We start from the raw sequence: 224,710 nt of genomic DNA, 5'->3' as shown, positions 1-224,710 counted from the left end.
CTCAAGAGAAGAGAGAAGGTCAAGGGACACGTTAACAGTTTTAATAGATGAGATGAACGAAAAACAGGCCGCCGCGGCGTAAGAAGAAGAAAAAAAAAAGTTATCTCCGTCGCGATAGGCTCTCGCGTACTTTGCTTTAATCTTTCGGCCCGCGTGTATATAAAAACTGATGAAACGAGAGCGCCGAGAGTCATCGCGATACGCCATGAAAAATATCCACATAAAGTACACGAGCACAATAGTGATCCCTCGGCTCGCGCGCGAAAGAAACCATGTTCTCGTTGCTCCTCTTCCTCGTCCACCAAACATCTAGCTCGATCGTGACAACGAGCGACCGCGTGATCCTTACCGGGGCCTCGTACTTCCGGCCTATGGTCGCGAAAACCTACGACCAGCTGATCTTCGTGTCCTTCCCGCGCGAGCCGGAAACCAAGATCCGCTTGGAGCCGGAAAAAATAGCCTACCGTCCCTGCGACGTTCCCTTACCGGCGGTCGGTAAGCTCGGCTGGCCGCTGAGCCTCGACACCCTGGCCAACGGCAAACTCGTCCTCGGCATCCTGACGAGCGAAAGCCTGCTCTCCGTAGTCATAGATCCGGACACTTGCGAGTCCAAGCACGCGCTTCTTACTCTCCACCGTCACGGGATCATCGACTACGATGATGATGGTGTATCGTCGGCAGAGCCGGTGATTGTCGTTGGAGAGGAGTCGTTTGACGTTTTCCTTCCTGGACACATGAACTGCACGGCGGGCAAGGCCTGTAGGTTGAGGTACGATCAGAATGCCGTGCTCGTTGGGACGACGGATTTCGAACACGTGCTCGAAGGAGTTCCCTGGGACGTCAGCTCCGTGGGGGAGAAGGAGTTTTCTTGGGGGTACTTTGTTACGAGCTTCGACGAGGATCGGACGGTCGTACGGTTGCTTGATCAGGATCTTCAGGTCAGCGTTGGGCACGATTTTTATTTTTTTATTAATTAAAACATGTTATTTTTTTAATAAGCTGTATCTCTATAGTCAGCAGCGCAACAACCGGTGGGGGTCTAGGGGGTCCGGACCCCCAGCCCCCTAATTATTTCTTGGATTTCTTATGAAATCAAAATTAAACGCATACGAATTTGAAATGTATTGTATAAGTACATGATTTAATCTAATCATGTATTTTTTTTAGTCAAGCGGTGCTTGGAAAGATCAATCGATAACAATAATATGCCTTTGCCATACTTTATTCAGCATTAAAATATCCCTTCATGTTTATAAAAAAGCTCATAATTACATTTAGTTTATAAAATGTAGAAAGTAACTGGAAATAATTGTAAATAGAATGTTGATGATAATCATGTACAATTTAATCCAGTTAAATCAAAAGTGTGATTCAATTCATTCAATTTTGGAGTGATTTCATATTATTGGACCCCCCCCCTTTCTCCCCTGAAAATTTGTCATTTTTGCGCCCTACGAGCGAATAATACTTGAAGAGTAAAGTAATTGTTCCGCCTGAAAACCTCAAATCAAGCGGCGAAAGTGCTATTTTGAGGTGAGAAGGCGGAAAAATTACGAAAAGGCTTCGCACACTCGTACGTGACATACTAAAAGAAACAACAACGTAAATATGTACTAGGTAAAAGCCGAAAAGGACCTACCGGGCAAGGCGTTCCTCCACTCGTCCGAGCTCCCCGGCCGGTTAAGCAGCTGTCGGGGCGTCTCGCTTCACGAGCTCGAGTGCGTGCTGTTGGACGAGGAGTTGCGCGCAAGCGCCAGCGTCCGATTGGACGCCCAGCCGTACCGGCGGCACCTGCGCGCCGCGAGATTGGTCAGTTTGCCGGCCGGCGGGGCTTTGCTCTTCTTGGTCCTCCAGCTCAACGGGCAGAGCGAGTTTGTGAGCTACCTGCAGAGGATCGACCCGCACGGCAGGGTCGGACGGGCCCTGCCTTTTCAGGACGACGTGTGCAAGGATCTAGGGAGGCTCGAGAGGCTCACCGTCTCGAGGATGTACGACGGACTGGTTTGCCTGAGCTTGTCGTGCCGGCATTCCATACGCACCAAGTGCGTCCAGACCTGAAATCGAACTTCACCTTTTTTTCCACCCTGGCCCAGTAACTTCATTATGAACTTTTTTTTATAGATGTATAACGATTAAATGTACAGATGAATTACGTATATTGTTTCATTACTATGCATTTATTTCATATTCTCGATCAATAAACAATTGGAAATAATTTTATGCAAGTCAAAGGTATTTCTTAAGTATAAAATTTTTATTGCAATTTATAGATAAGAGAATTTGTATAACATACTCTGTGTAAAATTAGTTGCTTCTACTAAATTTATTTGTCCAAAGATAATATTCAAAAGGAATAGGATTATGTTTCACTACAATGGATGTGTGCAACTCGATAAAACTGTAACGCAATACTTACATCATTATTGCCGTTTTAAATAAAAATATAAATAAAAGAAGTAATCTATATACTTGGTGAAAAAAATCTTATATCATTGTCAACATATTATGGTAAAATACATAATAATGTATATTATTTATTTTTGTGTTGCAATAAAAGGAACATCGAAAGAATTTCTCAGGTTTTCTTTGACTAACTTATTATTTCAGACTCTCTATGCTTAAGTAACATCAATTTATATGATTTTTGAATATTATATCCTAGGATTAATCCTATAAAAATTCATTAAGTATACCTGTAGTCACGTAGCATGTGTATTTGCTGAAAAGAGCAGCAGCTGCAGTTGTTGATTGAATTTTCCAGCAAAAGTGGAAAAAATGTATGCAGGTATTCTTGGTGGCGCGACCCAAGGATGAAAAAGTAAAGAAATATTGTCGCAGACGAAGCCAAGAGGATGATAAATGGACGACCTGAGGCTTTTTTAATTTCTCCGTGATGAGTTAGTTGTGGATACCATTTTTCGTGTTCCCATACAACTGGAATTCAGAAATTACAGCTGATCCAATTAAACAGTAACAGGTAAAAGGCGGAAAGTAAATGGATGGTTCGCAGTAAATTGTTCAAGAAAATGAAGTTTAAATCTCGGGCCAGCTGGCAATCAAAAAGTAAACATGCCAAATGTTCTTTGGAGAAAAATAATCGATAAAAAAATTTAAAAACTTGAAAAATTGTTGACATAAAAAAAAAATATCATCCTCTTCAATTGAATCTTCATCATCAGTGGACAATCACATAAAATTCTTTTTTTTTTTAAGGTAGGACCTCCGAGTACCGTACTAGTCAAATTACTGCGCGAGTTCGAGTTTGACTTCGGCAGCAGTGTCGATAATGCAGACGACGTGTGTACCCGCATCGGTGCATAAACACGTACGTCTGCTAATGTGACAGAGTAGTTATTTTTTAGTAGTAATTTTACTGTTCGTTATTTTTGTCAGTAAAGTATTTTTGAAATAATGAATGAACATCAAAAAGATTCTGCAAACAAACTATCCAAGCACTCGTTACGTCAAATTCTCATCCATGCCTATAATAAGGATATACAATGTGGAATCAAAATTTTACTATCAACGAGCATTAATCGTAAAGTACGAGTAACGTCTTCCCTTGGTGTTGTTAATATTATAAATAATACAATAAAAAATTTAATTACTAGATTGTAACATTTACTCATTCATTATAATTTAACAAACATTAATGTGATTAAAAGCTGCGTTCATGAGATTGTACAAAAAAAATTTTATTAAATAAAATTTAATTATAGTATTAATTTATTACCGATATTCATTATTTATTATCAATTTTGTAGTAATGTTCATTCATATTTATTATTCATTAACCGATATTTTATGTTTCGCGCACAAAAAACAAAAAAAAAATTGACACCACAAGCATTTTCGTTACTACTCGCTTTTAAAAAACCGCGCGCTAACATATACCAATATGGCGGCTTCCCCGACTTCCTCTCGTAATCACAAAACCAGTTTTTACGTTCGTTTTTGTTAAATATCTCGAGAAATTGGCCGTCAACCCATATTGTGCTCAACGCGATCCGAAAGAAGAAGATTTTCTCTACAAGTTCCATGTACTCACTTTACTCAGATTTTTGTTTTTTATTCGTAATATGTGATTACGTCACTTTTTTCTCGTTTTTTTGTATGCGCCGGTATAAAACATTCGAACTTTGAGCTTTAATATCTCGATATTTTGTCCGTCATCGGGCATAACTGAAGGTACCATTGGATTCAGCGGGTCTTCATCTATTTAATTACATAAGTCTTGTACTCCAGATTTAGGCGGAGGTCCTACCTTAAGGAATATTGATATTTGGCACGATTTCCGAAATCATTCTGCGTTTAGAATGTTTAGATGGAGCAGACTCCCAGACTCCATTTAAACGCACCCTAAGGTCACGTGACACGTGTGTATTTTTTTGCGGAGCAGCTGGTTTGAAATTTTCTTGCAGAAGTGAGAGTACGACAAAAAAGTTGCAGGTGTTCTTGATGGTCCAACGGTTAAATTAATTAGATAATTATACTTAGAAAAAGTTCTCTCTCGCGCTGTTAAAGTAAAATGTCGATGCTTGCTGGTCCGAGACGCAAGCAGAAGTGGACACTCAACCCACGAGGCAAACAATGGAGCGAAGGTTAGAAAGCTGTTGTAGCCTCATGTGTGTATTTGATTTTTCATTGATGTTAAAACTATTTATTCACTAGATTCCAGCAAGTTTGGACAGAAGATGCTGGAAAAAATGGGCTGGACCAGCGGGAAAGGCCTCGGTGCCAAGGAACAGGGTATGGTCGAACACGTGAGGGTCAAAGTGAAAAACGACCTGGTGGGCATCGGATTCGCCAAGGATAAAGATGACCAGTGGACCGGCCATCAGGAAAACTTTGATAGTTTTCTACAAAATTTGCAGAAAGAACAATTTGCACCAACGTCGGAGGAGAATAAGGATAAAATATTGAGTGGCACGTCGTTGGAGGAAAAGTCCAAGAACAGCCAGAAAAGAGTCCAGTAAGTCAGTTGGATTTTTTTTCTCTTTTTTCATGATATTTGTATAATTGATAATGTTAACAATTTTAGTTACAAAAAGTTTACACGTGGAAAAGATGTCAACAAGTACAGTTCAAAAGATTTGGCAAATATATTTGGCAAAAAGGATTTGGATGACAAGCCTCAAGCAGCAGAGGAAGAGGATGGTACAAGGATGGATTCTTTAAAATTCCTAACCTTATATCCACGTAATTACGTGGATTTGGTGCGAATAGACACAGCGAATTCCAATATGGAAAACTCGTGTAGTGAAAGTGGAAAGTATAAGGGCTTTGGTTTCATAAAAAGTAGTGAAACCAAATCTAAAAATAAGAAATTGAACAATCTTGACTACGTTTTTGATAATCCATGTTTGGATTTAAATATATTGGACAGTCCAGTGGTTAAATCGGATAAAATAGATAATGAGAACTCTGAGTCTGTCAAGAAGCCAAAAAAGAGGAAAACCGACGACATGTGTGAGGATGCATTGGACACACCAAAATCAAAGAAACAAAAAAAGGACTATATTTATGAAAATGAAGGTTTGGATTTAGACTGCCCTGACAGTTCTACAATTAGAAATGAGGATGTAGTTTTGAATGTTTCTGAGAAACCTAAAAAAAGCAAGAAGTCAAAAAAACATCACTATGCAAGTAAAAATCAAGATCAATTTTTAGAAGATGTAGCATTGGAAAGTAAAAAAACTGAAGTTGTTTCTACGAACGAAGACAACGAAGAAGTTGATAGAAATATTGAAACGCCAAAGAAAATGAAGAAGAATAAAAAAGAAGTGGTTTCAAACGGGATTGAAAATCTAGCATTAGATTCAAGTTGTTCCGATAAATCAGCATCAAAGAAAAAAAAGAAGAGTAAAGACTTGGAGGATTTGTCAGGTGGTATCGAAAATACCGGTTTGGATTTGGAATTTCCTGACAATCCCACCCCAAAAAATAGTAAAAAAATTAAAGAGAGTAAAATTACTTTTAATGGTATAGAAAATCCTGCGCTGGATTTGGATCTTCCTGACAGTTCTACACCAAAGAGGTCTAAAAAAAAGAGAGATATCGAAGTTTTATCAGGTGGAATAGAAAATCCTGGTTTGGACTTGGAATTCCCGGACAAGCCAACTCCCAAAAAAACAAAAAGAAAAAAAAGTAAAACTGAAATTTCATCCAATGGATTGGAAAATCCAGCTCTCGATCTCAGTTATGCTGAAAATGAAATTTGTACTACAAATAACTTTGAAGTGCCTAGAACATCTGGAGTAGAAAACAATGCGCTTAACTTGTCGGACGAAGATTCACGTAAGAAACGAGTGACTTTTAATGACGAGATAGAATACAGTACAGATAGTGTTAATAAAAATAAAAAGAAGCTCGACAAGTATGAAGTTGTAAATGAAAAATCAAAAAAGAAAAAGAGAAGTAAAGAGCCAGTGACCTTTGACAATGAAGCTTTAGACATTGAAGTCATAAACGTGGAAGAGACTGATAACGAAGTGAACGAGAAAAAGAGAAAAAAGTGCAAAAGAAAACGGGAGCGGAGAGTGTCACTCTTGGAAACCATTGAGGAATTTCCTGAAGAAGAAAACTGCGATGACGTTTTAATTGTGAGTGAACAAGACAGTGGGGATGTAAATATAGTAGCTGAGTTTTCTCGTGATGATGTGCAGGAAATTGAAAACGCCGATTCCGTTAAAAAGTCAAAGAAGAAAAAGAGTAAAAAACATAAAGAACAAATAGAGGAACCAAAAATAGCAGAAGAAAAAATGGAAAAAATTGATCTGACGGTGAATGAAACAAAGAAAGAAAAAAAGAAAGAAGAGCCTAAAGTCATTGCGGATGTAGACAAAAATCAAAATAATGAGGGTTTCAAAGAAAATATTTGTAATCCACACGTAGAAAAGGACACGTGTTTTAGAAAAATTAATACATTGGATGAAGAAGTAATAAGTTTAGAAGAATTTTTCAACAAAACGAATTCAAAGAAAACGAGTGAAAAAACCACTGATACGCTTCAAGCTGAACCAAAAAATTATTATGAAAATTCTCGTTTTCAAAGGCCTCAATCGTTCAGAACTCCAAAGCAAATCATGAAATCGTTATTTTTAAGAACTCCTATAGCTGTATTTAAAGGATCCAACATCAATGAAATAAGAGGATATGGTGTGGATTTTCTTAATAACCTGACCGAAAAATATTAGTTTAAATGTTTTGTTTGTCAATAAAATAATCGTTATTGATTCAAATGAAAATATTTTTTAAGGGTGTATATTAATTACGAAACTTTGTACATAAATTTGTATTGTTGTATTATTGAATTTTTGAATGCTGCTAGCTAATTATTGTAATTAACAAAAAAAATTTTTTTTGCTTTTTCTCTTGAAAAGCATTTTTAACGTACCTTGCGCATTTAATAAAATTTTTTTTAACGAATGCTTTAGTTATATTAATTGTATTGTCCAATACCTTAGGATTATTAATAGTAGCCTTAGATAAAGTAAACTAATAGTAAACAATAAATTTCCAAATCATTTGAGCGAGATCGCGTGTTCATTATTTCAATTGTGAAACTACAAATTTATTAATTTTGTTGTACTGACGTCGTATCACCGGTCATATTTCATGTATACATTGGCAATCATATCACACATATCACATTTTAAGAAACAACTTTACAAATTTTACAGCACGAGCATGAAAACGAACATTACAATTATTCAATAGTTTTTTGCAAAACTACTTTTTAAATCTTTTGAACAGTCTTTTATATTTTTTGGCTCTTCTCTTTTCTTTGCGTAAGGCTCTTGTTACCTTTGATATTTTCAATTTTGTCTCATCAATCTGTTTTTTAATTGATTCTAGTTCAGAATTATCAATGCTTGTTAGTTTATTTGCATAGATGTACCGAATGTGTTTTTGAGACGCCCTGGCGTTACATTGAGGACATTTTTTTGCAGATTCATTGCTAGAATTCAACCAATGTTTAATACAACTATATCCAAACAGGTGACCACATCGGAGGGAGCATAATCTGTGACTTCCAACGTTGGTCCATGCAGATAAGCAGATAGGACATTTGTGATGAAAATCAACTACCTCATCGTCTGATTGTTTATTATCGTCATCTAATTTAACGCTTTCTAGAAAAAAAGAGCAAAAATTAACGAAAAGATTTAAAAATTTTAAATGAAAGTAATACATTTTTCCATAAAAGAACCACCTTCAATGAAATCTTCGTCATCAGAATCAGATTCTACTTGAACCAAGTCTTCTGACTCAGTATTATCATAGAGAAATGAAAAGTCATCCAAATCGACTAAATCAGCCTCTGGGCTGTCGAAATCACTCTCGTTGGTATTGTTGTCCACATCTGAAGGAAACGAGATTTCAGACTCCTCCTGAATATTGGAATTATTTTCATCTCCAAAATCGAATTCAGAGTCTTCGGTGTCGTTTATATTGCTTACAACAAAAGATGAGACACTATAATATAAACATCAATGTACAATTGATGTATCAAAAATGCTCATCAGTACAATATTCAGAAAATTTTACCTGTAATCAAATGGCGACGTCATTGCTTCTTGAAAATAGGGAAGTCAATAAAATCGCAAATATTTTAGATGTTCATTTTATCAAAAATTTTATCTTTACTCATCAATAAAAACACTAAAATTTTGTACTGAGTTGAATAAACATTGTGATGCTGATGTCCTATATGCATAAGCAAACAACAAAAAAAATTTTCTTCACTTAAAAATTACAAGCATAACCTTTGCAAAATATTTATAAGTATGGTTGTCATAGCAACAAATAACACGCGAAATTTTAAATAATTACTAGACTCGTAGTGTGTTACTTGGCTTAAAAAAGAGTTTTTTGGTTTAAAAATTGTACCTTTGTAATTTTATTAAGTCAATTACGTCAACGATTTTGAATAACGTTATATTATTGTTTTTACATTATACAATTGACAAAAATTTATTGATGATTTATTTACAATTTTCAATTGATCACACAATATTGTTGTATATCTTAACAACTTCTTCCATTGTGTCCAGTCTTTCGTACAACTTATCGACCAGTTTTTGTTGTTCCTCATCCAATGAAACAGTAACAATTGGAATATATTCCACATCAGAACTTATAACATTATAATTTCTGTCTTCTAACTGATTCCGTACTTTGAAAATATCGTTGGAACTACATGTAAACTGAAATAAGGTTTTCCAATAGAGGAACACATTGATTTTTGTTCTAAACTTATCAATAAACATTGACTTACCTGAAAAAATTCCTTATCTTCATAATTGCCTTTTTCTGCTTCTTCCGCCCCAACTTCAATAGCATCTTCGAGGGCCTTATCAAAACTTAAGTTCCCAACTTCAGTTATAATAACACCTTTTTCCTGGAAAGGAGTTTGCTGTGCTATGTCACTAGGTGAAAACCTACAGGAACAAAGAAAAAAAATCCACTAGATTAATCATACCACCAAGTTGTCAGTCATATATGGATACAAGGGGTGTCAATAAATTGTATATTAACTTTGTTTTTCTGAGATGAGTGTTGAGTTGATTTTTGGTAGCATTCACGTTCTCGCACAAAACGTGTATTAACAAAATACTCCCCGACGGCCCTCTGCTCTCAAAGACCACCGAATTGACTCTGTTTTTCGAGCTCTGCATTTTTTCCAGGAAACTTTTGACAGTCGTCATTGGCAATGATCGCTTTTTCGCGTGTTCTATCAGTTTGGCAAGTTTGGAATTTTCCTCTGGCTTTGCACTTTTTCCCTCTGCCAGTGCAAACACACATATTATAACACAAGTACTTGTCTGTATGTTTAGAAATATATTAACAAATCCATTCACCTGCGATGGCAACCTTCATTTGTCTAGTTAGCTGCATCATAGCAGCTTGTTTTTGGCCATCCTTTTCAGCTTTGATGTGCCTGATATTCGACCACTTGCTGTGTCCCGCGAATCTCTTGCATTCCGTGAAATTAACGATGTTATTGCAACGAAAAGCTACCCTGATTAGATTGTTCATTTTTTATATGTATAAAAAAAACACTTAATACATTATAATCTGGTACACAAAATTATAACCTCCACAATAATCTTAGTAAGTAAATATATCTTTTTTGACAAGCGCATGTGAACATGTTATGCATAACATCAGAGGAGCAGACGACACACACACACGGCGGATTGTGAATATATATATATATTAAAAAAAAAGCGCAAAGTATTTAAAAACAATGGCGGAGCCGTATAGAATAGATTTTCGCGGTCGGTTATTTTTTAAATTTCATGTATATGAAAAGGTGATATTCAAGTACTGGTAGTAGAGTAAAAAGAGAACCCAGCAATGAAAAATTAGACATCTGTCAAGTGTTTATTTTGACTGGCAGCTCTCAATTTTGCATTTTTATTGTTTTTCGTTTGTGTGTATTTAGTTCTACAGTAGTAGTTGATCTACGTATGTTTCGGTAAAAGAGTTGACTTGAGTTTCGACATACCCCAATAACTAGCAGATTCAGCAATCTTGAAACGACCAACAATCAAGAAAACTGAGTTCCAATAAGGTGATTCTTAATTTTTTTGTTTCACTATATTACCCATTTATACATGCTTGTACTTGCATTTTATGATTATTTAAATAGCATTTTTAGTCTTACGTACAATATTTGATAAAAAAAACTTGATTGCTTTTCATGTTCATTTGTTTGTAGTAATACACTCTAATTACTTAGTTTTTGATGGCATTTTTTAAGTTGGTCTAGGTAAGTTGTAGGTACCCAAATATGTTATTAATTAACTGTACAGTCTAAATAATAAGAAACTTTCCCCCACCCTTACTTTGTCTGATCTTAAGTTTAGAGCCTCATTAATAAAAACATAACATAGTTTTACAATTCGAAACTAGTCCATAATTAAGTTACCTTTTCAAAACATTTGAAAGACAAGTAACGTAAGTCATTAAGGTGGGAAAATTCAAACCGCAAACCCACTTCCACGTCACAGGTTCTCTCTCACATCTATGCACATTTACGTGTGTAGTTGTGACGCAGATGTTGTGTTTCCGGGGAGAGATAAGTAAATTCTCTTTATACGTCAATGTACAAAAATTCACTCTCTTCTCTTGTCCTTAAATTCGAATTTAAAAATATATATCAATTTTACATGTAGTTGTATTCAGTGATTGAAAATTAGTAGCCCAAAATACGAGGAAAAAAATTTGGTTGATAACAAACACATAAACAATATGTAATATTGTTTGAAAAACATTCAAGATCACTATCAGTTGCTGTTTTTTATCAAATCATGTTTGGCTACTCCAGAAGCATACCACTAAAATTATACAAAATACACTGTAGTGGTTTATCCAAATATTTAAAACCGTGTAGTGCAATTTCTTTGAAGTATAATACGTTTAATCGCGAACAAGATGGTGCTGGTGATAAAAAATACAAACTGTACTCTGCTCTTTCTTTATCGTTCATTGGAGTAGTTTCGTACTACTTGTATGGCGATAAAGTAAAAGATTTCATAACTAGCTCAAATCAAGTTCATGCTTTTAACAAACAACAACAACAACATGAGTAAGTAATGTTTTGAAGTAGTCTTCATTAATACTCTACAATTTTATCTTATCACATTATTCCCTTTTAGGAAAAGTGTCTCCTGTGGTGTCAAAAGAAATGATCTTCCAACATATTCACTGGAACAAGTCAGCAGGCACGACAATCCCAAGAGTGGCATATGGGTCACTTACAAGGAGGGTGTCTACGACATCTCAAATTTCGTCTCACAACATCCTGGAGGCCAAAGTAAAATAATGATGGCAGCTGGTGGTTCCATTGATCCTTTTTGGATGGTATTTGCCAATCACAACAAGTCAGAAGTACTTGAACTCTTGGAATCGATGAGAGTTGGTAATCTTAAGGCTGAAGATGTATATAAAAAAACTCAAGATACCTTTGATCCTTACGCTTTGGAACCTGCACGTAGTAACGTAACAGATTTTTTATAAATTGTTCAACTTGAATGAGTCAAATTTCATATTTATAGTGATTGGAAAAATTTTTGTTTAAAAGGTATTGAAAGTTAATGGTAAACAACCATTTTGTGCTGAGCCTCCAGCTCCACTGTTGGTAGAGAATTTCATTACTCCATCAGACATATTTTATGTCAGGAATCACCTTCCTGTCCCGTTAGTATTTGAAGAAGATTATGAACTAGAATTGGCAATCGAGGACGAAAAGGTGGTGAAAACTCTGACTCTCGATGATATTAAAAAGTATCCAAAGTATACAGTTACGAGTGCAATCATGTGCGGAGGTAACAGAAGATCAGAAATGGCTGAAGCAAAACCATTGAGAGGTCTGAGCTGGAGCGTTGGTGCTATTGGCAATGCAACCTGGTCCGGTGCTCGGCTTTGTGATATTTTAAAAGGATTAGGTACTTATGAAGTGATGATAAATTAATCTTGATCTATAAAACATATTTTTTTATATCACTATCTCGTGTGTTGTCGTTGCAGGTATTAAAGAAGAAGATTTCGATCACGTTCAATTCGAAGGTTCGGATGTAGATCCAGCCGGGATTCCTTACGGAGCCAGTATTCCCATAAGCAAAGCCTTCGATCCAAGGGCGGATGTGATATTGGCTTACGAAATGAATGACGAGCCGATTCCTCTGGACCATGGTTTTCCAATCAGAGTCATAGTTCCGGGAGTGGTGGGCGCCAGAAACGTCAAGTGGCTCAACAAAGTAATATTTTCCAAAAACGAAAGTCCCTCGCAGTTTCAGCAAAACGACTACAAAGGCTTCTCGCCGAGCATCGATTGGCATAATGTTGATTTCAGTAAGGCACCTGCCATCCAAGAAATGCCGGTCACTTCAGCCATCTGTGTTCCCCAGAAAGGTGATAAGGTACCAGTCGGTGAAAACGGCACGATAACAGTAAAAGGTGAGTTGTATTTTGAAAATGTATTTCATCGATGTAATATTGTTTTTAAACTAAATTTGTTTTTTTGAAGGCTACGCTTGGTCTGGTGGAGGAAACAAAATCATCAGAGTGGATGTAACTGCTGACGAAGGGAAAACGTGGCACATTGCCGATTTGGTGGCTCAGGATAAAAACGCAAAGGAGGGCAGGCATTACGCTTGGACCCTTTGGAGTCTCGAGTTGCCTGTTGACAAATCAAAAAGACAAGTAGAAGTATGGGCTAAGGCTGTGGATTCCTCGTACAACGTGCAGCCCGAAAGTTTCAAGAACATATGGAATTTGAGGGGATTTCTCTGCAATGCCTATCACAGAGTGAAAGTCGACTTGTCTTAAATCATCAAAAATTATTTGTTATCGTTTTTGGTTGTGAAGAAATATATATCATGCTAGGGGGAGCTCAAAAATATTTTTTTATTTATATTTAATGTGTAAGATTTATATTATTGTTCTGAAATTATTCTTTGTGTGTGATATAATTTTAATACTGTACCTGTTAACGACTATATTTAACAACCGATGATGTACCATTTCACAACAATGTAAACACTCGATCATACAAAAGCGCAATAAACCATATCAGTCACTTACAACATCTCACAAAACCTACTTCAATACTGTAAAATGTTGTACACCGATTGTAATATATTCATAATAAAAGAAACGTGATACGAAAACTATGCATTTCGACTTGCTTTTTATTTTATCGACATCGCTTGAAAAAAACAACGTATTCACCAAGGAAACTGTATGTCCCTTGTGTGTTCAAGATAATCGCGGAGCAGAGATGGTGGACAACAAAGCAGAGGATCGTCGTCTCGTGCAAGCCCTGAGATGCCTGGAATCCTTGATCGAATCGGAACAATGGGAGGACCCGCAGCCCAAGAACTTGGGGGCATCGGTGGCAGCCAGAAGGTCTGGGAACGACCTCTACGCCACGGAACGAGCTCACAACGTCAAGATTCACCTGCAGATCCTGAAAGAGTACACGAGAAGCATCGCCTTAGCTCTGCCGGGTAGCGAGGAGTTGGGACTCGCTTACGGTAACCGCTCGGCTCTGCTGCACCACTTGGGCAGACACCAAGAGTCTATTTTGGACATCGAGCGAGCCCTCGAGCTACCCGTTGGCGATCAACGCAGGATCAAGTACCTCTGTCGCAAGGTCCGTTGTTTTATTCATTTTTGGGAAAAACAATAAAAAAATCAACTGTTTCGATGGTGGGTGATTTTTGTTTCAAAAGGTGGATTGCGAAGTGGCGCTCAACATGGACGAGGACGCCAAAAGCACGTGCCAGCAGACGCAGCACCTCCTGCTGAGCACGGAAACCTCCATGGATGAGAAAACGGATTCTATCCTTAGTCTGGTGAATTCCATGCACAAACTGAAAATCGCCGATTCCATGAGCATCGAAACACTGGACGACAGGCCCATCGAGAAAAAAGCCGAGCTCTACCAAGGAGGTGATGCAATAGCTTTTGTAATGGTAAAAACATAAAATAAACCTATGGCGCTTTGCAGGAAAGTTCGAGCAGCGCTCGTCGGAGTGTCCGGACGCTTCGAGCGCCATCGCCGTGACCAAGGGCAGCCGGAACGTTCGTTACGGACGTTACTTGACGGCCACCCGGGACATCGTTCCAGGGGAAACGCTCTACAGCGGTGGGCCGTACCTCGTGGCCCCGGCCAGGGGGAGCATCCACAGTCACTGCTCGCACTGTCTGGAGTTCGTTTGGGCAGGCGTGCCCTGCGACAGCTGCAGCCAGGCCGTTTACTGTTCGGAGACGTGTCGAGCCGAGGCGTGGAATATGTACCACGACGCCGAGTGCAAGATCATCGACCGGATTTGGAAGGTCTTGGGGCGCATGAACGCGGGGAGGGTCATGAGCCTGCGGATGCTGTTGATGGCCGTGAGAGAGGCTGGTGGACTGCACGAGCTCAGGGACCAACTGCGAGAGATCGACGCTTCCAAGGGTCGGTGTGAAAATATATGCGACTCACGTAGCGAGGAAGACACGTGATGGTGGATTTTTTTTTTTTTTCGCTCAGATCTGCGCAAGAAGGGGTTTTCCAACAATCAGCAGAGCTTCGTCAACAATTACCGGAGCGCGTACAGCTTGTTGTCCAACGTGCGCAAAAAGGGAGACACGGATCTGGAGGAGGTGTCGCAGGATTCTGCCGTGATGTTGCACTTTTTGGCCAAGTACACCCGGGTTTTTCGCAAATACTTTGACTACGGGAAAATGGACCTCATGAGGAGCGAGGACGCGCTGTTGGTGGGAAAGTTGTTGTCGCATTACCAGCACGTTGTTCTGACGAATGCTACTTCGGTGCGTGATTGTGTACCATTTTATTATTATTATTATTATTGGGTGAACGGATTTTTTTTTTTTTTTTAGGTCAGAGACGCGTACAACGTGTCCTCGACGGATTGGACCTGGTCAGTTTTGCGTGAAGACACCAGCACGGGCCTGTATCTCAATTGTTTCCTGAGTCTATCGAACCACAGCTGTTTTCCAAACGTGGCGAGGTGCGAGACGAAAGAGCACCAAACGATCTTGTACGCCATTCGGCCGATAGCTCAAAACGAACAGGTACGTGTCTCGTGATTGGTGAAATAACTTTTTTGTTTTTTTATTTTTTTGCAATAATTTTTTGTTTCGTGTTAATAAGCTATTCGAGAGCTACGGGCCAACGTATTCCGAACTGATGAAGGAACAACGATGCGAACTATTGGGTCGATTTTGCTTTTTATGCGACTGCATCGCGTGCTCGGAGGACTGGCCGATCTTCATGAATATGATAACCAGCGGCGTTGTAAGAATAAAATCCATCTATACGTATACTTTTTTTTTTTTTTTTTATAGTACCAACAAAAAAAAGGGGGACACGGGTCAGAAAATCGGTATATGCGCTTCGATTTGAATATTTGTTGGTTTTTTTTTGGCTCTCAGGCTTTCTCGAACTCAGCACCATCGGTTGCAATGATCCTGATCAAAGATGCTCACAAAAAAAGCGACCAGATAACCGAATCCCTCAAGTACGATCACTTCAAGTGCAACATCGGCTGCTTGGAAGATTTGGCCTACGCCATCACTCTAACTTACAAGTACTGCCGTATGCCCAACTGGAGGCTTCCGAGCCTCACGGCGACCTTCGTATCGATTTTTAACGATTTGTACGGGTACGTGATCAAAGTACCAGAGACTTGCGACGATTAAGCATTTTTTTTTTATTGTCATTAATTTTTTTTCCAATCACAAGAAAAATTGTAAATAATATGCAGGCGGTTTCCAAGAACGCGAGCGATCAATTCTCCCGCTATATATATACCACCTTTGTGTATAAGCACATATACTTCGACACTAGACTGCGCTTCTTTGATGAATAATATATGATCCCTCGATCAGCTTTCTCACCGTGTATTGTACTTCTATGCAGCTGTGGGGTGGGACCAGGGGGCGTGAATTAAAAGAATTTTTCTGTTTTTTTTTTTTTTTTTTTTTTCCATGATACGCGTAAGGGAGAACGGGCATAAGGAGGGGAGACATCGACAGGAGCCCGGTTCTTTTACGACTTCGATTCGCTCGTTATTAGTGTAAATTATATAGTTTTTCGTGCGTCCGCTGTGCGTGCGATGATTTGATAAAAATATATTTTTTTAATTTATTCATACAATTTAGAGTACAATTGAACAAACGGTCTCGTGTCCGTATTTGATAAGAGATTTCCAATGTATAATATTTAATATTGTCAATTCGATATGGAGTAAAGTTTGAAAAACTTTGTTCAGTTAACTGTAAAAAAAAAAAAAAAAAAAAACTTTTTTTCGAAAAGTAAGGCGTACTAATGTATTTCAGTGTATACGTTGAGATTATTCAGGTCAGTAGGGCGTCAAGCGTCGTACAAGGGGAGTAAAAAAAAGGTAATCCAACGAAATAAAACCGTAGATAATATAAGTACACATAAAAAAAGTAAGCTCAAAACTTTACATGAAACACACAATTCCAAAGGTATATAAAAGCGTTAGTAGAGCACTAATAGCTAGGGTTTTCTTTTATGTGCGTATGTGCAATAAAAAAAGTTTGTTGAAACAATAGAAGTAAATTGTTTACGATAAAAGCCAAATTGAAGTTTTTTTATTTTAGTAACAGTATAACTTTGAAAGAATGCTACATACCACCACGTATATACTTATAGGTACACTTGATACGGAGACCGAGTATAGCGGTTTGTACCACACGTGTGCAGATTCGCAATTTTCGCTCGGGCAAGTGTACGTAAGTATAGGGTATAATATGCTCTTGTACATGTGCAACAAAAGAAAATAATACAACTAGGTAGATGCCATTGGAAGGAAAGAGACAAAAGCCACACACAATAATAATAAGTGCGGCGTATGTCCAACGAGGTAAGAAAAAGAGAAATACTATATACTCACCTACGATAGCTGCACTGCAAGTAAAGGAAGAAACGTGCGCGGCGTCCTCGCTCTCCGGGTGTAGTGTGTGTATATTATATACTTATCTATTTTCGCAGGCTTTTGCGCGGCCCCCCAGAGCTAGTCTATACCCAAACACTCAGGTCCTCCTCGCAGTCCTCAGCTGTCCTCAGTCGGCGACTTTCACTCGACGCTGGCGCACATTGTACTTATATTCTACTTCATCCGCGTGTTTTTATTTGTTGTTGTCAAAGTGCACAAGGATAATTAAACGATAATATGAATTATACAATGAGAAAAATGTAACGACAGTGAGAAAACACGATATACATGTATCGGTTGACAAATGCCTTGCTCCGGAGTGGTGCACTCGTCAATTGTAGGAGTCGTTGGTCAAGTAGATCCTGGAGCCAGTGACGGATGCAGCATCACCATCGGCAGGAGAAGTCGTCGAGCTGCTGATGCCTCGGGGAGATGCCGTGGCTGTACGAGTGCAGTCCTTTTTTCGCAAAAAGCGTAGCGAGCCCGGCTGACGCGCGTTTAAACCGTGAGTGCTGGCATGATTTTTTTAATTCATATATACTTATACTTACGCTTGGATTTCAAGTGTGATGTGTTGCGCTCGCTTCTTCTGTCATTATTTATGTGTATACTTACACACGTGTACTATATAGTACGGGCGTTAAGGCGCGTCAGCTGATGGTCATATTGATCGTTGTTCGATTTTTTTTGCATGTTTGAAGTTTCTCTCTGTGGTTATTTGGTATTCCTATACATTTTTTTCTTTTTTTTTTTTCTTTTTTTTTCACTCCCCTTTTAATCTTTCGAGGATACTTCTCATGCATATGTTCGTCGTCGTGTACAGTCTACTCTTTTTTCAGTTCGAGGCTTTGAGGTTAGGTTGGGATACTTGTTTACACACACTGCGCGCTCCCATTGTTTTGATTTTTTTTTTTTTTTTTTCATTCGTTTCTACTAGGTATACTTACACCCCGTTTTGTTGTATTTTCAAAATTAAAAAACTTTTTACGCTTTCTGCTCGTATAGTCAATACTTATTCATGTAGGATCAAACGCCTGATCTTTTTTATTGTTAAAATAACAAATAGACGTTTGTCGTAATAAAAACATGTGGATTTTTATAAAAATTCCTTATTTTTATCGATAAACTTGATGGTAAAAATTCGAATTGAATGTCAGATATTTTTATTCGGAGTGATGACAGATGTTTGGATTAAAAATAACGTATATGTGGTTGGAAGTTGAAAGGAACATGTATTGACGCGCATGGCATACCTATTTTTTGTTTATTTACTGTTTTCAACCAATTGATTTAATAAAAAAATATCGCACTCTCTATGTTAATTTTTTTAGTGGCAACTGACAGAAGAAGGAAAAATGTTTTGTTCACTGACATGTAATATATTTATATTTGTCGTCTAAAAACGTCTTAATAATTTACAAAAAGCAAAGTTTTTAAAAAAATATATCTTTAATAAAAAATTATGATAAAGATTTTTCTGAATAAAAAAAATATTTTATATCTATGGTGCATAAAGCACATTTGAATTGATTCTTTTGTACATCTGTTGAAGTTGGCAGCTACTTGTTGCATAATACATCGCGTTTCAAGTATAGTTTACGTCACGTAATGGTATATCTAATATTCCTGCTGTACATTTTTATACATTTTTACTCAACTCATGGCTATTGTTTTATCCTTTTACACACAGACTTGGACACAGTTACTTTTTCAATTTTTTTTAACTAAATTTTTTTTTGCTAAAAGAGCAATGCATTATTAATGCTAAAAAAAATTTTTTTTTATTTGCTGGTCATAAAAAAATTTTTTCTAACAATAACAATTAATATTTGATGAAAAAAAAAACAGTCTAAGTATTTGAATAAAGTATTTAACAATACTTTAAAATTAAATTTAATACGAAAAATATTTATTTCATATTTATTTGCTGGAAAAAAAAATTTTTTTTAATGTTTTAATGTGAATTGTGATGAATAAATTTTTTTTAGCAGTAATAATACATTACAGTTTGAAAGAAAAAACTTTCGTACTTAAATATTCTTATATGCTGTAAAAAACTTTTTTTGAGTATTGTATTTAAATAGTAATAAATAGAAAAAAAAAGAATGCACTTTCGAGAAAAAAAAATTTTTTTTCCATAAATCGTGCTCAAGTCTGTTTATACAATAATATGTTTATGACTTACCGCAAGAACTGTCGTGTAGATAATTAACCACTGTAATTATATTATTTTTATACAAGAACACTGTTTTTCGTTTCCTTGAGTATACATAAACAGACCGTAACAACAATGGAACACAGTTTTTCCTTTTATCTTTTGTTTCCAAGTTTTCCAGTTACATGAAATATGCAAAAGAAACTAATCACGAGAAACGTGTTTAATTGATATAAAAATGGCCTTTTAAAGTAATTATACTCACACACGTGCTATACATTTATTTCGTATGCAGTCAACTAACCGATATTACCTACATTTATAGCCTATAGACCGTTACATTCAGCGTAACTATAAATTGACATGGTGTGCGTGAGGGACGAAAAAAGGATTAAACGTTGGGTTTACGACGAGTACGTATACCTTAATGAAGGATCGTCACGTTATCAATTTATATAAGGAACGCTTGGAAAGGTGGAGTTGCTGTGATGATTGCTTTTCCAATTACAAGTTTATGAAAGGTTTTATTTTCTTGATTGTACTGTTTTTGATTTGATAGCAGAGGCTTTCATTTGTTTGAATCTTCTTTGATGGTATACCTCATTAAAATGAGCAATAAGTGGATTGTGACGTAGTACAGTCGTGCAGGACTCGATTTCACTTTTGTAGATTTTGATGAATTTGTCTCTTTTGAAAAATTTAATTAGACAAAACGGCTGAAAGGGAATTTTCAAAAATCAGCTGTTCAAATAAGCAAAAAGAACTCTTTTCAAATATTTAATTGGCGAAAATGGCTGAAACGGAATTTCCCAAAATCGGCTTTCCAAATGAAAAAAAAAAACTTTTGAAAAATTTAATCACAAAGAGTTATATTCAATTTGAACATTTGAAAACCCCTGTTTTTACATCAAATGCTCCACGGGTATTTCATATACATAACCATTTCTAAATTATTTGGCAGAAAGTCGAAAAAATAAATACATAAATGGTATAAAATAAGAAAACAAGAAATATATTACAATAATACTATTTCGCAGGCCTTGATGAGTTTCTCTCGTACACTATGAGATTAAAAAACAATGTTTCCAAACTAGTCCACGACATTCTAGTACATCGTGGTACAATTACTTACGTACACAGGGTCAAGGGGCCAACACTCTGACGCTGGAAATAAAAAAAGTCTTTTTGTAATCCCATTTTTTTTTTACATCTTCTTAGGACTACTGACTACCTTAAGATAAAATAAACAATCATCGCTATAACCGTATACATTTTTTTGCAAATTTTAATTTTTTTTTTATTCGTTGGGTATATTGGTAAATCTCTAACGTCACAAATGCAGTTTTTCTAGATGTTTAATTAAAAAATGCCCATTGAACTCATGAAAAAGAAACAAAAAATTATTTTGCAAAAAAATAACCCATGTAGACACTGAAAAAAATATTAGGGTCAGAACGTCAGGATAAACGATGACGCTGCTGATACTCGATACAATGAGTCTATATATACAGTACAAAACGAACGTTAGTCGCTATCACGTACACGTATACGCATATCTGCTTCGCAAACACTGACTCATTGTAACCATATTGAAACATTGTCGGCGTAGCTTTTGATGGTTTTTCTCTCATCCACCAAGGAAAAAGTAACCGTATACTTACGAACACGAAGTTGATCACATTTTATAGAAACATACGGGAAGATGCTAACTTGGGTACAGATACTTTTTCAATTTTCTTGAAAATACATTTTTTTGCTAAAAGTATAACGCATTGTTTAAGCTAAATATAATTTTTTTTTCATCGATACTTTTGACATGGTACTTTTTTCGGGCTCTTTGTGGTATAATAAGCTGATCTAAAAGATATTGAAGTATATATTATTATTATTTAATCGTTTCAAGTGGCTAAAGTCCTATAGCTTGGAAAACTTTTTTTTTCTATTCTCATGATCACGGAATATCGTCCTTTTCGCTATATCTGCATTATTTACGGAGATATTATAACGATTTTAAGTTTTCGATTATTCTGAATTCAAGAATAAGTATTGAACTTAGAGGAGGACACAACAAATGCATTAAAATTTGAATAAAATAAATAAAAAATAGTCAATGTATTGCGATTATCCACCAGAAACAATTTTTCTTAATATTCTACTTTGAATAATGATAAATACAAAATATTTTCAGCCAAAAAAAGCTGCTGTATTAAGGAAAAAAAAAAAAAAAAATTTATTTCTCAAAACGTTTGAAAATCCATGAAATAATCTTGCCCGAGTCCGATGATATATTCCACAATGGTACACCTATATAAATACATTACATTATTTTCCTTATACATTTGTAATAATTACACACTCGCAAATTAAATTAGATAAGCTTATCTTTTAGCGTCCATATACCAAGTGACTCGAAAGCAATTAAATTAAAAAATGTTTTCAAGCTGTTCGAAAATATATACGCGGGTACTGTACTTTCTCTCATTTGTTCCCATAAAAACAAGGAGAATCTCATCCCCACACGGTTACGCGTATAAAATACACTCAACGTATAATCTCCGTCCAAATTAATTCAGCCCAAAAAGCGACCCAAATACCTTGAGTATCCCGTACATATCCCGTATTATATACTAAATGGTCAACGCACGCGATCTCAGGGTGTGTGTAGCCCCAACTTTGTACATCAGCCCCGTTAGATAAGACAAGAAAGATATCGGTATGGAATCACTTTATTGTCGGGGATGGAGGCTTTGTATACTTTTATGTTTGTCCGGATGAGGAGGGGGGGGGGGGCTCCTTTTTCCCCGTTAAAAGCTTCCTTTGACTTCGCGTAAGTGTATATATTTACACGAGGATGAGTAACAAAAATTAATATACTGTATAGGTTGACGGTGACGGTGAAGACAAGAGAGGGGAGGAAGGGGGAAAAAAGAAATTAATTTCGGTAAAATTGAGGAGCGTGACTGACACGTGACGGCGTATAAGGTATATATATGTACATGTGTATAGTCTCTTTGCCCCATTAATAATCCAAACCACGACGCGGGAGAGGAGAGAGCGCGACAATAACCGCGAGGTGTGGGATGTAATATTGGCGTGTGTGTAGAGGCGCGGCTGGCGTCGCGTTTCTCACGCGAGCTGACACTGTGTGTTGTACGACATACAAAGACTGCCTTTTTTTTTTTTTTTTTCCTTTACTGTCTGCTCGAGATTTTTGCCGCGTCGCTCAGTGGGTGCTACTCTCGGTTTATTTTGCCTTTATTACGTGGGGTTGTAAATTTTGGCGAGTATTGGTTATTCAATAGGTCGCCTCTTTTTTTTTTTTTTTTTTTTTTTTTTTTTTTCGTAGGAAAACGGCATTTGTGTAATTGTCTGCGAACGTATACGCACGAACGCATTAGGCGTAAAGTAAGACTATCAGACTGGGGCACTAATAGTTTTTCATTTTTGTTTTTTTTTTTTTTTTTTTTTTACTAAAAGTATACTGTATCGTTTATGTTTAAACAATTTTTTTATATAAGTACTATTTGTAATACAGTGCACAACAATAAAAAATACAGTTTAGCTGAAAAAAACAGTCAAAGTATTTGAAAAAATATTTAAATATTTTATTTAAAATACTTGACACGTGAAGTTCAATTTATAAAAATAAATTGCACTTGTCTGTCAGAAAGAAAAGATTTTTCTCAATATTGTGTTGAATAAAAAAATCATCTCAGCAAAAAAATACACTTTGTTAAGGAACAAAAATTTTCTTTGAACATATTAAAATCTATTGTTTAAAATACTTTACCAATAAAATTTTCACCTATTTTTTAGAAAAAAAAAGATTCTTTTTTTGATTTTTTTCTTCTTGTATTGTAAATAGTGATAAATAAAAATTCTATTAGCATGATAAAACACTTTGTTTTAAGATGCTTAAAAAAATCCATGAAATAATTGTGCTCATCTCTCAATACTGCGCTCAAAAAATTTGTCCCCACTGAGTGTCAAACAAGAATTTGGTCGATGAGGCCAGTAAATAATTTAGGGACACGTAATCAAACTAATAGTAAGGCTTACTCTTATTTGGTCATTGTGTAACCATTTAACCCACAATAACGTAGAAACTATTTTTAACCATTTTTTCACAGTCAAATAAAAAAGTATCTTTCATTGCCGTGGGTTAATTCTCATATCTGTATAAGACCGGAGCTCGAAATAACGAGCCACCAGGGAACTCCCCCTCACAATTTTCATGTATTTCATTATACTCTGCCATCAATTATGATTAATGCGGAGGAAAAAAAAATTCTTCAAAAATAAATGCAAAAATATGACGGAGGAGAGTTTGTGCAAAAAATGCTGGAAATACCGGCCGTTCGACAACGTAATTATTTTTTCTCTTGTCAAAGAGCACATAAAGCTCGTCACCGGGGAGCGACTAACTTTGCGCAACCTCTCCCTTATTTTTTTTTTCACAACTCTGGGGCTCGTAAAACTCGTGCACATGTATATAATACCTATACACAATAACCAATGTGGAGCAATGAGTTTTCGCGTGTTATTATTATTATTTTATTTTCATACGTGTCATAAGGAATTCTCCCCCTAATAGAGTTGCAACAAAACACGCATCGAATAATAATTGCAACGAAAAGAAAGCCAATGCGCAGAAGTGATTCACTCATTTTTCTTTCGCAGAATCGATGGAGTTAATTTGATCACGAAGCTTTCAGAGGAACATTGCAGATTACGATTTTATGATCGACTCGTACAGGTATACGAGAATCTGTTTAGGAATTCCATGAAGTCCGTCCTACAAATCCTTACGTACGTCTTTGCTGCTTTTTTTTTATAGCATTCGTAGTTGTTTCTTTTTTTTAGTCGGTTATACGAATTTCGTTATATTTTGGTACAAGTAATTGAATACCCTCCAAAAACTATTATTATTATTGTTTTTTTAGCATTGTACGTTGAAACTCGTAATATTGTTGAGGTGTTAAAGATAATTTAAAAACATGAAGAAAATTAAATTGGTATTCATACAGAAATCTGAGGTAAATAAACTGATGCCTATTATTATCCTTAGAACAATTCATTAAAAAATCTTTTTTTTTAAATTCTGATTAAAAAAGAAGGTTTTTATAAAAAGCGGTTAAAAATGTTACACAAATAGATTTTTCATAGCCGCATATTCCATTGTGCTGTTAAAGTGTCGCATAAATGTTATTTTTGACGCTTGATTTTTTTGAAGTGTTGTATTTTCTTTTATATTAATTTAAATGGACAAATGCTTCCCTGTATAAAATTACGAATACTTTTGTACGTCATTTTAGTAACAAAGTATAATAAATTTCTAATTTTTTTATTTCATCCAAGATAACCATGTGAATGTTATTATGATAATAAACTATATTACCCAGTGAAAAAAAAAAAAAAAATTACATCGACGAGAGTCAAGCTTCTTAAATTCAATCTTTTTTTTCGTCCGACATAAAAATTAGAGCGTCATTTTAACAAAAAAATTCACTCACTAATCGAAGAAACTGTCAAAACCCCGCGATAACAGCACTGACGCGTACAGCACTGGCTCAAGGGCGCACTGATAAGCTTCTATGTGCACGGCACACTTGTCATCGTTTTTTCAACCCACCCTCGGTATCGATCGCTTAGCCAGTAAATATCGATCTTTTTTTTTAATAGTTTCAGAAAAAGAAAAAAAAAAGAACAATTTCCAAAGCAGCGAAAAAAAAAAAACACCGAAGTGAAGGCTGGCGTTCGCCGATTTTCCGCGATAATGAGCAAACAAACAAAGGTGGCTCCGTGTAAACTTTCACGGCAGAGCTGAAGAAAAAAAAAAAAAAAAAAAAAAACTAAAAAGCACGTAGCCACACAGAGGTTTTCCGATCGCGATATGGGGGCCTTCGCGTCGATTTTGTACCGTCGTCTTCGTCGCTCCACGCTAGTATACATCAGTGGCGACAGTGCCGCCGTTGGGTTAGCATCGGACACACCGCTCCTTCCCTTTTATTTTTATTTTTATTTTTTCTCTTTTCAATAATCCTAGTGTGCATGGTCATGCCGCGGCGGAGGGTTGGAACAAGCGGTGGTCAGCATTTCGGGACCGCGTGATGCGGGTCGCCGTCGTAAGTGACACATCCTTGACTCTGTGTGCCATGGTTCACACGGAAGATACACTTTTTTTTTTTTTTTTTTTTTCTGTGCAAAAATAAATTTGTTTACGGTGATTTTTAAACGTCTGGTTGACGGAAAAGTGCGCGAACACGTGCCCATACCAAAAATATTTCGTGTCGACGCTTGTAACGTATACAAAGCTATCTTTTTTACAATATTTACACGCACTTTGTCATGAAGCTTTACTATGGCACGTTACGAAAAATAATTTTCATAAAATTGTGAAAATTCGGCCAAGTTGATATCAACGCGACGATCTATTTGTAAAGGCTGCGTTGAGAAAGTACAAAAATAATCAATGAAACTTTTCCACTGAAACACACATTTCGCGTCAAAGTCACGATTTGTATTTTCCATCTCTTATCTTCAGACTTGGGCAGTCTTTATTTGCTGAATTTTTGCAAAAACAAAAATTTTTTTTTTTCAGTTGATACTTACAACACACTGCTTGACGAAATTTTTTTCCCCCAAAAAAAAAAACAATGCACTACAAATTGAAAGAGGAAAATAAAGAGTCCAAGCATTTTTCACTCATATAATTAATAATAAAAAAAATACCCACTTTATTCACGAAAAAAGAAAAAGAAAATGTTTTTAATTATACTTGAAAATCCAACGGAATATAATTGTGCCCTTATCGCATCTAATATTAGAACGCACCACGGGGCGTGGAAAAACATTTATCCGCGCCACAGCCGAAAAGCCTCTCCCAACGAAAGAGTTAAGCACGTGTAGTTCGTGCAGTACACGTTGATCCGTTTACTTCTCTCGTTAACGCGAGAATCGGAAAATTCGGTCAGTCGCGAGCGTATAGCCGTCCAGACTGCCGTTGGAACTTATTTTCGTCCGAATTCTTGCGCGCCTACATACTCTCTCCGAGTCGTTACACGCGAGAAACCAATTTTTTTTTTCTCTCCTCACAAATTTCTCGCACACACCACCCCTCGCAACTTTAACAGTAAACAAATTTATTTCCAATCGTATATGATTTGATCCTCGCACGAGAATGAGATTCATTCAAAGAATTGATGTGCAAGTTTACGATGAAAAAAAAAAAAAAAAAAAAAAAAAAAAAAGAAAATAGAAATGGTTTCACTGTGTGATTGGAAGAAAAAAAAAGGCGCAGGAAGCTTTGCCGAGATGTCGAGAGCGATTTGGTGCTTTCGCTCACGCGAGCGCGCACATACGCTCAGATAAAAGCTCACCTGCAGGCTTTCACCTTGGACGCGTGTGTCGCGCTCATTGTTTGTCCACTCGTTGGACTACCACCGTGTTATTTTCTCCTTTTCAATGTCGACTCTCTGTGCGCCAAAGGCATGTATTACTTCACTGCACCTATATATTCAATTTTTTTTTTTTTTTTTTTTTTTCAATTCTCTTCATTGTTTTTATATCCCGCGGGTCGATAACGTTATCTCTCGCCGATAGTCCTACACCGCCTCGTTAAATTTAGGAGTGCACGGCAATTTTCACTTACAGGTGTACACAACATATAGATTAGTACACGCGCGAATACGGCTGTATTGAGACGCGTCACCGAGACTCGTTAAAACGTCCATAAAGCTGCCAAGGAAAATGAGCGTGTGTATTATTGTCCACGTCACTCGAGGAATTTTCTTAAATTCGATTACCTCCTCATGTCTTGGAGAGAAACGGATATATATACCAATAATACGCATGAGAAATACATAATGATTCAGAGGTAGATACGGATAAGCGATGTTATCTGTGTTTTCGAGAGTTAAAGCAAAGGAAACAGTTGTTCATCAATCACCCAACGGTGCGCGAGTCGACGACTTGTCAACTCGCACGCGCTGGTTTCTCGTATACGATAGCCGTGCTATATTATCTTTTTTTTTTTCTTTTTACTTTTTATAAAAAATTTCGTAGTCACTCGCTGCGGGTTTGTTTAAACGACTGAGGTTTTATGTTGCAAAGTCATTGATGACTTAAAAGTGCGGTGTGGTTTTACGCTGTGAATAATCAATGTCAGCAAAGATTCGACTATGAGTGACAATTACGGTACTTTTCCGGATCACGGGGTAAGACGTGCTTTTGTCGACAACGACATAATATATCTCGAAATATAAGTAAAAGTAAAAAGAAGTAAAATAAAAGTATGACGCTCATCAGGTGACACGCGGGGCTTTTTCATTGGCTTATAAATATAAAAAAAAAAAAAAATAATACATACGGGCGGGTCAATTTAAAACTATATACATATACGAAAGATTTGTTTGAAGGAGGTAAATGTCGTGTGGGTGTTCGTATACTCTCTTGATCGAATGCAATGAAATTTAATTTTTCGGCAAATATTTACCGTTGATCAATTTATGAAACGGTTCACTGACTCCGAGTGACCCAATTTGCTCTTGTATAACAACACAGTAATAAAAGAGAATAATACTTTAGATCAGTGCTGGGTTCCCGTTTATATACATTTAGATAAAGAGTTTAAGTACTCTGAGATTCATTTAACCTCGTAAATGGCTGTATTCTTGATTATGTTTTGAAAACACTTTGAGAAAAAAAGCAAATTTGAAGAATCACCGTTAGTTGGAGAAGTATTATTATTTCTTTTATTGTAAAAAAAAAAAAAAATATACATCCCAGTAACAACGCTTACCTATATACATACCTATACACTCGACGCTTAACACCACATAATATTATACACTCGCGCGTAGGAGCATGAAATCTTGAAAAGGAAAAAAAAAGAAAAAACAAGAATCACGCTCTCCCTTTGCACATCAGGTGCGTGCGTGCTTCGTCATACAATTAACACACGCACGTTATTACATAACGCGCTAAACAATAAATAACAACGCGTACCGTCCTCTCTCTCTCGGCGCTATTGTGCGCTTGCACACCTATATGTACTTATTAAGCCGGCCGGCGTTCGCTCTCCGAATACAAGAGATTTTCGCGGCTGTATAATATATACCTACTTGCTTCCTCCCCTGCACTCATGCGCGCAACCTCAATTCTTTCTTTTCTCTCAGTTAACTGCTTATAATAATATAATATACGATGCACGGCTCTATATATATATATATGGGGAGAGAACATCACGATGATGCGCAACGTGTGTATAATAGGGAAAGAGAAATTCGTCCTAATTAGGTAGACATTTGACCCTGTACATACATACACCTATATACTGATAAGTATATTTAATGCAAGTCGGCTATGGTGATGCCACTCGTCTACACACGTATATCGTCCATAATGTACACTTATTTGAAATGCTCACGTGATTGGGTTATCGATCTGTTTCATCTGAACCATCGGCTTTCGGTGGTTTTTAATTTAAAATAAGTGTAGCTGCCGTAATTATGATCGCGACCACAATGCGGAGTATATATACTTACTTACATATACGAGACAAATTGTGCTTGATCAATCATTGTTAAGAAAAAAAAGAGTAGCGATACTCTTTAATTTTTATTTAAAAGTACATACTGTTTTTTCGACTGTTTTTTACAACACTTACTTTTCAATAGGAATAATATCACTCGACGATCGAATCATATATTATAATATAAATAAATTTGCTTGAGTTATGATTAAATAATGATCTTGTCATGACGAAGAATTCAGGTGTGCGATATTTATTTATTTAATTTTTTTTTTTTTTTTTTTTTTTTTTCAATATAAAAAGCATCATAGAAACATAAAGTGTCAGTTGATGGACAAGAAACGTTTGAAAAGATATTTTTATTTCAAAAATGTTGAATTTCCTTCGTCATGTCATTTTTGAATCACTAACGTTACCTCACTGAAAATCAATATGATTATTTTGACGTAGCTAATAAATTATTTAAACGATTTGATCTTGGTTCTTCACAAGTTTCTTGAACTATGTAACAGTCTAAAAAAATATTTTTATTTTGTATGTTTCGTAAAAGTTGCACCATTTCTAAATCTCTTGATAAATCTAGCTTAAACTTTCTGAAATTTTATTTTATCGTAAAATTAATAAACTAAATAATTTTTTATTTGTCGAGAATATAACTAAACACGTCGTACACTTATCATAACAATCCTCCCCTGAAAAAAGTAAAAACAATGAACGTCAAACTAAAATGCACTCCACACTATTATTTTATTTAAAAAAAAAAAAAAAAAAAAACAATTTTACGACTTTTGACTCTTTGCATGCATACAACACATATACTTGTTTCAATAATTTTTTTACTAAAAAAAAAAAAAAAAAAAAAAAAAAAAGGTTCCTTTTTCTCTCCGATCGATTTTAATCACGGGTAGGTGTTTAAATTATAATGCGGTCTGTCCGCGCGCGCAAGACTAACATGTTTTTATCATCGATGTTATACGTATGTATGTATTATACCTATAAAGTGCAAACTTATAGCATCGAGAACCCAATAAAAATGGCAAAATGTAAAGGAACTGCTATTTCTTTTATATACTATATACTATATTTTTGTATGGTTTTATTATATATCACTCCTTGAATATCATTGTGACACGCAAATATATGGCAACTAAGATAAAAAAAATTAAAATAAATTTATCATGACTTTTAACCACCAGTCATTATGCCGTAAAAACGAAAGCTTTTGAAACTCGTACATATTATTTGGTACTGGATCAAAGAAAATTTTTCATTTCCGTGATTACCGTGATTTTTCCAGAATTTTCACTCAGCTGTATTAACTAAAAAAAAATCACGTTAATGTAAAGCATATACATTTTTGAAGCGCGTATAAACGATGTACATGAAAACTGTTGGAAGGAAAAAGTGTTTTTTGTCTCTTCCTCGAAAAATGATGGAAACACAACGGTACCTAATGAAAAAAAAAAAAAAAAAAAAAAAGTAACGACTGTGACCCAACAGGCCCCGGCCCCGGAGATGCGGTCGTCGTCACGTGGAAGGGACCACCAGCAGCGGCCGAGTGCCAACAACAATGCAGCCACCACTAGCCCGTTACCCATGCGGCCGTTCACGCCGCCGGACCTCTCCTCGATTCCCCACATGGACGAGGCCGTCCAGCAATTGGGCGACAGGTCGCACCACCGCAACGGCGAGCCCCGGCCGTCGAGCGAGGGGCCTTACATAGTCGGCAGTCCCATCGATCTCGGGGCCGTCGACAACGTTGACGCTATCCACTTGCGGCTCGGGCCCTTTGCCACCCACAAACGCTCGGCGTCATCGGCTTCGTTTCGGCAGCGCAAAAACAAGGGCGACTTGCAGCACATCGAACTCACCGAGGCCGCGGACGTTCGGTCGCCTACTTCAGGTACCCATTTTACCATGATAATATAATTATATACTCTCATCATCTCTCCAAGCTTCCACTTTTGTTGCTCGTTGCGAGGGGCTGCGCGCACTCTTGAAGTCTCGGTTGAGAGCTCGAAGTCTTTTCGAGACCTTTTGCAGTCTTTTAAAGGCTTGAAGGTTTTTTAATTACTTGGAGCGATGCGCACTCTCAAAGTCTCAGATGAAGTGTTTTTGAGAATATTGCAGTCTTTTAAAGACTTTGAATGGCTTGAAGCGATGCGCACTCTTCAAGTCTCGGTAGAGAGTTAAAAGTCTTTTCGAGAACTTTGGCAGTCTTTTGAAGACTTTGAATGGCTTTTGCAGTAGTCTTAAACGGTCTTAAGCGATACGCACTCTTGAAGTATAGGTAAACAAAACTAGTCTTTGTAAGACTAATGTAGTCTTTTAAAGACTTTGAATGACTGTTGCAGTCTTTTTTAATGACTCTAAGCGATACACATTTTGGAATCCTCGATAAAGAGTCCGAATGAATTATTTTGGAGGTTTTTGCAGTCTTTTTTAATGCGACTCGAAGAATGCGCAGCCCGTCGGCTTGTTGTGCCAGTATACATTGCACGTGACGTTTTATTAGCTAATGTTTTTGGGTAACTTTTTTTTTTCTGAATCATCAATAAAGTTATAGTTTTGAAAAAAAAAAAAAGATCTGTTTATCATTTATGTGGTTCGTTGTGCTACTGTTGATAAAAAAAAGTAAGTAGCGATAAAAAAAGGTTACTGGCTTCTTCAACAGTGCAACAATATATAAAACGCATCGTGAGTCATGTGAATGTGAAAAATATTAGATCACAATTGTATGCTTTTTGAGACAACTTTTATGTTTAACCCCCTGTTTGCAACACGAGTCAATTACGCATAGTACATGTGTGACAAAGGGTAGTAAGTGCACTCTCCCAATCGATTTATTTACCGATATATGCTCCCTTGTGTGGTCGGTTGCGTTGTAAAAAATATGTTGTAAATGTATAATTTTACACTAATTTTTTATACAATATCCCATAATATTTAAGCACTCAAAGCTACAGTATTGTAAGGGTGATGATGGGTAAACAGATCGAAGTTGGGGTGACGGCCTTGGCCTTCTGTGAAAGCTCGACGTTGGAAGGTATAGGTAAAGCGCGTGTAGGATTTGTATCGATGAGTTTTGTCTATTATCATTTATCATGCAACCCATTCGAAAGTCTACATTGCCGACCGACGAGTATAAGCTGGCTTACTCGATCGGTTATTTGAGCTTGCGAGAAATGCATTACTATACGATCGAGCTTTCAGGTCGCTGTATATTGTATTGTTTAGTTGTGAGAAGTTACATTTTTACTTCGAAAGCTTTTGGTGTAATTTTCACGCTTAAGGAATACACCGTCAAAAAATAAACTTTTTAGCGAGTATGTATGTTTTCTTAAAAGTTGTACTATGTCGTCAAAATTGAAAAAAAAAAAACAATTTTTGTACAAGTTGGTAGAAAATGAAGAAGCGACACTTAAAAAATGCCGTTTTTTGTGTCCTGTGACAAAATTTATGCACAGTATATATATATATATATACATAGGTTTTAAACTAAGTCTTCGAACCGGCACTACCTACGACGGATTGGAAAAAAATGTTTCTATTCATAATATGTGTATATCTTTTAGTGCACGAAATATTACTTTTACCGAAGGGACTCCTCTCTTACCAAGTAAAAGTTATTTTCATTTCACGATGGTTTACATATTATACAAATAACTATAGACAATAGAGTCTCCATTAATTACATATTGCAACGGTATTACGATTTTATTTCAGGATTGAAATTCAACAAATTTCTTGTAAATTTCCTCTCCTTTAAACTGAATATGTGGTTAATAACAGGTACCCATCCAGTGTGTCCGTTTAGATCCAAGTTTGAAAAATAGGCAGACCATGTGCAATAATTTTTGTATACACGAAATATCGCCCACATTTTAACGAATGACCATTACAAAATATTTTATTAATACTTTTTTGCTCATAGTGTATTTGTGTGCCTTAATTATCACCGTATCATCGATTTAAATCCTATGGTATGTTACAACCTTATGGTAACGTGACCAAGTTCGATCAAAGGGTGGATATTTGCGCTGTCAGCGAGAAAATATCGTTTGGGTTGGGAAAGTTATTGTTTTTAAAAATAACGCCCCACTGACGACATACCCAAGTATAACAAAAGACAGTGATTTGTCAAACGATTCGTCATCAAGTATATATATGAGTAGCGCTTTCAATACGCGTGAACACGGATTACAGGAGTGCAGTTAGAATCGATACGAAAAACTAAAAGATCACAATACGCTGCGACGATGATAAGCGTATATTATGTACGCATTGAAAAAAAAAAAAAAAAAAAAAAAAAAAAAAGAAAAAGTATACTTGTATACGACGTGTAAAGTTCGACTTGAGTAAAACGAAAATCCATCGCATTATTGTGAAACGCGCGATGACAAAGAGCGAGCCCGTTATCAAATCTCATTAGTTCCCCTAATGACCCAACGGCCAGTGAGACGTTGATTTCTCTTTTTTCGACTCAACTAGCGTACCCACTTGGAGCAGTTTGCCTACTGCTATTCCAACTGGTGACCCGAGAGCTTCGTCCATCCAAGACCAAATAGCGCGAGTCCGCCAAAGTGAAGAGCCGTTCGCGCCCTCGGGGTATATAATCGCCGAATAACAATATACGTGGACAAATCCACGTCACAACTTGGTGGGCGCACACGTGTATAGAGAGAGAGAATCTCGGTGTAGAGCACCATGGAGGAGACGGATCACGAGGAGGAGAACGAGAACACGGTGGTGGATGTGAACGGCGCGGGTCACCCGGCCTTCCTTTGGTTCGTCAACATACCGACTTACGGCTACGAGGATGGTGAGCTGGTGATAAGCTCGCCCAACTTTTTGACCAACCGCCACGTGTGGCGGCTTTTTTTCCACGCCAACGAGGACAAGGACAGCGTGTCCGTGTTCCTGGGTATCGTGGACGATGGGCCGGACGTGAAGGCCCGGCTACGCGTGTCCGTGTTCGACATACAGAAGAAGAAGGTCGTGGGCACGTCGGGACTGCAGGGGGAGATATTCGAGACCAACGTGCCCCTGCTCGTCGGCAAGTTCCACAGGGAGGACTACGGTGGCCAAATATCCGAGGACATCAACATTTTTTGCGAGATTTGGCCCGACGACGAGGATACCGATAACATGTGCGACCACAACCACAACAACAACAACAACAGCAACAACAACGCCGCGTGGAACGACGTGAGGATATTGGTGGGGGATCGGGAGATCGCGGTGAGAGCGGCCGTGTTGGGTAGGAAGAGCGCGGTGTTGGCGTTCATGATGGAGTACCTGACGATCGGCAAGAACCTGGACGACCCGTTGGAGTTGACCGTCAAGGACACGGATTACGAGATGATGGTCAAATTGGTGAAGTTCGCGGTGGAGGGTGATGTGGCAGGTGTGGAGCCGGTGGCCGAGGACATGATGGTCGTGGCTTTCGAGTACGGCATGTGGGACCTGATCCACAAGTGCGAGGATATATTGGTGGGCCGGTTGAAGCCGGACAACATGGTCGAGTACTTGAAGCTGGCCGAGAGGTGCAAGGCGGCCCTGCTCAGGGAGAAGGCCTCGGAAATGTACTACGCGTGCTTCCAGTCCATGGGAATTTGACCTGTTTGTCCAGAGGGGTCCGCCGTCAAGGAAAAATTTTATAATCTTGTTCGATCATTTTTTTAAGTGCATGGGATAATAAATTTGATGTATAATCCAAACCTTTGTTTTTATTCTGCGTAAATTGTACGTTTTTTTGTGTTTACCATCCATAAGAAATAAATAAAAAAACAATGTATATCACGGAGGATTATTGTCCTAAATAATCACTGTTCTCACATGCAAGCACTGAAAACTTCGATGAACAATAAAAGAGCATCGTCAATAAGCATGTATGAACAATAAAGTATGATGTATGACACGTTATTTTTAAGGTACACTGATAACAAAAAATTAAGGTGCGTGTTCACGGTCACTTTGCGTGTAAATATATCGTACATCGAAATTCTCGATGTACGACACAGCGTACACCGAGATTTTCGATGTACGACGCAGGATGCATCCAAAATCTCGGTGAAACTTAAGGTGCCGTGTAGGATATTTATAAGTTGACACTTTACAGGTTATGTGGCTCGTATCATATGGTTGTGAGTATCAAACGTTCCTGGTTACACAAACGCATCATTAAAACTTTGTACCTTGCAACTTATTGAAAAGTCAAACCCTTTCTAAAAACTTGCCGTGTATCAATAACTTTATTAACGTATCATTGTATCATGGTATATGGATACAAAATCTCAACTTGGGTGACCGCTTCAACGTACACTGGAAATTTCAGTGAATGCAAGAGCGTTCACTGAAAACTTTGGTGTATGTATTGTGACATCGAGATTAGCAGTGTATGCACGCAATATAACCGTTTACATACACCTTAATTTTATGATGCTGCATGCACTTGAAATGTTTGTGTCATACATCGTACTTTTTGGTTACAACACATTAATTAACGAGGACGCTATTTTAAGAATCGACTTTTATTAGGACAATAATCCTCCGTGTACTTTATACTTTGTGTGCAAAAGTAAATTGTCTTCGTGCTGTCGAGTGTCTCGTGCACGATATTCCTCAACTTTTCAGTTTTGATGTTTCTAGACTTTGTCCTCCATTTTATCACCTGTTCCCATTGCCATCTTGACAATAACCCGTTTTTTTTCCATCGTCTTATTAAGTTTTTTTTTTTTTTTGCCTGAATTGTCTAGTTGCTATTCCTTACAGTATATAATATTTTCTACTTGCTCGACTACTATTATTTACAATTCATTTATTTTCCTCCAGTAGTGTGTTCCATTCGTTGGTCCATTCCATACCGTCTATCGTTTTTTAATTTCAAATTTTGTTTTATCAGTACATTCCATCTACTTCTCCTTATTTTTACCTCGTTTGAATTGTTTCATTCGTATGTTCAACAATATTGTGCCATTGATTATATTTTGAAAAGGTTCCGTTATCTGTTCCATTTTTACCGATTTCTCACCCCTTCCCTCCTTTCTCTCTGACTCACTTATCTCCACCGGAAGATGATTCAATGTGTATAGTCTTCGGTGTGCTTAGCTCGTTTTCTAATTCGATTGTCAAATACAGAGCCAAGTGGCCGTTGCCGCTTATAAGTAGGAAGGTCTGCGTTTCATCCTTTTATGCCTCGGTTCCTAATGCCTCAAGCCCGACTCTAAACCCCTCAATTGCATTTATTTTTTCATTTTTTTTTAATTTTCAAAATTTCACATTCAAAAGTGGTGCAATAATAGTTCCATTTGGCTTGCACTGATACTCGTCAGATGACGTATCTATGTATAAAAAAGAAAGCGGAGATTTTTTAGATTCTCCGTGTTTTTTCATCACAGTTTTTTTCTGTTGGATTTATTACAAATTCTCACATCTGAAAAGATGTAGGTATTTTTAAAACCTAAAAAATTAATGGAATGGTTTGAAAAAAGTTTGTTTATTATTGATAAACAACCAAATTTAAAATGTTTTAATATGCTCTGAAATTTTAGCTCCCGTATCGTGATCAATCATTTTTAATTAATTTTAATTGATTTTTATTTCAGTCTACAGCAATTCGTTAATGAAAAACTTTGTCTTGCAATTGTCATTAGCAATAAACCAAGCGATGACTAAAAACGCTTTGCTTCCGTAATAATTAAATTCTTGGCTTAAAAGTAAGGTTTGTATCATTTCGGTGGATATTTCTTTTAATTTTATTGAAAACGTTTATTCTTCGAGTTATTACTATGGTAATTTTTGTCAGCGTTATTATTGTATTATGATTATTATTTTCATGAAAAAAATTTTGTTCGCTCGGCAAATATTTTAAATTAAACAAACAATTCAATAACTCTGAAAAAAAAAAAAAATTATTTCATATAATTCTCTACATCATAATATGTACATATTATGTTAGCTGTACGGTAATTTTATACGTATACATGGATGAATCTAAAATAAAAATTCAATATCATTAGATGTATTAGTTGTTGCGGTTATAAGGTGCTTCTAAGCCATTGCTGAGCCAATGTCAGGATGGCCGAGCGGTCTAAGGCGCCAGACTCAAGGTAGATAGCCTTCTCGGCTTACACTCCGAGTCATCTGGGAATTCTGGTCCTCTCTGAGGGCGTGGGTTCGAATCCCACTTCTGACAATATTTTTTTTTATTTTATTTTTTTATTTACTAATACGATATTTTATTATTGAAAAAAATTTTTTTGGCAACAAAAGTTTTTTGTTTTTTGTTTTTTTAAACAAAAATTTTTATGTATGCATCAATTGAACGAGTGCCTATCAGGAATCAGTGGCAATAATAAAAAATTCCAAAAGTATTTTTAATTTTCCATCTTGACAAAAATTCATTGCGGTCTCATGGTTCCATCTACATTATATAAACACTAAGTATTTCAGAAATTTGTAAGAACAAAAAAAAAAAAAAAGATTCAAAATTAATTCTACATGATAATAAGTCAAAAATAAAATACAGCGTTATCAAACAAAATTGTTTCGAATGATTCTTTGGACACACACGACGTTGCTATAAATTTTTTTTTTTTTCTTCTAATTTTTGCGTTTGTAATTGAAAAAAAAAAGTTATCACCTTGACTATGGCAAAGGGAAAAAAATGCCAATATCTCTTTTTACGTTTCTTCTTTTCTTTATGATAATAGCACCTATGATATTATTCCTACCCCAAGGATCCACTATATATACCCAAGGGACCAAGAAAAAGCGAAATGTTTGCGCGTCTATACTTATATACATATAGTGCGACGAAGAAGGTGATGTTTCAGTATCTCTGTGGGGAGTAGGTACGGAACTAACATGCTCTCGGTTGGTGTGGCTTTCGGTGCTTATTTTCCTTTTTTTTTCCTTATCGTCTTTTTAAATGTGTACAAGTGCTACCCATTGCATCGTATAATACGTTCAGTGGACTGGACATGTGTGCTAAAACTATCGACCGCATTTAAGGCGAATATAGTGTCGAAAGTTGGACGAAGATAAAAAATACACTGTGCTATCAAATACGAGTTTGTTTGTGTGGGTATGGGTTTGACGAATAGACGTATATTCCTCTAATTTCTAATTTTTTGTTTTAGAGGGTTTTTCGTGTTTTTCTACAATACATTTTTTTTTTTTTTTTTTTTTTTTTTTTTTTTTATAGGCAAAAGCTAGATTTCTCTCTCTGAGTTTTTCTTTTTAATTGATTGGCCTGCATTAGATTGTAAAAATGTAAAGGTCACTTAGTTATTGATAATAAATTTTATCAAAGTAAGTTTATTGAATTTTTTTTTTTTTTTTAGTGTAACCGAAATATTGTTTTGTTAAACGTTTATCTGAGTTTCCAGCATTTTTCGTGCATGAGATCATTTATTAATTCGAGGTTATGTATCAAAGTTATAAATGTAATCAAAAAGTAGTGTTCTTAATGACTTTAATCATTTGGTTGACTGTAAATAGTTTATTTTTTGTCGATGACGTGTTGGTTAATTTTTCCAATTTCATTTAGTTTAAAATAAATTCATTGCAATATTCTTAACATATGTTATCTAAATTGTATTGCATATTTTTAATAACAATTCCAAACGTTACTGATCATACATTATTTTTATGAGAAAAAAGATTTTGAAAGGGTAAAAAAACGTTGAACACAGTACGTTTTTAAATATAAATGAAATGGGTTGTTTCATAATTTTCACTATATTTTCAAATTTTTCATGTATTTTATGTGACTAAAACTAGAAAAATTATAAAAAAATTTTATTTCGGCTTTTATAATATTTTTGAACGATTTTAAAACGTGTTAGGGAAACTTCATGAGCTGCATATATACAAGTACGAGTATATATTTATAAAAAAAAAAAAAAAAAAAAAACAAATAAATAAAAATAACCGCAGTAAGCACATAAAACACACCCAAAGCACAAATGATTGAATTTGATTTCCCTCTTGTTTCCGCGCGCCTTGGCCTTTCCACTATTCATTTAATAAACGCAGCCTTCATTTTAGTGCTGCTAAAAATAAGCATTACCCTATTCTCCTGTAATTGTTACCACGGTTTCGAGACGTGACAAATTATGACACTCATCTGTAAAAATATTTGTCTCAACAATCAAACGAAATTGTGTGTATGAAATTAAAAATAAAAAAAGAAAGAAAAAAAATTGTACCCAGATAAAAAAATATAAATGCAGAAAAGCTCTTTAGCCCTTGGGAGGTTTATCGATTAGCGTGGTGGCGTCTCTTTTCTCGCATATATATACCACACGCGTTGGCGCGTATCCTATATATACATGTATGTCTGATATGTCTGTTTCTGCGCGCGTATAGTTATATATTGTTACACAAAGTTTCCTCTCTACCACAATCACGTCGAGCTCAACAGTTGCCGTCACGCCGTCGCCGCTGTAGTGTCAAACTCTCGTTTTTTTTATTTATAAGTACGTGTATATATTTTGGGTTAGAACTTGACCCTCTTTTCATCCCCTTCTCGCTCCCCAATCGACGAAAACCATGATATTTTATTATTTTTTTTTTCAACATCGTCCTTGCAGACGACACGTCAAAGGTACAATAACTTTGTCGTCTGCTAAAAAACATGTTTTATATATATATATATTCGCGTTGCAATAACATAGGTGCGCGTATATTATTGATTTCTGACTTTCCGTGCGCTCCGCCAAAGTGTCCTCGAAAGTGTCTGTGTGCGTTATAATAATATGATAGTGTTTTGCGTTGTCTCGCATGGATGATTCGGATTATTTTTTGCGGCACACATGTCTATTTTTAAAATTCACCTCAAAACCGACGATTCTCCTCGCAGGCGTTTACAAAAAAGTAAAAAAGCGTGAGTTCTCGCAAGTTTTGCATTTACGATTAGTAAAACAATTTTAAAAAATAGCGACGCTCGATGAATAATTTAATGGCCGTTAAAATTTGTGTTCCGTAAAAGTTGTCGTGAAGAGATAGGAGTTGCAAGTACGGCATCGTCGCCGGATATTTGTCATTGAAAACGTTTTTTTTATTGGAGGAGTAGAGAAAAAACGCAACATTCGTTACGAAACTTCCCAAGTTAAAAAATTGACGAGCGAACGAACAAGTGTCAGATTCCGGAAATATACAACACTTTATACGTTGCGTGTGTCACTTTTTGTCTTCCCTTTTACGTTGTGGTAAATATGTATCCTTCGAACGCTGCATTCGTAACTTTGAAAAAAAAAAAGCAATCCTAGCTTCAGCAGCACCCGAGAGCGTTATGTACCTTTGTTATTGTCATGCCACACTTACATCCATCGGTAATTCATCGTCACACCTGTATCCACATTTTTACCAGCGTGTAGAAAAAGACTCCTTCTCAAGTAGTTGGTGTTTTCTTTTTTTTCACGTTGATAAGCCAAAAATAAGTATGCCACATTTAGGCCGATGGAAAGCAGTGTATAGGATGAAACGATGGTGGTGAGGATGAAGAGGAGTTTGCGACCAAACGAGGGGTGAACAAATAAATAAACATACCGAGTAGTGGATGCCGAGATGGAATTTTCCGGGAGGAAGTTCGCCAGGTGGCTGAGTACCACGAGGGCGCGCCTCGACGCCTACGTTTACTCGCGTAACCGTAAGTTTTCTTCATGTGACCTCACAAATGTTGTGCCAAAAGATTCTAATACCTATTACAGCTGTTTTAACAAATAAAACTTTTTATACCATAAACTCACTCAATGTTTCGATGCTCCTTTGGTTTCGATGGCGTAGTGGCTTATTTGTCGAGTTATTGTCCAGTACCTGTTAAACTGACAGACGATAGAAATGTTGTTGGTAACAAAAATAACGTCTGCCAAGCGCGGACCACCACTTTTTGACTTTGCACGTGTACAGTTTAAAGAATATACAATAATATCAATGTACTATGAACCAGAAATGCGATGAAATACGAGTAGCCAGGAAAAGTATGGAAAAAAAACCTACAATTGTGATCTTTTAACACATTTACGAAGCTTTGAATGCATCCCTATAGTGTCGAGGTTACAAAAAACAAATGCAGACGAACTTAATACACATAGCCTTTTTAAAAAAAAAAAAAAAAAAATTGTCGCAGGTACTGGTCGAGCAGCGGAAAACGGCGGCTCATCGGTTGACCAGTCGACGGGCAATCCGGGAGATCAGCAGGACGAGCGCGTCGTCTTCATCAACGCCACCCCCCAGCCGGCGACCTACCGAAACAACCACATATCCACGGCCAAGTACTCGGTCCTGTCCTTCCTGCCGTCCTTCTTCTTCGAGCAGTTTCGACGCTACAGCAACTGCTTCTTTCTCTTCATCGCGCTCATGCAGGTATGCGATCCGCGCAACCTCATCCATTATTGTCCATCGGAGATTACAGTTTTTTTTTGTTTTTTTTTTTCATTTTCAACAGCAAATACCCGATGTCTCGCCAACTGGAAAATGGACGACCCTCGTGCCCCTCATCTTCATTCTCAGCGTGTCGGCGCTCAAAGAGATAGTCGAGGATGTGGTGAGTAAACACGGCACGTACAGCAAACCCGATTTGATTTTTCAATAGTAACAAAAAAAAAAAAAAAAAAACGTGTATCAACAGAAAAGGCACAGAGCAGACGATGAAACGAACAAGCGCGAGGTGGAGGTTCTGCGTGACGGTAGCTGGCAGTGGGTGCAGTGGCAATTGGTGACGGTCGGCGACGTCGTCAAGGTCCACAACAACAACTTTTTCCCGGCGGATCTGATCCTGCTGTCGTCCTCGGAGCCCCAGTCGATGTCGTTCATCGAAACGGCGAACCTCGACGGCGAGACCAATCTCAAGATCCGCCAGGCACACCCGGACACCGCGGATCTCCTCGACACCGCCAAACTCATGGGTTTCCGTGCCAACATCCAGTGCGAGCCCCCGAATCGCCACCTCTACGAATTCAATGGCATCCTCCGCGAGACCAACAAGCCCAGCGTGCCCTTGGGCCCGGACCAGTTGCTTTTACGCGGAGCCATGCTACGCAACACGCGCTGGGTGTTCGGGGTCGTCATCTACACGGGACACGACACGAAACTCATGCAGAACAACATGACCACCGCGCCCCTCAAACGCTCGACCCTCGATCGGCTCATTAACACCCAGATCCTCATGCTGTTCTTCATACTGTTGATGCTCTGCCTCGTCTTTGCCATTTTCAACGTTTTGTGGACCAATGCCAATATTAACGGGCTCTGGTACCTGGGTCTCGACGGTACACCTATACACAATCCTTTAATTACACTCTTAATTTTCGTACAACAATGCCATTGCTTTTCAACAGAGGTGCAGGCCAAGAATTTCCTGTTCAACCTGCTGACCTTCATCATCCTGTTCAACAATCTGATACCCATATCGCTGCAAGTGACTTTGGAAGTCGTTCGCTACGTGCAGGCGACCTTCATCAACATGGACATCGAGATGTACCACGCCGAGTCTAACACACCGGCCATGGCGCGCACGAGCAATTTGAACGAGGAGCTTGGCATGGTCAGCTACGTATTTACCGACAAAACGGGCACGCTCACCCGCAACGTTATGGAGTTCAAGCGTTGCACGATAGCAGGAAAGGTGTACGAGTGAGTAAATGTCCCATAACATCCAAGAAAAGTACGTACAAGTTGTTTCAAGCAAATGCTTGATTTCCTTGCAGTTTGCCGGTACAGTCGATGGAGGGTGACCTCGGTGACGTGGACTGCGAGCTGATCCAGGACATAATCCAAGGTCGCAACCAGAACGCGCCTCAGAGTTCGAACAACAAGCGAGCCAAGTTAGCGGCTATCTTGCACGAGTTCATGGTCATGCTGTCGGTCTGCCATACTGTCATACCGGAGAAGGTGGACGACAACATCATCTACCACGCGGCTTCCCCGGACGAGCGAGCACTGGTCGACGGGGCCAAGAGGTTTGGCTACGTCTTCGACTCGCGGACGCCGCATTACGTCGAGGTCCAAGCGCTGGGTGAACGCGAGAGGTACGAGATATTGAACGTCATCGAATTTACGTCGGCGCGCAAGAGGATGTCCGTGCTCGTGCGCATGCCGAACGGGCGGATCAAGATTTTTTGCAAGGGCGCCGATTCCGTTGTGTACGAGAGGCTGCTCGAGGAGTCCCAGGAGGAACGAGCTGACAGTTTGGGACTCGATAATTACAGGGAGACGACGCTCCAGCACTTGGAGTCTTTCGCCTCCGAGGGTCTCAGGACGCTGTGTTTTGCTTCTGCTGACATTCCCGAGGAACGATACAACGTTAGCGAGATTTTTGTTTTGTTTTTTTTTTTTTCAAACGTAACGCTTTCAATGCACGTGTGCTCAGTTTTGTTGTTGTTGTTGTTGTTGTTGACAGTGGTGGAAGAGCATCTACGATAAGGCGGCTACGAATTTGACGAATCGAGAAGAGAAGATTGAAGAGGCCGCGAACCTCATCGAAACCAATCTCACGCTACTGGGCGCCACTGCTATCGAGGACCAGTTACAGGATCAAGTGAGTCGATGATCGCCATTAGTTTCCCTGTTGTTGCGGTCCAATAAAAACCAATAAAAAATTCATTGATTTTACAATGGGATTTTTCTATTAGTTTCTTATCGGTATTTGCACCCGTAAATCCAAATAAAATCCGAAATGGTCAAAAATAGATTTTCTATATCATTTATTATAACTAGGACATGATTGAACAAAAATAAATTGACAAATTTATGTCCTACCACCCGGATGGCAACACCAAAACGGGGGGACTAAAGTATTTTTTACAAAATTCTAATAAAAATTAATAACTAACTTTTCTTTCAATTTACATATAAAATACTCTAATCCCCCCGTTTTGATGTTACCATCCGGATGGTATGACATAAATTTGTCAATTTATTTTTGTTCAATCATGTCCTAGTTATAATAAATGATATAGAAAATCTATTTTTGACCATTTCGGATTTTATTTGGATTTACGGGTGCAAATACCGATAAGAAACTAATAGAAAAATCCCATTGTAAAATTTTGTTGGTTTTTATTGGACCGCAACAACAGGGTTTGTTTTCTTGTTGTTCGGGATACTTGTGAACGTCGGTGTTTAGGTTCCAGAGACCATAGAAGCCCTCATACAGGCAGACATCAACGTTTGGGTACTGACTGGTGATAAGCAGGAGACAGCCATCAATATTGGCTACTCGTGCAGACTGATTACCCATCCCATGCCTTTAATCATTATAAACGAGGGCTCGTTGGACGTACGTTTTGCTACTTTCTCATTAATCCTTACTTTGAAAGTATTTACGGTTTTGAAAGATAATTCATTAATATTTTAGAAAACGAGGGAAGTGATAATTCAGCGGTGTCTGGATTTTGGTCAAGATTTACGGTGCCAAAACGACGTTGGACTCGTCATTGACGGAAACAGTTTGAAATACGCTTTATCCTGTGATCTCAGACGAGACTTTTTAGATTTATGCACTTCGTGCAAAGTTGTCATTTGCTGCAGAGTATCGCCAATGCAAAAAGCAGAGGTTGTCGATTTAGTCACGAGCAACACCAAAGCCGTGACTCTGGCTATTGGCGATGGCGCCAATGACGTGGCCATGATTCAAAAAGCGCACATTGGTGTCGGTTAGTTTCATTTGTATTACTTTGATCTGTTTTTTCTTCCTCCCTTTATGTAAAAAATTAATTTTATTGTTCATATTCAGGTATATCGGGGGTCGAAGGTCTTCAAGCTGCGTGTGCCTCAGACTACTCGATAGCTCAATTTCGATTCCTGAAGCGCTTACTATTTGTTCATGGTTCATGGAACTACAGCAGAATGTGCAAACTAATTTTGTATTCCTTTTATAAGAATATCTGCCTCTACGTTATCGAATTGTGGTTTGCTATTTACTCTGGCTGGTCCGGGCAAATTTTATTTGAGAGGTGGTCCATTGGTTTGTACAACGTTGTACGTATCCTTTGCAATTTTTGAAACTATTACGATTCGTACATCTCGTTAACTGTTATTTATTTCTTTCTAGGTATTTACGGCAGCTCCACCTTTAGCAATAGGTCTCTTCGATAAGGTGTGTTCGTCCGAAACGCATTTAGCTTATCCCAGTTTATACGCCGCGAAAAATGCCACAGAGTCTACGTTTAACATTAAGGTATGACAATCGATGTCATTAAAATTTAATCATTCGCTTGAAGTTTCTTTATGTAAAAATTGATATCTTCCAAAGGTATTTTGGGTTTGGATATTCAACGCGCTACTTCATTCGGCACTTCTTTACTGGCTGTCGTTGTTTGCCCTCAAGCACGATGTGATTTGGGACAATGGCCGGGATGGTGGCTACCTTGTTCTAGGAAATACAGTTTACACGGTAAGAGAAAAAAAAAATATAAACTCTTTGATACGTAAGAGGTGGAATGAATATTCAATCGACATATTTTTTTTTGTTCATGTTTCAGTACGTAATAGTGACGGTATGCGCGAAAGCTGGTCTCATCACCAACTCTTGGACGTGGGTGACTCACTTAGCAACTTGGGGATCCATTATGCTGTGGTTCATTTTCATCTGTATCTACAGGTACGTTGGATTTGCGATTGAAATTCCTAATTTATTTTCAAGATAAATTGAAAATTGAAAAAAAAAAGTTGTATTTATTTTGTTTTACAGTAATGTCTGGCCTTACCTGAATGTTGGAGCTGTGATGCTGGGCAACGATAAAATGATATTCACATCACTTGTCTTTTGGTCGGGACTCGTGCTCATTCCGTTTATTGTTTTATTGCCAGACTTGATTGTTAAAGTGTACGCATCTGTCAACACATTTCTAATGGCATCTCTCTATGGTGTTAACAAATCACTCGTCACTGTTATTTATGTTTCAGTGTAAAAAATACAGTGTGGAAATCAATCACTGAGGCTGCTAGAGAGCAAGAGATTCGAAAGTCCGACCCTGGCAATCTTTTCCACGCACAAGATTACAGGAGCTCGTAAGTTTTTCGTACTTAATGTCTCACGCCAAAAAAAATTTTTTTTTTTTTTATTTAGTAGACGGTTTAAGGGCTTATAAAAACAGAAAATTTAATTTTGATGAGCAGATTGGATACTTAATCATTGGTTGCAGATAATTCAGCGCATATGTCATTTTATCATTCATTTTTTTTATGTATTTACCCTTGAGATTACGTGGAAAAGACCCATTACTATTTACCTATAGACATCTTGCGTAAACTATCAAAGTACTGTTTATGCTTTTTATATTAAAAATAACACGAGTAGTACGTTAATACACCTACGCAAGATGCCTATACTGTACACGTATCTCATTAATTTTTCCAGAGTATGGTATACAATGACATTTACATTCTATTATACTGATCCTCGAGGTGTTTTTATCTGCATGAGGTGACAAGTTGTTGCAACTTTTTTTTTCAATCTATACCTTTAACTCTTACCATTGAATTATACTTACCAGTTAATTATTTACAACTTCAACGACGACGACTCGCGTTAACTTTTGTTTTGCATGGCTACATTCAAATTATACGCGATGCGCCGTATAACTAACTTTTTTCAGTGTATAGCTTATCGCTAATTTATTCTTTAATATCTAACATCGTAGCTACGATATTACCTTTATGACATGAATATATATATACACAAAGGTGCTCGAAGAATATCCACGCTGAATATTTTTTTAAACAGTAATGAAAGAAAAAAAAAAAAAAGAAGTACAAAAAAACGCACGCGCGTGGCGTGAACCTTTTTTCTTTAAACAGTTGGTCGTTGCGGCGAATCTCGTCGGTGGTCTGCCGATTAAGGAAGCGGTTCGTCATCGGCAGGCTCCTCACGATCCTCGTTTCGAAGCGTCAAGGCAATTCCACCACCAGAAGAGATCCTGCATGCTAAACCAATCAATCCACACTAACCCAATAGGTATTCCCTTTTCCTTTGTTTTTTTTTTTTTTTGCCAAATTTTTTTATTGAAGCGAGTTTTCAACTATTTTCTTTTTTTTCTTTTTTTCGTCACTGAGTTTTGCAGTGTGTCTTCAGCTGAAATCACTTGAAATATTTTTTTCTAGTCCAAGTTTTTCATTTTTCCAAGCTCCCACGCGGAAACTCAAGCATACCTTACTTGTCATGAAAAACCGTCAGCAGTGCAACCTTTCAGAAGTCCGTAACATTCCTGTAGATTCCCACATCCGGTCTCTGCTGCTTGTGATACCAAGTTTCGAAACAAACTTGCGACCATTGCCTTCGGAGTGTATATTTAATGACGAGAAAGCACTGAAATCTCCAATGGACGCATGCTTTTACGGACACTGACAATATTTGTTACACAAAGTATTTTCCGAGGATTTTATTTATTTGTTTTTTTTTTTTTTTAATATACTTTTAATGTTTGTTGATTTGGTTGTCACCCATACATTATTGTTTTTGGTATATAGTTATTAAGTAAGCGATTTATCGATGTTACATGCGATTGTTAAATAATTATGATACGCCTGATATTTATCATAATTCTTTATCAAGTTTTAATGATCCTTTTGGATGTGTATTATTACTCTCCGTTAAATTATTTACTTTTATCATGATTGATTTGTTCAATGTTATTTCAATTACTGTCTATGTAATTTTAAATGTATATTTTCTCATGTCTGCCGTGTCTCGCAATTCATTACTCTTCATATTTTTAGGTAATTTACAGAAAAACTAGTCATTTTGTAAAATCATAGACAAGCACCCACAGTTTGAAAATTTTTTTTTTTTTTTTAAGATAAAATTTGTAATTAATTACCAAATCAATAATCCCATACAGTATTTTCGATCGACCAAAGTACACGGCCCCAACTTGTCGAGTTTTGACACTTTTACTACTTAGTTGGGGAAGAAAAAAAAGAAAGTTATCATTATATATTTCATACGATCCCATGCAAAATTTTCTAACCATTTCTCTCGATGGGCTGTGTTTTTGTTATTAATGCTAAATCTCTTTTCTCATTTTTTTTGTTTTTGGATTATATCGTGCAGTTCGGTGCATGCCATCGTCGATATAGCGAGGTGTAAGTACCCACCAGTAGACATTCTCTCTCTCTCTATCTCTTTATCTCTCACACAATTCTGTCACTCTCAATATATACTTACACTCTTGCATTTTGCGATTCACAAAAATATATACACCCCCACGCAACAGCAATACAAAAATGAAGTTATATTACTCGTGGCGAGGCTGGCTTGTACATTGCAAAATAAAAACTATACTCTGCTACATCGCACACTCGCTATCAAGATACGATCGATTTTACGAAAAAAAACCATGTTAATATAGAATGTAAAAAAAAAAGAATCCTCTGATAGTAATTCTTCAGCGAGAAGAACAGTAATGCACGATCACGTTGCATGTCACCATATTTTCATAAAAAATTGTTATGTATACTTTACAATTGAATGAAAAAAAATATGTACATCTGTATGCGAAATTTTTTTTCCTAAAGATTGCTGAGAGAACGTACGGAGTTGGGCACATGTAATTTTTAAACTTTTTATTTACAGTGTTATTTATGCAAAAAAATAATAAATATATAATAATTTTGACGAAAAAAAGGTCATGAATTTTGGATGTCACATGAATCTTTAGTATCTAAAATGAGATTGATTTTTCTATTAAAAAGAAAATGTTATTGTGAATACCGATAAAAAAAAAATTTACTTTATTCAGGGGAAGCAAATTTTTTCTCTAAAGTGTTTGATAAAATAATTGTGCCCAAGTCTAAGTACACACAGGTGTTTTTTTTTTTTCTTCTTAGGTTCATATTTGTGGTGTCTTTTTTTTAGAATTTAATTGCATCGTGTGTGTTATGTATTGACCGAAAGCTACCCTTTTTTTCGCTTGAGTCTCTGGAATGATCGAATTTTTTCTTTTACCTCATGTATGGCAGTATGTCTCCTTATACAAGGTTATCTCATGCAAAAAATGTGTTTCCGCCATTTTAGACAGTACAAATACCATTTACTTTTAGCTTAGACTGCGCTTATTTCGCATAAATTAAAACATCTGCATTGATGAAATTACCGAAAAAAATATTTTTTCATTCCACAATTAATTTATTATAAAAAAATATTTAAATTGCAAAAATAATCTTGCTATTCGACGAACGAATCGAGTTTACAATGTGCGCAACAAAATTGCTAGACGCTATAATATGTCCAGCTCGTCTCCACATAAAAAAAAAAAAAAAAGATTAACCCTCAAATGATAAAAACGAAAAGTCTGCAAAAAGAAAACCAAAGAAGGAATAAACGATGGAGGAGGAGAAAAAAAAAAAAAGAAAAAAAGATGGAAATATGAACAATTGCAGATTGACGGAGACGGCGCGGCTACTGAAAAACGTTAAAAGCGTGTTCACCAGGCGTTCAAACGCCGCAACCAGGGTTAATGTCGAGGTGGAGCTGTCACGTAAGTTTCTCTGCTAGAAATGGAAAAAAGACGACCATCCCTCGACGCGTCACGGCGCGTCCTCTCTCACGGGAGTGTACATGCATTTATTTTTTCAACAAATCACGTGAAAGAGGACACGAGCCCCGTTAATTGTATACGAAACTTGATGATGCTCCAGTACTATTTTTCCTTAGCTCTAGTGTGACTAATTCCCTCACTTGAATCACAAATCGACGAACAGAGTGTGTGTTAGTGTGTCTTTTTTTTTTTTTTTTTTTTTTTACATCCCCTATACCGAGAGTTTTTATATTGCTTTGTATGAGTTTTAAACTTGTAGCAAGTTGTAGTCGATCGGTTACTTTGATCGTAGTACTTCGAGTCCTAAAATGCAGCTACGACCGTAGTAAGAAATAGTGTTGACCCATAGTGAAACTAGAAAAAAAACAATAAAATGATTTATTTATTTATTTTTTTTTTTAATTAGAAAGTTTTCAAGCACTTTTTAGCTCAAAAACACAAGCTTTTAATACAACATAATATATACCGATGCACCTCACACGCGACCACGAACAAATAGTTTGTGCGTAGTACACACGCGTTTTAGTTGGCTAAAAAAAAAAAAAAAAACAAATTTATCATATCTTTGGTGGTTTGATGGAAAAAACAAGTAAAATAAAAATTTGCTTTTAGAAGTGCTTCATATAACACACTCACACACGTATATCCACGACATGCACTGTAAATTAATAAAAAAAAAGAACCCCTCTTCTTTTTTCTGTAAATGTAGCAAATTAACGCTCACACCCACGTACACCTGTTACAAATGTGATGTTGCATCAAAAAAAAAAAAAAAAAAAAAAAAAAATTTCCATTTTCGTCCGCGTGAAAAAAAAGTTTAGTAATACAATACATACACTGAGAAAAAAAATGGTCTAGATAGACTTTTTACACTATGTAAAAAAATAATTTTTAGTGTTTAGAATAGTAATTTTTGTTGTAAGTACAGTGATTTTTACTGTTTTTACAATATAAATTACTATCCAGCAACTAAATGGTAAAAATTAGGTTGGCCCAAAGTAAAAAGTCCCTATAGACGGTGGAATGACACCAGATTACCATTCCAGCCCACTAATTTTAATTTTTTTATTCTCTCAGTGTATATTCTAGAAATGTTATACTTTTGATGCAACACGTCCACAGCATGCCTCATTATTGTTATTCGAGCTCGACGCAACAAAGATATTAAGAGCTCGAAAAACAAATCAACACACACACACACATGTAGAATATAAATAGAGAGTCCAAACTAACGATGATTTTGGGCGCATTGAAATATCGTGCACAGATGGCTTCGCATTTTCGCAAGAGGAGGGCGGTACAGTTTCACAGACGGACGTCATCAGGGCGTACAACACGAATCTACCGAAACCGGGTGGTATGTGAGCGACTGGTGCCGCGGCAAATTGAACCGCCTGGGCGCATCCTCGTCCACCGTCAACACCGAGGTGGCCAACTAGCGGATTCTCTTTCTCTTTTTTTTTTTTTTTTTTTATAACTGCACAAACTATATAGGATTTATATATTGATGAAAAAGTGCCACGAACTTTTTTTTTTTTTTTTCATAATTCATGCTCGCGTCTGTGCGGCAAATGTGTTTATTTGTTTACGCACGCACCGTTACCTTCTTATCACGTGACTGTACATTTTTACCAAGGATATATATACATGTGTGCAATTCCAAGGCATATATATACATACAATTAATATTGAGTTCGATAAATTAATGTACACGTTAGAATACATACAATGTGGAGATGTTTCAAGTGTATAAACAAGAAAAGGACATGTAACTGTATACACATATTGTACATTAGTATTATTAATGTGTCGTCGTACGTAGTAGATCGTAAGAGCCAGTTGTTCGTCGTGCTGAGATTTTCTTGAGTATATAATATATTCTTGGTTGGAGGTAAAAAAGAAGAAAAACAAAAGAAAAAAGTTTCAGCCACGGGGTTAAAAATAAAAGCCAAGCGTGAGCTTTTCCGTCGTCAAGCTTGTGTGGAAAGTATATAAAATCTTGTCCAAGCGATACGTTGACAAGGCAATGTAAATATAATATTATCGAAAGTTTTCTCTGAAAGTCTATAACTATTTGTCCAAAGAGATGAAGCGACGATTGGTTGTACTGTGTAATTTTTGAGGCATTCTTTCAAATTTTTATTAGAGTATAGTGTTTCGTCATTAAAGGTACAAGCGTGGAAAAAAAAAAAAACTTTCAGAGTAAAACTGTTTTCGTCGATGCGCTTCCGAATTCACGTTATTGTGAAGAAAGTATAACAACAGTCGAGGAAACCGCTGTGCGGACCATTTAGAAAATATAAATATATCCGGCGTATAATATAATGTAATAAAAAAAAAAATGGTTCGATTGTCTTAATCATGTGCATTTTAAGTTTTTTTTTTTTTTTTTTAACGATATGAATGCTTGTGAAATAGTTGTATCTACATTTTTCTAGTCAGTTGACAGTGAAGTTTTCAATTAAAATGAACACAAAAGCATTATTGACGCTCATCGTTGTAATCAAAGTTTACCATGTCTATTCAATATATATTTTTTTTTTTTTAAACATTTTCAACAATATTTTATAAAATCATCGAACCAATATTTGACGAAGCATTCTGTCAGTGAAGTAACATATACTACAGTATAAATAAGTACGTATAAATGTAAGAAAAAAAAAAAAAAAGGTGTTAGCTGTAATTATAGACCAAGACGCCTATTGTACAAACCTTTGGATTAAGTATTGACATTTCGTTCGTCATCGCGTTATTATTAATTGTTGATTATTTTTAGCTGATGATATACTTGCATCATTAAATTTAGACAAACACGACGACGTTGCGATTTATGTGAATCGTTTCGATTTTTCGTTTCACTGTAGATGAATATATTTCACCACGAAAAACTCACAATAAGTACATACTTTCGATTCACAACAACACCGTATATTAGTCTTCAGGAAAAAAAAAAAAAACTAAAATTTTGCGTTCAAACAGTGTTTTTTCATATCTACCGATTAAAAAAAAAAAAAAAAAAAAAGATAAAAATCAATTTTTATTCAACACGACTTGGTTTTTTTGCTCCCTGACTCCAAGCGCAAGCTGATGTAAAAGTTTTCCTTGTCCTCGCGGTACCTCGCCTTGAGCAGAAACTCCCGCGCCAGCGAGTGATCGGAAAACTCGCAGCCCCTCGCTCGCCTCTGACACCCCAGCAGCCAATCCCGCGTCGACAAACGATTCCTTGAAAAAAAAATCAAAGCTTTTAAGGAAAAGAAACAAAAAAGGGCACTATCGTTATCACTTCGTCATATCCTGTGCATCGGTGCAAGTGTATCTCGCCAAAACGTCACCGATCGAGGGAACAATAATCAAAGCGTCGCTTTCTGTCCTCGTCCGCTGCGCCTCTCTGCTTCCGAAGCTTTCGCCCAACTTCTCCGCCAGAGCGTACCTCGCGGCGTGGTGAGCCCTCAGATGCGCCCACGTCTCGCTCAGCCTGTATCGCAATCATAATTCACGGATATGAATTACAGGTCCAGCGTCTTCGAGAGCAGCGCCAGCAGGACGTTCGACCCTCGCTCGCTGAAGACGAGCCACGAGGTCACCGCGCCCCTGTGCATCGCTAAGAGCTACCGGGCCGAAGCCTTTTATTGAGGATCGCGGAGTTTTTTCACTAAATACAATTGCTTTTTTTTTTTTTTTTTTACAAAATAAAAATAATTGGACAAATTGTTCAACTGTGATTTCGATTGATAAGTGCACGATGACTCGGAGCTATACAAACATTTGAGTGAGTCATGTGTTTTTATATGTATATACTGGTCCAACGCGAGTATGTAAAGATAACTTTTTTTTTTTTTTTCAATGTTGAATACATTTTTTTTTTTCATATTTTTCACAATATCGTGCTTGGATTAATATAGCGCCAACGAATTGACAATTTCTCGCTTATTTGTACCAATTTTTAGGGTCACTTTACACTGTACATCCAAGTGTTTTAAAATACACGTTTAAGAATAATCAAATCTATGATATTATGGTGCACCAAGTATTCGATCAGGTGTACTAATGTATACATTTTTAATACGGGAAAAACCAATACAGAAAGGCTGTAGAATGAAAAAACTCGGCTGTTACAGCCAAAGTGTGTAAAATCTATGATATACGTCTTTGTACTTTCTACAACCATCTTACATAAAAAAAAAAAAAAAAAAAGTTAATTGGCAATGCATAGTTAACAAAGTTTCGACTCGAACGTTTATCAACACTACGTTTTCATAGAAACACAAAGTTTCGACACAAAACGCTTTAAAAGTGTATTTCAACACATTTGTATGCACGCGGGTGTAGAGGCACCCAAATGTTCTCAAGATGTCTTGCAGACTCCTAATGCCCATCGAAACTCCCCAAAGACGTCTTTCAGATGTACATATTAGAAGTCTACAAAAAAATCTTGAGAACACGCGTCGACCGGGTACAGTTCCAAATTCCACATCAGCTAGCCAGGTACCTGTAAACAGCGGGCGACTGCAGCCCGGCGAGGACCGACGCCGCGGACTGCCGATTCCCGGCCCGTAGACACCTGCTCGCGGCATTGACCAGCCTAGCCACGAGTCTCGCCCTGGCGCTCACTCCCCCGGCATCCACGACCCCACTGGCCACCAAACACGACACCCGGTGTCCAAAGGCCACCCAGGCTGCGACATTCGGCGCTCCCCTCGACGTCCTCTGCTCGACAGCCACCTCCAACTCGCCAACAGCCACGCGGATGAAGAGCACCCGGTCGACGAGGCCCAGCTGCCGAGCTATCGCCACGCTCTCCAGGTCCCAGATGCTCAGCCGCGGGTGGTCGAGCCTCAGCCGGCAACGCAACCCGGCCACCGGCCCCCGGTACCGGCACCTAGCCGGTCTCCGCTCCTGGAAGCGACGCAGCCCAGCCAGGTGCTCCCGAGTCTCGCGGTAACACTCCCCACGATCACGGGGACGATACCAGTAGTTCGGCGTCCAGAAGAGCACCGCTCCACCGCCGCCACACCGAGGTCTCGGCAGCTCAGCCAGGGACACGCTGTCGCGCAACTGCCGCCGGGAGATCGGCAGTCTCAACTCCACGGGCTGGCGTCGGATGGCCACGCAGCTGCGGGACCGGCGGCTCAACGACAACAGACGACGCTCACCCGGTTGAACGCTCCAAGGCCCGAGGCCGTCCAGGAAGTGCGGGGCTGTCGAGATATCGCGCCTCCTCTTCGGCTGACCCCTCCTCGTCCCGCCCATCTCCCACACCAGCACGCCGTCGTCGACGAGTCGGTGGACGTCGCGGACTTCGAGGCAGAGGCTGGAGATGCAGTTCTCGTCCACCCCGCGGCCGCACCGAAACAGCTTACGAACCATCTTCTTCGGGTAGCTGATCTTTGGCCTCCCCTTCGGCGAACGATCCCTCAGTTGGTCCCTGGAGGTGCGAAACGCGCGTTCACCCTTCGATCGTCGAAACCAGAGGGTTGGTGGGTCGGTGTCTCACTTGAGCCCTTCCAGACTCCTGTGGGACAGAGCGAGCTTCTCGGGCGTGTAGTTGCCGCTGTGCAGCGGGCCCAAGTACAGGTCCCTCTGGGTCCACCTGGGACGGGCCAATTGGTGGCTGGTGTCGAGCCTCGTCCGTGGGATTGGACAAGTGGTGCCGGAGGTGGAGGTACTCGCTGCGGCTGAGGTTTCGGACAGCGAGCTCCCGAAGCGCCTGCGGTCCGTGAGCGCCTGGACGTGCTCGCACCAGGAGATCCAGCGGCTGGACCTGCCACGCGAACCCCCCAGCTCGTAGTACCTGGCTCTGCCATCGATTAACCTGGCGGTTGGGTCAACTGGTATGCGACGTATAGGTTATTCGGGCCACGTGACTGGGGTTCGAAAGGTATAAGGGGGGATAACCTCGCTTTGAGCGTCTGCCGGTGCCTCCTGCGGAAGACGCTGAGCGCGACCAACTCGACGGGGTAGACCGAGAGGAGCTCGAGACTCTCTATACTGGGGTCCACGTTTTTGTGGCAATAGAACACTTTGCTGGTGTTGCGGAAGACGTCCGTGGCGACGATGAGGCGCGACCGAGTAAGGCCCAGGGCTACTTGGCGCACGCCCCTGCCGTCGCGCGTCGTTTCGGCGAACGGGGATTCCAAGAGGACGGGGTCCAACGCGAGCTCCTGGTACTCGGACCAAAGGAGCTTTTGGATCCTCGGGTTTTCATCCATGACTACCGGGGAGTTTGCATTATCGCTCAACTTTGGATGGTTGGAGGTTAGAGTCGAGTGCAGGTGGAACATTCATCTGTCCAAGACCCTATTGTAGAACAGTACCTAATAGTTCCGCAATAGGATCCAGAATAGATCAAAGCTTCACCGACTGTATACGTTAAGGTAAATTCAGCACAACTCGCAAAGACAAATATATATATATGTATGTATTTAAAAAATTCTCTCGTCGTTTTATTTACATAGTATATAAATTATAAATCTACACGTGTATAATACATTTCAAACACAAATATTAAGTACACATCTACATTCGTACGTTTGTGATTGGTTTTAGTATATGTGTGGTTCTTTCGATTTGTTCAAACCACTCTTGTTGGAGGAAAAAAAAAAAAAAAAAAAAAAAAATTCATATCCTAAAGTTAAATCTAATGTGTCACTTGATAAAACTTTTGCGAGGGTATTTACAATACGCGCTGTTCGCGCTTTCTTAGGATTTACATTTGTACTTAAAATTAACCAAACGTCTAAGCTACGTTGTTTTTTTTTTTTTTTTTAATCTTCTAAGTAGTGATCTAATCGGAATACTTGAATATAACCAATGGTTGGAAAAAAAAAAAAAAAAGTTATTTACGTAAATAGCTCGCATTTCGTTTCTCTATTCATTTTGCTGTTCTTGGAACATCGGAAGGTGTCGGAAAAATCCTCCAAATTTGAGACGACACCATTGACCTTCAAAGAAGTTTCGTAAGCGTCGTAATTGTCGTAAATGTCTCCTATCTCGCATATTCTCTGAAACAAAAATGTTTTGGATGTATAAAAATAAATTGGATATTTTTAACGTAGTAAACAAAAAAAAGTGTAAATATTTACTTCGGCGTAAGATAAGAAAAACAGCTGGTTCCTGCTCATGCGTTCGAATCCTGGTAGGAGCTCCTCGTTGGAGCTCTGGACTCTTTTGTACGCCTCGAAGGCGGCTCGCAAGCCTGAAATTTTTTCGTATATTTTGTCCACCTGCACCGTGTCCCTGTTTATTACGTACGCCAGTTGCCAATTGAATTTCGACACGGATTTCTGAAAGAAAAATTTTTTTCCTTCATTATTTCATCTCATTAAATCGCTTTGACGTTGCTTTTATTTGACGTACGTTGTAGTGGCTCAGTTGGTTGGTGAGGCATTTTTCCTTTAATTTGTACGCCTCGATCGTGTCCTTCGACAATCCATCGGACGTCCGCGCGTACTCGTTGTACTTTATATCATCTACGATTAAGTGTTGTTAATTTTTAATACTTTTCATACATAATAATCGTATAGTGTTCAAGTATAATACCTGTCAGACTGATGTAGTCGTACAAAATCGAGCCCAACATCGATCCAAAACTACCATAACTGATTGCGCTGGAAATAAATTTTAAAAACTCGTCAATGCAATTTCCAATTTATATTACAAATGAAATTGTTTGTATTTTTCAAGTACCTTGGCAATTTCGGGCTGAATAGTTTGTAATTCTTCTCGTTCAAGTACTCGGTTGGGAAAACTGAAAATATAATTCATTTATTTTAATACGATTTGGATCGGTATGATAAATAAATTTAAAAAAAAAATAGATTCTGCAATTTGAACTTACATATGCGATTCAGATGACTACTCACTTCGAAGTGGTGAATCAAGGGCGTGGATTTCTTGGACATTGTCAGTGGACTGGAAAGGAAAAAATAATTCAATAACCATATTGAAACATCTTTTTTTTTTTACACAGTTCATCCTATACTTACTCGTATCGGCGTGGAAACTTCAGTCCTTGAAGTTTATGGATTAATGAACTCTTCTTGAACTTGATCACATTTTCAAAAAAGTTGGAATTCAACCGCACCTGTCCAAAAAAAGGCAAATAATTAAAAAAAATTAGCTTGGCAATTTTAAAAAAATAACTCACGTTTCCATAATAGCTGTTCATAAACGCTCTGTCCACCTGCCATTCGGGGTACCCGATCACCATCTGCAAACTCTTCAATTTATTTGTCGCGTAGGACTTTGTCTCCTCGTCCATCCATTTGGCATTCAGCAAAAGATCCATAAGCGCGTCTCGTACGTTGTTCATGACTTCTTCGGCCTGTAAATACAATGAATCATTCCCACCGCCAATTCTCACGCGTAGGTGATTTAAATGATTTCGGATTTCATTGTGATTTCAAAACGATTTTATCATGACTTCCTCATGCTCATTTAATATGATTCCAATGTCGACCCCGGAATTATTTGTAAAAAAAAGTTATACCCAAATACGCGTGGGATAATTAATTCAAAATTGGTATTCATCCAGCTACAATCAAACAAGAAAAACCACGTTTACCTCCCATTAATGATTTTCAATACATCTATAAGTATTTTTGTTCGCTTAGTTGTAGAACTAAAGTTGAAAAGATTCATTTGTTTTGACTTGGATTTTGATTCCAGAATTATTTTATAAAATTTTAGTTCTAGTTCACTCGTAAATGATTTCAGTTTGATTTCACGAAAGAAGTTTCACGGTCTTGGATCTAGAAATAAACTTACGTAAACTTTCTGCTCGCGAGGCACGTATCTCCTGATGTACTCGTACGTGACTCCAACCAGTTGATTGTCAAATTGGTTAATGCAAAAGGTGGACCTTCGAACGATTCAAAAACCTGTCAGACGAAAACAAAGCAATTTTCGAAAGTAAAAAAGGGTTGTCCAACACACCTGTTGTGTACGTTCTCGAAAAACCGTCCCAACTCGGGGTTCAGGTACTTGCTGATTTGCGTGAGGAACTTGAAGTGCACATACTTCTCCACCGCAATCGACGGCGTGTTCCGCAGCAACTGACTCAACTTGTTGAAGTACTCCAGCTTATTGACCACGATCTTCTCCGATCCGGTTACGCTACTGCCGACAGGTGCGAGGAGCGCGTTCAGGACCTTCAGCCAGTTCATCTGAAAGTAATGAATCGTTTGCAACTCCATCCTGATGACCAAGTCCCGAAAACCTATCGATATACTTACGCCCTTGCTTTTGCCATCGTTGGTCGAGTCGTACGTTTTCTGCCACTCGTCGATCGTCATTTTGTTCCTTATTAGCGTCGTAGCGTTCTCCTCCGACATTCCCAAGGGAGGGAGGATCTGAAAAAGCGAGAGAGGACAATAAAAAACCAACTCATCGCGCGAAAAGCGTGGAAAAAAAAGTTCGAAAAAAAACCTCAAAGAGGGCGTTGTTAAATTCCATCACGTCCTCGTAATCGACCACGTAAGGATTCTCTTGGTCGTGGTCCTCGAGCAAATTGGAGACGATATCGCCAAAGTACCTGTACTTCAGCAGACTGTGGACTGAGTAAAAGTACAGCGGAGACGGTGGAGCTAGCTGCGCACAAAAAAAAAAGAAAAATTTCGTTTATAAGATCAACACACGATTTCAGATTCTTAGTAAGATTCGATAACGATTTCAAATTAGATTCATCGGTAGAGCTAATGAAAAAAAAAAAAAAAAAATTGCATCCTGTTTATTTTGATATCAAGGTTTCATACATTTTCAAACTGGAGGCAAATTTTAAATTCATAAATCCGAAAAATCGTTACTTATATCTTAAAAATGTCTTCATGACCACAGAACCCAACCCTGCGTACAAAGTACTAAGGTTTTAAAAAAAACGTTTTATAAACAATAAGCCTAGATTTCATGATGATTTCATTGAGGACTACCGTATGAAATCTTGGATGGATAAGGAAAAACTCACAGTCACAATATTGGCGTTCGAGTTTTCCGGGTCGCGCGCGACGCGAACGTTGAAAAAGGCGTGCTCGAAACCCAAAGATGCGTAGTAACCATCGCTGGCCTGCCAGTCGGCAAACTCGAACTCATGGCCCCGGCGAAAGAGATTCCGGCCTTTCGACGTTTTCAGGATCCGCGAGAACTCGCGCTTCGTTCTCGAATCGTTGTCACCTGCAAAAAGATAACGATTTTTTTTTTTTTTTTTTCGATCGATCGGCAAGAGAAAAATCATGTTTTATTGTTCTACGCACGTTGTTCCATGCAGCTCCGGTAGAATTTCTTCTCGAACGCCAGCGATCGCGTCTGCTTCCTCTCGATGGACGGTGATTCCAGGATTTCTATTGAACAGAAACATATTTTTATTCATTTTCAATTAAATAGATTTAAGTAATGATAAGTACGTACCCTGTATCTCCTTAATCCAAGAGCTCGTCTTGTTTTGTCTCCTTCCGCACGCGTAGGTGAAAAAATCATCGCAAGGCTGGGACGATTTGTTGACGCTGGCAAGGAACAAATCGGCTGCGAGGGGGAAGAAAAAAATGTTTTATTGCCGATTGTAAAAGTATCGACAAAAAGGATGAAAAAGAAAAAAAAAAAAAAAAGACGCTTACCTACGTCGTTGCAGCGCTCGTCGTTACATACGTCGCTGAGATCGTGAGAGACGTAGTAGACCGACGGCTCGTACCACTGACCTATCGGTTCTCTGCGCTGCTCGACGATCTCGCCAGCTCCATGGACGTCACGATGGGTGATCTCGAGCGCGCAAGCCAGACATACTATTGCGTTGAAAATTCTGTGGAGAGAATTTTTTTTTTTTTTTTTTTTTTTCATTCGTGCATTGAATAATTATTAGTCCCGTGGCTCGATCGGTGATTTTAAAGTTTTCGGTAAATCCATGCGTATTATAATCTCTACGCGTTGAGATAACAGCTATATATATTTGGATTAAATTATCGTCATCTGTACATAATTAACTTTTACAACTTTTAGTAGGAAGAAGAAAAAAATTGTTAGGCGAGGGCTACTTCCTGTCGTTAACTTTGCACGTTTTTAAGTGCGTAATATCAGCGACAGGAATTTTTTTGTCGTTTAATATACTCAAAGGGTAATTTTTCAAAGGCTTACTATTAACACTATTGTGAAAATTTTCGTAGAAAACAGAAATTTTAATTAACGCACTTGGATTTGTATCGAACAAACTGTAACGCACTTGGCAGACAAAATGCACAATCATTTTTTTTTTTTTTTTTTACTTAACCACTGATAAATAATAAAAAAAAAAAAAAAAGAAGAAGAACCGTAAAACCAAAAAGGACAAAACAAATTCACTCACGAGACGGTACGTCGGAAGCGCAACATTTTCGGGGCTATTGGAGGCGCGCTACTGCACATATAACACAAAAGCGCGCTCGCGTGATCTCCACACCGCGCGTATATGTTTATGTATAGGTTTTTCAGAGCTCGTGATACTTAGTTGCTCGCCGTACTGAAACATCATTGGGAAGGACGCGCCATTTTATATCTATAATTTTTTATCGTTCCCGACTACATTTCTTTCGCGCCTCCGCCGCCACAACACTGTCAGCGTTACGCGCCTCTTCTACGTCTTCTTCTTTACTTTTTTTTTCTTCTTTTTTTTCCCTACTTCTCTCTGCTTCGTTTTCTCTCTCTCTCTCTCTTTTTTTTCTTTCTTCTTCTTTTTTCCTCTTATTCGGTTTATTTTCATTGGGCGTGTGCGTACAAGTACAAAGCAATAGACGCTTCCGTCAGACCATCTTTTTCCAGGAATCGACGATGGGTTTTATCATTGCATCATTCGATACACATTTCTTGCCAATTAAGAAAAATCATTGCAAACGAAATCCATTGCATTTAGTTTGAGTTTAAAAAAAAAAATTTATTCTTTTTATATCCGTACACCGCCGCGTGGAGGATTAAAATTTTAAATTAGAATGACGCAATTTGGCATGTTAATAGTGCGATGGCGCTGTAACATGGGAAAGCTGAACGTGAACTTTGTTCTTGGAAAACGCGCTATTCGTTGGCTCTTTGATGTACATTTTTACGTGGAATTTATTTAGTAATTTTTTTTCTCTTTCTTTTTTTTTTAATAAAACGATCTTAGCACGAAACTTGGATATTTTACATTAATTCCATCACTGCAGTTGTGTTAACTACGCGTACTTACAAATAAAAGTATACAATTTTGTTTTATGTAATTTTTTAATGAACTTAAAACAAATGTTTTTATCAAGCTTTTTCTACATTCCAATGATGAAAAAAATAAAATCAAATACTATTACTCTAATTTATTTCAATATTATGTTTTAACAATTGCCAAACAAATCATGGGGCAATTTTCAATTAATATATTACATGATAAATAAAAAAGCGTCAGTCGCGTGACAATAAATTTTTTAGGATATGATGAAATTTGGTTCAACTTAGAGAACACATGAGCACAGTCACGTGTATGTAAAGTTCAATTCCTATAGCTATTCGCGTCGAGAAAAAGCACGATTTCAAAGTTATAAAATGATAAAAATATGCGTTACTTAATGATGTACCAGTTCAAGCAGTGTATTTTATTTCCGTGAAAGACGCACAAAGACGTAATATGAGTCATCTCTTCGAGTGGCTTCATGCGATTAAATGCTATCCTATAAGATAATAATTAAATAACAATTTCACAGTATACCATACCAAAATATTAAAAATACACCAAAACGATTGATTTACACTATCGCGTATTCCGATTAGATTTTATAAGAAATATCAAGCAACCGTGAACCACACAAATCTACGCAATGTCACGCTCGTAAATACATTTACATTGATTTACGAATATCATCGCTATCCACCTATCCTTCGTCGCTTCGACTAAAACAAACAAAATTCCAAAAAAACTAATTTTAAAGCATCAAAGAAAACCGTACGGTTGAAATATTAAATTAACACTCGTAAAAATAGCCCGTGGCTTATAGAAAAATTCATGTATACAAAAGGTGACGCGCGCGTCAATTGATTTGTCTCGCTCAAACGTGACGACGACTCGCGTTTTCCCGCTTGTACGAGTCTTTTGTAAAAATGTTATCGAATGCGTATATTACATCAATTACGCATCTGAATGAACTCGATGGTCTTTGCGAGGATGACGATGGTAACGCGCTCACGGATCGTATGTTCTTTATTATGACTCCTTTTCTTTTTTAAGCCAAGTGGGATAAGGTATTTTTTTTTTTTTTTTTTATCGTAAAGACGTTTTTTACGTACAACCCTATGCATCACCATATCGGAGACAACAAACGTGCATCAATATATACGTATATATTGAAAGATAACTTTAATCGTTCGAATATGCGTCATAGCTTGTTCGATTTGTATGCACGTATTATTTTTGGGTGCAGATAAGTTTGGTGTGATGAAAAATCGTCAACTAAAGAGATAAACTAGACTGCAAAGCTATAAAGATTAAGCGAAATAATACAAACGGCACTGTGCATTGAGATTCATGTTTGTAGTGTTAAAAATGCTCGATATGCGAGCATGAAATTTTTTTTTTCTTTTTTTTTACTAATTATCGTTACAACTTTCGATATGATACGTGTGGGAACGAATATCCACGTTTTTGTGGTTGTTTATGTTATCGAGCTCTAAATTTTTTTTTTTTTTTTCATGCATGTACATTTAGATGTGTTTTATGATGGGAAGTAAATAATTAAATTAATACGAAACGAGTGGCAAAACTTATGAGAACAAAAAAATGCGACGTATGTATTGTAGTTTATTATTTCTAAAAATTTTAAATAAAACAGCTGGATGTTGCAAAATGATTTTTTTGATTTGGACTATTTTTGCCGTTTAAATAGCTAAAATGAGATACTAAAAAATTGTGTACCATAAAAAATAGTACGTACTTATACAATTCCAAAAAAGTATTTTTCAAAGATTTACTGATTTTAATCAAAAAAAATTTTTTTTTTTTATTTGAGTAAATTTTTCAATTATCAGTATTTATTTTATATTTTAGAGTTAAGTACATTGAGACTTACGAAAAATATTTATTTTCTTCTGAGACCCATTTGTGTTGAGTGTCAATTTGTCAAAAAACGTAACTTTCTATAGGACAATAACGAAGTTATCCACCGATTTTGAGCTTCATGTGATGAATTTACCTATATATAACACATTAGAGTACTATTTCCAAAACTATAATATCCTCTAGGATTTCTTTATTGTAACATAAAATTAATATTGTACCCGCACAACCCGAATAAAAACTAAATTAACACGTGCCGCTGATGCATTTTTGATTTTCCAGTTAAATAACAGAATTTTATACTGTTTTTAAAGAAATGGATTTTTTGCTAACCATTATAATGATTTTTCGGAGATAACTACAGCTTTTTATACTTTTTGAAAAAATTTTTCAGCACTTAAAATTTTTTTTCATCCAACAAAATGAGTGGATTGTTATAACTTTATTCAATGCAATTTGATATCAAGCGGATTAAAAAATTATTAGAACCATTAAAAAAAACTATTTCTGAAAATCTTAAAAAATTCCATACTATTTAAATGAGAAATAAAAATGCACCATCCGTTTTCATGATTAAGATCTTAATTTTTGGCTACAGTGAAGAATTTTTAGTGGGTACGAGACTAAAAAATACAACTAATACACATTAATAACATTAACAATTTTTTTCACCTTATTTTAAAGTGGTTGCACTTTTTGCTCTCCCGCAAACAAGTGTAAGCGCGTAAAAATGAAATTCACACGCTATATTCATCGGTGACTTTAGCCACGTTATCGATTCGATTACTTTTCGAAAATACCGTACATGCATACAAAAATAAAAAAATGTATCCAAAACATCATCCGACAGTAAGCCAAGCAAAAACACCACGAGCGTAAATTTCGTCATTCTAATGCATCATCGGATCTTTATATTTATACGATATAGTAATGACCTCCCGCGGCACTAAACACGCGGTTTGTACCAAACGCTCATCTCGACATTCACGAACTTCCGGCCACTCAATAAAACAACATATTACATTTGCCCACGTACATGCGTTTTCATTGCCAAAGAACAACTTGCGCGTCCCGAGATAAGCGACACTGATTTCTCGGTAATGCGAACAATAACGGAAGCTCATCTACGCGTTACGATCGATAAAATCCTTTACTGATCGGTTTGCCTCAGTTATCCACTTTTTCTTTGAAATAAGAAGCAAATCGTAAAAAAAACTGTAGTAAAGATGGATTTCACAACTAATGCCCTCCGTTATGTGAGAACATAAGATACAGATATAATGGGCTGTGGTATCGGTAATCGGTTCGTCGACCGAGTTACCCGTTAGAGCAAGTCGTTCGCGCGCGTGTCAAAAGTCGAAAGTAACAAAGTTTCGATTACGATAACGAGCCCCCTTATTATCATCACTTCGGTGTGACCGGTATATATATATGACATACAGATGCATTACCGTTCGATCACGTTTAACAAGTGCGATCGAATGTATGAGGGAAAAAAGGGGTCAATAAATCACGCGTGCTCGCGATCTGACTTTTATTTAGTTAACGTAACTATGTGATTCTGAATAAGACCTTCGGATAACTCTTATCGCCGTTTTTTTTTCTTTTTTTTTATTAGGTGATACGTTCATGTAATATTCAGATCGGTACATGAGCTGTGTATATACGTGATTGCTCATGGCGTTTTGTAAGAGACGATGCGTTGGATAAGTTTTTGTAATCGCTGTACCGGGAAATAAAGATTTTTTTTCCCTATACAATATCTTTGTGATTAAAAAGTTAAAAAGAAAGAGCCGAAAGATCGATGCTCGTACGTCTGAATCGAAGAACCGATTTTTTCTAATAACCAATTTAATTTGTTGTAAATTTCATTACTTCGTAGAGTATGAAAAAATAATGTATAGACTATTGTTAACACCAATAAAAACGATAATGACAATAATAATAACAATAATAATAATAAACAGTCAACATTTATATACATGTAAAAAATTCCTATATCAATATGCTCAAGTTGACCCTCGTTAGGGGTTTTTTCTTATCACAGCTAAAAAAATTTATTACCATTGATTTTATCTAATCAAAAAAAATGTTTCCAGAATGATAAAACAATTTATAAATCCTTTAAAAAAAAAAGTTATGACCCCAATGACAGTTTTTATGTAACATTTATAAGAAAAAACTAAGTTATACTTTTTATTCACAGGAATTTCGGGTCGCAATTTAAATTTGTTATTTTAAAAGTTTAAGAGAACGATAAATGTTTTAAAATCATCTAACTTCTAGGTCTGGTAATTTTTCTTGAAAAATTAAAAATTATAAAATCCCAATTTTTCCTCTATTAAAGAAAGCTTGACCCATCAACTAAAAATACATTGAATAAAAGAATTTGGTGTATTGGTGTGTAAATTTAATTTCCTTCCTAAAATACTGCATTTTTTATTTTTTTAAATCATTTACGAGTAGGTACAAGTCGCCGTCATTATTAAAGTATACTTAACTTTATTGTAAAAGTAAAAAAACAAATGTAAAATATTTTAAACACTAAAAATCAAAAAATCCTTGCTAAGTATATAAGTAATCCGTTTTCAAGCTCAAGTGGGTAAAAATAACACGAAAAACTTGAGCTTTTAATTTCTGGACATGATACAATAAAAGCAAAAATTCCAAACCATCAAAAACGACGAGGGATAATTGTACAATCAAAAGCGCATCGTTACCATGGTAATCGGTAACATAAATGTTTCTCATATATACAATCATTTTTCCATCACAAGTATTTTTTTATTTTTCATTTTTTTTTTTATTCTCAGTTAAATTGGATCACCACAAGACACGTACACATTATATGGAACATACGCGGAAATTCAGCTAATCATCAAAAGCCCACAATATAAATATATACATGTACCACGATAAAGCTGCAGCTTCCAAAACGACGATAAAAAAAGCCGAGGTCGCTCAAGTTCAACGATAAACAATGTAATTCGGCCACGCAAAGTTATCTACCTCTTTCCCCGAAAAAAAAAAAAAAAAAAAAATTGTATAATCGTTTGACCAAAAGTTTTTCTCTCCTTGTTCAACTAAATAAAGCACGGTTCCCCTATATCACCTCAAATGCATTATCTTTCGCTCGAAGCGACGATCTTCATTTCTTATAAGAGTTGTCCACGAGATGTCGTGAGAACAACAATATGTTGAGATCAGAAGATATGGAAAATTTGTTTGTCGGAATTATTTGATGTATGGCAATTACCATCTTTTTAGAAATAATTCTGGATACCTTAACATCGTTAGAAATGGGTGTTACGTCCGTTATGAATACCCACAAATCAAAGGCTTCACATTTAAATCGACATTTTTCGCCTAAAAATAGTTGAAAACTTTAAACGCCCGTATTTTCGTAAATAATGGACACTGTTGAAAGTTGAAAATCAGAACAAGCTTCACACGGTTTTTAAAAGTTACATTCAACAAAAATGTCTTGTTAAAAATACACAAATTTTGCTAACTATTACCATACACTTATAATTTTGTCAAAATTTACGTAATTTGGACATTTCATTTGTGCAATCTAGAAAATAACACAAACTTTCTAACTGTGAAGACGTCCACTCGAACGACGCTGATTTTCCAAAGAAGCAAGACATTATTTACCAATTGATTTGGAGTAGATTGTCGAGTACAAGTTTCTTGAGGTAGGCTGGAAGTGAAGTGTTACTTTTAATCATGTGAATAAAAGAATCTAGTAATATGATTATAATATGAAATTGAATAGTTTAATGTATATGTGATTTGGATGACTTTTGTGTCATTGATGTCGAAATTTGGTACCAAATACTGGACAAACTTGAATTGCGAAAAGACGTTCAATGAGTTTTGCCTTTTTTGAATAAGAATTCAAATAGTTGAAATAATTTTATGGCTTTAAAAGAACTTCAAACTCTCAAGATTTATTACCTTTGATACGGTGAATTTTGACTTAGGGATTCATGCCAATGACACATTTGCGCTTCTTTTTGAGGTTATATTTAAGGGTGATTGAAATCTTACATTGATTCCAGAATTGTATTACATTTTTAAAAACAACTTTTTACATCAGAACCAAAAGAAAAAAAATACAAGGAAAGGAAAAACGCAACTAGGTGAATAGACTGTTATTATTATTTTAATTTAAATCTTGATTAATAGTCGGAATTTAGATGCAGTTCAGTATAAACTTTTTCAATTTTTTGAATCAAAAACTTTATCAAAGAAATTTAGTAATAAGACATTAACTTCCACAAAAAATACTTTTAATAACAAGGTCTACGTTTCATAAGCATCAAATTTTAATTCAATTTAATCTTTTGATATCTGAAAGATGTTGCTTCATCCAATTCAATAATCTAACATAAACTAGTATTATCAGTACGATAACACTCAACCGATCGAGTACAGGTATTTAACCTTGTTATCCTCAATCTTTTAAACTGTTAAAAAAAAAAAATTTGAAAAAACCTTGATAATATGATGATATTACTTACGTTTCCGTGTTATAATATGGATTACGACAGTGACAATATCCAGGAATCAAATGTCCTAAATATCATTAATAATTATAAAATATGATTAAATACATTCTTATTAGGATTCAAAGCGATACATAAAGAATTCAATTGACTTTTAGTCGAATTCTAATTGAGAGTAAAAAGTGTATCCTGACTCTTTGTAATACGATTTCTCATTTCCGAGGGGACAGATTTTCACTTACTGTGAGGTAAAATTGATTCATAGGAGGAATTTAGGGAGTGGGCAACGTTCCAGCAATAATTTTTAACAAAGGTAACCAACCAAAATAGTATACAATAGAGAACATACCTTCTTTAACAGTCTTGGGAGATAAATGCAAATAAATTATTATGAGACTCCTAAGGAATTTCACTAACTTTTAGTAAAATCAAAAGTCGTTATTGATTCAAAAATATCTTTCTTTTAGAAATTATGAATATAAAATTTCAAGTAGAACGAGAGCTGCAGCGCAAAGTTGCTGCTATACTTATACATTCAGTCAGAAGATGCAAGAAAATGAGCATTTCAGAAATAAAAGGATAAATCACAGTGTGTATTCAAATGCATTTATTTATAATCGTTGATCACATTTATACATTTATACCAGCAATATAATAATTTTCTAAATTTTTAACACAACTTTTAACACAATCGCCTAAATTTTGTTAACTAACTGAAATTGCACGATTAAATGGAATAAACACAGCAATATTTAATAATCCTGCCTTAATACACTGAGCATACGCTTATAGAGACAAACAACAATTTAAAAGAAAACTTTGATAGTGGAAACTATTAAATGTGGTAACAAAAAATATCACCTAGTGAAGGAAAGTGAGGCTCTTGTATGTGCCTCTCGAGATCCGAGGACGTGTCGCAAATATACAGGCACATATTGCAGCGAAAAGGATGTCGAATAGCCACGTGCCTCGTGTAATCGCTGATTTGGCTAAAAGACCCTGATGGGCACGCGGTACAGTGATAGAAGTGGTCATCAAGTTTGTGGCTCATGAGACTACTTGAATCAGTGAATATTTTCTGACATTCGCCACATGGGAACAAATGCCGATTGCGCATGTGATTCTCAAGATAACTGCTTCGGACAAAAGTTTGTGGGCATTGAGTGCAGCGATGGTTGTGCTCAGACCCAATGTGTTTTACGAGGCTGCTTTTGCTGGTAAATGATTGCGGACACTCGTCGCAGCGAAATATGTTGTGCTGGACATTTATGTGCTGCATAAGAACTTCGTTTTGGTTGGAATTAGATGGTGAGCAATTGGTGCTCGCTTTCGTATGTATTTTCATATGATTTTTAAGTTGGTGTCTCAGTCGAAAAGATTTATGACAAACTGTACACTTAAAGGACTTAGTTCCTGTGTGAATCAATTGGTGACCTGCGAGATGATGTTTACGTCGAAAAGTTTTTGGACAAATAGAGCAACTAAAAGGCCTCTCGTCGTCCTTGTGGATTTGCTTGTGCATCGTGAGATCACTATTTTGATTAAAAGCTTGTAAACAAACCAAGCACAGATACGGGTTTTCACCAGAATGGATCTTCATGTGAGTTCTAAGATAGTCTCGCCGGTGAAATTTTTGTGGACACAACGTGCACTGATATGGTTTTTCACCTAAATGGATCCGCATGTGTTTTTTAAGGCTGTGTTTATAGCTAAACTTTTTGGGACACAAATCGCACTGATGTGGTTTTTCACCAGAATGGATCCGCATGTGAATTCTAAGATGGTCTCGCCGGTGAAATTTTTGTGGACACAACGTGCACTGAAATGGTTTTTCACCAGAATGGATCCGCATGTGAATTCTAAGATAGTCTCGCCGGCAATATTTTTGTGGACACAACGTGCACTGATATGGTTTTTCACCCGAATGGATTCGCATGTGCCTTGTGATATCACCATTTGTAGTGAAAGCTCGTGAACAAACCGAGCACTGGTATGGTTTTTCACCAGAATGGATCCGCATGTGAATTCTAAAGCAGTCTTGCCGGCGAAATTTTTTTAGACACACATTGCACTGAAATGGCTTTTCACCTGTATGGATACGCATGTGTAACATAAGTGAACTAGAATAAGGAAAAGTCTTTCGGCATATATCACAACGATGGCATTTCGTTGAGGAACTCGGTTTTTCGGCCATATTTGTTGTGAACAAAATTAACTTCCAGTTGCAAATTCTCCTGTGGTTCTTAGTACGTCGTTGATTTTTTCGAAGCCATAGGGTTGCAGGTCCTCTGGTTGATGATTAGGAGAATAAGCTGGACGATTTTCTTCTGTTAAAAAAAATAGCAAGCAACATCGATTATTTTATCATATATTTCATTAGGTTTCTTTGTGATCTTGATGAAGTATTTTATGTAAAAAAAATGGTTTTTGATGTTTTTTAACATTTTGAATATGATACATTTTGCATTATATTGCCAATAAATAGATACTTACAGACAAGAATATAAGCTGATCTTATTCATGAAATTCTTTTTCTCATCGACAAGGAGTAATTAAAGAATAGAAGAAGAGAACATTTTATAGTAACAGTGGATCAAATAATCATAAGATTATCAGAAAGTTTAAATATTGGTTTTTTATTATTAATAACTGTAAAAATATTGATGATTTATTACATTAGTGGATAATATTTAAGCTGAATATTTGTTTTTGAATTCCAAACTTACCTTTTGTTTCTATAGATTCTCAATTGCTTGATTATTCAATTACTTGCTGAATTGAATTAGTAGATTATTATGTCGTTTAAAAATGGTAATCTGGCTCCTTTATGCAAGCATTTTCTTTTGACTTCGCACGAATTAAATAAATATCGTTAATCAAATAGTTTTACACAAATATATAGAACAAAGAAATTTTTTTAGTCTTCTTACATCACTAAAGAAAGAGTTGTGATCCAAACTATTAGATGTCTACGAATCTAATGATAACATTAATCATTTCTCAAACTGTTATCAAGAAATATTGTTGAAGAAATAATTGGTATTGGTGAGTTTAAGACAAAAATTGGTATTTTCCACGCGTTTACGTCCAGATCTTAGTGAAAGCAATAGTTCGACGAGAAACACTATTCACTGCGATACGGAGAATCGTCGTTTTTTATAACTTTTAACAGACTAATCAGTTGAACTTCGCGCGTTAATTGATAACACGTTAATGATGCATATTTCTTTTTTGTAGTTTTGTAACTTACGAACGGTATTAATTGACCATTAAATTTTTTCAAAACAAAGTATGATTATAATAATGATACGCTGATCGTTTATTTTTATAACCTGGGGAATATCATTCGAATCCGTTTGAATCATAATCACGTGATGTACAGTCGAACATCACATAACGGATAAAAAAAGGCTGAATTTGAAATTATTCTCTTTTTAAGATAGGATATGTCATATTTATATTATATAATGGAGTAAATGATACGGGACTCCTAAAGAATTCCAATACGTTACGATTAAAATATCCTTATACTAATGAGAGTGAAAAATGTTTTTTTTTTTTTAATTATTATTTAAAAGCCAATAAAAATAAATATCAAGTGTAATGATATGAAACTAAATAAATGTAAACTACAAAAAACATAAAGTAATTATACTTAGCTGTGTGAAAAGTGAACAATTGTAAAAAAAAGTATATTTATAAAAACTAAAATAAGTCTATACATTTTTTTATTTCTAATTCGTTTATTTAAAATCATCAATCAAATCAATACATAAATCGCAGAAATATAATAAATTTGTCATAACTTGAAAAACGAAGGAGCAAAAAAATTTTTTAACTCAAAAAATATTTCAATATTTAATCATTTTCATAAAATACGTATTATAGCAAATATCATTGTGCAAAATTAAGTGTAAATTGGATACATTAACCTCAAGTTTATTCCTGAAGCCATACAGCACTCCTCAGTTAAAATGAAAATCCGATTTAAAACCGTTAACGTGAATTTCAGTAATATTTTGTCGAGTTTTTCGACGGTGAATGACTTGGCCTCACATAATCAAAGATCATGGCAATCGCGTTTGTGCCACAAGAGATCGGAGGATGTGTTGCAAAAGTAATCGCACATGTCACAACGAAATGGGTGGCGATGAGCTACATGGTAATTGTAATTGTTGATTTGACGAAAAGATCGCGGACACGTCATGCAGCGATAGAAATGATTATCAAGTTCTTGATGCGTGGGGCTATGGTAATCAGTGAAAGTTTGTTGGCTTTTTCCACACTGAGAAAAGTGACGATTGTACATGTGATTTTCGAGACAACTGCTTTGGTCAAAAGTTTGTGGACATTGAGTGCAGTGATAAGCATCACTGTGCTGTGTTTCCATGTGACATTTAAGATGTTGGCGTCTTCTAAAAAATTTTAGACAAATTGAGCACTTAAAGGGCCTTTCGTTGGTATGAATGCGTATGTGAGTTACGAGGTTCGACTTTCGTCTAAAGGTTTGGGAACATTCTGAGCACTGGAATGACTTATTTTCACTCATATGGATTTGCATGTGATCCATGAGATGATGTTTGCGTCGAAAAGTTTGCGAACAAATACAGCAACTGAAGGGCTCCTCTTCCCTGTGAAGTCGCATGTGCCTCGTCAGATCATTATTTTGATTGAAAGCTTGTGAACAAACCGAGCACTCAAATGGTTTTTCGCCGGAATGGATTCGCATGTGCCTCGTCAGATCATTACTTTGATTAAAAGCTTGTGAACAAACCGAGCACTCAAATGGTTGTTCGCCGGAATGAATACGCATGTGATTTTTAAGGTAGTCATGACGACGGAATTTTTTGGGACACAAATTGCACTGAAATGGCTTTTCACCTGTGTGAATACGCATGTGTAGTGTAAGAAAACTGGGAAAAGGAAAAGTCTTTTGGCATACATCACAACGATGGCATTTCGTTGAAGAACTCGGTTTTTCGGCCATATTTGTTGTGAACAACGTGTCAGTTAAGAAGTTGCAGCTGCGGATTCTTTGGCTGTTGACGTTGGTATTGGGTGTTTTTCGACGTAGTAATACCAGTTCTGTGATTCGATGACCAGTGCCACTGAAAAAAAACAAATGATAAAGTAGGAGTGAATTCTACTTAATACTTTTTCAAGACAAACATTTTCTTGGAGATCATGTTGCATTAAATATCATATTGAGGAAAGCGAGCAATCGTGAACAAAATAATTTATGTTAATTTTCTTACAGATTTAAAAATTGTAAAAAAATGTGTATGATCAATTGAACGGGAAAATTCTAGTTTTTGATATAAATGGAGGTCACATGGCTCTGATAATTTCTACTGGGCCAGATGGAGTTTCGAAGGACAACAACAAACAATATTTAAATGTATCCAAAATACTACAGTTTTACCAGTAAAGTGCGACTAATACATCCGACGCTATGGAGCTACTAGAGATACTAATATTAATAATAACTAATAGTACATTTATTAGGCCCCTTTTCCTTGGTAAATTAAAGAAAGTTCCATACAGTTTGCCATGTGCATCGATGAATCTATACCCCACTACAGCCCAGAAAACAGTTGCTTTGTTACCTTTAGTGACATGAAAACACTTAACCTACTAAACAAAGATGTACTTTGTAAACTTTGTCCAGGCATGATAAGTTGTGTTTCCCAAACCATACAAATATTTTTTAGATATTTGGCAATAAGCCAGAGTACTAGTAAATAAAAAACACTCACCTTTCTGACTTTATGGATACTCTGTGTGGACTTGGTTGCTCAAACACGTGGCGAATCGAATTTTTATTCGATATCTTTGTTTAACAATCTTAATATGTCTTTTTTTTTAAATATATCACTTATTACACGATTACTTAAAAAAATATTATTGCGTTAGTCAAATATTGCTGTACGAAAATAGTTAGAGCATCGACTTCTCGCTCTCACGCAAAGAACTGCTATCCAAACCGTTGTAGGCGTTTGAAACCCAATGCTGTACTTACAGTAAGTTTTGAAATGGTCGTAGGTATTTTTTAGTGTCGTCAGAGATATCACTAATGACATGATAGTTGGTTATTGGTATTTACCGTACGCCTCACGCTGTAAGTACGTAGAGCAGCTAGGATTCACTGAATTCAGTAGTTGAAAGAACCAAAAACCATAGAGATGATTTTTAATGCAGTAGATTATTGGGAACAGCCATTAAATGGTAAAATTAAGTTGCCAAAAGTAAAAAGTCCCTAAACATTGGTGTTAAAATACCAATTCTTCATGTTTCCACAGTAATTTTTATAAGCTCAAGTGAATGCTGCTAAGTTATTGTATTACTTTCAATATAAAATGCAAAAAAAAAAAACTAACCGAAACAACTATTGATTCTTTGGTTACTATAACAAAATAAAATAGTCTATTATAATAAAAAATAATTTTTTTTGGCCATTTTAAGTACGTAAATATTTAATGTAACTCACTACTATATTTAACTGTTACATTATAGTTAAGAGTGACTATCTTCATATTTTTACTATTTTTAATTTTTAAGTTGACCAATTTCTTTTCCGTATCACGGGAAAAAAATTTGGCGGTGTATTGCATAATTAAATTGATTGGTCGATCCAACCACAAATTGATTGCTATATAACTAACTTTAATTTGTTCAACTATGAAAATTGCCAGAACAACCACTCAACTATTGTTATTTACTTTTTATAGCTAAGCTTACTAAATTTTTTTTCCGTGAAGAAGTTATAAAATACAATGACTATCGATATTGCTATGTGTATTATTTTTTTATCAAACTATATCTTTGATGAAACACTGCCTAATGCGAGATATGTCGAAAGTAGGAATAATCATTACTTCATTAGTGTCTTTTTTCGACACAAAAAAATGTATAACCAATTGGGGTATAATTTTTACACTGTCATTGAATTTTCAGACATCGCACAGTTTGAATCGCACCTCTTCATTCAACAAAACAAGTAAGTCAGTTCAAAAATTAATTTTTTTATAGTCTTGTACTTGTATCAATTATTGACTTATTCAAATGTGCTTCATCATCATCATCATCATCACACGTTTTGCATTTATTTACTGAAAAAATAAACCAATGTTTTGACTTTAAGATGAACTAACAAGTACTTTACTTATTACTACCATGAAATTTCCTTCTTTCGAGTATTTTCTACCTCATTCATTTCTTGTCGATATGAAAAGTGTTTACATGAAATTTTCGTATTACGCATAAACATTCTTTCTAGTAAAACGCAATGAGGTCATTTACATTCGTTAAAAAATAACTTTCTGTGGCATGTTACCAGGTTTTAGGGTCAACTTAAGTAAATATTTATTAACTTCGGGTTTCATCAAAGAAGAAAAAAATTTAATACTTACGTATGCAGTACACAAAAGGAAAACAAACTGTTATTTCTTCTTCTATTTTTAACCCATACGTGTATACATTTTACATAATTAGGTTATTAAAAGTCATGATAAATTTATCATTTTTGAAATGTTTAAAAACGCTAAGACATTTTTTTCATATTTTAACGTCATCAAAATGACAAAGAAACCTAATGAAATGTATGATAAAACAAGCGATGTTGCTTGCTATTTTTTTTAACAGAAGAAAATCGTCCAGCTTATTCTCCTAATCATCAACCAGAGGTCCTGCAACCCTATGGCTTCAAAAAAATCAACAACATACTAAGAACCACAGGAGAATTTCAAACTGCAAGGAAATTTTGTTTACAACAAATATGGCCGAAAAACTGAGTTCCTCAACGAAATGCCATCGTTGTGACATATGCCAAAAGACTTTTCTTTTTCCCAGTTTTCTTACACTACACATGCGTATTCACACAGGTGAAAAGCCATTTCAGTGCAATGTGTGTCCCCAAAAGTTCAGTGTGAAAAGTTACCTTCAAAAACACATTCAGACCCATTCTGATGAAAAACCATTTCAATGCGATGTGTGTCTAAAAAAATTTCGCCGGCAAGACTACTTTAGAATTCACATGCGGATCCATTCTGGTGAGAAACCATATCAGTGCGATTTGTGTTCACTAAAATTTCGCCGGCACGACTACTTTAGAATTCACATGAAGATCCATTCTGGTGAAAACCTATATCAGTGCGATTTGTGTTCACGAAAATTCAGTAGTAAAGCCAACCTTCAAAAACACATGCGTATTCATTCCGGCGAACAACCATTTGAGTGCTCGGTTTGTTCACGAACTTTTAATCAAAATAATGATCTGACGAGGCACATGCGAATCCATTCCGGCGAAAAACCATACCAGTGCTCGGTTTGTTCACAAACTTTTAATCAAAATAATGATCTCACGAGGCACATGCTAATCCACAAGGACGAAAGGCCCTATAGTTGCTCTATTTGTCCAAAAACTTTTCGACGTAAACATCATCTCGCAAGTCACCAATTGATTCACACAGGAACTAAGTCTCTTGGCTGTACAGTTTGTCATAAATCTTTTCGACTGAGACACCAACTTAAAAACCACATGAAAATACATACAAAAGCAAACGTCAATTGCTCACCATCTAATTCCATCCAAAACGAAGTTCTTATGCAGCACATAAATGTCCAGCACAACATATTTCGCTGCGACGAGTGTCCGCAATCATTTACCAGCAAAAGCAGCCTCGTAAAACACATTGGGTCTGAGCACAACCATCGCTGCACTCAATGCCCACAAACTTTTGTCCGAAGCAGTTATCTTGAGAATCATGTGCGCAATCGGCATTTGTTCCCATGTGGCGAATGTCAGAAAATATTCACTGATTCAAGTAGTCTCATGAGCCACAAACTTGATGACCACTTCTATCACTGCACCGCGTGCCCATCAGGGTCTTTTAGCCAAATCAGCGATTACACGAGGCACGTGGCTATTCGACATCCTTTTCGCTGCAATATGTGCCTGTATATTTGCGACACGTCCTCGGATCTCGAGAGGCACATACAAGAGCCTCACTTTCCTTCACTAGGTGATATTTTTTGTTACCACATTTAATAGTTTTCACTATCAAAGTTTTCTTTTAAATTGTTGTTTGTCTCTATAAGCGTATGCTCAGTGTATTAGGACAGGATTATTAAATATTGCTGTGTTTATTCCATTTAATCGTGCAATTTTAGTTAGTTAACAAAATTTAGGCGATTGTGTTAAAAATTGGTTAAAATATTATTACAACGATACACGTTTATGTTTCAAGATTTTTTTAAGTTAATAAATTCTTGTACACTTTTATTTTACAATGCTCTCAAAATTATTATAATGCTGGTATAAAAATATCAATGTGATCAACGATTTTAAATAAATGCATTTCAATACACATCGCAATTTATCATTATTTTTCCTGAAGGCTTCATTTTTTGCTGATCTTCTCCTCTGAAACACGATGAAGCCTGTATAGCATCTTTAAAAAGAAAAAATGAATGAAAGTAAGTATGGTAACTGTTGTATACAGTCAGCCCCTATTATTTTCTAATGTTTAATTTATGATTTTGAAATCAAATCGATTCCTCAAAGAGACTGTAGAAAAACAATTTCAATATGAAGAGCAACAAAATCTGAAAAGCCCTATTTTACTGGTCATTATATGCAACACTTCCTAAATATTCGGAAAAATGTCACCATGAGATTATTTGAGATTTCCGAATTATTTCAACTATTTCGAGTTATTGAAATACATCGATGTGCCAGAATAAGTAAGTGACAGTAATTTTGTGTTGTAAGTCAAAATATGTTGATTCATGTTTAGGATGTAAATCATTCTGAAGAAATTTAAACTTTACATGAAAAGGAATGAGAACTTGTGACTTCGCTTAAAGTTAGTGAAATTGATATTTTCGTTGATAACATTTATCTATAAGCACGCATTACTCAAACGCTGCGTACTATCTAAATTTCTAATACGTGAACTTAAAGATTTTTTCACAGGTTGTGTAATAAACATAATTATATTAAAATATTAATATTATTCATATCTAGATACATAGAATTATTGGACATTATCGTAGCCGTAATCCAGATGATAATCAAGTTTTTTCTGAAGTTCTTTGAACACCTGAACCCATTTGTTTTAGTGTTACCATACCGACATAACTAGTTAATGTTTAGATTATAACTCCAAGCATTTAGCTATGGGTTATTATTATCACTATTATTCATTGACGAAGACATGTTTCAAAGAGTAAGCCATCGATCTTTTTAGGATAATATTCGGATTGTATAAAAAATTCTCAATAAATGCGTGTGACAAAATGAGACGAGTTACAAGATGATCCGACTTGGAGTCGCCAAGGCTCGTTAGGTTGGCAAATAAAGAAAGTAAAATCCCTTTCAAAGATCGCAATTACAAAATGTTCAAAGCAACAACTTTTTAATACTGAGTTATTGGCAACACAATTCTAATTCAAGTCGATTGCAATAAGGTGAATCAACGAGAGAGAAATGCTTATCAAAAATATATCTATGAGAAACATCCGGGTAATCTAAAAAATTAAACTAATTTCTCGTCAAGTGTGATTCTGAAATAACACATGTTGTTAATCTTTGATATTGGAAATCATGAAAGGCATTGAGTGACGAAAGCTTGAAATGACTTGAAATTTTGTATTCGAGAAGTTGATTACTTAATTGTTATCAAAAATACGATACATAGAAGTTAACTGTTGATTAATCTATTTTTTGTAGTTCGATTATTATTGCAAAATACTTTGAATGAAACGTGAAAGTAGATTGAAATTTTTTTTATCTAATGCTTTCAATGATTTTTCGTTTGATATCGAAAAATACCATTCCTGAATTTATAACGTAAAGTTAGTTTCGTGTACTGATAATCATACCAGACTTGCCTGATTAGAAATTAGGAGATTAAGTGAATCCCCTTGAAAATGATTGGAGGAACAATGTTTTCGAATGAAAATTGACCGAGATCATGCAGACGAAAATAGGACCTCGTTTTGCCTCTCAGCAACGGGGAAGACACACTCTCAAACTCCCTCAAAAAAGTGATGCGTCGCTTTTTTAAAACACGACTTGATTGGCCGTCGATGTTCGGTCTCATTGGTAAGTTTATAGTTTATATAAATATGTATAGCCTTTTGCCACATATAGGTATACTACAGCGTTCTATTAGCGGTTACCGGTCACCTACAATACTATTATTAATTGGTTATCGACAATGGATAGACAACACTGCTATTGTAATTGCACCTTCAACCGCGTGGCTCCGGTTCCGTTCCCGCAAGTGGCGAAAAAAGTAGTTGGTTAGTATATATAGCCGAATTAGCTTTTCAGTCGTCAGAGTTGTGTGCACACTGGCTCTGACCTACCCATGTGTTAGGCTTGGCTTGAGCTTCTATAGACTTCTAGTAATGTCGAAAAAAAAAACGTAGTCGCTCGCTGGGACCAGTGGAATTGGGAGTCAGACTCCTGGCGTGTTCATACTTTTTTTTTTTTTTTTCATAATTTTTTTATAAACCCAAAATACTGCCTTTTTATTGCATTTTTGAAAGTTCTTCTATTTTGTTTATATAATTGAGTCATTGAATTTTTTAAAAATGTTTAATATGTTCATAAAACCATAAAGTACATGTATTCTTCAAATTTTTTTCAAATATTTTCAATGTATTTTTTATCATGGTAGTCCAGAATATTATTACTTCGTAATAATATATTATGTATACACATTTATTCAGAAAATTTCCAATTAAATTTTCCATTATTTTTTCCATGACTCCCTACGTCCCCTCACTATCCTTAAGGACCCTTCGCTACTCCCCACTCCAGATTCGGAACCTCTGCAGCAGCTTTAGCCCCCCCCCCCCCGCAAAATTAGGAAAAATTCCATAGATTCGTCCATTTTCTTAATTGGATCCAATTTTCTGTTATTTCTTATACGCAACTTGAAGGAGACAAAACACCTCTATTCCCGATTCTGATAAAAAAAACAACATTAATGAACTATTCATTTATAATATTGAAAAAAAATTTTTTTACTATACAATAATTTGTTTAAACATATGGCTATATTTTCTCATTTTGTTTTTTCTTGAAAAACCCCTTCGTTTCCAACCTATTTCTTTTTTCGAGCCTTTTTTTGTAAATATAGCACTAAAAAACAGCTACTTAATAAGCAATGGTAATTATTTAATATAGTTACAATTTTTATCAGATAAGATTTTTAATAGAAAGTTTTGAAATTTTATAATTTTGAATCATTTTTGTTAATAAATTACATAAAGTAAAACGTAAATAAATCAATTTGGCTTAAATTAATCGGAATTAACAACTTTATTTTAACGAAAAGACGGCGCGCTTGGACCTCAATTTAACAGAAGAAACATCAAATAATCAGATACACAGGTAGTATTTTGAGGCTTTTGTGTTGATAATAAAAACACGCAATTTAGTGTGAAAAAAATAGTAAACATAAAAAAAAATTTTATTTATCGTATGAGTATAATAAAAATCTTATGTTAACACATTTTTTATTTTTTAAATTATATTTAAAATATAAGTAATTCACTGAATAACATTTGAAGCACAATTGATACACACGTACTTACGTACGCATATTACATGTTTCCTTTTTTTTACCAAACTCTGAATATTCAATGATATCTCCGTCTCATTTTTTAACATATTGCAGTTCGAGCCTCGAACAATAAAGGTTTTTAAAACTTTGTTGCATCAGACACACAGAGGAGCAGCGACTGCAAAGGTATACTCATTTTCGCAGAAATTTTTTCTTTTCTTTTCAGTTACGTTTGACGCGCCTCGGGCGATCTAAATCATATTGTGATTGCTTATATAATTTTATGTTCCATGATCCATAAATACAAATTTTTGTCTATTTTTCTCTTTTGAAAGAACAAAAAAGTTAAATATTATCATTTTAGATCATCGACACAGTGTGAACATACTTCATTTAATATGTCATTACAATTTTATCAAAACAAATATGTATGCATATAGAAACTACTCAATTCCCGCAAGTTTGCGCGGGTGGGTTATCACGTGCAAGGGTAAAATCAGGTCTAATTTAGTATGGGGTTTATATCATGTACTTCACAGTTGAAACATTGAAAATTTTGCTATGATTTATTTTAAATTTATCTGTAATATTGCATAAACTCAAATTTAAAAAACTTCCGTTGTGTGAATATGTAAAACTATAAAAATTTAAGCATCCAAAAGTTTAAAACCAAATTTTTGATGTTATGTACTTACTATTATACTATGAATAATAATAGCCAATATATACTAGTATTGTAGGTGACCGGTAATCGTAAATATAACGCCTTAGTATGACTACACCAATTTGGGTAGATGGTAAGTTTGTATATATACGTCTTGCTTTGCCACATATAGGTATACTACAGCGTTCTATTAGCGGTTACCGGTCACCTACAATACTATTATTAATTAGTTATCGACAATGGATAGACAACACTGCTATTGTGATTCCGTCTCCAACCGCGTGGCTCCGGTGCCTTTCCCGCAAGTGGCGAAAAAAGTAGTTGGTTAGTATATATAGCCGAATTAGCTTTTCAGTAGTCAGAGTTGTGTGCACACTGGCTCTGACCTACCCATGTGTAAAGCTTGGCTTGAGCTGCTACTAATGTCGAAAAAAAAAAACGTAGTGGCTCGCTGAGATAAGTGGTAATTGGGAGTCAGATCACTGGCGTGTTCATACTTTTTTTTTTTTTTTTTTATAATTTTATGAGGAGCCAACGTACTGCCTTATTATTGACGTTTTTCCAAATTTGTCTATTTTATTCATCTCGATTTCTAAAGGGTGAAAATTCCCTCAGTAATACATAATAAAATTATAACTTTTTTCGTTAAAGTTAATATATATTCATAACAACCATTTTCAGGTAACGTTTTTTTTTAAATTATATTTAAATTACTTTGAGAATACCATTTTCCATTGTTATACCATGGATCAAAAGAGTGACAAAAGAATTAAGTATAATAGTACACGCAGTTTATGGCTAGTTGCGTCTTTCCTTTTCTGGTATTTTTTTTTTTTTATCTAACGTAAGTAGTTGTTTCAAGAAATACATCACGATTTTTAAAACTAATATAAAATTCTAATGGCTCTACTAAACTAGTACTAAATAGTTACCATAACAAGGTTGCATAAAGTGTTAAAATATGCATCATTAAAAAAACGATTAGATGTTTTCTAAATCTTTTCTTCAATGTTACGTAAATATAATGTGCTTCAGAGATGTTTTACGCATCACAAGCAATTTTTTTCAAAGCTATTCTTAAGGTTTAGTAAATAAATAAAAACTTGGTTGAAATATGTTAACGTGTTTCTTATTAAGATTCACCTGATAAATATTTACAAGTGTACTCGCGTGCATAACGTTTATCTTGAGTACAATAATATTTATATGAAGTGTACATACTCCAGATGGAGTCAGTACCTACACTATAATATAAAAAAAAAACTATATATATACACACTTTAAGCAAACGAAATAAGGCGGCGGTTGGGCAGAAGCTTGGACCCAAGTCTGCGCCCCATTACAAGGACACACTTGGCCCCACCTTGGCTAACTGGACATCTTGACTTGGGCCAAGCTGTCGCCCATTTTTTATTTTCAATCGGGTAGGTACTAGATTATTGAGGATGCCTAAAGAGGACCTCCCGTATGCCGCGTTGTGGGGATCCTCTCCCCCACAGCGTTACTCTGCCAATGTGGTCCTCGGTAGGTAACCTACTTAGGTCCTAACGAACTAACGAGGTTACCTCAATGGATTTCTGTTCGGGTATGGACTCTCGAGAGGACTTCCGCCTTTGACGCGGGGGAGTTTGGTTTTGAGCTTCCATCACCTCCCGCAACTGCTTCCGCTTTGCTTCCCAAAACATGTCCTGACGTTGGGCAATCTCTGGATACCTATTGATAAGCGATAGATTATTGAAACATTACAAGAGTATAAGTTTGGATTAACAAAAAAAAAAAATCTACCTTTCGTTGAAGTCTTTGCTGGGAAGCACGATTAAGCGCCAACCTTTTTTCGGTTGGTGTTTGGCCATGTTTGTAAAGATTTCTCTTATTTCCTCCGCAGGCAGTTTCACAACGGACGAAATTGCTCTTCTGTCCACAAACTCGTGTTCCGTAAAACTCAAAAGCTGCGAAAAACCGATGATTGTAAGTTATTGATTTTTATAATAGGAAATAAATGAGGAATATAAATTTTATATAAGACAAAAGTGAATTTGTAAACAAAAAAATTGTGCATTAGTACGTACTATGTAATCTCTCGCTCTGCACATAAGTTCAGCTGGCACACCGCTGTGAGCTGAAATAGTATCCTTAGGATAAACTAACTCGCTATTGATGACCCAGTTGCCTTGGACAAGTACAGCTACTTGCTGTAGGTACTTTAAAATACTGGCTGTTTCGTGCTCAAGACTTAATATCGCCCGTAACTGTACAAATGACATGACTTTGGCTGTGAACAAAAATTATCGTTGATATGATTGATTTTAGACAAAACAATAAGAAAAAGGAATACCAACCGTCTTTCATCAAAATTTTAACTTGATCTAGCAGAGGAAGAGTACGGATATAGCTAAGAGACGTTGTATGGCTTTGGATGTTTGCTTTTGAAAACTGTTCTTCCTTCAAAGGAGGAGCTAAAGAATCTAAATATTGTCTTTTTGATAGATTCAAGTTATTTACGGCATCTTCGCTAGCATTACAAATCATTTCCATGCGGGTCAGCTGAAAAAAAAGAAAAATTTTCGTTGAGTATCTACATACAATAAAATTAAAGCATATTCAACATGGTCATGAAAAAAATACCTCGGCTTGAGTAGTTTTAACTGACTTGTAATCACACGATATCCATTGCTCTTCTGAAACTTTTTTAGCGTGAGTTTGAAAAGATTGCTCTTTCATTTTTATTATGTGATCAGGAAGTTTTCTAGCAAACGAAACGTTCACTTGCTTTGCTTGCTCTTCCTCTTCTTCAGACTCTGTTGGAAATATTTTATAATTAGCACGTGAAATAATGTAATTGAAAATGATCAAATCCATAAAATTTATTACCATCTCCTGTATTTTTTCCATCGTCTTTGACACGTTTGTCAGCTTTATCGAGATAACCAAAATCTGGTCGCAATTGTAGGAATCCTTTTAGTGGAGTAATGTGGAATTCACCATCTTGATAAACTCCAATACCATAATTATCACAGTTTGGTAAGGCTCTTGATGATTTTAAAACTATTTTGTCCATCACATCACTGAAAACGAGTATGCAGTTTAACGTAAAAAAAAAAAAAGAAAAGTGAATGCTACACACTTAAAGAAATCAAGTTTGTACTTTTCAAAATATGGTTCTTTTTCCTCTCCATCTTTTTTCACTGGTTCCTCAGCACTGGCAGCTATATCTTCACCCTTTTTTTGATTAAAGTGACCATCAGTCGTATCAATTGCAACTTCAATCATGACTTCTTGATTCACTGGCTTAATGGCAGTCTTTAAAAATTCTGCATCGTCATAACCACTTATTGCTGGTTTCATCGGATATTGAAATATGAAAAGTTTGTCAGCTAGCCTTTTGGATAAAAATACTGGAATCTGCAACCACAAGAATTAATAAAATTTAAATCTGCTTCAAAAACCAAGTCTACAGGTAACTTTCAAACATTTTTTTTTCAAGTTTATTAGTTCTACGACAATATTGATTTATTCTGGCAAGTGAAAAACAAACTTTCGATCCATTTGCAATTAAATAACGAATTCATTCTATCTATGTAAGATTACTTTTCACATTAGAGTATACACCCAATTTTTAAATCTCTTTATGGGTGCAGCAATAAATATCCAAGCTCTAACCTCCACTATTATTAATAGACATTGAAAAAAAAAAGACACCAATACTTGAAGAAAAATCTTACCTCCTTAACAACAGGATCATCGTCTTCTTCCATTGCCTCGGGACTTGGCATATTTTTTTTTATTTTAAATAAAACTAAGTATCTAACTGTCGAGGACGATCTATTCGTCGGCATGTGCAACAACAACAAAGCGTGTGCTTTTCGGCTTTTTGTGTAAATCTTTTCGCCTAACCTGACCTTACAAGTATCATCATCTAGCAGACGACGTCGTAATTTTAGAGCTTATAAATTGCAATCTCGAATCATTCGGAGTTACATCAATCGTATTATAAACGATTTTGTATTTTTAATTTAATTTACACGCTGTCAGAAACGGCAAAACAAAAAAATACCCTCTTTGGCATTAGATTTTCTGACTCCAAACAATCAATGTGACTATATCAATGCGAAATATTTCGTCAGCAGCCTTTTAAGTGCGTAATTAAATGTAAACAATGTACTTCCTTGTAGTTATAACATTTTAGTGATGTGGTGTATGTTTATTGTTTACAACGTGTCGATAATAGTACCCAAGATAACTGTTTGTTGAGAATTATCCAGTTCAAAATGCCAACCATAGTGTTGGAAGACGAAAAAATCGCAGATTGCAGTACCGTGGAGTTGGAACTGGAAGGCGATTGTCTCACTTGGCTGTACAAAGTTGCGCCCGCCTTTCCTGTCAAGGGATCCAAGGTTTTCATCCAGCGAAACTGTATTGTAGTTCTCAAATCAAAGCTGATTTCTTTGATCCTCAGGTTAGAATCATTCACGAGCCAAGAGACTTTTACTCTACTCTGTTGGAAAAATGTAAAACCGCAAGATCAAGAATAACTATTGCCTCGTTGTACTTGGGGACTGGACAGATGGAGGCAGAGTTGGTGTGTTCCTCGTGGATTTATTGCATTGAATAATCCTAGAGAAATTAATTCAACTTTTAAATTTTACAGGTGAAAGGTATGAAAGAAGCAATAGAATCTAATGGTGGAAATCTTCAAGTCAACATACTCCTAGATTACATGAGAGGGTCGAGAGGGCAAAATAACTCGAAAGAGATGTTGATGCCACTGCTCAGAGGGGAGTTTGGACACTGCTGTCGCGTTTTTCTCTACCATACCCCTAGGTTGCGAGGTTTTTTGAAAAAGCTCATACCAAATAGGTTTAACGAATTGGTGGGGTTGCAACACATGAAGCTTTACATATTTGATAACACTTTTATTATCAGTGGGTAAGAAAAGTAAAAGAAGATACGCACTTGTTAATACATGCTACTGACATTGATTTTTCATTTCTTATTTTTACAGAGCAAATTTGAGTAATGATTATTTTAGTAACAGGCAAGATAGGTACTTTATGATCGAAGACTGTGAAGAGCTTTGTGATTTTTACCATAGTCTAGTTAAGAAAGTATCAGAATTCAGTTTTGAATTGCAAGCTGATGGTGAAACTCGATTCAATGATAAAATTGACATACATCCCTTCAAAAGTTCGGTCGAAAAATTTTCCAAGGAAAGCTCCGAAATAATACACGATTTCTTTCAGAATCAAATAGACAGGAGGTTTGATTTATGCAAAAAAGGTATTAAAAAAACATTTATTCTAGAAATAACACAAATCTTGACACAGTGTGTGTATTTGTTCAGAACCTACGAAAGCAGATACATGGGTGTTTCCATTGATACAGATGGCTCAGTTAAAAGTGAGGCATGACAGTGAAATAACGTTGAGGCTTTTCGAAACTGCTCCTGTAGGAGCCACGTTGAAACTAGCGACGGGATATTTTAATTTAACTTCTGAATATCGAAACGCATTGGTGAATTCGTGTAGAGCAAATTGTCACGTGTTAACGGCTCATCCCAGGGCAAATGGATTTTTCGGTAAGTTATGAAATACCATTGAATATGAATTGATAAATCATATGTTTTTTTTTAACGGTAATTAGGGGCTAGAGGTATCGCAGGCGGAATACCGGCAGCTTATACGAAAATTGAAAAATCATTTTTTGAATTTTGTGAAAAAAGAGGACAAAGCGACAGAATCAAATTGTGGGAATTTTCAAGGCCTGGTTGGACGTACCACGCCAAAGGTCTTTGGTATTCGATGCCGGGCCAACAAAAGCCTTCATTCACTCTGGTAGGCTCTCCAAATTTTGGTAAGTGTAAAAAAATTTACTGCTACCTACGAAAAAAAAAAAAAAAAAAAAGTTTGAATGTTTGGTTCCTAGGGTATAGATCTGTCGAAAGGGACCTGGAAACTCAAATTGCAGTTGCAACAAGGAATACAGAGTTACAAGAGTCATTGCAAAAAGAGTGCGATCGGCTTTTCAGCCGCGCCTTACCAGTGACAAAGCGAACGTTTATAGAAAAAGAAAGAATACCACCAGCATGGGTTCGAGTAGCGGTGTTCTTTTTTCGTTATTACTTTTGAATTGCCTTCTGACTACTTATTTCGATAAAATAAATCGCACATCCACTAAGTTACTTGACAATTTTAATAATTTATAGTCCTAAACCAAATAAAGTATTAGTCATTTTATACTCTTACTTGTCGAATTTTTAAAGTAATTTTAATTTAACTGATGTTTGAAAAAAGTTGTTTTTGTTGGCTATAGTAAATGCTAAAGAAATAAACATCTTTTATCCTGAATTAACATTTATTTTTTTCCTTTCGACAATATAAATAAAATAAAAAATCCATAGGCTGGATGATTTTCCATGCTATCCTAAAGGGGAGATGGTAGAATCCAATGTGGTAGTAAAAATATAATAAAAACTGTCTTTGATTTATCTTTACGATCATTTTCTTCACTTTTAAGAAGTCGGTTTATTAAAACCGACTTACTAACAGTTTGGCTGCACTTTCACTTAGCTAACTTGTTTCAAGTAAATTTCTCTTATGAAGCATGAAAAATTACTTTTCCTTAGAGTTTATTCATGGATTTTATTTTTCCTTTTCAAAAAACAGCTTTTAATGGCCTTTTATTTATCAACGATGATTTCTTCTTCTTTTACCAAAAATTCCACAATTTCTTCATCCATATTCTTAGTATCAGAGTCAAGTTCATCGGTATCAATATCTAGAAAAAAACAAAAATATTCATTTTCAAGTAATCACGAAATAATACGACTTAACTTGGGTTAAATTTTGAACGAGATATTCACTTTTTCGTAGTTCAAGACGACGTTTCTTTTGTGCTTCATATTCGTTTGTACGCTTAGCACGATATGTTTCAAACTCTTTCATGAGAGTACGACGTTTATCAATCAATTCCTGTAATTAAAGTGATGAGTTAGTAATGAATTCAAGATTAATCAAAGCAACGAGAGGAAGTATAATCAATTACCTTTGAAGCACGAGTAAGACGAAGGCGATCCTTGCTTTCAAATGTAGAAGAGTATTTTTTAAGATTTTTCTTAATATTTTTTATCTGCTCGGCAGTCAGCAGGGTCGGTGGCCTTGGTCTCCACAAGAATTGACTGAATAGATTGACATTGACTCTCTTTAAAATTCTACCCTGGAACGACCATATCCAGTAACCAGTATCAGGTGTCGTCTTCTGGTGCATGGTCACTGATGTGACAACATACCTAAAAAGGGATATCATTCAAGCATTTCCTATGAAATAATAATAATGATAAAAAAATAAACTACTAATTACCGTCCAGTTGGATCCCACTCGACCTGGGAACACTGGTAATGCTCCGCCATGTTCATGATGGTAAAATCATTGGTGTCAACAAACTCAAGATTATGGGACATGGAAGGATTAACCAAAACGATAAACTGACCAGCAGGTGACCAATACAGAGAAGTACATGTTTTCTTTTCTAGTTTTTCTAAAATGATCGAAAAAAAATATATAATTTCCAATAGTTTTTACATATCAAAATGTAATAAATATTCAATTGCTGATAAATGAAACTCACTTAAAAGTAAAGGACCTTGTCCACAGCGCACTTCATAAAAACTAACACTGGCACTGTTAGGCAATTCGCCGTGAATAATGGCGAATTTGTTACCTATGGGCTCCCATGCAAAAGAATGAATGGGCTCTTTTATCTCTACACTGTCAACGGGAATGAGCTTCTCACGCAAGTGAAAGATTTCAAAGTTGTACGACATTCCCTGAAAGTGTTGTGATGTTTGAAATTTACAACTTTCCTAGAAAAAAAGGCAAAATGACAATTAGTAAATTAAAATATAAAAATTTTGTAATTTTGGATGATGTGAGTATGAATGATCCAAAATTCGACTTGCAGAAGCCAAGAGATAACACTACTGGAATCTCATTGGTAGATTATAGAGATAACCTCGAGCAAAGTCAATAAAATAAACTATCAAATAAATAAAACAAAGTTAGTTAAATGTAAAAGTAAGAAATTAACTTGCAACAGTAGAGATTTAAATAAAAAACAGATACACAAAAAAGAATCGTTAACATTCGAGTGGATGTAAACGTCAGTGACTAGTACAGTTTTATCCAATGCAATGTGAAGTTGAGATGCAGAAAAGAAAAATTTATTTACCGTGTATTTTTGTTCCGTCTTTTCCTTCTTTTTGGCAAATCGGTCAACTTTGACACACAGATAGTCCCCAGATTTTTGCCAGTAAATCTTACAATCAGCTACATTGAACAGATTGTTCTTACGAATTTCATTGCGACTGAAATTCAATACAGATTTTTAAAATAATTCATTAAATTCAAGAAACTAGATTTTCTAGTGATATTTACCTTGGAATCTCCATTAATGTAACTCTAGCAGGTACATCTTTGTCTTCAGGTACCCAGAAGGCAATAATGTTGTCAGTCGGTGACCAACTGAAATCTCTGATTCCTGGGATCTTGATACTTTTCTTGTCCAGCAAACCAAATGACTAAAAAATGTCCACAAAGTGAGAAAACGTCAACTGAAACACGAGAAGTTGGCATAATAAAAACAAGCAATTTATACCGGAGTCTCATAGACACTGAGCATATCCTCGCTCATGTAGGCGACATATTTGTCATTGTAAGACCAGCGGAAAATCGGGCATATGTTTGGCCCTTCGGGATTGAATGATCGCTTTTCCTGTCCTGTAAGAATGTCCCACATGACTAGGCGCCTATCACTGCCTTCGCCATAAGACGCAGTGACGAGATAACGCTCGCATGGCGAGAATTCAAGTTCGTCGACGCTCTTTTGGGAGAATTTGACCTGTTGAAGTAATTGAGGTCCACCCCACAGGGCCACTCCGAGTTTGTGGAAAGTGGCAAAATAAGTACCCAATGGTGACCATCTGACGTAAGTGTCGGTCCATCGCTAAAATTGGTATTCAATTTTAAACGATAAAGAATATAAGAACAAACAATGACACTATTACTGATTTTTTGTTATAATATTAATCACCTGTCGGTCTTCGATGGCAATAGGTTCCGGCTGACAGTTCTGCCAGACTTGTACATGGGTTGATCCTGGATTACCAGTGACAGTGGAAAATTGATCGTACGCATCTGGATCGAGCAAATAACTGTGCAAATCCGTCGCAGCTTTGAATGGCTGAGGTTCTGGTGGCGTCCAGTCTTCGGGTATGTTTTCAAACTTCTTGAAGTCTGTGAAAAGATTTAGCTTGAAGGTGTGCACTTTGTCAATCTTGTAGTTGTTTGCCTGCTTTATGGCATTCAGAGCACTTGCGGGATTGCTGTATTCAAAGAACACGTACCTACAAAAAAACAAACGACACGTTAAAAAAAAAAAAAAATGGTGATACAGAATGAGAAAAATGGTCAAGGTTTTACCCTTTGGTCATTCCATTTTCATCTTGAGGATAGTATTTGTTGACTATCGTTCCAAATTTTCCATAAATCTTTTCTATAACAGTCTGAAGCTTCTCCAATCGTTTGGGCTCAACCTTGGGCACCCCATCTATGACGATCACGGATTCAACACCATCTGTCTCCGAAGGCTTCTGACCGATGATATCTGCCAGCAGCTCTGCAATAAAATAATCAATCGTCCAACTGCTTTTGAGGCCATGAACAATACCAAATCTACGACTTTTTTATTTAGAGTTAGACACGTAAAAAAAAAATTGCAACGCAGGTACGCAAGTATACTTGTAAAGAAGAGTCGCAGGTACGTGGACAGGGCGCGGAGCAGAAATTAAAAAAGAAAGAGGTTAGAACGCGCCGAAGGCCGAAAGGGACGGACGCGCGTTGAAAACGCAGCTCGAACTTTGCTCCAAGAGCACGAGGAAGCCGTGCCCGACCAACAGGAGTACGGGAGTACACCAGAGCAACACAGCTGGCAACGACTCCGGGTAAAACGGTGCCAAGCCATGCGGTCTCCCGGTCACACTCGGGGCACGCATAAAACGTCACTCGTGGGGGACTCACCCTCGTCCGGGATGTCGTCGACAAAGTCCTCGGGATCACTGAAGTTTGGCTCTTCATCAGGATTGACGTCGTCGCTCGTTTTGCCCGCATCCTCGGCCGACTGGGCCTTGTCCGACGAAGACTTCTTCGCCATGTTTAGCCTAAAGAACGAGCATCAGCCGCGCAACCGACGTGTATATTATGTATCGTGCTGGTTCTGCTGATCCAACACTACTACTACTCTCTCTCGGCGTGGGACGCTATATTCTATATATATAGGTGTATATTATACGCGGTGGTCGTCGGCTTGTGTAAACCAAGATGAGCAACTCTCTCTTGAATCTGTGCCTTTTTCTTCTTTCTCCTTTGTATAAAAAAAACATACTTAAGTATACGTTTATTGTTTTTGCACTTTGTCCCAACTGTGAGACAAATTGTTTTTTCACGCGCAATCGTACGTGTCGCGTTTGTTTGTTTTTTTGTTGTTGTTGTTTTTTTAACCTTTGTAATATTTTCGGCTCCGTAGATGATGAATTTCGTCGAAAATGAAGCGCCAGTCGTTAACGAAATCAGGGAGTGCCGAGAAAAAGGACGATAGCGTCTCAGGTATACGATAAAAAGAGAAAAAAAAAAACTTGGCAAATTGTTGATCCTATTATTGTTTTGTTTTGTTACAGAAAAACCACCGCAAATTTCCCAAGTATCGCGAGTTTCGCGAGTGTCGGTTTACGATCCTCGTGCCCGTTCTAGGAGCAGAGTCAGCTCGGATTTCGGTGCCCATGGTCAAGGTTTCGCTTGGAGGGCCAGCGGCAAGGGAAAGTTTAAGGTACATTTTTTCATTGATTTGCACACATCACAATGAGGAATGTTATTTTATGGCGATTGTGACGAATAAAATATGTAAAACAAACGCCCGAAAGACTCCGAAGTACCAGAACAGCTACAGGCTCGAGCCGTACTTGCCGTTCAAGTTCGAGTTTTCCGACAAACTGCTCGTCCAAACGATGACCCAAAAACTCGAGAACCTGCGCTACGATCCCGAAACTTGCGTCGAACTCTGCCAGAGCATGGCCGGGGAGATTCGCGAGAAGCTCTACAAGACCGATTACGACCGGTTGACATTAATATGTATACCATTATATAGTAACCATGAGTATTTTTTTATAATGTATAATATCCTAACGTTGTAGGGTAAAGTATGTCGTCTCGATGACGATAATAGAAAATACGGGACAGTCGATGGTTGTGGGAAACGGAAGATTGTGGGACAGCGAAAGGGATACTTATTCAGTATTCGTCTTTGACAATCCGTTCTTGTATGCCGTTGGATTGGTCGTGGCACTCAACTATGAATAAACCCCCTTTTTTTCCCCCAAAACACCGAAAATTTTACAATTATGGAGCTTAAAGTGTATTTAAAACGGTTGCAGAGTCAGAAAAAAAACCTTAGTTTTAACGCAAATGAAAATACAATGTTTTTCAATATGTAAATCGAATAAAACTTCTGGTAAGGCAGTATTTGATACTTGAATGGAATGACGTCAATTCAAATGTAAGTTCAGTGTTTTTTGAAAGTGGTAATTGCTTAACATTCAGTTAGAAAACAGGCTGTGATTGGTTCCCTTTTCAACAGCCAATAAATAATTAGTACCCAGCCAATCCGAATAGCAAGTTACAAATCCCATGTTAAGTAGTTGCATCTAGATACTTATAATCTGTATGACTCCAAACAATAAAGTCCTCGTGAAGCCTGCATGCCATATACATCAATGTACTCATTGAAGTTTAGTTTGTCTTAGTTGTTGGCTTGAAATAAAATTCTTAAAGCATAAATTTAAGAGACTCTTGGTTTGTTTTTCTATAGTGAAAGTGAAAACGTTAAAATCACATCAATAGAATTCACAAAAACCAAAGGTAATTATAATTTCAGTATTCAAGTATTTCTCAACTCACGTACTTTACATTAGATTTATTTGGATGTATATACTTTCCGATTCAGATATCCTGAGCGCTCCGGTTTACTCTCGTACATTATCCATAACTATGACACTCTCTTTCAATATATAGATGCACCTATATTTCTACAGCACGAGAGTGACCCGGTACCCGGGGCGCTTTGGACCGGAAAGCCGAACACAACTACTAATTAAATACAGACAGCTGAAAGCCAATAAATATCAATTATTTAAGAGTACGAATATGCACAAAATAATCTTTGATTGTTGTTACTGTCTTTTCTTGCGTTTTGCATCCTCCACAATGGCCATCAGAAATTATGATTTCTACTAGTTTACATTTACTGGGGTATTGCGTGTCTTACAATAACCAAAATTTGTGCTAACACTTCTTATCTGCCTGATATAGCTTGTCCATGAAAATAATATTGATAAATATATCACATTCAACCTCAATTCACTTATACAAACGGGATTTTTAAAGTTACTTTGTGTGTTATAGTGATTGAACATAATTTTTTCAGTGGCTAAAAACCATATTCGATCTTAATAAGAAGCGTATGAAGATAAATAATAAAATCATCTGCATACTGATATGAACAGGAGTTCAAAAAGAAAAGTATGTGATGATGATGAAACAGGAAGAAGTTTGTTACATTATGCATGTATAAAAAATAATCTGCTTTGCTATTAATTTAATAAAAAATGGTTACAATATAAACCAAACAAATTTCACTGAAAGAGCACCTATTTTGAATGCTATACGGAATAACAGTAAAGAAATAATAGATCTTTTATTAAAATTTCTCAAGCGCATCATGAAGTCATTTACTACTCATTCCCTTCTGGTCGTCTCATACATATTGCAGTGTTGAGTGGTTTCAAAGATAGTGATGTAAGATACAATTAAAATATCTAATAAATTTAGAATTGACGTCAAAGAAGTTGTCTGGTTCGATGACATGGCCCCCTTACAGTAGATATGCAGTAAAATGTGGTGTAGGCAAGTAGGACATTATGACTGAGTTACGTCAAATAATCCTAAATAATATGATTCCCTTTTTTAATCGACATTCAATGCTCTAAATTTTTTTTCTTTTTGTCTTTTATTAATACGTTATTTTATCGGTTATCAAAGTAAAAGTGCAGCAACTGCTGATATGTATGAGTTTCATTCTTTTTTTTTTCGTATTTATAATATTTCACAATCAACATTAATAATAAATTACCATAGTAAATAATTAATATGTGTGGCCAATTTCGTAATATGAATTTCATTATTTTTTAAGTAGTGGCCATTTGTAAAGCAAATAAAGTATTTATTTTGCAACTCGAAATATTTTAATTTTGGATATAAAAATTATGAAATTCCTTGAAAACTCGTCAGAATTTTTTTTTCTATAGTACATGTGAAGGTATAGCTTTTTAACTTTAGATGACATGATAAATATATCTTCAATCATATCAAAATCATTCTCGTTATATTTTTTGTTGAACGGCAAATATGCAGTACTTCCAAACACAAATTATTATTAAAAAAAAAATTTTTAAACATTGTTTATTATTTTGAAGAGGTAACAATAAATTAACACACAAAAAATCATTTTTGTTTTTTTATTATTATTAAATTAATATACTGTTTTTATATATATAATATGTATATTTATTTATATATATATGTATATAACAGCGACAAGTACAATGTATCGTTATGATTAATTAGTGATAATCATAGTCGAAAAATCTTATCCCCGATTATCAGTAAAACCAAAGTGGTGAAGATTTCTTGTTATTTTTTCTTTTTCTTTTTTTTTTGTTTACCACAAGTAACGATCGTTCGTTATTCGTTTTAAATATCTTTTCACGAGTCCATCACCGTCACGTAAGTGGGTATTCCTTTTTTTTTTTTTTTCTTTTTTTTTAATTTTATTAGTACTATTACTTGTTTTCATCTTTACGTCTCGTATAAATACAGATATACAGAAAAATAATACTGCACCAACGTTGTGGAATATCATATATATTTTATGTATTCATTTCTCACGTAAAAGTATGCCTATTTGACGATGCGAGAGATACAAATCACAGGCCGTACAATAAGTGAGCTGCCCATTTTATGTACAATAACACTTTTCCGTAAGCCATTACCTTTTCATTTACTTACGCTAATCGACATTTTTCTTTCATTACGAGATAAATCGATAAATCAGGATAATATGTAAAAAAAAAAAAAAAAATTATCCTGGTAGCTTTTTACGTCGACCAGACCAGACACAAACTTGGCTATCATCGTGTCGGTTAACATGATTATTATTATTATTTTTTTTTTTTCTAACATATCTTTTGCACGAGTCTTTCCTTTCTCGTGTTATATCTACTTCACTTTTTCACTTGGTCCATTTTTTTTCGACGCCTTTGTCTGTATGTACAAAAATTCATGCGTGAATCTCGCAGTTAAACGTGAAAAAAAACCTGTTTTAAGTACCCGATTTCACAAAAAAAGATTTTATCCCCAAAATTAGGGGGTTGTCAAAAAAATTGTTTGTCTCGGTCAAATAACATGTTACCCTCGTGAGTTTAATGCATGAAATAAAGGAGTGTTATAAATTTTATTTCATTTTATTTATCACAATGATTTTCTTAAATGAAAGCTAGTTTTTTTATTCCCAACTAAATACCTACACGAACCCCCTAGCTTCGATTAACTAAAAAAAATTAAATTTGTTGAAAATTTACATTTTTTATAAAAATCCAAAAAACTTCATAAGCTTACTACGATGTGTGCGATTGTAGATGTTAATTAGAGCTGAAGTAAAAAACTAGTCTTGATTTATCAAAATGAAATGATGATTAAAATATTACAATATTACAAAGAATATTCGATTTAATTTGACCAAGAGATACTATACTTTTGACAAGAATGAAATTTTAAGAAAAAACTATACCATTAAAAAATATTTTCAAATAAAAAAACTGTATATTCCACATCGCTGTTGACAGTAAGGAAATTTATCAAAGTTTTTAAATTTTCCTTAACTAAACAATCTGTTTTCAAAAAACTTCAATTCATATTACATAAGTAATTCCTCTGTGTTCTTTCGCAGTTATTTTAAGTATTCGACACATTATATTTCCTTGCATTCTATTCCTCGTATATGACACATTTACAGTAAGTAACAACACCTTGATTCCACGAGAATTGAAATTTTTTTTTCATTTTTTCTTATTTCCATCTTTTAATTAATGCACAAGTGATTTTTATCCTGAATTTTTTCATTCCGTAAATTTAGTTGATTATTTACTTGTTTAATTTCTGCAAGTATCATTCTACACTTTTGAACAGTTTGAAAATTTTTAACTTCAATTTATTTTCATCTGAGATAAAATTAATGCAAAATTTTCCTTTCTTTTTGCGAAGCAATTGTTTGAATAAGTAATAGATGAAATCAAGAATTTTTATTTATTCACAGTATTTTGATTTTATTTATAGTTAGACAATAACAAATGATACATAATAATTATTACAATAGTTGTTCATCGTACAGTTGTAAAATGTAACATCACTTTCTTTATACGAAAATTAAGTTTGTATTGCTTTAATAAAATTTTTAATTATAAACACTTAAAGATTATTAATGGCTTAAAATTTGAAAAAAAAGAGTATACACATATTTATAAAATTAACGACGGAGAGCAAGTATAATATAAGTACAATATGATTATAAAAATTGTAATCAATTTTCATAACTATCACGTGTCATGGTTACATTATGAAATTTCACCGAACACAAACCAGGTTTATTTTATGTGGCAAAATAATTATATAATACAATAAAAACGTTAAGTTCGCAAACTGAAATATATATTGCGCTTCATCTGTGCGACTTCAGCATCACTTTTACAACACATTTTTAATTAATTCAATAAAGTCTTAAAATTGCAATTGCACAATCCCTTTTTCGATTGTTCAAAGAAATCAGTTATGTCCTTTACATAACAAACAATTATAATTTTATTGATAATTATAAGGATTGATTTTTTATTAACTATATTGTTCTTATATGCAATTAACGAATTTTTTTTTACGTACGTATTTGCTAAGAATCCCGATGAAGTTGCAATTAATATGATTCTTTATAAATATTACAAAAAGAATCGATGAAAATTCTGTTATACCCTTTCATTACGCCAATTTCATTAGTTGGCATTAGAAATCTGTATTGCGGTCCGAAAAAGTGCCCCAAAAACTTATCAATAAAAAAAAAAAAAAAAAAAAAAAAAAAAAAAAAAAAAATACTTTCATTGAAGGCTCTACGTTATGAAGTTTGTATCCAATGCAAAATAAAAGTACAAAATTTTTTTCATACATTACCAAAGAATAATGGCAATTTTTGCGGACCACAGCCAACAGATCACAGCCAATGAGAAGAAGACCATTATTTGAACAGTGACGGCTCCTAAGAAATTTTAAAAACGACGCTCTAGAATATAAATCAAGCACTCCTTTAATTATACTTCTTTTTTTCTTTTTCTTTTTTTTTTTTTTTTTGTTCGACTCAGCTTTTCGTGGCACAAATTGATTTCTTTCTCTCGCGTAGTATAATATAGCATATGTATAATAGACGATGCCATTATATTGTTTTGCGTTTCACACACACACGTACATCGCTTTTTCATTCGAACACCGTTTTACATGTTGCGCGTAATAATGAACGCTTTTCCATTTTTTTTCTCACACATACACACCTTACGTTTTACTTTTTGTTTCCTTATAATAAAATACACATTCACGTAATTACAGTATGATTACTTTTCGTCTTTCCTTTTGTTTTGTTTCTTAACAATCTAATTGTGTAATTATATGTTTGAATGTATTGTTTGAAAATGTTTTGCTTCCTTATCATGTATGTGCGTGATACCTACGAATCGCTAATACCATATTAACTTTTTTTCAATTTCTTATACGTAATCACCATCGATAAGTCCCATATTTTTTTTTTTTACGTACTTAATGCTTGTCTTATTTTATTTTTCTTATACCATATTTATCCGTATATACATTGTGTTCGCAGAAAAAATTTATTAAGAGTCGGATATCCTGAACCGTACAATATTTCACTTTTTTATTTATTTATATATATAACCACATACTCGCGAGCTTACGAAAAAATTCTCCAAAACTCGCTCTTATATTCACTTTCACGCTATTCTTCTTTTTTTTAAATTATTTTTGTTAGATTTTTTTGTCTCTCCTTGCGCATCCAAACCTTATCCCAATTTACGAGTCTTGTAAAAAAAATGCACAATCGAGATCGCCTCAGTTTTTTTTTATTATACTGTCAAGTCTTTTTTTTCACACTTTCTGGTTTACAAGATTTACCTTTTTTTGTTTCCTCAAGTCTAATTTCTTCTTTTTCTTTTGGCTCTTTCGTAATTATTTCCTTTTTTTTTTTCTTTTATATTTATAACGTATGTAACAAGAACCCCTTTTTTTTCCTTACTTCTATCCAATATTTTCTCCACCTCCTTTGCAATCAAATTGCACGTATTTACACAATGTACCGTCTCGTTTTGTTTTCACCTTATACTCTCATTTTGTGAAACGCCATCAAAAGATACCAACAAATACCGCGTCAAAGGGGACGAATCAATACACTCTCCCGTTAATAATCAAAGTATTTGCGTTAAGTACCTAAGACATACAAATATTTACAAGTACATTTTCCTGCGCTCTATTCACCGCGAATCTTTTTTTTCTCTCCTCACTTCTGTGATTGGATTGATACAAGTTTCTTTATTTTTTTTTATTATTTTTTTTTTGTTTAAGGCATTGTTTTTCTCTCTCCTGCAACAACACCCGATAAATGGCTCCCCATCGATCCTATACATCAAAAAATCGTTTCCGGACCCGAAAACCTACATTTGGCAGTATGGCAAATAAAACGCGTTTGCTCAAGATTCCTTATTTTTAATCCCTCGCTCGATGAAAAGAAAAAATAAAACGCAAATAGAAAAAGAACCTTTTTTTCTTTCTTCTATTCCTTTGCTGTTTTCGTTAACATTTTAGCTCTGCGCGAAAAATCCAATGACCCCAAAGCTCGGGGTAACGTACCGAAGAAAACTCGCAACTCGAAAAGTAAGAAAATCGGCAGTGATTCGACTACGCGGTACAGGAAGATGAGGAGCTCTCTCGCGTTCAGTCGTCCGGGGCCGAGCGGGCACTGCATCATCATAGGTCATCATCGTGCGCCCAAGTGGCGAGGCAGCAGCGCGACGACGATAACAGCGCTCGACCAATGGCCGCGGCCCCGTGTGTCATTCCTGCAATTGTATGACGGGCTCCCTCTTTCGGAAATTAATGTTCTGCGAGGCGCAAAAGTCCCTGGTGAGGGGCACGCAGTTGAAAAGCTTGCACAGCTCGCACTCGTACATGGGCACACTGTAAAACAGCACGAGGAGCATGGCGAACAATCCGACGATCAGACCGAAGCACGCCCATATGAGGATGATCTTGCGCCGGCGATCGTAGCTACCGAACGTGATGAAGGGCATGAGGGCGTAAGCCGCCAGGAAGCCGAATATGAAGCCAAACAGGTGCGAGTAGTTGTCGATCCAAGGTAGAACGCCGAGCAGGAGGAGAAGCACGAACACGAGGATCAGTTTGGTGAGGGCGCGCCGGGGGTGCTTTAGCATCGGCCAACAGTGGAGCACCTCGACCACGAGGGTCGCCAGTAGTGCGAAATGCGCCCCGGCCGGGCCAACCTGGTTACGTACGTTTTTTCATGAGTATACCTACCTATACCCTATGATTGGCTAGTTTGGATAATGGGTGTCATATGTGTATGCATCTACGTACGTCAGCTCTGTAGGGCACGAATATGGCGCTGGCGAGGTTGCCCGCGAGAGCACCGGTGAAGTAGATGAGGGCGATGCGCACCGAGCCGGTGAGCTTCTCCAAGTCCCGCATCAGGAAGTATTGGACGAGCAGCGTGATTATAATGTGTAGGATTCTAAACAAAAAAAGTGGAAGCAAAGTTTAAGATTATGGTGTGACATTTTTGTTGAAAAATTTCCAAGCGATTTATTCGTCATAAGTGTTGTTCACCGTTTATTAAGTATATTATAGGGTAAGTGATGACCAAAAGAATATTTTGTTTTTAGAGGGTTTATCTCAATATATAATTTATTACAGAAATTCTTTTTAATATTACGCCACACTCATTTTATCACTGAAAATAACACATTAAAGTTTTAGAAGACCCACTAGCTTTATGGTTATTGAAAAACTAAATTAATTTTTGTTTTTCCATGAGCTCTTGTGGGGAGGTCATTGCTGATTTTTGCCATTTACTGTACCGCGATTACCCCTTTTGACTTGATAAATATTATTCTAGAAACGAAATGAATAATTTTGCTCAAACTTTTGCTTATTTTATAGCATAGAAAGCCCCATTTTTTTGAAACAAGAAAATATTTTTTTTCACCTTTATTCCACTCGACATTTTTTTGCAAGTAAAAAAAAAATTAAAAGTTCGTTGAACTAAATCCTTATTTTATGGAACAAAAAATTTTTTTACTAACCACTTACACTAGATATTGTTTTGCAATTAAAAAAATAAAAATTCATTGAAAAAAGTATTTTATACATTTAAATAGTTGTTTATTTATTCAAGTTTTGTTTATAGTTCTGGAAAAGGTGGTAATTTCATAGAATCAATCATTATTTCCGATCCCATCACATTAAATATTTTTTTGCAACTAAAAAAAATTAGTATCACATTGAAAAAAGTATTTCACATTACACTCAAATGATGGTTAATTAAAAAAAAATTTTTAGTTTAATAAAAAAATAATAATTTTATAACATAAATTTTTTTTACCGATCTTATCACAATCAGTATTCTTTTTGTAAGTAAAAAAGTATTAAAAGTTCATGAAAAAATTTTTTTTTAACTTTAAACTCAATTAATTTTTCAATTTGTTTAGTTTATTGATAAATCTTAATTTATGGTATAAAAAAATTTTTCCAACCTTATTAGTTTATTGAGACAACATTAATAGAATAAATTTTTTTTTTCGATCGATAAAGTTATTGAACGGAACAAGCATCAAGAAACGTCACTGTGACGGTTGTATCGCACGAAAATGGTACTAGGCGAGGAAAAAAAAAGGCGTCTCGTCTTACCCCGCGTGCAGAAAGATCGTGGTGAAGAGCCTGTAAAACTGATCCGGCCACAACGGATTCAGAAACGGTATCATGCCGCAGACGTCGTGCAGACACTCGACCTGCGAGCACAGCGAGGCCTCCTCGTGGAAGAATCCCCGAACAAAGTCGCAGTACTCCTTGGTCGTGATCCTACAGCTACCGTGTATGCCGATGCAGCAGGGATGGCCGATGACCTCGCAAATCATGTGCTCGGCCATTTTGTCCTTGTACCGGCCGACCGGGAAATTCGCGTTACCCGGCGCGTCCTTGCTCCGAAACCGCTGGGTCAGGGGATTCGTCTTCCGACAAATCGGCCACTTGGTTATGTCGTCCGGCCACTCGTACGGCGCCACGCTCGCCGGCGCGTCGCAGAACTTTGGATCCAGACCGCACACCGAGCCGCTTATCCGGCCGCCCGGTCCGCTCTCCGCTGTACCCCACTTTTTCCACCGGGATATCGTGTTCTGCCGAGCAATTATCGTCATGTTATTTTTTCATCGCCTACTCACATCCGCTCAATACAACTTTCTTTTTTTTTTTTTTTCCCAATGTTTGTTACACAAATTTAATTGTTTTATTTTTGCTGCAAGTGAAGTGTATGTATATTATGTATGGTAAAATATATAAATGACAAATGTAAACACAAGTAATACAACAACAGATGCATCTACGACAAATTCGTGCTTAGCAACAAGTGAAATGTTTATTACCGTGGAGGTCGAGCTCATTCCCCGGACCAGTTGGTTTTTAAAAGAGAACAAAAGTCACGCATTATCATAAAGGCTTTTTTTTTTTTTTTCGTTTTCTTTATTACATACGTATTGAAAATCGCGTCGAATCGGCAAAAATACTTACTGAACACTCGGCTCTGCTCGACTGCACGCAGCCCGAGTCGTCGTTCCTGATGCAGCAAGCGGTGTCGCGCTCCTTTTCCCGCCACACGTCTATCTCCTTCAGTATCTTGATGTCCCTCCTCATGCAGGGCGCGAATTTCGCCCCCAAGTGTATCAGATCGGCGGCTCGCGGCCCTATCCAAAAGTTCGCCGGTTCCTCGTACTCGACTTGCTGCAGCGACAAACTCGTCACCAGCACCTTAAACAATTCACCATTTTTTTTTTTTTTTTAATTTGGAATCGAAAATCAATTTCCGAGGGCGTACCGATCGTGAAATTGGATTAAATACATTATAAAAAAATCTCCGGGTGCGTGATGCGTTAGTTATCCATCATAAATATATTGCACGAAGGAAGCGTGGGTGGGTGTTATTTGCATATTCGCTCGTTTATACGTTGCAAAGGGTAATTTCATCAAGCGTCGCGCGAATAATTGGGTACGGGATTAAATATACCGATGGATGCGCGGGAAATTGAAAAAAAAAAAAAAAAAAAGAAAAAAGTAATGAAAATTAAACTCACCAAGCTGGATCTGTGATGGAGGTCAAAGCCAATGGGGCCGAAGCCGTAGCAGACGAGCGAGATTACGAGGATCAAAATCTGGACGGTCGTTATCCAGTAGGTGAAGTAAGGCCGGTGATCCTCGATGTCGTCGAGCTGCTTTCTCACGTGTGGCTTTTGCGCCACGCTCTTGCGGAACGATCGACTGCGTGTCACAAATTTCACGTTATGTACATAAGTATTAATTTTGATTTTTTTTTTTTTTTTTTTTTTTACATTGTTTCATTTAATCCTGCACTGTAAAATCCAAGTGTGTTAAAATACACGTTTAAAGTGTGCAATCGAAATTTCCGTTTTTTAAAATGCTTTATAGTAAATACCCTGGGAGAAAAAAATAATAAAAATTATAGAGAAATTCAAGCAAAAATTACCAATTTCCACAGTAAACCGAATGCAAGCTGACAAAAAAGGAACAAAATTATTATTTTTAACAGTAAAAATTATTGTTTTCACAGTAAAAATGATGGTTAGAACGATAAAAATTACTATGCTGGAACAGTAAACCTTAAAAGGATTGGTTCATAAATTTTACTTTCCCACACAGAAATTTTTACTATTCTAACCATAATTTTAACTATTTAAACTATACTTTTAACTGTTGGAACAATAATTTTTACTGTTAAAAATAATAATTTTTTCCTTTTTCGTCAACTTGCATCCAATTTATTCTGCAAAGTGGTAATTTTTGCTGGAATTTCTCTATTATTTTTATTATTTTTTTCTCTCAGTGATAGTCTTGATGAGCGTTTTTTACCTATTACAATATTTTTCTTTAACGATTGGCGTAAGAAGGCTGTAGAAGATAAAACACTTCTGCCACAGATTTTACATACTTGTTAAATTTGTGATAGCCAAGTTTTTTCACTCCCCAGCTTTCTTACGTTGGGCTTTCCCATTCAAAAGTATCCAGGTTAGTGGAACTGGTAAACTACTTGGTGCACCAAATATTTGGTTGTCCTTGAAATTATTATCAATGCCACTACGATGTATTCTGTCAAAATCAAAAATTTCAACGACACGCTTTAAACATGTACTTTAACACGCTTGGATTTACGGTGCGTACTTGCTTTGGAGTTTGAAGATTTCGTGGATTTGACAAAAATGTTTAATTCAGTAATAAAACAAAAAATACAAGGAACATTCCTTAAAAAACTTGTATAGGTGAATCGAGTCGCGTACAATTACTGTTATTGTTTTAATGAAATTCCGTTATTATTTTCTAGCCACGTACTACCAAATTTTTTTTTTTGGGGTGGCCGGAAATTTTTATCCGGCACGAGACGTAAAGTAATATACTTATATATGCGAATTAATCTCGAGGGATGACGGAATTATAACGAGACAAAGAAAAAAAAAACCCCCCCAAAATAAAACAAAAGATTAAAGCCGGGGATCTGCACGCTCCACAAAAGTGGGTGCACACCCAGTTGTGAGCGAGTGAAAAATAAATATAACAAGGAAATGGAGTGTATAACCTGTGTGTGAGTGACAAAGACTACTGGCATTAGATGAAACGAGAGAAAAAAAAAAAAAATAACCAAGCGACGAAGCGAGGGCGTAGCGGTGAAAACTAGGCCATGCACCAGCCGAAGACCCGAAGAGGTAGAGAAAAAGTGGAGCGTCGATTATGGAGCGAAAAAAAGGGGGTGAGAACGAGGGCCAAGTGCCTGAAAAGGATGACATCAGGAGGAAAAAAAAAAAAAAAAACATCAAAAGAGAGAGGACAAAAAGAGTAGTAGCGGCGTACCCGAAAAACCGTCCCACGATGCCCATCCCGTACTGTCTTCGGTCCGTGTTGTCGGACATGCGGCCGATCACAGCTGGGGAAATCCGTTTGCCCCCGAACATGGGCTTTTTCCCGTAGGGCCCACCCTCGAGCCCGGCACCGACCTGCGCGCTGCTCATCGCCGGCAGCTGCAGCATCGTCGGCTGCTGTTGGGGCGAATCCTTCCTAGCCCTGGAAAATTATTTTTTTTATTTATTTTTTTTATTGTATCTTTTTTGGTTTAAAGCCTGAATACTCAGGGAATATTTCCTTGGTGAGAATTTACCTTATTGTTATGTTCTTGAAAATATTTCACAATTGTGTCTATAGTATAATATTGTAATTTAATAATATTTTACAAATAAATATATTGGTGTTCAATTATTTCTCAATTACAATATCGAAATAATTCACAAAGATTCTCTATAATAATTTCGCCTGTCAATATAAAATGTCGTATGATACTTTTTGACTATAAAAAAAAGTAACAATAGAACAATTTTTAAAACAATTGCAATAGTATATAAAATGAATTTAATTTTTTTTTTGATTTTTAAAATATAATTATTCTTCGGGGAAAAAAAATTAAAAAATTTAGTTTTATCTTAAAACTGGAAAAAAATGTTAGACAACTCCGAATAAATATATTTAATAGATTCAACTAAATATATATTTTATATTGATTGACAACATTTTTATTTTTTACCTTGTACAAGATATAAAAAAGAGGTTTTAATTTAGCTCCTTTTTTTTATTTATTAAAAAAAAAAAAAATCCACGTGGCTCTTTTATCCATCCCCAGCGTGTCAAATTGGATAAACAAAAATCACTGCCCCGAAAAAAAAAAAAACAACACCCTCCAACTCACCTCACGGCATAATGATCCCTGGTCGGCGTGGTCCTGACGGTCCTCCTCTGCCTGTCGATCTCGACCTGCTGCTGTTTGTCAGCCGACGGGCTCCAGATCCTCGCGAGCGGCTCCGCCCCGTCCACCTGCACGGTCGCGCCCTCGGGCTGCTGCTCACCATCCACCACCACCACCTGCTGGACAGCCGACCTGTCCCCGTGATGGAAGAAAGCCTCCTCCTCTTCCTCGCCGAGGTCGCCGGCCTCCTCCTCCTCCTCGTCTTCGACGGCCGCGTCCGTCGTCACCACCTCGTCCGCGTGGACGGCACTCGGGGGGAAGCTTCGGGACTCTTGGGGCGCCGCCGACTGCCACGTCGACTTTGGCTTGCGCAGCGTCTGTTTTTTGGATTTTTATTTATTAAGTAGTTTCAGGCATACGAAGGGAGGAAGGGTACAATTTGAAACTCGCGAGCCTGGGGGGGGGGGTGGATTAGCTCGCTGCTCGCGGGCTCGGTGAGTTGAGGAATGGCAAGTGTGCGTCGAGAATTTCTGGTGGATAATTTTCGGCTAACTTCTCAAGGAACTGAGTTTTGGTTTTTTTCGTATGTATTTGGAATCTACGAGACATTCACGAGGACGATGCTTCACTCTTTTGGCTGGAAAATTTTTGACGATACTACAAGAAACATAGCATATTTTTGCGTTTGATGATGCATAATCCCAATCGTCGCGATGGTTCTTGTATTTAATGTTGTTGCAAATTAAAAATATTCAATAAACGAGCAATTAACTCCATTCAAATCTGTGCTAACAAGCATAAAAAAAAAAATTAAAAATCAATTTTCAAGCTTCATCATCCGATTAAATATCTCGGAGCCATTAGTCTTCAGAAATCAAGTGACCGTCATCGATCCTATACGCTTTTCATTTTATTTCACGACACCATATCGCACGTAAAATATTAAAAGTAACAAGAAAAATCATGCACGTACACGAAGCAGAAGTTGGAGATATAAAGTGCACGAGACTCGCTTCCCGCGAGATAGGTATATATACATGTATGCATATAAAGGGTGCACTGCACCGACTCTCGATTTATGGGCTATTAAGTCTTTTGCCCTCGCGCTTGTATACATATAGTTAATCTCGATTCTCCCCCTAGGGGGATGCGTATAAGTACGTCGTAAAGTTTGAGATGTGGCGCGAGATATCGGTGTGTAAATTAGCTGCATGGGCAAAAAAAAAAAAAAAAAAAAAAAAAAAAACAAGAAAAGAGTTACAGCGAGCGCGTCTGCCTGTAATCGTTTTTTACTACTTACTCGGTGGAAGGAGAAAATGAGTGTGCGGCGCCAACAGCTTTATCAAAGTACTGTACAACGAAGGTAAACGCGTTTTTCTAACGATGAATGTTACGTAAGCCTTTGCAAAAAAAAAAAAAAAAAAAAAAAAAGACTCAATCCACAGTCAGACTTTTAAAAAAAGTTTTTCATGATCCTCGAAAAAGTGACTTTCATATATTACGTACAGGTTTCGACGGAAAACAAAATAAAATCTCGAGCCCGTAAGTTTGCTTACCATTTTTTTTTTTCAACCCCACCATCGTGTAATTTACTCTCATTTGCAACGGTACGGTACAACGGTGCGTTAATTACTCGGCGCGTTTTTACATTTCGACAAATTATACCCAGCACACATAGAATATACATGTATAATACAAGTCGTTAAGCGTAATACATACATACTCCCAACGTGGAATAGAGAGAAACAGAAAAAGTGCTGTTCCGCTCGCTCCGTTGACTCTTGATTCCCTTCTCGTATACAGGAATCAGCATCTATATACACGGTCGGAATTCATTTCCCCCCATATATAAAGGGGGGACGAGAGGGTCATATACTCGGTAACGCCGGAAAAAAACTTTTCGCCAACACGCACCACTACAACTTTGCATTCGACGTGTAGTAGAGTACACCAAGACATATGCGTAATAATATTAAAGCTCAAAACTATCTTGGGAGTAGGGGGGGGGGCACTGTAAATGAGAAGTAACGCGCGAAAGAGAGAGCGTTAATTCAACTACGCTACACTATATTAAAATTTAGTTTTCCGGTACGACGGATGTTTCTTCATTTTAATTACAAATTATATTTTATTCAAATTTCACTCGGTACGGATGGACATGTTTGAAACGAGTCGCTTCAGTGCGATAGGGGAGAAAATAAGGGATCTGGCATGCACGAAGGGAGGGGTTTGAGGGAGAGCTCAGGCAGGTCAAATAATACTATATACCGGGGGGGAGGGGGGCAAGGCCGTATTTCTTCTTTATTTTCGTTTATCCGCGCGAGGTAGGCAGCAGCCGTGTGCTGTACAGGATGGGCAAGAGCAAGGGAGTGAGTTCGCCTGACGCTCGGGGGGTCCCTCTCTTTTTCCCTCGCGCTCGAATTTATTGACGACACTTGCTATCGACATCCCAGTCAAAAAGTTCGTCCTCTCCCCTCGAGTTTTGGGTCTTCCTTTTGCTTCTATACATAACTTTCAGACTCTGTGTATACCTCACCCTCCGCCGTGCGTCAATTCCCAGCTTCTCTTTTTTTTCAGCTTGGGAATCGAGGCCTCTGTTCTCCTAATTAATATATTCACCGATTTTAAATTATCCGTCTTATATTCATTAAAACCCACAAAAGAGAGACAACCGGGAATTCAATCGCTTGTCTTTGGAGTAGATACAACCACACACATACACGCTGTGCAAGTACACGTATACATTATAGGGTCTAAAGCTCCTCCCCATCGTTCTCGATTCGGCTGGCGGTGCTCTTGAATATTCATACTTTCATTATTGGTCTAGCCCAGATACATGCTTGATCTTCTTCCTCCTCTCTGTGTGTCACTCGCTTCTTCTCCTCCTTTGTCTATAGGACGCGGGCGGCAGCCCTCGTGCATCGTCAACTTTGAACAAACTTCGACCCTTCAACACCTTATAACTTACGTAAGTTGCACTCATCTCATACTGACGCTCAAAATCAACCTTTGGACTTGCTTTTTTTTTTCTTTTACCCTGTCATTGTGGACGTACTTTATTTCTTGAGGTAACGCGGTATCTGTAGGTAAGTTTATCAGTACTCAGACTTGGGCATATACATTTTATGGATTTTTCCTGAATATAAGAGTGCGTTCCTTTTTTTCTAAAAAATTTTTTTTGAATGATAACTATTCACAACAAAGTACTGAGAAAAATTTCCTTCCACAAAAATACAGTTTGGACATATATTAAAAACTTTGGCATTGTTTTTTTCTTTTTAAATTATTATTCTCTCAATTTTTATTGTAATGTTTTTGTTGAAACAACTTTTTCAAGCACTCTTAATTCTTAGCACAAATAATACAATTTCAGCAAAACAATTATAAATATTGCAAGAAAATTGCCAAAGTATCCGTGCCCAAATCTAACAATAACTGCTATTTTTCGAGGCATGTACAAGTAAATTTTGCAAAAAAAAAAAAAATCAGCAGCGCAGCGAATACCCACGCAATAGGTATATCGAATACGCAAATTTCCCATTGGGAATTCAATATATCCTCGCATCAGCTCCCATATAATACATTAACCTATACAACAAAGGTACATTGAGTAACGGAGTAAAGACCCATTGAACAATGTTACACCGATGTCGACGGCTATACCGGATGGTTCAAAGCCCATGTGTAAAGCTGACGAGCCATTGTAACCCTCCCCCCAACCTATTATATACATACATGTCGATAATGTAGCTTTGAACATTACACTGATGTGCATCGTTTTTATTTTCATTCTCACTGCAATCCTTAAATCAATCCCCAAAGTAATATCAATGTATCAACAGAAGAACGGTAGTAAGATACATAGAGCTGGGTATCCCCGCGTTCCACAGCGGACGTTCCAATTAATCCAAACGAGAACTGCGCTCTATACACCTATACACACGCGTACGTATATAAGTACCATCGCGAATATTCCGCCACATACATACCCACTTAGATGCTTGGGCGATAGGTATGTATGCACATGTATAAGAGCGTAGGGAAACAGTAGCTCGTGACCCTATAATTTCGTGGGGGGCGTTGGGGGGGCAAATATTTCGGGCGTTCATCCGGTGCTGTACTCCAGAGAGAGGCATGTATGGGCTATTTCAATTATAATTCCAATCCAGCCCGGGCGATTTTACATTCAACTGTACGGTATACGTGATACACAGGATTATTTGATATAATATCAGTGCTATATGTGTATAATATCCATCGGTGCGGTTGATCAAAGTTCTCTTTGGGCATTTATTTGATGGATAATCGGGGGCGTTGTATTTGTATGCTCCGGGTTACTGTGTGCATTTTTTTTCATTTTTAATGGAGCAGAACATTTTTGTTCATTTGGAACGTGAACGAAATTTGAGATTTTAACAAGAAGATGGTGTACGAGTATTTTATTGTCATCCGATTAAAATAAAATTTGTCAAATACTTTTGTGTTGCAAGCATTTTGGTTTTACCTGAGAGAATCGAAGAAAGACAACGGATTTTTTTAGCTGTAGCTTTGCAATTGTGGTTTGGAATATTATTGGAGTAGAAACTTTTTTTTCTTGACAATTTTATTTTACTGGAGGATATAGTGCATAAGCTTTCATCCAATACGCAGTTATTTTATCAATCAAAGTATTGAAAAAGTTGTAAATCTGTTAGTTGAACTATGATATTAGTATCAATGTGCAAAATTCTATATTGATTTTTTTTAAATCACTCATTTTGCCTCTTATTAGCATTGGAGTAATGGTGCCAACGGTTAACCCTTAAATTATTTTTATTAATGTATATAAGTTAGCGCATCTCAAGAAACGATGAAAAAACTGTCGAAAAAATCTCTGGAAGTAAGGAAACACAACATTTTTTTCGAAAATTTTCGACGATCTAGTTTTTTATTGATATTTATAGAAACAATACTTTTTATTTGGTCTTAACTATTCAAGGAGCTTTCGCGGATGTTACGACCCTGAGAGGAAAAAATAATAAAAATTATACAGAAATACCAGTAAAAATTGATAAATCGCACAGTAAATCGAATCCAAGTTAACAAAAAAGGAAAAAAAATTGTTATTTTTAACAGTAAAGATTATTGTCCTAACAGTTAAAATTATAGTTTCAGTAGTAAAAATTACTATGCTGGAGAGTAAAATTTAATAACCAATCCTTTTAAAATTTTCCCAGCATCGTCATTGTTACAATTCAAACTTTAATTTTAACTGTTAAAACAATAATCTTTATTGCTAATAATGATATTTTTTTTGTTGCCAGTTTGTATCTGACTTACTGTACGGAACGGTAATTTTTGCTGGAATTTTCCTATAGTTTTGATTATTTTTTCCTCTCAGGAAACGTTTTATTGTCAGGTGTATTGCAGATACAAATCTTTCGGTTTTTATTGACGCTTCACTTATTTCGTTACATCCATCACTTACGAGAATCGACTACGTAACCTTGGTATCAATCGCAAGAACCGCCTATACTTCATTCGTTTATTTTTATTAATACACCAAAAAAAAAAAAAAATTCTGCGCACGACACATCCACGTGCAACAAGACACTCTACGTGTCATCCCTTTCGCGTCTTGTTTCCTCTCAAGCTTGCAGAAAGGGGTAAAATCAAAATGACGCGCCCGGGACGTATATATATCCCTTACACGGCTCCTTGTGGCAATCTAAAAGCTCGGCAATCTCGTTAGCCTAATGGACGAGAGAGAGAGAGAGAGAGAGAGAGAGATAACGGGAAATAAGAGGATGGATTCCCGAGTCGTTAAGCTCTCGCGCGAAGCTTCTTCCATCCCCCCACTCGAGACAATTAGTCGAGTGTATGTTGTGGGTATAATATTGGGTATATATATATACGTATATTGCTGTTTCAATACTCACGTCCACCATGTGCTGGAGCCCGGAAAGCGTCATCTTCGCGACCGAGTCTTTCCTCCTGACGGGTTTTTGCCACTTCCTCAGCACGACGGGCTGTCGACACAAAATAAAAGCGCAATTAAAACAAATGCCCTCCCCTTCTGTATATATGTATATGTATGTATGTATGTATGTCATAATAGTAAAGCGTACAAGATGGAAAGTAATGCGGATGTAAAAAAATATTACTCCCCGTATACTATTATGCATGAAAAAAAAAAAAAAAAAAAAAAAAAAAAAAAAAAAAAAAGGAGCGCGAGGAGAAAACGAGCTAGGAAAAACATACGTACGTGCGCATATAGCCACGAATTGGGTCAGGAGTGTGTAGACATATACGTTGTGTGCGGTTGTGGAGTGGATGGGTGGGGGGGGGGGGGGAAACGGGAGCGAGCTTTCTTCCAGTTCGCGTATATGGAAAAAAAGGCCGAGTAATCACGCCCTCCTACGTGATGTGCTCGCTCGCACGTATATACGTATAGGCGTAGATGAAGAAGAAGAGGAGTCGTGCAGGAAAAGAACAAAGCGCGCAACGTGCAGTCAGTCACTCCTGTGTGTGTATAGCTCTGGATCCCTAATTATTAATATATGACCGCTCGCTCGGCCCCCTTTTTTCTTTCTTTTGCTTTGGCCTTACTTATTCCTTTTTTTTTTTTTTTTCACCCCCCCTCAGTCGTCTGTGCGCACAATTACACTTTTTGTACATATATATATAAAATGTTTGTTACTCACGTCCGTAACTTCCATGGAATCCGGCACGTCCTTCGTTATGTCCGGATCTGGTTGTCTGTACTCGGGCAGCAGAGCCCCGTACTTCCTCGATGCCAACCTTCGACGGCGGTCGAGCCATTTTTGTTTCTCCGTCGCCTCGGTCTCCTCGTCCACCCCGAAGAACGTTGCGGTCTCGCGTTTTATATAACTGATTGATCACGTTAATCATTAGTACTTCATGTCATTGTTGAAAATCAGCTTTGATTTTAATTTATTTTTTTTGTATTTTTTATTCAATGAAGCTTCTTTTATGATTGAAAATTTACACCGAGTCACTTTTGTAATGTATATTTGTCGAGTCATTGAATAATACCGTAAGTGAAGCTTTTTTTTTTTTTTTTTTTTTTTTGATCGCGTGCGCCGGGAAATGGTCGTGTCTATAATTGTTAATTCAAACACGAAATTCCTCAATTAATTTAAATCTGTTACGTACACTGCCTATTTCAATTAATTCAAAGGGCACGAAATCTCATCACGACCCGTGTGTATATATTGTAATGTACCACGACCTCACTGGGCAGAATATTTATAGGGCCATCGTGGATTTCTAATGAAATTTTGTACAGTTACCACACCCGATGGTTATCATCAAAGGCAAATTGACTTTTCGCGATCGCGTGGGTTTTTGACTGAGTAATAGATTATGGCTTAGTGGACTGAGGTTCCATAAAGTTTCAAGTGATTAAATTTATATTTACAATACCGTCACCTCTACAAATCATGACAATTTGATAACTTTTTTAGTGTCTCGTAGGAATAAAATTACGATCGCATGATTATTTAAATCGTCATTCGACCTGTTTCAGGGTAATTTTAATTTTACACAAGCCGCGGGTAGGTGATTCATTGTCAATTTTAAAGCTGTGAAAAACAATGTTTATGGAGAGCTTCAATTTTTTCTAAAACGTCAATATAGTTAGTAATGGTACATACAGACTTTGACATGGATACATTTTCAATTTTTTTTTTAAAATGTTATATTTTGCTTAAGGACGTTCGGTAGAGATAGCGGGGGGAACCATTTGCGGGGCAATACGGGCAGCGTATGTGTATATTTGTAATGTATTTGTGCTAAAGATGTAAGTATTTGATTTTTATTCGTTATAACAATGTAATAAAAATGAGTAAATAATTAAAAAGACTTGTGACAGATATATGTACATATAATTATATTCGTAGCTAATGTAAATGAAATTCTTGAATTTTTATGTGATCTGAAAAGTCTCATTGAAAGTGATATGTTAAATAATTAGGATAGACTCTAGTCTCTGCGATTACTAAAAGCATGTGATTTTGTTATCGTGTGTAAAAAAATTGTATCGTATAAAAATTACAAATTAAAAATTTTATTAGGAAAAATAAATATGTGTTATTATAATACATTGTTTTGTTATGGGTACGGGTGGAACCTATGTACATACACTCACACACATATATAAACTTATGTTTTATACAGAAATACCTAAATATCTACCATAATATTCAAATATTTACTGAAATGTACGTTCTGGAACATTTTGAATTTCCCGCTTCTTGCCACGTTGCCGTTGCGTTTTTGTCGAACTATTATTTAATTTTTTTATTTATAAACTAATCAGATGATCATCACGAAAATTTGTATAGATATAGTTGATAACATTATCTGTGACATATAAAAAAATTGGAGACATTCATCACGCCATTTTTTTTTAAACTAAGTTTTTATAAGTTTCCCCATAAGCGACCGTGTTAAAATGACTGAACTTTGAAATTCAATATCTCGGAAACAAAACAGACGAACCTCTTGAAATTTTAACAGCTTCATTGTAACAACAATAAAAACGTCTGGTTAAAATTTCAAAAAGATTCATCACAGGGTTCTGTCTCTACCGAACGTCCTTAAAATTCAATAAGTTGTAAATGCTCAAACTTTATTTTTTTAAATTACTACTTATAATCCAGCATAAATGTTGCGTTTCAATTTGAACTAGTATTTAATTACGTGATTTTAAATACTTTTACGAAAAATATTAATTTATAAAATTTACTAGTCAGCTAGAAAATTTTTTTATTGTAAAAAGTGATGGGATGAAAAATTTTTCGACCAAAAAGAGAATGCACATCAATCAGGAACAAGAATTTTTTTCCAAATGTTTCAAAATCCATAAAATTTTTCATCGCTTCGCGTTCCGTATATGTTTTAGTATTCAGTGCAAATAAATATGTTTAAAAAAAAATTGTAGTTAATACCTTTTTTTTAAAAAGTGCACAAATATTGTTAAACACAGTAATTAAAACATGTAATTTATTTCACCCCTACTTTGAATAAAATACACGTTATAACGCATTACACCACCCAGGACCGTAAAATCAATTGATGAAACTTTATTGTTGCGTAAATTTTCCATCAGCTTTCAATTGAAATATTTCCGTGTGCTATAAAGTATAAAATTGAAGAAAAAAACAAAAAAAAATGTAAAAGCCTACTTTTTAATGGCCTCGGTGCGGCTCTGATTCCGCCTGAGCTTGGGCCTCTGTCCAGTGGCGGTGTTGGTACCGGCCGCACCAGTGCTGCAACTGGACGGCTGCTGCTGGGGTCTTGGACCGGTTGGGGCGGACACGCTCCTCGTGATGTTGGGCGGCGAACTCGCGGCGCAAACGATGGTCGTCGAAGCCGTGCTGTTGCTTGCCGTTGGCGTCGTGGATGTCGATTCCGTCGATGCCTGTTGCTGCTGCTGTTGTTGGGATTGTTGCTGCTGGTTGGCGGAATAAAGGCTGGCGATGCTCTGGGCAGCTGTGCTCTCGTTGTCGGTGCAGCTCGTCGAGACCGTCGAGCTGTTGGTCGTCGCGGAGTTCGGCGACGGTTGCCTGGAAGAATTGAGGAAATAAATAAACAATTGGTTCACGCTTCCGTTACATCTGAGATTGAACTGTAGATTTTTTTTTTTTTTTTTTTTTTTCAAAATACTTATGGATTTTTAATTTATTTCCTGTAAAAAATGTTTACTTTGTGTATTAGTAAGTATATCAACCGTTTTTCAATGATTTATAAAAAACATCAATTCATTCGAAATTACATGATATTTTCGTCAATGAAATTACTGTCGAACAGTTGTGGCAACCGAGGTGGCAACACACACTTGATGTTTGCCGAATTTTTAATATCATCAATAACTTCTTGAGAAAATTGGTACTTTATGAAAATGTTTACTATTTTGAATAGTCTTAAAAAAAACATCAAAATGTAAAATGAATTTTTCTCTATTCACGATTACTTAACTTTGAGACATCACATTGATTAACGATTTGACTTCAAATACTTTTTCTCATCATTAAATAATTACAATTTTATCAAGGCAACTTATATCTTTTTTATGATTAAATTTTTCTTAGTAATGTATTTTGTAAATAATGAATAAATTTTTCGTGCATAAAATGTCAAGTGGAAAATAAATTTATTCTGGATTTCTTAAACGTTTCTAAAAAAAATTTGTATACATACTACTTAATTATATATTTAATTCTACTATGGAGACTGAACTCTGTCAGTGCACTGAGAGAAAAAAATTTGTCAAAACCAAGAAAATATTTACTAAAATAGTACCAAGTTAATATTCTCTTTTAACAAGATATTTTCTTACATTATGAATATTTTTTTTTATTTGAAATATATATTGTATTGAAGTAAGAAAATATTATCTTAATCATGAGATTATTTACATTGAACTTTTTTAGTGAATATTGTCGTGATCTTAAAAATTTTTCTTTCAGTGCATGTTTAATAATTTTTAATAGAACAACATTAATCAAGATATGAAAATCGCTTGAAATAATGAGTGTTACTAAATATTTTAATTGATTATGAAAAAAAAATTTTGTAAAATGTAAAAGCTCTGATTTCGGTTATTTTTATCATCGATGTCAATAATATTATCACACATTATCCACACGAAATAAAAAAAATGCTGTCAAGCCGAAAAACGAAAGTCTGATTGGGGGCGTCAAATGTAACAAGCGAAAAAATGCTCGACATGTCTCATCTGTAAAAAACCCACCGGAACATAAGACATCGATATGTAATTGCATCCGCAGAAAGAGGGAGCCGGCGCTGGAACTAATATCCGTTTGTTATATACCAACCGTCACGTCACCAATTTCTATCGATAAAAAAAAAAAAAAATATAATAAAATAAAATGCAATTCTTAGAGGAAATCACCAATTTGAACTAAACGAACATTTTATCTCATATTTTTCTCATAGATTGCTTACCTTTTTTTTTTAAATTTTGTCACACGTTTTCCCGTGTAGGTATATATCAAATGAGCAAATCATTTAATTAACATTCAATATGTATACGCATTATCATGACTACTTATACTTTTGCAATGAACTTATACGTGTGTACGCGTATTAGAGTTCTCGCCGGAAATTAAGCCTTCAACAGCTTAAACTGCTGGTACACCTATGCAGTTACACACACACACATTCCCAATTTTATACGATTTATTAGCTCGCACGAGTCATTGAACGAGATACCAATACTCAAGTGTAGGAATGGCAAAAAATTGTTCAATCTCCACGCCTACACTACGTTTAGCAAAAATAAAAAAAAATAAGAAAGTAATGTACGACAGAATGGTTCTGCGGCAAAATTTGCGATGAAAAACGATCCAGTTACGCTCCGATGTTTCCCCGTCAAAAGTTAAAATTTACGCTTCACGAGTCCTTTTTTTCTGCCCCTTCTTTTATCCACGCACGCCGCAGAAAAACAAAAATGAAAAAAAAAAAAAAAAAAAAAAAATAGCTGAAACAACTCCCCATGCATGAAATTACATTTTTTCGACTCTGTGCAAACATGTATACTTTAGATCGACCGATGCATCTTTAAGCAGAAGCCGGGAGGGGCGCAAGTGGTTGGATAAACCAATGCAGTAATCACGATAAGGAAGAGATTGCATGTTAACTGGTGATTCTGATTACATTGCCTTCGGGAGTGAGCTTTACTGCCTCTATACACATGTTGTACCTATATACACGTACTCGTAGCTCTAACTGTGTTTAACCGTGGCTAACCGAGTTGTTGTTGCACGACAGCCCATCCCCAATCGAGTCCTGTAGACTATTGCACATAAGGGACTTTGAAGTAGCGTGGACACAAAAATTTTTGAGGTTATGTTATCTCATAGTGAAACACTGAACTAAGTCTTATAATAGTATTACATTCGATCTTGTTATTGAACAAAACACATGGTTTTTAACAAATTTTGTTGAAGAACTTTATCATATTCATCACACATCCACATTTTTGGGGTGATATGGAGGTTCCTAATCCTATCTAAGATTAAGAACTTGGTATGATGTGGGTCTATTATTTATTAACCAAGCAAAATATAATAATCAAAATAATTTATTGTGCTCCTGTGTTCTACAGTGTTGGGTTGTAAAAATTTTCCAATTCTTAAAAAACCCATCCAATAACCCATTACCCCTTAGGGTTACCCAATATATCATTCAAACATCTTACTTAAATCATTGTTCAAAAAATAATTTTCACGTGGCATATGTACATATGAAATCAAACTTTTATTCCATACAATTCTATACGAGAGGGGAGGTATAAGCTGCGACACCGTGTTCCACGTGAAATATTCCTGAGCTTCGTATTCCCTGGATTCATTAACAGAGGAGATAATTAGGCATACCTGCACTCTCCCTCTCTCTCTCTCTCTCTCTCTCGGCTTTTATTAAGCATACAGTGGCATACACCTGATGACTTTCACACATACACGAGAAGCTCCTATTCATTTCGACGCATCATCCTGTATAAGACGTGAAAGCTCGACGCGAAATCGTTCACTATACACTACAAAATGATGTTCTCATTGGAAAGAAATGGTCGAAAAAAAAAAAAAAAAAAAAAAAATACACGGAAGCGCATAAGCTTCTTACTTGGTCCAAATGATCTAGAGCCAAGCGAAATACATCCGAGCGTGCGTATATAGAGGCAAAGAGAAAGATAGAGAAGGTGGAGAGCGCCCCTCCGTACATAACAACTACTGCAAATAATAATTACGATCGCGTGCGAGTGGGTTATTAGTAATAGGTGTATCCTACACGTGTGTACAGGTATACGTATAACGACGTGGGGTATTAGAGCCTCTTTCGTTGACTAACGGTTATCCCTCTCTCCAGCTATCCTCGGCCTTCGAGTGGTTCCCGGGGTACTCGAGCTATACGTGTGTTATACTTGTGCACTTATACATCCCTGTATACGTATACCTTCCCCCGAAGCTCTTCAGTGCTCGGCCGTGTGGTGGCTTGTACGTACGATTGCAACTCTATCCGTCGGAGAGGTGGGTGATGCAGTGGGTTGTGTACGGGGTGATGCACTCGTGCTTATTGCCGCGTCGAGCGTTTTGCAAATTCGTGATTGCGAATACACGGGAGAGAGCTTTCAAATATTGAATCGCGGGACTTTTCTTTCTTTTTCTTTTTATTTGTCCTGAATAAGTGTTTTTTTTTTTTTTTTTATTATTATTATTATTTGGGTTACAAGAGAGTGGGTTTCGAATGAGACATTTTGTGGTATTGACGAAAAAGTTTAAGTGGTCAGGATTTTTAAATTACTACAATATGTCAAATGCAACAACATCCCTCGTTATAGTAGTGGTTGCTTTTTGGGTGCTGGATTTCTTCAAGCCATACGATTTCTGCGAGTATACTCTTAAGTCAAAAGTGTAAAAGTTTACGTTTTTCGATTTGAAAGTAGTAAATGTAAAAATTCTCAATTTCATCTTTCGAAAAGTGTGAAAATGATATTTCGTTATTTTGAAAGGGGTAAACCATTAGATCCACAATTTTTACCTCCAATTTTTACACTTTTAAATTCTGCTTATCGATTTTAGTATTTCCTAAAAAAAAAAAAAACCTCGAATTTTAGTCACATATTTGCTATCCAGATTCCTAAGGACTTCCTGAAGAAAAGTGGATGGATGGATTACTTTTTCTCGAAACGCGCCGGTGTAAAGCGCGTTTTATCCTTTGTGGCTCAGTAGTGAGAAAACACGAGGAATTTAATTCCCTTTGATAAAACCCCTTCCACTGTAAACCACCTCTCGTTCTGATGCAAAGACAAAGTTAAACATCTAATTCGAGCTCAATCGGATGAAAATTATACTCGAGTTAGCCTGATACTTCGCACAAGGAAAAATCCTCGCACCTTATTTTGAGAGTAAAAATTTTCGCACAATCTCCAACAAATGGCCATCATTTTTTTTTGTGCTCCGGTGAAAATCCCGTGTATAGCAAAATCGTGCCTTTGAAAAAGAGACGTGCAACGTTGAAAATCGCGTTTTTTTTCCAAATCATCCATCCATATCGGTAATGGAGTAACAGAATGGAGGTACGAGTCGCGCGCAAAGAAAAGAAAAGTGATATACGCGAACGAGAAGGGTATAGGGAAAATTGATCTCTTGAGTTTTCGAATCACGCGCCAAGTCCTTCCCGTCTCTCTCTCTCTCTCTCTCTTTAGTATACGTCCGACCTTATTTTCCATCCGACAAAGAAACGCGAGGGAGGACGTACCCTGCGACAATAATATAATCCTTATTACCTTCTTTTCAAAAATATGAAGCGAAATTTAATCTCGTTCCCAGATCTCTTTTTTCTTCCCTTTTCCTTACACGAGATGGGACGAAGAGCAGAAATATGAACTCCAGTGTATTACCATCATCGTTCGACTCCGTACGTAGGTGCATCTGATCCTTGATAAAGTAACCAATCCAGCAAATCCAATAACGTTCAATAAAAATCAACCCACACGGGGGTACATCTACATTAAAAAAAGACCCACGCAACCATTAAGTATCATGGGAGGCAGTACGAAAAAAAAAAAAAAAAAAAAATTAAAAACCAAGGAAATAAGTATAGAGAAAAATATAGGCATCACGAGATTGCTCGGTAGTATGTACATTAGCAACGAGGAGGCGGAAGCTTCGCATCACAGGTAATTGACCGGTGCATGACCTGACCCCGTCCGCTGTACCTATGCACACATATATTCGTCGTCGTCGTCGTAATCGTCGACTGTTCCTCGCCCATCTCCGGCAACCCTCGACCAACTTCGCTTTCCCACCCTATATATATGTATACGTTATCCCGAGGGGTGGTGTATACGTGTGACCCTGCGCAGCAGCAGCCGGCTGACACACAAAGGAATCCCACCCCCCGTCCACCCACCCTGTATCGCAGTATTTAACGCGCTCGCTTCAACCTGCAGTATACGGTTGGTACCACTGCCGTTGCTGATGCTTCAACCCCGTTAGCAACAGTTGGACTTGCCGGGCTATTAAAAACCATACAACCCTCCACGCTACGACGACCTTTTTTTTCATCGGGAATGAATCATAAAAAAAAAACCCCACTCCGTCCACATTGAACTGGGGTATGGAGAATCGAGACAATACCTGATAATACCTAAATTGTGATATATTCAATCCAATCAGAACGTGATTTTGGGAACGCGATAATGGAACACTGTGTACATTCTGAGGCACGTCTTCATCGATTCTAATAATCAAGCAACACTTTGTTTTCTATTTCCACCCTTTTTTTTTTATCATTCCCTCATTGCGCCCTAACGATTCATGTACATACGAACATTGCATTGTTCTGCTCCTGAGCGCGGTGGGCGTAGCCCCACCTCTGCGAATCGGGTTAATTTCGCATCCAGCACCTATATTTTCTCTTTGGTGCAAGAGGAGGATAGATCGTTCTTTACCAAATAGCCGCGTGTGTGCTATCAATTAGGTTCGTTCGGCACGTGGATGCGGAAGTTTTTTTTTTTTTTTTTTTTTTTTTGCTCGTTGCTTGGGTATACTATAAGCGATCGGATTCCACGAAAGGCCTGTGAGAGACGGGGAGAAAAGAAGATGAGAAAGAGGGAGGCAGGGAAATTGCTTTGAAGAGAGAAAGCGAGGCAGACAGGGCCCTTCGATGGGAATTCTTCCAGGTCAGTTGCTTGAAAGTGAACGGGTCGGTACGGAGCGAACGACGAGCGGAGGTTTTTCTTTTTTTTTTTTCCCTTTCCCCGCTCTATACTCGAATAAATCAGACTCTGCGCGACAATAATAGATGCAGCCGAGGTCGTCGTTGTTGTATTCCAATGTGGATTGAAAATTGGCTTGGTAGCGTAACTTTTCGGACGTGCAAAAAAAAAAATAAATAAATAAAACAAGATTCGTTGAACTTTACTTGTTTGGCTGTAGTATCAAGATTAGTTGTTTTCACGTGCCATACGTACATATACACCCACATACATCGTCTCATCTGAGAGAGCGGCCAAAAAGCCACATCTCGCAGTCTCCAGACATATCAACGGTAGTACAGTTGTGCATAGAAGACTATTCGCAGTGCTCTCATCCGGAAGTTCGCTAATATAATTAGTTCTCAGGCGGAGCCACTTGGGCGTACACACACACACGTGTGTGCATATTATATACACGACAAAAGCTCTCTCGCCTCGATTAATCTCGTTTACCCGAATACCCGAGCCTTTATAGCGCAGCTTGATGTGTATATTTTCAGAAATGAGCAACAAAAAACTTGGTTACCCCCCCCCCCCCCCATGACAGTATAACCGGCGTCAGCTGGCTTTTTCCAGCCAAAACCGATCAATCGGTCAGCGGCTGACGATCCCGTTTGCTCGCATCTCCCGCAGATTTTCCATACAATCTCTAATAGAGCTACGAGCAAACCCTCGTTTGCATAATATCGGTTTCGCATTATATATCGGAACAACCCCCCGTCTGGTACGCCCACGCCCTCTGGAGATTAAGATTGCGGGAAGATTAACGAGCCGCCCGAGCTGTGTTCCCCTCGTACAAATGCAGCGGTGCATATTTTTTTTTACCGTACAGATCACGTGGTAAAAGAAACGGAGAAAAAGACGAGATTAGCTTGGTTTTTCGTCTCTTTGCCGGGTTCCATTATATAAGCAGACACATAGGGGAATCCCCGCGATTGGTCCACGTTCCGATTGATTGTATAACAACATAATATACTACACACCACTTCGTTAAGCGGGAAATTTGAACGTTAGATTCCCATTGGTTGGTCCCACGACATCACCCCTCTCAGTGCAGAATATCAAACTTTCCGACATTAGCGTTTCAAATAAGCTTAGTCAATGTTCCGCTGTTCCCTGTGAAATCTGGCACCTTCGGTATCTGTATTTAATACTACAGTTGCGAATAATAATCATCAGCAAGAAAAACATGTACAAGAACAATTCCTTACAATCACCGAGAGTGCAAGGGTATACGGATTATTACTCCAAAAGGGACTAACTCCTCTTTCTGTGCCCTTTCTCGAGTTACAAACTTCCCTGGACCCCCTTTGCCCCCCTATTCGCACACATTAGGTGTATATGCCCTCTCTAGAAAGTTTTCACATTGTCGTAATAAGCAACAGCAGCTGCCGGGAGGAAAAGGGGAAGCGCTTTACTTCATGCCCGTCGTATCCTCGATCGTAATTACGTTAGAGCCGCCGGTACGTGAGCTCTCGCGTATACAATTACCACGTATACATATAATTATGGATTGCGGAATAATTTTAGGTTATCGTTGCGTAACTCTCTCGCCAAGGTGTGATTTTAACGCGATGTTCGTTATGATCATAAAAATGAGAACTTTGTCAAGTAATTTAATGTAGAATTTTCTTTTTTCAATGTAAATGAAGGGTTCATAACCCGCGTTTTAACAACAAGTAACGAGTACGCAAAGAGGACTTACGGTGTACATGAACTTATACTGTGTCCAAAATACAATATTGATTATTATGTGTTGACGTTGGTGCAAAGAGAATTGTTTCTATGGTTGCAGCGTTATAATATAGCTGGTGTAATAGAATATTTTCTTACGCGTGTTACCTATTTCTTCAAAAATTCAACAAACACGACTGGAGTGACGTTGTGTATCATATATATGTATAAACCCAAGAGATGCCGTGAAATGGTATACTCTGTGTGTAGGTGCAAAGAGAAACTTGTTCCCTTATGATAGTTATAATTAAGAAAGTTTTTGACGCCACAAACACGTATACAAGGATATGTTGTATCTATAACTTACATAAATGTAACTGCAAAGTATGTAGGTACGTTTTGACATCGTGTATATATATATATGCGCCGACATTGGAAAAGTTTTTGGTATACTCTTGCAATCTAACTTATGTTCATTTATCCCTCGCGTATATATGTGTACCGCTGATAAAATAACATCCTACCTTAAAAATTAACGGCCACGTGACTGAAGTCTTTTTATTTGCCATATCGTTGGTGACGGCATAGTTTGCAATGTAAAATTGATCCAAAGTCATAACGCTATTTTCTTTGTTTGTCCTTCCAAAAGAAACAACTCGAAAATGATATAAAATTAAATTACGCATTTATTCACATGACGACACTTTTAATAAAGCAACCTAAAAATGGTAATGAAAATTCTGATGTTCTCTTTCCAGTAAACTAATACACAATGTAACTGTTTCTCGCGCCTCTTTGAATTAAGACTGTCGATATATTTCTGTTTCGTAAATCCATCGGCTGCAACGAGCTCTATAATTTCCCGCGAAAATTGATAAGCTCCTTAAGCCCCGTAAGGAGAAAAGGGTTCGCGACGCGTGGGAGGAAAAAAAAAAAAAAATAGAAAAGGGTGTCAAGAAGGAAGTTCTTTTCACGGGGCGATCGACTAAGTGGATTTATGGCTGCCACTGTTGGAAAAGACGGAGAGGAGTACAAAAAAAAAAAAAAAAAAAAAAAAAAAGGGCTAGCGAAGGAAAGAGCGAAAAGAATAGAGAAATATGGGCGACGCACAAGAGAGGGGGGGTTGGGAGACGGATAGAGAGACGCGGTGCTGGGTATTAGGACGATGCCGTTGATTTATTAGTCGCACGCGACGGAGATAAATTTCCCAGGCGCCTCGCGTGAAGCGTCCGAGATGAAAAGGAAAGGAGAGAGAGTCTTATCGGCAACGCATGCACGGACTATTGCCAAGGAACCCTGAAAAGGGTGTATATTAGAAATTAAAAAAAAAAAAAAGCTCTTCGCGCTTGATCAAAGAGCGTGCTCTTTCTTTAAAAAAGGGGGACCAGGGGGGGGGATCACAAGGCGATAAAAAAGGAATACATAGCACAGGGAATTGCAGTGCTTCTTTTTGTACGAGAGAAGAGGGGTTACGCGTCGTTTTTGATAATTTTCACCGGCGCGATAGGAGAGACACTAGCGTGACAAATGAAAGCTCCGAGGGAAGATGCTCTAGTTTTTTTTCTCTCTGAACCTATTTTTTCTTCCCTTCTTTCTGCACACGTAAGCCAGACAAGGGAGATGAACGTATAGGGTCAAAGAACCCCGGCTGGTACACTGGGAGGGAAAAAAAAAAAAGGTTGACGAGGCAAAAGAGTGAGGTTTCTGAGAAGTGAGGGGAAAAAAAAAAAAAAGGTGGGTGCCTGGGATGGACAGCGTGTGTATACGCGACAAGCGGGAGAAGAAAGGACGGATGAGGGAGGCTACGTGTGTATATACGTTATATATACAGTGCTGCCGCTGCAATTTGCCGTTGAGAAAAAGGGGGAAAGGTAAAATAGGGACACGAAATTACAGGCCGAGCCGGAAAAGAAGAAGACGCTGCGAGCTCGCTATTCTCCGGGCATCTCTGGGTTTTGTTGCTTACACGCTGCTGATTCTCTCACTTTTGTTACTATTCTTTTATGTATACGAGTGTCTCTGTTTACTTAGCAAATCAGCAGTATACATATACACGCATGATATAGCACGGATTTCTTATCATTTTTTTTTTTTTTTAGGTAAAATAACCTGGTATACTTTTCGCCCCCCCCCTCCTCGCCAATATTTTTTTTGTTCAAAACCCATTGTTATTTTTTTTTTTTGATAATTCATTTGCCAAACTGTGACTAATTTTTTTTTTATGACTTTTTTGTACAACGCTTTTAAAATCTTACCTTATTGTAAAACCACTGTACCGAAATAGGTTCTGAGTGATTAATTAGAATTTTTTCATCATTTTTGGTTGTTTTCTCTACTAAAATTTACTAAAATTATTTGATGAAAAAAAAACTTGATTTTTTTTGGGGGGGGGGGAGAGGAGGGACATGACAAACAGGCAACCATGATCTTTGTCGTTTTGGCAAACTGACAAAATTCAGTTAAAAAAATTTTTTTCTCCAATTTTCACCGCTCGCTCCTCTCTCTGTTTACCACAGCTCGATCGACAGATGCGTTTTATCGTCCCTCGTCAACATTGACGCGTCTGCTGATGGCAGTCGGGGTAAAAATTTTATTTTTCCATTTACGTTTCACTGACAAGAAGCAACAAGATTACAAGTGTACACTGTGATGAAAATCGACTCGTTAAAAATCGTACACGAAGGAGCCAAGAGTGTATATATACAATGTAGTTTACAACTGACGGCAAAATCGAGCGATTAATTGATCAGAAAATTGAAAATCGATGGCTACGAAAATTTCCATCCTATTGTGCTACTGTAACACACGCACAAAGGTATGTGTATATAGTACCGTCGACAAAAGCAGAGTCAGCGAGGGCGAGGGAAAATAAATGTCACCCCTACCACTGTACCTCCCTGGAGCTCATTGTCCGGCCGGGAGGAAAGGGATGAAATTAATCGCGTCTGATTCCCAGTGTGTATACACGTGGACGCGCGCGTCTTTGTCGGAAACCAAAGTTCGAAGGTCGAAAATCAACGACACGCGTGTTTTTTTCCTCTTCGAAGTTTTGCAGCTTTTCCGCAAGAGACCCCCCTCCGTAAAGGGGAGAAGCTTAGGGGGGGGGGGAAATAAGTCGGAACGTACAAAGCGAATTTACGACGTAGCCCTTGCTTTTTTTGGACGAGAATCGAGAGTCGTATGGTTGGAAAGCTCTACTTTGATTTCTTTACTCTGAAAGCTCATCAAAATGGGGGGTATTTATTTATTTATTTATTTTTTTTATTTATTAAACTTGCAATCTCGGTTGATTAAAGGGTTGTTATTGGCGATGTAAATAATTGTACATGTTTGACGCTAGAGGGACTTTACGTCTGAAAAGGTCGGTGGGTTTGAAAAGCAAGTTACACAAGAAGCGGGGTTTGGACGATGCGGGTGAAAAATGAATGGGAAAAGTGTAAGCTCGAGTTTTGTTTCGCGAAAAGAAAATGAGCTACGAGCCATCTGAGGCGCTATTAAGAAAGTTTTGAGCTTCTTTTTTTTTCTTCATCAAAGGAGGCCTGAAGTTCAGTATCGTTAAAATAGCCGCAGGAAGTTTATTTTGCGATAAAAATCTTCCTGCCATCTGGGTCTGGCGCTTGTTAAGTTGATGCATTGATTAGTGCAACTCAAAACTAACAGCCATATGGTGTTTTGCTTGTATTACAGTTCTACAACTAAATAAACAAATGCAAACATTAAAGCAACACCAACGAGGATTTCAAAAACGAGAAAAACTAGTTTTCAGTAGAAGGTGTTTGGTATATGTACATCTTGTATGAGTAACGCCAAGGTTGCAATGGCAGATATATATTGTATTGTGGTAGTATATTTGGTTTTAAAAAGAACTTAATATAACCTGTTTAAAAAACAGTTGTGTAAGTCAACAGCGATTTAAATTACCGTGACTACTTTTGTAATTGGTAACAAATATTTTTACAATTTAGTACTTCATAAGCATATACCAAACTATACTCGAAGAAAACAAAATTAATCTTTAAAATTTTTTCTCATTTTTCTCGTTTTTTTACACGCATATACTATTATTTATTGTAATTCACGTGCCATGTTTGTTTTTTCGGCAAGAATGTAAATGTTCTATTTATGTTATTTCTAATATTAATCAATGAGTAATAGTTAAAAAGTTTTTTTTTTATAATAAACGCAATTTTATTTCATCAACTTTAGTGAAAATCGATTTTTTGTCTATAGTTGTTTTGTTTAATAGGACAAAAAAATGTAATAGTTACACTTGAGATCACTGTCACAGTGTAAACTTATTTTATTTCAAACATTACTACAATTTAGTACCATTAGTTTTCAAAAAACCTCGAAAAACAAGCCATGTGATCTCACTTGTTCAATCGCACTACAGTTAAAAAAGCTGTAGTCACATGAAAATCAATCTTCTAAGAGCACACTAAGCCCATCCTTTTTATTTTTCTAGTAGACAATAATACATTATTATTATTATTATTATTATTATTATTATTATTATTATTATTATAACAATCGAATGAAATTTCTCGTCCATAAGAAGTTTTTTATATTTTCAATATAATATGAAATTTTTTTCATAACAAGTATAGGTAAATAATTAATTAATTTTTTTATGTGATTCGATGAATTTGAAACCACAAATAATAAAGGTACGGACTTTTTGAGCGCGATTAATTTTTAATTAGCTTATTCTCAAATATTTTTGTATAATTCAGATTAATTAGAATTTTTTAAGATTCATTAAAAATAATCATAAGTTTTTTTTTAACGAGCTGTCCGACTTAGTGTAATCCACGCCATCAACACATCTTGACACAGTACGTTGAAACTTTTATACTTTGTCACCAAAAGCAGAGTACGAGCTCGTTCAAGTCTAAGGGATTACTTGAGGTCTGATCCGTCGAGGACGAGAGAGAGTATAGCAGATTTTTTAAAGTTGTTGCTAACTTTGAATCCCTGATCTCGAAAGTGAGGTATTGCGTTTGATTTAGTATTTTTTTTTACCATTTTTTAGTTGTATACTACTTTATTTTACGAGAACGTAATAGATTAAGAGTTATTTCGGTGCAAGTTATATCATTAATTTCTGACAAAAACCGTTATTCGTGGTATTTTTTTCAACTAGAATAAATTATTGGTTTGTTCGATTTGAAATGTAAATAAATTCACTGTGTAGTGCCATGCCTGCACCTTGATGCGACTATTACAATCATGCACCAAGCCACCATAATTTCCGTAAAAAGTACTTTTTTTACAAATTTATTTTTCAGTAATTTTTTTATTAATTTCTAATTATTTTACAAAATAGGTAATATAAATCTTAAAAAATGAAAAATTGAGGAAAACAACGAAAGTTAAAAAAATATACGGTGGTATCTAGCCATTAATGTAACGAAAAAATTCACATTGAAATATATTGAGTATCGAGTATAAATCAACACCAATTAATCGGCAATGATATATTATTTGTTTGTGCATTCATCTATTGATAAGATTGTATGATAAAATAGTTAAAGGTAAAATGGCCATGAGATGCTGCGAGTGTCTACGGATATTGTGATTATGAGCGTGTTATAACGATATTAGAAGTTATGGTCGTATAACTACAGGTCAAAGTCCTTAACAAAATGATGAGCATAGGATGGTTTTTTGTCAACAGAAAACTCCTGAAATAATCCTGGTAATAGTGTGACTGTTAAGATAATATAGCTACAACATGTTTTGCATTCACTGCAAGAAGAAGAAGAACAATGGCAACAACAGAAATGATAAACCAGTCAGTGTGGAATCCAAGAAGGTGGAGGGAGTCTGCATAAAGTGTGGCACTTACTCCAATAATGTAAGGGTTGTAAATGTTAGATATCTTATGTGCCCTTATTGCAAAATTTAAGTTTTAAAGAACTTCATTTTATATAATCTAGATACCTTTGCTAATTTGAGTTTTAAAACTTCTGCTTTATATGTACAATTTTTACAATTATAAATACAAATTTTTAGTCCGTGGATCCCGAAATTAAAAAAACTAGCTTGAATGTTATTTGAATGATATGTTATCAGTGAATGAAGGCTATATAACAATTAATTTGGGTACCTTAAAACAACCCACATGCTATTCAATTTTGTTAGAGGTAATCGAACATTTTTAATAAATAAAAAAATGTAGAACAACTGTGCATACTTATTATGTAAAATTTTAAAATTAAATGGCTTACAAAGAAGTATTGAGAGGTCGCAGCAACGAAACTTTAATTATTTGGGAAACGATTTTTTGTCGCAATAGCATAAAAATGTCAAAAAAAAAAAAAAAAAAAATGATAACAATGTTATCTAGTGTTCTCAAGTGTACAGACATAGGTTGATTAATTTCTTCATTTCATTAATCTATTACCTACATTCTTAAAATTACTATTTCGATAGCCCAAGCTGGGTGAGTAAAGTCGTAATGAATAAATGAAAAATTTTAAATACAAATATATATTTTTAAAAATATTTTTTTGTAAAATACAATAGTATTTTTTTTAAAATAACAATACTTCGTGGTAGCAGTTAAAATTATTTAAGTATTTAACGGTTACCGAAAGTATTTTAAGTGTATTTTACACCCTTAAAAAAATTTAACTTTTATTTTAAAATGCACTATTTTTAAAAAAGTTCCAATTACTAAAACAAAGTAAATAAAATTGTATTGAATTTAATTGTTTGATATAGATTTCAGTTGCTTTTGTGATCTTTTTTATTAAAGTAATTAAAGTAAATCATGTTTTTTTTTTATTAGTATTTTATTTCACTGTAGTTGAATAAAAATGTATCTGATAATTTTGTTTGAATATGTTAATTCTATTACAATCGTATTTAGATTTATTTATTAAATAATTTTTTATAATTGAAACAGTTTATTTTAAATAAACTGTTTAAATATTGTGATTGAAAATTAAGAAATTTGAACGACTTTAATCAAAATATTTTATTCGATAATATGTTTTATTTTATCTTTTATTTCAATTACAACATTAATTAAAGTACTTTTTTGAAATACCATATTTCAATAGAGTAATTTATTGACCAAATTATTTTAATGAACGTTCAAACAAAGTAGTTGAGAGTATTTAATAATTCTTAAACATTTCCGATCTGTGATTATAAATTTTTTTTCCATACTTTTTTGTTTAAACTTATCACATAAAGGTGAACATTTCATATTTCGGTGGGAATAAACTTGTTATCGTGTTATTAGTAACATTGAAGCATTAATTTAATAACAATAAAATTATGACGTGAAGTGAGAAAAGCAACTTACATCTTGTGGTAATAAACAGTGACGTTGTTTGGCTTTTGTTTGTGATTAATTTTTTAGTACAATGATTGACATGAAATCATCATTGTTGTAACGTATACAGCATCATTAGACATAGGTGTAAGCATACTTTAAGTGCACTATCAATCACAGCACTGGTTAATCATCACGGATGACAAATAAAATGTTTTTAGTACATAAATCACATATAGGCACAGTTAAACATAAATACTGACATTATAAATGCAATTCATAAAAGTTACTTTAGTATTAAAAATTAACAATAATTGGACAGTTAAAATTTGTGATGCCAGGGAAAATGTTTTTATATCTCGATTCAGACATTGAGTTAAAGTTACATGACCGGATGATCATACGTTTTGTGAACTGATAGCAATAGATTACAGGTGCGACTTATCAATCAAAATACGAGATGCGCAGCAAAACACGGTGTACAACGAATTATGCGTTTTCAATGAATTCATTGCACTCTCGTACACAAGTATAAATGAATCAACTCCGTTTTCATAAAGTGTGTCCCTTGACAGATGATTTTGCCAAAAATACTAGAATATGTATTGACAATTGTGCGAGAGGTATATATAATATCATTGTAAACACTTGTTCGTGTCAACATTGCGTGGGAGAGCCGCGCACGCGCATCACCGCGCACGTGTGTTTATCATAATTCATAGTATTACTTATTATACAGAAAATCAGGTGGGGTCTCCCTCGATCGATGGTATACGAAAATCAGCCCACACACGGCGAATAATTATACGCGCGAAACAGTTTTTTTTTTTTTTTTGATTGTAACAAATACAAAAATATGAACGGTACACAGAGTCAATAGAAAGAGAGCAGTTTTTTTTTTATTAATAAAAAAAAAATTGTTCATCATTCCACACGTCCACGATATGTGATTTTTTTTTATTTTCATCGGTATTAATTACAGGAAAAATACAAGGGGGAAAAAAAGGAAAATTGGGGTCGATAGCATCCGCGCACTGCTCGCGAACAAAGGCCAACTGTATAAATGTGCACTGACACTCATTCGCGGAACTACATCTTCAATAGTATAGATTCGTCAAAAACGATGTATTTGAACTGTTGAAGGACAATGAAGTGGAAATTTTGGACGAAGTACTTGGGTACTATAAAAACCACAGCTTGTAATTATTAAATCTGAAAAGGAGCAGGTTAGGTTTATCTCGATTGCCAAAGTGGACGCGCGAGTCATACTGTTGGAGTCGTGTACAGGGAGAGGAGGAGAATTTTGTGTCCGTACATGTAGACGAGAAAGAGAGATAGGAGTCATTCGTTGCTGCGAAGAAAGGTTCTCTGGTGGTGCAGTAGTGGGGGACGTGCAGCTGTGAGTGCATGGAAAAAAAGCGAAAATATATGAGCGAGAGAGATCATGTTGTACCTGCGTAGGTGAGAGGAAGAATGTAGAATAAAAAAAAAAAAAAGGAGTGTGGATCGTTATTTTTGGACAACGAAACTTTATTACAAATGGAAATTTTAAGTGCATTTTGAAAGTAAAAAAAATTGCGTTTATAAAATAAAGGGTGAAAATAACTTTGAGAGTTGATAATTGAAAAATAACGTCAAGATCAATATTTATGATTATTGAGAGGAGATTTTGTGGGTTGAAAAATGCATAATCTTAAAATATTGAAATGAGTTGATTGGTTTTTCGTACTATTTGCACAGTTATATAGGTGTACTAACTGTCAATTATTTAAAAAAAAACTCTACAAACTTTCTTATTTCCATTCGATATTAAAGTTGAATTGTAGAGATAAAAACAAGGGGCTGTTACATATTTTTTATGCACCCTTGTATCTACCGTTGAAAATTAATTAAAAAGTTTTTTCGTAATATTTGTATGAAATTGTATAGAAAGAAAATATAAGCATTGCAAGATTGACACAATCAACATTTTTAGAGGTTCAGGCAAAGAATAAAATATGTTGATTGTCGCTGAAAAAAATTACGTTTATTGTAAAGAAAAAAAAATTATTCAACTCCACAATTTAATATAGATTATTATGGGGGTCAGTAATTTAATTGTGTTTAAACTACTATTTAAATAAATCAAAGTTTTTGTAAAAAATTTCGTCTAGTTAAAAGTTAATTGAAAAATAGCTGTCTTTTAAAAATGAATAAACGAATGAAAAAAAATTACACGAAATGTCTTCAAAAAAAGGTTAGATTTAATAAAATTCAATTAGTGACCCTGGGATAAGAGTCTATGTTAAGTTTTGGGATTAAATGATTTTTTTTTCTCCAAAATACGTGACGAAAAAAATATCGAAAAAAATACGTACATATTATGTTCTTAAAAAGAACGTTTTTTTTTTCGGTGTTACCTATAATTTTTTTATTTTTGCCTGAACTTCTTTAGTAAGCTTATTTTAATAAAAAAAATAATTATTTAAGAAAAATCATTATTTCTTTGAACAAATAATAATTTTTATTTAAATAAGTGTTATGACTTGAATATAAAAAACAAAATTTTGCTAGAATTTCTTAATTTTATTAAAAAGTAATCTCGAACCGCTGGTAACTTTTGTTCTCAGGATTATTGTACTACTCGAAAAATAAAATACTAAAGCTAATATTATTATGAACATTTTTTGTACGTGCTTTTAAATTTTGTTAAACCAGTACTTTCATTACGGGAGAACAATGCAGTGCCTCTAAGGTTGCTGGCTTAAAAAAAAAAAATAAATTAAAAAATGAATAAATAATAAGTAAAATAAGTTGTCTCGTGTATGTTTGAAGTTGACACTTGCGGTTTATCTGGAGGTGGGAAAAATTGTGGATTTTAAATTAAAACAACCTTTTACCTTTTCTTTTAAACTCATCTAGTTAAAGTATAATTTTTTTTTGTGCAATCATTTCCGTCTCTACGACGTACCTCTGATGGTTTAAATAAAAAAAAAAAAAAAGAAGACTTTTTTCCTCATTAATGCAAGTAGATGACTTTCCACGAGAAAGTTGTGAAAGAGTCTTGGATCTCAAAGTACTTCGTTACAGATACATTTTCTCAGTAATTTTGTGCATGGTGTAAATAGAATTCTAAATATTACCTACGTTGAACGAAAAATTGTGTATCTAACAAAAAAAAAAAAAAAAATTCTATTTATTATTTTAAACTTTGCAAACAAAAAAAAAAAAAAAAAAAAAATCCCTATTGAATGTCATCCAAAACGCGCCACTGAAAAATCTTGCTTTTTGCCGTAAAAACACACAACACCAGGCATGAGTTTTCAGCCCCGAGAGTATCAACAGCCGACTACCCAACAATCAAAAGAAGCCACAGCATTTATCCTCTAATTAAGTTCCCCTCCCTTCTCTCTTTCATTCCTGCAACTCACGAGTACAAAGGTACTCTTTTTTGATCCAACGCTGCATATAAACACACACACAAAACACGCGCGTACTCACCAGGATGATTGTCCGGGCGGTTGTTGGGGCACGGTGGGCAGGGCGCCAGGCGGCACCGAGCGCCTCTGACAACACCCCGTCCTCCCGTGTCCTGCCGAGCACGCGTCGACGCAGCAGGCCGTGGGCCCAAACCCCCCCTCGGCCGCCCGTGATGCCTTCGTCCTGAGCAGGGGCGAGGTCGAGTACGCCCCGGCGCCCGTGTCCCTCTGACTCGCCGTCGAGCTGCTCGAGCTACTCGAGCTCGGGCTACCACCCAAACGACCCGGCGACTGGTAACTGAAGCCCCGCAGCCGGAAATGCGCCGCACCCCCCGTGTACGAGCCGTACGCGCTCGTCGCCCCGGTGCTACTGGTCACGCTGCTGCTGCTACTACTACCACTGGGCCTGTATTGCTGCTGTTGTTGCGATTGGCCAAAGCGAGGGTACGAGTCGACGACGCCGGTCGGCTCGCTCGCGGGTACGTAGCGCTCGGCCGGGGTATGGGCACTCGGGGGCACGTAGCGCTCGGCATAGCGCTCCGGGTAGAGCACCTCCGGGGGCGGCTGCGGCACGTACCTGTGCAACAAAGACACACAAGTGGGCGGGGGGGGGGTGTTATTTTCCTTCTTCATCTTTGACTGTCGAGTATACTGACCTTTCGACGGGCGTGTGGGCCGCAGGGGGCACGTAGGTGCCGCTCGAGGAGAGGTAGCTGCGCTCCGAGGCGTTGGAGGCTACGTTGGGGGCGCAGGAGCTCGAGGCCCTGGCGTACCGGTCCTTGGGCTTGGGTAGGGAGAGGTACTTGTCGACGGCCAGCCGGGCGGGGGAGTAGCGCTCGCTCGTGGCGCAGTGGTAACGCTCGGCGCAGGCGAACCTGTCGAGGCCGTAACTACTCGAGGCCGCCACCTGTTGCTGCTGTTGTTGTCCGGTGGAGGAGGTAATGGCCAAGTGGTCGTAGCTGCCGGTCGGCCCGTAGCTTTGGCCGATCGTCGGTTTCGCCAGCTGCTGCTGGTTCTTGGAAGACTGCTGCAGGTGGCAGCTGACCTTGTGCTGCTGGCCGGACGGATTGGCGGACAGTAGGTCGCTCGGGGTGGGCGAGAAAGCGCCGAAGCGTCCGCTCGACTCGGCCGAGCTTGGGGTTGGCTGGTTGTTGCTGCCGATCCCGGAAGGGTTGAAAATCTGCTGCTGCGGTTGTTGGGAGTTTCGCGCTATCGTCGCGCTTGGCGTCTCGGTGAGCGACGGAGACGACGAGGAGGCTAGCAGGCGCTCCGTCGACGAGTTGCACGCGTACCTGGTGAAAGGAATCGAGTTGGTATATAGTGCTCATAATCCTGTATGTGCGGGCAGGTTTGTCTTTTTCATGACGTGTTGGAGAAAACTATTTTCAGGCACGACCAAATCTTTGCCAGTGCCTTGTAATTTTGTTGGAACAAATGGTACTGAATTTTTTTTTTGTAGTTTTAAGTTGGATGTCTAAGCTAATGGTTCAAATTTGGACACTTTTTGTGAGAGAAAAGAATATTTTGTCAGAATTTTAACTGTAGCACAAAAAAAAAAAAAAAAAAAAAAAACAAGTTCTTTCGCTTTAAATTTTAATACATACATTTTACACGTTTTTGGTTTTTTTGCTAACTCTTTTTTTACACTGTATGTTTTGCAATGCAGACTTTCTGCAATGAAAAATACAAAAATACAAATTCTACAACAAAATGTACAGCTTATTAAAACGAAACTTTTTGTACTTAAAGTTTTTCTCTAAAGTGCCTTCGAAACGAATTTAATCGGCAAAAATCGTTTAAAATGGCCAAAAATCGTACGGTGCCTTACTTCATACTCAAAATTGTAAAAATCGCTTCAAAATCGGCCAAAAAATGATACTGCACAATTTGAAGACAAAATTTTCAATGAAAAAATTGCAGATCTTCTAAAAATACACTTTTTTTTTTCTCTCTTTGTATCAACCAATATTTCATACGTGGCGTTGTTGGCAAAAAAGCGTTCAGCATATATCATGTAAATGATTTATAGGTAACATTTAAAGGCAAAATGGCATTAAAGCAAAACTTGTTTTTACTCCTGCACCTCGTACATTTTGGTCATGCCCAAGGAGAAACGCCACCCCAACGAACCAAGTGACGAAGAAAAAAAAAGGACCCACCTTTCCGCCGCAGGTCTTCCATCCCCGACAGCAGTCGCAGCCAAGTACCTCTCGTTGCCCCCGTACCTGCTCTGAACGCTCGCCGCGTACCTCTGCAGCGTGAGCTCGCCGAACCTATCGCTCGCGTACCTCTGCGCCTCCTGATAAATCTGCAAGCCCCTCGACGCGTAATCCTGATGATCCGCCCCGTACTTGGGATGATCCGTCGAGTAGCGCCTCCCCTGATGGACCGGCTCGCCGATCGGCAGCCCGAGTATCCGCTCGCTCGACGAGTACCTCTGCTGCTGGTGCTGCTGGTGCGACACCTCAGCGCACCCGTATCTGTCGTGCTTCTGGTGCACGTGGTGGTGGCCGTAGCGCACCGACGAGGCCTCGTGTAGGGGCGACGAGCCATCCTTGAACCCCACGATTTTACCACCCGAGGTAGCACCTCCCGGAGTGGGCGAGGAGTTGGCGAGGTGGCGCTCGCTCGAGAAACGCAGCCCAGGCGAGGCCGAGGAGTTGGTGCCGCCGACGGTTGACGAGGATGACGACGACGTGGACGAGCACGACGAGGAGGACGAGGATGACCCGGAGGCATTGCCGCGCTGGGGGTCCTTGTTGGACTGGGTGGCGTAGAGTTCGCGGGTGGCCGCGGTGGCAGCCAGCAGGCGATCAGCAGCGTGGTAGCCAGCCAGAGACTGGGAGGAGGCGTACTTGTCGGCAGAGCCGGGCGACAGGGGTGGCGGGGGTACGAACCGGTCGGAAGCCGGGGCCGGCGAGGGTGGCGACGGAAATGTCTCGGCCGAGAAGGGATTGCCGGTTGTGGTGGTGGTGGTGGTGGTGGTGGTGGTGGTTTTGTGGCTGTCGGTCGTTGGTGGCGAGGTCGAAGAGCCAGGGCTGCCGATGTTGGCGTACTCGGAGCTGTTGGCGGTGCTACCGTTGTTGGCGTTGATGCCGGTTGCGGAGGCCGGGGGTTTTTGGGGCTGGTAGCCGTGGTAGTGCTCGGCGAGGAGTTGGCGTCCGTAGTCATGCTGTTGGCTCGGTGGTTGTGGCTGTTCGGTGTGGTGGAGGTGGTGATGGTGGTGGTGGTGGTGCTTGTGGTAACAATCCGAGGGGCCGATTGGCGGGCCGCCTCCCGGTGATGATGCCGGGCGTGACTGCTGTTGGCCGTATTGGCCGCTACTGGCGCCGTTCGGGGGGTGCTGGTGCAACAGGAGACGTTCTCTTCGGCCATAGTCGTCGTCTGTCGGCATCCTGCTGGCCCGGGGCCCGCTGTCAGGACATCTGGTGGCAACAATTTTTTTTTTTTTTCTTTATTACTGCGTGCCATTAATTTTACAGATACATTAGCATAAATTTATCATTTGTTTTGTTATATATTATAATCAACGCCCATGTGTATGCATAGTGAATTTCGTCATCATCACAGGGGTAGTAAATTGCTTTAGCCGGGTGTTATTTAATTATTGTAAATTGTTGTCTAGCGCAAAATAGATACGCGGGGAGGGGGGAGTGGTGAATTAGTCATTTTAACGAGAGTCAATCAGCCGCGGGACATCGTTACGCCGGGCACGAAAATTCATTGGCCCTTCCCTCTTTGTACCGTATGTATACATATATGTATATGGTTGTCCCCGAGGCGCATTAGATTTAATGGAAAACGCGAGGGAGGGGGGGACGCGCACGTATATACAGTTTTTCCCCGCAGTTGGAAATTAAAAATGACAAACACGTGGGCACCGAGCGATAAAAAAAAAAGTCCGGCGTACTTTTTGCGAAAATGTGGCATTCGCGTGTAGGTTAGACAGTAGGTTTTCACCCATAAAATGTCAACGACTTTGCTGTTTTTGGAGCGACTCGTGTAAAATCTATGGTGCCAATTGATCGAGTATGTATATATGTATACATCAACCTTTTACTCAACGTGCTCGAATAAAATTTTTACGCAACGGTATCCTTGGATAATAAATTTTTTTTATTCTCAAGTTCTCGCGTTACGCCATGTAAGAGAAATTTCGTAACAGTCGTCGACTGAAATATACCCTTTTCACGTAGTAAAAATAATAATGGGAAAAAAAAAAAAAAAAAAAAAAAAAAAATGGAACAGTAAAGTTCGGTGGCAGCAGTAGAGACGCCGTATCAGTATTATGTTCTCAGTATCGTAAAGATGAAAAGCTGGCGCAGGCTGACGCTCTCGGCTCTGCTGCCATATACGAGTGCGAAATGAGCAATTTTTCGCAACGAGGCAGCGAAAAGTTTCATATAAAAGTCAAAAATCCGTGAAATAATGAAAAGCACCGGACCGCCTTTGCGAGAACTACCGTAACTTTTTTATCTTCTTTTTTTTTTTTTCATAGAATCTCCATCGTCGAAATGGTCTATAACAATAATAACAACCCAACGAACTAATTTTCACTGTACTCCATGGTATTGTATCAGCCTTGTTATTTCGTGCTCAGCTGCACAGAACAGAATGAGAATCTGCATTTGCGAGTTGCGCAAGTCTCCGCAGTTGCCTCGACGACTGTACAAAGTGGGTGTACGTATACACGCCCCCTTGCACTTTCAGTTACAGAAGCTCTGGTATATATACACATACTGTCAACACAATACACCATTGATCCCCCGTCAATTTCAAAACAATTACGTTTCAAAGCCGTTAACACATACAAAAGACCGAGATAAAGAACCTCCCGGGGTATTGCGGAGTTTGCTCCCTCGAGGAATCGAACTGTTGCGTTCGAGTCTCCCGTTGGTTTAATTTATTTTGAAAAAAATTTTCACCACCATCCTCGTAACGATTTTCGTGTGTACATCTTGCTTTTTTTGCTGTACCTATAAGTTGTATTTTTCTTTTTTCCCTCTTGATCGTGCGTCAGAATTACTTCGTTACTTTCCGTTTATATCGAAAATAGATTGCAAACCTTGTCGTACATATATATATAGACTAGCGCGTGGTTATAAGGTAAGCCTCATGTATACATTTCATTGGGTGTGATCGACGGCAACTAATCAGCTACTACTTCTCGTCGTCGACTAATTTAGCGACGTAATGAAAATCGAAGCGATACATTAACTTTCCCGAGCAAGAAGAAACTTTCCACGCGATATAGTTTCGAAACTTCGCCCCAGCATTGATTACAATCGGTCAAATAATACAGGGGCAAACTTTAATTTCACATCCTGCCCTTCTCGCATAAATATCGCGCTTTAGACAGTTCGGCACAACTTGCGCGTGTACGTGCGGATCTTGGAAAATATTTTCGAGCCTCGAGCTAACTAAAATACAGATACGTATACTATACGTGCATGGCACCCTCTTAATCTATTTAAGATTTTTTTTTTTTTTTTCATCAAACAAGAAAATTGTTTTTGTTTTTTTTCCTTTCCGGCTCCATCGTCGAAGCAAAAGCATCCGAAAGCAGGAATAATAAAGTATTGAGAGATAGCCGCGCGTTTTTTTTATTCAAATCGATTCTACGCGCACGACCTTACTACCAATAACGTCGTAAGCTTTGGGGGGCGAGGGGGGCTGGTACTACCATTTATAAAGCAGATAAAATCATCGCATTACCCGGAGAGAAAAAAGGGGTACGGCTGTGTGTGCCGCTCTGAAACGGAAAAAAGAGTTACGAGCTGGTCGTCTGGGGAATTATGTTAAGTGTGTATACTGCTGTTGCAAAAAAAATACATACACATACACGCTGTATTCCGATATTGGAGGTGAGTTTTACGAGTTTTGTATTTTAAGAAATACTTCTTTTTTTTTTTTTTGTTGTGAGTGAAAAATATACGTACATTAGAAGATGAAGCGCAGACGAAGTGTATAAGAGAAGGGAGAGAAAAATAAAAGGCAAAACGAACTGTGTATACATATATATACATAGGTACATCAGCCAAGGGGGGAGGGAAGAAACCATTATCGCGAGTGTAATGTTTACTGTACGCACGGTGGAGAGATGTATGCAAAGTGCTGCGTCGTCGTCGTAAATAATGCCCGTAGCCGCGAAAGAAAAAGCATTGCAGGTGTATACACATATAGGTGTACCTGACGAGTTTTTGGTAAAAGCAAAAAACCGCGTTACTTCGCGATTTCTCCTCTTTGTGTTATCCTATTCACGTAAGGGTTGTGGAGACAACAGTTTGGGCGCGTTGTACATGTGTATGGTGAGACAACTTTCGGAAATTTATCATGGGCGCACGATTCAAGAGAACTGGATATTTGATAAAAATTAATAATTTTAAAAACATTTTGTGTGTTTAGTAGTGCAGATTCATTTTGTCAATAAAATATGCTTCATTCGACCAAGAAATCGTGATCAATTATTTTCTTTTTATGATTATTATTTCGAGCAATATAAAGTTGATCATAATGGCAATTATCATGATTTTGTTCAGAAAATAAGAAAAGTTTTCTTTCTCAGTGTTTAAAAATCCATAATGTGATTGGGCCCAAGTACCACGTCATCTGAAAAAATTAAGTGAACCTCGCTATGACTTCAACGACGGGGTGATAAGTCCAAAAGTACATTGATAGTGTCAGTATAAGACGAGTGAAATTTACGTAAATTACAAGGTGTTGATGTTCAAGTCAACCCAATCGATTCCAGTAGAAAGCTCAACATATATATTTGTTATTCATCGAAAGCTTACAAACTTTACAAACGCGCAGCACATCTCCAACAGCACACGTCGATTTGTTTTTCGTTTTTTTTTTTTTTTTTTCGCCATTACAAGCGTAAGTTCTCGGCCCTCGCCTTTTCGCCCCTCACTGCACCAACATACTTGGCACTAATAAATTTCGCTCGACCGTGGCTTTCGTTTTATCTCCCCTATATTTGCTTCCTTTCTTTTAAACTTTCCCCCCCTCCTCGGCCCCCCCACAACTCCCCTCCATCGTGCACGTGGCGAACGTTTCGCTCGTTGAAACTTTGCAGCTTTGCCATACAAATGCTTATGTGTGGGTATGTATACACTTACTTGTAACTTTTTTTCCCGTATTTTTCTTTCTCCTCCACAGCGGAAAATAATATTGCGCAATATTCCTATGAACGCAAAATACAACCATTAGCCTTTCCTCCGAAAAAACAAAAAAACAAACAAACAAACAAACAAACAAACAAAAAGATATACAAAGTTCCACAGAACGAGCTAGCGAAAAGTCGAACATGAATCCCAAGGAAATAACGAGAGACCACTACGCAAGAAAAATCAAACGTACCAGGAAAAATTTATACGAGGTAAGAGAAAACCACCTCCTATGCCCACAGAATTGTACCACACGGTTACACATACCCCCCCTCCCACTCAATCGCCGTAGTAGGTTAATACGCAATACCACAGGATATCTCGGCCCAATTCTCTCGTATCGAGGAGCGGTCCATTTAGCCCAACGAAATCAGCTTATACAGTTGTGCACGCTTCCCCTTCATCTCGAATTCGAGAACTCGTATGCTGCACGTGTGCGTGTTTTATTATTAATTAGACCGACCCTGAGTGTAGTATCTCTCCTTGACTCGATTGGCCGGTCGGATGTTTGGGTTGTTGCTGGTGTAGTTTCTTTCGTGACGCGGCTGGCAGTGTATGTAAGTAGAAAGCCGTGAAAATAGTCAGACGTTCGTCGGACGAGGATTCTCCGACTTTCTCGGCACACGTCCACAACGCTTTTTGGTAAATGCCAAAAAAAGTCGTAATTCCCTACCCAAAATACAAATTGCAATCTGCACGCGATCTTTTCCTACCATCTTTGAGGAGAGAGGGGGAGACGGTGTGCAATCTTCGTACGGAAGACCAGGTCGAGTGTCCGAAGAGCAGACGCGCGTGTTATGCACCCAAGAGCTGGAAATAGAAAAAAAATCTGAAACTCATACTTTTTACCACTGCGTCTTTCGCAAAGCAGTTGCAGTGAGTATTTATCTTCATCAAAGAGGAGCCTTGAGGATTTGCTGAATAAGGGGATGAAAAAAAAGATACGTGTCAATGCCGTTTGGACAAAAGCGCGAGTTGGTTGTACTATTACATACGCTCTTTTACTTTTGTCTTTAAACTGCGAGTTTGATGTAATGGATAAAAATCCACCATCGTTTTTGTGCCGAAAAAAAAAAAAAAAGCCCAAAATCCCCTCCGACCCTTTGACATCCGAAACTAGTGCGCACCGCTAAAAGCAGCCTTCAATTTCATAATGCAAGCTCGTTAAAACGTGTGTGTCCAGCTTTGACGTTTCCATTAGAGGCCTCTCTCTTTTTCCCCAACTATTACACAGTTGGGTACTCCAACAGCGGCGTCAGTCAGCAGCGTCCAGCGGCAAACTCCGAAAACTCGATCTCGCTCGCGTACATGTGAATTATGCACACTTTTTCGTACTTTGGGCAAAAATCACAACGACACTTGTCTCATCTGATCTTTCATACCGTCAAGTTGCAATACCTCTGTACGTGAGTGCAAACACATGTGGAACACCAAATGCGTTGATAGGGAATTAAAGAAGAACCAAATATATGGTGCAAAAACTGAAAAAAAAACTTGATTGTCACAGATTTAACATGCTCGCAAGTGTATAAAATCTGTGACAAAAATTTTTTACCCTCTACAGCCTTCTTATGCCGATGATTGAAGAAAAATAGCTATTAATTGTTTAATTCAACAGGTTTGGTGAAATGTAGTTGATGAATCATCAATTTGATTGTTTTTTTAACGTTTATCAACACTATACCGTATAATAATATTGATAAACAACCAGAAATTTCAACTGTACGAAACGCTTTGAACGTGTACCTGAACACACTTGGATTTTACTTTGCCAAGGCCGAGTGTTGGGCGAATCGCTAAAATCAGTCACTGCAATCCTTCTCCTGTTATCCATAAAAAATCTCGAGGAACTAGGAACATGTGTACGTATATGCGATACGTCTATACGAAAACTCCCGATAAGTTGAGTCGAGGAACACAGACATCAGATGGAAAGAAGAAACTTAGATATAGAGGACCAGACAGATGGCGTATACGAGAAAGGGAGAAGGCAGGCGGCGATCAATACACCCACTATTGTACACTCGAGGTTTCTATCTACACGTGCTCGTACGTACTTACATTATACTGCCTGTACTCGCGCGCGTATTCCCTCTTGTGAAGTTGGAAGGCACATTGTAATCACGCGTATAGCATACACGCTGGTGTACAAGGGCCCAAAGGTACATACACCCGGGTGTGCTTCAGTTATACCATACGGTTCATTTGTAGAATGCGTCTCTCGTCTTCGACACCTTGCACGTGTACAATACGCTCCATTGTTTGCCAAGTACAAGCACGTGTGTATTTTACACCAAATACAATTCACAAAAAAAAAAATCAAAGCTCAGCCAACCAAATGACTATACGAGCTCGTGTGCGAGAGTATACACGCACCAAAGTATTAGCTCGGGCATTGTCACCACGGCCGGAGTTTTGATTAATTATCCTCTCTTCTGCCCCTCGTTCGTCGTATTATCGAGAGGCTTTGCTAATTTAATCCAATAATTGTACTGGGAGCTTCGGATGATGTTTTATTAGTGTAGGACCCCCTTATCCCCCCACAAATTGTTACGATTTGGGATCCATGTGACCCAGCCCCACCCCTCCCCCAACTCTAACTCTGAATCATTGACGAAAGTTCGTACGATGGAGTTGTTGGCTAATTAAAATCGTTACCCGATTAAACAGTCGCGTTTCACGGTTGGTCCGTTGGAGCTCCTCAGCTTGTGTGTGTAGGGGGGGGGGCTGTAGGACAAACCAACGTTTGGGAAATTTTGTAAGAACTACGTTTTGTATCGAATCTCAAAACATTCATTTTCAGAGATGTGTGGATGTACAATTACTCATCGAGCACGCGTATCCTCAGATTTTTGTTACCCCAAGTGTGCGATATATATGTCAAGAGAGAAAGAGAGAAATCAGGTATCCGACACGAAACTGTGGTAGAGAGTGGCTGTCGAGCGCATCGCTATCGCGTCCCGCGTCCATTAATTCGCTTAATTAATGTGCAGTGGCTTACCGCCCACCGTGTGTATATAATAGCGCGAATATCTGGACAACAGACGTTAGAACATTATATTGGATGTGGGGGAGTGGGGGTGGTAAAAAAATTTATTTTTCTTTTCCTTTTATTTTCATCTTTGCTCGTAAAAGCAGTATACTTGGTGTGAAGTTTCAAACAATTCCTTCGTCGTAAGTTCTGGGTCATTTAGCGCGAACAAGAAACTCCCTTCTCTCCGGGCAAAGAGAAAGTCCGGGGTGTACGTGGGAGCGAGCTGGTATGTAGTATACACATACCTGCAGAGAGAATGGGCCAGAGCAAGCTGTACGAGAACTGATGCAAGAGAGGGATGAGAATCGAGTTGGGGAGACAAAAGTTTCACTCGCTGTGCTGCGCTCGATACACGGCAACCATCGCGAGACGTACACCCGAGGATTTGATGATGTTATCCATGTATACTTATATATTCTTTCGAGGATTTTTGGGATTTTGGTTGTATGGAACAAAAGTTCATCTACATCAGTTGAGCCGAGTCTAATGAACATATCCGACGTATATACAGTCCCGCGGATGAACTGTTCCGCTGCGTAGTTCGATCAATCGGTATATGAGGGATCGAAGTTGGATAAGTAGATAATGGACGAGCTTAAAGGGGAACGACGAGGGATGAGGAAACATGGTCATATGTAACGTAACAAGGTCCAGCCACACTTGCAACGTGTACAAGGAGGAGGCGAAGAAATCCGCGGGATAAAACCAAAAGATGATGATAATGTATACGCTCGAGAGGGTTTTCGAATAGGTATCCGATGGAGAGATTCCGTATAAATTTTAACGACCGAGCGAACCATCAGCTGCAGCTAGTAGCGCGCTACTGCTCTCGAGCGCCCTCTACCTCTCCCTCAACCCCACCCCACGGAGTGTCAGACCTCTAAGCGGTCGTCTATCGATCGCGAACCCAGTTTTCTTTCTCTCTCTCTCTCCCTTCCTCCTCTTTCGCAACCATATAGGTATACATACACGTACATCCACCCCCTTGTTCGTGCGCTATATACACACCTATACGTGCATTGCTGCTGAAAAACGCTTTCGCTCGAACCTTCCCTTCTTTCTTCATACTGTATGCCCTCCAAAGGAGGTGAAACATATATATGTATACGTATACCGCATGATCATCAAGGCTTGTTTGGTTAATACCTGAGAGGCTTGTTAGAAACCCTCGCCCTGCTGCTGCATATACGCGTGATGTTTCCTTCAAGACACCCCGGGACTGGCTCCATTAGGGAAATGAATTCCGCAAGCAGCTAGGGTTCTATAACTCCCCCCCTTCCCTCACTTCTTGTATTGGCCACTTTCTTACTCGTATATGTAGCGATCTAGGGGGTATCCACTTTGTTTAGCTTTCCAATCGCAACGAAAGTAGCAACCAATACCTACGTATATGTGAAGGAATTGCATCTTCTTCACGGCAAAAATATATGTCAAGTGTGTATCCGAGCAAACTGTTATCGCGGCCCCCCTCGAGGGTCTTATCGGGATAATTACTCGGTTCGCTTCTCTTCTCTCTCGTTGACCCAAAGATTAATTGTCATCGGATCTTTCTCTCTCGCGTTGTATATACAGCGCCCCCGCGCGGCAGCACGCACGAGTTTTCCCTCCTTAGTTGGGATGAGGGAGAAAAACACGCGTATAGATCAAGGGAATTGCCGTTTGGTCGGGATGAATTTTGTTTCCAGATTTTATTGATTATATTGCGGCGCGCTGTATACACGAGAGTGATGGACTGGTCGATTAATCGAGCAACTTTTCCGTCGACGAGGAAGAGCAAAAAAGATCACTCTTGCGTCCCCACTGCATTACACGATATTTCGGTTAATAAATAACGGAGAGTGTGTATATATTATGTAACCAACTGTGGACCGATGCCGCGTCTGGACAACGTTGGTGATGCTGTTGGGAGAACACATTTCCAGACCATTCGTCTTCATAACCTTGTTTTATGGGAGCAGAGCTGTAATTTATAGAGGGGAAAAAAAACCTATCCAGCCCTTCTCTCCTATTTTTTTTTTTTTTTCCTCAGTCAAGAAGAAGAGGAAGATGGGCGAGAGGAGGAAAGAAAAAATAAAAATCTTCATGAATACGAGATGCGATCGATCGAAAGCGATCGTGAGCACGCGCGCGCCCTCAGCTGACGTCATAATCCAAAGAGGCTTGGGGATATACGCGACACCAGTTTCCTTACCCATTAACGCTCGGATGAGCCCAGGTTCTGCAGTCATGGCTCCTAATGCACATCACTGGAATTGCATGTATATACTTGTACAACGAGAAGAGATCGCTACAGATAAATGGGGGGAATGTTCCCCTTATGCTACTCCTAATTGAATTTTCAAGGAACAACTTACAGGTTATGTGCCTATGTGTGTTTTTTTTTCAGGTTTTTATTTACAGTTTAACGAAACTTCTAATTCCTTCCTCTTATAAAAGATAAAGATCATTTCACTATTGTACTTTCCGTACTTATACATATGTCGAATTAAAAGGTTAGATGATAAGCTCGGATTAGTGACCTAACCTTTATCCTCGTGAAGCGAAACAAGATGTTAGTATGGTGTGGGGGGGGGGATGTCCAACCATGATATAAAAGAATCATCGCCTTTGACAAAAACCGAAAGGATGAGGTAGAGCGCTTCTGATGCTCAAACATGGGAGAGAAAAACCATTTATGAGAATACCTATGTGCCCCCAACAAAGCGTCACAGCCCATCATACAATATATATGTTGTAGCTCGGAATCTTCGAATATAGCGCATTTTAAGGGGGAATGGCGAGAGAGAGAGAGACGACGGGCAAATACACTTTTGAATATATATTTTTCCTGCAGCCGCTGGAGAATCGCGTGCACTGGCAGTTACAAGCCATCTGGCGCGACTGAGAATGTAGGTCGCGCGCGGATTTCACCCCCCCCCCCCCCGACCCCCTTTCTCCCCATACTTCCTTCTCCTGCTCATAGACCTTCGTCCTTTTGGTCGAAAAAGTCGTGAAAAGTACCGAAGAGGAGGAAAAAAAAAGGGGTCCATCGCGATCTTTTATATCTTCGATTTCTCCGTTTATACACACGCGAGTCAAAGAGGATTACACGAATTACGGACAAGCTTTTGTTTATCGCTTCGACACTAGAGTGCACACGAGAGAGGGGAAGTAGTGGTTGGAATGCAAACAAACATTACAATTATCGCGATAAGAGCTCGGGGTCGTGCTGAGTAAGAAGGTCGGAGGGAGAAAAAAAAACTCACGGCTGATATGCGTCATTGGAAACCTTCCAAGACATGCTTTTTACTGCGGTAAGGAGACAATCGTCTTTTAAAAATATATATATAAAAGAGACGCAAACACAGTCACACAGAGTTGTACTTTGACAAGATCTACGGTTTAATTATCCCTGGAGATTTTTAGGGGGGGAGTTTGCACACCTTTGTGCCGACGATATCGATATATATACTACTCGGGTATACATTTCCATGCCCGAAGGTTTGAAAAAGAAACGGAGGAGAGTTGTGCAAACAGTGTAAGTATAGGGTATTAAATAAGATGTGTACGATAGTGGAAAATTTAAAGTCAACCAGTGAGATGATAAGAAAAGCTCGCGAGGAGGGGAAAAACGAGGGCACGGGGTGAAATCAATGAATAAACGGGTACATCGTTGGGGATGAGGGGCTCGTTAGTTCCATCTTCACTGTATTTGATTACTGTTTCATGAAAAATTTGGAAACCAACTTCATGCACGGTTTTTTTTTTGTTTTTTTTTTTTTCCACGGTAATTGAAACATGCTATACATCACGGCTTCCACCAGATTTACCCTTTTGACCTGGGATGCTTGTTTTTCAATCAACATCTAAAAAAAAAGCAATGGTATTCCGTACCGAAAGGAAGAAAAGAATTAATCATCTCACGGTTTGTTGAACAAAATTACCCATCGTTAAAAAAAAAAAAAAAAAAAAAAAAAAAAAAAACAAGAAGAAGGCGCGAAAGAAGAAGACGAAGAAAATTTTCATTCCCTCGTAGAGTAGTGGTGGAAGGTGCGAAAGAGGAGGAGGATCGCGCACGTACGTATATACGCGAGTACGTGAGTTGACGAAAAAAATTTCCTCCCCGGTGAAATTTGCGCCGAGCGCGTGGGTATAGGGGAAAGAAAAAAAAAAAAAATTGGCCCCTCTTCTCCCTCCTCGTCCTCGCTTCTCCGCACGGCGCACAAAAGTCACGTCCGACAAATCGGCGAAACGAAACGGCGGAAGCCCTCTTGGCTGCTTTTCAATTTTCCACCCAGCTTCCTCTCTCTCTCTCTTAGGCTCTTTTGGATTCTTTCTCCGCTACTTCTACGTCATTCTCCCTATGCTACTTCCTTTTTGCTCACACTGCCGTCCCTTTTACGCCTTTGCGACAAGCGAGTCAAAGGCGTGCGAAAAATTAAACGTGCCTATAACATCAAATGCCGGACTGTCGACTTTAGCTTGGACGCGAGCCCGTATAATTTATTTCGTCTTCTTTTTTTGTCATCCTCGTAAAACACGGTGTCGCGACGAAATGATGCTTTTGAGAATTGCCGTTTGTCTGACCGGTAGTGGCAATAAAAAACATAGTTTCAACCATCGGAAGCCCCAAACAGAGTCGATCTTTCACTGGAAAAGTGTGATTATCAAAGTATAAAATCCACGGGGATTGCCGATAAAATATACCGAGCATGCGTGCAACGCCAATAATGCACCTATTATGTGTTAGAACCCAGAGGGTTACCGATTAAACCCCACAACAAGTCATAACCGATCATCTCAAAATTGTTTTAAAAAAAAGGTGAAACGTATACGTAAAAGTTAACAATTGTTCACCTGTTCTGCTGTTGCTCGGCGCTCGCGGAGTTGAGGCTCTTGACTGGTCGCTGCTGGCCGGTGCAGCTTTGCGCTGCTCACCGGGTTTCCAGCTGTTCTGGCGCGACGCCGCCACAGTTGCCCTTGTCCCTGTGTCCCTCTTCCTTTGGTTCCCTGCCGCCACTGATGTCCTCCCTCGTACCACCTGCTAACGACGCTTGGTGCTGGAGTTGCAGCCTCTCGCCGCTACGTTCGCGTCTATGCATCACACCTTGGAGACACTTTCTATTTCTTTCTAATCTTTTAATGCTCTGGAAAACACAATAATCACCGTGGCTTTGGTTAATACATTCAGTATACCATGGTAAGCAATTGCATTATTTTTCATGAATAAAATTAACTCGAAAGGATCACGTTACACCCTTGCTGTTGGATAATCGGTAATGTTCAACGAGAACTACCCTGGTCTCAAGATAACGGGGTCTTTTTTTTTTTTTTTTTGTTCTCCTGGCTTTTGTACCTTTTATTCTTACTGCACGACTTTGACTATCGCGGCAGTTACCGTTTAGTCGGAACAGGGCCGTTAGAGTGATAATACGAACGAACCTTTACATTTCTAGCGAGTAATTTTATATATCCCCCCCTTCCCCTTTCCCCGACGATCGATCGCAAAATTGAAAGTCAACAATAATAGTGCGCGGAAAAACACATCCTCTCCTAAGCTCCTGCGTATTGACTGTCCGTAAAACGCGTCCTATCAACTTTCTTTCTGTTCCATACCGTATTTTGTTTCTTTATCCTGTATTGTATTTCTTTCTCTCCCCACGGCCCCCCTTTTTTTTGCGCGTCTCACGCGGAGAAACTACCAGTGAATTTTCCCTTCCAGCGCGCAAAATCGAATTACTCCCCTTTCGTTGTTCCGTTGGAGCTCCTTTAAGGCAGCTCGGGCAACTGTACTGTGTATCCTCGAGAAATGAGAAAAGAATTGGACGGGAAAATTCACTCCCGTTTTATCAAGTGACCTCCCCTACCCCCCCCCTTTTCCCCCCATCGGTGTTTCATCATCGAGAAAAATCAAATTTAGCGCAGCCACGTCGTTTTATGGATTTGTGGAACGAAAAAATAAAATAAAATAATGTTGCGAAAGGAAGTTGTACGAGCTGCGGATATGTGAATCTTTCCAATTTAAAAACGAAGGCTAAAAGTGTGTTATCGAGATTAGTCTTGAGTGGATAATATATTGAGGGAAAAGCCGAGATAATTTCAATCAGTAAATACGAGCAAATGTTAACATGGATTAAGCGATGCCATTTACGTCATTTAATGACGCTATTGGAAAATAACACACTTACGTGGGGGATGCAAGGGTAAAATAAAATAACAAAAAAAAAATAAAAACCAAGAAAACTATAGCAGCAGGTGATGTAAGGGATGTGTTGGGTGAATAATAAAAACAACAGATGCAGAATGAGTTAAAGCGGGGGTTTTCCCGTCTATTGCGGGACATTCGGGAAGGGAGACTGTTTTAATTGATTAGCATTGTTATATATATATATATATGCATATAATCCACTGTTACCGGGTGGGGAAAATTTCCTCCTAAACTTTGGCGATAATTTCTTAGGGTGAAGGGAGAAAAGTGGGCGGGCGAGGGTTAATGAGCAAATAAAGTTAAAAGAGAACGAGGGAGAAGGGTGTCTAGTTGGGAATTCCTCTGACGGAGGAAATTAAGGGCTGGGCTGCAAGGAAAGGTCGGAAAAAGCGCGTGACAGGGGACGGTGGATAACTTTTGCCGACAGAGTCGCGTCCACCTCCATGATTTTTTTTTTCTTTTTTTTCTCTCTATTTTTAGGAGAACAGTGAAATAACCGGAGGATCTCCAATTGTTTTATCTAATGCTCGCTTTGTGTGTTGTTACGTATGGGATAATAAGTGTGCTTTTGTTGGTGCTTTTTCGCTCGTATGCTGGCTTTTCTTTTTTCCTTGAGTTGGTATTCTGACAGCCATTGTTGGGTAATTAGTTATTCGCGTTATTGTTTGTTTCTCATTACGTATAAAGGAAACTGGGGCGAGTTTGTGCACTTTTGATATTTCATTTTTTTTCCCCCGAACTCTAACTGGCATTTGATGATTTAAAAAATTGTACATAAAACATGGCTTTCCGAGACTACAAATAAGGATATTTTTGAACAGTATTACTTGGACGAATTTGTGTAGCAAGATTGATTGCAAAAATATTTTATAATAAAAAAAATGGGAGTAAGTTCATACGTGCCATTGAAAATTGCAGTATTTATTTATTTTCAATTCTAAAGTTTGACTAAAAAAATATTTTTAAACTAAAAAAATGAGAGTAAATTCATATGTGCTATTGAAAGTTGTAGTATTTATTTATTTTCAATTCTAAAGCTTACCTACAATAAACACTCTAGCAATTTTCTCATTTAAAAGACTTACATAAAGGAATTTGCAATTGAGCTATTGTACAAACAGTTTATTTAAAAAAATTTGTAGTTTTGTTTGCAAAAACTTCGAATTTTATTAATAATGACAAAAGATATTTTTATATAGAAACGATAGCAATAAAAATTTTGTATTTTTGTTAAAAAATATTTAATAAATTTTCTTTTGATCTTGAGTCGCGAATCTTAAATACATTGATGTAGTCTTTTAAATAATGATGTATGAATACAAAATTTATAAAAAAAAAAAAAACGTTGATATTTCCTTTTTTATCAAACAATGTTTAAACCATGGAAGGTAAATTTATTGTAAGAGTTCAGTAAGTTTTTAAACAATGGGTATTGCTTAAAATTAAAAAATAGTACTAACGAACACGAGTATCTAATTCTGAGAAATCAATTTTGATAAGACTTTAGAATATCATTTCTATATCATCCACGATCAAACACAGCATCTTCAGCACGATTCTATAATATCTACGTTTATACTTGATACATTTTAATGATTATTACACGTTTGAACCAGTTTATATTGTATGAAAGTGTGAATATTTGATTTTAAAAAGTTTTTTGTAAAACCTTTGGTACAGGCATTTAACTTAGACTCAGTAAAAGAGTTATTTTAATACTGAGCACTAAAATTAAAGGTTTTATTTAATAAGAAATTCTCACTCTGAAATTTTATTTTGAGCCTAACTATAGCACTTTACCACTTATAGTGCCTCAACTATGCAAAAATAAACTGTACAATTAGAAAATTAACTAAAAAGTGGATGTACTGGGTGTAATAGTCAGTGGGTTGATTTTGAAACTACTTTCTCCCATTGTGGGGGATGGAAGAATTATACTTTGAAGTTTTATCAATATCCATTCACCAAATACTCTCTTCCCGTCGATGCGATCAAACGCGATTTTCTAAAATTTTATTTCACTTTACTAGGACAAAAGATGATAGTAAAAGTTAAATTACTCATTACCGAGCTTCGACTGCTTCAAACAAGAAATCCGACATTATTGTTACGAATTGGTGGAAAAATCAGTAAAAGCATGTTTCCTTATCGATCAAAAACGATGTATGGAGCACGCCGACTTATTCAACTTTAGCACATTTATTTTCTCGACTGCCATCGAGCGTAACGAATAATAAATTATCGTGAAATAAATATGGATGAATATATCATACGTATGAATACGGATTTGCATTAATTGGAGCTTATCAATAAGAGTCGGAATAAACATTAATTAGCTGGCCATATCCTTCAATGCGATGTTCATTATGTCAAAGTAGTTTTAGAAGTTACTATTGACAATCATATTCTTTTTTTTTTTATCGAATATATTCTTTGGTGAGCAGCGACAACATGAAATTATTATTTTTCTAACTCGAAAGCTATGTGGTCGTGGTTATTTATATTTATTGATTTATTACTTTGAAATCGATTTAGCGTTTTTGATTGATAATAATAATAAGTATATGCTGCTTCTATTGGTGAAAAAATACTTTAAAACTCTTATTTTGATTTGAAGTTTCACTTCAAAACTCACCCAAGTTTGAAGTTCACCTTCAAAATTACAGTAAATCACTTCTTTCAATGTATATTCTTTGATTTAAACTTTTGATTGAAAAGTTGAAATGGTTCCACGGTGTTGGTAGATTCCTCAACCCCTCCGCTCATGCCTCGGGACCATTAATAGGACAACTGTGAGTAGTGAACAAGGTGGGAGAAGAGGAGAGATGGTGGGAGTTTACGACGGCTTGCGATCTGAGGTGCGGCTGTGGGGGGCTCCTGTCGGCGTCTGGTGCTCGTGCGAACGTGTGTGCTCCATTAACCTAAGCATTGTACTATTCGACAATAAATATCTTGTTACAAAATAAACACACGGTTACATTTCAGCTTTTATTCACACCTGATCTCGTATATTAGAAACAAAAACTCTAGCCGTATACTTGACGTTTCTAAATAGTATAGGTTATGTACTCAAAACAATAAGGTGACAGAGCTTAGGGCTCTGACTTATTTTATGTATTCTTATGTAGCGGTTGTAGCTGGGTTGATTAGAGCTAATCTGACTGGGGGTTTTTTTTATCGAGTCTCGCTTCAAGGTGATCCGGTGGTAGGCGGTCTGCAAGGGGTGTGCAGAGCCAGTTCAAAAGGCCAGGGCATGCGGGTGAAAAAAGGGAGGATTAGTCATAGGAGCGAACAGGTAAAAAAAAAAAACAAAAAAAAAATGAAAACAAAAACAGAGCTCAAATGGCTTCAACGTGCTCACCACCGGAGAAACTCAAGGGTGGGTTTCGAAAAATTTTCAAAAAAAACAGTGTATTTTTCCAAATGATGTCTGGACTTTGAGGGACTTTCTTTCCGAGGGAAACCGACACCTGGCCAGCTCGTCGGTAAAGTCATTAGCAGTTTTAAAATGGGTTCGGTAGGACGGGTTGGATGGTTAACGAAAGAGATCCTTTCACCTGCACTATCTGCAAGTTGTAACCGTTAGTACAATGGATAACCGAGTCGTCCAAAGGGGAGTTTTCACTGTAGGGTCGTACGAAAGACTATGGCATACTAGAGGAAAGAGGGCGATTTGGGAGAAAAAAGTATTAGGTCGTAAAGGTAAGGATTTAAGATACGTTAAAACTCTTCAATAGGTATAAGTGACATCAAATAGACTAAACAGAATATGATTCTACGTAAAAAAAAAAAAATAAATAAATAACATTTAAATTATCATTTACATCCCACAAAGCACAATTGAAAAATCTTTCAAGGATGTATGTGTGTCAGAAACCTAATGGTTAATCGATATCATTCGACCAAACAACTTGACGTGGTGGAAATGAAATAATTGCAGCGTAACATCTTATACCTCTGTTCTCCCCTACGTACAAACACATAAAAATCTCCGTCAAAGGACCCGCAAACTAACAGACAAATTTGACGAAAAGGGGATAATTGTTGGTTTGCTCAGAGAGAAAGAGAATATGTGCACACAAGTGGGGCTAAACGAGTGTGTTTGAATACACAGAGCGGGAGAGCATAACCTGTCCGAGTCGAAAAATCCCTTTTCACTTTGTATCCTTTGACGTTTCCTCGATATTCTCCGATGTTGGCGCGTGTGTGTAGGCCGCACGCGATTTCGCGGTCTGTCAATCAATTTTGTTTGCACACACAGACACGGCGTTGCTCTAGCAAACACCCAACTGCACGGACGCTGAGAACTGTGCTGAGAGAGAAGCTGTTTGTGATCTTTTTAACTTTTGAAGAGGTGCTAGAATTTTTTCAACTTATTTCTCTTTATCATATTTTTTTTTCCATTCATGCGTGTAAAAGATAAATAAATACAAGGAAAAAAGTATGGCAGTGCATTCGTTATTATGCAAATGAGGTGCCGTTTCTTTGGGCCAAAGATCAAAGCCTCCCATTAAACTTTCCCAACCTTCTTGCTCTCAGTCGAATGATACCGCCAATGCTCGGGTAGACTCCGTGCGCCCGATGGAACTTTGACTTTGCTGATTGCACTTTTCAATTGCCCTCTCTCTCTCTCTCTCTCTCTGGGTATTGTGCGTTGAATTTATGAAATTCATCTTAATACAAAAGGAGTTCCAGAAGAGGGCCACGATAAAAGAGAAACGAGTGATGGTTAATAGATGCACCGAGAAAGAAATACTGCCATTTTTACAGTGAAACTATGGTAAAGTTGAGACTAGAATTTTCATTGTGACTTTCTATAATTTTTCATCTATTTCCAGCGTAACTTTTTTATCACAACAGTTTCTGTATACATGTACTCAGTGATTTTGCAGTAATAATTATTATATAGTTCTTTTCTTTACGTAGAACCGATGACGATCTAAGTGAAAATGAACCGAGATAAAATTATGAAAAAAATCACTAAAATAAGTAATAAGACTTGTAGATGTATACTGGAAGTTCTTTGGTTTTATAGAATTAAAAATCGTGTTTGATATACCAAAAGTGTAAATTTGTAATGCTTCCTTTGATAAAAATTTCAAGATAAACCGATAGGGTAAGTTTAAAGGATTGAAGTGTAAGAAAATAAGGTACCGACCGCTTGTTTTTTTTTTTTTTTTTTCAAGGATTCAAAGAAACAGCAACTAATTTCCCCTACCCAACCTAGATTTCAAAATTTTCAGGCTCACTCGTAACAACAACGTACCTACAATTTTTTCTCGCGACTTTGGAAAGAAAAGGAAAAAAACTATTCAACCTCAAAGTTCACACGTAGATATATATGGATATGTGTAAGTAACTGACCCAGTTCGCGAGGTATTACTTAACGAATACACACACACACACCCGCGCTAAAAGTACGTATACATCACGAGTCATCGTGAGATTTGCAAAAAATAATTAAAAACAGTGCCTCTAGTTCCCGTGATCTAATTTAAAATTTAAATTACTACCCCACTCGGTTCTCGCGACAGGTTGAGTGCGTGACACCGGGGTGACAAGTGCATGAATGTTGTTGTGTAGTTTTTTTTTTTTTTTTTTTTTTTTTTTTTCATTTTTCGCGTTAAAAATTAACGCTCAGCACGATATACCCCAACTATGATACGCCAACTCCACGTCAGAAGACGCCCTTTCCCCAGCATGATCCAATTAACTGTCATCAGTGGAAACTTGGCTTATAATTGAGACGGAGAATTAGCAAACGGCCATGAGCCCATGAAGAGAAATCTGCAATATTTTTTTTTTCTCCCTCTCGCGATTCTCAATTAAATATTATACGCTTCGATGTGTTTTAGAATCGTGTTTGGGAAAAAAAGAAAAAATTATAGTTCACTAAAAAAAAAAAAAAAAAAAACAAAACATCTAGCGAGTAATTGCACGAAGAGATATCACTACGCGAAAGAGGAAAAACTCCCTTGTACTCAATGGAATTAATTTTTTTACGCGTATTTTATTAATATGCGATTACGAGGCACATTTTTAATATTTAGGGCTCGAAATCGCTCAATTTTTCATAATATTACTAAAAATTTCAAGTAAATCCCCGTTAAAAATTATCATTTTTCAATCGATAGGAATTTTATTTGAACATTCACGTCTCGTTGCTACATAAAATTTAATTGCATTTTATTCAACATTTTCATGATTCAATAATTTTCTGCAGCAAACTCATGGGTTTGACATCAAAGACTGTATACACATTCGATGATTAATCGATTACGAAATACGTTTGCAGTACATTTAATGGCCTTTATTGAATTTAATGTCAACTCTGACAGTCATTACCATATAAAATTTATACGGAAAAAAAAAAAAAAACCTTTACTAACCCATATTAAATTAAACGCTGTGTGGTAAAACACAAAAATTCCATCATACTTCCGTTGCAATGAAATATGTTATTCGTTCCCACAAAGTATGATGCTTTGGGGTAACACGCGTCAAATCGTTCGACTGTAAAACGCGCGTCCCATGCATTTTAATAAAAATTCAACATAATTTACTGCGGCAAACAACTATTCATATTCGTCAGCGCAAAATCGATTCGAGCGAAAACGAGCATTTGCTAGGGAAGGGTGCAAATGGAAAATATAGCGAGAAACACCGAAAGAAACCTTTTGCGGTGGTGTCGGCTAGCCAGTCTCTCGAACGGATTTTAACCCAAATGCCCAACCAGTTGGCAAATCATATTCAGTTGGTAAAACGGAAATCAGACCGTCTCGCTCGCCTGTATGTGTTATTGTGTACGTATAAAATATACTTTGTAAAATTTTAAAAAACTCGTGTTTTTGTGAATTACAATTTTTAAAAAATGTTGATCGAAATGTATCGAACGTATACTTTGAATTCCCGTAACTTTTGAGATGAGGTTTGGAAATTGGAAATATTGAAAATTTTCTATGTTTGTTTATTTAAAAAGATTTTTGATTAACAAAGTAGTGAAAAAAAAAAGAGTGACATTTAAATGAGCACAGTCACTATGCACTTTAGTGTTCCAAGTATGGTTATCAATGATTAATATTTTTTCGAGTGCCACCAACAACTGAATTTATGAAATTTAAACTCGTATAAATGGTAAAAATACATATTATTTTTACAAGTATAACGAGTATAAAACTAGAAAATAGTGAAATTTTCCAACGAAAACATGAATAGTCACATAGTAATATAATTAGAACATGTAAGTAGAAGTACACTTAATGCGTTTCAATTGTTCCTTGCTTCGTCGAAACCCCTGACACTCACGTGATAAAATTTAGGTCCACGAACGCGTAAAATATTATTTTCTTCATTTTCTGTAAGTAACAACACGAGAAAAAGAATTGGAGCTCACTCGAGTTCTCGCAACAACAAATCGATACTACACGGGCGAGTGACTTCTCGTCGTGTCATCACAGTTCATTCCACCTACGATTTTAGCACCACCGAGGCTTATACATGTACATAGTTGTACGTAAGCGACAAACAATTAATTTTGATGCATTTACCTGGATAATCCTTTAATCCCGAAATAAATTTCAAAGCGACCCAATGTATCGTTATAACGAATCGCGGCGTGGATCTTGTTCGAAACGTTTTTTTTTCTGCGATGTTTTTAATTTACAATTTTTTTTTTTTACAGTCGCTCGTCAATCATAAAATTCACAAAACAAACGTTTTGTTTACTTCGTTTTGCTCGTTTCCTGTCATATTTTCATTACCCATTGTTGCAGCGTAAATTTGAAACAACAATGTAACACCGGTTCTATGTACAAAGTTTTCACTTCGTTGCAACAATAACAGAGCTTGTTTCGGGAGAAACAAAAAATTAAAAGTACAAACGTACCTGGTCTCTAAATTTGATGTAGTGATAAGTGTAAAACTTTTTCAAAATAATGCATATTATAAAGTGTAAAATAGTGAATATATACTATTTGAACTGTACAACAGTAGATTTCACTATTTCGCAGTTTTACACTTATAACTTTTTTGAACTATCGAATAGGTATACTCACTGTGAAATAATGGATTTCGCCGTGAAAAAAGTGAATATTCACTATTCCTACCAAGTAAACTATTTAAAATTAATTGGTAAATTTATTGTTGGTACACCCCTCGATGTAATGTGCATAGGATGTGCAGTTATCTTCATTTGGATGGTGGGAATAAAAGACCCTAATTTTTCAATATTTCACCAGTGAAAATGTTGTTCACTATTTCACTATTAGAGAGTGTAACACACAAGTACGGGTTGTAAACGTACCCACCCATTGCGTTGAAAATTCATGATGTGTAGGGCTGACCGAAGAGCGTAACTCGGGTGCCCCAACCTCGCGATTTCCGATCGAAAGCCGAGAGGGATGCAATAAGGAGCGCGCGAAGGGTCACGGAGAGAGAAAGCTGGAAACCCGCCAGCGTATCGTGTTCGATGATTTTGCATTAAAGTTTCAACGGTGCACACACGATTCTCGTGATACGCGCAAGCGCAAAGGGTTGAACAATTTTCCAAGCTTTTTGATCCGCACAAAATCACCAAAAAAAAAAAATTTTTTTTAAACCAATTTCTACCGCAGGGAGAACTATAGAAAATATGGAGATGAATGTTCGCGGTGACTGTAGCGTGTGGTTTTTTAGAGTCATTTTTTTTTTTTTTTTTCGTCATTCGTAAGACTTTCTTTCATTCTTTGTCTACAAACGAAGCATGAACTTTTTTGCACCCCCGTGTTGTTTGTTGCTAGGGCGGGCGTACACATAAGTTTGACGTCGTTCCCAGCTGATGCAACGCAATTTTGATTTATTGATCGGTATTTTCATTGTATATCAACTCTATCTCTCTAAATTTGAAATGGTAAAAATTTTCACTATTTGCGCATATGAAATAGGTTTTTACTGGTGACATAGTGAAAAATTAAGGTCTATTATTCTTCGCACTTTGTTGATATAAATTTTAATTCTAAATATTCATCAGTAATCCAACAAACGAATGAAGATAATCCGTACAACCTATACACATTATATCGAGTGATATGTACCAACAATAAGTTAACCAACTAATTCAAATAGTGAATCGGTGAATATTCACTATTACACTGTGAACACTTGGTAATTTAATATTCAATAAAAATCTTATTGTATTTGATCTTTTGAGGCAAGAATTAATACACACAATATGTCGTCCGACGTTTTGGCAACCGGTGTGTTGCCCTCATCAGGCTTTATTGAAAATAAATAAAGTTAATATTCGTACACAACTTTTAAATAATGGAATCGTCTGTTTTACTGCTTAAATATAATGTATATATTCCCTATTTCACAGTTTCCGTACTACTTTCAAAAACTTGTGTACTTATAACTATTTCAAGTTTAGAGAGCATACGTGATTGGGACGACTAGTAAAAATAGCCGTCACTTTGAAGTTGAAAAGTTTCCCTCTCTTGCGGAGTAAATATTACCGTGAATATTGTTGTTTTTTTTTCCATCCAAAACTACCGTATACGGAACACTTCTCGGTGCAACTTCGTATTCCTACATCCACCCGAGAAACCGCGACACGAGAAGATGAATCACAGTACCAACGAGGGAATCAAAACAAAAAAAAAAAACCACCCCAAAGTTCAAGCACGCATACCTTCCTCCTCCGTATAGTCTAGTCCTCAACAGTATCACCTCCGGCCCGAAGAGAGCAAAAGAGAACCAGCCCTCGAGTCTTAATTAAAACTTTTCTCAACCCCCCCCCCCACAACTTCCCTGATGTAATTCAATACACGCAGCAGCCGACAAACCAAGAGGAAGAAGCAGCAGTAGCGCGCGGGTGGACGGGGCATTAGCGTGTTTTCCTAAATGATTAATGGTCCGGACGTCGCCGGGGCAGCGCCGCAAACTCACCCCCCCTTACGTCTATATATATACATATATACGTTTCCAAGGCCGTCGTCACCTGCATAGCCACGCCGTCGTATATGGTTTATAGGCCAGTTGGCTCGGGCAATTAAAACTGCGCCCCGTGATGCACCTCCCTTGCATTTTTTTTTTTTTTTTTTTTTTTTTTTTTTCACCACTGGCTCTATTTTGCGGGAAACAGTAAAATTGTGTATTCACCCACGCATATACTCACTTCGGGTGCTCCAGCTGACGAGATCTGCGCGGCGAGAGCCCAGGGGCTGTGTACGGGCACTGCGCGCTAGCGACCCATGTCGTGCTCCCTCGACACAACAAGTATAAGCGCACCAACACTTTATTTATACCACCTTTTCTTCGCGAATCATTACACTACGTATTGTGATCTTCCTTGGCAGCTCTCTCTCTGTGTTCCGGTAAACAGCCCGCACTGATATCACACACACACAACAACAACAACAACAACAAAGGAAAAGAAACAAACGCAAGAAAAAAAGACTCTTGGTATCACTTTCTGCTCCTCCCGGTTGGCAACAACAACAACAACAACAACAACACCTGCACCACCTGCGCGTGCATCAAATCACAGAAATAATCTTCAGGGTTGGGGCGAAAGGAACAAAAACAGCACCACCATCACTATGCCGAGCAGCTGGGCTAACCTTGTGTCCTCTCCTTTGTTTGTTTGTTTGTTTTTTTGTTTCTTCCCCCCCACCTCCCAGAGCAGTTGAAGCTCCACACGGTCCTCTTCCAGAGTCCACCAGCCCAAGATCAGCCCCCGGCGCGCAGTCTCGTGACCCCGTTGCCGTCCACGGCCCGCGCTGCCATTTTGCCCGAGTAGTGTTTTTTTTTTTTTTTTTTTTTTTTTCCTCCCCCTTGAGTTCAACCTGGCCTCTCCTCCGCCATATCGCCGCTCCTCCCTCGATGGGTCTCTCTCTGTGTTGCAATACCACAAAAGCACCCTGATCCAACTACAAGATGGTGGACTGACGCGCGCTCTCTCTCTCCTCCCGTTTTGCGTCAGCCCCGCACACCCCCGTGGTGGTACTGCACTCTGTAGCTCCTGTACCAGACCCTCGGCAAGTATCCAAGGATAGCCTCAGCGTGCCAAAGGGGCACTTAGAATATTGTGAACCCGAGGTGCACTGGAGCACCGTATTGCCGCAGCTCCGAGAGCAACAACCATACTGCCTTCGCCCCGTTTCGCTGTGCCCGTACACACACACGGAGGCTATCCACCCACGCTCGCTACCTCTCGCGCTGCTTTGCGCAAGTCTACACGTCGCTACCCTTGTCTCTCTCTCTCTCTTCAACTCCCCCGTGTCTGTGTGTACAAACTTTACAATGGAGGGAAAGGAGAAACAAAATAAAGGACGAGCCCTACAGTATATAGTCCTGGCTTGATGCAGCAGGGGGTCGGGTCGAGGCTGCCGTTAGTCCGTAGCCGGGCCGGTCCTTTTAGGGTTTTCCTCGCAGGTTGTTAATATTATGTACATAGGAATCGAGAAAAAAATACCATAGTGTGTCTTCGGTGGCGGTGTTGCCATACGACGCCCTCCTCCTCCCCCTGTCCTCGGGTCGTTTGGTGCATTTTACACACGCATATGACACGTATACGGGGAGTTGAAAGCGACCCCTGGCGATTAGGGCAAAAATGTATATACATGTACGGTGACTTGGATTTTTGAACTGTGTTGTAAATAAATGAGGGGGAGGTTGAATCATTTTTTTTTTTTTTTTTTCTTTTCATAGATTCGCTAGGAAATAGGGGTGGATTGTCGGCTCGGCAGGGAGGGTTTTACGGCCGCGAGGTACTCGGAGCTACATCTCACTCTCTGGTGGTGAGCTTTTTTTTCTCTCTTTGGATGAGCTTACTCGAAAGCTCGGCTGTTACCGTCGGTGGGTTTCAAGACGGGTGGATGGTGGACGCGCGGGAGAGAGGCTCGTCTGACTCGACGGGCGTTTCTCTACTGCGATTCGCTCGAGACGCGGAAGATGGGGTTCGTGGGGAGAATAAGCGGGTGTTTGCTACACGTCCCGGAATATTACTTTTTGTGCTTTTTTCTCACGCGTTTCTTCGGTGACAAAAGGTTTTTACTGCATGTGTGCAAACGATGGTGTAAATGGATGTTCTATAGTGTAGTAGTGAACTTAACGTTTCTGTTATAACATCGTATGAACTGGGAATTTTTTCGTGCCCAAAGACTTATTATTGCGTGTAACTAAAAATAGCAGTACATTGTACCTCATCATTGACAAACAATCTGTTCAATTATTGAGAATTTACTGGAATCGTTAACGAAAACAGAAAATTTTCATGAATACTCACCTTGTGAAATTCATTTTGATTTCACAATCTGTCCAAACGCATGGAGCTGGATTTCTAAATTTTATCACCAATTATAAAAACGTATTTCAATAATTTATTCCTCAAGTAGCTAGAAAATAACGCGTGCACCTCAGGCATGGGGCGCGAAAGTGGATTTCTTGAAGTACTTGGAATTGTTTCATTTTTTGTTTGACATTTGTTTCAAATTCAGTCAAATACAACAATTAACAAAAATTAATATGAATAACGACATTTGTACACGAACATGGTAATTCAAATAAAGTAATTCGACCTCTTTTTGTTTATAATTGAAGTATATAAGTATTTTACCTACCTTTTTTAAAATACAGTATTCCAAATGAAAAAATTAAATTATCTAAAACTTGCACATAATAAACATAGATAACTACAATAGTTAACTTGTTTTGTACTTAATCAATATGATGTGTATTTCGCACTGTAGATGTAAAAAATTTTTATTGGCCCGTTATGAAAAGTTGCGCTATTTTCAAATTTCAAATAGTCCAAATTTTGAACGATTTCTGGGTTGTATTTTACGAATTGGAATACTACAGTACCGTGGGTATTTTCTTTTTTCCTATGTCATGACAGGTTTTTAAAAATTCAGAAAAATTTTTCTACAGCTTTTCTTTTTAAACAGAATTTCATATTAGTACTGAGTAACACAACTATCATAAAATTAAATGATTCTTAATTATATTGAATATATTAACTCTTGACAAATTAAATTTGTTAGAAAGTGTTACTAAAGCGTTGCCCAACGTGACATACACATAAAATACTATAATTATTATGATATCGAAGACAAACTTATCGCTAAACATATGTGTATGACGATTTCAAAATTTTTCATATATAAATGCATGGGCTTTCTAGACGCTACACAGTCTTCTCTTTGAGTGAAAGATTCGTTTGAAGAATATTCATTTTATAAACTTTCGTACAACTACAATTTTTGGACAGTAAATTATATCATATGTATGTTTGTCTGTATCGTTATTTAACTTCAGTTATATGAAGAGTGAATCTTAAAATCATTTAATAAATACAAAATCGTTATAATTATCCTGAAATAACCGTTAAAAAAACCAAGACAAATTGAGAAAAAATAAAATCAAAGAACTAAGAGGTAAGTTTTTTCGATTAAAAAAAACTATGTAATACCTAAATAAATTTCTGAAACAAAAATTTTGAATAACACTAACAAACAAAAAATTTCACAGTAGAATATTTGATACGACAAATTACATTATTTACACAGCATTGCAGCTGGCCAGGAACTTCCGTGGCACATCGTTCACAAGTATGGCTGAAGAAGCTACTTCCTCCAAAAATTGGCATCGTTGTAATGTATGTGAAAAGACCTTCGTCACGTCCTACAAGCTCACAAGACATGTGCGCACACATACTGGGGAAAAACCGTTTCAGTGCACAGTTTGTTTTCAACGTTTTCGTCATCAACATCACCTCACCATTCACACGAGCTTACACACGGGCAAAAAGCCATTCAAATGCTCGATATGTTCACATTCGTTTCACCAAAAAACTCACCTTATCTCCCACATGCGTACCCATACTGGAGAAAAGCCATTCAAATGCTCGATATGTTCACTAGCATTTAGTGATAAATCAAATCTTATAAGACACACACGCATCCACACTGGCGAAAAGCCATTCAAATGCTCGATATGTTCACATTCGTTTTACCAAAAAATTCACCTTATCACCCACATGCGTACCCATACTGGAGAAAAGCCATTCAAATGCTCGATATGTTCACAATCGTTTCACCAAAAAACTCACCTTATCTCCCACATGCGTACCCATACTGGAGAAAAGCCATTTAAGTGCTCGATATGTTCACTAGCATTTAGTCAAAAATCTAATCTCACTGTTCACACACACATCCACACGGGCGAAAAGCCATTCAAATGCTCGATATGTTCACATTCGTTTTACCAAAAAATTCACCTTATCACCCACATGCGTACCCATACTGGAGAAAAGCCATTCAAATGCTCGATATGTTCACAATCGTTTCACCAAAAAACTCACCTTATCACCCATATGCGTACTCATACTGGAGAAAAGCCATTCAAGTGCTCGATATGTTCACTAGCATTTAGTCATAAATCAAATCTTACTTTACATACACGCATCCACACGGGCGAGAAACCATTTCAGTGCACAATTTGCGCAAAATCTTTTACTGGTAAACATAATCTTACTACCCACATCCGAGTACACACAGGCGAAAAACCATTTAAGTGCTCGATGTGCCTACAAGCATTTGGCAACAAATCTAATTTTATGAGACACAAACGCATTCACCAAGTCGAGAAAACATTTCGGTGCAACATTTGTTTACAAAATTTTCGTCATCAACACCATCTTACCGTCCATACGAGGTTACACACGGTCGAAAAGCCATTCAAGTGCTCGGTATGTTTACAATCGTTTCACAAAAAATCTCACCTTACCACCCATATGCGTGTCCATACTCGAGAAAAGCCTTTCAAGTGCTCGGTATGTTCGAAAGCATTTAGTGACAAATCTAATCTTACAAGACACACACTTATCCACATAGAAGAAAAATCCTTTCAATGTTCGACATGTTCACGATCTTTCCGATATCGACACCACCTCAAAAATCACATGAAAATTCATACTAGAGAACCTAAACCCTATAGATGCACAACATGTCCACAATCTTTCATTCAAAATAATGGTCTTATGCGTCACATAAACATCCATCACGGCACATATTGTTGCGACGAGTGTTCGCAAACTTTCACTCATAAAAGTTCTCTTGTGAAGCATTTTCTCTCTGAGCACAACTATCGCTGCACTATGTGCCCCCAAACATTTGTCCGAAGTACTTTTCTTGAAAATCACATGAGGAGCCATCATAATTTTTCCTGTGACGAGTCCCTACGAACCTTTACCGATTTGGACAGTTTCAAGGATCACAAACGAGACCGTCATTTCTATCGTTGCATGGCGTGTCCGCGATCTTTTCGTCAAATCAACAATTACAATTACCATGTAGCTCATCGCCACCCGTTTAGTTGTGACATGTGCGATTACTTTTGCAACACATCCTCCGATCTCTTGTGGCACAAACGCGATTGCCACGATTTTTAATTACGTGAGGTTATATCACGATAATAATACATGCCTGATAATTACCTAAGGTCCGTCGAAATTGTTCCGTGAATTCACTTGCATGATCTTATAATTCATTTTTATCTTTATCGTTGAATGCTTTTTAGATTACAGAAGGATCTTGAACTTATTGTTCTGCGTTTATTATGTTATACAATTTTATTTGCTTTTTGAAATGTTATTAACTGAAATAAGATATAGTTACAATATTACGTATTTTTTTAAAGAAATTTTTAGTCCACTAATAACTTGTGCATTGTCAAAATTGTCTCATAAAAAATTTGTAATAAAAATTTTTGAAAATATTGAACTGTATCTTACTTTTGAAAATTTTTATTCCCAAGACGTAACATTCCTGTATATTTTAAAAGAAAAAGTATTGAAGTGTCTGATGTATTATGTTGAAAGAACAAGGAAACATAATAAAAAAGTCAAAACAAAACCAGGTAAAATTTAAGATAGGATTCCCTGAAAAATCCTTAATGAAATCTGTTTGCAAATCGAGGTTTTAACGCATGGAAACATAGTGTAGTTTCACACTAGAAGAGGTATATTATCTAGTCCTGTGTATATATTCCAAAAATCAAATACTAGACTTGCACCAATGGTATTTGTAGTTTTAAAAATTAGTATGCCTTGAAGTGGAAAAATACGTTTTTTGTAATTGCCTACGTTAAAAGTGAGGTTAAGAGCGTCGGCTATAAACTCGTATAAACATTTTTTAAGGTTAAAGACAATTTTAGAAATTCTCTTCTAAATTTTAATCTTAGAACTTGAGTGAGAGCATCGGTTTCTTTAGCAAGCAATGTTTGCCAAAATTCTTGTAAATCTTATTAACACAAATCTATGTGACAATTGCACCTTTGACTTGAGGGTCACCCATAAGCCACTTTGAGTACATACGAAATCCTACCTACATGCTCTTTTCAATATATTTATCAATCTCTTAAAAATTAGTAATCGTATTCAAAAACATTCACGATTAAAATAATTAATTCATAAATATATGGGCGCGATCCATATTTATGATGTAGTTAATTCATTTAGTTGAACTGCGTCACCAAAGAGACTCTTATCCGTAAAAATCGGATGATTTTTAATTTATCTAACACACTTATACTAATGATTTTTTTTATCAGTGAGTAAAAAAAAAAAAAAAAAAAAAAAAAAAAAAAAAAAAAAAAAAAAAAAAAAAAAAAAACTAGAAAAAACCTGACACAACAATACAAAGACCATTTATAAAAACTGGCAAAATTAAAAAGGAACAAATAATGTGCCTTATATTGTTTTGTATATTTATTAAATAACGAGCCACTACTTTCATGTACAGACTTAATTTCATTTAGAATCTTGATTATCATTGAAAAATAATGTAGTAGTATTTAAATAATAAAATCACCCAGTGACGCGCAACAAAAAAGAAACGGTACATACATGTTCTAATAGCGAAGCAACCATGTACAAATTCATCTAACACGATGTTGCTTTCTCGGCTGCGCTACACAACTGGAAGAAAAATAAATAGCTCCAGAGGGCCACTCTTGAAAAAAGTGGGTGATTCTAAGAACTATTTTATTGGTATTCTTTCTAATTGTTGAATGATTGTATTTGTATCAATTTAGATAGAATGAATATTTTCCATGTTTTATCTAGAATTATTTTTTTCAGTCGAATCATCGTATAAATCTTCCACACTTTCTGGTTTGGATCTGAAATATATCCTTACAATGCACAGTCGTAAAAACTCGTTGCAATGAAAATTTAAATAGACTTTTATGCATCATCATTATAAAATATCTACATGTACTGTAAAATTAGTTGCAATCTATAAGTATTCCAACATTTCGAATAAATTTGCTTCATTCAAATACGGTTTGTAAAAGGTATAATGAAGTAGAATACTACAAAAAAATAACTACCAATTAATAAAATGATTCTCATATCTATTTAGTAAATTGACTTTAGATGAATAAAATTGATTAAAAAGTGCTATTAAATCATTGCCTAACGTGATATGCACATCAAATACCTATTATTCTGTTATTAAATACATTGATTGGTCTCACTGCTAACAATATACATGTCGCTTTTAACACTTCTGATAGAAAGTATAAGTCTTCTAAGTGTAGAACAGTTCCGATAACCATTTTTTGTCTCAGTGTAAGAAGTTGATTTGAAGAATATTCATTTAAGACTTTCGTGCAACAATAATTTTTTAACACTCAGTTAAATCGTGTTTATGTTTGTCTTTATCGTTAGAAGCTAAAGTGATATAAAGAGTCAATTCAAAAGTTAATTAATGAATACCAAATAGTTTCAATTGTTTTTAAACAATCATTGGAAAAAACTAATCTAGAGTTTAGAAAAAATAAAACCAAAATTCAAAGCACAAAGAGGTAAGTTTTCTCAATTTTAAATACAACAAAATACCTGAAAATTTTTCTACAACATATTTTTAATAACTCTAACGAACAAACAATTTCGTAACAGAATATTTGATATAACAAATTACGTTGATTAACACGGCATTGCAGCTGGACAGAAACTACTGCGGCACATCATTAGCCAAATATGTCCGAAGAGGCGACTTCCTCCAAAAAATGCCATTGTTGTAACATATGCAAAAAGACCTTCGTCACCTCCTACAAGCTCACAAGACATGTGCGCACACATACTGGGGAAAAACCGTTTCAGTGCACAGTTTGTTTTCAACGTTTTCGTCATCAACATCATCTTACCGTCCATACGAGGTTACACACGGGCGAAAAGCCATTCAAATGCTCGATATGTTCACATTCGTTTCACCAAAAAACTCACCTTATCACCCACATGCGTACTCATACTAGTGAAAAGCCATTCAAGTGCTCGATATGTTCACTAGCATTTAGTCATAAATCAAATCTTACACGACACACACGCATCCACACGGGCGAGAAACTATTTCAGTGCACAATTTGCGCAAAATCTTTTACTGGTAAACATAACCTTACAAAACACACGCTGAAACACACAAACGAAAAACCCTTTCAATCTTCGACATGCCTGCGATCTTTCCGACAACAACACCACCTTAAAAATCACATGAAAATTCATACTAGAGAACCTAAACCTTACAGATGCCCAACATGTCCACAATCTTTAAACAAAAGTAAAGGTCTTTTACGGCACATAAACGTCCATCACAGCACATATTGCTGCGACGAGTGTTCGCAAACTTTTACCAACAAAATCAGCCTCATAAAACACATTGGCTCCGAACACAACTATCGCTGCACTATGTGCCCCCAAACATTTGTCCGAAGTACTTTTCTTGAAAATCACATGAGAAGCCATCATAATTTTTCCTGTGACGAGTCCCTACGAACCTTTACCGATTTGGACAGTTTCAAGGATCACAAACGAGACCGTCATTTCTATCGTTGCATGGCGTGTCTACGATCTTTTCGTCAAATCAACAATTACAATTACCATGTAGCTCATCGCCACCCGTTTAGTTGTGACATGTGCGATTACTTTTGCAACACATCCTCCGATCTCTTGTGGCACAAACGCGACTGTCACGATTTTTGATTACGTGATATTGGATCTCTACATGCCTATTCATCCTTTACTCTCAAAAGTCACGAATACTTAGGAGTTTCATAGTTTTTGACAGATACGTAATACCTTGTGACTGTACCTATTCACTTCCGAATGACCCCTAAAAATTTTACTATTATTTTGTGATAATTCGCTGGATTCTTAGGTCCATCATGGAATGCTTCGAGAAGTAAAACTGTTTTGCATCAATTTTTATTGTTTTGCGATGTTTTTAAGTAGATTTTATATAATGTAATCTACCACGAGTAAATTTATTATACATATAAAATTTATATTTTCTGTTTCATAGTATTTTCAATTTTTTCGAGTAGTTAAGTCCAGCAAAGTTGTGTTTTATTTTGCTTTTACAACAACAATAAAGAAGTGTCTTGTTTCAATGAATTCATAAATGTATTCAATGCATCTAATACGTTATACTTTTGCCTATAAATTGCTTTTTTGTGTAACTTGCAAAAAACGAATTAACAATATGTTTGTAACAGTTCTTATTTGCATTTTTAATAAGATAAATATCTATTAAAGTTTTCAATGTGTCGAAAAACGTTTCTGGTATAAAGTCTTTGAAGACAAAAATAATTTTCATTTGACTGCAGCTTATGTTCATTGATTTATTTATGTATTTACGACCTAATGTGCCCGAATCTAACAGTCAGCGTATTTTTGGTTGAATTTCTTATTAAACATATAAAATTTTCATCAATAGAGAATTAAAACTAAAACTTTGGAAACAAAAATTGGAAAAACACTATAGTTATAAAAGGAAAACAACGTCATTATGGAATAACCATATTATAAGATTCGTTACAATATATGTATATATATACAGCTTTTTGAAAATTTAGAAAAATTTTAGTAGAGCTTTTCTTTTCAAACCCAACTGAAACTAAGTATTCCATAATGATATTAAATAATACAAGTATCATAAAACAAAGTCATTCTTAAATATATTATGCGTATTGAATCTTGATACTTCAAAGTGTCAGAAAGCGTTACTACATCACTGTCCAACGTGACATGCGCATCAAATACCAATTATTCTGTTATTAAAGACAATCTTATCGCTAAATATGTGTGTGACTTTTTCAACATTTCTAACGGAAGCATAGGCTTTCTAGACGGTAGTACAGTCTTCTCTTTGAGTGAAAGATTCGTTTGAAGAACATTCATTTTATAAACTTTCGTACAACTACAATTTTTAGACAGTAAATAATATCATATGTATGTTTCTCTGTATCGTTATTTAACTTAAGTTATATGAAGAGTGAATTTTGAAATCATTTAATAAATACAAAGTCGTTATAATTATCATGAAATAACCGTTAAAATAACCAAGACAGATTGAGAAAAAATAAAACTAAAAATCAAAGAACTAAAAGGTTAGTTTTTTTAATTCAAAAACTATAAAATTTTCTGAAACAAATATTTTGAATAACACTATAGAACTAAAAACTACAAAATAGAATGTTTGATACGACAAATTACATTAATTTACACAGCATTGCAGCTGGCCAGGAACTTCTGTGGCACATCGTTCACAAGTATGGCTGAAGAAGCTACTTCCCCCAAAAAATGCCATTGTTGCAACATATGCAAAAAGACCTTCGACACCTTCTTCAAGCTCACAAGACACGTGCGCACACACACTGACGAGAAACCTTTTCAGTGCAAAATTTGTTCACTATATTTTCGTTATAAATACAGTCTTACAGTTCACATGCAGATGCACACAGACAAGAAACCATTCAAATGCTCGGTATGTTCCCAATCGTTTCACAAAAAAACTCACCTTATCACCCATATGCGTACCCATACTGGAGAAAAGCCGTTTAAGTGCTCGGTATGTTTACAAGCATTTGGTCGTAAATATAATCTTACAAGACACAAACGTATCCACACGGGCGAGAAACCATTTCGGTGCACGATTTGCGCAAAATCTTTTCGTTGCAATCAACATCTTACAGCCCACATTCAAGTACACACAGGCAATAAAGCATTTAAGTGCTCGATATGTTCACAAGTATTTGGTGATAAATCTAATCTTACAAGACACACACTTATCCACACAGGTGAGAAACCATTTCAGTGCACAATTTGCGCAAAATCTTTTCATTTTGAACATCGTCTTATAAGACACGCACGAGTACACACGGAAGAAAAGTCTTTTAAATGTCTGGAATGTTTTGAAACATTTAGTAAAAAATCTAATCTTACAAGACACACACGCATTCACACGGGAGAGAAACCATTTCAGTGCACAATTTGCTCACAATCATTTTGCTATAAATCTTATCTTACAATTCATATGCTGAGACACACGAACGAAAAACCCTTTCAATGTTCGCTGTGTTCACGATCTTTCCGCCAACAACACCACCTTAAAAACCACATAAAAATTCATACTAAGGAACCTTCTTTTAGATGCACAAAATGTTTACAATCTTTCAACCAGAACGAAGATCTTATGCATCACATAAACATCCATCACAACACATTTCGCTGCGATGAGTGTCCGCAATCTTTTGCCCACAAAAGCAGCCTCATAAAACATATTAGCTCCGAACACAACTATCTCTGCACTATGTGCCCACAAACATTCGTTCAAAGTACTTTTCTTGAAAATCACATGAGGAGCCATCATAATTTTTCCTGTGACAAATGCCAACAAACCTTCACCGATTGGGACAGCCTTGGATACCACAAACGTGATAGTCATTTCTATCGTTGCATGGCATGTCCGCGAACTTTTGAGCGAATCAGTGATTACAACAATCACGTAGCTAATTATCACCCGTTCAGTTGTGACATGTGTGAACACTACTACAGTATGTTCTCCGATCTCTTGTGTCATAAATACGATTGTCACGATCTTTGATTATGTGAGGTTATATTTCTGTATACCCATTAATGACTTGAAGCCCAACAAAAATGTCACGTCGATTTACTCTTAAAATCTTTATACACTTATTAAATCATTAATACTTATTTGATGTAAACACGATCTTTAAGTAGATGTTCTACATCTATTGTATTGTGTAATTATATTTTCTTCATAAAGTGTAAGTGACACTTATCAATTGATTTATATGTTACAATTTCTTATTTTTTAAAGATATTTTTAGTCCACAAAAAACTTGTGTATCGTCATGTTATTAAAACAACAAAATTATGTCATGAAAAATTTTTTAATAAACTACCTAAAATAAAATCTTAAATGGATCTCATTTATTGAAATTTTTGCTCAAAAAAGGGTCCCTATCTTGCAACTTGCAAAAAAATATATAAAGGTAACTTATGTATGAAAATGAAAGAAAAGTGAACGAAATAAAACTAGGTAAAATTTGAGATAGAATTCACCAAAAATTCCCTAGTAAAACCTGTTTTAACATGGGCTCTTTTAGAATCTACTAGTTTTACATTAGAAGAGGTATATTATCTTACTATGGAAAGAAAAGGAAATACATTCTTTGTCATCGAGTACATATGTTTAAAGCGAGACTAACAGCATATCACGTCTGTAAATATTATTAGGTTAAGAAGAATTTTGGAAAATCCTTTTCAGAAAAATTTATATTAAAAATTTTTAACATCCATTTATTTGATAAACACGGTTTGCCAAGTTTTTTGTGAATCTTGTACTATAAAAAATGTAATAAATTTATATTATGTTTAGTATATCGGCTAATCCTTCTGTTAAGTGAGTTCAATAGTTTGAATCACAAAATACAGCCATTTGATCAGCAAATGAAGTGATAACCTCAACCCGAATGAGTTGTGAGTTTGCGTACACGAGAAGCAACACTGGACCAAGTATTACCCTGGGAGACTTTCAATATTAACAGTTTCACAGTCACTAGTAGCATTATCAACAATAGTTTAGATAAGTGTATCTTAAAGAAGCTTTTGAAGAGCTTCAGTGTTTTTACTCTTACCCTACAATTCTCAAGTTTACTCAATTCGCTATGCGCTTTTACAGTATCACCCTCATTGTCATTAGTTTACCGATGTGTTTGCTGAACTTAGTGTGTATGTTAAGGGCTATAATACTTACCTTGTATCCAAATTTGAGATCTTAATATTAGAACGCGAGTTATTAAGTTTCCAAAAAATGGCAAAAACGACATTTGTGAGAAAACGGCTGATTAGAGCTCAACATTGCTCATTCTCATTGTCTTAGAATTGCTCATTTTGTTTATGTTTAACTTTTTTTTTACGATTTTTAGTTTCTTCTTTTAATAAACCTGTTTTTCTTTTTGTGTTACTATTAATTTTACAATAAAAAAAGCTGATTCCATAATACTACATGGTCTAGAGTTAAAAAACGGAATAAGATTAATTTATTATTTTTGCTTTCTCAAAGAAAAAACATTGGGATGGACCAGAATATTAAAGTATGGCATTTTAATACATTTATGCAAATATATCTTTGAGATAAAACGAATTTCTGTCCCATAAATTTTTGGGGTTTATCTGTTTTAATATAGTTTTAGCGTCATTGTAGGAAACTTCATGACTTCAATCATATTCTTGATGGAGCATTATACTCAAGAGTATCAAATCCAGAAATTCACTTACGTAAGAGTTTTTCCCCCTATATCATGGTAAAAGAAAAAAAATCATTATTATACAATAAGTATATAATAAAGTTCGTAACAATTAATAGATTTTTAAAAATTCAGATAAATTCTTGTACAGATTTTTTTTTTCAAACACAACTTGGAATACTTAGGTGTTTTATAATGATATTGAATAATACAACTAACACAAACAAAATAATTTTTCCATATATTGTGTACATTACTTAAGTCTCTATAGTTAAAAATTGTCAAAAAGCGTTACTACAGCACTGACCAACGTGACGTGTGCATCAAATACCGATTACTATGTAAGACATTAATCTTATCGCCAAACACATACCTGACGCTTCAAACGTTTCTGCTAATGCTGTAAGCATTAGCTTTCTTAGCTTAAAATAGTTTTCAATCTCAGTGCAAGAAGTTTATCTATAGTGTATTTTTCTAAGACTTTTGTACAAACAATATTTAAAAAGTGAATTTAACAATTGATTTTTCAATGCAAAATCATTTTAACTGTTATAAAATACCCATTAAGAACAACCAAGCCAGGGTTTGAAAAAAAAACAACAAAAATCATAGAACCCACAGGTAAATTGTTTCAATTTTAAATACCTTAAACTAATATTTTGGATAATGTTGGTACCAAAATTTCACAACATAACATTTAATGTAATAAGTTATGTTGATTTATTTTTTTTTCCTTCAAGTCATACAAATTACTGACACCTCTACGTGACATCAGATTTTTCTCATTAATAACCTACACCTCCATCGACGAGATCTTACAATATCGGATTGCAGTTTCACAGGAACTTCTGCGGCACATCGTTCACAAGTATGGCTGAAGAAGCAACTTCCTCCAAAAATTGGCATCGTTGTAATGTATGTGAAAAGACCTTTACTAATCCTATGGGCTTTCAAGACACATGCGCTCACACACTGGCGAGAAACCCTTTCAGTGTACAATTTGTTCGCGATCATTTCGCTGTAATTATGATCTTACCAGACACGCACGACTACACGCTGGAGAAAAACCATTCACGTGTTTGGAGTGTTCACAAGCATTTAAGGTGGCTCCTCACTAAATCAAAACACTGGAGTATTAAATGATATTTTAAAGGATGATTCTTGAAGGTGCAAGGAGTCTTTTCCCAAAATTTTAGACCTCGTCACCACCAAAATTGTTGAAAAAAACTAACTGGAAAATAGACTCTGTAACATGGCCTCTTATGGAGGGTCGTCAAATTGGTGGCGCAGGTTGTATGATATCTCAGCAAAGATACTGTAGTTCTTAATAGAAAACTATGTAGCAGATAGAAGAAATCAGAATCTTTCCAACGACATTCAGGTACTTGGACATTACCATGGGTTTTATAGGATATTTTATGAAAATAGTAGATAACTGTGCAAGTCATGGAACAGATGAAAAGTGTGGGGCGTCTGCTACACCGAAGAGCGGTAGCCCGCGTAGTTTGAATTGGTCAGAAAGTTGTACGTTAAATGAATAGGAGTTGTGGGGAATCGTAATTATAATAAAAATAAATGAGACGCTGAACTAAAAAAATAATTTAATGCGGGGCTGACTTATGTACTTTTTTGACTAATAGATAAAATTAATAGAATATGTCACGATAAAGTTAGGACACGGTTGTATTTACTCGTCACTAATAAATAACTTGTAGATTTTTTCTAAAGTTTCTTTGTCTTTGGTCACCCGTGGCTTATTATTAGGTACTTATCGTTAGCTTAGTATTATTTACATACAAGGGTTATGTTGTCAGATTTGTTTACCTACGTCTGCTCGGGTCACTGTATTGTACGATATAGGTCAACGGTGTAGATGTGACTAAACTTTTTTTGAAGGGACTATAGGTACCTATCCATTTTTAGTCAAGAACCTCCACAGCCAATGAAAAGCTGTGTTGCAGTATGCTTACTCTTCTTGTGGGATTTATAGTGAGGAGCCACCTTAATAAAAAATGTCATCTTACTATTCACACACGCATGCATACGGGAGAAAAACCCTTTCAATGTTTGCTATGTTCACGATCTTTCCGCCAACAACACCACCTCAAAAAACACATGAAAATTCGTACTAGAAAACCTCCCTCTAGATGCACAACACTCCCACGATCTTTCGACCACAACGAAGGTGTTATGCTACACACATACATCCAACACAGGACATATTGCTACGACGAGTGTTCTCAATCTTTTGCCCACAAAATCAGCCTCATAAAACACATTGGCTCCGAACACAACTATCGCTGCACTATGTGCCCACAAACTTTTGTCCGATGTACTTTTCTCGAAAATCACGTGCACAATCGTCACTTTTTTCAATGTGATAAATGCCAACAAACCTTTTCTGATTTGGACAGCCTCAGACCCTCAGACGCCACAAACGAGATCGTCATTTCTATCATTGCATGGCGTGTCTACGATCTTTTCGTCAAATCAACAATTACAATTACCATGTAGCTCATCGCCACCCGTTTAGTTGTGACATGTGCGATTACTTTTGCAACACATCCTCCGATCTCTTGTGGCACAAACGCGACTGTCACGATTTTTGATTACGTGAGGTTATGTCTCTATATACCTATTCATCCTTTATTCCAGAGTGAAAGTTACGAATACTTAGGAGTTTTATAGTTTTTGACAGATACGTAATACCTTGTGACTGTACCTATTCACTTCCGAATGACCCCTAAAAATTTTACTGTTATTTTGTGATCATTCGTTGGATTTTTAGGTCCATCATGGAATGCTTCAAAGAGTGAAACTGTAGGTTTTATAACGTGTAATCTACTCCGAGTAAATTTACTATATTTATATAGTTTATATTTTCTTTATCATAATATTTTGAATTTTTTTAAGTAGTTTTAAATCCACCAAAATTGTGTATTATTTTGCTTTTACAACAATAATAAAGTACTTTTTTGTGTTTCTTGCAAAGAACAAATTATTAATGTATTTGTAATATTTCTCATTTGCATTTTTGATGAGATAAATATTTGTAAAAGTTTTGAATGTGTCGAAAAACGTTTCTGACATAAAGTCCTTGAAGGTAAAAATAATTTACATTTGACCGCAGCTTATGTTTATTGATTTATTTATATATATTTATGACTTAATGTGCACGAATCTAATAACCAGCTTATTTTTTGTTAAATTTCTCATTAATCGATGGTGATTAAGAAAAGAAGGAGTACAAAGGTTTAACTAGGAAAGTTGGTTCTGTGATCATGTGTTTATTATAGTGGGATCTTGGAAAATTAGGTAAAGGATTTTTTTAGTCTGGACCAACATAAAGACCCTCAACGCCGAGGTGGTATATGGGGTTTATGAAAAAATCACTTATATATTGTACAAATTGAATAATACAATAGAAATTATATATTACATATGAATGTATATTTCATACGTAAGTAACTTGTTAATTGATCAACTTTGTAACTAAGCATTTTGTAAAGCACTATCAGTGACATGCACATCAATAACCAATTTTTATGATAGCAATATCTTATCTCTAAAAATGTTGAAACGCTTCTTCCGGGGTTGTCAAGCGTAGAATTGTTGAAATTATTATTTTTCTTCAGTTTAAAAAATTGATTTGAAGAGTTTATGTTCAGAACTTTCGTACAACGATATACGTTTAAGAGTAAAGTCAATTATATTCACGTTTGTCTGTATTTTTACTCGACACTTATACAAATAGTGAACTAAAACATTAATTTCTAAACATAAAATTGAACTACATTAACTAAAATTAGTTTAAAAAATCATAAAATTATAAAAAAATCGAGCAACGATACGAAAAGAAACCAAGTATCAAAAAACTCAAAGGTGAGTCTTCTTTTTATTTCAAGAACCACAGGTTTCTGTCATATAAATATAGTAACCCAATTACCAATAATAATTTTGAGTCATAACAAGGTATATAGTATATAACATGTTATATACTATATAACATGTTATATACTATATACCTTGTATAATCAATGTAACATGTTATATAGTATATAACATGTTACATTGATTAACTTAAAAAAAACGCATATAAATTATGTGACATTAAAACTTTTTGTTTAATAACCGACAGCTCCATCAACGACATCTTACTCAGGATTGCATCTGCGTAGGAACTTCTGCGGCACATCATTAGCCAAAAAATATGTCCGAAGAGGCGACTTCCTCCAAAAAATGTTATCGTTGCAACGTATGCAATAAGACCTTCGCCACCTCTTTCAAGCTCACAAGACATGTGCGCACACATACTGGGGAAAAACCGTTTCAGTGCACAGTTTGTTTACAACGTTTTCGTCATCAACACCATCTTTTAATCCACATGCGGGTACATACAGGCGAAAAGCCATTCAAGTGCTCGGTATGTTCACGAGCATTTAACCGGAAAGATTTTCTTAACAGGCACACGCTTATTCATACAGAAAATAAGCCCTTTCAGTGTACAGTTTGTTTAAAATTTTTTCGACAGAAATACCATCTTACGCGTCACTTGTCAACTCATAAAACTAAGAAACTCTTCTATTATTCTATGTACTCACAACCCTTCGACCAAAACACAGATATTGTACGTCACACAAACCTCCAACTCAGCACATATTGGTGCGATGAGTGTCCGCAAACTTTTACCCAGAAAAGCAGCCTCGTAAACCATATTGGGTCCGAACACAACTATCGCTGCACTATGTGCCCACAAACTTTTGTCCGGAGCAGTTTTCTTGAAAATCACGTGCACAATCGTCACTTTTTCCAATGTGATCAATGCCAACAAACCTTTACCGATTTGGACAGCCTTGGATACCACAAACGTGATAGTCATTTCTATCGTTGCATGGCATGTCCGCGAACTTTTGAGCGAATCAGTGATTACAATTATCACGTAGTTTATCGGCACCCGTTTAGTTGTGACATGTGTGATTACTTTTGCAACACATCCTCCGATCTCTTGTGGCACAAACGTGATTGTCATGATTTTTGATTACGTGATATTATTTCACCGTATAACTATACATTATCAAAGTCTTAACAAAAAAAATCACAGAAACACACTTTTATAATCTTACACTGCGTTTTCATCTTCATTATTAATTGCTTATTGGATTGACCAAAGATCTTCAAATTGTTGTTCTGCATCTATTATGTGCAGTTATATTTGCTATATAAATTGTAATTTCCTCCAGTAACAAATGTTTTACATATTCCAATAATATAACGTATTTTTTCAAGAAATGCTAGGTCTAAAAAAATTGTTTATTGATATATTATTACAACAACAAAATGGTCTTGTGAAAAAAATTTTTAATAAACGATCTAAAAAAAGCCATGCAATGCATCTATTTTTTTTTCACATGTTTGCTTTCGAAAGGTTAACATTTCTGCAACTTGAAAAAAAAAGTAAGCAAAATCAGGTAAAATTTGAGGTAGAATGCACCGAAAAAATCTCAAAGACAACCTGTTTGAAAATTGAGGTTTTAACGCATGGAAACATATATCAGTACATAATACAATACAATTTTTTCAAAAATTCTTGTGAATCTTATCAACAAAAATCCATCTGACTTGATCAGTTGCTTCTTGTGAGAGTCACGCATGAGCCACCTCGAGTAAGTATACACCAGAAATCATATCCACTTGCTCTCTTGAATATATGAATATCTTAAAAATTAGTGATCGAATTGAAAGACGTTTGCTGTGCAATTTTTATAATTTAGTAAACTTAATAATGTATGCATCTATATTTAAATAGCCTTATCCTATACAGACGCAATTTTCTCTTGTTTGGAAAAGATTTAACTGAGTCACTCTGAATATCTTTATTTGTCCCATTGGTGACAACATTTGTACAGTTTAAGATCTGAAAAAATATATTTCTGTTATTTCTCAGAGTATGGCAAATCGTTCAGCACGATATTCATTAAGCCTCGTGTTTATTGTTAATTACATCCACATGAAAATCATAAAAGAGCTTAGTCAGCATTGCTTTAAGTCTCTGAATGGCTACCATGTATTCGTATCTTTATCTTACGTTGCACTCGTCTATAGTATCACTGGGCTTACATGAAAGTACTGTTTTTCATGTTACTATTGTTTTTCCAATTGAACAAAATAATCACATAGCGTGACGTTTCTCTAAGTTGATCGAAGTATATGATTTCACTGTACGGAAGTACGAGTATAATTGTAGGTGTGATAAATATAGTTTTGCAAAGAATTGTACCTCTAATCATTTCGTTCGCGCGAGGAAAGCTGTTTAACAGTGTATGTTCTCGGTAAAGACTGAGAGGTGAGCTTTTTAATGCCCGTTAATACTTGATAATAGCTATATACCTCTTATATCCCTGTTATTTTCTGTTGCGGTGCATAAGTACGAACTACCTTATTTTCAAGGCGTAATACATTGTAAATATTGGTGATAAACCAAAGTATACGAATATTGTTAGTTAGTAATTACCAATTACCATAAATATCTTTCACATAATTTTATATTCACAATAGTTTGATTATACTTCAACCTATCATTGTTTGTGCTTTAATATTTAAAATATGAAACGTCATATTTGATCAAATCTGTTCTCAATTGATCGTCGTTCCGTGCATTCTTTGTGTTCTAATCGAGCAGCACGAAAATCACTCAAGAACATTATAATAAAATAAAAAAAATAATGTATAAATAAAATTAATAGCTACACCTATTTCATTGGACTTGCCGAAAAATCGCATCAATATCATAAAAGCTTTTCTTCGAGTCAACAAAAATCCTGGATTTGGATTTGGATTCCAAAAAAGTCAATAAAAAAAAAATGCGTCAAACAATAAGCCCTTCCAAATATTAACATTTGCATTACTACAAAAGACAGAGCGTTAAAAGTATTACAGTTGGCAAATGTAACTCATCGATGTACGATGAAATGTACATTCATAAAATTAATTTTTTTCAAGAACTTGAATTTTCGATCGTACGACGATAAGAATTTCAAAAATATTTACTTTACCACGAAACGCTCTACAGTGATATTTTTTTTTTAATTTCCTTTGAACTATTGTTTAAAATAACCACACATATCTCTATCGCTGACGTCATCGGGACAAAGCAAAAAACCAATAACGCCATCGTTACGCAACACGTGTTGAGAAGGTGAAAAAATTTCCCCAAACCTTCCGTAAATCGGTACACATAATATACTCCCGCACACGATAACGAAGTAGCATAAAAAGCAAACAAAGATCGTACAATGCGAGAAGAGAGTTCAGCTGGCGTTTGGAAAACGTACCCACACTCATCTCTGTTTGCTCTTCGAGCGAAAAAAAAAAAAAAAAAAAAAAAAAACCGGCATTGATCTCCAAAAGATAAGGACACACGCTCACACAGCCGAGGTCGTAAATTGTAGACGATCTCTGGGCAGGAGCAGAGATGAGTAGAGAGATTGCTAACGCCAATGCTACGGCGTGAGACAACTTTTTTCCACTGATCGGGGCGACCCGCCGCGGCCAGCCGTCGAACCAAGGCGCACATTTTTCGAGAGTGCGAGACTCGTTCACTCGTATCGAAGAGCGTGCGCCTACAAGAAGAGAAGTGGATTCGCGTGGAAATGAGCATATAGGCGCACATTTTGGCGACACGTAGAAGGAGTATACCGAATGTGTGCCTACGAGGAGAGGAATGGAAATCTGGAAATGTTGACTATAGCTATATATATCTGAGCGCACAGCCAAAGCAATAAGCGACGACACGAGTTTTTCTCTTTTGACTGCAACCGAGTATATGCTATATATATTTAACTGACTCTTACTCTCTCGCTCTTGCTTGAATGATATCTATCAATCTTACACTCGATTAAATCGTGAAACTAAATGCTCATATAATTATATGCACAGAATTTGATATCAAAACATTTTTTTTTTTTTTTCCGTACGTTAATACTTAATTTGAAATCTAGTATTATTTTGAAAAAATGATCAGCTTAATTTTTTTAAGGATAACAGTTCAGCTATAACCACTGGTTAATTATTTTTCCTCATCATAATTGTTATGAACTGTAGGACAAGCCCCGGAGGTTATCGATGAACATATGTGACTTTCAGATCTCTTACTCTCGAAGTTTCGATAGCTAAGGTAGTAAGGGCTTATGCCACTACTTTTCTCGTTTTGCTATCTGAGGATCGATTCCAACTGTCGGCAAATTTTTTTTTTAACGTGATTCATCATTCTAGTTTATTTTCTTTTTATTTATGTTTTATAAATAATATTAACAAACCCTTTTTTCCCTATACATCGAAATACATTTTTTTAATACTAATTATATTAAACAATTTCATAAGCTGATACTTATCGTTAGCATGGCCATTTCGGAATTTCATATAAATTCTTATAAATTATCGAAAATTATGTTCAAGGTTAAACTTTTACTTTTTTGAAATTCATAATGTAAGTGACAAGTGGTTGTAACTACCAGGTAAAAATTTTAAGTAACGTAAGAGTTAACTTGATACATAAGATCTGTTTTTCATTACTGTTCAGATTTTTGTTGCATAATTTTCAAAGGTATTAAGTTTTGATACTTACATACGCTAATTAAAAGTTTGGTCTAGAACCAACATTATGTAATTGAAATTGAAATTACATATTTAATCAACACAATAAGTATAGCTGCTATACCAAAAATTTTTTTACAACAAAAGACGGAAAATAAATGTTTAGGGAGTTTTATGTAAGTTTTCTTGTGCCTCCGAAGATTATGATTATTGTATAGATAGATAAAAATATCGATCAGAACAGCTTAATCATTTCTTGGAAAAAAAAAAAAAAAAATTAATGAAAATTATGTATAAGGATTTTTTCTCTCTTACTTTCTTTGGAGTTTTAAATGTAAGAATTATACTAATATCCTAAGAAATTATTTTATTATTATGAAATTCCGAAATGGCCATGCTAACGATAAGTATCAGCTTATGAAATTGTTTAATATAATTAGTATTAAAAAAATGTATTTCGATGTATAGGGAAAAAAGGGTTTGTTAATATTATTTATAAAACATAAATAAAACATAAATAAAAAGAAAATAAACTAGAATGATGAATCACGTTAAAAAAAAACCAGGGGGGATAAATGGGTCATGGGACCCACGGTAAGAACGAAGTTCTTTGAACATGACGAGTATAAAAACACAATTTCTCAGGTAACAAGGGGGTCGCCAGACCCATTGAAAGAACGAAGCTCTATAAACGTTAATACTGCATTCATGTAGTTCACTAAACAAAAACTTGAAAAACGAAGAAAAAAAAAAAATAAAAAAAATAGTTCAGTACTCACGATGGTTGAACTTCGTGAGAACGTCGTGCATAAATACAGTACTCACGAAGTTCAACCATCGTGAGTACTGAACTATTTTTTTTATTTTTTTTTTTTATTCGTTTTTCAAGTTTTTGTTTAGTGAACTACATGAATGCAGTATTAACGTTTATAGAGCTTCGTTCTTTCAATGGGTCTGGCGACCCCCTTGTTACCTGAGAAATTGTGTTTTTATACTCGTCATGTTCAAAGAACTTCGTTCTTACCGCGGGTCCCATGACCCATTTATCCCCCCTGGTTTGTTGTTGTTTTTTTTTTTATTTTTTGTTTTTTTCATATTTCATTTTATTATATTTTTTTTTATTTTTTTGTATTTCCTCTATTTAATTTTTTTCTTATTTTCACATTTAATCTTTTTTTTCATTTCCTTTTTTTTATTTTTTTTTTAATTTATATAAATATGTGACATTGTAACAAAATTAGTTAGTCGAATTCAAAATCTTAAAAACCATTGATACGTTGTGCAACTCTATCGTATATGTTTATTTTAATAATTTATTTATAAAATAATTTATTTATAACAGTAATTATTAGCATTACTGTAATGCCAACAAAAACCTCAGGTTTAATAAAAATCGGTCGGTATTTTATGCATCAAAATGCATAAAATACAAATGTTGAATGCGTAATAACGCGCCTTATTATGTTTAATCTATATAACCATATTTATGGTAATTAAATTTTTTTTTTTTTTTTAAACACAAATGCACAATTTATCATGAATTAAATGTAGTATCAGTGAATGCATATAAAAATGGAATATTATAGTTACGAACCGCACGACGAGTACAAGAAACCGAGTTCCCATAGTCGGCAGCGCTCGTAGCAGAGTGGGTAAGGTACTGGACTCATATGCCGGAGGTCGAGGGTTTCAAAACTCTTTATTGGAAAATGTTTTTTTTTTTTTTTTTAAGAATTGTAAAAGAAAAAAAATTCAAAGTAAAATAAAAATTATTGTGAGAAAATAAAATTGGGAGTGTGAGGAAGAATGGTGGGCAAAGGTGTGTGGAAGAGTAACACGGCACGGTTGGCCGATATACATATATAGTGGGGAGAGGGGAAGTGTATAGAGAATAGTCGGTGAGGGGGACGGGGTAAGGGGGGAAACTTGAAAGGAAGAGACTTTGGGTGAAAACACTTTCGTTTCCAAAAAAAAAAATCTGTCGGTTTTAAAATTCCAGCCCCCCGAGTAACGCGACATAAAGAACTTCGTTCTAAAAATTTGCCGACAGTTGGAATCGATCCTCAGATAGCAAAACGAGAAAAGTAGTGGCATAAGCCCTTACTACCTTAGCCATCGAAACTTCGAGAGTAAGAGATCTGAAAGTCACATATGTTCATCGATAACCTCCGGGGCTTGTCCTACAGTTCATAACAATTATGATGAGGAAAAATAATTAACCAGTGGTTATAGCTGAACTGTTATCCTTAAAAAAATTAAGCTGATCATTTTTTCAAAATAATACTAGATTTCAAATTAAGTATTAACGTACGGAAAAAAAAAAAAAATGTTTTGATATCAAATTCTGTGCATATAATTATATGAGCATTTAGTTTCACGATTTAATCGAGTGTAAGATTGATAGATATCATTCAAGCAAGAGCGAGAGAGTAAGAGTCAGTTAAATATATATAGCATATACTCGGTTGCAGTCAAAAGAGAAAAACTCGTGTCGTCGCTTATTGCTTTGGCTGTGCGCTCAGATATATATAGCTATAGTCAACATTTCCAGATTTCCATTCCTCTCCTCGTAGGCACACATTCGGTATACTCCTTCTACGTGTCGCCAAAATGTGCGCCTATATGCTCATTTCCACGCGAATCCACTTCTCTTCTTGTAGGCGCACGCTCTTCGATACGAGTGAACGAGTCTCGCACTCTCGAAAAATGTGCGCCTTGGTTCGACGGCTGGCCGCGGCGGGTCGCCCCGATCAGTGGAAAAAAGTTGTCTCACGCCGTAGCATTGGCGTTAGCAATCTCTCTACTCATCTCTGCTCTGGGCTCCCGCGCTTCTTTCCATCGATTAAATTCCATCGCTTGCTTCCTCGCACAGATGTCCGACATAACATAGCTATGGGTTATTGGCTCCATTGACAATTCCCAAAGACATGGATTCTTATAGGTACCGATCATTAAATTATCAAGCACAACGAAGAGATAAGGCTCGTTCGACGACATCCCGAGAATAAGGAAAGCCGACAGGCGTCACTCTCATTGTGCATATTATCGGGTGTACAAACATTAGAAGCGCGTAGGAGGACCGAGCAAACAGTTCGAAGCCAAGTTACAGTCCCCCCTTGAAAAGCGTGTATGACGCGCCAGTCGCGTCTCGTCGCGCGACGAGGGCACCATCGCCTATAGTTTCGCGGAGGACCATGAAGGAGCCTGGCCATGTGGCCGAAGAAAAAAAGGTCTTTTACGCCCAGTACATAGCCAGTGGAACGCGTAAGTTTTTGTTTTCCCTCCCTTCCCCCTCATCCTCCGAGTTCTTACGTATTTGTGTGTTGGCCAGTGAGCCTTGTCATGCTGGTCGTTGGTTTGGCTAACGGCTGGTCGTCGCCGTACTTGGCCAAGCTGTCCCTGCAGGAGAGCATGGACGACATACCAAAGGCGAGCGACGAGCAGCTTACGTGGCTGGCCTCCCTGATGAACATGGGCCGGATATTCGGGGCGGTTATCGGGGCCATTGTCCAAGGTACCGTTACCGATTTTTCTATATGTAATATATATATATATATATATATATATATATATATATATATATATATATATGTGTATGGGAACAGAGTAAAAATATTTCATAATTGGCGGCAGATACCCTCGGGAGGAAGATGTCCCTGTGTTTCGCGGGTCTGCCGCTCATGTGCGGCTGGATTTGTTCGAGCGTCGCCGCCAGCATCGCTTGGCTCTACGCAGCGAGGATCCTCTGGGGTTTGGGGATGGGCATGATATGGACCACCATTTCCCTCTACCTGGCCGAGATTGCCGATTCCGAGATCCGCGGCTCTTTGGCGAGCAAATATATACGTATACACGCGCGCATTTGTTGGGCGATCGAGGAGACGGGTTATTGACTTTGGACTCTCGATCGCTCCAACCTGTTGCAAATAACACTGTTTGGTCGAAGAAGCTTTTTTTTTTTTCCGAGTCAATGTTGATCCAGGTGCACGTGTTTTTTATGATGTGGTGTTGTGTTCATCCGTGTAGCCTCCGGTTCATCGTTGGGTGGTCAAAGTTTTTTCGAGTTGAGCCTTCAATAAACGATTTGTACCTATATTGGGTGTGTTGACTCGAGGGATTTTAGAACAAAAAAAGTTTTCGTGGCTAACGAGATTTGGGAATCATATTGTTTTTTTTTTTTTTTTTTTCTCGCGAGATGTCAAAAGGAAAAAGTTACCAAAAGTTCGTGGACGAGTTGGATAAAGGAAAAATAAAAATGAAGATGAAGATACCAAAAATAAAAGTAAATTTGATATGTCATTTTAATGCATTGGAATTTGTACTTTTTCGTTTTAATCTCGAACGCCGTTAACTATAATGACTTTTTATTACTGGTTTCCACGAAGGAAATATGAATAAAGAAAAAAAAAAATCTGATGTAATGATTATATTAATGCGGAAAATAATCGACAAAAAGTCTCGTATAGTATAGGTACATCTAATCGGCAAACCCATGCATGCGTGCAGCGTAATATTACATTTACTTTAATCATTCGTATGAATTTCGGCAGTTAATATATACGATAAGGTTGTTGAATCGCATTCTCATTGAAAAAATGTGTAAATGTGGGACCGGGTTTAGCTAGCTAAGATGAGGTCTCAGTGCCGTGGTCCTCAATATGTCTAATAAATGTTAGGGACATCACGTTACTTATGGTTTACCATATAGATTATGATTGTTATTGACCGGGTGTTGAGATTAAGGTTCCACCAACTACAACAGTGTGCTCCAATTAATCTAAAACAGATGTTAGAACTAAACAAATATTTCGCACGATTACCATAGAAGTCATTAAATCCGCGTCAAAAAGAGATCAGCAATAAATGGAAATCCTTAGAATCAATTTGAAAAAAGGACATTATCTCAAAAATGTTACCTTACATTAAATGGATATTACACGTAAGATGGTGCTGTATAGTATGTAACGTATAACTCACCCTTCTATGGTTTTGACGTAATAATAGCTTTATCCAAAGTATTAGGAGTAGGAAACTAGACAATATTATTCTTGATGGTTTAATAGCTTCATCCAAGGCAAAGTATTATGTGTAGAAAACCAGATACTCATTCATCTTAAAACTGGACGTTAAAATTTTTTTCTTGAGTTGACGTCGCTTTAACTTGAACTGCGGCACTTGATTTGAAATTTTTTCGTTTACGTAATTTCAAAAATACATCACTATCGGATCAGTATCTTCTTCGTTTTTGTCTTCTATATGTTAACCATACTTTTTGAACAATAATTATCCATAGATAACGTGACAAATCCCTGTTGTAAAAAATAAGTGTACCTACAAACTGTACAAAAAATTATATAAAATAACGTTTTACATTTATGAGGAACAATAAGGTATCTCATATCTCACAGATGAATGCGATGATATAGATGAAATTAAATTAAGGTTTTTATATCATTGTTAAATAAAAAAACTAAAAAAAATTCCTTGCAAATGCTACGTAATTAACAGCTTCTTCGACCTACAAACTAACATTCACGCAAGAGAAAAACTACACACACACAGAGATAGAGGTGAAAATGAGTGCAATGTGTAACAGTGATATTATCCAATTTGGCGTGTCCAGGTGTTATGGAACATAACGACCCAATCGATCGGCCAATTTTTGGGTGTCCTCTTGGGACCCCGTCTCTCGGTGAGAACGTACGGTTACGTGTGTATGGTGCCTAACGGCATGTTCCTGTTGCTGTTTCCATTCATACCGGATTCACCCTATCGTTACGTGATGGTCGGCGACATGGAAAAGGCCGAGGCGTCGCTTCAGTGGTTCCGCAGGCAGCGCAACGTCAAGCAGGACCTCATGGAGCTACAGGACTACGTCAACAGTTCCCAGGTCACTCTTCGGGACAGATTGCGCGAGCTTGGAAAACCTAGTGAGTCGTTTCTTTTTTTTTTTTTTCATTGGACAAAAATGGCTTTTTGTGGTCACGTCTTCTTCACTCTTCCGTACTAATGACAAAAGTTGGTAAACCAACGCCCTTATGTTTTTCAACGAGAATAGCCATACTCGTCCTATCTTTAACAAATTAATAATTATAGGATGTTTGTCCCATGACTTTCCCGTAAAAAGTGCTCGCGTTGATAAGGTAATTGGCTTTTTTTTCAGACAATAGTTTCGTGATACTAGTCTATGTTACGGTGTTACTATACCTTTAGTAGGTACTTTATTATGCCATCGTTTTTAGCCTAAGAAACGTATACTTCAATATATTGTTAATCAATCAATTAATAGTGACAGAAAATATATAAAAAATTCAAATCTTGATGACTAGCCGCTTTGGCCTTGGTAACTGGTGTATGAGGTAAACGTTAGAAAGTCGATTAAGCTGAAATATTTTCTTTGCCAATAAAAAATATCTTTTACATTCATAAAATGTATGTCTGAAGAATTAAAAAAATATGTTATAATTAAAAAAACATGTTAAACCAAAATTCTTAATTAATTTAGAAAATGTATGAAGAATATATTTTAAATGTATATTTTTGTTTAATATTTATAACTTTTTTTAAACGTCTATCTATTAATGAACCAATTGGACCAGTTATCCTATACTACCGTGGCTGCATAGTAACACACTAATAACATATACTCATGCGTATAATATATGCACATGACTTTACCTTATCGACGTGAAAGTTTAATGCGAGAAAGTTACGGGACACAATTTTTACACTTTATTTTATCAAAGAAGAAATAATAAACACACCCCAGAAAATATTATCTCAGTAAATGACTAGTGATAAAAACCGATCGTAAGAAATAATAAATTCAATATTTAAGACTAGAATTCAACAACTTGTATTAATAATTATTATTAGTCTTATTTTTTATTTTTAGTGAAAAATGCCATCTGAAAAGGTGAAAAATGAACTAAAAACTGAAACTTGGAGCTTATAAAATATGTTATTTGTTATCAAATAATATAAAATTATCTAGTATAACTGATAAAATCTACCATTAATTATAGTTGATTTTTTATAAAAACAAATTAATTATCGTGATACTATTTGTTGCAATTCGAAAAAAATAAGAAAGATCAATGTTGTTATAGTCACAAACCTCGACTTTATCATTTGGTGTATGATTTATAGTTTTTTTGTTACCTTTTTTTATTATTATAAATAATTAATTAAATGAGATAATATTTGACCCGGATTAACGAGGACTCGGGAGGAAGGCGTCATGTTGATGATTGAAAAGCGTTAGCCGTTAAATCAACGCACACAACCTCTCCCTCCCGCGTCCTCTCGAGTGCCATTTTAAGCGTTTGCTCTTATGCATCCTTATAAATCATGAAAATATAATAAACAATACGTGTCCGTTTCTTCCCTCAGAGTACCTCAAGTCGTTCGGCACGATGTTCCTGATAAACATAAGCCTGTTCTTCGGGGCGTTCAACGTCATCAACAACTACATGGAAATAATCCTGAGCAAAAGCGGGGTGAGCCTGACCCCGTCGGACGTGGTGGTGGGCGTGGGCTTTTTCGCCATAATATCCGGCCTCGCGGCAACTTGCCTCGTTGACAGGCTGGGCAGGCGCTTCCTCATGATAAGCTCGAGCCTCGGCATGGCCCTCTTCCTCGGTGCCATGGGCCTGCACTTCCTCCTCATCCTCGAGCTGGGCCACGACGCCCCAACCCTCACCTGGCTGCCCTGCACCTGTCTCCTCCTCTACACGGCCTCTTACTCGGCCGGGGTTGGCTGTATACCCAGCACCCTCGTCGGCGAGCTCTTCTCCCCGAGCCTCAAGACCATCGCCAGTCTCAGCTACAGCGGGTGCGCCGCCCTCTTCTCCTCCCTGTCGGCCGGCACCTTCATACCCCTGCTCAACCTCGTCGGACCGGTCTACCTGTTCTGGCTCTACGCCACTGGGACCCTCCTGTCCGCCGTTTTTTTCTACTTCACCGTGCCGGAGACCATGGGCAAGAGCCTCAAGGACATCCAAGCCGAGCCCGAGGAAAAGACGTGATGGTGCCATTTTTTTTTTTTTTTTTTTTTTTTTTTCGTAATTGAGTCAAAAGCGCGAATCAATCGCCGGTTACTCTCTCTCTCTCTCTGTTCGACTTTTACGGGGCGCTTGTTTGTCCGTAAATGTACGAGTACCAATAATAATAATAATAATAATAATAATAATAATAATTATATAGGTGATAAATATATATACCATTTTTCAAATAAAAAAATGTGTGTCTTTATACGCCACTTTCGTCCTTGTGTAGTTGCTTTGCAGTGCGAGTTCCAAGGGAAGACTGAGAGAGAGGCGCCAAGTCAATGTGGAGAGAGAAAAAAAAAAAAAAAAATAGCCGACGCGTTGAATATTTGACGAGGGGTTATTTACCGCTGCCTGTTATTTGGTGCCATTGCGTATAAGTACGTGCACCACCTCTTTTCGCGACGCGATACATTGTATATGGGCGATAAAATCGAAGACGGTGTAAGTCGAAAGAAAATAAATTGCAGATGCATTTATCGTAAAAATAGAATAAGACAGAAGCTATGTGCAAATGGCACCTTAGTGCAGAGGAAAGGTTGTTTTCTCGGAAGAGCGATAAATCGCTTCAGAGGGAATATTTTATTCGCATCGCGTTTCCCTTCGATTTACTATTTTTATTTTCTCACTTCTTTGTTGCTGTACGTCAGTTTCGATGGTAACCGATGTTGTCTTGTCCAACAAATCGTTGTTTTGAAGTGCTCGTTTCCCAGTGACTTTTTTTTTCTCTTCCATGGTAACTGAAACCTACGGTTAAACGTTGAATTTTCACGATGTAACTTGGATCAAGGGCAAAAGGATCGTACCGAAAGAGAGAAATTAATTTTTCTCCAAGTGATGGAGATCGTCGTGAAAAAAAGGCAATCGCAAAGTTTCGACGATTTTCTTTGGCCAAACAGATACCTTTTGGGTTTCTTGGGCTTTTGGCCCGTGGGATCTAACGATGGCCAAGCCTCTCGGCCATTTACGCTTTTTCGGCTCGTCATCTCGATATTCTTCGTCTTTAGTTTATTCGTGCCCCTAGTAATGACGGTCGTCATTTGTTGGAAGGACCTATCAACACTGACAGGTTTATATACTTTAAAGTAGATTAAATATATACCATATGTGTAAAAAAAAAAATAAATAAATAAAAAATATATTGTATGTTATTGGGAAAAGAAAATTAATCCTAATGTATAAAGGTATAGGCGGCATCGCCCTGGAAGCTGGTCAGCTGGTCTTCAAGATGTTTTACATGTTGGCGCACCGTCGCGAATTTCGGCGCATTTATCACGAAGCTAAAAATATTTGGCAAACAGCCAATAACGAGGTGGAACGTAATAAAGTCGAGAAATTGGCAAAATTGGCCAAAAATTGTACCATAATATTCTTCATCGTGGGTATATCAAATGTTTTTATGTTTACCCTCGCTTCGTTATTCATGTCGCCGTCTGTCGATGCCAATGCCAGTCTACCTATCGACATTAGGTGCTTTTATACAGTAAATACAAATAATTTAACCATTTTTTCACTATTCGTTGTATTTTTTGTCGAATACATCAGGGATTAAATATGATTCAAATAAATTAGTAATTGTATCATTTACTTAGATTAATTAATTGACGTTGATTATTCACAACATCAAACGGATGAAATTTTTTTTTTTTTTTTAAATGGCTTATCGCGTTTTATAACATACGTAACGTGCAGATACGGAATCGATACCCAACACTCGCCAAATTACGAGGTGGTCTTCATTTACCAGACAACGGGAATGATATATAGCGTAATAGGTGTAATGGGCTTCGACGCAACCATGATGACCCTCGTGCTCCACGTGTGCGGTCAATTTCGACTGTTGAGCGCTAGATTCAGCGAAATGGGCCGCACAAACAACCAAATGGAGTTCGAGACGCGATTTAAAGAAAAATTTAGGGACCACGTACATCATCATCAGCGAATCATAAGGTACGTCGTTTGCTGCAAACAAACAATGAATTGGTTAACATTTTTATTTTTCTGTAAACTAACGATTGCTACACCCATTTTTGGTCAAACGTTATTATTTGAGATTCTTTATTAAATTACAAGATAATATATACATATATTTCAAATTCTACGTACAAATCGTACGTAATCAGTTATTATTCTTGTTATGATTAAAAATTATAAATTTGGGTTTGAATTTCATGAGGGTTATTGGTTATTGTAATTTGCAAAATTTTTTGAGATATCATAGTTCGTGTAAACGTTTAAAGTAAAATTAATGTGTTTTGAGAAAAATAGAATAATTCATATCAATTATTTATAAATGGCAATTTTTTACTTTCTTACCCCTTACCCAGACCATTGCCATTTGATTCTAGGTTTCGGTACAAATTGGTTCTTACATTTTTCGTGATTAAAGTGACTGATTTTGTATTAATTTTTAAATTAGTTTTTACAATGCATAAGTGTACAGCTCTCGGATTATTTATTTATAAAAACAATATTATTTAAAATTATTTCTTTATTACTATTAATGAAATTTTTTTAATTATTTATTAATATAAATAATATAATTTGATTTTAAAAATGTTAATTTATTTAATTATTTATTTAATTATTTAATTTTAATATTATTATTTAATATTATTAATTTGCATAAATAATATTGTTTAATATTATTCAGTTTTAAAAAAATCTAAACTCCCAGGTGCTTGTATCATCAAACAATAAAAAAAAATACTATTCCGATTTTTCAAAAAAATCAAGCGACTGATAAAAAAAATATGTTTTTTTAATTTTCTATAAATCAATTTTATACCCCAAACTTGAGGCTGGTTTAATACACTACTTTTATAAATGAGTAATTTTTTTTTTATTTAATATATATATACATACATATATAAAAAAATGCTATTTTCGAAATTTTCGCGATAAAGTTGTGGCACCGCCATACCGTGACTAATAAAGTTTCAACGGTATTTTCTCCGTAAAATTGACAGTATTTTTTTTTCCACGATCAGCTCAACTAAAAAAAAAAAAAAAAAAAAGACTATTTTTGACAAGCTAGATTGGCCGACGACACGCGAAACCTACTGAGTCCCGTGATATTCATCCAATTGATGTCGAGCGGCGTGGAGATCTGCCTGAGCGGCTTCGCCCTGATCGTGGCCAACGAGAGCAGAGTCGACCGCGCAAAGTACACGGTCTACGTAATAACGATGTTCCTGCAGCTGCTCGTATGGTGCTGGCCCGGCGAGCTCCTCATCCACGAGAGCCGTGCCCTCGGCGACGTTATTTTTCACGAGATGCCCTGGTACTGGCTCTCGGCGAAACAACAGCGGGACGTCCGTTTTTTCATCATGAGGACGCGAAGGGGCTGCTGCGTCACGGCCCTCAGCTTTCAGGTCATGTCGCTGAGGAAACTGGCAGAAGTGAGAAGTACATTTTTTTAATGGGTTCGATGTGTGGACGATTTTTTACTTGCGTTTTTTTCCAGATATTTAACGCCGCGGCTTCTTATTTCACTATGTTACGTAGTTTGTCGATCGAGTGAGACGACATGTATATATCACATGTATTTTACGCGTTACACGATGAGTAGAGAGATATTCAAATGTCGCACTTCCGTTGTTGTTAAAATTAAATTTCCACCGGACCTTTTTTCATTTTTTCTTTTTTTTTTTTTTTTTTTTTTTTACTACTATTTGCAATCAAATGCGAGAATATTATGCAAGATGTGGACTTGGATCACCGAAGATGTTTGAGCGTCAACTGCAGTGTACGTATGACGTGTACGACTGGCAGCTTCTACGAAAAGGGGAGAGAAAAGTGGCGTCGTGAATATTCAAGAAGACAGTCATTGCCACGCCATTAAAGTTGCTGTCGACGGTAAAAGTCGGCAAATAACAGGGTGTGACAATATTCAACTGCGGTACATAGCTCTCGCGGCTATAGGAGGGTGTACCCTCGTTATTTATTTCCATTCTACATCTTGCAACTCTTTCCGTCGCCGATACGCATGTATACTTAGATTCACTTTCGTATTGACGATTTTCTTTTCTTTTTTTCTCCTTACTTTCTTCGCTTGTCTTTCGTCTTGCGTCAGTTGCAACGTGGATTTTTGTCGCGTTCACATCTTCGCTGGTATACTGTGTCTCTGATGTAAGAAGTGTATTTTATTAGACGAATAATGGATAAAATAGTTTAAAAAAACTTAAGTTCAATCACGTTGAATCAAAGAAAAATCACAGTTCTTTGTTATGGTAAAGTACCTGACTGGTCATGAAAAAAGTTGGTTGGCTCGACGACCCGATTTTTAGTTTTTAGTGCACGTTAAATTTTACTGGCTCAGTCTATTGTCTCCCGTATTTTAAGGGTTATTGTCGTTATGTCTATCATCACTATATGATTCTACCACATAAAACATTGCACATCGACATTATACTTCTTTTAATCGACTAGTTTAACAGAAAAAAGGTCCTCCTTTGAAGGATCTCAGAACAAAATGCTCCATTCTTTCTATAAATAAGGTTTAATACGAGTTAACTCGAAAAAAACTCTGATGTTCTCAGCCAAGCAGAAAAATAAATGTTGCCATTCAAATCGGTAAAGTAAAACTGGTGACTAATTATTTATTAATTTATGATTTTCAAATCGGTTTCAACAATTATAAGTATGTAACTAAAACAATAGATTATTTTGCAAAAAATTATACTCCGAAAAGCTCATACATTGTCACCCCTTACAAAAAACAATGCAATTTAGATTTAAAAATAAAAAATAAAAATAAAAATCAATTTACAAATGTTTTGAACGTTAAAAATATTATGGTTATGTATCAATAATTCTTATACTTCAAAAATTTATTTTAAATTACTAAAAAATTTTATTTATTATATGCATTCGGTTTGATACTTCATATTATTTACACACCAGTGTCAAATGAAAACGAAATGCTATTTTTATAGTTATTTACGTTATAAGTGCGGAATAAAAGATTTCCCGCACGAGTTGTGATTGATGCGCACAAGTGGCCGAAGTTACTGGCATCGGCCACGAGTGCGAGTCAATCACCCGAGTACGGGAAATCGTCCGCACGAGTTACGTACACCATTTTTCGTAATATGTGTGAGGAAAATTGATATAAGTAGTAGAATAAGTAATTTAAATAATGATTTTGAAGTTTATGCACTATGCATTATTCATCCGTATGAGTTGGATACAATTAATATTAATATAATAAATTTCTGAATTATTAAAAAATAGTTGAATATAAAGTAAAAAATAATTAACTCACAAGATAGGTTATGCGGGGTCCAGGGGCGGCAGCCCCTGGTGGGGGACCAAGGGGCGAAGCCTCCGGTGGGGGGGGGGTCGAAGCCCCCCGACTACAAAATAAATAAAATAAACGTTCTTTAAAAAAAAAAAATCATTTTTATTTTTTAAAAACTATATAAATAAACCTAATTTTATTACAATATTACAATTCTATTTGAAAAATCTTGTGTTTCAACTGTTTAATTAAATATTGTAATTAAATAGAATATAACACAGCTTGCTGGTAGTATGAAAAGTCATTTCAAATAACGTATGATATTTCGTTAACTTCTTAGAAATTTTTGTAAAAATATTTTCAGGAGTGTAGAAAATGATTTTTCCGCCCTTGGGTGGTTTTGGGAGGCTGGTACTTCCTTGGGCGAAAAAGCAGTTTTCCGGAACTCGTTCGAAAAGTCTCCTTTACGAACCTCGTTACGGACCTCGCCTTCGGCTCGGGCCGCAAACCTCTCGGTTCGCAAACAAAGACTTTTCAAACTCGTAGGAAAACTACTATTCCGCACACTGAAAAATAAAAAATCTTTGCCGCACACCGGAAAATAGTTTTTCCGCCCTCGGGTGGTTTTGGGAGGCTGGTACTTCCTCGGGCGAAAAAGCAGTTTTCCGATACTCGTTCGAAAAGTCTCCTTTACGAACCTCGTTACGGACCTCGCCTTCGGCTCGGGCCGCAAACCTCTCGGTTCGCAAACAAAGACTTTTCAAACTCGTAGGAAAACTACTATTCCGCACACTGAAAAATAAAAAATCTTTGCCGCACACCGGAAAATAGTTTTTCCGCCCTCGGGTGGTTTTGGGAGGCTGGTACTTCCTCGGGCGAAAAAGCAGTTTTCCGATACTCGTTCGAAAAGTCTCCTTTACGAACCTCGTTACGGACCTCGCCTTCGGCTCGGGCCGCAAACCTCTCGGTTCGCAAACAAAGACTTTTCAAACTCGTAGGAAAACTACTATTACACACACTTTTTTCATGATCAGTGTGGGAAATTTGATGTGTCGCACTAAAAATAGTGTGGAAAACACCTATTTTCCACACACTATTAGGAAATAGTAGTTTTCCTACGAGTTTAAAAAGTCTCTGTTTGCGTAACGAGGTTCGTAAAGGAGACTTTTCGAACGAGTTCCGGAAAACTGCTTTTTCACCCGAGGAAGTACCAGCCTCTCAAAACCACCCGAGGGCGGAAAAATGATTTTACTTGCAAACAACAAACAATAAATTTGAAACATCACTAATCCATAACCAAAATAATTATCCCCATTTCAGAATGCTTATTAACGTTGTTTTAAGGTAAAAACGACTGAATTCTTCTTTAACAATCAGATTGACAAAACAAAAAAAATATTCAGAGCAGATCTGTGAACGAAGCGTGAAACCTGCCATGACCGTGATATTCATCCACAGTTTTTGTCTAGCGTTATGTTGTAGAAATATGTCAAAGCAGATTTGCTCTGATCGTACCCAAGGACGTATTCTGAAAAAAAAAGAGGAACATCCTCTGTGCATAGGTAGTGCAGCTAAAGTAGCATAAATGTGAATCAATGTCACCTCACTTTGAAAGTGTCGAATAAAAGGCGTGAAAAGTGGAGTACCAGCTGATCCACTGTCTAAGTCGGTACATAGTTACTGAATTATAATCATCATTACATATAAAGTCGTGTACAAAACTGGTGGAGGTGAGAAGTATTAACCGAGTCGGTCAGCTTGGTATTTTATACATGAAAAAAAAAAAAAAAAAAAAAAAAAAAGAACAATCTAATTAATTAATTTTTATACAGCCACCTTAAATAAACGCAAGTTTGTGAAAATAAAAAATAAAAAAATTGGAAATTTTCAGGAATAAAAACTCATCTTCGAATCGTAGTTTTGCAATCAGCATATAGCTACTTATTATTGCAATGTCAAAGAAGCAAATAGTCGATGATGCGAACGAAATATCCTCGTTCGACGATTTTGTGTGGCTAAATCGGTATCTTCTTAACATTATGGGATTCTGGCCTAACAAGACAAACACAGCATCCTCGCGAATATTCAGATACTTTCGTACAATGTTCATTATTATCGCAGTTAGCACCTTGTATGTACCACAATTTGCTACAATAATCCGATACCGGCAAGATATTGAACTTGTAACAGGTGATAATATATAATTTTTGAAGTTAAACGAAGAAATTATGGTTAAATACATATAAATTACTAGACGTTGGCAGCAAAATGATCGTGATAATTCAATTTATGATTAAAATGTTCTACATTATGGCACGTCGGAAGAAATTTTTCCAAATGTACGAGAGTGCAAAAGATCTTTGGTCAATAACGAAAGATCGGCAAGAGCGGGAACATTTTGAGAAATTTGCGAGCCTAGCTAATCGCATCACTATCGGACTATTCATCGCGGGAATGTTGAATGTGTTTACTTTTGTCCCAATTTCCATCGCAATAACCGTTACTAACTATCGTCGAGCGAATGGTACAGATTATATCCGTCAGCTTCCACTTGAGATATGGTAAAATCTTTGTTTTACTTGGATGAAAAAAAGATGTATTCCTGAGATCAAATAATGAAAAATTGAGTTTGCAGGTACGGTATGGATACGCAACGATCACCAAATTTTGAAATCTTACTTTGTGATCAGGCGATAGCTATAACCTGCTGTATACTAGGCGCCATTGGTCTTGAGGCTACTGTAATGACTCTGGTATTGCACGTTTGCGGCCAATTTCATTTAGTGGCAGCGAGATTTCGTAAAATTTGCAATAATGTTACTATTGGATCATCGGAATTTCAAATGAAAATCAAAGGATACATTGATCATCATCGAAAAATAATAAGGTTTTCTTAAATTTCTTAGAACCGTTTGATTTAATGTATCATAACAATATTATTATGGATTTTTAGAAACGTAAAATTTTTGTGCAAGTGATTAATACGTTAAAGTGTCAAGGGGTTCGACTTGGAAAAATTATATCATGTACAGAAATTTTGGTTGTGATAAACAAACTGCATTGTTGTTCAAAAAATATCATTTTCAATTTTATTCTGAGCTTGGTTGTGTTTCGCACGAAATAATATATGCCATGAAAAGTACTTTTTTTCTTTTTTACTATTAGCTAAAAGTACTGTTCTGATTCCCTCCGTCAGTCACATAAATCGTAACTTGTAACACACCAATGGTGCAAAAAGTTCAGTCCCAATGCGACAAAGTAAAAATTAATGCACAAAGAATATTTACTTAAAGTTTAATTATTAATATAATAAAACTCGAGTTTACACGATGTTATTTAAAAGTATAGAAACTTGGAGCATGAGAAAATCAATACTGAAAATTCTTCAATGCTTTAGTTTTTTACTTGGCTAGAGTATTTGTAAAAATACGCACATACTTACCCTATGGCATAATTTGTGTATACTCTGATTAGACTTTCCACTAGAGATTTTCTTAAGGATTTTAAAAAATTCTTACAGAACATCTTGAAGGAGTAAGTACATGAGTACGACACTATATTGTATCACTTAATCGAAGACGTGCTATTTAAATATTAAAAAAAAAAAACTAAATTAATTTATGTGTTATTCATTTCAATGAATGAGAAAGTCCTCCATTATTTTGGTTCTGTTTTAAAGATCTTGCTAGATGTATGCGCACATCATAAAATTAATTAAAAATAGTAATATTAATGATAATCATAGTAATAACAATAACAATATTAATATCCTTTAAAAAGAATAACGAACGAGACGAGCGAACTTCTGGCCCCGATGATGTTCGTCCAGCTGATGTCAAGTGGCCTCGAGTTGTGTTTGTCCATTTACGCGCTGGTCACGAGACATAGTAACAGTACAAAAGTGAGTTAATACATTACCCACAATCTCTGTTGAAAAAATCTTGAAAAATTTTATAAGACCACATAAAGTTGTAAGATAAATACTTATAGCAAATTCACTGATTGAAACTTTTCTCAATTGTCCCATCAGGTCTTTCTAATTGGGATACTCTGTCAATTGGTTTTATTATGTTTGCCCGGAGAACTGCTCATCCGAGAAAGTACCGCCGTAGGAGACGTCATCTTTCACGAACTGCCTTGGTATCAGTTACCCGTTGCACAACAAAAAGATCTTATGTTTGCCATCGCCAGAGCCCAGAAGTGCTGTTGCGTTACGGCACTCAAATTTCAGGTTATGTCGATCAGCAAACTCACGGAGGTGTGCTATACCTGCAACACTCATTATTGGTTCCGTGCATGAAGTTGGAGGGGAGGTCTGGCGATGGCTGTCACTTTACTTGGGGGTATGGTGTCGCCGGTGGCTGCCACGGGTACTATTTGCTTCCCTAAGATTTAACATGGGTTTGGGGTATATGAAATGAGGGCAGCACGGTGTATGCACGGAGCCAATACTTATATCTCAATTTTTTTTAGTGCATTACGTCGCTAGGGCAAAAAGTGCAAACTTGTTTGTACACTGACCCGAGACACGTATGTTGTTTTTCTTACCAAGGGAGCAAAGTGCCATTTTCCGCCCGTGGGTATTTTGGCCCCTGGAGCTGAAAATACTTTTCACCCGTCGACGAAAAGTGATTTCAAGGGCTCAAAGCGGCAGTTGCACTTTGTGCCCATGGTGAGAAAAAGACATGATACTTATTTTAAATTCACTAAATTTATTTAAATGTTTGTAGGTTTTAAACACAGCGGCTTCGTTTTATGCACTCCTGCGAAGTATCTCCGATAAATAGCAGGTGCTGATTTAGATTTGTACGTAGTTGACAGTAGTGTTACTTCCAGTAGTCTGTTCAGAATTATAAATAAAACTATTCATGCTATTCATGTTTGGGATGTATTTTTTTATCATGTCACACTTTAAGCTTAAAAACAAACTGCTATACACTTTCCTTCAATTCCTTGATCAAGTATCAACTGCTGCATATTGAGAAAAAAAAACTTATGCTTAATCTCAATGTTTCTGGATGCATAGATAATCAGATGCCAGTAATTGTTCAATTCAAATTATTGAAATAAATCATTAAAAAATCTAACCACCAAGTTAGTTGGTATACATACTTATATTTATTGAAAACTCATACATTTGTTACTTTATCAATGGATGATGGATTTCAATAAATTTTCCATCCCATTTGAAATTTTTAAGACTTTTAAAAATTCGCCACACGATTTAGTTGTGCTCTAATTTTTACTTAGCGATGTATAAGTAAATCCTGATTGGAATTTTTGATTTCAAAAAACTATAATTATGAAAATAGAGTAAAATCATATATGGAGGCTCCCTCGTGTAGGGATGCCAACCCAAATTGAGATGGAAAAAAAACTGGAGTAGTCGGTAAAGGGATTCCAACATAAATATATATGTTGTATTTATTCTAAGATATCAGCATTTGAATTTGAATTTCGCCCGCTACTGCCAAGCAATATGGCGCCTTGACTGACGTTCTCATAACAGAAAATGTACGCTGACACATGCCTTTTTTTGCAATTATTTCAATTTCTAGTCCGTTTAGCCGTATTCCTCACGAGGGAATTTGAAAGATGAATTTAAAATCCACAATACGTGTATACTCATAATACTCGACACTTCCGATTAAGATTGAAAATCGTTATTTTCACTATGTCTGCCATAACCGCTATTGTTAAAAGAGCAAACTGTAAGCTTTCATTTTTCAAGATTTTGTTCGATGAAAAGTGTAAATAAGGGAATCGTTAAATTCGGGGTAATCGAAACTATTAAATGACATATATCTCATTTGGTGACACTAAGGCAAAGGAGCTTCATGATATCGTAAATCACTTATTCAAAATTTCCTGATAATGCATGTTAGGCTAATACTTTTTGTCGTTAAAAAAAGTTTAACTGAAAAAATTTTGTAAGAATCATTGGCATGTGGTAACTAAAATAAGATAGTAAAATAAGCTGAAAATGTCATATTTTTTCTAAATACCTAGAAAATACAGGTACCGGCAGTGCTTTGACGCCTCACTCACTGTATGATGCAAAAAAATAGTGGACGAGACGGAGACAAGACGGAGAGATAGAAACTTTTTTGTAATTATTTATTGATTTCCTCAGTGGTGAAACTTAGTTTATAATTTTTATACGTAAAACAATTACATTAATATACTAATTTAATGTTTGTAATTTAAGAATAATTTTTATATTTGTCTGAAATGGACAAATTAAAAAAGATTGATTGTTGCTGATGTGATGTTCTACTATCAACAATCCGATGTTGGCAAGTTATATTGAAGTTGTAACTGGTAAAAACTATATACAATAATCGAATATTAAAAATTTTTTTTTTCCACATAAACTTCTCAATAAAAGCCACAACGACGACGAACATCACTCTCCGAAAATGAAATCGGTGGAACTTATCTTGCACTTTAAAAAATTTTTGTTTTGATGAGAAATGGCATAAATTTACGCAAAAAATTACATTTTTGTATCAAAGGCTCGATAACAATTATTTTTCAATGAGATTTACTTTTTTTTTTTTTTTATAAGCCACACATCTCGAATGAAAAGTATTAAGTACGATGTATTAAAAAAAAAAAAAAAAAAAATGGGCCGTTTTTTGTGATATTTTACTGCAGCCTTTGCTACCTCCAGTCCGTGTTCCATACCTCTATGCACAGACATATAACGGAGCTGTTCACATAGACATTTTTTGCTTAATTCAATGTGAACGTTCATGGGTGTAATCCGCAATCGCCGCCAGCAGTTACATATGTACGACGTGACAACGTTGCGTGGTTGGGAGCGCTACTGTCGATTTACTGGTGATGTGATCCGCAATCTCACCAGCAGTAAAGCAGACGACGTCGGTCTACTATAACTCTTTTTCGTGACATTTTCTGATTGTAAACAAAGCAAAGCAGACGATAGAATGTCGGAAAATGTCACGAAAAAGAGCAAGTATACTATGGGTGTATTCCGCAAATGCTGCCAGCAGTTAAGTTACGTAGGTCGTGGTAACGCCGCATGGTCGGGTAGCGCTAGCGTCAACCTGTACCTACTAACTGTCGGTGGGTTCCGCATGTCAACAAACTTTGATATTTTTTACTGTTTTCGCTCCCATGCCATCTGATATTTCGGAGTTTGTTGACATGCGGAACCCACCGACAGTTAGTACAGGTTGACGCTAGCGCTACCCGACCATGCGGCGTTACCACGACCTACGTAACTTAACTGCTGGCAGCATTTGCGGAATACACCCATAGTCCGCAGGCTAAGTATACGTCCTTAACCGCCTTTTTCACTAACGTTTAGAATAATGATTGAGACAATCAATGATTGTATCATGAGTTTTTGTATAAAGTTCAATTTATACAAATAAGTTGGTAAATATAGGCACACATGATTAATATTTAAACATTTTAAGCTGTATAAATATATAACATAGATTCCAAATATGCATTATTACCGCTGGAATATGCTAACAAAACCAAATATCCGTCTTTCTCACCCAGCAAAATAATAGGTATCTGTATAATCCTGTATCAATTTATTGCACACATGCGAAATGTTCAATGACAGTAAACAATGACATAATTTCAAACTTTACTTTTAACTCTTCATTTCACACGTAATTTTACAATGCAATTGATAAATTATTATTCATACAAAAGTATTAATATTCTTATAGGAGATCGATTTTCAGGCAAAAGATTATTTGTAAACTTGCCGTAAACAGCACAGCCAATGTCAACTTTTTATTTTCTATCTACACAACTAGTTGCGGCTGGTTTTAGCGTTTCAGATTTCTAAACTAAAAAGTGGCCCTAAAATTCTGAAGGAAAGCTTTAGATATTTTAGGCCCTAGAGCCATGTTGTCAATTATAAACCAGCCGCAACTAATTTCATAAGTACAAAATAAAAAGTTAACGTTGTTTGCACTGTTTGCGTCAAGTTTACAATTCATCTATTACCCAAAAGTGTAAATATAAGGGAGGTCGATATTGGTGTGAAACATACACTGCAAACTTGCCGCAAGTAGCACAAACATCGTTAATTATTTATTTTGTATCTATTTCAAGAGTTGCGGCTGGTTTATAAGTGATTAAACGGCTCCAGGGCTAAGCTGCCTAAAGCTCTCCATCAGAATTTCAGAAGCAATTTTTGGCCAAAAAAATCACTACCGCTAGATGGCGCTGATCCAAATGATTATTACTACTTGTAGTAGAGCCATTTGATCAATTATAAACCAGCCGCAACTGATTTTGTAAATACAAAATGAAAAGTTAACATTGTTTGTGCTGTTTGCGGCAAGTTTGCAATGCACCTTTTATACGAATATTGACTTCCTATATATTTATACTTTCAGGTGAAAGATACATTGCAAACTTGCCGCAAACAGCACAAACAATGTTAACTTTTTATTTTGTATTTACAAAATCAGTTGTGGCTGGTTTATAATTGATCAAATGGCTCTACTACAAGTATTAATAATCATTTGGATCAGCGCCATCTAGCGGTAGTGATTTTTTTGGCCAAAAATTGCTTCTGAAATTCTGATGGAGAGCTTTAGGCAGCTTAGCCCTAGAGCCATTTAATTACTTATAAACCAGCCGCAACTAATTTCATAAATACAAAATAAAAAGTTAACGTTGTTTGCACTGTTCGCGTCAAGTTTACAATTCATGTATTACCCGAAAGTGTAAATATAAGGGAGGTCGATATTGGTGTAAAACATACACTGCAAACTTGCCGCAAGTAGCACAAACATCGTTAATTATTTATTTTGTATTTACTAAATCAGTTGCGGCTGGTTTATAATTGATTAAATGGCTCTACTACAAGTAGTAATAATCATTTGGATAAGCGCCATCTAGCGGTAGTGATTTTTTTGGCCAAAAATTGCTTCTGAAATTCTGAAAGAGAGCTTTAGGCAGCTTAGCCCTAGAGCCATTTAATTACTTATAAACCAGCCGCAACTAATTTCATAAATACAAAATAAAAAGTTAACGTTGTTTGCACTGTTTGCGTCAAGTTTACAATTCATGTATTACCCGAAAGTGTAAATATAAGGGAGGTCGATATTGGTGTAAAACATACACTGCAAACTTGCCGCAAGTAGCACAAACATCGTTAATTATTTATTTTGTATTTATTTCAAGAGTTGCGGCTGGTTTATAAGTAATTAAATGGCTCTAGGGCTAAGCTGCCTAAAGCTCTCCATCAGAATTTCAGAAGCAATTTTTGGCCAAAAAAATCACTACCGCTAGATGGCGCTGATCCAAATGATTATTAATACTTGTAGTAGAGCCATTTGATCAATTATAAACCAGCCACAACTGATTTTGTAAATACAAAATAAAAAGTTAACATTGTTTGTGCTGTTTGCGGCAAGTTTGCAATGTATCTTTCACCTGAAAGTATAAATATATAGGAAGTCAATATTCGTATAAAAGGTGCATTGCAAACTTGCCGCAAACAGCACAAACAATGTTAACTTTTCATTTTGTATTTACAAAATCAGTTGCGGCTGGTTTATAATTGATCAAATGGCTCTACTACAAGTAGTAATAATCATTTGGATCAGCGCCATCTAGCGGTAGTGATTTTTTTGGCCAAAAATTGCTTCTGAAATTCTGATGGAGAGCTTTAGGCAGCTTAGCCCTGGAGCCGTTTAATCACTTATAAACCAGCCGCAACTCTTGAAATAGATACAAAATAAATAATTAACGATGTTTGTGCTACTTGCGGCAAGTTTGCAGTGTATGTTTCACACCAATATCGACCTCCCTTATATTTACACTTTTGGGTAATAGATGAATTGTAAACTTGACGCAAACAGTGCAAACAACGTTAACTTTTTATTTTGTACTTATGAAATTAGTTGCGGCTGGTTTATAATTGACAACATGGCTCTAGGGCCTAAAATATCTAAAGCTTTCCTTCAGAATTTTAGGGCCACTTTTTAGTTTAGAAATCTGAAACGCTAAAACCAGCCGCAACTAGTTGTGTAGATAGAAAATAAAAAGTTGACATTGGCTGTGCTGTTTACGGCAAGTTTACAAATAATCTTTTGCCTGAAAATCGATCTCCTATAAGAATATTAATACTTTTGTATGAATAATAATTTATCAATTGCATTGTAAAATTACGTGTGAAATGAAGAGTTAAAAGTAAAGTTTGAAATTATGTCATTGTTTACTGTCATTGAACATTTCGCATGTGTGCAATAAATTGATACAGGATTATACAGATACCTATTATTTTGCTGGGTGAGAAAGACGGATATTTGGTTTTGTTAGCATATTCCAGCGGTAATAATGCATATTTGGAATCTATGTTATATATTTATACAGCTTAAAATGTTTAAATATTAATCATGTGTGCCTATATTTACCAACTTATTTGTATAAATTGAACTTTATACAAAAACTCATGATACAATCATTGATTGTCTCAATCATTATTCTAAACGTTAGTGAAAAAGGCGGTTAAGGACGTATACTTAGCCTGCGGACTATGGGTGTATTCCGCAAATGCTGCCAGCAGTTAAGTTACGTAGGTCGTGGTAACGCCGCATGGTCGGGTAGCGCTAGCGTCAACCTGTACTAACTGTCGGTGGGTTCCGCATGTCAACAAACTCCGAAATATCAGATGGCATGGGAGCGAAAACAGTAAAAAATATCAAAGTTTGTTGACATGCGGAACCCACCGACAGTTAGTAGGTACAGGTTGACGCTAGCGCTACCCGACCATGCGGCGTTACCACGACCTACGTAACTTAACTGCTGGCAGCATTTGCGGAATACACCCATAGTATACTTGCTCTTTTTCGTGACATTTTCCGACATTCTATCGTCTGCTTTGCTTTGTTTACAATCAGAAAATGTCACGAAAAAGAGTTATAGTAGACCGACGTCGTCTGCTTTACTGCTGGTGAGATTGCGGATCACATCACCAGTAAATCGACAGTAGCGCTCCCAACCACGCAACGTTGTCACGTCGTACATATGTAACTGCTGGCGGCGATTGCGGATTACACCCCATATTGACAAGGGGGTTCCACTGTTCCGCTAAACTCAAATTGAGTGAACAGACTGAGCAGACCTATGCTGTGTTCTCTGTCAGTCAACGACCATAGGCTTTGTTGCCTGGGGGAACCAAGGGGGGGCTTGAACGAACCTTGTGATTGGCCCTTTCACCGTAAACGTAAACGTAATATAGTTTAAGTACTTTTGTTTGTTTTTTTTTTCCACTCCGTTGTTGTTCTCGAAAAACCATAATTTGATAATAATCAGTGTACTCGTATTTAGCGATGGGTTTTTCCAGGTGACACAATTTATTGAATCCTCATCAGTTGTCTTGGAAAGTACAGTCTTCAATTGGTTTTGCACATAATAAAAAAGGTAAGTGCCATTTGTTTGCTGAAACATTGTAAGTATTTATAAATTAAACATTGAAATGTAAGATAATATTATTTCGCAGGTGTCAGAAAAGATTTAAACACAATGACAGGAGACATAGTTGCCAAAAAATTGAATTTAGAGGCATTAACCAAAAGTAAGTTGTTGTACATGCTTTCTTGCTCTTTTTACAAATATTTGTCAAGCAATTTTTTTTTTTTTGACAGATAAAAGGCCAGTTCAAATGGAGCTGATGCCACAACCAGCAAAGAAAAAGACTCGATGTAAAGTTGATTTAGAGCCAATGGAAGAAAAACTGAAACAGTTAGAGGATCCACCCTCTACGCCTTGGGAAAAAAAAATTTGTTTAGCCAGACTTCCCTACTCATTTTTTAATGTGCCATGTAAAACATTGGCTAAAAATATGCTAGGAAAAGTGCTCGTCAGGAAACTAGATGATGGAACAATCCTGAAGGGACGAATTGTAGAGACAGAAAGTTATTTAGGTGGTGAAGATAAAGCATCCCAAACTTATGGTGGAAAAGTTACTCTGAGAAATATTCCCATGTTTATGGTACCTGGAACTATTTATGTTTATTTTACATACGGAATGTATCATTGTTTTAATATATCCAGCCAAGGTAATGAATGAGAAGTTAATCCTTTTGTTTTATTTTCATCAATCTATATTAATTTTGTATAATTTTTAGAGGAAGGCAGTGCAGTACTTATTCGAGCTCTAGAACCTTTGGAAGGCATACAACACATGACAGAGCACAGAAGTCAAAGGCCTTATGCTAAACTTAAAAAAAAATTATCTAAAGTACTGAAATTTCACGAATTATGTAATGGACCATCAAAAACGTGTATGGCACTGAAGCTTGAAAAATGTCACAGTAAATATTCCATTTGCAAATGGAAAGGACTTTGGTTGGAAGATGATGGGTATCAAGAGGAAATAAAAATAGTGGAGTGTCCCAGAATCGGGATAGATAGTGCCGGCGAAGAATGGGCAAATAAACCATTAAGGTACTATGTGTATGGTCATAATTGTGTAAGTAAAAGAGATAAAAATGCAGAGTCGACATTTTTGCAGGGTTCGTAAAATTCTTTTCTAATCATGAAATATGTTTAAGTGATTTTGATACTAAAAACAGTACAAACTATTTTTTATAATAAAACAAAAAATTATTAAAAGTCATTTTTTTTAATTATGTCCAAAATTAGCATCAAAACAATGATAAAACGCTAATCTCTCGATTACATGATAAGTTACAAAGTTTTATACAAATATATTTCTTTTAATGGAATATTGTTCATATATTACATACATAAATATAAAATGCAGCGGTTAAAAATTATCTTAGTGTGCTCCAGAATATTTTTACAATTATCAAACTTTATTTACAACCCTCATCATTTTCTTCTTACGACCACTCTTTCATTATTTTGTCGTATTCATCTTCCTTGATGAATGGCTTGTCGATGGAGCTGAAAAGAAATTTGTATGTAACTTGCGAGCTCCGTAAGCAGCATATTAATAAAAAAAAAAAAAAAAAACTTACTCTATCATGAGATCCCCGCAATAAAGACACTCGGAAGCTACGAGCTCGTCTATATCGTCTTTGATCTGCTCCTTGGGTGAAAATGTATCGGACGCACTACCATCTGCGTTGCTAGCCAGCTGCTGTTGCTGTTGCTGCTGTTGAGCCTGAGTCAACTGATACTGGAGCTCAGCTAATCGTGTTTGCTGCTCCAGAGGCAGCATTTGCGTTAGCGCCGTTACGAGACAGTCGCTGTGAAAATGATGTCCACACGGAAATACGTAGAACGGACGTTGCAGCAGCTGCACATTACATTCGTTACATGTGTCTCTCGTGTGTATAAACGAACAACTGACAAAGAAAAAATAATTTGAGAGCTTGAAACCAACATTGTACAATTATAATTTGTCAAGCTTACCGGGTCCGGAAATCTTGAATATCTTTTCGAATAACTTCGGCTGCTTTGGTGGCTTCTTGCATTTCTTCCTTCAGATCTTGAATGTGCCGATTATATTCCTGAAAATACAAATTTTCATCTTCATCAATACTAGCAGGTGCTCAAAGCCGAAAGTTTGGATGTACAATTACCTGCAAGGAATTACATATGGCCTCCTTGAAGTGGTCAATCGTGACAAAGTCAGGAAAAAATGGCAATATGTCTTCTATTCGAAGCAAATCGCACTGTTGAAGAAAATCCATCGCTTGTTTTATGTCATTCTTTTCCTTGACAACGTGCTCAGCTACAAAATTGTACTTGATCATTCATTGGCATTTACATTAGATCACAAATTGTAGTCTACTAACCAATTTTCAGCCACATCTTTTTTCTCAACTCATCGTCCCCGTCATGTGACGGCATCGCGGCAATTTGCTTGGCCAAATCGACACTGATAGTTAACGCTAGATCAACTGCCGTCATCCATAGTCCCAATAACGCAGAGAGCTGAACACAAGCCTCTGTCAGATTGGCTTCTTGACAAAGTCTGAGAGCATAATGAACGTCGTAGTGCACCATTGTTATTTCTTGGCCTGAAAGTCATTTTCTCTATTTGTCAAATCGCGAATATGGAGTGCTATAAACGTTTGTATCTCTCTTTTTTTTTATTTTCAGTACCTTGTGAGTTGATGTACCGCATAACTTCGTCTTTCTTATAGCGGGCATAGAGAGAGAGCAAAAAATTATGGATCGCTTGTTCTTGACAACTTTGTTCGTAGACGCAGTGCTCCAAGTACCTTATTATCTCTTTTGCCTTTATAAAAAATTTTGTACGTCATTTAGAGAAATGCTTGTGAGAAAAATAAAATTCAATAACAGTACGTGTTTTTCATCGTTGTCGCAGGACACCAAAGCAGGTATCAGCTCGGTAGGCTTGAGATTAGATCCCTGTGCTATCAATGCCGCGACAGTCTGTTTTGGTAGCTCCTGTATAAGAACGCTGGCAAACTGATAAAACAGCTCTTTGTTCCCTTGACTCCTAAGTACTTCGAGTGCCTCGAGATGATTGTTTTCGTACAAATGCTGGCGAATCACTTCTTCATAGTTTTTATTCATGATCGTCAACCGAAGCAAGTTGTCCTTGTCCCCGTGACTGGCTATTATATTGCAAATCGTGCTTCGATTTCGTCGCAAACACTCCTATAAAAGTGATGAATCGTTTGTAACTCAAGTTTTCCTTTTAATGTTTAATAAAAAGAGTTACCTCCACTTTGTTGGACGCCAGAAAACTATCAAAATGCTTCTGAAGCTCCATGTAGCGTGGTTTTTGTAGGTAAGACGGGTCGTTGCTGCGCATCGTTCCCATCTGATTCATGAAAAGTTCCACCACCCAAATCACGATCATCGTAATTTGAGTTTTATCCTGTGGCCTTAAACTCTCGAGTTTCTAGGCAATATTCATGATATTTTACGCTAGTCTTGAATAAAATTTAATGGTTACTTTGAGGTTTTTACCTTTATTAAAAAAATTTTCAATGCTTCAGTTTCATTTTCTTGCAAAAATTTTAAACATATTTCTTCAAAAGACGAGTGCGTTTCTGCATACACTAGTGCACTATTTTCGTACCTGAAAAATTGGGAATATTTAGCAAGAACTATTTTACATTTGTCCGTAAATTGATCCTAAAAAAATACTCACTCTTTGTTTTTGAATAACATTTCGGCTTGTTTCACGAGAACTTGATCTACATTAGCTGGATCGCCTTGACAATATTGCTTGGCCAGTTCAAATTCTTCTTTAGCAGCATATACCTACCAACAAAATTTAATTAATTCTATGTACGAAAGTTTTTGACCCATTCTATAGCTGTTGGTGTAACAATTACCTGCCAAACATTGCGATCCTCTCTGGTAACTTTATATTTAAAAACCGCTCTCTCACTGTAAGCCCAGATCGAGCCAGTTGCGGGATCTTTGATGATATTAATCAATTTTCCAAAAGCCTGCATCACACAAATGATTACCTCAAATCATAGAAGGCTTTTGTTCATTTATATAATATTTGTTGTAACTCACGTCATTGTACAAGTCTTCGAAAATTAATTCTTGGTTGAGCAAAGAGATACCCTTTACATGGTCATTGTATAAAAGGAGCGCGTGAAATTCAGTCAGAACAAACGACAATGGAGTTGAATGTTTCCTCGAAGTACTGCTACTTAAGAGACTAGTTTCCGGGCATGGCAACATTTGTTGATTTACTAATAAATTGTCAGGGTCTACTTTAGGGTCCACCTTTGCGAGTACAATCAAAGTTTAAGACGTGACATTCCACGAAGAAAATTATTTTCACAAATCAATCGCAAAATTACCTGAGAAATAAGGATACCAGTTTCAGTCAGCCAGCCAAAAGTTTTTGGAAATTCTTGTGGTAATGAAAAGTAAAATTGCATTTTTGAATATGGCAACGAACTTTCCAACTGAATAAAACTTTCTGCAAAGGTTTGTCATGTCATTACCACGTATACATATACAAAGCTGATTTTTTTTTCTCTTATTTTACCTTTGATGTTCAAGTATTTGCTAAACACTTGCTGCAAAAGTGGCTTTTCTTCGTGGCTGGACACAACTCCAATGTACTGATAAATCCTTATAAGAGTTGTTACTATTATAAAGTATTTGTCAGTGTTTGGTACCCTTCTGAATTCTAAACCTGTTATCGGAGGTTTGCTGTCTTTACCAATATCAAATACCTGAAACATTAAGTTTCCTTCAAGATTTGAAAAATATGGCACATGAGTTCAAATGTTTTTTTTTTTTTTTTTTTTAATGAGTAGGAATATTTCACAACAAACACTACGTTGAATTAGCTTACGAGACGACTTACCAATCCTTCCATGTCTTTATTACCGTAAAGCGGTAAATAATTCGGGAGCTTGGAAATACAAAAGTTTTTCATACAGAAATTTCAATTACACGAAACAAACTGATTTTAGCAATGATTTTAACGGCATTTTAATGGGTAACCTACATTGATAATGATTTGTTCCAATAATTTTTCATCTCACCTGTCTCCAATACTGCTCCAAGCTGGTGGTGAAAATTTTGTCTCCTTCAATACCGATTTCAGTTTCAAAAATAAGACCTTTTGAAGTTCCCAGCAATATGGGTCCAGAAGTAGTTTCCAACGTATTTGTAAAGTTCCAGCCAACTGCTGTTATTTCATGGCCTCTGAATTTTGAAGCCTGAAAATTTTATTCTTTCAACATATTGATCGTGACTTTGACAAAATTAATAGTAAAGATAATCACTTGTTTCAACTTGGCCGACTTTCTGTGCAAATAAAAAAGTTCAGACACAGAGTTATTATCTCCTTGTTTGGGTACTGTAGATATAACTAAATGTTGACCCAAAGGATCAAGAAATATGCCAGACAGCCTTAAATTTCCAATAAACTTGGTAATATCGATTTCTAAAGTGAAAATAAAATGTTACTTCATACTACTTTCATCAGATGTTGCCAAAAAAGCTATTGAAATACGTACCTTCAGGCTTGTCGGGTTGTTTCATGTCGATTCTAAGTAAAATATTGTTAGCCATGGCAATGACAACGAAATTGCCACTGACACACATGCGCAAAATTTTATCAGGTGGCATGAAATTAACCTTTTGCTTGATAAATATCGGAGTTTCATCCTGAAGCTTCATCTGAATGAACCCCGAGCTACTCTGTAAAGGTATATGAAATGGTTGCAACGAATAAGCAAAATTATTAAGCTATATGAAATTTAAAGTGCATTACAATATCTTGTTTCAAAGTCTGCAGTGGCTGCTTGGACCTCTGAGAGGCCTGCTCGAATTGATCAAACACCGAGGCCATTTCGTCCTAATGAGAGTATTTTTTTTTTGTACTTGAGTTAATTTACAATATCTCACATCCTATGATGCCTTGTTCCAGTCAACTAAAAGTCATAGCTGCAAGGAAATCAAATTATGAGTATTTATAGTGTTGGTCAAAGGTTCATTTTTTTTTATTCGGTATACAGTAGCCTGTACAAACGATGATGAAAACTTTAAAAAACTATTTTACAATACTCTGGATGGAAAAATATTAATCACCTAACCCTTTTCTCGGCACAACTGGCTTTAACCTCATACCGAACAAAAGTGCAGATTTATCGAGGACAAAAAAAATCACCACTCTCCATCACTCCAACTGATAATCCTTATCGTTTACCATTCCAATTCGTTAAAATATACAACAGAAGGGCAAAAAACACTTTCAGGGCGTATCGCACTACACCTCAAAACATTGCAGAAGACAAATCGCAATCACATACATATACATGCAGAGAGAGAGCTAGCCTGACCCGAGAAAAGCGGCATGTAACAATTGTTTTGTAAAAAGATGATTGTCTTACCGTGTATATTTCATATTGTACAAATATGAATATCGCAATTTCATGTTACTGTTCAGAAAGTTTATAAATTGATTGAGTTTACAATTATATGAAGGTGCGTATTTTATCATACATACATATATATATATATATATATATATATATTTAAAAGCCATAAAAAGAGTAAAGGTCGTGCATTGGTCAGACGTGTATACTTAGATTTGGTCTGACCAAATTTGGTTTCACCTCTCGGGGGAGGGGGGGGGTTAAGGATGTTGTATTTTAGTAAAAAAAAAAAAAAAATACTTTTGGTTATAAATAAATTACTCGAAAACCAAACAAATGTTAATCTGTGAAAAAATCAGACTCTAATTTTCTATCTCTATATACTTACGAACGACAGAGCTCTTGTGATTTTCTTGTTAAATATATCTATAAATATTGTTTGTTAAGCTTGAAAAAATCGGTCATCAAAAAAAAAAAAAAAAAAAAAAAAAACTCTACTCATATTTGTTTTCCACAACAACCGTGTATTTTTTTTCTTTTCTTTCTTTCTGTATTGATCACACAAGAGACCTTTTTCGTAATAACCCTATATAAAGAATAAAAATAAACATCAGCCATACAATGCATATACATGTTCGAATTCCAACCCTAACGAGGGAACAAACCAGCGCAAACTGCTTTGACGAGACAATTTTCAAACTAAAATCATTCTGCAAGCACATCTATTTTGTTTTACGCACAAAACAAAAACCGCGTAGAGAAAAGAAAAAAAAATAAAATAAAATAAGAGCATATTATAGCTGCGCACTGCAACCTCATCGCATTCAAAAAGAACCCCCGTAACAATATAACCCTCGTTCGATAAATCGAGACTCGACCCCAAGGGGTTGTTGTTGGATCAAACCACCGCGAGGTTGGGGGGGGGGATGCTATACGCATCAACGAAGGGGTGGGGGAACGCAGGCGCCCTCTCAGTAGACGGAAGAGAGCTCGGACGGACGGACGCGAGTGTGCAGTGCGGCCACACACAAGCCCCCCCCCCTGCCCCTCTATACTACGGACACCCATATAGTGTATACACGATACGCATAAACTCGTCGCGCCAGGGACCCTTTTTTTCTTTTTTTTTATTCATCATCGAGCATATACCTACTCCGGATTTCTACGACAAAATAAAAAAAAGCTAATCAGCCAGTGAGTTTGTGTGTAGGGGGCGTGCACGGTTGTGTACGGTCATGTGCATTTGTGTTTTATTCAACAGAGAAACAAAATTACAAGAAAGGTAGTGTAAAAAAAAAAAAAAGGGGGGTGGGTGGGAGAGAATAAGGATGAGGGTGGCTCTTTTGGCCATCGCGCACACGAGGAGGAAGGGGGTGGAGGTTACGTCGTGGCCCACCACCAGGGCGCGATGCTTGCCCGTTGTCGTCGGGGCCAGCAACTCTCTGTGATTGATTATTCCCGTAGTTGTGTCCGTTGCGTTTTTAAATTGAGGAGGAAAAGGAAAATGCAGTGATTTGCCTCGTGCCTCAACTTTCAAGGTAACAACGTGCATAGGTGTTTTAACGCGTGTGGCCAAAAAAAAAAAAAAATGCAAGAGTTTTCGTGACCCTGTACACTTTATTGACAAATAACGCGACGCACCAGGAATTTGAGACACAGTGTATACAAAGATACATTGATATTTGTACTTGTAACAATAAGCATCAGGGGGACTCCACATCCGTTCCGGAAAAGACGGTCGACCGCATCAGGACAACAAGGTACGTTGTTGGTGGGTTAACGGGGGAGAGCTGTCAGCCCTCGTTTCCCACTCGATATAATATACACCCCTTCGTACCAAATAACAAACAAAATAAAACTTACAAAAATCAAAGTAAAAAATACAAAGCAGCGGGGGTTGATGGTATAGCAAGGCTCATCATCATCATCATCGTCATGAGGTATAACACACACACATTGGCTGGCAGTGCTGGTATAAAGCCAGAATACTACGTATGTATGTATGTATATAGAGGGAGAGAGAAGAGGGGTATACGCTCAACGTGTTGGATCGATTCCCCTTTCTTGAGTCTCGTGTGCGAGGCGACACCGCGCTCTCTCTCTCTCTCTCTTCAACCCCCTGTGGTTCATCCACATGTAACACACGCTTACAGATATATACACGCAAAGGTGCAAACACGTTTGGTGTAGGTATATTGCCTATAGACCATCGAACACACGCGCCTTGTACTCTCCCCCCCCCATTGGATACGTATCCTAAAAAGGGGATTGTTACTAGCCATCATATAACACATTACTTACATATAGTTATCTGTTGCTAAAATACAACGTATAATGTATATGTATATGGGCTTATATGTACACCTGAACGCATTTAAATTATTCAGTCCCATCCGCAGCTCTTCCCATGAAATTCCTAGTACCTTTCTCTATACGTATACACAGGCATCATCCCTTCAATGAGGGTAGTTGCTTACTTCTGTCCTCATTCCCTCTGCTCTCTCTCTTCTCGACCCAAGAATCCGGAACTAAATAAGGATACTTGTATGCCTATATATACGCTCGTCTTCTTCCTCGTTTTTTTGGCGCACAGGACAAAATACCTCAAGGGGTTCGAAAGGCGGGGGTGGGGGGTGGGGAGAGGAGTTTAGAAATTCAAGCTGCATCCCCCATACAACGCACATACGTCAACCAACTACGCACGAATTTACGCAAATGTCCTACATATTGAGCTTGCGTCTATACACACGAAACCCTCCTCTCCCACCCGCTCATTTGTTCGGATTGCGATAGACCCCCCCCCCAGCAAGCATCATGTGTGTTTGCGTGCTCGCGATTGTGTGTGCTCACCTTTATCAACAATCCGTCATGTAATCGTGCAGTGTATACTTTTTTTTTTTTTTTTTAATTTCCTATCTCTTTCCCCTCGTCTTTGCTCGCTTTTCTCCGATGCCTGTTTGCGAGTGTACCTATGCACGTATAGCTTCGTTATCGCTATGTGCAATTAATCCTGCCCCCCCCCACTCCCTTTTTTTTCAATTTTTACGCTCTTAGCAGCAGATCGGCCTGTATTGACTCTATTGATCACAAAAAGCACATTTTCCCTGCATTGTTCGTCCATATCGACGAAAACACAAGTATATGCTTTATTTCCAATAATCCGCGTGCCACCTGTATACATGTATATATGAACGTATCAATTGACCCGGCCTCACACGTGCGGAATGAAAGAAAATAAAGAAAAAAAAAAAAAAAAAAAAAAAAAAAAGTTGTGACACACAATTCCTCCCTTCGACGCAAGTGTCCTGTTTCGGAGGAGAAAAAAAAAAAAAAAAGAAGAAGAAATGTAGGTCGCATGCTGCCAATAATAATAATAATAATGAAATAACGCACGTATCCTCGGTATCCCCTTTTTCTTCCATCGTACACGTGTAATCTACAATTCCGCTGTATTTAAAAATGGTGGGGGGAGGGGGGCAAATTTCACATTTTGCAAAAAACTTGCATACCATAAAAAAAAAAAAAAATTCAGTCTGTCTCTCGGTGGATTCACGCAAAATACAGAGGGGGAGAAAAACCTCGAGGTATATGGCTCTCCTCCCTCCTCTGCACTTGATCACGTTAAACCCTTTAACCCGTCGCGCAGTGAGCCTTTCAAGATTTTCCGGCTCACGCGCCTATCTCTTCGAACTTGCTCTTTTTTTTTTCTTCTTTCTTTCTTTCGCTGATGCGCTTCTGTTCTTTTTAAAGAAACGCCTATACATATATATATATATTGTATAGGGTGTCTCTCGGCTCCGCAGGCACCCTCCCTTTTTTCTTTCAACTCGCACGTGTGTGCACAAGAGCACGTAACACTTTAATGAAGGGAAAAGGACACGCGTCCAAGTTAAAAAGAGAAGTCGTATATACCTGTGGTTGTACACATATATGTGTATGCATCAACAGGCAAAAGAGGGAGGGCGATGTGCGTGTTGAACCAGAATGAATGCTCTATAGATATACAATACAGTAGTTGCGGTTAGTACGGGAGGTATAGGGGGGTTTGACGAGGTTGAGTCAGACAAAGTTTTCGTACCATATGAGCGTGTTGTTGTATATATATATATATTTGTGTGTATATACAGGTGTATACCGCAGCACCCCTCTCCCACCCGATGAGAAAGCACACGCGAGAATGAATCACGTGTGTATACATATGTATATACGCTATCCTCTCCCATTGTAACCCAGAAAAAAAAAAAAAAAAAAATCTCAGCACCTACTTTTACTACATGCATACCTTTTTTCTGTTATTTTCATATTTTCTGTGTGTATATAATATGAATCACGACGCGAGCACTGATTCTGTTTCTCCCTGTACTGGGTTTGATTGAATTTTGGAGATTTTTTTTTTTTAACAAAAAAATTTAATCATTTGTGTAAATGATCTGATTTTCGATGCAAAGGTGATTTTCAACATATAATGAGTGTATGTATTTGTGGACTCAAGTAATTATAAAATCCGAAAAAGCTTAAATTTTGCAAGTAGCTTGGGATTCAATATCGACGCTGATCACGTATATTTTACACGTTTGCGTTCAAATTAAAGTATGTAATTTCGTTACTTTGATATTTACCGACAAAATGCAAATACAAAACTCGTTTGGATATTACATCAAAATTAATATTAAATTACACTTTTTTTTTACTCTGGCAATCCGTATATTGGTCATGCCCTACAAGAAAGCCGTTTTTTTTTTTAAATTTTCTGCATAAATTAATTATCCGCTCGTTTGGAAATAAAATTAATTTGTCTCCACAAGTCTCGTGATGTAAAAAAATTGTCACGATCCGCATATACCTTTTTTTTGTCGCAGGTAAACGGCCCCTTTGCATAAATAAAGTTGGCGCACATTGCACGAATATACGTCTTACTCTTTTAAACATTGTATGTATGTATATATTGTGTGCGCAAGATCTGAAAGTCGAACGAAAATTTCCGGCTAAATAAACACGAGTTGAAACTTTTAAAATTACATACATACATACGGGCAAAGAGAAAGAGTGCATTTTTATCCATGACGACGCGACTTTTCGCACAGACACGTATGAGAAAAGATAATACTCTTTCTCTCTGTCTCTTACAGGGTGGGAAAACGTACATATACATTGCAGAGCCCGTATGGCACAGCATCGGAGCTGCGAAGAAGAAATAGAAAAACTCGGCCGTACATGTAGGTGTATATTATGTAGACTTGAGACGAAAAAGGCGACGGCGCGCGTTTTAATAGCCGAGGCTGCCGAGCAAAAGTGCATTGGGGGAGAAGAAAAAGCTCTCTCTCTCTCGTCGTCTTTTCTGTGCAGGTGCCGCGTGCATTTACACGAGTGTAAGATTGTAAGCGCGACCGTATAACTGGAATTTTCGCGGGTGAATTATATTTTTTCCCTTCCGTGCGAAAACTTTTGTCTGATTTCTTTCCCCCCCCCCCCCTGTGTTCGAGTATACATACGTTGCAACAACTCGCGCGCGTGCTTTTGTCGCGTAGTGTCAAGAAGAGACACGACGAGAATTTTCGGTACGAAATGTTATTGTTATCATCCAAGGAATGGATGGTTAAAGTTTGCCGTTGATTTTTTTTTTGCACAAAGTACAGAGATTTTTTTTCGGTAATGTTTGCTGGAACGGGGAAATCATGCAAATTTCAATAGCGCATCGTAAATTATTCGGGCCTCGGGGAAATTAAACTTACAACGTTGATTTATCATTCGGGCTAAAAACTATTTTAAACTGTACGCCAGTTCGGTTGGTGATGTTAAAACAATTAAAAAAAATTTTTTTTTTTATTGAATTTTGGGGGGTTCTGTTGAAAAAACAAGTACACATTATGTTATGTATTTTCTTAAAAACGTTGTAGGTGATTACAACATTTTTATATTTATAAATATAGAGGACATACTGAACCAATTTTACCATAAATTTTATTTTATTTTTTTCATCCATTCGACGGGTGCCGGTGTCAATATGTTACAATTTTCAGCTTTAAACGGACGTGTAAATTAAATTTTAGTAAACAACGATGTGCCAGTTGTCTTTATTTACGTAAAGTGAAAAAATCATAGATGGCAATATAAATATATAATCAATCACTAGCACGTATTTATGAAATTAAATGAACTTTATCCATAATAAGCCCCAAAAAAGTACTAAAATCACACACATTTGAAAAGGAAGCCCATGAATAAAGGCAAAACAAACCAAAAAGACACCAGCAACAAAAACAACACCAGAGTATAATTCAGCGTCGATAAAAGCCTCGGGGGAGCTTGAATTGACGCTTGAAAAGGGCCGTATATAAGCGTATAAAGAGCAAAGGGATAGAGAACAATTGAATTAATCGACACTGCAGGCGGACAATGAGGAAAAGAGGACAGTTATATAGGATTAGAGAGTAAGAGAGGAATAATATGCACACCAAATGTTATAGTTGACGACAAGGCTTTCATCTATAAATTGATGCATAAATATACATAATGATCGTTTAAAAAGAGTTATACATACTGGTAACCCAGGGTAGAATGGGTTTCTTCGATATTTTTTATATCAAGCAATTAAAGTTTTTGTTACATAATTATCTTTAATGCACTTCAGTTATATTTACAATCATATTTATTTCTTTAAACAAATAGTAAAACCACACAACCCTGTAAACTATTTAACATGGAAACCCCCCATATAACCCCTAAAAATATGGGTATGTTATAAATATCATTCATTTCTTCAAAACTAATAAGAAATAATTAGATTTTCTTTTCTTTAATTTGATAATAAGTTCAAAAATGCAATATATAATATAAAAGACTCAGACTTTAAGAGAACAACATAACCTTACAAATTATCGTGGCCCCATACCACCCCGAGATTCCCGTAAGAGAGTTAAGAAAAAAAACACACCTTCACCCCCTAACGTGTACGAAGAGCACGAAGGTGGCAAAGAGTCCAAATTCAAGGGGTTGGGGGGGGGGCTCCCACGTCTCTTTGCCATGGCACTGAAAAAGCCTCCCTCCTTACACTCCCCCAATGCGAAGAGATAGAAAGAGAGAGAGAATCGAGCGCGTGCCCTATCGATCGACCTGAGAGAGTTGCCGTCAAACCAGCCAGTCGGAACACACCGTCTCTCTCTCTCTCCCTCTTTTTCTCTGTATATTTATACACCATGTAACTATACAATAGTTGCTCTCTATAGCTTATATATTATATACCACTGATGCTTAGTGTTGTACTGTGTTGTGATAATTATTTTACGAGACCTTTTTACGGTGGTACCATGACTTTATCAGTTTATTGCATAATTTTTTTGCAATTTCCACGTAATTGCAATATTGCAATGCCCCCCCCCCCCGGTTATTAGAGTATCGTTGAAAACTTTATTTAGTAAATCATTAAAATGAGATATGCGAAAAATATACTCTGGATGTATGATTTAAAAAAAAAAAAAAAAAAAAAAGAATACTAAATATTCCTTTGAAAAATCATAAATAGTCCTTACTTCACATATAGCTATGATGAGCGTGAAAAAAAAGCTTAAATCCGTCAAGCCTCTCTTGTTCCCAAATAAGTACGGAAGAATAGAGCTTCGGACGAACAGTTTCTCAAATACTTTAATTTTTTTTTTTTTTTTTTTTTCCTCCTTTTGACGCGGTGCAGTGTGCAAAACACTAAAATAGTGTACTAAAATGCACTTATACCCTGCAGATGAAAACACGTTCTGATGAGGGACTATTCGTTTCGGAAAAAAGCTCGATAATTATCCAAGTGGAGGTGAGGAAAAAAAAAAGGATTCACTCGAGCCATTGCTCTTTAGATGATAGAAGAAGAAAAAAGTTTTATATTACAGGCTAAAGACCTGAGATCACATGTATTGCCACTAATATACACTATCCTGGATGATATACACGCAGGCCCTAAGCACTCTGTAAAAATAGTGTGTATCAAAATACACGTTTACAAAGAATCAAGTTTTTTTTTTTTTTTTTTTTTTTTTTTTTATAAAATGCATTGCAATTGTATTGAAAAGAATTTGCAGAACCACAGCATCTGTTCTGTTGAAGTATAAGAAGTACACTACTTTTTTCATATAGAAAAAAAAAAAAAAAAAAAAAAAAAAAGTGTTTCTAGTTCAATGCAAAACAAGCGAAATGGTTAACGAAGCATCGATTTGATTTTTCTTAAAACTATTACCTAACGTAATCCATTTTACATAAAAAAAATATAAAAAAATAGAAATTTCGACTACTAGACGCCACTTTAACACCCAATAACTTACTTGGATTTCCAGTGCATCTCCAGTAAGTACCTATATCATTGACAATGGAATGTATGGACAGTGGCCAAGTGAAAAAAGGAGAGTACATTTCACAAGAACCAACGCCATATCATCGGGCATCACGACATCGTACGAAAAAAAAAAAAAAAAAAAAAAAAAAAACAGCTACAGAAGGAGGTGGTCACTGTGCGGCACATAATAAAAAAAAAAAAATCCTCCGTACTTACTGCAGAAAGAGTATTAGGGCACACACGGTTCCGCGGCCGGTTGCGCGTGCAAACTGTATGTATATATATATGTACTCTTAGGTGGTATACCCGGCGCCTCCGGTCTTTCCTCTCCACTCAAAGAGCCGCGTACAGCACTCTCGAGCCCCGAGCACCTGGTTGCTTTTTCCTTCTTCGTCGTCTCCATTTTTTTTTTTTTTTTTTTTTTTTTTTTTTGTCACTCAAAAACTTTCAGCTCACTCGTCTAATGCTCACACGCCTCGTCGAAACTTGCGAGGGAAAAAAAAAATAAAAAACCTACCGGACTCTTGCCCATACACCGTATACGTTGGAGAAATAAATGCTAGCCAAAAGTAACTTACTCAAGCTCGCGATACACGTATGTATGGTGTACCCGGACAAACTCGTCCAGCTTGAATATACTTCCGAAGTACTCGTAGATTAGATTCTTCAGTAATAACAATAATATATAGGGACTCGCAGAAATACTTACGTAAGGGATGGCGAGTAAAACAAAAATTTTAAACGAAAGAACGAGTTAAAAAAGACCGAGTAATTGCAGTACTTGAATTACAATTGTACAAAGATGTGAAAAAAAAAAAAAAAGAAATATAAAAAACTTGAGAGCAAAACTTAATATACAAAAAAAGAAAAAAAAAACAGAGATCACTATACACTGAGAGAAAACAATTGTAAAAATGTATGGATAAATTTCAGCAAAAATTACCGTTACGCACAGTAAATCGGATGCAAGTTTTTTTTTCTTAACGGTAAAGATGATTGTTTTAACAGTAAAAATTATGCTTTGAAAAGTAAAAATTATATGGTTACAACGGTAAAAATTACCATGCTAAACAAGCAAACCTGAAAAGTACCGGTTGATAAATTTCACTTTCTCGTAAAGTAATTTTTACCGTTGTAACCATATAACTTGTATACAGTTGAAAATAATAATTCTTTTCTTTTTTTCTGCCAACTTGCACCCGATTTACTGTGCGAAATGGCAACTTTTGCTGAAATTTCTCTACCCATTGTTTTTTCTCTCAGTGCGTATTTTCATTAAATCACATATCCCCTTTGATATTGTCCCTGATGTGATGCACATAACAAATACATGGCACGCGCTCGCGGACCATCTAATTCGTCGTCGTCAGTTGTGTAGTCGGGCGTAGAAAGCTCATTTGCGTAATTGGACGATAATCCCGGGACACGCTCTGCTCCGCTTCCAACTCGAAAGGACACTCTTCGTTTGGCACGCCAACTTATAACGGCCGCTTCGATTAATCCCCGCAACGAGGACGACGCTTACAGCTATATTAAATTTGCCCCGCCGTCGTGGTATCGATTACGTGCCCCCTCCGCCCCTCTACACGCAATCCTTTCGTTTCATCTCCCCTTTTTTTTGCTTTTTTTTATAAAGATTAGCTTTTCTTTTTTCCTTCGCGAATTGTGGTATATGAAGGATATCAAAATGGAGGGTCACACCAGATGGGTTACTTAATTATGATTGTACTCGTGAAAGTATATACCTGCTTCCGGGGATGGAAGGGTCGGGTGTGTATATGCTCGGAAAACAAAGCTTGACTGTACAAGTACGTAAAAAAAACGCCGAAAGGGCAAAAAAAAAAAAAAAAAAAAAAAAAAAAAAAAAAAAAAAGTTGCAAGTGCACAATTATCAATTGAGGGGAGGCGAAAGGGTTCTTTTAGTGTTTCCTCGCGTGACTCGCGGTATGGACCGACGATCGAGGGATTACGCAGACAACGTGAAACAACGTACCTTATCTCGTGTTCACGTGAATTTACTCGTAAATAAAATGATTAGCGCGCAATTGATGCATCGATTGTCGGACTTGGGTACGATTGTTTTGTGCGTTTTTTTTTTTTTTATATTTTCAAAAAAAATTTCTTCCTTTTTTTTCTCCCGAATAAAGTGCATTTTTTACGTTGAAAAAACTTTTTCATTCATCCGTACTTAGTATGTAATATGAAGATTATAATTTCTTTAACTTAATTTTGACTAACAACTTTTCCAATTTGATTATTCTTTCAAATGGTGATTTTGTTTAACACTGTGTTATAAGTTTAGTTATGGAGATAATTTTTTTAACACAAATAATACATTGTACGTTTTAGGTAGAAAAAGTATATATTGCAAAAAAAATTGAAACTGTATCTGTACCAAAGTATATGTGTCGATTTTTTAAAACGACAGTGAAAAAAAAAAAAAAATGAACTTCGAGGGACGGTTTTTTCTTTTTTTTCACAATTTTTACATGCGCACGAAAAAATTGTATTTAACATTTATTGTCAATCCACGCAATTTGTTCCATAAAACTATGAACATTTCGTATAACTTATTCATCATATACCCTGAAAGTGATTTCTTCCCTCGTAACCAGACTTTGGCACGGATACTTTTTCAATGTATTAATAATGTAATGCATTATTTATACTAAAAAAAAATCTTTCTTTTGAAGTACCATTGGTTAAAATAATTTTTACAGCAAGAACA

The 224,710-nt window shown here is 36.7% G+C and overlaps 20 protein-coding genes and 1 non-coding gene across 27 annotated transcripts; 12 read left to right on the top strand and 9 right to left on the bottom strand.

The window, feature by feature from the left end:
• Nucleotides 1-272: 272 nt before the first annotated feature.
• On the top strand, nt 273-3,321 carry LOC106638581 (uncharacterized). The gene is made up of 3 exons (XM_014351836.2): nt 273-938; nt 1,618-2,001; nt 3,214-3,321. Exons 1-3 carry the CDS (start codon nt 273-275, stop codon nt 3,319-3,321), a joined length of 1,158 nt encoding a protein of 385 aa, XP_014207322.2.
• Nucleotides 3,322-4,313: 992 nt separating this feature from the next.
• Nucleotides 4,314-7,397, top strand: LOC106638582 (uncharacterized). The gene is made up of 3 exons (XM_014351837.2): nt 4,314-4,601; nt 4,672-4,972; nt 5,042-7,397. Exons 1-3 carry the CDS (start codon nt 4,529-4,531, stop codon nt 7,194-7,196), a joined length of 2,529 nt encoding a protein of 842 aa, XP_014207323.2. The 5' UTR covers nt 4,314-4,528; the 3' UTR covers nt 7,197-7,397.
• Nucleotides 7,398-7,731: 334 nt separating this feature from the next.
• Nucleotides 7,732-8,573, bottom strand: LOC106638584 (uncharacterized). Its single transcript, XM_014351838.2, has 3 exons — nt 8,551-8,573; nt 8,216-8,478; nt 7,732-8,135 (listed from the first exon to the last, which is right to left on the bottom strand). The coding sequence occupies exons 1-3, from the start codon at nt 8,571-8,573 to the stop codon at nt 7,732-7,734; spliced, it is 690 nt and encodes a 229-aa protein (XP_014207324.2).
• Nucleotides 8,574-8,986: 413 nt separating this feature from the next.
• On the bottom strand, nt 8,987-10,136 carry LOC106638653 (translational activator of cytochrome c oxidase 1). The gene is made up of 4 exons (XM_014351934.2): nt 9,864-10,136; nt 9,541-9,787; nt 9,281-9,443; nt 8,987-9,209 (listed from the first exon to the last, which is right to left on the bottom strand). The coding sequence occupies exons 1-4, from the start codon at nt 10,039-10,041 to the stop codon at nt 9,009-9,011; spliced, it is 789 nt and encodes a 262-aa protein (XP_014207420.2). The 5' UTR covers nt 10,042-10,136; the 3' UTR covers nt 8,987-9,008.
• A 1,005-nt stretch (nt 10,137-11,141) lies between these two features.
• shop (sulfite oxidase) lies at nt 11,142-13,634 on the top strand. Its single transcript, XM_014351930.2, has 5 exons — nt 11,142-11,596; nt 11,667-12,009; nt 12,092-12,455; nt 12,538-12,966; nt 13,037-13,634. The coding sequence occupies exons 1-5, from the start codon at nt 11,319-11,321 to the stop codon at nt 13,336-13,338; spliced, it is 1,716 nt and encodes a 571-aa protein (XP_014207416.2). The 5' UTR covers nt 11,142-11,318; the 3' UTR covers nt 13,339-13,634.
• Nucleotides 13,635-13,866: 232 nt separating this feature from the next.
• On the top strand, nt 13,867-16,218 carry LOC106638585 (protein-lysine N-methyltransferase SMYD4-like). The gene is made up of 7 exons (XM_089595483.1): nt 13,867-13,903; nt 13,950-14,164; nt 14,244-14,463; nt 14,522-14,971; nt 15,047-15,327; nt 15,397-15,591; nt 15,952-16,218. Exons 1-7 carry the CDS (start codon nt 13,867-13,869, stop codon nt 16,216-16,218), a joined length of 1,665 nt encoding a protein of 554 aa, XP_089451609.1.
• A 1,346-nt stretch (nt 16,219-17,564) lies between these two features.
• Nucleotides 17,565-51,156, top strand: ATP8A (ATPase phospholipid transporting 8A1). 4 transcript variants are annotated; one of them, XM_089595346.1, is made up of 18 exons: nt 27,718-27,851; nt 30,668-31,070; nt 41,304-41,539; nt 41,622-41,720; nt 41,805-42,444; nt 42,514-42,808; nt 42,883-43,477; nt 43,575-43,712; nt 44,301-44,453; nt 44,532-44,829; nt 44,910-45,154; nt 45,228-45,353; nt 45,429-45,569; nt 45,658-45,776; nt 45,867-46,001; nt 46,082-46,186; nt 49,556-49,653; nt 50,981-51,156. In XM_089595346.1, exons 1-18 carry the CDS (start codon nt 27,816-27,818, stop codon nt 51,076-51,078), a joined length of 3,960 nt encoding a protein of 1,319 aa, XP_089451472.1. In that variant the 5' UTR covers nt 27,718-27,815; the 3' UTR covers nt 51,079-51,156. The 4 variants fall into 4 exon arrangements, with proteins under 4 accessions (XP_014207462.2, XP_014207461.2, XP_089451472.1 ...); XM_014351976.2 differs by lacking the exons at nt 27,718-27,851; nt 49,556-49,653; nt 50,981-51,156 and adding exons at nt 17,565-17,985; nt 48,228-49,531; XM_014351975.2 differs by lacking the exons at nt 27,718-27,851; nt 49,556-49,653; nt 50,981-51,156 and adding exons at nt 25,694-25,760; nt 48,228-49,532.
• On the top strand, nt 37,241-37,364 carry TRNAL-CAA (transfer RNA leucine (anticodon CAA)). Its single transcript has 2 exons — nt 37,241-37,278; nt 37,320-37,364. It is a non-coding gene; the product is annotated as a tRNA-Leu (tRNA).
• Nucleotides 51,157-52,727: 1,571 nt separating the features above from the next.
• On the bottom strand, nt 52,728-55,994 carry LOC106638586 (uncharacterized). The gene is made up of 5 exons (XM_089595482.1): nt 55,609-55,994; nt 55,208-55,525; nt 54,203-55,138; nt 52,997-53,188; nt 52,728-52,935 (listed from the first exon to the last, which is right to left on the bottom strand). Exons 1-5 carry the CDS (start codon nt 55,992-55,994, stop codon nt 52,755-52,757), a joined length of 2,013 nt encoding a protein of 670 aa, XP_089451608.1. The 3' UTR covers nt 52,728-52,754.
• A 496-nt stretch (nt 55,995-56,490) lies between these two features.
• LOC106638641 (endothelin-converting enzyme 1-like) lies at nt 56,491-61,266 on the bottom strand. 2 transcript variants are annotated; one of them, XM_014351912.2, is made up of 17 exons: nt 61,043-61,266; nt 60,321-60,502; nt 60,115-60,228; nt 59,961-60,047; nt 59,675-59,880; nt 59,140-59,301; nt 58,947-59,063; nt 58,648-58,877; nt 58,480-58,573; nt 57,860-58,036; nt 57,699-57,796; nt 57,551-57,624; nt 57,400-57,460; nt 57,253-57,320; nt 57,070-57,182; nt 56,796-56,996; nt 56,491-56,714 (listed from the first exon to the last, which is right to left on the bottom strand). In XM_014351912.2, the coding sequence occupies exons 1-17, from the start codon at nt 61,099-61,101 to the stop codon at nt 56,553-56,555; spliced, it is 2,205 nt and encodes a 734-aa protein (XP_014207398.2). In that variant the 5' UTR covers nt 61,102-61,266; the 3' UTR covers nt 56,491-56,552. The 2 variants fall into 2 exon arrangements, with proteins under 2 accessions (XP_014207398.2, XP_014207397.2); XM_014351911.2 differs by having other exon boundaries at nt 58,648-59,063.
• Nucleotides 61,267-72,044: 10,778 nt separating this feature from the next.
• LOC149373948 (uncharacterized) lies at nt 72,045-74,151 on the bottom strand. Its single transcript, XM_089595363.1, has 2 exons — nt 74,016-74,151; nt 72,045-73,367 (listed from the first exon to the last, which is right to left on the bottom strand). Exon 2 carries the CDS (start codon nt 73,244-73,246, stop codon nt 72,320-72,322), a length of 927 nt encoding a protein of 308 aa, XP_089451489.1. The 5' UTR covers nt 73,247-73,367; nt 74,016-74,151; the 3' UTR covers nt 72,045-72,319.
• Nucleotides 74,152-82,263: 8,112 nt separating this feature from the next.
• Nucleotides 82,264-85,357, bottom strand: Polr3E (RNA polymerase III subunit E). The gene is made up of 8 exons (XM_014359528.2): nt 85,221-85,357; nt 84,644-84,900; nt 84,370-84,563; nt 84,124-84,296; nt 83,838-84,042; nt 83,568-83,770; nt 83,284-83,447; nt 82,264-83,211 (listed from the first exon to the last, which is right to left on the bottom strand). The coding sequence occupies exons 1-8, from the start codon at nt 85,332-85,334 to the stop codon at nt 83,043-83,045; spliced, it is 1,479 nt and encodes a 492-aa protein (XP_014215014.2). The 5' UTR covers nt 85,335-85,357; the 3' UTR covers nt 82,264-83,042.
• A 75-nt stretch (nt 85,358-85,432) lies between these two features.
• On the top strand, nt 85,433-87,740 carry PGS1 (Phosphatidylglycerophosphate synthase 1). 2 transcript variants are annotated; one of them, XM_014359521.2, is made up of 8 exons: nt 85,433-85,633; nt 85,727-85,892; nt 85,955-86,077; nt 86,147-86,424; nt 86,501-86,775; nt 86,840-87,073; nt 87,139-87,348; nt 87,421-87,740. In XM_014359521.2, the coding sequence occupies exons 2-8, from the start codon at nt 85,767-85,769 to the stop codon at nt 87,621-87,623; spliced, it is 1,449 nt and encodes a 482-aa protein (XP_014215007.2). In that variant the 5' UTR covers nt 85,433-85,633; nt 85,727-85,766; the 3' UTR covers nt 87,624-87,740. The 2 variants fall into 2 exon arrangements, with proteins under 2 accessions (XP_014215007.2, XP_089451676.1); XM_089595550.1 differs by having other exon boundaries at nt 85,433-85,892; nt 87,421-87,739.
• A 90-nt stretch (nt 87,741-87,830) lies between these two features.
• Nucleotides 87,831-91,792, bottom strand: eIF3b (eukaryotic translation initiation factor 3 subunit B). The gene is made up of 11 exons (XM_014359520.2): nt 91,570-91,792; nt 90,973-91,168; nt 90,584-90,896; nt 90,149-90,496; nt 89,929-90,071; nt 89,723-89,858; nt 89,123-89,357; nt 88,855-89,032; nt 88,540-88,783; nt 88,358-88,466; nt 87,831-88,272 (listed from the first exon to the last, which is right to left on the bottom strand). The coding sequence occupies exons 1-11, from the start codon at nt 91,700-91,702 to the stop codon at nt 88,175-88,177; spliced, it is 2,133 nt and encodes a 710-aa protein (XP_014215006.2). The 5' UTR covers nt 91,703-91,792; the 3' UTR covers nt 87,831-88,174.
• Nucleotides 91,793-92,093: 301 nt separating this feature from the next.
• On the top strand, nt 92,094-92,946 carry LOC106644121 (dynein light chain Tctex-type 5). The gene is made up of 4 exons (XM_014359511.2): nt 92,094-92,154; nt 92,226-92,374; nt 92,469-92,662; nt 92,739-92,946. Exons 1-4 carry the CDS (start codon nt 92,094-92,096, stop codon nt 92,902-92,904), a joined length of 570 nt encoding a protein of 189 aa, XP_014214997.2. The 3' UTR covers nt 92,905-92,946.
• Nucleotides 92,947-99,545: 6,599 nt separating this feature from the next.
• Nucleotides 99,546-149,319, bottom strand: rho-5 (rhomboid-5). Its single transcript, XM_089595157.1, has 15 exons — nt 149,037-149,319; nt 136,157-137,422; nt 134,654-135,289; nt 134,020-134,574; nt 114,982-115,362; nt 112,477-112,663; nt 111,712-111,801; nt 105,797-106,170; nt 104,911-105,120; nt 103,125-103,308; nt 102,566-102,801; nt 102,420-102,468; nt 101,689-102,173; nt 100,360-100,513; nt 99,546-100,265 (listed from the first exon to the last, which is right to left on the bottom strand). The coding sequence occupies exons 2-15, from the start codon at nt 137,389-137,391 to the stop codon at nt 99,819-99,821; spliced, it is 5,223 nt and encodes a 1,740-aa protein (XP_089451283.1). The 5' UTR covers nt 137,392-137,422; nt 149,037-149,319; the 3' UTR covers nt 99,546-99,818.
• A 21,647-nt stretch (nt 149,320-170,966) lies between these two features.
• On the top strand, nt 170,967-178,688 carry LOC149373947 (uncharacterized). Its single transcript, XM_089595481.1, has 4 exons — nt 170,967-171,504; nt 176,768-176,829; nt 178,313-178,443; nt 178,511-178,688. The coding sequence occupies exons 1-4, from the start codon at nt 170,979-170,981 to the stop codon at nt 178,686-178,688; spliced, it is 897 nt and encodes a 298-aa protein (XP_089451607.1). The 5' UTR covers nt 170,967-170,978.
• Nucleotides 178,689-185,762: 7,074 nt separating this feature from the next.
• LOC106644123 (facilitated trehalose transporter Tret1) lies at nt 185,763-190,598 on the top strand. The gene is made up of 5 exons (XM_014359513.2): nt 185,763-185,835; nt 185,903-186,085; nt 186,205-186,401; nt 188,195-188,501; nt 189,964-190,598. Exons 1-5 carry the CDS (start codon nt 185,766-185,768, stop codon nt 190,596-190,598), a joined length of 1,392 nt encoding a protein of 463 aa, XP_014214999.2. The 5' UTR covers nt 185,763-185,765.
• A 1,195-nt stretch (nt 190,599-191,793) lies between these two features.
• LOC149373946 (odorant receptor 13a) lies at nt 191,794-194,142 on the top strand. The gene is made up of 4 exons (XM_089595480.1): nt 191,794-192,089; nt 192,312-192,569; nt 193,657-194,020; nt 194,086-194,142. Exons 1-4 carry the CDS (start codon nt 191,794-191,796, stop codon nt 194,140-194,142), a joined length of 975 nt encoding a protein of 324 aa, XP_089451606.1.
• A 13,071-nt stretch (nt 194,143-207,213) lies between these two features.
• Nucleotides 207,214-208,565, top strand: LOC106644134 (uncharacterized). Its single transcript, XM_014359524.2, has 4 exons — nt 207,214-207,285; nt 207,365-207,439; nt 207,510-207,923; nt 207,993-208,565. Exons 2-4 carry the CDS (start codon nt 207,388-207,390, stop codon nt 208,385-208,387), a joined length of 861 nt encoding a protein of 286 aa, XP_014215010.2. The 5' UTR covers nt 207,214-207,285; nt 207,365-207,387; the 3' UTR covers nt 208,388-208,565.
• On the bottom strand, nt 208,481-213,572 carry dor (vacuolar protein sorting-associated protein 18 dor). Of its 2 annotated transcripts, XM_089595203.1 has the most exons (20): nt 213,379-213,572; nt 213,062-213,234; nt 212,805-212,988; nt 212,571-212,731; nt 212,328-212,504; nt 212,147-212,194; nt 211,823-212,012; nt 211,632-211,753; nt 211,339-211,554; nt 211,149-211,265; nt 210,962-211,074; nt 210,778-210,889; nt 210,527-210,709; nt 210,145-210,462; nt 209,941-210,076; nt 209,631-209,855; nt 209,415-209,566; nt 209,245-209,342; nt 208,848-209,177; nt 208,481-208,773 (listed from the first exon to the last, which is right to left on the bottom strand). In XM_089595203.1, the coding sequence occupies exons 2-20, from the start codon at nt 213,137-213,139 to the stop codon at nt 208,710-208,712; spliced, it is 3,024 nt and encodes a 1,007-aa protein (XP_089451329.1). In that variant the 5' UTR covers nt 213,140-213,234; nt 213,379-213,572; the 3' UTR covers nt 208,481-208,709. The 2 variants fall into 2 exon arrangements, with proteins under 2 accessions (XP_089451329.1, XP_089451330.1); XM_089595204.1 differs by lacking the exon at nt 212,147-212,194.
• Between the last annotated feature and the right edge of the window lie 11,138 nt (nt 213,573-224,710).

The sequence above is a fragment of the Copidosoma floridanum genome, unplaced genomic scaffold (genome assembly GCF_036245765.1).
Source record: "Copidosoma floridanum isolate Cflo_tuat_1 unplaced genomic scaffold, Cflo_Japanese_pri ptg000025l, whole genome shotgun sequence".
NCBI classification, from domain to species: domain Eukaryota; kingdom Metazoa; phylum Arthropoda; class Insecta; order Hymenoptera; family Encyrtidae; genus Copidosoma; species Copidosoma floridanum.
This window is presented reverse-complemented; position numbering and strand designations above follow the sequence as displayed.

Coding starts and splice junctions, on each gene's coding strand:
- ATP8A (XM_014351975.2), top strand. Junction 44,454..44,531: donor TAAACGAGGGCTCGTTGGAC/GTACGTTTTGCT, acceptor TTAATATTTTAG/AAAACGAGGGAAGTGATAAT. Junction 45,155..45,227: donor CCATTGGTTTGTACAACGTT/GTACGTATCCTT, acceptor ATTTCTTTCTAG/GTATTTACGGCAGCTCCACC.
- Polr3E (XM_014359528.2), bottom strand. CDS start 85,334: ATGCCGACGAATAGATCGTCCTCGACAGTTAGATACTTAGTTTTATTT. Junction 84,901..85,220: donor ATGATCCTGTTGTTAAGGAG/GTAAGATTTTTC, acceptor TTGTGGTTGCAG/ATTCCAGTATTTTTATCCAA. Junction 84,297..84,369: donor TGGAAAAAATACAGGAGATG/GTAATAAATTTT, acceptor TATTTCCAACAG/AGTCTGAAGAAGAGGAAGAG.
- LOC106644123 (XM_014359513.2), top strand. CDS start 185,766: ATGAAGGAGCCTGGCCATGTGGCCGAAGAAAAAAAGGTCTTTTACGCC. Junction 186,086..186,204: donor TATCGGGGCCATTGTCCAAG/GTACCGTTACCG, acceptor AATTGGCGGCAG/ATACCCTCGGGAGGAAGATG. Junction 186,402..188,194: donor CCGAGATCCGCGGCTCTTTG/GCGAGCAAATAT, acceptor TGGCGTGTCCAG/GTGTTATGGAACATAACGAC.
- LOC149373946 (XM_089595480.1), top strand. CDS start 191,794: ATGTATAAAGGTATAGGCGGCATCGCCCTGGAAGCTGGTCAGCTGGTC. Junction 192,570..193,656: donor CATCATCAGCGAATCATAAG/GTACGTCGTTTG, acceptor TTGACAAGCTAG/ATTGGCCGACGACACGCGAA. Junction 194,021..194,085: donor CGCTGAGGAAACTGGCAGAA/GTGAGAAGTACA, acceptor GTTTTTTTCCAG/ATATTTAACGCCGCGGCTTC.
- LOC106638582 (XM_014351837.2), top strand. CDS start 4,529: ATGTCGATGCTTGCTGGTCCGAGACGCAAGCAGAAGTGGACACTCAAC. Junction 4,602..4,671: donor AGGCAAACAATGGAGCGAAG/GTTAGAAAGCTG, acceptor TTTATTCACTAG/ATTCCAGCAAGTTTGGACAG. Junction 4,973..5,041: donor AACAGCCAGAAAAGAGTCCA/GTAAGTCAGTTG, acceptor TAACAATTTTAG/TTACAAAAAGTTTACACGTG.
- LOC106638653 (XM_014351934.2), bottom strand. CDS start 10,041: ATGAACAATCTAATCAGGGTAGCTTTTCGTTGCAATAACATCGTTAAT. Junction 9,788..9,863: donor AATGAAGGTTGCCATCGCAG/GTGAATGGATTT, acceptor TTGCACTGGCAG/AGGGAAAAAGTGCAAAGCCA. Junction 9,444..9,540: donor ACTCATCTCAGAAAAACAAA/GTTAATATACAA, acceptor TTGTTCCTGTAG/GTTTTCACCTAGTGACATAG.
- PGS1 (XM_014359521.2), top strand. CDS start 85,767: ATGCCAACCATAGTGTTGGAAGACGAAAAAATCGCAGATTGCAGTACC. Junction 86,078..86,146: donor GACAGATGGAGGCAGAGTTG/GTGTGTTCCTCG, acceptor TAAATTTTACAG/GTGAAAGGTATGAAAGAAGC. Junction 86,425..86,500: donor AACACTTTTATTATCAGTGG/GTAAGAAAAGTA, acceptor TTATTTTTACAG/AGCAAATTTGAGTAATGATT.
- shop (XM_014351930.2), top strand. CDS start 11,319: ATGTTTGGCTACTCCAGAAGCATACCACTAAAATTATACAAAATACAC. Junction 11,597..11,666: donor AAACAACAACAACAACATGA/GTAAGTAATGTT, acceptor ATTCCCTTTTAG/GAAAAGTGTCTCCTGTGGTG. Junction 12,967..13,036: donor CGGCACGATAACAGTAAAAG/GTGAGTTGTATT, acceptor GTTTTTTTGAAG/GCTACGCTTGGTCTGGTGGA.
- LOC106638641 (XM_014351911.2), bottom strand. CDS start 61,101: ATGTGCAGTAGCGCGCCTCCAATAGCCCCGAAAATGTTGCGCTTCCGA. Junction 59,302..59,674: donor CGAACGCCAATATTGTGACT/GTGAGTTTTTCC, acceptor TTTTGTGCGCAG/CTAGCTCCACCGTCTCCGCT. Junction 57,183..57,252: donor CGACTACATCAGTCTGACAG/GTATTATACTTG, acceptor ACTTAATCGTAG/ATGATATAAAGTACAACGAG.
- rho-5 (XM_089595157.1), bottom strand. CDS start 137,391: ATGCCGACAGACGACGACTATGGCCGAAGAGAACGTCTCCTGTTGCAC. Junction 134,575..134,653: donor GCCCACACGCCCGTCGAAAG/GTCAGTATACTC, acceptor TTTGTTGCACAG/GTACGTGCCGCAGCCGCCCC. Junction 102,469..102,565: donor TCGAGCAGAGCCGAGTGTTC/AGTAAGTATTTT, acceptor TGCGTGACTTTT/GTTCTCTTTTAAAAACCAAC.
- LOC106638584 (XM_014351838.2), bottom strand. CDS start 8,573: ATGACGTCGCCATTTGATTACAG. Junction 8,479..8,550: donor ACGTCGCCATTTGATTACAG/GTAAAATTTTCT, acceptor TTTATATTATAG/TGTCTCATCTTTTGTTGTAA. Junction 8,136..8,215: donor TGACGAAGATTTCATTGAAG/GTGGTTCTTTTA, acceptor CTTTTTTTCTAG/AAAGCGTTAAATTAGATGAC.
- LOC106638586 (XM_089595482.1), bottom strand. CDS start 55,994: ATGTTCCACCTGCACTCGACTCTAACCTCCAACCATCCAAAGTTGAGC. Junction 53,189..54,202: donor CAGTCGCCCGCTGTTTACAG/GTACCTGGCTAG, acceptor ATTGCGATACAG/GCTGAGCGAGACGTGGGCGC. Junction 52,936..52,996: donor GATGCACAGGATATGACGAA/GTGATAACGATA, acceptor TTTTTTTTCAAG/GAATCGTTTGTCGACGCGGG.
- eIF3b (XM_014359520.2), bottom strand. CDS start 91,702: ATGGCGAAGAAGTCTTCGTCGGACAAGGCCCAGTCGGCCGAGGATGCG. Junction 90,072..90,148: donor TCAGTGTCTATGAGACTCCG/GTATAAATTGCT, acceptor GACATTTTTTAG/TCATTTGGTTTGCTGGACAA. Junction 89,358..89,722: donor AGACGGAACAAAAATACACG/GTAAATAAATTT, acceptor CTTTTTTTCTAG/GAAAGTTGTAAATTTCAAAC.
- LOC106644121 (XM_014359511.2), top strand. CDS start 92,094: ATGAAGCGCCAGTCGTTAACGAAATCAGGGAGTGCCGAGAAAAAGGAC. Junction 92,375..92,468: donor GCGGCAAGGGAAAGTTTAAG/GTACATTTTTTC, acceptor AACGCCCGAAAG/ACTCCGAAGTACCAGAACAG. Junction 92,663..92,738: donor TACAAGACCGATTACGACCG/GTTGACATTAAT, acceptor CTAACGTTGTAG/GGTAAAGTATGTCGTCTCGA.
- LOC149373947 (XM_089595481.1), top strand. CDS start 170,979: ATGGCTGAAGAAGCTACTTCCCCCAAAAAATGCCATTGTTGCAACATA. Junction 171,505..176,767: donor ACACACACTTATCCACACAG/GTGAGAAACCAT, acceptor TTGGATTTTTAG/GTCCATCATGGAATGCTTCA. Junction 178,444..178,510: donor CGGAAAGATTTTCTTAACAG/GCACACGCTTAT, acceptor TTTTTTCGACAG/AAATACCATCTTACGCGTCA.
- LOC149373948 (XM_089595363.1), bottom strand. CDS start 73,246: ATGGCCGAAAAACCGAGTTCTTCAACGAAATGCCATCGTTGTGATGTA.
- dor (XM_089595203.1), bottom strand. CDS start 213,139: ATGGCCTCGGTGTTTGATCAATTCGAGCAGGCCTCTCAGAGGTCCAAG. Junction 210,710..210,777: donor TGAAAATTTTTTTAATAAAG/GTAAAAACCTCA, acceptor AATATTGCCTAG/AAACTCGAGAGTTTAAGGCC. Junction 210,463..210,526: donor TGGCGTCCAACAAAGTGGAG/GTAACTCTTTTT, acceptor TCACTTTTATAG/GAGTGTTTGCGACGAAATCG.
- LOC106638585 (XM_089595483.1), top strand. CDS start 13,867: ATGGGAGGACCCGCAGCCCAAGAACTTGGGGGCATCG. Junction 13,904..13,949: donor CCAAGAACTTGGGGGCATCG/GTGGCAGCCAGA, acceptor CCACGGAACGAG/CTCACAACGTCAAGATTCAC. Junction 14,972..15,046: donor AGAGATCGACGCTTCCAAGG/GTCGGTGTGAAA, acceptor TTTTTCGCTCAG/ATCTGCGCAAGAAGGGGTTT.
- LOC106644134 (XM_014359524.2), top strand. CDS start 207,388: ATGACAGGAGACATAGTTGCCAAAAAATTGAATTTAGAGGCATTAACC. Junction 207,440..207,509: donor TTTAGAGGCATTAACCAAAA/GTAAGTTGTTGT, acceptor TTTTTTTGACAG/ATAAAAGGCCAGTTCAAATG. Junction 207,924..207,992: donor TTTTAATATATCCAGCCAAG/GTAATGAATGAG, acceptor TATAATTTTTAG/AGGAAGGCAGTGCAGTACTT.
- LOC106638581 (XM_014351836.2), top strand. CDS start 273: ATGTTCTCGTTGCTCCTCTTCCTCGTCCACCAAACATCTAGCTCGATC. Junction 939..1,617: donor TGCTTGATCAGGATCTTCAG/GTCAGCGTTGGG, acceptor AATATGTACTAG/GTAAAAGCCGAAAAGGACCT. Junction 2,002..3,213: donor CGAGGATGTACGACGGACTG/GTTTGCCTGAGC, acceptor TTTTTTTTTAAG/GTAGGACCTCCGAGTACCGT.